At 42.8% G+C, this 288,358-nt stretch overlaps 8 protein-coding genes across 11 annotated transcripts in view; 4 read left to right on the forward strand and 4 right to left on the reverse strand.

Moving 5' to 3' along the window:
• Positions 1-3,430: 3,430 nt before the first annotated feature.
• On the forward strand, positions 3,431-26,136 carry LOC309387458 (beta-galactoside alpha-2,6-sialyltransferase 1-like; the record flags this gene model as incomplete). Its single annotated transcript, XM_081943939.1, has 5 exons — positions 3,431-4,043; positions 10,319-10,416; positions 17,920-18,021; positions 25,073-25,247; positions 25,865-26,136. 5 exons carry the CDS (start codon positions 3,431-3,433, stop codon positions 26,134-26,136), a joined length of 1,260 nt encoding a protein of 419 aa, XP_081800065.1.
• A 14,560-nt stretch (positions 26,137-40,696) lies between these two features.
• Positions 40,697-56,427, forward strand: LOC309388017 (lysophosphatidic acid receptor 6-like). The gene is made up of 2 exons (XM_081944984.1): positions 40,697-40,790; positions 54,070-56,427. Exon 2 carries the CDS (start codon positions 54,158-54,160, stop codon positions 55,112-55,114), a length of 957 nt encoding a protein of 318 aa, XP_081801110.1. The 5' UTR covers positions 40,697-40,790; positions 54,070-54,157; the 3' UTR covers positions 55,115-56,427.
• Positions 56,428-59,301: 2,874 nt separating this feature from the next.
• LOC309387034 (uncharacterized protein) lies at positions 59,302-73,349 on the reverse strand. The gene is made up of 6 exons (XM_081943131.1): positions 73,186-73,349; positions 67,284-67,505; positions 66,935-67,073; positions 66,118-66,260; positions 64,624-64,676; positions 59,302-61,083 (listed from the first exon to the last, which is right to left on the reverse strand). The coding sequence occupies exons 2-6, from the start codon at positions 67,490-67,492 to the stop codon at positions 60,296-60,298; spliced, it is 1,332 nt and encodes a 443-aa protein (XP_081799257.1). The 5' UTR covers positions 67,493-67,505; positions 73,186-73,349; the 3' UTR covers positions 59,302-60,295.
• Positions 73,350-77,024: 3,675 nt separating this feature from the next.
• LOC309386518 (uncharacterized protein) lies at positions 77,025-83,912 on the forward strand. Its single transcript, XM_081941985.1, has 6 exons — positions 77,025-77,111; positions 77,220-77,383; positions 77,776-77,860; positions 78,059-78,124; positions 79,118-79,304; positions 79,619-83,912. The coding sequence occupies exons 1-4, from the start codon at positions 77,040-77,042 to the stop codon at positions 78,083-78,085; spliced, it is 348 nt and encodes a 115-aa protein (XP_081798111.1). The 5' UTR covers positions 77,025-77,039; the 3' UTR covers positions 78,086-78,124; positions 79,118-79,304; positions 79,619-83,912.
• Positions 82,610-160,935, reverse strand: LRRC75A (leucine rich repeat containing 75A). The gene is made up of 4 exons (XM_081941984.1): positions 159,564-160,935; positions 134,397-134,525; positions 112,347-112,459; positions 82,610-84,895 (listed from the first exon to the last, which is right to left on the reverse strand). Exons 1-4 carry the CDS (start codon positions 159,855-159,857, stop codon positions 84,310-84,312), a joined length of 1,122 nt encoding a protein of 373 aa, XP_081798110.1. The 5' UTR covers positions 159,858-160,935; the 3' UTR covers positions 82,610-84,309.
• A 4,437-nt stretch (positions 160,936-165,372) lies between these two features.
• Positions 165,373-187,258, reverse strand: TMEM248 (transmembrane protein 248). Its single transcript, XM_081943137.1, has 8 exons — positions 187,095-187,258; positions 186,526-186,721; positions 172,457-172,633; positions 171,337-171,622; positions 170,149-170,299; positions 169,583-169,766; positions 169,182-169,325; positions 165,373-167,516 (listed from the first exon to the last, which is right to left on the reverse strand). The coding sequence occupies exons 3-8, from the start codon at positions 172,613-172,615 to the stop codon at positions 167,496-167,498; spliced, it is 945 nt and encodes a 314-aa protein (XP_081799263.1). The 5' UTR covers positions 172,616-172,633; positions 186,526-186,721; positions 187,095-187,258; the 3' UTR covers positions 165,373-167,495.
• A 6,413-nt stretch (positions 187,259-193,671) lies between these two features.
• NCBP3 (nuclear cap binding subunit 3) lies at positions 193,672-214,958 on the reverse strand. Of its 3 annotated transcripts, none has more exons than XM_081943128.1 (13): positions 214,915-214,958; positions 212,342-212,407; positions 209,138-209,243; positions 207,770-207,895; positions 207,425-207,550; positions 205,837-205,910; positions 205,285-205,393; positions 204,432-204,531; positions 202,677-202,783; positions 201,242-201,533; positions 197,619-197,776; positions 196,633-196,797; positions 193,672-195,401 (listed from the first exon to the last, which is right to left on the reverse strand). In XM_081943128.1, exons 3-13 carry the CDS (start codon positions 209,148-209,150, stop codon positions 195,166-195,168), a joined length of 1,506 nt encoding a protein of 501 aa, XP_081799254.1. In that variant the 5' UTR covers positions 209,151-209,243; positions 212,342-212,407; positions 214,915-214,958; the 3' UTR covers positions 193,672-195,165. The 3 variants fall into 3 exon arrangements, with proteins under 3 accessions (XP_081799254.1, XP_081799252.1, XP_081799253.1); XM_081943126.1 differs by lacking the exon at positions 214,915-214,958 and adding an exon at positions 213,553-213,806; XM_081943127.1 differs by lacking the exons at positions 207,770-207,895; positions 214,915-214,958 and adding an exon at positions 213,553-213,807.
• Positions 214,959-268,422: 53,464 nt separating this feature from the next.
• Positions 268,423-288,358, forward strand: part of SMTNL2 (smoothelin like 2) — a 22,019-nt gene continuing 2,083 nt past the window's right edge. The window contains exons 1-6 of one of the 2 annotated variants that reach the window (XM_081941401.1): positions 268,423-269,185; positions 280,343-280,430; positions 281,754-281,942; positions 282,683-282,778; positions 285,175-285,238; positions 286,935-287,105. In XM_081941401.1, the coding sequence (XP_081797527.1) occupies positions 268,754-269,185; positions 280,343-280,430; positions 281,754-281,942; positions 282,683-282,778; positions 285,175-285,238; positions 286,935-287,105 (1,040 nt within the window). In that variant the 5' untranslated portion in view covers positions 268,423-268,753. The remainder of the gene's footprint in view (positions 269,186-280,342; positions 280,431-281,753; positions 281,943-282,682; positions 282,779-285,174; positions 285,239-286,934; positions 287,106-288,358) is intronic. The other variant, XM_081941400.1, reaches the window with a different exon arrangement.

The raw sequence follows: 288,358 nt of genomic DNA on the forward strand, positions 1-288,358 counted from the left end.
ATTTCACCCTTTATTAGTACCGCTTGAGCGCTAGCCCAGTTAAGACCACACCTGGAATACTGCAAACAATTTTGGTCACCACATTACAAAAAAGATATTAAGATTTTGGAACAAGTTCAGAGAAGAGCAACTAAGGTGATCAAAGGCCTGGAGACTAAAACATGTGAAGAGTGGCTGCAGGATTTTGGTTTGGCTAGTCTAAGGAAAAGAAGAATTAGGGGTTACCATGATAGTGGCGTTCCAATGTTTGAGGGGCTGACACAAAAAAAAGGGGGTCAAATTATTCTTCAAAGCACCAGAGGGCAGGACAAGAAACAATGGTTGGAAACTGATCAAAGAGAGAAGCAGCCTGGAATTAAGAGAAACTTCCTAACAGTGAGGACAATTAACCAATGGAACAGCTTCAGAAATCATGGGCGCTTCATCAATGGAGGTTTTTAAGAAGAGACCAGACAGTTACTTGTCTGAAATGGTATAAGTTCTCCTGCTTGAGTAGGGGGTTGGACTAGAAGACCTTCAAGGTCCCTTTCAGATTCTATTCTATTCTATTCTTCTATTCCTATTATTTCTATTTTTAGTTCTATTTCTATTCTAAATATTCTGGTACATTATGACTACCAGACAATCTCACATGGTTGTTAACATTCCACACACAAACACACAAAAGCAAGTGGATTCACACAACACTGCAAGCCCCAAGTCCTGTTTTAACAATGTGGTTGTGTTCACACATCATGGTATTTCCACCTGCAGCCTTTATATATATTTATTTAACAGTAATTTATCCAAATAGACCTCTTACAATTTAATAGATGATCTGATTTCCACAACGCATTAAGAAAGTAGTGAGATTTAATTAAAGTGAAACACAAACCCACATTTTAGTTTAGTTTTGTTTTGAGTAAACTCTGTCATTAGGTATGTTTCTGATCACACCATGTCAGACAGGACCAAGGAATAAGAACAAATGTCTATGTGCTCAAACTGCTAAACCAAAGGCTGCAAATATTGGGGCCTTTCATTATATTTTTTAAAAAGCAATTAAAATGAGTGTTCAATTCTGACTCCTCTCAGAAGTGAAAAAAAGAATATCTAATTGATCAACCGCATAACTATCTACAATTATCAAAATGCCACAAAAAACACGGGAGTTTCCAATCTATAAATAGAAGTCTGAGACATAGATTGTACCTTTTGATTAATTTCTTGTTCAAAACAATGGTATTCTTTAAAAATGAAGCTTCAGTCGTGACGGGGACTCTTTTACCAGTTCCATTCTTCCGTTTGAATCTTCTGACACAACTCCTGAGGATGCACAGACCCTCCCCACTAGTGGTGAAAAAAATATTCAAGGGGAATGGGATGATCTTCTAAAAGAAGGAACAGAAAAATAGAATTCTTCACCCACAATGGCACCTGGATTCAGATGTTTGATGTTAGAAACCTCAATCTCAAATCCGTCTGCAAACGAGTGTCTAAAAATCTAGCAAGATGTGTCGTAGGCAAATAATTTTTGACACTTAAAATTGGAGACTTATTCTCCCCCTTCTTCTTTCTGACCAGCCCTGTTAGCCAAACCAATCTTTGTCTAGCATGCATTTCACTTAAACAATGGAATGGGGGAGGGGGGAATCATTTTTAGTATGGTCCCTGTGGTATTCCTGTTTCCAGCATGCTGCAATACTAGAAATGTGAAATGGGATCCGTTCTTCATGAAAAGCCTTCATTTCAAACCACACAGTTTGGACTCATTTTTTTCCCTCTCAGATATATGGTAATGTGTTCCAAACTACACTAAATATCCAAATTTGGTCATTTTAGCTAACTGGAATTAACCTGCTCATATAGGAAGCATAGCTCCAGAAAATCAATCAAGGAAGAGTAGTTGCATTCATGCTAGAGGTGAGCCATATACAGGGGTGAAATTCAGCAGGTTCTGACAGGTTCTGGAAAACCGGTAGTGGAAATTTTGAGTAGTTCGGAGAACTGGCAAATACCACCTTTGGCTGGCCCCAGAGTGGAGTGGGAATGGAGATTTTTCAATATCTTTCCTCCTGGAGTGGGGAGGGAATGGAGATTTTGCAGTAATTTTCCCTTGCCATACCCACCAAGCCGTGCCCACAGAACCAGTAGTAAAAATATGTGAATTTCACCATTGGCCATGTTGGCTCAAAGACCACTCTAGGTTTTGCACTGAATGTAGAGGTTTGTAAACCAAAAGTGAGTAGATCCTAGTGCAGTTTTTAATGCGGAAGTGAAATATGTACTGAAAGGGAATAGTAATAAGGATACAAACTTGTTGGTTTTAGTAGAAACATTTGTTTTCTTTAACACACATATATTATGCCTTGTATTTGTAATGTATAAGCTTGCATGTTGTAAGTGCCTTTTGTTCCCTGCAACTGACTTCCTGTGGCACTGTTATTAGGGTCTGTAAAATATCTGGCAAATGTCAAACATGTGATCATTGCCATTGGAACTCTCATCAATCTGCAATCTATGGGCATAGATCCTGGAATGGAGCTGTAAAGAGCTATAAAACTGACACCTTTGATATGTGCCTAAGAAAGTTTCTCATCTTTGATCTGTGCCCTTCCCAACAGGGGGCCAAATAGCCAATTGTGGGAATAAGAAAGAGATAATGCTGATAAGTCTACTGAGGAGTATTGTAAAGCCAGGATGTTATTCTATGATGTCTCTAACTGTATAAAAAGGAGCTATGCCTTCTCTGAAGGGTAGTTCTTCCCTACATATCCTATGTATGTTGGGAACAACTGACCATCATGTCTTTAAGCTCAGATCAAAGATTAAATGCTGATTGTTATTCAAGCCTCCGTTTAAGTCTCATGTTTGGCTCATTGTGACTTGGATGTGTTCTTAAACTTCTATGGGACTCAACGTATTCTCAAACCTTAGAGTACCTTAAGTATCTGTGAGGCTGATGACATCCATTTTGTATCTTATTTCTCTAAATTCTCAAACATGCACAAAAGAGGTGGAACAAATGTTTTCTTTGGCTACATCCGTTCTGGAGGCCACCAGATTGATGATGCTGTGTCACGTATGGTTTCTGGGCTGCCATTTTGGCACTTTCACTTTCTCTTCCACAGTTAGCTTGCGGGAACCATCTGATTGGCCACTGGAACAGTTGATGACAGATGAGATGAACTTGTTATCATCTGCTTTAGCAGGTCATTTTAAATCATTTTAACCACATTATGGAAACGGCCAGTGCTATGTGTTGTGGTAGTAGAACCAAGCCGATGCTAATCAAAATTGGCTGATCTTGTGTTGCCCATCTCTTCACAGGTCTGGGGATACCTTATGGTGTATACGACCACCTTGGAGGTGGGGGACAAACTGCGTTTGGCTGAGTTTTGCTGTGCTATGTTTGACTATGCTGAGCTTAGTTTGTCTACAGGCAGGACTAATGCTGCATTTGGGCTCCCGTGATCCAGGAGTGCCCACCAACTTTATAAGAACAATCTTCCAGGACATCCAAATTTCCTCAGAGAGAAACAGAACTCTGAAGCTCCCCTCAGCTGCTAGATCTGTCAACCGGAGCTTAGAAATTACAACACAGACTCTGACAGAAGATTCCTTCTTCTCCAGAATCAAGAAGTTCTGGCAACGTCTTGAGAAGGTGCTTGTTGGATTTCAACAATTCAGAAAAATTCATTCCAGCACCCCAGGACGGCCCTTACCATGGCATGTATGGCAGAAAAAGCTTTCATCTCAAGTACTGAGCCCTGGTCTTCGTCAAATCTTCCAGCACTATCAATCAAAGAACAAGTATAAGGTGCCTTCGGGTGCTGGGCAGCGCCTAGGCAATCCACACCTAACTGGGATGGACCTCATGTGCCAGCTCAAAAGCCGTGTGAATGTGTCTACTGTGTTGGGTGATGAAGGACCCTTTGCAGAACCAGTATGGAGGGCTGTGTTGCCTCAGAGCAGTTTGGCAGAAGAATTTGGTCACCTGAAGACATGTGCAGTTGTGAGCTCAGCTGGCTCCATATTGGGGTCAGGATTGGGTAATGAGATTGGTAAGTATTAAAAGAAAAATCAGATATTCCCATGGGGTGGTTGTCTACTTAATCTTCCCTATAGAGTTGATAAATATATTATTCATAAACAAATGCTATAATTCATGGTTGTATTAAAATATTATTACTTTCTTTTTAGGGAAGAGCCGAGGAACATAATTTCACGTTATATTAGATGTCCCACCTTTCCTTTCTAACTTGTTCTATCCCTAGACTAGAGAACTTGTTTCTAGGTCTTTGCTATTTGGATGATCAAAGTCATTCTCATCTCTTTGGGATTATTCTTTCAGTTAGGTTCCCCCCCTCCAGTATTTATTTATTTATTTCTCTGGATATTTATTTATATATATATACATATACATATACATATACATATACATATACATATACATATACATATACATATATACACCCTTGAAAATCTACGAATATATGTGTGTGTGTGTGTGTGTGTGTGTGTGTGTGTTGTATTTGTACTGATAAATAAATAAAGGGAGACTAGTATAGATCTATTTTATATATATATTTGTTTTCGTAGATTTTCGCGGGTGTAGGTATGCTGGTTTTGTTGTATTCGGGTCTTTTCCCATGTAAGGTTACACGGGAAAAGACCCGAATACAACAAAACCATATATGTTCATCATAATTAAAACTCTCCATCAATGTATTGAGATCTTTTAACAACCGGTTAAGGTGAATCTGTGATTGTCTTCCCATGAGCTATTGTAGCAGAATAGGTAAAGATTTTTGTAGCTTTTGCACAATATGCTAATCTTGGTTAAGATTATTGGTTTCTTTCTTTCAGTAAGGGAACCTAACGCTTAATAATGGCCTGAATATATTTCTGCATCAATAAGGTCCCTATCTGCATGTGACAAAAGTATCTGAATTTTTGCTTTCAGTGACTGGTGTGCCACTTTGGTTCAGAGGCACAAAACAGGCACAAACCACGATACTGCCACCACCATTAGTAGGAATCTGGGCAAAACTCTGAGATAGAAAATATTTCAAAATAGATGGCAAGGTCCAGAACTAGCAAAGGGTGCCCAAACCAGGATCAATGCCTTTGGAAGGGGATATGATGCTGCACATCATGCTACTCCAACTGGGACAATAGAAACAGCATATGCACTGCCAGCCTAAAGGAAGTGGAACAAATGTTTAAGAAATATACGGAATACTAGAGTTGAAAATTTTAGTTTGGCTCACTCTTTGATCAGTTTCCATTTGTTACTTTTTGTCTTGCCCTCCTGTACTTGGAAAATGGCTTGTCCCCCTCTTTGTGACAGCCTCTCAAATATTGGAAGATTGCTATCATGTCACCCCAGTCCTTCTCTTTGTTAGACATGCCCAGTTCCTGCAACCGTTCATCATATATTTTAGCCTCTAGACCCTTAATCATCTTTGCTGTTCTTCTCTGCATTCTTCTCGAGTTTCAACATATTTTTTGTATTATGGTTTCCAGAACTGGATGCAATATTCCAAGTGTGGTATTACCAAGCCATTATATAGTAGTACCAAGACACATGATCTTGATATTCCTCTGTTGGATGCAGCCAAGGACTGCGTTGGATTTTTTGGCAGCTGCAGCACATTGTTGGATCATACTTAAGTGGTGGTCTACTAGGAGATCTATCTCACAAGTATGGCTGTTGAGCCAGGTACCACCTATTCTATACCTATACATTTGTTTTTTCTTGCCTAAGTGTAAAATCTTACATTTCTCACCACTGTTTGTTAGATAGGGCCCAGTGTTCAAGTTTGTCAAGATCCTTCTGGATCTTGAGACTATCTTCAAAAGTGTTGGCTATCTCCCTAGCTTGGTGTTGTCTGCAAATTTGATGAATTCCCCTTCTATCCTGTCATCTAAATTATTTATGAAGATGTTGAAGAGTACTGGGCCTAAGACAAAACCTTGGGATACTGCATACTTCCCTCCATATAGATGTAGTTCCATTGAAGACTACACATTAAATGCAGTTTGTCAGCTAGCTATGAATCCACCTAGTAGTGATGCTGTCTATTCCCCATTTTTCTATCTTACCAATAAGTACCGTATTTTTTGGAGTATAAGACGCACCAAGATTTTAAAGAGGCAAATTTTTAAAAAAAGCTTTTGCACTCTGCAGACTTCCCCAAAAATGGTCCATTTTTCACGAAAACAGGCCTCCAGCTCCCCTGGAAGCCTCTTAAAGGCTATGCACAGCCATTTTTGCAAAGGAGGTGGGGTTTCGGGAGGCCAAAAATGTTGTATTCAGTGTATACGATACACCCAGATTTTCACTCTCTTTTTTGAAGGAAAAAGGTGTGTCTTATACTCTGAAAAAATACGGTAGGTTGTGGACTACCTGGTCAGATGCTCTACTGAAGTCTATGTGAAATACTCTACAGCATTTCACTAGTTCACTAATTTAGTCACTTTTTCAAAAAATGCAATAAGATTTCTTTGGTATGATCTGATTTTGATAAACCCACGTTGGCTTCCTGTAATAGCTTTGCTTGCTTCTTAGTGTTTGCAGATGCGCTGCTTGATTATCTTTTCCAGGATCTTCCCCAGTACTGATGTCAGGCTGATTGGTTTGTAGTTTCTTGGAACTATTTCCCTCCTCCCCACCCTTTTTTTTTTTTTTGAAGATGGGAACCACCACAGCTCTTTTCCACTCTTCTCATAGTTCCCCGGGTGCTCCAGGATTTTTGAAAAATATGCTTTGATGGCTCCGAGATCACATCTGCCAGCATTTTCAGAACTCTGTGATGTAATCCATCTGGTCCTAGTGATTTGAACTCACCTAGGGTGGACAAGTGGGAGGACCATTTTCTTGCCTGTTATACAGGCAATTGGTGTGTTAACTTGATGTGAAGGAAAAGCCATGTTTGCAAACTGATCAGGGGGGAATTAGAGCTTCCTGGGGACTTGAAAGCTGTCAAGGGCATTGGGTGGGTGGTGTGAATTCACAGCTTTGGCAATTTTCTATGAACAGGCTGTGGGTGGTGAAAGATTTGCAAGATTAGTTAATTGAAGATAGACAGCAGGCTAATCTGCAAGAAGTTCCATCAAGTCTGGAGGGGATAAAGTGAAAAAAGTGTGCTTTTTCTGCCACTTAGAAACAACAGTGAAACAGCGGGGAAAAAGTTTAAAGAAAGAAGTGTCTTGTGAATACCATGAGAGTTACAGAATTACTTTAGAAGAGGTCTGTCCTGTTAAGAGATAGTAGTCCCTGAGTGTTCCTCAGAAGAATGTTGAGGAAAGTTTTAGAAAAGAGGTTTTTTTTTCCCGATACAGAATAATATAATCCTCAACATATGAAACAACATCAAGTTGTTTGTCTGAAACGGTATAGGGTTTCCTGCCTAGGCAGGGGGGTGGACTAGAAGACCTCCAAGGTCCCTTCCAACTCTACTATTGTATACAATAATACAATAGCAGAGTTGGAAGGGACCTTGGAGGTCTTCTAGTCCAACCCCCTGCCTAGGCAGGAAACCCTATACCGTTCCAGACAAATGGCTATCCAACATCTTCTTAAAGACTTCCAGTGTTGGGGCATTCACAACTTCTGGAGGCAAGCTGTTCCACTGATTAATTGTTCTAACTGTTAGGAAGTTTCTCCTCAGTTCTAAGTTGCTTCTCTCCTTGATTAGTTTCCACCCATTGCTTCTTGTTCTGTCCTCGGGTGCCTTGGAGAATAGCTTGACTCCCTCTTCTTTGTGGCAACCCCTGAGATATTGGAACACTGCCATCATGTCATCCCTAGTCCTTCTTTCTCTTAAGCTAGACATACCAAGTTCCTGCAACCGTTCTTCATATGTTTTGTATATTTGTATTATAAGTTTATACAAACTGGCACATTGTCAATACTGTGGAGCTCCTGAACCTGTTCTGAATATTAAAATTGACTCTGGGCTAAATAAACAAATGAGAGGGATGGATGGGAGTGTTACAATCTTAAAAGCATCCTCAGCCCATGGATTGGGAAGAGTCCCAAATTCTGTGGTGTACAGAGGAGGGAAGACAGTAGCTGCAGCAAATGGTCATTCAGTCTGGTGAGACACTTAAAAACTGTAGTTTAGATGGCACTGTTGGAAGAAATGTCCTTCTGGGTTCAGCTCCAAGTGGGGAAAAAGACACTGGAGACATGGAGGTTGCTTGGAAAGATGGTTTTAATGGTGGACAGGACCAAATGGCTTGAATCCTGAACAGAAAAGGTGATCGCATGCTTCAATGTTGGGGAGAAGAAGAGAAAGAAAGGGAAGGGGCTTGCTAGGCTTTTTATAACCTGTTCAGTCCCACCTCTCTGTTTCCTGTTCCTGTGTAAGAAATGTATTCTGATTGGTTGCCAGACTCACATGGGCCCATGCAGGGGCAACTCTCTAGGCTGAGTCCAGGTTTGGCTGAATTCTCAGAGTTCTCAGATGCCATGTGGTCAGTTGAGTAAAGGCTTATATTATCATGCCTTCATTCCCATCCCCCTGCAGCTGAAGGGGAGAACTCTTTTATTATGTAAAGGGACTGGCTCAGGCTTTAATGGCTCATGGACAAAAGGTGGGAGCAGGAAGCTGCAGGGAGACCTTGACCTTTTGAAACATGTTTCTTTTCACATCCAGAGAAAAATTCTGTCTTTTCAATATTTCCTTTTTCTGGGAGAGGGCTGGGTGATAACTTTCCACAGCACATTAGCGGTTTTGAGAAATTCTGTATAACAGGATCAACAATTGTCTTTACCTATCCAGAGACTCACAACACAAGACACAAATGCAGATTTATTACTTTCCTTGTTCCTTTCCTATTCTAAAAGTTTTGTTGCCTCACACGCAGACATCCTAAGCAAACTATCCAATGCAATGTCTACCTAGCCAAACTAGGTTTGAGTTCCACCATGCGAAATATTTCAACTTATTCGATGGTCTGAAAGTATTACAGTTCCCATTCACTTGTATAACTTCCAGTAAGGCTTGGCCAGTCTCATGTCTCCTTTTACGTTTCCACTTGAGTACCATTGCTTCTTCCCAGTTCATTTGAAAAGATCTCATTATGGAAACCACTCCATGTTTAAGAGCCGCCTCATCGATTTAGAAATCGTAATGCTTATATTTTTTTATATGACACAGACATTAAAATATTGGAAATATTTGTTCCGTTCCATCCTCAAGAAGCTATCCCTGGACAATTCATTCTGCCCCTATGGCTTGCTTTGAGTGAGTCTCAGATACTCCACCTTCCATATAGGTATTCATGCAGCATTATATATTATTAACCGTATAGCTATAACTCAGAATATATATTAACATAGTTCAACACTGGTAACAACATAAGTGACAATTGTGCCCACATTCTGTTTTACTGTATATCTTGGCTTGATAGACTAACAACCAGATTGTTAGCCAAATCTGAATTATAAATGGAATAATGAGCATAGTGAGTTTATAAAGAGCATATTAAAATGAATTCTAATGCACCCACCCCCCGCATGCATAACACCAATGCATACACACGGGACAGCCAATTTAGTCTATTGCTTAACTTGCTTGATTAAGATTGAGAGAACCCTGGTTCTAATTCTGATCCTGGTACAAAAACCATCTGGGTGACCATGGCCAAGTATTCTCCTTCAGCCCTAGGAAGAAGGCAATGATAAGTCTCAGAGCCTGCAAAGATTTTAAAGCAGCCCTGGTTAGCAGGGACTTTAAATAAAGGAGAATGTCAGGCTGTTTTCTCAACCACCCCTTGCTCTGAGGAAGGGAATTTTATTGTAAAATAAACCAGGAAGGGATGGCCTGGGGCCGTGATGGCGAACCTATGGCATGCGTGCCGGAAGTGGCACACGGAAACATGTCACCTGGCACGTACGGTGTTGCCCGTTCCTCTTCTGGGTTTCTAGCGCCCATGCAATGATCAGCTGGCCTTTGTGTGTGGCAGCAGTGCCGGAAACTGGAAGAGCTGGTCTTCCGTTTTCCCACATGAGCATGCACGCCAGCCAGATGAACGGCACATTTGAATGCATGGCAGTAACCAGAAGACTTCCTGGACAGCGCGCATGGACCTGCTGGAAAGCGGAAGTTCATTTTTCGGTGCGTGAATGCCCCCTGGAGAGCTCCTCTTCCTGGTTGGGGCCAAGACGAGCATGCACGAAGTGCTCCCTTTTTGACACCTGGTGCCACCCCCCACCCCCCGTGCGCTCCCTTTTCAGCACTTGGTGACGAAAAGGTTTGCCATCACTGACCTAGAGACAGGATCTTCCTGTGTTTACCCTTATTTGCTCATTTTCTCATTTTCTCAGATTCCCATAATGCTGTCCTTCGTTTCAATGGAGCCCCAACTGCTGGCTATGAACATGATGTGGGCACAAAAACAACACTCCGCCTTGTGAATTCCCAGGTGGGTAGTAAACTTGGGAGGGACAGACTGAGCTGTGGACAAAAGAAAAAAACCCTGCTCATAGTTAAAAGCTAAATGGGGAAAAGGTAGTGAAAATCCAATGGTTGAATTTCATTTGTTTGCCATGAAACAGACAGTAGCCTCAATTCTTTACATTGTTAAATCAGAGGTATCCTTAGATAGTCAAAAAAGTGATTGAAGTTCTAGCCATTTTTATATGCACCATATTTTATATCTTACATTTTTAGTTCAATATATTTGGCTAATCGTCCTCAAATATATCAATATATAGGAATGATATAAATAAAATCAGGTTCAGATAATTACAGACCTATTATAGACAATTACAGACAATTACAGAGCCAGTTGTTATGACAGAAGTAGGCAAATTGCGCTGTACACCTTTAATTATAATTATGTGCATAGCTTTGTCCTGAGAGAAAAAGTGAGGTGCCTAGGCTAGAAGGTTAGAAGATCTCATAATGTCTTCTACTCCAGAAGACTCAGCGGTCTCCAGTATGCGGAGTGGAGAATTCTGGAAATTGAAGTCTATGTGAAGTCTATGCTTCTTAAAAGATGCCAAGTTTGAGTTACACTGTTCTAGTCTATCTTACCTGCCCAGGGAAGGAGTCCTTATGCTATCCCAGACAAATAAGCTATTCAACCTTTGCTTGAAAACCTCCTGTGATGGTACATGTACAGCTATAGGCAGCCTATCTGTGATCACGGTCAGGAAATTCCTCCTTGTCTTAAATGTGGATTTCCCACAGTGAAGTTTCTATCCTAAATCTCTCACAGAGAGTGATGGAAGAATAAATGACTCGTGCCACTCCATCATCATCTGGATCCTTCAGTGAGACATCATTACTGAAGCAGAAACCCCTTCACCCAAAGGCCAACTGAGCTGGCTCATTTAACAGATGTCATGATTTCAAGGACAAGTTTGGGGCTTTGTCCAGCCTTTCTCTAACATAGGCCCAGATTCAGTTGCCTGTGCTGGATTTTTCCTTCTGGCATTGAGACCTGTCAATCTGTAGTGATTCCCAGTCATCTAGGTTACTATGGTTATCACAAAGCTGCTTTTTTCAGGAAGCAACTGGACTTTCTTGTTTGTTTGTTTTTTGTAATAATTTTTTTATTGTTTTTGTCTTTTTATCACATGTTACAATCTTTATATCAACAGTTTGTACAATGTGACATCGTCGTATCTATGTATGTTTTCCTCTCTTTACCATATATTACAATCCTTATGTCATCTTATCTATACATTTTTATGATATTTAACATATTTACCTACTTTTATATACAGTTCTATGTTTATTTATGTATATTGTTTTCAGCTTAATTGTTTTTCTTATTATCCAACCATTCATACCACTTATTCCAAATTTCGTAGTATTCCGATTCTTCTTTGTCCTTTAATTTTTGAGTTAGTTTGTCCATCTCTGCGCACTCCAAGGTTTTTTTTATCACTAATTCGTCTGGCAGTGTATTATTTTGCTTCCAGCATTGGGCAAAGGCAATTCTAGCTATAGTTAATATATGTGTTAGTAGATATTTAATTTTTTTTGTGTAGTTCCCTTTAATTATTCCTAGTAAAAAGGTTTTTTTTCTTTTGAAGACGCTTCTCATCCGAGAAGCTTCTTCAGCTCTGACATAGGATGGTGGGGAATGGAAGGATTTATCTTGCTTGCAGACACCTGGTCATTTGCATCCTTTTAGAGGGTCGTTGAAGCCCTTGGAGGCTTTTCTGTGTCCTCAGGGTCACCTGAGTGGTGCTTCAGGTTCCTGTAGCCTGCGATTTTCCCTCTGGAAATCCATTCCTACTCCCACGCCATTCAAAGAGTGTTCCTCTCAAATTGTATAGCTAAAAGTCTGTAGAAATTGCAAACTACAGGAACCAGGAGCACCGCTGAGGACATAGATAAACCTCCAAGTGCTTCAACAACCCTCTAAAAGAATGCAAATGACCAGCTGTCTGCAAGCAATATAAATCCTTCCATTCCCCACCATCCTGTCAGAGCTGAAGAAGCTTCTTGGAGAAGTGAAATGTCTTCAAAAGAAAAAAACAAGACAGTCCAGTTGCCTCCTGAAAAAAAGCACCTTTGGGATTGAGACCTATCGTTCACTTGCCTGCATTTGTTTTTTAGCTGATATAAGGAGAGCCCTGCGAGGCTTGTGTTTTGGGATCTGGTTGCTAGGTTACTGGGATTACTGTGGGGTTATAAAACCTCCTGAAACCTGGCAGAGATTTTCTATAAAGATTGCATTACCTGGAGTTAACCTACATGAACTGATACTTCAAACCCACCTCTTCTAATTTTCCCTTATGCATTCTTAACAGAAACCTTGATCTGGCTTTTGGAAAAGAATTAGAATATCATCCTAATAAACACTCTTTAATTAAGTAATAGATGCTAAAATTTCCATATCCAAGGATATCCATGTGGTCAGAAAAGTCAGGATAGCAGCTGTGACTACATGATCAAAACCTGGGTGGGTTGCTACAAGTTTGCCCAGGTTCAGGAGAACCCGTAGCTAACGTTACGGCCGGTCGGAGAACCTCCAAATCCCACCCCTGGCTGGTCCTGCCCATCCCTCCCTTCCCCTCCCTTCCCCTCCCTTCCCCTCCCTTCCCCTCCCTTCCCCTCCCTTCCCAGGAGTCTCCACGCAGCCCATTTTGGATGTGAGGTAAGTGCAGGGCCTGTGCGGAGGCTTGAGGAGAGGGAAAAACGGAGCCTCCTGGAAGGCCTCCGGAGCCCGGGAGAGGCAGTTTCACCCTCCCAGAGGCTCAAAGAAAGCCTCCAGAGCCTGGGGAAAGCAAAAATGCCCCTTTTATGTTCTTGCGTTCAGTAATAACGAGGAGGTGACTGGTTCAGTAACTGCTATTTATTAACAACTTCACAAGTAGATAACAGAACAGAACACAACTTGCCCGCCTGACAGCTATTTATACTAAGAGCTGTCAGGCGGGGAACCAATGAGAACGGTGCAATTCTCCCGCCGGCCGGATGGTGCGCCTTGTCCAATCAGGGACTCTCTCATGTCCATAGGCAGCCTCCGGTTGTATCTCTTAGGACATAACAGCCCCCCCTCCCACACCGTGGTGCAGGAGGCCAACTAGGCCACACCCACCATGGCCATGCCCACCCAGCAACTGGCAGAGAATCCGTTGCTGAAATTTTTGAAGCCCACCCGATTGAAACCTTGTCCATTTTTACATGCATTACACACATACATGTGTTAAAGAGGCTCAGGGGTTTGATCATGCAACCATTGCCACCGTTGTGTCCAAACCTCTTATAATTTAAGATATTTGTGAACGGTTATTGGTGATGTTTATGTCTCACATATCAAGAGTGGACGTCTGAAACTCAACATTCCTTTTGTATTTAGAGATGGTGATAAGTTACTAAAATGGTTTCTTACTTGTCGGGAAGAAGGAAGAAATTACTTCTTTCTTTTTCTTGTCTTTTTCTTTTGTCTTTCACATACTTTTAAATTTTTTTGCATATTTCATATTGACTTTTATTTTTTCCATTGATAATTCTTTTTTTTTTGTTCAAATTTTTATTGGTTTTAAAACATTTTTCAAGGAAAAGGGGTTATAGGGTTATAAAACATTTTGACAGCTACATCGTGCGGGGGGGGGGGGAGAAGCCCCCCAGGTCTTGCAACTTTTCCCAACAATGATAAAAAAATATCAACATTTACCTAAGTATTTGCAGTTTTAAATTTAACACAAAATCATCAGTATGTTTCAATCATTTGTTTTGTATCACTTCTATAAAAGTACATTGTAGCAACAATTGCAATAGTGTTCCAAATCACTTTTGTGATCTGAGTCTTCTAGCTGTTGCATCCTCTCTCCCATCCACCGGCTGAGCCTCAGCCCCTCCCTCCTTTGTTTCTTGTGTAACATCCCCCATTTCACCTAAAAGAGCACTGTGTTTTTTAGCGAAAGCCTCTGCTTCCACTGGTGTGTGAATTCTAATTCTGCTGCCCTCCCAAAAAATCAGCATGCCTTCTGGAAATAGCCATCTAAACCAGACCCCATTATGATATAATTTTTTTGCTAAGAAGGAATATTTCCTTCTATTATCTCTTACTTTCTTTGGGATCTGTTTAAGAATGGCTATTTCTTTATCTTTATATTTTAGTGGTCCTCCCCTTTGAGCTCCTAGAACCTCATCTCTTGTAGTTTTTCTAAGAAATTTGATATTAACTTCCCTTGGAACGTGTGTTCTTGCATAGGCTGAGTTAACCCTATAGATCAAATCAATGTCCCACCAAAGCTGTTGTTTATCTCTATTAATATATTCTGCTAGTATTGTGGTCATAATCTCCTTAAGATCTTCATTCTCAACTTCTGGCAAATTTTGGAACCTAAGAAAAAAAGACATCCTTTCAAATTCCATTTTTAACATCTGATTCCCAAATTCTGCATTCCCCCTCTGGATTGTCTTCATCTCATCTCTAATCCCAACCACCCCCTCCTCCAGCACACCAATCCTCTGTTCATTCTGTGTGGTTTGCTGGTTCGTCTCTCTGAGCTGTTCATTTAAATCCTGCAATTGTTTTTTGATTTCGTCCTGTCCCTTTAAGATGTTTTGAAGCATCTGTTGAGTAGACAGGTCTTTTGCACTCCCTTCAGAGGCTTTAGGTTGTAGAAAAGATCCCATTTGTGACTGGTGTGCAGGGCTGGACGTGGAAGATGTTGGGGCCGACGAGGCCTTACCAGGTGGCAATTTCTTTGGACCCATCATGAGTCTCAGAGATAATTGTTACAAAGAGATGGTGTCTGTGGGAGAGCACAGTCGGCAGGGATCACCAAACAAGCAGGTCCAAAGGAGAACAAGTCCTCTAGCAGAAAAATTAAGGCAGATAGGTGGGTCAAAATATTCCAAATCCAATCCATTGATAATTCTTAATACAATTTTTTGGGGGGAAAAATGAAACTCAACTCCGTAATGGATTTATTACAGTATTAGTTCCAATTTAATGGCAAAGATAACTGCAAAGCGTTCATAAGAATACCTTTAACTTCTGTCATAATGGAGATAGTTTACATTTTAGTGGTAATGTTTGCTGCTGATGCTAGTACAAGTGGTTGTCGACTTACAGCAGTTCATTTAATGACCGTTCAAAGTTACAATGGCCTGAAAGTAGTGACTTACAACCATTTTTCACAGTTACGACCTTTACTCCATGATCATGTGATCACAACTCAAGATGCTTGGCAACTGGTTCATATTTATGACCGCTGAGGTGTCCCAAGGTCAGGTGATCACTTTTTGCAATCTTCTGCCAAGCAAAGTCAATGGGGAAGCCAGATTCATTTAGCAACCATGTTAATAACTTATCAGCTGCAGTGATTTCACTTAACAACTATGGCAACAAAAATCATAAAATGGGGCAAAACTCCCTTAACAAATGTCTCACTTAACAACAGTGGATTCCGTTGTAAATCGAGGACTACCTGTACTGTATCTTGACATTCTTCACTTAGCTGCCAGTCAGAGAAAGATCTTTGATCACTATTGACTCTTAAAAAAGTAGCAATGTATTTTGCAATAGAAGCTGAATTGTTGGGAGTTAGTGCTGAGATGTTTTTCTCTATTCTGGCTTTGGCCTTTTGCTGAATATGCCTGGAATCTAACCCTCAGTTCAAAGTCAAATATCAAGGCCAGAATATGATCAGAGTAGCAGCCTTCAGGAATATGTATTAATTGTTAAGCTGCCTTTAAGGAGTTCCAGAGAACATGAATGACACTCTGGGTAATTCGGACCTGGTCAGATCACTGCCAGCAAATCTGCAAAGTGCAGCTTGAAGATGTCTGCATTTAGCCTTCTCAGCCAAAGGCATGAGGGCGAATTGTGCAGCAGCACAAATATAAAAGGGTAGAGAGAGAAAAAAAATGCATGCCACAACAGAAGTTGATTCTGACATTTGGGGCTCCCCCTCTATGCAAATATATAAGGTGCTTCTGGGCAAGTCTTGTAAAATGTAGGATATTCCTCTGACTGGGTTTTTTCTAAAAGAAGGGGAAGTACTCTTATTCTGATGAATTGGCCAACAGGGTTGGATTCACTATTAATTGAAGAGGCGTGAGGCAGCTGAGGTAAAAGAACAGCTATTTATTCGGTAGGACAGCAACAACAACTATGTACAGAGATTCAGCACCTCGCCCTGCTTGACAGCTATTTATACTAGAGCTGCCACGCAGGGCGACCAATAGGAATGCTTAGACAGCCCGCGCTCAGCCAGCCGCGCCTTAGCCAATCAGTCACGGCTGAGCTGTTGCCGGCTGTCAGTCGTAAGTCGAGGACTTGCGGCCGGTCGTAAGTCGAGGACCTTAGGACCGGTCGCAAGTCGAGGACTTAGCAACTAGGTTGTTTCCAGAGGTGGTATTCAGCAGGTTCTGACCAGGTCTGGCAGGGGTAGGTTCCGGTAGGTCCGTGATGGCAAATCTATGCCACACGTGCCAGAGGTGGCATACAGAGCCCTCTCTGGGGGCATGCACACCATTGCCAACTGCTCTGCTGGTTTCCGGCGTGCACATAGCTGCCGGCCAGCTGGTCTTTGCGGGCACTGGAGCATCAGAAAACAGCCTGAAAAACGGCCAAACCCAACCCAAAAATAGACTGTTTTCCGGGCTGGTTTTCAAAGTATCCGAAAATGCCCCCCAAACAGCCTGTTTTTCAGCCAGCTGCAATTCTGGTTTCCAGCACGTACATGTGCGCTGGCCAGATGGTCTTCGTGGGCACCAGAGCACCAGGAAACGGCCTGCAAACAGTGCCCAAAATGGCCAAAAAACAAGCATGGGCATGCTGGCCAGTTGCTCTGGCGCGCAATGCACATACAGGCACGCAGTTTCCAGTATGGGCACTCAGTGCCAGAAAAGGTTTGCCATCATTGTGGTAGGCACTACTGCCAGTTCACTCATGGGTGCGCATGTGTGTGTTGCGCGCTTGGGCAGTGCAATAAACATTGTTCTGCGCAGATGTGAAAACAAGATGGCGGCACCTATGGTGCCATCCAGAGAACCGGGTTGGGGATATGGTAGGCTTGAGTCACTGCCAGTTCCAGTGACCCAGGCCACCAAACCACTACCGGTTCAGCCGAACCGGTCTGAACTGGTAGGAACCCACAACTGAGTTCCGGAGAACCAATAGTGGAAATTTTGGGTAGTATGGAGAACTGGTAAATACCACCTCTGACTGGCCCCGCCCCCATCTATTCTCTGCCTCCTGAGTCCCAGCTGATTGGGAGGAAATGGGGATTTCCCTGGAGTGGGGAAAGAATGGAGATTTTAAAGTATCCTTCCACTGCCACGCCCGCCAAGCCACGCCCACCAAGCCACGCCATGCCCAGCAAACCACACCTACAGAACTAATAGTAAAAAAAATTGAATCTCACCACTGGTTGCTTCCCTTGCAGCTGCATGGTTGGCTTGAATTTGTGGGTAAAAAAAATGTTCTCATCCACATTTTTCTTCACAGCTGATGGCTTCTCCAAATCACCATTTTCTAGATGGACAACTCTATGCCGAGGGAACTCTGATCGCTTGGGATCCAGCCCCTTACCCTGGGGACCTAGAAGAGGTGAGATTCCCTAGTTGGGATCCCATTATAAGCTAGCCTAGGCTGAAATGGGGCTGAGGTAACCTGTCGTTCTCATATGTTATCATAGCATCTTGCGTGAGCCAGTTTCAAAGCAGTAAAGTTACAATATCTCACTGTGAATAAATTTTGCTGTAAGATTAGAGATGTATTAGGAACTTTACATTGCAGGAACTGGGTATGTTTAGCTTAAGAGAAAGAAGGACTAGGGGAGACATGATAGCATTATTCCAATATCTCAGAGGTTGCCACAAAGAAGAGGGAGTCAAACTATTCTCCAAAGCACCTGAGGGTAGAACAAGAAGCAATGGGTGGAAACTAATCAAGGAGAGAAGCAACTTAGAACTGAGGAGAAATTTCCTGACAGTGAGAACAATTAATCAGTGGAACAGCTTGCCTCCAGAAGTTGTGAATGCCCCAACACTGGAAGTCTTTAAGAAGATGTTGGATAGCTATTTGTCTGAAACGGTATAGGGTTTCCTGCCTAGGCAGGGGGTTGGACTAGAAGACCTCCAAGGTCCCTTCCAACTCTACTATTGTATTGTATTGTATTGTATTATTATTTAATATTTCAGTATTTTTGTAAGGAGACATGGTATTGGTTAAAAGCCCGAATGATTTTGCAGAAAACATAGTTACGCTATATCAGCAGTCTCCAATCTTTCCAGCTTGGCAGACCAGCAGAGCTGGCAGGAGAGGGGATGGTTTTGTGTATGCAGGTGCCACTTTCACAAATGCAGCTTTGTGTGCATGTACTCACCCACCACTTCCACGACCCAGTTTCAAATGGGTCACGGCCCAGTACCGGGCCATGGACCTTGGGTTGTGGACCCCTACACTATACGATGCAACCAGAAGCATGGATCTGGAAATTAAAGTATCAAAGACCAAAATAGTTGTATTTTATATAAATGTCTCTCCCATATATTCACCCAGACAAATACATTTACACAAGAAATACAAGTCTTGGCCTAAATGTATGTCAATTAAAACTCTGGCCAAGTTGGCTTTCATGCCAATCCAACAGAAAGATAATAGTACTTATATCTAGGTTCATTTTCAATCATCATACAATTCATTCATTCTATTTATAGGTTGCTTAACTCAGTGATTCTAGATAGCTTACAATTAAAAAGTAAAAAAGCTGCAAAAGACTGCTTTTAGCCATGTTTCCCCAAACATAAGACCCGGTCTTATATTAATTTTTGCTCCAAAAGACGCATTAGGACTTATTTTTCGGTTAGGTGGTTTTTCAGCGAAATATGGTACGAAATATGTCAGTCTTGCTGGTGATCTTAACTGGGGTTTATTGGGGGGGGGGGGTAGGGCTTATATTACGAGCACTGGGGAACTGCCAGAGGACTGGAAAAGACCTGATGTGGTTCCCATCTTCAAAAAAGGAGAAAAAATAGATCCAGAAAACTACAGGCTTATCAGCCTGATCTCAATACCAGGAAAGATTCTGGAAAAGTTAATCAAGCAACGAATTAGCGAACACCTAGAAGTAAACAAAGTAATAGCCAAAAGCCAACATGGGTTTGTCAAAAACAGATCATGCCAGACTAATCTTATTGCATTCTTTGACAAAGTGACAAAATTAGTGGACCAGAGGAATGCAGTTGATATAGTTTACTTGGACTTTAGTAAGGCATTTGATAAGGTAGACCATAACCTACTACTAGATAAAGTAGAAGAATGTGGGTTGGACAGCATCGCCACCAGATGGATTCGTAACTGGCTGACCAACTGCACTCAACGTGTAGTCCTCAATGCAACTGCATCTACATGGAGGGAAGTATGCAGTGGAGTACGCCAAGGCTCTGTTTTAGGCCCAGTACTCTTCAACATCTTCATCAATGATTTGGATGAGGGAATAAATGGGGAACTCATCAAATCTGCAGATGACACTAAGCTGACAGGAATAGCCAATACTCCAGAAGATAGGCTTAAGATAGAGAAGGATCTTGACAAACTTGAACATTGGGCACTATCTAATAAAATGAAATTCAATGGTGAAAAGAGTAAGGTTCTACATTTAGGCAAGAAAAATGAAATGCACAGGTACAGTATAGGTCTGTGATGGCGAACCTATGGGACGCGTGCCACAGATGGCACACGGAGCCATTTGTCAGGGCACGCGAGATGCTGCCCTGCCAGCTGGCCAGCGTGCATGTGCGCTCTGGTCAGCTGAGTTCACCCCTTTTTAAAGCCATTTTTCGCCCTCCCCAGGCTCCAGAGCCTTTATAGGAGCCTGGGGAGGGCGGAAAGAGCCCCCAGAGGCTCTCCGGAGGCTTCATGAGCTTCCCTGAAGCCTCTGCAGTGCAAAAAACCGGAAGTTCGGGAATGGACTTCCTGTTTCCTAGGAGAGTCATTTTGACTGCTCCGGAGGCTTCAGGGAAGCATTCTGAAGGTCCCTCAAGCCTTCGGAGCGCTCAAAATGATCCTCTGAGCAAACCAGAAATCACTTCCAGTTTGCTCAGAGGTTCGTTTTGACTGCTCCGGAGGCTTCAGGGAAGCGTCCTGAAGGGCCCTGAAGCCTCCGGAGAGCTTCCGGGGGGCGGGGGAGGCTGTTTTAAAGCCTCTGGAGTCTGGGGAGGGCAAAGAAAGCATGCAAAAAATAGGGGAGAGCGCCTGGGGGGGTATCGCACATTGCATTATGGGTGCAGCACGCCCGCACACTACCCCCCTGCACTCCCCCCACTTATGGCACGCGAGCCAAAAAAGGTTTGCCATCGCTGGTATAGGTGGTACCTTGCTCAGTAGTAGTAACTGTGAAAGGGATCTTGGAGTCCTAGTGGACAACCATTTAAATATGAGCCAGCAGTGTGCAGCAGCTGACAAAAAAGCCAACACAGTTCTAGGTTGCATAAATAGAGGGATAGAATCAAGATCACGTGAAGTGTTAATACCACTTCATAATGCCTTGGTAAGGCCACACTTGGAATACTGCATTTAGTTTTGGTCGCCACGATGTAGAAAAAATGTGGAGACGCTAGAAAGAGTGCAGAGAAGAGCAACAAAGATGATTAGGGGACTGGAGGCTAAAACATATGAAGAACGGTTGCAGGAACTGGGTATGTTTAGCTTAAGAGAAAGAAGGACTAGGGGAGACATGATAGCAGTGTTCCAATATCTCAGGGGTTGCCACAAAGAAGAGGGAGTCAAACTATTCTCCAAGGCACCTGAGGGTAGAACAAGAAGCAATGGGTGGAAACTAATCAAGGAGAGAAGCAACCTTAGAACTAAGGAGAAATCTCCTGACAGTTAGAACAATTAACCAGTGGAACCAGTTAATCCATAAAAACATTAAACAACCAACATTCTTTTGCATTTTGCTCAGTGTTGGACATTTGCATGCATTATGTTTCATTTTCAGGCATCTTATTACATCCAGCATTCAGAAACCAGCCTTTAGCTCTGGTTTCACAAAAAGACAAAACCAAAGTTACTTGGTTGAGTTGGGCAGCTACAGAAATTGATTGAATAAATAAACAAATAAGTAAACACGATCTAATTCAAGTACCAGTATTAATTTAAGATATGCTTTCTCTAACTTAACAGGTGCATATGTTTTATGAATGTGAATGCTTCCTTCCCCCCCCCCCAAGTATAATTAGTGAACTGAGTTAGAAAATGGAGTTACAGGTGCCAACTTGGAATATTTTCTTGAAACTGATAGAAAGGATGAACTGTGGGGTCCTTGGTGCTCTCTGACAAATGTTTCTGCAAAAAGTCACCCAAAAAAGCTGCAAATGGCATCTTCTGTGTTCTGTTTTGTCTGAATTCTTCTGCACTAAACGACAGAGCAACAAAGATTATTAAAGACCAAAACATAGGAAAAACAGTTGCAGAAATTGGGTATGGATAGCAGTGTTCCAATATTTGAGGGGCTGCCACAAAAAAGAGGGGTTCCTATTCTCCAAAGCCTTCAGGGGGTCCTGAAGACAAGAAGCAATACATGGAATTTAATCAAGAAGATAAGCAACCTAGAACGAAGGAGAAATTTCCTAACAGTGAACACAAATTAAAAAGAGATAATGTATGATAAACTATAATGGATAAATGGATCCTTTTTGTTGGAGTTGGGCATCCAAATTCCAGTCCACATTCAGGCATAAAAGTTCATTAGATGATTTTGGTCTGAGTTGAATAAATGGCCTGAACAACCACTTGTATTATATAGATTGTCACTGTAGGGGGTGGGGACCAGAGGAAAGAGTGCTATGTATACTGCTTTGAGATTCTAAATCAAAAATGGGATATAAATCTAATGAATGAATGAATGTGCTTGGCCACTTTTAGAAACACTGTGGTCTAATTCAGCTGCAGCAACTATCTCTCTCTCTCTCTCTCTCTCCCTCTCTCTCTCTCTCTCTCTCTCTCTCCCTCTCTCTCAACTTTCTCCCTTCCCCTCCCTCTCTTTCTAGCCCTCCCATGTTAATAAACCATATCTAAAGTCTAAAATTTCTTCCCCAGAGCAGCTGAGTCATAGTTGCAGGATGTACCAATGATAATTTTCTCTTTCAGAGACATAAAGCTATTTCAATGACATAGTAGGCTAAAAAAATTCCCTTAACAAGCACTTGTACTGGCTTTTAACCCCTACAAATCAAAACTGCCTTTTTTGATTTTCTGGAAACCACATTTATAACCATTAACAAACCTGAAATATAAATCCCAGTTTCTGGAAACTTAAATTATTGCAGTAAGTGAGTCAAATGACCCAGACAGCAATAAAGGTTGATTGAGGAATCATACAAGATGGAGGATAAAATAGTGGCATGTGTCATTTATTATTATTATTATTATTTTAACTCAGCGTGTTATACAGACATACTTCAATTGAAGATCTCAAAAATATCAAACTATCAAAATGGTATCCCAAAAGCTAAATTAAAGAGGTGTGTCAACTCTTTCTAAAAGTAAACCAAAAGTGGTTCAATCAGAATGAAAACGGGTGCTCCTGCAGAGAAAGCCTTTCCCATTCGCTTGTGCTTTGGAGATATTTTCAAAAGTCCTCTACAAATTCACTCTCTCCACTTTCAGGAAAGAACTAGAAAACTTCCATTGTTGAAAAATAAAATAGAATAGAATAGAATTCTTTATTGGCCAAGTGTGATTGGACACCCAAGGAATTTGTCTTTGGTGCATATGCTCTCAGTGTGCATAAGGAGAATAAAATACATTCATCAAGAATAAAAAGATACAACACTTAGTGATAGTCAAGGTTACTAATAAGCTATCAATTCGTACTAGGAAACAAATAAAACAATATAAATTGAAAGATACAAGTAACATGGTTATAGTCATAAGAGGGAAGAGTTAGATACTAGGAAGGGAAAGAAGAAGAATAGTAATGCAGTCTTGGTAAATTATTTGACAGTGTTGTGGGAATTAGTTGTTAAGGAGAGTGAAGGCATGCTAAATTTTGTAGGAGGATTGTTTTGGGGAAATTATGATGTTTTGTGAACTCAGGCCGTTTGGTTGTTCTATATACTTCAGCCCCAGGTAAGGACTTACAACCGTTACAACCTTTAAGGGTTTTTCACACTTTTGACCATTGCAGCATCCCCACGATTGCATGATCAAAATTTGAGTGCTTGGCAACTGACATGAATTTATGACGGTTGCAGTATCCTGGGAGCATGCCTTTTGCAACCTTCTGACAAGCAAAGTCAATGGGGAAGCCAGATTCACTTAACAGCCATGTGGCTGTTAACAACTGCAGTGATTCACTTAACAACGGTCATAAAAGGGGTCAAAATTCACTTTAACAGTTGTCTTGCTTACTAGTCACGTATTACCACGCGTGTTGGAAAAGTATGAGAAAGGGAATCTACGTATATTTAATATTGCATGTTTTGACAGCAGCAAGAATTGTATTTGCACAGCACTGGAAAAATGAAGATGCACCTATAGAATGTAAGATGTAATTAAAACAATACTGTGCAGAAATGGATAGATTGACATTAAACATAAAAGGAAAAGAAGATGCAGAACATTTTCAAACATGGGACTTGTTTTATCTATGGTTGGATAATAGAGGTAAAAATTAGGAACTGGAAAAGTACTATTCTGTAAGCAAATTTATCCAGACAATACGCTGTTCACAAAACACTTACGTATGTAAAGAGAAAATGTATAAATAGTGTTAAAAAACAGAACAATTGTCTTGCTTAGCAATGGAAATGTTGAGCTTAACTGTGGTGATAGGTTGAGGACCACCTGTACATAAATCCACTATGAAATTCAGTTAATTTAGCAACTAGGTCAGTGTTGGCGAACATTTTCAGCACTGGATACCAAAACGGGAGTGTGTGCACACGCACGCTTGTGCCAGAAACCAGAAGAGCAGTCATCCGGTACACAGGTGTGTGCCAGGCAGCTGCTCTTCAGATTTCCAGCATTGTGCATGCACACCAGATACCTGGTCTTCCAGTTTCTGGTCCACATGTGCGCACAAAGACTAGTTGATCAGTGCGCATGCACACACCAGAAATTGGAAGAGCAGCCACCCGGTACGCATGTGCATGCCAGGAAGATCATCTTCCAGTTTCTGTTGCATGCATGTGCACCAGCCACCTGGTCTTTCTGTTTCTGGTGTGCATGCATGCATGAAGAAAATGGCTTATGAGGGTTTTTCACACTTATGACCATTGCAGTGCATGCCAGAAACTGGAAGATCATCTTCCGGGCATGCACATGTGCACCGGGCGGCTGCACTTCTGGTTTCCAGTGCTCCTGCACGCATGGAAACCAGCTGGCTGGTGCACTGGAACCCGGAAGAGCAATGGGCGATGGCTCGCGTACCCAGAGAGATGGCTCTTTGTGCAACTTCCGGCATATGTGCCATACATTCGCCATCACAGAACTAGGTTAAGAACGTGGTGCAATTGCATCCATTACATGGTTACGAGCTGCTGAACCTCTCTACTTAATTTGGGGAAACCTGGAGATGAAATCTAACTTTGGCCTGTGGGGTTGGTTAGGCAGTGATGTGCTATCCTGAGAGATGTGTCTTTTCCATTCCCAGTGGTACAAGTCTCCTGATTATCCCCTCTTTGAACCCTTCCGTACCTTGCGGGCCAAAAGACCTTGGCAGCAGTTCCATCTATTGCATCCACGGCTACAGTGGGAGCTCTGGGAGCTGGTGCAGGAAGGGGCAGATGAGCAGGTTCAGCGCAACCCTCCGTCTTCAGGCATGCTGGGTAAGTAAGAAAGGAAATTCTGCAACCTACCCTATTCTCTGCAGCCCCAAATGCTACATCCTTTGTATTTGCTTGCAACTGCTTTCTATACTTAATAATCGCTTTCTTTATACGTGTGGCCCAGAGGTGGCATTCAGCAGGTTCTGACCAGTTCTGGAGAACCGGTAGCGGAAATTTTGAGTAGTTCAGAGAACCGGTAAATACCACCTCTGATTGCTCCCCTCCCCCAATCTATTTTCTGCCTCCCGACTCCCAGCTGTTTGGGAGAGAATGGGAATTTTGCAGTAACCTTCCCCTGGAGTGGGGAGGGAATGGAGATTTTACAGTATCCTTTCCCTGCCACGCCCACCAAGTCACACCTATCACCAAGCCACGCCTACCACCAAGCCATGCCTACCAAGCCACATCCACATTTTTTTACCGCAGTAATGATGGGTCACTGCTCTACAGCCAATGAAAGCGTCATTCTGTACACGCTCGCAGGATTTCTCATCGATATTTCATTCCAGACTGCCATAACTCTATTTAATCTAGGCAATGAACTTCCCAGCCCTGGAGTTCCTTGTATACTAGTCACTTTATTTCCTTATCTCTCCCATTCTCTGCTCAATCTTTAGGAATAGTGCTAATGATGTCCTTATGCGAACTTGTCCATGTGTATGAATTCCTACCATCTCAACGGCAATCCCATCTGTGCCACTATTACCAGCATTTCTCTGATGCTGCCTGCACCCTGGGGGCTTACCATCCATTGCTCTTTGAAAAGAACCTGGTGAGGCGTATGAACCGTGGCACACTGGCGGACTTGGCACAAAAGGGCCGTGTGACGTTGCCAGGCTTCCGAGTCCTGAATTGCCCCCACAAGGCAAAAAATCTGAACAGGGTCTGAAGTAAGGTGAGACAATCTGTTTTATATCGCAAGAGAAGGGGTGATAGATATCATCTGAAAGCAGCATGCATGTCAACAGGGATTGCTTGAGCTATTGATATATGGTAGGGCAGTATTTCTCTTTTTTTAAAAAAAACATTTTTTTATTAAGCTATAGAGTATTATAAAATAAAAGTAAATAGAAGAGCAGTGAGGAGGGAGGGTAAAGGGAGAAGTGAAGTGAGAAAAGATGTAGGGGGGGAGGGAAGAAGCATTGACTTCCGATTCTCTCTGGTACAGTAAAATAAGGCATTAACATCAAAAAGCTTTTTGCTTTTCTATAATAGTATGAACAAGTCATTTCGATAAAGATCTAGCAGTCTAATCTGTAAAGCCCAGAGTCAGAATTTCATTCTTTTCCACATCAAACACGAAGTTCAGAAGCTTTTTCCATGTGGAATCAAAAGTATTTATGTTCTTTTCTTTAATCAAAGTACCGTATTTTTCGGAGTATAAGACGCAGCAAGGTTTTTGAAGGGGAAAATTTTAAAAAAAGGTTTTGCACTCTGCAAACCTCACAAAAACGGCCCATTTTTGGCAAAAACGGGCCTGTTTCCCCCCCCCAAAAGGCATGAATAGCCTTTAGGGAGCTTGCAAAGTGCTCCTGGGGGGGGAGGCCCCCAAATGAGCAAAAAATGGCCCGTTTTTTGCAAAAATGGGCCCGTTTTTCATTTTAAAAAAAGGTCATTGATAGCCTTTAGGAAGCTTATAGAGTGCTCCTGGGGACTGGGGGGGGGGGGGTTGAGTAAAATTGAGCAAAAAACGGACCGTTTTTTGCTCATTTCTGCCCTCCCCAGCCTCCAGGAACACTCTAAAAGCTTCCTAGAGGCTATGCATGGCCATTTTGGTGAAGGGGGTGGGGTTTCGGGAGGCAAAAATGCTGTATTCAGTGTATAAGACGCACCCAGATATTCAGCCTCTTTTTTGAGGGAAAAAGATGCATCTTATACTCTGAAAAATATGGTAGTCAGTTTTGCCATTTCATGAATTCCATCAACTTCCGCAACCATTCTTCCATGATAGGAATCAAAAGTGTCCTTCCATTTTTGCGCATACAATATTTGCTGCTGTCAACATATATGGTAACGAAGTTTTTTCTTCAGTTCTTTTTCCATTTGACCCAAAAGGAAATGTTCTGGTTTCATTTTTATCTCTATTTTCTGCATTAAAACATGAATCCTACCCTTTAATTTTTTCCCCTTTAATCACATGCCCACCATAAATGATAAAAAGTCCCTTCTTTATTTTTATATTACCAACATTCATTTGACATGCCTTTATACTTATCTGGTATTAAATACCAACAATACACCATCTTATAGAAATTCTCTTTTAGATTATAATTTAATGTAAATTTTAAACTCATTGTCCACATATTTTCCCATTGTCCAAGCATCACATTATATCAAAAATTCTTTGACCACTGAATCATACAATGTTTTTACATGTTCATTTTCCAAATTCAATTTCAATAACATTTTGTAAATCATAGCAATCATATGTTCATTGTTGGCACATCAATAAAGTTCCAATTCATTTTTAACAAAGTCAAATCCATAGCACTTTTTATCCAATTTGAACCTTTCTTTCAGTTGCTGATAAGTAAACCAACGGCAAGCGTAACCTTCTGATTCAATTTCTTCCCTCGGTTTTAGTATTGGGTCACCAGAATTAAAAGACAATATTTGATCGTACATCAGCCAATCTGGCTTTGCCACCATTTCTTTTCTACAAAAAAGCTTCCTGTGGTGACACCCAAAGGGGCAGTGCAGTATTTCCCAACTTCAGCAACTTTAAGATTTGTGAACTTCAACTCTCAGGATTCCCATGCTGGCCAGGGAATTCTGAGAGTTGAAGTCCACATATCTTAAAGTCGCTAAGGTTGAGAAACATTGGTATCAGTGGTGGGTTCCTACCGGTTCAGACTGGTTTGGCCGAACCGGTAGTGGTTTGGCGGCCTAGGTCGCTGGAACAGGCAGCGACCCAGGCCTGCCACCCCCCTGAACTGGTTCTCCAGGCGGCGCCATAGGTGGCGCCATCTTGTTTTTTGCTTCTGCGCATGTACAGAGCAATTTTTACTGCACTGCGCACAGCAATTTTTATTGCACTGCACATGCACGCGCTAAGCACCCACGAGTGAACCAGCAGTAGTGGCTTGCGGAACCCACCCGTGATTGGTATAGAGAAATGACTGGCAAAGTAGCAGAGATAGCCTGGAAGTCTAAATAGCTTTTACAGTAATAAATCTGCATAACCATTTGATGGCAGCAAGGAGAACTTTTGGTATCTCCTTACTGCCATCTAGTGTTCACTGGGGTTTTTAAAGCTCAAGTGTGATAGACACTAGAGACATCTTTTCTTAGTTTAGCTAATGCCATTTCCCCCTTCAATGTAAGTATAAAAGGGAGCAAAACTATTTTTGCAAAGACATTTGAGACACTGCATTTCTGACCCAACACACACTGGTAACAAAACCTAATCCAATGGTAGAGTTGGGTTTGGTAACTTTAATACACTGAATTCTGCCAGCTTTGTCTTAGCAGGATAAGAAAAATGACTGACTGTTCTTTCTTTCGGAAGGAAAATACAGCAGGATCCAATTATATGTATTTAATCCTCCCAAATAGCAGTTTAGCCTTATCTGAAAGTAAAACTCATTTTAAACAAGTGTTAGGTAGGACTGGTCTAGCATACTCTTGTAAAAAGCAAAACAGCAGCCAATGTGATACCTTGCCAAGCTGGTACAGATTATGACAAACACAGGAGTTATTTATGTTTTTATTTTTTAAAAAAATATGTACCTCCTAGCTGGGAAAAACAGACAAGGCAGCTGACAACAGACTAAAAAAATTCATCAATCAACACAAAATACATCACCAAAAAGCTAATTATCAGCCTTGATGTTGGAACTAAGATGAAGGAAACTGGAAAGTGGATGGATTACAGGTGGAGGAAAACCCATGAATCTGATTAAACATGAATTAAAATCTATGACTGAGGTAATTCTGTGGAAGTAATGGAGGGGAAGAAGAATTTTTCTTTTGTTTCACGGTAGCCTTTTTTTTTTTTTTTAGCAAATTTAAGCACTGCCCATCTCACTAAGTGGTTTGGGTGATTTACAGGTAAAAATCATTTTAAAACTATACACGCAAAAGACGTTAATAATATTGTTTGCAGTCTATGTTGGCCTCTGTAAGAGATGTCTAAGAGGAATGTCCAGATCTGAATACAGAATACCAGAGTTGGAAGGGACCTTGGAGGTCTTCTAGTTCAAGCTCCTGCTCAAGCAGGAGACTCTATACTGCTCTAGACAAATGGTTGTCCACTCTCTTGTTAAAAATCTCCAGTGATGGAGTACCAATAACTTATGGAGGCCCAGCTATTGCACTGATCACTTTCATTGTCAGGACATTTCTCCTTAGTTCCAGTTTGGATCTCCCTTTGACAAGCTTTCATCCATTAACTTCCTGTCCTGCAGTCAGGTGGTTTGGAGAGCAGATTGTCCCCCTCCTCTCGTGACTACCTCTCAAATATTGGAAGACTACTACCATGTCAGTCCTTCTCTTCATTAGATTAGACATACCTTCTTCCTGCAACCATTCATTGGATGTTTCACAGCAGCCATCTTTGTTGCTCTTCTCTGCACTCTTTCCAGAGTTGCAATACTATCTTTATGTCACATAATAGACACAGTATTCCAGTGACGTGCGGTGAGGTTTATGGCTTGTGAGGCTGGTGATGTCATCAGGAAGGCGGGGAATGGGACCACGTGTGCTGGAGGCTCAGGCTGCCTCAGCCTCCAGCACACGTGATCCCATTCCCCGCCTTCCTGAGCGTGCTCCGCCGGTTCGCGCTCCACAGTCCTCGAAAGCGACTGGGGAACGACGAGAACCTTCCTGCCTCTGCTGGATTTTGCGCGCTCCTCGCGACTGCATATTGCAGCCGCGAGGAGCGTGCGAAATCCAGCAGAGGCAGGAAGTTCTCGTCGTTCCCCAGTCATTTTCGTGCCTTCGTCATCCGGGAGCGCCGACAACATTTCTGCCTCCGCAGCTCCTGGGCGCGGCCGGACGGATGTAGCCACAGCGACGCAGAGGCGGTCCGGGCGGACGAAAGAGCGAATGAGGCAGCCTGATCCTCAATCGCTCGCCCACCGGATTGCCTCGGTGCCATTCTGGCTACCTCCATCCGGGCACGCCCAGGAGCTGTGGAGGGCAGAGGCAGAAATGTCGGCGCTCCCGGATGATGAAGGCACGAAAGCGACTGGGGAACCTTTGTCATCCGGGAGCGCCGACAACATTTCTGCCTCCGCAGCTCCCCGGCGCGGCCGGACGGATATATATAATATTATAATATTATATACTATTATTTCATGAAGAGAGGTGAGGCTCTGCCTCCCCTGCCTCCCCTGACTGCACGTCCCTGCAGTATTCCATATGTGGTCTTACCAAAGCAGTATAAAGCAGAGCTAACATTTCATGTACCCTTAATACTATCCCTCTTGTGCAAGCTCTGGTGATGTTGCAGTGGTGGGTTCCGGATCCCATTCCAACCGGTATGGTTGGAATGGGCCCGGCGTCGCCCACATGGACACGCGCAGCAGGCGTGCACACGCGCACAGCGTGTGCATGCGGCGTAGCTGCCAGCGACGCTTCTGCAAGCCTCGGCAACGCTCCAGCTGCTCAGCGGAGCATCGTGCAGGTGTTGTACCTGCCATGCGCATGCGCGGAAGTGCCGAAGGCTTTGAAGGACAGGTAAGGAGCTCAGGTGGGCAGGTGGGCCCTCCGGAGCACCGTACTGGAACAGTACCCAGTGCTCCGGGCAGGCTCCGGTACCCCTGTACCAGGACGTACCACCTGCAACTCACCACTGTAATGTTGGTCATGGTAATTTCCAATCTTGATTAAATCAAAGGAGCTTCTCTATCCTGGCTCCATTTTCACTTTCCAAATGCTATTTAAATATTACTTACTACTGTCCTCACTTCCTGTGAAACTGAGATGAGGGGAAGAGGTAAAAATCACCTTAGGGAAATTTGGTTGTGTCCTTGATAAAGGGTTGCAAGAGAGGGAACAGTTGTTAGCCCTGAGAAAATAGAAAGTGTGAGACAGAGAACAGCCCTGCCTTGACCTATTGGTCCTTAAAAATCACAGGCTTTTAAAATTCTCTTAATATTTTTTTCTGTTCAATTGTGTCTTGTTCTGGCAAAGTCTTGCACTTTTCTTGGCAGAATTTTTCAGACATGGTTTTACCACTGCTTCCTTCCTAGGGCTGAGAGAGAGTAACTAACCCCAGGTCATCCAGCTAGCAAGACTAGAATTCTTGATCTCCTGATTTCTTAGCCTTAACTGTTAGATTGGGTAATGGATAGGCACACACAGGCTTAATGGTAACAACCAGGGACATGTGGTCAGGGGAGGCAGAGCCTCACTGCTCTCATCATGAAAAGAAAAAAAAAGGGAAAAGGGAAAAGGCACACGTGGTCCAATTCCCTGCCTTCCTGAGTCAACGTGAAGGGGACTGCGGAGCGTGAGCTGCGGGACCGCAGAGCGTGCTCCACGGTCCCCCTCATGTTGACTCAGGAAGATGGGGAATGAGACCACGTGTGCAGGAGGCTGAGGCTGCCTCAGCCTCCTGCACACATGGTCCCATTCCCTGCCTTCCTGATGATCTCACCAGCCTCACCAGCCATAAACCTCACCGCAAGTCACAGAGGACCTTGGTGGAAACCACTGTAATTGGTACAAGTATCTAACACCCCTCCCCTCTTAGATGGAACAATCCTACTGGTAACATAGTCACATAGGTAGGTGGGCTTGTGGGTAGCTCTGCCTGACCTGCGCAGTTCAGTAGGAGGGGTTTCCTTGGACAGGTCGGATGGACCTGTTTGCTCCACAGCTCCGCTTGGTGGAAGCTCCTGGAACCTTTCACAGGCCACGGCTGGAGCTTCTGGAGCTGGTTTGCTCGGAGCTCACTGCGGGCCTGCAACAAAACCAGATACGTTTCCCAGTACTCTCAGGCTTGAGCTGGCTGTGGAAGGAGTGAGTGTTTGCTCCATTTGGGTGGGGCTTTAGCTAACTCGTGCAGGAGTTACCTCTGGTTGTCTAAGAGTGGAGTTGGAGAGGCAGCCACGGAGTTGGTCAATATGCTTTCTCCAATTCCTACCGTTCTCGAGCTCTAGGAGGTAAGAGCGAGGGCCAGTGATGCCTATCACTGTGGCAGGAATCCACAGAGTTCCCCCAGTGTAGTTGTGGGTGTATACCGAATCCCCTATGCTAAAAGTCCGAATCTTGCTTGTGGAGTCTGGGGACAATGAGGCAGAATAATTGGGGTGTGTTTGCCTAAGTGGAACCTTAGCCGACAACCATGATAAGCTCGGAGGGGCTTCTCCCAGTGGTGGCACTGGCTGTGATGTGCTGAATTAGCAAGTAATGGTCAACCCGTATTTGCCAATCTCCCGGGTCCATCCTAGAGAGGGCCTCTTTTGCAGATCTCACCATTCTCTCCGCCTGACTATTGGAGGCCAGATGGAATGGTACGACCAGGGCATGCCTGATCCCCAGAGCTGCTAGGAAGGTCTCAAATTGCATGGCCGTGAATTGGGGCCCGTTGTCAGAGACCAAGACGTTGGGCAGGCCGTGCGTGGAGAAAAGTCTCTGTAGGACCTTGATGACTGCTTCTGCTGTACTGGAGGTCATCAGGACTACCTCTAACCACTTCGAGTAAGCATCCACAACTACTAAGAATGTTTGGCCATGAACTGGGCCAGCAAAGTCAATGTGCACCTTAGACCATGGTGCTTGAGGTCGCTCCCACTCCTTAGCGGGTGCCTCTGGGGAAGCTGGTCTGGACTCCTGGCACGGTGTGCCAGTAGCCACCCATTCTTCGATCTCCCTGTCCATGTTAGGCCACCACACATAACTCCTAGCCAAAGACTTCATCCTGACAATTTCAGGATGCCCTACATGCAAAGCCTCTAATACTCTAATACAACAACCCAGTCTCCCCACAGTAAACAGCCATTTACAACCGATAACTTATCGCATTTAGTAAAATAAAATTTAAAATCAGCCCCAACAGGCCCTTGGGCCACCCCCTCCACACCCAGTTCAAAATTTGCTTGATGGTGGAGTCCTTTGCAGAGTGATGAGCAACATCAGTGGACAAGACAGGCCCAGTCTCCAGGCAGTCAATGAGGAGGACTGGCGTCTCGGGGGTAGGGTCAGCAAGAAGTTCAGGCAGCGGGCAGCGGCTGAGAGCGTCAGCGTGCCCCAAAGTGGAGCCTGGTCGGTGGATGAGGCGGTAGGAGTAAGTAGCTAGGAAAATGGTCCATTTGGTCATGTGGGGTGATAACTACACTGGGGAAGGTCGGTCCCCAGCCAATAAGCCCAACAGCAGCTTGTGGTCTGTAATCAGTTCGAAGTCCCGTCTATAAAGGTACTCTTAGAACCTTTTTACTCTGGCCACAACAGCCAAAGCCTCACGGTCCATCTGGCTGTAGTTCTGCTCTGCGGCAGATAAGGTCCTGGAGTAAAATGCAATAGGGATTTCGGTTTCATTGCGCATGCAGTGGCTGAGGATGGTGCCAACGCCAAACGGTGAAGCTTCTCAGGTCAGCACCAGCGGCAGGGCCTGGCTGTACTGGATGAGGAAAGAATCTGCCAACAGAAGTCGTTTTACCACAGCAAATGCAGCAGCCTTGGCTTTTCCCCAGGACCACTTCGCATTCTTAGCCAGGAGATGGTGTAGGGGCTCAGCAGCAGTGGCTTTCTGTTTAAGAAAGATGCTGTAGAAATTAAGGAGCCCGAGGAACACCTGCAGCTTGGTTTGATTGCTAGGTGTGGGGCCGTCCTGAATTGCTTTGATTTTTTGAGTGGTCGGGTGAATCCCAGTGCCATTGATTAGGTACCTTAGGAATTCAACCCTTGGCACGTTAATTTGGCATTTCTCTTTTTTGAGACAGAGGCCTTTGTCTCTAATTCGAGCCAAAACTGTTCGTACACGTTTTAAAAGTTGCACCTCGTTTGCAGCTGATACCAAGATGTCGTCGAAATAGAGGACGACTCCTGGAATCCCCTGCAAAAGCCGTTCCATGACGCTTTGGAACAGTCCAGGGACAATACTAACACCGTATTGCAAGTGGTGACATTTGAATGCACCCCTGTGCATCACAGTGGTTTGAGCCTCTGCCATAGCGCCATCTACAGGCAATTGTTGTTTGCCTGTGCCATGTCTAATTTTAGCAAAAAAATTTCCAGGGCCTAACGAATGAAGGAGGTGCTGTACAATGGGTACAGGGTAGGCACTTTGTTGTAGCACTTTATTAATTGTGCATTTGTAGTCCGCGCAGATGCGGACTGACCCATCAGATTTGACAGGCGTCACTATAGGGATCTCCCAGCATGCGTGATTGACTGGCTCTAGGATTCCCTGGCCTACGAGTTTGTCAATTTCCCTGTCAATTTTGGGGCAGAGAGCAAAAGGTACTATCCTGGGTTTTAGCCTTATTGGGGCTATGTTGGGGTCCAAACTAAAGGAAATGGGAGTCCCCACATATTTATCCAGACCGGTGCCAAAAACATCCTCGAACTCCTTAAAGATGGCTTCAGCGCCGTCATCCTTCAAGGCGATGCCAGTCACCTCTAGGCCCAGGGCTTGGAACCAATCTAGCCCTAGGAGGCTCTGCAGGTTGCTGCTGAAAATGTCACTGGGAGTTTCCCGCTGAACTGTTTGAAGTTCACCTGGAAGGTGCCTTGGCCCATGATGGGGAACTGGTTTCCCTGGTAATCGCGTAGGCGGATGTCAGGGGTGCGAAGATGCTGCTTCTTTAGGCTAGGGATTGCCTGCTTCAGGGTAGACCATGGTATGATGGTCAGTGATGACCCAGTGTCGATCTCCATCTCACATGGAGAGTCCTCGATGAGGACTGTGACCTTCAGCTTTTTTGGCTGTCTGGTGCGGACTTGTCCGATTGATGTGTGGTGGGTGACTTTGTTGTTGCCCTCTAAACGCCATGGTGGCTTCTTCCAGGCCCCTTGGCTGGGCCTCAGTTGGCAGTTTGGTGTGCTTCTAGGCTACCAGGCAGTGGCAGGAAATTCGCTCCGGTACACCTTGGTGATGTGCCCCTTTCGCTCGCAGCGCTGGCAGGTTCGTCATGGAAACGGCAAGCTGATCTGACATGGTCTCCTCTGCAGCTCGCACAAGGCAGGGGACGCTGTTTGAATTTGCGCACCAGCTGGGTGCAGCTACTGCTCATGCGACAGCTGTCATCTTCTTCTCCTTCAGAACTCTTGGGCTCTGCGGCCATGCGATGTACGCGTGTGCTTTTCCACGTGTCTTGGCGCGTGCTTTGGCGCTGCAGAGTCTCAGTCGATTTGACAGCTGATTCTGATGCCCTGGCTTCGTCCAAGGCAATCTGCAGAGTGATGTTAGATTTTGTGAGTAACCTCCTCTGTAAGTTAATGTCCCGTACTCCGCATATTATGCGGTTCAGAATCAGCTTGTCTAGGTCTCTGAATTCACAGGACGCTGCGGCCTTGCGGAGCGCAGCAACGTACTCATTAATCGACTCGCCCTCCTTCTGATTTCTGATGTTGAATTCATGCTGGTGAACGTGCTTGGACGGCTTGGGCGTGTAATGAGTCCTAAGCATCTGCTGGAGCACAGACCAGGCAACTGATTGGAGTGGCATCAGCTCAGAGAGGTCTTTCTCCGTTTCGAACATTTCCTGGCCACAGTACCCGAGGAACATGTTCTTCTTGCGGCCTTCAGAAAGGCCCAGGAGGTCATTTGCCTCGAGGAAACAGTCAAATCGTAGCATGTATGAGTCCCAGTGCTCGGTGACTGGGTCATTCAGAGTTGGTGGGGCGTGCATGACCATTTTGTGTTCAGAGGGCATTTTGAGCTTGCTAGTCAAAAATGGCTGCTCGAAGCTGCGCTGAGCTCCTGGCTGGATGTACTTGCTGGATTTCTTCTCTCTTTTTGGTTCACCTAGTTACCTTCCTATCTCATCCTCGTCGCCAGTGTTAGATTGGGTAATGGATAGGCACACACAGGCTTAATGGTAACAACAGCTCTTTATTAAATGCAACAAGTGAGAACAATCCAGCGAAGGTTGAGTCTGACAGCAGCCCTTTTATAGGGATCTGTCAGACCCTTTGACCAATAGGGTTAAACCTCTGTTCCCACCAGAACAGAGGACCTTGGTGGAAACCACTGCAGTTGGTACAAGTATCTAACATTAACCACTACACCAAACTGGCTCTCCCTGTTAATATATCGTACTACAACAACAAAGTAACATTATTACTTCCTGCAGTGTCTGCTTCTGGATCTGGTCTGCCTCAAAGGGTTGACAACTACAGACCCACTCCAAACTGTAGGTTCTCTAGAAATAAAAAAAAAACACTCTTCGTGCTTCCTGTATAAAAAGAGAGAGAGAAGGCAAAAGAAATCAAGCAGCCTGACACTTCATATCTAGATTTCAAAGTGAGAATCAAGCTTACAGAATCAGTCCTGAGATTATCAAAAGTCCAGGACTTGGGTGGAAAGGTGATGCAGAATGATTGCAGATAAGAGAACCATAGCTCTGAAATAGTTTCAGCTATACCACAGCTTGAGCTGTGAATATACTGTATCCAAGCAGTTTTGCAGCACAGAGGCATGAAGCTGCTTTCATACTGGCTAAGATCCTCATGTCTTCTGCAACTCCTTATCTAGCAACCTTTTCAGCTGACAAATTGATGACTGGGAGTGAGAGGGATTGGCCACAATTGTCCATGCTCTGATAATGTATCCTATTTGCATATATTTATATCTTGGACAGCTGTTAGTCCAGATTAGTCTAGAAACTTTGGTTGATCCAAAGTTTCAGGGATAGTAATTGAGACTGTGTTTTTTATCATAGTTGTTATTTTTTTCCTACTGCATAGCTTACAATTTTCCAGAATAAGAGTTTCCCCCTAAAATAGATGCAGACCAAGCTATAGCAGGGCCACTATACTTTGGTAACGATTTAGCAAGCTATGACTCAAGTCTACTAGCTTTTGATATGAGAAATATGATCTCAAGGTCTCTATTTTCATCTTGGATGCCCTTTGAATAAGAAAATAAATAAATCATATATCTCGAGTTTTACAGGAAATTGTTTTGCTTTTTGAATGTTCTGTTAATTTGCTTTTTCTGACTATTACAATCAGTGACATGCGGTGAGGTTCATGGCTGGTGAGGCTGGTGACGTCATCAGGAAGGCGGGGAATGGGACACGTGTGCTGGAGGCTGAGACTACCTCATCCTCCAGCACACGTGATCCCATTCCCCGCCTTCCTGAGCGCGCTCCGTCAGCTCGCGCTCCGCGATCCCCAACAGCAGCTGCTTTTCAGTGCTTCTCTGTGCATCTGGCGTTTAGGACATCCGGCTATCTACCTAAACGCCAGACGCACAGAAAAGCACTGAAAAGCACTTTGCCTCCAAGCTACTTTGTCTTGATGACGTCGCTGACGTCGCAGCCAGACGGAGGTAACCAGAGTGGCGCCGAGGGGTCCGGGCGGACGAAAGAGCAAGCGAGCGATGGAGGATCAGGCAGCCTGATCCTCGGTCGCTCGTCCACCGGACTGCCTCGGCGCCACTCTGGCTATCTCCATCCGTCCGCGCATGGCAGCTGCGGCGACATCATCAAGCCCCTGCCACTTCTGGACGTCTATTGCAGTCGTGAGGAGCGCGCAAAGTACAGCGGAGGCAGGAAGGTTATTGGCACTTCCGAGAACCCTCCTGCCTCCGCCAGTTGCCCAGCTGGCACCGCCCCACGCGCGCTTCCTCCCTCCTCTTCCTCTTATATATATGAAACTCCCTCGTGGATATTATTATTATATATTATTATTTCATGATGAGAGGTGAGGCTCTGCCTCCCCTGCCTCCCCTGACCGCATGTCCCTGTTTAGAATCATGGCTGGATCTTTTAGTTTGCACTTTAATAGTAAATTGCTTTAATGTTTATTCTGAAAAGCCACTCTGCTTGCATTCAAAGTTGGCTGCCAGCCAAGCGGAGGAAGGGAAGGAAGAAAGAGAAAGAGAGGGAGGGGGAAAGTGTTCCGTGTTGAGTTTCCTCTCTCAGGCCAAAAGGCGAGGGTAGGCAGTATTTCACCTAATGGCCCATGAGGAAGGTTCTGGGACTGAAGAGGCTGGGTCCCATTGCCCAGGGCGAACAGCTAGGGTCTTTTCAGCGGAGGCGAAATGGTAGAGGTCAATGGATGGGGGCGGAACCCTGGGGGCGAACAAGGGGCGGCGAAGGGTACAAGGAGAACAGTCCTAGACCCAGATCTAAGCACCCCGCAGGTCACATCCGGCACCTGGGTCTTGAGTTTGACACCCCTGCTATAGGAAGAAGGATGTGTTGTTTAAATAACAAGAGGAAAAACATTTAAAAATGTTAAGAAAATAAATTTTTTACAGATTGGTGAAAATTTCACAGCTTAATAAGAATATTTAAGAAATGCATATGGTTGTTGCAGCTATTGTTCGGGGAGCTAATTTACTGGATTAGATACTGCAAATCAGTATCTTTCTGAGGTTCTTTTGACTGTTTAGGCCCCTATCTCAAAAACGTGGAAACAATTGCATTTTATCAAGCTATAAGCTAGATTGATTTCTCAAACTGATTTCTTTGGAACTGATTGCTGGCAAAAGTACCGTATTCTGTGGAAAGTGAACAGTCATCTCTTTTAAGCAAATACATACATTTGCAATACATTTAATTGTGTAAGCTCCCTCTGTGAAACATAAAATAATATTATGATATATGGTTTTGTCAATCAGAAATGAAAATAGATAATAGAAAAATGAATAAACTTGTAAACTTAGAATGTTTAATGTACATTTATAGTTATAACTGTTATAAAATAAAAACATCACTTCTTTGTTGCTTTTTCTCATTCTTTTTTTGTCTATCTTCTATCTTTATTTATTTTATATCCCACCTTTATAATTTGCTCTTGTTAGTTTTTATCTCTTGATTTTAAAATCTAATAAAGTTATTTAAAAACAGTACATTTATGTGTGTCCTGCTGTATTTGTCTAACATGTTAAGTATAGTTAATTTTCGCCTTAGTTAATACGCGATGCATAGGTGATGACATTTCATCAAAATGACTAAAAGGCATCATAAAGTCACAGTGCAAATTCCTGCCCCTTGTGTACTTTACAAATAATGACTATAGGAAGAGAGCAGACAGAGCTACGTGTCAGAGTTAAATGTGCCATCCACTTAGAACCCTAACATTGCCACAAACTATTCAAGTCCAGCCTTTATTGAATTCCACTGACCCTAAGCTAGCACCAATTCCGATGTGAACTATAATTGACCAGATTCTTGTGTATAAGCTTAAGCAGTAAATATTTCTGAATTGCATCTTAATGTATAGTCCTGCTCCTTTGCACCCGACAATGACGTAAGAGTTGTGTGATACACATTGTGGCGTCCCCCTATGCCCACACCAGACTTAGTGGACTCAGCATAACACTGGGTTTAGAAACCAGGCTGTGCAAATTTAGCCATTGAATATTTGAAGATCGATTCCTGTGTAGGATGAGGGTTCTTAAATCTGCTAGAGAAGCTTGTATGACTCTTGATGTTCCTTTTAAGGAAAGAATCCTTCCCAGAGGTGGGTTCCTACTGGTTCGGACCGGTTCGGCTGAGTAGGTAGTAAGTCAGCCTACCACGCCCCTGAACTGGTTTTCTTGGCGGTGCCATAGGTGCCACCATCTTGTTTTCTGCTTCTGCGCATGCGCAGAAGCATTTCTTATGCACACATAGCATGTATCAAGTGCACGCAGCACGTCCCTGAGCAAATCGGCAGTAGCAATAGCCAAATACTACCCCTGATCCTTTCCTATTAACAGAATGGTTCTAACTGGATGCCTTGCAGAGTTTCAACCTGGAGCCTCCCACCAGTGAATAGTTTACAGAACATGTTTTGAAAAATATAACTCAGTTTGCAGCGTAAAGTTGTGCAAACACTGAGGTGACTTCTGAGAATGCGGTGTCAAGCCGGCCTCCCTCAGCAACCAAGAAAGAAACCACTTAACTCCATTTTGCAGAATTAAGAATACTTTTACTGGTTATGAAAAGATAGCAGCTAAGCAAAGCAAGATCTGAGGCAAAAGGTGCGAAATCATAGATATCAATATGTGACCAAACCCCCTCACCCTGGTAGCCCTCATCCCACTGTCCAATCTGCAAATCCCTCAGGGGTCATGTGAGTTTCACCTTCAAGGAGCATCATCAGGTTAGTATGCAGGACGGTTGGCCTTGACTGAGCACCAGTCTCCAGTATGCACAGTAGACGGTGAAAACAAAACTCCCTTTTTACAATCTCTCCTGTACTAAAACTTCCTCTCCCAAATACCAAGCCCTCCCTCCCCATTTCAATGGCAGCCGAAAGCAAATAGCGAAGCAGAGGCTGACATGCGGTTTTGTATCATAGGAGGGGGAGTGTGGCTTTCTTCAGCGTTACATTTTAAACAGCAGGAAGGAAGATGATTGTGCTGAAAACATACAGGCAGATGATCTCTTCAAGCAGCTCCTTGCTCTTATGACCAGTCATTCCAGGATGTGAATCTCTGTGAGTAAGTTCTTTGGAAAGGGAGGAGAAAATAGACCTTCTGAATTAGGGAATACCTGGAGGAGAGGTTGCTGGGTTGACGATCCATAGATTAATTTCCCACCCTGATGTATATAGTCACTCTGTGTTAAACAGAAAGAAACAGATATCTTGGATTGTAATGGTTATTCTTAAAATTTTTTTTGTCCCTCCCCGTTCCTTCATAATCAGAGATGTAATACCATCACTGTTTCAAGTTGAAACAGTAAGATGAAATGTTTAGTAGTAGCAGCCAAATGATGCAGATTATCTATAACAAATTTCAGACAGATTACTTTGAGTGTCCCCAAAGGTGACACTGGTCTTGTTTCTTTTTTCCTTGAAAACGTTTTGCTTCTCATCCAAGAAGGTTCTTCAATTCAACTGGGACAACCGCTATGGATGATGGAGAATCTCCATACATTTCCTTCCTGATAGGTTCTATGCAAAGAAACGAAGGGCTGTAAAGAATAAAGATGTTTCTTGAGGAATATGAAGGCGCATTAGAAATTAGTTTTCCCCCCAGAAATAAATCGATGGTTAAGCCAGCTAATACAGCTCCCAAATATAGGAGCAGAATTAATTGCTCAGACTAAAAGGTTAAGACTGGGCCTTTTTGACAGTCTACTTTAGAAATGACTGCCTCACTTCTTCCAATGCTCTACGTCTAAGCTAAAATGGAATTGAGGAATTTGTGATATAGCATTGATGTTCAAGACTTTCTTAGCATTTACACAAATCAACTCATCCTATTAAGCCATGCTATTGTTAATATTATATGTTATTACACCATTGTAGTTGCATTAGCTATAGCTAATATTACATGCTATTCTGTAATTACATACATTACAGAAATTGTATTCTACTGTTTATTGTGATGTGCGAACCAGCTAGAGATTTGTGACTCATAGGTACTATAGGGGTCAAAGAAAGTTAGCTCAAAATATCTTGCTCTACCCTAGAATTCTAATATTAGTTGAATCCAGTATACAGCTGAATAGGGAAATGATCAGTGACTCAATCCATAAAACCCTTGAAAGGTGGAGAAGGATTTTCCATTGATTTTTCATGAAAAACTAAAGTACCTGAGGAACAAACTACCTTAGAGTAACTAATGGTGGTTAACTGATGTGTCAGTCTTTGGCTAAACAACCCAGAAATAAAGCAATGACGACTTATGAAAAATATCTAGCACAGCTGGGAAAGATGCAGAAAAGTGTGCAGTAATTATAATATTTTTATATTTTTAATTCCAAGAAAGATGAAATCTTCTAAGTTAAAGGGAAGGGAAGCTGGGATGTGATATAAGATTATGCACCACAGAGGAAAAAGGTGGAGTTAGTTAAGCTTTTCTCCTTTTCTAGGACAATGATAGCTGTAATTGTGTATAATGCGAGGAAAAAATAAGAGTAAGAGGGAGGGGGTGCAGGCTTGGAACCACTACACAGGCTGCTTAAAAGAGTAGAACTCAGGATTTAGGCAGAATTTATTCTGTTTCTTTCTGTATGCCTTACTTCAATCACTTCAAGCATTGCTGAGTACAGAATCAGTTCAATCCAATCAAGGTTGAATATAGAAATGAAACAATTCAAAACTGATTTGTTAAGTGGAGGAACAAGCCAATGGACGATCACTGAAAAGTCAATAAAAAGCACATTTGAGGTTGATTAATATCAGTGTGAAAGAAAGAAACTGAAGAGGTTGTTTTCACAGCTCAAAAACAAGCTTTATTGACTAATTCCATGAAAGTGAGCATTTTTTTTGGTAAAAGTTTTTTTTTCCTTTTAAAAACAAACATTTCATCATTCATTAATCAGTGTGTTGTCTGAGTACAATTTTTTTTGTGTCATAATAGTTATATCTTACCACCAAATTCTTTATATATATATCTATTCTTATTTTAACATTACAACTTAACATATCTCCTGTTATAATATTTCTCTTCCTAAATTATTTAATTTTATACTTTTTATCCATATTCATTTTCTAACCAATGATAAAATAATCCCATATATTATAATAATCAGATTCTTCCTTTCCTTTAATTGCTAGTATAATCTACTCATTTCTGCACAATCTAATATTTTCTTAATCACATTTTCATCTTTAGGGATTTCTTCAGCTTTCCAATTTTGTGCAAACACAATTCTAGCCACAGTTATTACCTGAATAATCAAATATACATTTTCTTTACTATAGTTTCCTGGTAAGATACCTAACAAGAACAATTCCGCTTTTAAGTCAATATATTACTGCATCATCTTCTCCAACCACATTCAAATTATTGCCCATTATTTTTTCACTTTTATACATGTCCACCACATGTGATAATACGATCCCGGTGTTTGGTGGCATTTCCAACATTTGGTTGACTTGTCTTTAAACATTTTTGCCAATCATTCAGGTGACATGTGCCATCTATAAAACATTTTGTACAAATTCTCTTCATATGCAGTTGCCATTGTTAATTTATAAGTTTGTTCCCATCGTTGCTGCCATTTATCAAACTCTATCGGATATCCAAAAATTTTTGCACACGCTATCATTGTTTCTTTTACCTGTTCTTCTAGTTCAGGGGTGTCCAAACTTGGGAACTTTAAGACTTGTGGACTTCAACTCCCAGAATTCCCCAGCCAGCCAGAGTTGAAGTCCACAAGTCTTAAAGTTCCCAAGTTTGGACACCCCTGTTCTAGTTTAACACACAGTAAATAACTATATACTTTTTAAATCATTCGCTCTTCTGTTCCTGTAAGTATTTCATCCAATTCTGTCATCTCCATGTGGAAGCCATTTAATTTAGTATCTTTTTCGTATCTAGATTGTATCAGACAATTATATAAGAAATGCTTTATTAGTAGTATGGGAGAAAGTTAGAGAAAAGCACTATTTGAAGATGCCAGTTTGGTTTTCGACAATGGAAGTGTTAATACAGCCAAATATTATTAATATGGGAAACATTGTTAAATATAAAGATATTTTGACAGAAAGGAGGGAACTTAAAAAGAAAAAAGAATTAGAAGAACAAGGGATTGCCCTCAAAGTGAACATTGAGCCTGTAAGAAACAACAGCAAATGTTGCCTTTGTGGTGAAAAGGGTGAAACAACTAATCATCCGAGCAGTGGCTGCACCAAAATTACATAAATTGAATACAAGAAGCATCATGACCCAAAGTTACCACAATTTGAATTTGAATATAGCAAGAACCATTAAGGCCATCAAGTTGAGAAGTTTTTGAAAAATGGATGAGCTTTTATGGATTTTAAGATCCAAAAGGACAGGCTCCTTGTTCATAACATGCCTGATACAAGTTATTGAAAAGAAAACCTGGTTCATTGATGTCACTTATAACAGAGGATGCTAGGATTGAGGAGAAAAATGTAATTTGGGGAAAAAATTACAAAATACCAAGACTTGTAGATGGAAGTTGAATGCCTATAGAAAAGAATTCCGCTGTTATACCAATCATGATTGGATCCTTCAGAGAAATACCTAAAGGACTCCTTTGATATTTGGAAATTTTGAACATATTGGATCTGAACACCATAATTCTACAAAAAGACACTCTGTTTGGAACTGCCTGTAGTCTTAGATATTACCTTCATAGGTTAGGACATTGTTAGGATTTGAATTATTATGCTTCCAACAGATGGTGAATTTAATCATGAATTACCAATAATAACAATAGGTGGATAAAAATGCCAAATCCAGCCTAAATATCTGGTTGACTGTGTAACAAGTCTTATTTTTTAAATATCATTTTTATTCAGCATTTTTTAAACATTAAAATCACAATTACACTTTTACAGCTTTCTGTTATCAGTATTCTTTTTTCTAATTTCAAATTTTCCATTGTACGACCTATTGTTTCATATATATGCCTCCTTGTTTCATGATTACTTCTTATTACAATATATACAATATTTACATCTCTATTACTTTCTGAATATCTCCTTTTGTTATATTTTCTATGTATTCATTATGCATTAATTTTACATCTCTTTTCAAGCCAATTATACCACCTGTTCCATGCCTTATAATAGTACTCTGTCTCCTCTCTATCTCTTTGTTCCATTGTTAATTTATCTATTTCTGCACATTCTAGCACCTTTTTTATAATCTCTGCGTTTGAGGGAATGGTTTTTTGTTTCCAATTTTGGGCAAATAAGATTCTGGCTGCGATAATTATATGGAGCATAATCTATTCTACATCTTATTTCCTTTTATTATTCCCAGAAGAAGCAGCTCAGGCTTCATGTCGATTTTTTGTTCTGTAACTTCTTCCAACCATTTTTGAATATTTATCCAGAATTCCTTAGCTTTGGGACATGTCCACCACATATGATAGAAGGTCCCCTGTTGGGCAGTTTGGGGGTCTATTTGGGAACATTTTGGCCAATCTCACCCGGGGGTAAATGCCACCTATAAAACATTTTGTAGATATTTTCCTTGTGTGCTGCCGACATCGACAATTTATAATTTTTTTCCTATAATTTTTCACAATGCTCCAATTCAATGTTGTACCCAAAAGTTTTAGCCCAAATTGCCATTGTTTCGTTCACAGTTTCTTCCTCCATTTTAAATTTCAAAAGACAATTATACGTTTTGGTAATCATTTTTTCTTCCATCCTTATTACTATTTTATCCAATTCTTGTTGTTCATTTTGAAATACGTACTGTTCTAAATCCTTCTTTTATCTTGTTTGAATCTGTAGGTACGGCGACCAGTCTATTTCAATTCCCTGTAATTTTAACTCTTGATTTGTTTTCAGTTTTCCTTGTCTATCCAATAACTCCTTATAGGTCAGTATCCTATTCAAATCTATTACGTTGGGGTAGATCATTGCGTCCATGGTTGATATCCATCTGGGACTTTTTGTATAGAAATTTCCTTTAATTTTCATCAAAATCTCTAATAAGGCCTCTCTTACGTGGTGTCTCTGGAAATATTTATGGCCTTTACTTTTCCCCTCCCAGATAAAGGCATGACTGTGCAACAACTCTTCATTGTTGCTATAAGACAGGGGTGTCAAACTCAAGGTCCAGGGCTCAGATCTGGCCCACAGGATGCTTAGATCTGGCCCGCGAGACCACCCTGGAAACAATGAAGGACTGATCTGTGGTGCCTCTGCCAGAGAAAATAGAGCTCGGGAGGGCCATGCACAGCCCACCTGAGCTCCGTTTTCTCTGGCAGAGGGTTGCAGGCGGCTGTTGCAGTTGAAAAGCCTGTTTTCTCTAGCAGAGCGCTTAGGCCACCACAGGTGCCCCAACACAAGTGACGTTGAGCTGGCCATGCCCACCCTGGCCACGCCCATTGTGCCCCCCCAAAGTCAAACAAAACTCTGATGCAATTGAGTTTGACACCCTTGCTATAAGACATAGCCCTAGCATGTTGGTAGCTGTAGGCTGGGATCTACCGGCTGACTGGATTTGGGAAGAATTCACTGTTTCTCTCCTTATGGCTTGCCCAGATCAGTTTGATCATTGCCAACGGGCGACACCAAGGAGTAGGGCCTTCTCTGTGATGGGCTCAACCCTCTGGAATGACCTCCCCCCCGACATTAGAACCACTACTGACCTCCGCTCCTTCCGGCAAAAATTGAAGACCCACCTGTTCCGATTAGCAGGCCTGGCATAATCACAACTGTCCCTCCTGGCAAATGTTTTATCAACTGGTTATTTTTAGGGGTATTGTTTTTAATATTGTATCTATTTTAGGGGTTTATAAACTTATATTTATAGCTTTGTACAGTTCTTTTAAATTACATTTTAACCTCCTCCATGCCAACTGTACATTTAATTTTAATTTTGTATTGTATTTTGTCATATTCTGCACGGACTGTACACCGCCCCGAGTCCCTTTTGGGAGAGGGGGCGGTCTAGAAGCATTAAAGATTGATTGATTGAAGACCGCACTTACGACTGTCAAAAGAAACAAACAAAATGTTTAAAAGTTATGATATTTATGTAGTTACTTACCAAGCACATCTAAATTATATTAAAGTAGCCAAAATATCTTTACAATCCCCAAGGCAGATCACAAATTCTGAACACCCCTAATGTTTGGAAATTGAACGTTGAAAAATTTGACATGCCCTGCAACATCCCCATGTGATCAAAATGTGGGCGCTCTTAACAAACATTTATAATGGTTGGAATGTCCTGGGGGCATCTCATCACCATTTGTGACCTTCCCAGTCATCTTCCAACAAGCAAACTCTAGGGGGGGAGTTGGACTTGCTTAACAATTGTGTGATTCATTCAACAACTGCAGTGAATAGCTTAACAGCCATGGCAAACAAGGTCATAAAATCAGGTGTGAGTCACTCAAGAACCACCTTGCTCAGCGGTGTCAAACTCGATTTCATTGAGGGCTGCATCAGTTTGACCTGGTGTGGGGGGCATTGGGGCTCGAAGTCACTTGTGTCGGGGGACACGTGTGGTGGCCTGAGTGCTCTGCCAGCGAAAACAGTTTTCTGAGCTCCATTTTTGGCTGTAACAGCCACCTGCAACCCTCTGTCAGCAAAAATGGAGCTCGGGAGAGCTGTGTGTGATCCTCCAGAGCTCCGTTTTCGCTGGCAGAGGGTTGCAGGAGGCTGTCACAGCCAAAAACTGAGCTCAGGAGACACCGTGGGCCCGCCCATCACTGTTTCCAGGGTGGTCCTGGGGGCTACATCTAAGCACCCCGCAATCTGAATCCGGCCTTGAATTTGACACCCTTGACCTCGCTTACCAACTAAATTTCTGGTCCCCAATTGTAGATGTGCTGTAAATGGGGAACTTCCTGTCAGCTAGATGTGACACCGTTTCATAGTATCTTATCTCTTTAATTTTCTTGCATGTTGTCATCAACTTCACAAGATTCAATCTAAGCTCTCCCCGCCCCGCTCAGTTATATCAGTAGCACATGCAGTATTTCAGTCATAGCAAGAACGGCTATTAATTTTGGCATATTTTGGTGTAACCGTAACACAGAGCATAGGCATTCTGTTTCTATGGAGATTCTCAGTCATCCGGGTGATGGTTGTCCCCAAGGAGCTTTTTCAAGAGGCAACTGGACTGTCTGGTTTTTCTTTGAAGGCGTTTCGCTTCTCAGAGCTGAAGAAGCTTTTTGGATGAGAAGGAAAACCTCTTCAAAGAAAAACCAGAAAGTCAAGTTGCCTCTTGATAAAGCACCACTGGGGAGAGCCATCTGTTACAAGCCGCCATTGCTTGCAACAGCAAAACAAAATGATGACCTGTTTCTTAACATCATAAACCAAATAATGTAATGATCTACAGGTAGTCCTCGACTTGCAACAGTTCATTTAGTGACTGTTTGAACTTACAACGGCGTTGAAAACAATGACTTATGACCGTTTTTCACACTTACGACTGCTGCAACACCCCCATGGTCACATGACCGAAATTCAGAAGCTTGGCAACTGACTCACATTTATGACGGTTGCAGTGTCCCAGGGTCATGCGATCACCTTTTGCAAACTTCTGACAAGAAAAGTCAATGGGGAAGCCAAATTTGCTTAACAACCATGTTACTATCTTAACAACTGCAGTGTTTCACTTAAAAACTGTGGCAAGAAAGATTGTAAAATGGGGCAAAATTGAATTAACAGCTGTCTTGCTTAGCAACAGAAATTTTGGGCTCAATTGTCGTGGTAAGTCAAGGACTATATGTCCTCCGAACAGAACTATATAAGTTGCATTATGTCAGGGGTGTCCAAACTTGGGAACTTTAAGACTTGTGGACTTCAACTCCCAGAATTCCCCAGCCAGCCATGCTGGCTGGGGAATTCTGGGAGTTGAAGTCCACAAGTCTTAAAGTTCCCAAGTTTGGACACCCCTGCATTATGTCATTACTACCTATGTCAGTACTTACAGGTGCCACCCTTGTTTTACTCCAAGCATGTTCACACTCTACAAAGTTAGGAGGGCTACTCTAGGGATGATCTTACAGATTAACTTTCTGTGGCTGCATCTAGCCAATTAGAAAGCATAATGCAATGTTTCTTTGCATAAAATTATGGGGCAGAGAAATAGCAATAGCACTTAGACTTATATACTGCTTTACAGTGCTTTTTTTTCCCAAACAATTTTTATTTATTTTTGAACAAAGACAAACAAACATAAAAAGAATAATCTTCCATTACAAATTGTAGAAAGTGTGTCGGTTGGTTACAGTATCTCCATGCATCTCTTCCATAGTCATCACTTGCTTTTCATATCAAGTCGCATATTTTAAATTCACCTATATTCATGTATATCACGATTATTATATCTCAACCTTAATTTAACTATAATTGCTTTTACATCCTTTTATTTATAATATTCAAAATCTAGAATAGGATTATATGATATTCTATTAAATCATCCTAAAATCATCCAATCACATCTTTATAACATATTCTAGTTAAGGCTTTTCAACCTCCTCTCATAATCTCCGTGTGTTGTTTATATAAAATTTCATATTATCAAACTAATATATCTATATGTATTGTTATCATTGTTAATCATTATTTAACTATAGCTGTTGTCGCTTCATTTTATACATACTACTAGTAAACTAAATTTAGCTTAGTTTTTATTATACATTTTCATTGCATCAACCTGTATCTTTCCAGTAATAGTGCAGTCTTATATCTCTTGCCATTTGTAGCATTAATGTTCTAGTTACTTTCTTAATAAATATTACATGAACTTCTCTTCTCAACAAGTTGTTCCTTTCGTATCTCATAAAAGCTCGAAACCCAGCATCTGATCTTTTCATCAGCTTATCTTTGGTTATCACTGGTGCTTCTGTCAAGATTTCTCTCCTTATCTCCATCAATTTTTCTCTCTTTTCTTCTTCTGTGTTTTGAAGTCTGGGGTGGAGTTCCAATCCATCTGTCTCCCCTTTCCATATTCCGCTCTTGCCATTACTAACCACACTCACTTTGTTGTCAGTATCCACAGTTTTCTTATCTCTTTGCTCACTTTTTTCTTCCATTTTTTGAACTCTATCCTCCACTTTCTTCATTTGATAAACATCCTCAGTTTTTCCATCAAATTTTTCTGTTTTGTATTCCATATTCTCCAATCTCTTTTCAATTCTCTCTGTCACAACTAATAGATTTTGAATTTCAAAGATAATCATTTGCAATGTTACAGTTTCTTTTTCCTGCTGCGCCATTCTTCCAATTTTGCAGGCACTGCCACTATAGGATTCAAGGCTATTTTAATAAACTTCAAATAAGTTCGTTTATTATCTTTCAAGTCAAAATGTTGTCTTCCCTCCGATAGATAGTGATAGAACTTCCAAAAAGCACCTGTATAAACAACCTGTGCTCTTCCTACTGTCACTCTCAGTAAACTAACTGAAAGAACCTTGAGTCTCAAGTGATCAAAGAGCAAGAAGAAAAACAATGTATCCAGCCTCCAGCCTCTAGCAGTGTAACTGCTTTTCCTCCTGTTGTTACAACCCTCTTTATAATCCTTCTTATCTTCTTTATATTCCAAGCTTAAGAAAGAAAAAAAACTCTTAAATGAAGATCAAAAACAATCCAATCAATCCAATCAAGCATTATAAAAAAAGAAGGAAAATTTTAATCCATAGGTGTAAGCAAAAGTGAAAAAAGAAGAAGAAAAAATTAATCCATTCAGTTTAAAAAATAGGTATCCTTTGCAAAAATTCCATCCATGAAAAAAAAAATTAGAAACAGGACAACACACTTAAGTTTAATGTAGATTAATTTTGCCGCTTACGGTCTTCTGTCTTCAATTTTAATTTAACTTAATTTTTTTTTGGGGGGGGGGTAGTCTCTTTTTCTAATAATAAAATTTCCTCATCAATTTGACACACTTTCTTTTTCCCCTTTCTTCCTGTTCCGGAGCTGTCCCAACTTCAGCAGCTTCGTTAGCTGTGTTTCTATCACTGGAAAAAAAGGCTATTCCTTTGAATAGGCTATTGGCTTTGCGGTGTCCCTGAGATCAACAGGAGATGCCCTTCTCAATCACCATCTCTGTGGGATGGACCGTTCAGCGGCAGAAATATCGACTGTGATCTCGGAGCACCAAGATCACATGTTGTGCCATCATGACATCAGCCCTTTTCTCCCACTTCTTTACAGTGCTTTACAGCCCTCTCTAAGTGGTTTACAGAGTCAGCATATTGTCCCCAACAATCCTCATTTTACCCACCTCAGAAGGATGGAAGGCTGAGTCAACCTTGAGCCTGGTGAGATTTGAACTGCCAAATTGCAAGCAGCCAGCACTCAGCAGAAGTAGCCTGAAGTACTGCACTCTAACCACTGCGCTATCATGGCTCATTGTGGCTCAAATGAAATGGCTTTCTATTAGTGCCGTCCATCTGTCTATCTCCCTAATGCTGTCTATCTGAATTGGCGATGGTTCTCCAGGCATTCAGCCAAAGAAAGGCCTTATCATTCCCTGTTCTTTCAATTAGGCATTTTGTGGGCTAATGTTCTGACCTAGGCTTCACCAAATCACGAAACAGACTCCTGGTCCTGAAAAAAAACACCTTTATATTTGGCTAATGTGAATTCCCAGCATTCACATCCAGCAAAGTCCCGGCAAACAGTCTTTCAAGGGGGAACTGCAACCACAGACCTTATCAGTCCTTGGATATCAGCCAGGCCATTAGCTTCCAGGTGCAATACTGCACAATGAAATACTTGGCAAGGAATCGCTGTGATAAGCAAATCTTCACACTAAGAAACAAACTAATTGTCTCCTGCAAACACCACTCTCCTTTTGCTCCTATTTATTTCCTGTGGGAGTGGCCAATCAGCTTCCATTAATTTATGCCTTTACTCCCAAGTCGACCTCTGTTCCTTAATTGTTCCCTTCTCCTGACAGCTCTGCGCATCCGCACATCAGGAAACAGCTCCAGCTGTTCTTCTGCCCCACTTATCTGCAACTTAGAAGGTAGCTGATAACTGTCAGATGGCCCGGGCCGCATCTCTGGCTCCGACATAGAACAGACTCATCAGAGCCTTCCCCAGACTCCAGGACCTACCTATGTTCCTCCACAACCTCCTCACTATACGAATCTGCTGCCAGCTCTGCTGGCCACTGGCAGGCCACAACAACTAAATCCAGTGCTTCCTCCTTGCAAAGGACCTTTTCTACCGAGTCATCATTTTTCTATGTGAAAAGGGAGAATTTAGGTTGGATATATTAGGATTTAAAACAGGCATTATTTATTTTCAAAATAAATTACATGGATGTAGACTAAAGCTGCACAGGTTCAGAGGCCTACAGGACTTGAACGTTTTGACTTGGCAATCAACAGCCAGAAGCCCTTTCCATTTTAAAGCAGATTTCACCCCTAAGCTTACCAAGTAATGAGAAAAGGGGTTTAAAATAAAATTAGCATGTGATGAATCAAAATCTTCTTTATCTTCTTTAGCCTTATTTAATTGCATGATGGAAGATCCTTTCTAAAAGCAAGTATAGGGAACTGCATTGATTTGAGAACTTCCTTATATCTGCAAAGAAGTTACGTATGAGTAAATATTTATCCTTCTTCCATCTCCTACATTTGCACACATGTTAACAGAGTTGGAAGGGATCTTGGAAGTTTTCTATCTAGTCCAATTCTACTCTAGTCCAAGGGATCTAAGCAGGAGACCCTATACCATTCCAGAAAAATGGCTGTTCGATCTCTTCTTAAAAACCTGAAATGTTGTTTAAACTTGAAATGCCCATCAAACTTGTTCCCTATAAACCGAGTGCTATAACTTACAATAATGTACAACACCTGGGGTGGTAACTTAGGGCTTATAAATCAGACTATTTTTCCAACCAGTTTCTACCTGAACATACCAAGTGAAAACCAAGAAGTTTTTATAATAAAAGACATGCAATGGCACCCATAAGATATGGCTGTTTTGAAAAGCTGCTTGAAGTTTTGGATTTTAAAAGTCTTCCAGATTATCTGAAGGATGGGACTAAGTTCCTATTTTTTACTGTAAAGAACTGGTCAGGGAGAAAATTCAAGATAAGTGAAACCTATTTAATTCATTCACCAAATATTATGGACCAATTGGATAGCCAACTTTATGGGGCTATGGCAGATAAACCCTATTACTTTCTTCTGTTGCTCTCTGCAAGAAACCTCCTGGTATATTCTAGATCAGTTAAAGAATTCAGGTGTTTCTGATCTAGCTAACCACCGAGAAATTCTGCTTACAATGTGTGGGCCTCCAGCTCCCTTTGCAAGATCTCAGCCCCAGATGCTGCTTTCATAAGATAGAACCAAAACCAGGCATTTCCTTGGCTTCTCCCTGCTTTATAGATCAGGGACCGTAAACATAGACTGGCCTCTGATTCTTTGTCAGACTATATGAATATTTGCTGATTACTGTTGGGCTGCTTCCTAGTAGTTACATTTCTTCAACTATTCACTTTCTTTTTCCTCGCCTTCCTTTCTTGCTATGTTAAATGCCACCTCTGGCTAACTTCTCCCTCTGCAACATTCTGCAGCAAAACGATTTGGTCTATGAATTACCATAGCTGAACTTTGCCCTTAAAATCTAATGGCAGTTAGCTAAATTTCCATTTACAACACCGCAGCTTCCTGTCTGATCGGTGAAGTTTAGAGGGCTTGTTTTAAGGAGTCTAAAGACTGTTCGAGTTTCAGAAGTAAAGCTTAAAAGAGTGCACTGGGGGACGACTAAGAAAAAACATTATTTTGGAACAGGAGTTCCACCTTGAAACCTTGGCTGAATTTCTCATAAGTTGCACAAAATTGAGTGTCCTTAGCACTAGCACTTAGACTTATATACCATTTCACAGTGTTTTATAGCCCTCTCGAAGCAGTTTATAGTCAGCATATTGCCTCCAACAATCTGGGTTCTCATTTTACAGATCTTGGAAGGATGGAAGGATGAGTCAACCTTGAGCCTGGTGAGATTCAATTTGCCAAACTGCTGGCAGCTGGTGATCAGCAGAAGTAGCCTGCAGTACTGAACTCTAACCACTGCGCCACTGCGACTTAGCACCAATATTGTTACATGAGTAAGGCTACAGGGAGCTTAGCTTTAAGTAGATTGGATTTAAGCAGGTAGAATGAGAAAGAAAAGTAATATTTGTAAGTCAGGAAAGATTTGCTTGTATGAAACTTTAGACTGAAACCCTAGGGGGAAAGGATATATTTTATGGAACTTTATAAAGTGTCTCACACAGTCTATGAAAAAGGAAATATCTGACCCTGGCAACTAGTCTCACAAATATAAATTGCAAATATCTGTTTTTTTTTTAAACTAGGAGGAAGGCATCACCTGGTTCCTGCTAGCCAGGATATATGAAATTTTAAAAGACTGCAAAGTGTGAATCCGCCGCTAGGCATTTAAAGATGAATTCCAGCAACTGCCACAATTGTACCAGGGAACATAATCTGTTCTTTGCCAGCAGCTACTCACTAATCTTTATGATAGGCCTCCTGCTGAACTCTACAGCACTGTACATTTTTATCTTCAGAGATGTTGTCCGTTCCATCATCACCATCTACATGAAGAATCTAGCAGTCTGCGATCTTTTGCTGTTGGCAACAATGCCTCTGAGGATATACTACTATGGCTGGCAACCCCAACTATCTCAAATCACATGTGAAATGACAGGCCTGCTGCTCTTGGTTAACATGTATGGCAGCATCTTCCTTCTGACTTGCATCAGTGCAGACCGCTGGATGGCTGTGCGTTTTCCACTCAGCTCCTGGTCACAGGCCATACGCCAACAAGCCAAGTACATCTGTGTGGGTATATGGACCTTGAGTATTGGGGGAACCATCCCCACGTATTTTGCTGGCAAGAAGAATGGGAAAAGCTCCACTCTCTGTTTTGATGGACATCCTAAATATATCACGAATCCTGGTATTTCCAGTACTATGGTGCTATGCTATGCCATTACATTGGCTGTCATGGTAGCTTCTTCCTCTAGTCTGCTCCATGTTTTCCACCAGAGTATAAGTGTGGAGATGGAGCTGATCAATATATCCAAGATCAGATTAATGGTAGTAACGAATGTGGCCATTTTTCTGGGTTGCTTCTTGCCCTACCATTTGACACTACTTTGCTATCTTGTACCAGGGTTGAATACAATACATTTAGATCAGGCTTACAGATATGTCCTGCTCCTGTCCTGTGTGAATGCTGCCTTAGATCCTCTGGTCTATTATTTTACCACTGAGACCTTCCAACGACAAGTACCCCTAGAGCCCTTTCTTAGGACCAGGGCGTCCCAATGTGACTGCGTGGAAGGAATAAGGCTGCCTGGCCAGCCCTTGGAAGCACAAGCTCCCCCTGCATCTTGAACAAGGAAGAGGTCACTAGTGCAGGACCCTAGCTGTTCCACCCAAGCATTTGCCCTTTTACAGGTAGTCTGGTATAATTGCATTGCTCACGTAAGAATTGCAGAACAACATTCCGATTCAACAAGAGATTGGGGAAGTTCGTTTCTTTCCTTGGAAAATTATGGAAAAGTCCCCACTTCAAACTGGGGAGTCCACTGGAGTTGGGTAGTCAATAAAGTTTAAGTATAGCCTTTATTGCAGTGGTGAAATTCAATTTTTTTTACTACTGGTTCTGTGGCCATGGCTTGGTGGGCGTGGCAGGGGAAGGATACTGCAAAATCTCCATTCTCACCCCACTCTGGGGCCAGCCAGAGGTGGTATTTGCCGGTTCTCCGAACTACTCAAACTTTTCGCTACCGGTTCTCCAGAACCTGCTGGATTTCACCCCTGCTTTATTGTCATTGTACATCATGTATACAACGAAATTGGTTTAATATAAATATACATTTAATAAATAGACAAACCTGGCAAAAGCTTCCCAAACACTTGACTATGGCATAACTAGATAAGGATCCTTGTTTCAGGCTTGAATGAAGCCACTTCAAGTCATTGTTTGTCCTTGGAAGGGCCTGGTGTTTAGATTTGAAGCAAAATAGTGTACCGAATCTTCATGGGCCTCTTCTTTCCCATCTCTGATCCTTCAACAAACTCTGCCTTTTCCAAGTAGAAAGGGCTCAAGAAAAGATGGGTTTGAGTTAAATTAGCATTAAGGTGGTGGTGCAGGTAATCCTTGATTTACAACCATAATTATAACCTGAATTTCCACTGCCAGGACAGTTGTTAGCTCTAGCGCTTAATGCAATTCTACAGAACGTATTTATCAGAGAGGGGAGAATAAAAGATACAGCCAAATTTTCTGGTCAATGTCTGAGATGCCCGCAGATGTTCGTGGTTTAGATACCTGATTTGCTTCCACTATCCTGCAATCAGCATCTCTCGCGGAAATTGTCGAAGTGTTTTCTGGCTCTAACAACATTTTCCCCAAAAACAAATGTTTGTAGAGGATAAAGTAAACTGTCTACACAACAAATCACTGTGTATCTCTAATGGAAGATTGACAACCCTCACATACACGGAAGATGAAATTGCCAGAAAGACTGACTCATTTCAGTTTAAAGCGTTGTAAATGGAATTGAGCACCAGTACATGTCTTGTCTGAAGTCATTGAAATAATAAAAACCTTACGTCTACATGGATTCTCCTTTTTATCATGCACTTGAGATATGAACCTGGATGTCAAATTTAGAAGTAAGGACGAAGGCAAACAATGGCTTCAAAATAATTTTAAATAATTAAAACAATAAAAAAAAATTTAAAAAATGTATTAGGGAAGTAGAGAAGGGCTGGAACTTTTACATCAAGGATAACTTTTGGGTTAAGGGAAAAGTTGGGAACATATAGTGCAGGGGTGTCCAAACTTGGGAACTTTAAGACTTGTGGACTTCAACTCCCAGAATTCCCCCAGCCAGCATGGCTGGCTAGGGAATTCTGGGAGTTGAAGTCCACAAGTCTTAAAGTTCCCAAGTTTGGACACCCCTGATATAGTGGATACACACAGCAGCTGCATTGAGAGGTTTCTCCATTTGCAAAAGTGGCTGCTGTAATGGGTACAAACAGTTTTCTATTGGTTCCTATTCACCAAAAGCCAGATGAGATCTATAGACTGCTTCCTGGCATCATCAGGCAACCCACTGTTGTGCCAAAGAAGTGCATGGAATTTTCCAGATAATTCATCAGACATGAAGTACAATTTACTTCTTATTTGTCATTTTGCATTTGTGTTGCATGCATGCACACAGACAACTATAGACATGGAATGAAACAGGACTCTCGTTTTGGCCACAGTAGTGCTGGCTATATATTTAAGTCAGTGTTTCTTCTTTTGGGCAACTTTAAGATGTGAGGACTTCAATTCCCAAAATTCTCCAGCCAGAGATCTGGGAGTTGAAGTTCACACATCTTAGTTGCTAAGGTTGAGAAACACTGTGTTAAGTATTCAGAAAATGGCAGCACCTGTCTGGTCTCATCCAAAGTGGGAAGTGAAAAAGGGCCAGGCCTTGCTAATACATGGGTAGACGATCACCAGGAGATTCTAGGGCAGGGGTTATCAACCTTTCGGACCTCAGGGACCATTACATGCATAATTTTAAATTCCATGGACCACTAATATGATCTGCTTAATCACCGGGTGGGTGGGCATAGCTAGGTGGTCATGTGACTGGGTAGGTGTGGCCAACTGAATGTCACTCACATCAAGGGGTGCCTCACCAGACTCTTCTCGCCCCTCCCTTCCACCCACTCCTCGCCTACCCGCCTGGGCTCCTTAGGGCCCCAACAGGAAGCAGTTGTTGGCGCTCATGTTGCAGCCAGCATGAGAAAGAGTTGGCAAAACAACCTGCTCAGTTCAAATTGGATCTGACCAAGAAGGAGGCTCAGCAGAAGCACCTCACTGAGTTCTATGAGCATAGGCTTTCCAAGCAATACAATACAATACAATAGTAGAGTTGGAAGGGACCTTGGAGGTCTTCTAGTCCAACCCCCTGCCTAGGCAGGAAATCCTATACCGTTCCAGACAAATGGCTATCCAACATCTTCTTAAAGACTTCCAGTGTTGGGGCATTCACAACTTCTGGAGGCAAGCTGTTCCACTGATTAATTGTTCTCACTGTCAGGAAATTTCTCCTCAGTTCTAAGTTGCTTCTCTCCTTGATTAGTTTCCACCCATTGCTTCTTGTTCTGTCCACAGGTGCCTTGGAGAATAGCTTGACTCCCTCTTCTTTGTGGCAACCCCTGAGCTATTGGAACACTGCTATCATGTCTCCCCTAGTCCTTCTTTCTCTTAAGCTAGACATACCTAGCAAAGGGAAGACCTACGGGATTGCGAGGCCAGGTGCCAGTGTCTGGAGGCTCAGGGGGCTGAGATGGTCAGCCAGTTTCAGACCATGATGCAGTCCCACTGGAATGAGGCCCTCCGGCTCTTCGCCACCAGCAGCACTTCCCCCCAGCCTTCGCCCAAAGCCTCGTACCAGGAGACTGAAGCAGGCTCCAATTCGGAATGTCTCTCCCCTTCCAACCAACACAACAGCTCTGCAGCAACACAAACATTCATTGCATGTATCCAGCCCAGGGGTCGTAGTGTGAGGACCCCTGATTTAGTGTAATATAAAAAATGCAAATAATTTTTCTGCAGACCACCAACATGTTCTCAGGGTCCACCAGTGGTCCCTAAACTACCAGTTGGTGACCACTGTTCTAGGGCTATACATTATGAACTGGAAATGGAAAAACCGTCCTAGCAGATGACAATAGAAAAGCAACTCCAGAATTTTAGTCAACAACTAACTAGAGACCAGGGCTCAAACACAATACAAAAGATACTTGACTTCTTTTAATATTGCCACTAATGTTCTTTCTCTTTTCTTCGTACAGGATAAACAACCTTGTGCGTGCATGAACACAAAGGACAGGTTTCACAAAAGCTCAGACAATTTTTTTTTTTTGGTATACTGGCTTAATGAGGTCTGTTAAAGATCTTGGAGCTTCATTTGCATAACATTGCTAAGCTTGGCTATTGTGAAACCATTAATTTTCCATGGTTTACCACGGCATGGAAAGCCTGCACATGTGGTTAGATTACATTTTAGTCAGTGTACTGTTTGGTGCAAATCTAGAAACCGGTCAGTTCAGTAAACAGGAACTTGTGTGAACCTAGCTCAGATATATTTTTCTTTTTTTTTTAAATTAAAAGTATTGTGTAATGGCTCTAAGGTCTTTTGAAACAGGAATTGGTTAAAATATGAAATGCATTCATTTCGGATAGATTACTATTTTGGTTTTATTTTTTGTCCCCTCAATTGGATATCAACGGAAGAAGTTTCTAGCTCCTAAACTAAAACACCGCTGTGAATTTCCATTCATTTCTCTCAAAGATACATACAGTGCAGATATAAGAAAACAGATTGGTATAAAACACTAGCTGTGATCTGCCTCTTCCATCCTATGTTTCCTCTCTCTGTGTTGAAACTCAGATAGAAAGAGTGCAGAGAAGAGCAACAAAGATGATTAGGGGACTGGAGGCTAAAACATATGAAGAACGGTTGCAGGAACTGGGTATGTTTAGCTCAAGAGAAAGAAGGACTAGGGGAGACATGATAGCAGTGTTCCAATATCTCAGGGGTTGCCACAAAGAAGAGGGAGTCAAACTATTTTCCAAGGCACCTGAGGGTAGAACAAGAAGCAATGGGTGGAAACTAATCAAGGAGAGAAGCAATTTAGTACTGAGGAGAAACTTCCTGACAGTTAGAACAATTAATCAGTGGAACAGCTTGCCTCCAGAAGTTGTGAATGCCCCAACACTGGAAGTCTTTAAGAAGATGTTGGATAGCCATTTGTCTGAAACGGTATAGGGTTTCCTCCCTAGGCAGGGGGTTGGACTAGAAGACCTCCAAGGTCCCTTCCAACTCTGTTATTCTATTCTATTCTAGATTATGGACTGGAGCTTACTGTATTTCCCCCCTTCATTCTCATTGGAATCAGGTTCTTATTATTTTTAATTATTTACATGGCACACAAAGGACAGATATTTTCCGGACTGTGATAAGCAGTGTAGATTATAAAGTGTGATGCACAATCAAAAATAGTTGTTAATTAAGGAAACCTGAATTCACCCAGTCACAGAACACACCAGAAAGCTACACTCTGTAGTTAGAGGTTGCACCATACGGTACTAATCAAAACTGGGATTGGTTGGCTATGCAAAACCAATCAAACTAGCCACGATTGCAGTTTTCCTCCTGACTTTTTTTTAACATGCCCCTGGATGGATGCTCCTAAACTAGGTTGTCACTTAGCTTTGTCAGTTTCTTAGTTTGGCCCTCGAGTGTCACGTAAACAGACCAACTGGTTTTTCAAAAAATAGAACCTGGTTTAGGATTAAGCATGTTGTGTGCATCTATCCGCCCCTTTCTTTTATTTCTATGACCTGCTTCAAGTTTCTTGCTTGTATTTCAATGATGCCATGGAAGGGACTTTCTCCATCTCACCCAGCAATTCTTGGCCCAACTTCCCCTGACTGCAGTTCAGCCTTAGAAGGAAAACCACACAGAGGAAGAGAGAAGAAAGCTACATGGGAACGAAGGGTCCTTATTTTGCATCTTCAGTCTTCATGCAATTCTCACCCCAATCCTGCAGCAACTCCCAAGCACTTGGGCCCAATAGCCGATAGTTTCTGCTACGGTAGGTGCTCACATTGCAGAGACGGCTGGCATGGGTATCTTCATAAATTTGTTGGACAGCAGGTGGCACAGGTGGGAATCCAGCAAGGTGAGCTAGGTCCTCCATATAGCTCCACTGCTGTTCCTTCATCTTCAGGAAGTACCGAGCCAACCCTCCATTCTTCAAATGTAGTCCCAGCTGTCTTTGGACTTCAGCCTCCATGTCGGTCACAGAAGGGAGGGAATAGCGCCCACTTAGCACAGCCAGCGCAAATAGCACCTGGCAGTAGAAGTGCGGGAAAGGACAGATCTGCTGACAAAGGCCGATCAAGAAGAGAGACGGATGCTGGGGGGGCAGTAAATGCTGGTAGAGGGGCCCAACTCCATAATCTGTCTCTTGTAAACCCAACTGGGCCAAGTCCAAGAAGGGGAAGCTGTACTTGTAGCCTGTGCAGAGAATCAAGACATCGGCTGGCATCTTGGAACCGTCTGTGAATACCACTGTCTTTGGCCCCACCTTCAGAAGTGGGGGCACCTGTATCACTTCCTTAGGCAGCCCGCACACATGTTGCCTTTTATGGCTGAGCACTACTTGAGCAGCTACATTAGAGAGTTGCAAGGCCAGGTCAACTCCTGATGGACCAGCGCCGACTAGCACTACAGATTGGTTGGCAAAGGGCTCTGGATAGCGGTAAGAGTGGCTGTGTAAAAGATGGCCTGGGAAGAGAGAGAGAGAGAGAGAGAAATGTTGGCAGGCAATAGCTTCCACCTCATCACAGGCATTCTTGCAGAGGTTACAACCAGGGGTGGGATTGAAAAGTTTTAGCAACCAGCTCTCTGCCCGGTTGCTGGGTGGGTGTGGCCATGGTGGGCATGGCCTCCATGGCCTTCTGCATCATGGCGGGGATGGGATTCACCCTCCCCAACCTCCGGAGGCTTTCCTTGAGCCTCCAGGAGGACGAAAACGGCCTCCCCTGAACTCCGGAGGCCAGATACGGGCTCGTTTCTGGACTTCCAGAACGTCCAGGAGGCCCAGTTTTCACCCTCCCCAGGCTCCGGAGGCTTTCCTTGGGCCTCTAGGAAGGCAAAAATGGCCTCCCCTGGGCTACAGAGGCCCATTTTTCACCCTCCCAGAGCCCAGTGCAGGGCCTGCACTTACCTGGCATCCAAAACGGGCTGCATGGAGACTCCTGGGAGGGGCGGAGCTGGGTAGGTGGGGCCAGACGGTCCTTTCAACTACCGGTTCAGTGAACCAGATGTAAAATTAGTATCCAGTTTGCCTGAACCGGTTCGAACCAGCTGAATCCCACCCCTGGTTACAGTGCATATCCAACATAGGTGTCTATTTCTCTGTCTCCGTGTAATGGTATGGGGGGAATTACTCTGGGAGCCAAAAGACTAGCCCATTGCCATGCAAAAAGTATCTCAGCCCACAGAAGATAAAGGGACCCTCCCTAGTTTTCTGGAAAGTAGAAGTTAAAAGAAGGGAGCAGTGCTTTCAGACTTGCAAGACTGTTACTCTAAGCTTGCAATAAAGGTAATATTAGTAATCATGGCTTGTGCTTCTTGTCTGGACTACCTCAAAAAGCTGCCACTCTTCTACTTTTCTCTTTCCTGGACCTTTTTTCTCATTTGCCTTACCTGTTGGTGCCTTTGATGAGGTGGTGAATGGTGAAAGTTACTTTGCTCGTTTGATCTCTTTAGAATAGAAGGGCAGAAACCTGAAACCAACAACTCTGAAATCCCCTGCAAAACAGGGAGGGTCTAACTTCCTTCACAAGACATGCTTAACGATTACTGAATTAACCCTTTCTCTGGGCCTGCAGAATACACTGGAACTATAAATGAGGACCCAGATTGTTTGGGGGAAATATACTGTCTCTATAAACTGCTTAGAGAGGGCTGTAAAGCACTGTGAAGCAGCATATAAGTCTAAGTGCCATTGCTATGGAGTCACCAAATAAACTGAATTTGCACTCGATGCTTAACCACAAAAACCTCAGGCTAGCAGTAATTAAATATCTGGATTTGACTTTACAATACAATACAATACAGTACAATAGTAGAGTTGGAAGGGACCTTGGAGGTCTTCTAGTCCAACCCCCTGCCTAGGCAGGAAACCCTATACCGTTTCAGACAAATAGCTATCCAACATCTTCTTAAAGACTTCCAGTGTTGGGGCATTCACAACTTCTGGAGGCAAGCTGTTCCACTGATTAATTGTTCTCACTGTCAGGAAGTTTCTCCTCAGTTCTAAGTTGCTTCTCTCCTTGATTAGTTTCCACCCATTGCTTCTTGTTCTACCCTCAGGTGCTTTGGAGAATAGTTTGACTCCCTCTTCTTTGTGGCAACCTCTGAGATATTGGAATAATGCTATCATGTCTCCCCTAGTCCTTCTTTCTCTTAAGCTAAACATACCCAGTTCCTGCAACCGTTCTTCATATGTTTTAGTCTCCAGTCCCCTAATCATCTTTGTTGCTCTTCTCTGCACTCTTTCTAGAGTCTCCACATCTTTTTTACATCGTGGCGACCAGAACTGAATGCAGTATTCCAAGTGTGGCCTTACCAAGGCATTATAAAGTGGTATTAACACTTCACGTGATCTTGATTCTATCCCTCTGTTGATGCAGCCTAGAACTGTGTTGGCTTTTTTGGCAGCTGCTGCACACTGCTGGCTCATATTTAAATGGTTGTCCACTAGGACTCCAAGATCCCTTTCACAGTTACTACTACTGAGTAAGGTATCACCTATACTGTACCTGTGCATTCCGTTTTTGTTGCCTAAATGTAGAACCTTACTCTTTTCACCGTTGAATTTCATTTTATTAGATAGTGCCCAATGTTCAAGTTTGTCAAGATCCTTCTGTATCTTAAGCCTATCTTCTGGAGTGTTGGCTATTCCTGCCAGCTTGGTATCATCTGCAAATTTGATGAGTTCCCCATTTATTCCCTCATCCAAATCATTGATGAAGATGTTGAAGAGTACTGGGCCTAAAACAGAGCCTTGGGGCACTCCACTTTGTTGGCTACGGTATTAAGATACAGGTTATGGGTTGTGCAAAGGTATTTGCTATATCCTTGTCTGATCTTGTTAACGCAGCCTACAAAATACATTTCTAACTTTTTCTCCTTATCATGCCCTTTGGATACTTGGGTACCCTCAGTCGGAGCTATATGGGGACTTCATTCTCTTGAAGTGTTCCTCCTTGACTATTCCCAGAACTTAAGTGGGCTCTTTGCGCTGTCTCTGGAGTATTGTATTCAACTTTTGGAAGCTAAATGGCTTTCATTTAATAAAATTTCCTCCTCGTTATTCTCGTTTTTGAAATCCAAGCCTGGTAAAATGCCTGTGGCGCTTCCAGGAGGCATTGTGATACAAGAAGAACGAGGGCTTATTGCTTTCTGTTTGGTTGCAAACATAGAATTTAACACTTCCCATTAAATGGAAAGGGAACAGTTTGCTTCTTTACTTATTCTTTTATAAATGAGCTATTCAAGTATGTAACAATTCTGATCCATGAAGTAGAAACTTTACATTCTCTGCATTCACTCAGACGGGGCAGCTTACGGTAATAATGTATTGAAAAGTATTATGTAGCATAATAGTCATAATAAATTTAAAACAATGTTGAGATAATGATGGCATTTTTAAAATGGTTGTCTGGTGTAACTCTGCACTGCAACAAAAAAACAAACAAACTGATCACGCACAAAAATAATCCATGATCAAAGCATGAATATGCAAGGCAGAGCTAAGTTCATGGAATTGGCTGCTGAAGACATAAGGGTTAGCCATTGGCTTTAAATAAGATCAAGCACATTCATGAAAGATACATGTATTATTGGCTATTAGGCACTGGACTATGCTACATGAAACATCAACATTTAGAGGCAGCTTACATCTAAACACCGTGGTAAGGGAACAACACCAGAAAAAAAGGCTACTGCCTTCTTACTCTGGTTGGGTATTTTCCAGGAGCCCCTGGTTGGACAATGTAGTAAGTAAATTGTCTATCAAATAAGTCTCTAGAGCAGTGTTTCTCAACCTTGGCAACTTGAAAATGTCTGGACTTCAATTCTGGGAGTTGAAGTCCAGACATCTTCAAGTTGCCAAGGTTGAGAAACACTGCTCTAGAGTGTAGACTATTTCAATTGATTGGATGATGGGGAAGTAAAATGCTGGACCTGATGGTTTTAGCCTGATCCAGCCACAAGTTCACCCTTGTCTCTAAAGAGTAAGGAAGGTTTAAAGCTTACCTTGGAAAGTGTCCAACCCAGGAATGGGAGGTATATATGGGACAGTGTAATGGCTGCAGAAATAAAATAATTAGAATGGAGGTTGGAGAACAGAGACACGTCAAGCATTAGAACGTATTCCCCTTTTCTTATTTGATTTACAAAAGCATAAAATGATTTGCCTGGTCTTTCATTCATTCTAAAATGATTTTGTAGGAATCATGAGGTCAGTCATCTACACTCTACACCCGTGGTGGCAAACCTATGGCACGCATGCCAGAAGTGGCACACAGAGCCATCTCTCTGGGCACACAGAGCCATCGCCCATTGCCAGGGGTGGGTTCCTGCCAGCTCTAACCTCTTCTATAGAAGAGGTTCTATAAATCTACAGTGCCGTTTAGAACCAATTCCAGCTCCCTCCCTCCCCCCCGTCCGCACATCATCAAGATGAAGAGCGAGAGGAGGAATTCTGGGAGTTGAAGTCCACAAGTCTTAAAGCTGTCAAGTTTGAACACCCCTGGGTTTTTTTTCCTAAAGGGTTAGGGGTGCAATGGTCTTACGTGCTTCAAATGCCAGAGTTTCTGAGCCAACATTTTGGTTGCTAAGCAAGAGCGTTGTTAAGTGAGTTTCACCACATTTTATAAGTTGGCCACGGCCACCCAGTCACATGACTGCCAAGCCACTCCCACTCGGTCACATGGCCAGCAAGCCACTCCCACTCAGTCACATAGCCAGCAAGCCACTCCCACAAAGCAGGCCACACCTACAGAGGTTCTAAAGAAATTTGAAACCCACCACTGCCCATTGCTCTTCCAGGTTCTGGTGAGCCAGCCAGCTGGTCTTCACGCCCGTGGGAGTGCCAGAAACCGAAAGAGCAGTTGCCCTGTGTGCATGCACGCGCCGGGAAGATGATCTTCCAGTTTCCAGCACACACATGCATGCCAACCACCTGGTCTTCCGGTTTCTGGTGCGCATGCACCCATAAAGACCAGATGGCCGGTGTGCGTGCACGCACCAGAAACCGGAAAATCATCTTCCCGGCTTGCACATGCACACCAGGGAGGCTGCTCTTTCAGTTTTCGGGACTCCCACACATGTGAAGACCAGATGGCCGGTGCACCGGAACCCAGAAGAGCAAGGGGGATCAGAGCTGCCAGCCAGGATGGGCGGGCTGGGGCTTCCTTCCCTCCCCGATGCGAGGACCCCCCCAAAAGGCCAGACGGAGCCAGCGCATGCACACTGGACTGCTGGTCTTCATGCACCTGTGTGCCAGAAACCAGAAGAGCAGATGGCTGCTCATCTGCGGTGTCAAAAAGATTCACGCACGCTCCCATTTCAGCCCCCAGTGCTGAAACAGTTAGCCATCGCTGCTCTAAACTCTCTCTTTGAATGTTCACCTCCCTGCAAAGCAACAACAGCAATAACTTCACACTTGGAAGTTAAACTTGGAAACAACTAATTTATTGCTCCTTCTCTTCTTATTGAAAGCACCATCCGAGCTCAACTGGGACTCACCCGGTGCAGACCATGACGGCATCAAAGTGCTCTGTGACTTGCTGAGCTGATTCTGGGTGCTGCATTGTTGCTGCAATCTCCCAGCCACCTGGGCTGCCAGCATCCCTCGGGACAGGCCTGACCTCCTCCACTTGCCATTGGAACTGGTGGAGCAAAATGGAAGAGAACAGGTGAGTTCCAGAAACCAGCTAGCTCTGGTCTGTAAGCGGTGATTACAGCAAAACTATTGGTAGAGTGGTGAAGGTGTTAGGCCAGAAACCAGGACACTGTGAATTACATGCCTCCCTTTGACATGGAAGCCAGCTGGGTGACTTTGGTCCATTTACATACTCTCTCTCACCCCAGTCCATTTCAGAGGGTTGATATTGTCGGGGCAAATAGGAGGTAGGAGTATTGCATATGTTTGCTATCGTAAGTTGACTCACTCACTCATTCTATCTGTCTCTCTGTCTCTCTCTCTCTCCTCCTCCCTCCCTCTCTTCCATCTCTATCTATCATCTATCTATCTATCTATCTATCTATCTATCATCTATCTATCTATCTATCTATCTATTCAGGATAACAATACCAAGCTCTTTGGGAAGGGTTTGATAAGTGTATAAAAATGCCAAATCCCTTCTAAACATCGTGGGTGGTTGTGGAATCAATCATAATAATTATATAAACAGATGCAGCATCTGCCCTGCATTGCATTGAAAGATCTCTAGAGGCAAAACTTGGCAACTCATTGTGCTCGCGTTCCCCCCTCCTCCCCAGGGAGCAGATGCCTATTTTTGCTCTGCCACTCCCTGCTTTGAACAGCCCCATCATCTCTCACCCTGATGTGCTCACAGACTCCAGACTGCTCTGCATAGCTATCCAGGTAGGCCAAAACATCCGAATGGTGCAGGAATGAAGGCAGTGATGGGTCAAAGGGGAAATCTGGAAAGGCCATTGATTCCTTGGGCAGGTTGGTCCTAGGAGCAGAAGCAGGATAAAGCACCCTTTCTGCACTGCATTCCACTCCTTTCCCCTGCCCAAGCTCCTTCCTTTTTCTTTTTTCTTTTTTGTATTTAAAGAATAGCTGTCAGAGGCCTCCTCCTATGCTTTCTAATACACTGGCAGGCATTGGCATAAAGAGCCCATCCCAAAGCACAGAGAAGCTGTCGCATCTTTGAGTGACTTACCTGAGGTCCCGGTACATGCTGGAATGGATGATTCTTCCCGTGGCATCTTCTTTCTCCTCTGTGTAAATCCAGGTGCCTCCCAAGCGATCCGAGGACTCAAATACCACGGGTGGAGCAAAAATCTCAGAAGAGGCAAGGATATGCCGCGCAGCACACAGTCCTGCCGCTCCAGCCCCAATGACCGCCACACGCAGTTTTGTCGGTACCATTTTGCAAAAGGGTCTGCAGGGGAAAAGCAGAAGATTTACCTACCGTAAGCATCGCAAATGAGCCCTCCAGGAATGTTGGCTGAAGAAGCCTGGGCAGCCAGACTACCCTTTGACTCCAGGGGAGAAGATAGAACAGTCATCCCACTCAAAGGCCAAAAGATCATCATTGGAATGACTGGCTTTGGCAAAACCTGAGGCTTTAGAGAGTAATTTGTTAAGGATTAACCGGAAGAGAGAAATAGAGGAGATATTTGAGCATAGGATAAAAAGAGGTCACACATCCTCAACTTGCAACAGTTCATTTAAGTGACTGTTCAAAGTTACAATGGCACTGAAGAATGTGATTTATGACCGTTTTTCACAGTTACCACCTTTGCAGCATCCCCACGATCAAAATTCAGATGCTTGAAAACTGGATCATGTTTATGAGCGTTGTTGGGTCCCAAGGTCACCTTTTGCAACCTTCTCACCAGCAAACTCAATGGGAAAGCCAGATTCACTTAGCAACCAAGTTACTAACTTATCAATAGCGGTGCTTCACCTAACAACTATGGTAAGAAAGGTGGTAAAATGGGGCAAAAGACACTTAACAACAAAAATTTGGGGCTCAAGGACTACCTGTATTCCCAGAAAGAGGAAAGATCTCAAACCATGGAGCCCTATGCCCAACTCTGTTGCTATTCCCGAGACAACAATTATTTCGAATTATTGGAATATACACCATGCGGGGACCAGAAGTCTGCTTGGTTGTATTTAACTAAAATGTAATAAACTCAGAATTCTCTGTCAAGTAAGTAAGCTCCCCGTTAGGAGAGCGAATGCGCAGAGAAGCGTAATGAGAGTGGTATGGAAGAACACACACAAACAGCATACAGGGATGCTGAATAGTATAAATAATAGTAGTTTACTATGTGGAAATGTAGAGATATTCAGAGTTCAATTTACAGTCCAAGTCATACACGTTCAGTCAGTCAGTTATCAATGTTCTCAGTTAAGGAATGATCCTTCGAACACAGTCCAGTATCATATAATTAGTTCAGCACACAGTCACTAACAGTAGCAAAACGCAGGGTAACTCACTATACAGTATCAAGCAGTATCCACCAATCAGCATCTAACAAACAGAGAGCTAACTGTCATTTTGACTCCTTCTTATGGCTGCTTGAGGTAACAGCAACAAATCACATTACAGCAGTACTTAAAGAAACAGTACTACCATCCTGGTTTATATATTGCTAACCCAACTGTTAGCTTACATTCCTAACAAGGTGCATGTAATAAAAACTAAGGAAAAAGAAGAGCCTGTTTCATAAGAAGCCTTGCAATTTTCTATAAAACAAATAGAATTAGTCTGGGCTACAAACACTGTACTGTTCCTAAGAATGAGTATTGACATTTAATCTCAGAAAGGAACACAAAAAAAAGCAAGATGCAAAGCACCATTCCAATCGCTCCATTGCTATGGCTGATGCTAAGCTGATGCAAAGCACATCAAAAATGCTTCAGAGCTTCACCTCTGAATATACATTTGTTGCATAAGCATATATCGCTAAGCTGTGTCATCTTCCAACAGGTAACTGTGCTTTTAGGGTTGTAGGAATAAGAGTTGCCTCTAATCCTTTCACCTAGCATTACCATTGCCCTTTGTACCTTGTTTCTGAAAGGGACAAGCCAACCATAGTGATGATTAAATGGTTAGCTTATGCATTAACTGGATGTGCCTCGTTATGTCTACTTGCTTTTCTCTTGACTCTATTCTTTTCCTCTCCCCTTTGACTTTGTTCCTTTCATCAATAAAACTGCAAGGGAAAAACTGGGGAAAGACCATAGAGCAAAACATGGGGGGGGGGAGTTAAACAAATTATCCTCTGGAAGCAATTGATAGTTGCAACATGAGAATTCCTCCATTCAAAGCGTTGGTCTTTGGTACACTGTGTAGGCAGTGAGAAATCAAATAAGCCCTTACAGCTGCTTTTGAGTCTTTCCAGGTTTGCTGGCTGGGGAACTCTGGGAGTTGAAATCCACACATGAGCCACAGTGGTGTAGTGGTTAGAGTGCAGTACTGCAGGCTACTTCTGCTGGCTGCCGGCTGCCTGCAATTTGGCAGTTCAAGGTTGGGCAGGCTCAAGGTTGACTCAGCCTTCCGTCCTTCCGAGGTGGGTAAAATGAGGATTGTTGGGGGCAATATGCAGACTCTGTATACCGCTTAGAGAGGGCTGTAAAGCACTGTAAAGCAGTATATAAGTCTAAGTGCTATTGCTATTTCCCTGCCCCATAATTTAATGCAAAGAAACATTGCATTATGCTTTCTAATTGGCTAGATGCAGCCACAGAAAGTTAATCTGTAAGATCATCCCTAGAGTAGCCCTCCTAACTTTGTAGTGTGTGAACATGCTTGGAATAAAACAAGTGTGGCACCTGCAAATACTGACATACTGGGTAAAATGAGGACCCAAATTGTTGGGGGCGATAGGCTGACTTTATAAACTGCTTAGAGAGGGCTGTAAAGCATTGTAAAGCGGTATATAAGTCTAAGTGCTATTGCCAAGGTTGAGAAACACTGGCCTGGGCCGAGCTTCGAGGTCTTCATCCCACTGAGGTGGGATGACATTCTCCTGCTTTGCTTAACCTCACCTGTCTCTCCCTCCTGAAGAGTTCAGGTTCCATGCCAGCACTAATATTGTCCATATTGAGCTCCTTCTCCTTGTAAGCTTTACAAGGACTCATCCTTTTGCTTATTTCCCCAAATATTATTGAAATGAGCAGTGCAATAATCTCTGGCTGAGTTTGCACAACAGTGAAAGACCTTTCAGTTGCAATCACACAGCAAAGTAAGGTTGATTGCTGTTAATTTGGATTAGCTTTTAGGATGACTCAGTCTGTTGTGCAAACTCCGTCTATCCAGTTAATTTATGTTTCAACACGTCAGCTTAGAAAATGAATTACTTCAGTAGCTAACTTAAGCATAATGTATAAGCTCATCTGTGATGATACATGACTGACATTAATAGTTGGGCCTCTGAGAATACTTGACAATTAGAATTTCCATAATATTAGCTTAACAATTTTTTTTTGCCTGGAACAGCTCTTTGCAAGCTCAGGACTAATTTCTTTTTAATCAAAGGGATAAATCAACTGGCTGTGCTATAGGTACTCCTCAACTTACAACCACAATAGAGCTCACGTTTTTGATTGCTAAGTGAAACATATGTTAAGTGAGTTTTGCTTCAGTTGATGATCTTTCTTGCCACAGTTAAGTGAATCACTGCAGTTGTTAATTTAGTATCAGTCATTAAGTGAATCTGATTTCTCCATTGCTTGTCAAAAGGTTGAAAAACGTGATCACATGACCCCAGGATATGCAACTGTCATATATATGAACCAGTGGTCAAGCACCTGAATTTTGATCAAGGGAACTACAGGGATGTTATAATGTAAGCGCGAAAAAATGGTCCCGAGTCCCTTTTTCCAGCATCATTGTAAAATTGAACAGTCACTAAATAAATTGTTGCAAGTCAAGGACTACTTGTATATGCTTGGCCTTTGGCAGCTGAAGTCCAGCAACAACAGCTTCAAAGCAAAAGTGCTTCTCTTTTAAGAACAGATGCAGAGAGGAAAGAGGGTGAGAACAGAGTGTTCCTCCATAACTGATTCTGAGAGTTATACATTTTGAGAGCTGGACAGTCACAGCAACTACAACGCATTCTGGATGATATAGCTTGGGAGGCTGCCCCTCAGACTAAATTCAAGTGTCTATGTGCTGTATGAATCCCCTCCTTTGAACAGCCCCATGTCCCCAGTCTCTCACCAGACTGATGCTGTGAAACTTTGCCCTGCTCGAAAATCTTGAGTGGAAAATGGTTAGCGCGGTTCCGATCAGCTCATTATGTGGTTTAGGCTACATGTATCACATCATGTAGCCCACTGCTTTGGACAGACGGTGCGCTGCGGACACAGCAATTGCATTTATTAATCCAGGATTAGGTGCCTGTCAAGGCAGCCTTCAAATTAGACACGAGGGACACTGATCAGAGCCGCTGGCAATTTGGTAGAATTGTTCATTCCAGTTGAAACTCAACTCCCAGCGGTTCTCCAGTGCCGATCCTTCCAACGTATTATCAAAACCAGGACAGCTGCCCCAGCAGAGGGACAGTGTGGAGGAAACCCCAGTAATTAATCAAAACTATTTCATGACAAAGATTTTGCACTCTTCTGTACACAATAGAATTCCCTAGGCTACTAGGCTCGAAATTCTTGGTTTGGATAACTTATAACTGTGTCACTTGTGGTAAGACCTAGGCATGGCATACAAAATTATACGTAGTAATGCTTTACCTGTAAATGATTTTTTCCGTTTTAATCACAATAACAGGCATGGGAACAACCGCTTTAAACTCAATGCAAATCATTCTAAACTTGACTGTAAAAAATATGATCTCTGTAATAGAGTTGTCATAGTCTGAAATGCTGTAATTGATCCAGTTGTCTCAGCTACAAATTTTCATAGTTTCAGTCACAAATGGACTTCCTTACGTGGACCTTACTTCACACTTAAGTGGTCAGTAGAGGGGGCGTGCATAAGTGCACTAACGTGCCTATCGTCACTGTCATTGTATTTCCCCCCCCCCTTTTTTTTTCTTCTTCTTCTTCTTGTTTTGGTTTGACAAATTTTAATAAAGAAAAAAAAATAGAAATAAATAAATAAAAGAGTGGGCCAGAGAAGGTTTTGCAAAGTTCCGCATTTAGCTGCCCAAGAGAGTCTCAGGGCTGAGAATGACACTCAGACCGGTGTGGCAGCGAGCGGGACTTGCATCTGACCCACCAACTCCTCCACCGATTCATTAGGGCAGGGGCCTCCAAACTTGGGAACTTTTAAGGCTTGTGGACTTCAACTCCCAGAATTCCACAGCCAGCTGGGGAATTCTGGGAGTTGAAGTCCACAATGTTGTCCCCAATTCGGGTCTGAGCCTGGGGCCGAAGCCAATGATGGACGCCAGACACGAGGTGCAGGTTTTCTGATTGCTTTTTATTGGCGTACTCCAAGGAAAAGCGTTCCTGGTCAAAAGGCCAAGAACCAAGAACAAAGGATTAAGAAAGCTTTATACATTTTCACTAAAGGAGAACGCGGGACAAGGTGAACTAATAAGAAATATCCTCTAATAAACATTTTAGCAATAATTCTACAATTTGTTCTATTGGTCTATACTCTATAGCTGTCCCATTCCTAAGCCTTGGCTAATGAATGCCCCAAGAGTGATTTAATAGACATTTCATTTGCTGCCAGCCATCTCTATTCCTAACGTTTAGCTGAGGTCTGCAAGTTGTCTAATTCTTGTTACTTTTATCAACTTTCTAGCTACCCCTAGTTGCTACAAGCTTTACACATTTCCTGTTGATAAGCATGCTTTGTACTTGGGCAGATAGACGCGCGCGCGCGCCTCAAATTACAGTCTTCGTGATTTACTTTCAAGCGTGTGCCATGACCTTGCTTTATTTTAGCAGCCAGCCCATCAACAAGTCTTAAAGTCCCCAAGTTTGGAGACCCCTGCATTAGGGGGCCTCCTCCAGAGCTGGTAACCTTTCGCTGCCCGCAAACCAAGGCGGGCTGTTTTGCCCTTCTGTTTCTGTTCACACCCGCGCTGAAGCTGCTGCCGGCACCGCCGACTCTACAGCGGAAAGCCGGAAACACTCACCGCTCGTAGCCCGGTCACAGCAGCTGGAGTCTCCCCCCAGTCCCTGGCGGTTGGAGACGCACAGTCCAAGGCGAGCAGACCTCTCACTCCTCCGGGCCAGAACGGAGGAGGCGGGGGTAGCAGCAACAACGGCAGGCTCTTCCTGGTGCCTGCTTTGGATCCCTCTCCACGCTCTAGCAGGGAGGGCGGGAGAGGAAGAGCCACCAATTATAGGGCAAGGCAAAGGGCAGCGCGGCGCCTCTCCCGAGGACCATCCTCCGGCCCTTCCAAAGCCAGCCCCAGGGAGACAGAACGGCTGTGTCGGAACTGGCTGAAGGATTCCCGGGAGAATCCTTCTGCCCCCTCAGCTCCTAGCAAGACATGGTTTATTGGGGTGGGTGGGGGTGGCAAAAGGTATTCTCTCTTTCCCCTGTAACATCCCTTCATTATTGGAAAAGAGATCTAGCCTTGCTTTAAATATCAGGATGGCCCTGGACAACCACTGTAGGGATCAAGGGAGATAAGTGTTCCTACAAAATGCCTACTCAGTTACAAACCTAGCAATATGGCTTGATGGACTTCGGTTAGTTTCTGGGGTAGAGCTGATGTATGAACCCAGAGATTGCAAACAAAACAACAACACACACGCACACAATGGCTACCAACCTGCCTTCCATTGAGGACCTGTATACTGCATAAGTCAAAAAGAGGGCTGTGAAAATATTTACAGACCCCTCGCATCCTTGACATAAATTGTGTCAACTCCTACCCTCAAAACAATGCTATAAAGCCCTGCTCACCAAGACAACTAGACACAAGAGAAGTTTTCCCCCCGTACACCATCATTCTGCTAAACAAATAATTCCAACACTGTCAAACTATTCACTGCATTAATCTTCTCATACTTCCTATCACCCATCTCCTCCCACTTATGACTATATGACTGTAACTTTGTTACTTGTATCCTTACGATTTATATTGATTCTTTCCTAGTATGATTTGATTGCTTATTTGTACCCTGTGACTATCATTAAGTGTTGTGACTTTTGATTCGTGACAAATGTATCTTTTCTTTTATGTACACTGAGAGCACATGCACCAAAGACAAATTCCTTGAGTATCCAATCACACTTGGCCCATAAAGAATTCTATTCTATTCTATTCAGGCTAGAAACCAGGAGACCCGTGAGTTCGAGTCCCACCTTAGCCATGAAAACCAACCAGGTGAACTTGGACCAGTCATTTTCTCAGCCCAATTCACCTCCCACGGTTGTTGTTGGGAAAATAGGAGAATGGTGTGTGTGTTTGCCACCTTGTGAAAGTAATAGAGGGATGCAAATAAATGCATGCATGCATAAATTGACGGGCATCAGACACGTTCTGCTTCCTTTATGTTTCTTTCACTTTGTAAAAATCACAGTGCTTTGTTTTGCTATGATTCTTTCCACCTTCTGTTTTTCAGTAAAATTGGATGGTGCACTGCCCTTTAATGTAATTTGTGTTTTGCAGAATAAGCCAGTGGGTAGTAGATATTTAGGGATTTGTAGATATTATAGAACCTGCTGTAGCTCAGAAACTGATGAGTTTTGCAAATCTATTATAGCACCACTAGAGGGAGCTCTGATCAGCTCACAGCACAGTATTCCTATGGTATTCAACATTCGGGGACAATAGTGAAGGTTGGACTGATTTGAGAACACTAATGGGATGGGAGAATGGCTACGCTGGTGCTGATTCCGTGGTCTCCATGGTGAATTTGCCCTTCATTCTTCTTAGCTCTAAAGTAATTTTAAAATAATTTATTGTTCCAATATTTATCTTTTATAAGCCACCCAGTCTCATTGTAACAATGACATGGGTAGTTATAAATGCAATAAAATGAATACATAAATTGCATTCACTTGGAACCTGATTGCATACATTTGAGGGACATTTTCTTTGAAAACAAGAACATTTCCTTTTATCACTTTGCTCATGGATCTGGCCTCTTTCATTCAAGGTCTTTCTCCTCTTATCTCTGCAAATGGATACTACATCCAATCTTGGTCAATCTGTTTCCGACAGCAGGCAAACTGTTCCCTCCACTCCAAGTTCCAGGACTATAGGATAGAGGCAGTGGTGGGTTTCAAATTTTTTTAGAACCTCTTCTGTAGGTGTGGCCTGCTTTGTGGGAGTGGCTTGCCGGCCATGTGACTGAGTGGGAGTGGCTTGCCAGCCATGTGACTGGGTGGGCGGGGCCAACTTGTAAAATGTGGTGAAACTCACTTAACAATGCTCTTGCTTAGCAACCAAAATGTTGGCTCAGAAACTCTGGCATTGAAGTGTGCAAGTCTTAAAGCTGTCAAGTTACAAGACCCTTGCACCCCTAACCCTTTAGAAAAAAACTCCCAGGGGTGTTCAAACTTGACAGCTTTAAGACTTGTGGACTTCAATTCCCAGAATTCCTCCTCCAGTCATGTTGGCTCAGGAACTCTGGGATTGAAGCACGCAAGTCTTAAAGCTGTCAAGTTACAAGACTTTTGCACCTCTAACCCTTTAGAAAAAAAAACCCCAGGGGTGTTCAAACGTGACAGCTTTAAGACTTGTGGACTTCAACACCGAGAATTCCTCCTCTCGCTCTTCATCTTGATGATGTGTGGACGGGCAGGGGGAGGGAGCTGGAACCGGTTCTAAACAGCACTGTAGATTTGTGGAACCTCTTCTATAGAAGAGGTTAGAACTGGCAGGAACCCACCCTTGGATAGAGGGAAATAATGTGTTGTCTACATTATGCAAGGTGGCCTTCTCTACATCTTCCTGCCAACACCAAATCTGTCCAGGGCGGCATGCAAGATAAAAGATGCTCAAGAGTTAAAATAATCTGACCCAGGAGGTCATGGTGTTCAGTCTTAGTGGAGACGAGGCAAAGGCCTTCGAGGCATGTGTGAACACAAAACGGATCTGCTAAACCTAAGGGCCAGATCCAGAGTGGTTATGAGCTGTATCTAGTGGACAAACAGAGGCACATATTCTATGTTGGCATATCAAAGTAGAGATTGTTTTGGTAACTAGACATCCAACTACAACGAAGCTATATCAGAAAACCTGAACAATATTTGAATGGTAGTGTAGAAAGGGAATATTATAGAAATAACACAAGAAACTGGAATTTCTGAAATTTCTTCAAGCTGGATAGGCAAGGAGCTGATGTCAAATATTCTGTGGAATACTGACTTGTGGTCCATTTTTCTGGAAAAATGAGAGAGCACCCACCCCAAGCGTGCTGATTTCTTAAAGGCACAAGTTTCATCTTCCAATTATCTTCATTGGATTTTACATCAGTTTTCAAGGAACTGACCATGTTCCCTTCTGTCCATTAAAGAGTTTCCAATGAACGTTCTTGGTGAGAAAATGGGCTTCCTAGTTACTCTAACTTCAGCCAAGAAGTTAGGAAATTAACAGCTCTGTGAGGAAAGATTTATCTCTTTTATAAAATTAAGGTGATGTTAAGTTCAGAATCATTCCTCAGACCTGAGGTGGACTCCAATTTTAACAAGGCACAGGGTCCCATACCAACCATGTTCTATGTCTATGGTGAATTCCAAGATTTAATTTTGGTTCCAAATTTCTGCCAATTTCTTTCAAAGTGCTCAAAACCTGGCACAGCTGGCTGGGGAATTCTGGGAGTTGAAGTCCATAGGACTTAAAGTGGCCAAGGTTGAGAAACACTGTTATATGCAGATGGCAGACAATCTGCGGTTTTTTTGCTTCTCTTAGTTACGCTTGGTTTTTTTCCTCCAATATGGGAAATCCCAATTCTTCATTTGACACCACTAATCCCCCCCCCAACAATTATGCTGCAACTATTAGCGACTGCGCTGCTCTCGCGTTCGGCAATGTTCCGCGGTGAAAAGCACATTCCAGAAGATCAGCCCCCTTTTTTTAACCGCTGCTGTTCGCCTCCGCAGGTACGTCTCGCTCCCTCTTGCCCCCGCCCGTATTATTGACCCGGAAATCTCCCAAAATATTCCCGCTTTCAATCCATTTCCGTTCTCCCCTCCCCCCCGATTTTCCAGCCGCGAAATGGTATATTCGAACCAATCAGCAGCCACTTTTTTCCCGGTCCACCCACCTGCCGTCCGAATGGTTTGTCCCTCCGCCTTAAAAGAGACCGCGTGGAGGCGGCTCGCTCTTTTCCGCGCTTCGCCGCCGCCGCCACCGAACGAGTTGTCGGAGGGAGGTGAGCAATTTCATAGCGCCCCAGAAAAAAGGGTGTGAATTGCGGGGGTTGACGGGTCGGTCCCTGTCTGGGCCTTTAGCGAGCCAATATTTTCCTTGCTGTTTGTGCTACCCGGGGGCCTGTGGCGCCTCGCGTGGGCCTTTAATTTTTTCCCTTCGCGGGATGATGAAGCCGAGATAGGAAGTGCCGTCAGATGCGAGAACTGACGAGAGACTCCTCGTGGCTGACCGCAAGTTGCCAACCCCTGCCCCTTTTTCTCCTCCCGAGACAGGCCTAGGTTCAGTCGGGACCCCCCAAAAAGAGGAAAAAGAGCTAGTCCCAACTTCCCACCGACATTACAGAAACCTCCTTTTTTAAGGTGCTTTCTCATCTAATCTTGGATTGTGTTGCAGGTTTTCTGCCGAAGCCATGTGGGATCTGACTTCAAAAAGCCATAGAAAGAACCAGCGTGTAGAGTTGCGGGAGAAACATCCAAAGGTAAATTTAAAAGCCTCTGAAGGTGGATCGTATGGAAGGAAGGCTCACCGTGATGATAGAAAAACCTTATATATGCTGGAATTACCGGCAGACTCTTGCTGTTGAGATGGTTATTTCTGAGGAGCCTCTATGGAGGGGGGAAAACCATTGTTCTCCCAAACACTCTTTATTACAAGCCTCTCTTCTTTCTTTCTTCAGGGACTCAGGAGCTGCCCTCCAAGATGAGCAATTGTGATTGAAATGCAAACTCTTAACTGGAAGGATGTAAGTCAAATGGAATAGTTCTTGGTTTGTTAAGTGTGTGTGCAACGTGCAAAATATTTCAAACCCAGAACAAACTATTATATCCAAGTTTGGTTCTAGATTTCAGGCAGTTTAGAATCAGGACAAGATAAAAAAAAATTGCTGGGCTTCTGTGGAAAGTTGGTGTGTTAGGTTTTAATAATGCTAGAACTGCCCTTAAGCAACAAATCTGCGATACGCTTTGCTCCCCAAAAAAGGTCCCTTCCCAGCTACATATTTAAAATCTATTTTAATTTTTTTAAAGTCCATTTTTAGCCAGGTTGGATACTATGCCCTCAGCAGTCCCTGGTTTTTTTTTGCTTATGTCCATGTGATGGTTCAATAGACATTCTAGGCCATATACTATTATACTGTTTCCTATATAAAGTATTTAGCCAGACTCTTATATATCCTGCATTGAAAACATTTCCAGGTAGGCAGTGCAATTTCTATTTAATGCTAGTACTGAAAGACAAGAATGTGAAAATAACCTCTCAAGTTCTGTGCTACCATTTCTACAGTACTTTGTACCATTAAACATTGGACCTTATTTTATTTGGGTTCATTTTGTTAACCATGTTTTTCATTTTATGCGCCATTATATTTAAAGTTTTTCTCTTAAATGTGCATGCACAGATGTAAAACTTTTTATTGCTTGTATCTGGCCTTGGGACTAATAAAATTTGAACTGATAATCTGGATAAGGCAAGATTTTTTTCTTGACTTTCCTATTTGAGAAAAAAACATGGTGTCAATTAATTTACTTTATAAATAATTGAATGTGACAAACATTTTTGATGTTCCCTTCCATTTCCCCCAGAATAACATCTCTGTGAAGAAAGATTGGGCCAAGAGATTGACTGGCCCAACATCCAGACAGCTTGCACACCTAAGTTGGGACTAGAATTCAGTCGTCTCGGTTTCTAGGGCACCATCTTAACTTAATCACCAAACTAAATTCTTTTTCTTCTTTAGGTTTCTCATCTACCCAATCTTCAGAGACGGAAGTCCCTCTTGATTTCATTGAAGAGGCTTGTTAGATACACACTGTTTGCACTGATGTAAACATGGTTAAAATCAGAGACCAGATTTGCATTATTAAAGTTGAGAACTGAAAGAAGATTTTAGAAGAATACACTTCTAAGATGCATGAAGGTAATAGGTATGTACCTAGTTCATCCTTTGTGTAGCTGAAACCCTATCTGCTAATCTGAGTTAGAAAAGCAGTTTTCAGATAAAACAATCATACTAAAAAAGATCTGTAAATTTTAATGTTGGAATGTTCAATGTACTTTGCTGGGATTGATTTCTGCGTCTTATTTTCAAAGGGCTCTCTTTGCCCAGGAATACTAATTAGGGATATTTCCCTTCTTCAAATCTGTTATAAATGTTCACAAACTTCATATAAGAAGCCATTATTAATACAAATAAAAAGGGCTTCAATGTTGCTAACCAATTTGTAAAATCTTGTTTCAGGCTCGGACAAATATTACTACTATTCAATGCACTCAAGACTACTGTCCATTTTTCCCTTGAGACCCTATGAAGACCTACATATTGGGGCAAAGAGATTATTTCCTGCATTATTGTGGCAGTAAATTTATAGGCTAACTTCTCTTCCCTTTGTTGTACACACTTATTGAATGGGTCCAGTTTCAGAGCCGTGCAGAATCCTGGAATCAGAAATTTGGATAAAAACCCCCTAAGGCTACGCCTCGCCCACCTCGCCTGACATTAGAACGACTACGGACCTCCGCTCCTTCCGTCGGAAACTCAAAACCCACCTGTTTCATCTAGCCGGCCTGGCCTAATTCCAGCTTTCCCACCTCAGTTTGTATTTGTAAATTTATGGTTGTGGTTTTAATGGTTTTAAGTTTTTAATTTTTATAAATTTGTACAGGGGATATTTAATTCAATTTTTAGTTATGTATATTATTGAGTGTATGGTTTTTAAATTTGTACCTATACACCGCCCCGAGTCCCTTTGGGGAGGGGGCGGTCTAGAAGTTTAATAAATTTAATTAATTAAAGAAGGGATCCTTAAAAATTCATCTTGCACCTCTTAAATACAGCAATCTTAAAGGTATCCAGGCCGTGGGCCATCTAGGACTTTGGAGGTAACATTACTTGAATTGCATCCATAAGCCAACTGGTGGCCAGTGCAGCTCCTAAAACAGTATTGGGGGAGTCTTAAACTTAAATACACTCCAAACCTATGAAATACTGACCTAACGGAAGGTTCTGGGTGGCTCTATGGAAAATATGAGTATGATACTCAGTTATACATCTCTACCCCAAACCACCCCAACGAAGCCGTCGAGGTGATGTCCCGGTGCCTGGAGGCCGTACGGGTCTGGATGGGAGACAACAGACTCAAGCTCAACCCTTCCAAGACGGAGTGGCTGTGGCTACCACCCCGCTTCAGCCAGTGGGTTCCATCTCTGGCCATTGGGGGCGAACAACTGCCCCCCCGTGGACAGGGCGCGCAATTTGGGCATCCTAGATACCCGGCTGTTGCTGGATGACCATGTGACAGCCGTGGCTAGGGGGGCGTTCCACCAGGTTCGCCTGGTGCGCCAATTGCGCCCCCTATTGGACCGGGACGCCCTTCGCACAGTCACCCATGCCCTGGTGACGTCTCGCCTGGACTACTGTAATGCTCTCTACATGGGGCTCCCCTTGAGATGCATCCGAAGGCTGCAGCTGGTCCAGAACGCAGCCGCGCGGGCAATTATGGGGAGTACTAGGTACTCCCATATAACCGCTCCTGCGCGAGCTGCACTGGCTACCTGTGGCTTTTCGGGTGCGTTTCAAGGTGTTGATTATCACCTTTAAAGCGCTCCATGGCTCAGGACCTAGTTACCTGCGGGATTGCATCCTACCCCACACATCCCTGCGACCAATTCGCTCTCACAGAGAGGGACTCCTCCGGATACCATCCGCTAAGGAATGCCGGCGGGCGGTGCCCAGGAGCAGGGCCTTCTCTGTGACGGGCCCAACCCTCTGGAACGACCTTCCTTTCTCCCCCCCCCCCCCATATTAGAATCATTGCTGATCTCCGCTCCTGTAAGAAACTCAAGACCCACTTGTTCCAATTAGCTGGCCTGGCCCAATCACAATAATTTAATCCCTGACCCTCCTGGCCGGTATTTTAAATTTTGGGGTATTTTAATTGGTTTTAATTATTAGCTAATTTCATGATCATTGTACAGACTTTGTTTAATTTGTTTTTCTGTGATTTTGTATTTTTGTTGTTTATAGTGTATTTTATTCCTGTCTGTACACCGCCCCGAGTCCCCTTGAGGAGAGGGGGTGGTTTATAAATCGAATAAATAAAATGAATGAATGAAATGAAAATTGAGTGGTATTACCGGTAGTTCAGCCAGAAGGTGATAAGAGAAGCTGATCAATATTCAGATGCACCTAAAAGTAAAACTGATGTTTCATCTGTTAACAGTTTCCATTACTTTTCTGCAGCCCTTAAGATTTTTTTTTAAACTTAAACCTGTAGCATACATTCTCCAAAATGCCTATTGAAGTTACATGAAAAAATAACACCAGGTGAATTAACATTAATTCAAGCAATTACGGCTCTGCAGATTGATTTCTCCCTCGTAGCATTTAAATTGTAAAATAAGACCACTGCAGCTGAGCCTCAAAAATAAGCTAAGGAAATTGCAAATTTTCAGTTTCATGACTACCAGTATTCTGTTTTGCTTCTGTCAATTTTGTACCTAATGGAAATTCATGCAGATTATGGTATCTTGTCATTATGCTTATCAATGTTATTGTGGCTAAGTGGAAGATGTATTTTTGTTTCCTGAATGTTTCTTTCATGGTTGTTTTTACCCAGAGATGGATACGGAGGCATGAGGAAACTTGGATATTGCTACCTGGCACAAGTGGGCTTTTATTGGTGCACAAAAAATTTATATAAGCAAATGAACTCAACCAATTGCCTGTCTTGAGAATGTAATCATTGCTTTATAAACAGATGCACTGAATACTGTTATATTCTCTTATATATTTTTTTTCCTGGAATTGTGAGCTGGGCTACCATAGTTTCCTGTAGGTGGGGGCAAAAGTCTTTTGCACTATTAGACCAACTACGTGGAAGGAGGAATTAGTTCCAATTGCATATTTTGAGTTGCTTTACATTTTATGTGAATTCCTAGTTTACTGATCATTGCAGTTGAGAGATATAAAATAAAAAGTATTACTTTTATCTCCCCCCCCCCCCCTTTAAGAAAGTATCCCTATGTTTATATTCATAAAACAGAAACCAAAAAAACTTAACCAAGCCTCCATATTGTGTTTTGGATTAATGGGGTTGAAGTGACAGCATAACTTCACGTTCCAGGAATGATGATCCTCACTACACACCTTCTTTGTGTAATGACTGTTCAGGAGTTGCACAACATGTAGCTTCCCATTCCTGCAAATACATTTTCACTAGGGAGAAACGGCCATCTTTCAAACAAGTTTTATTTCTTGACAAAGCATATAAAAGACTTTGGGTACATGCAAACTAGGACAATATGGAGCTGTTGATTTCTATGAAAATACCAGATTGACACTACCGAAAACATACAAGTACTCAAAATGGGCACAACAGCAGTGGGGTTTTAGGGAAAAACATTGATCCTGAAAATTGGCCACGTGATGAGCTGCACCTCCTCCCTAAAGTAGATTAGTCCTAGCAATTACAATCACAGCCCACTCTGAAAGGTATCAGTCGTAGGACGCTCTTCAAATCTGCCAGGATGAAGTACCAAAACTATAGTGTTGAAAGCTCACACGTGATTGTTAATTTGGGTAAGACTCTTCATGAGTAGCTCAGGAAAAAAAAAAGCCAGCATTTACTTCATGACAGTCCAAGTGCTGCAAAGGGTTGGTGACTAAAGCTCCCACAGTATGTAATCCAGGTACCTAAGCATCAGGACACGATCAAGCTGAATTGATTTGTCTCTTCTGCGCCACAGTGATGAAATCCAGAAAGCAGCTGCATTTTTTTCCATAAAATGTAATTATAGCAACTTGCAACAAATGCCTGGGGTTGCCATCAACATTCATTCCCTGGTGCCTAGAGCCAAGGCCTTGCTAACCCTAAAAGGGACACACACACACACACACACCAGGAAGGCACAAGTACCACCAATTCACACTCCTTAAAGGGAATGGGGAGTTTTTCATTTATACTAATTTGTTTGCTTTCTGAACCAGTGTCTTCTATCAACGCAGTGTCTTTCTTCTCTTGTATTTAAATTTTATTTCATTCTGGAGACAGATTTCAGAAGGTGCAAGTTTTTCAGCCCTGCTGACTCACTGCTTTTAATTTATAAAAATTGCATTTTAAGACCAGCAATCTTGCAGCACCTTAAGACTTTACAAATAAAACTCAAATTCAACCAAATTCATCGGATTCATGGCATAACCTGAGATAGGTACACATCCATGGCTTATTTGGGACAGGAGACAATAAATTTGTTGGGAGAGAATGAAATGCAGAAGGTATAGTAGTGATGATTACCTTCTTGGCAGTGATTATTCAGTGAGACATTCAAACTTGTTTTGGTGAGTTGATTAACATGTTTCCGTTTAATCCATGGGATTAATTTTGTTTCTATCCAAGCATGAAATTTTCTCACCTAAAGCTTCTATTCAAAGTAATTGATTTGGAAAGTAAAAACTTTATAACAAGTACAGAATTATTTGTATCAGTATACCTAATATGAAAATTTAGTGTATTCAACTCAAGTGTTTAACCTGGGGGGAAAAACAGGCTCAATAGTGGCATTGCATTTTTGTTTGTGTTTCTTAAACCTTCAACTGAACAGTCAACTAGCAATCACCCCTGTGATAACTACAAGGTTTCAGGAATTAAAGGGATGCTTTGATTTGGATACTGCACTGAGCAAGTAGGATTGGCATAAATAATCCCTTCCAGTAGAATTCTATATAATGGTTCAGATTGTAGCGGATCATTAATATGTGAATTGCAGCCAACTGTAATTTGGTCTCCCCATTTTGGTCCTGCAAGTTAAGGAATTAAAAGTTTTTATTTGAAGAGAGCTTCATTAGCATAAACTAGCCAAGATCCTTTGTGGTTATAAAGGATCCATTTGGCACATCCTAGGGACCTAGACAAATGAGAGAGAACTCTTATTTCATGTCTGAAACAAATGTTCTTGATTTGTAGATTCATTTGGCAGCAGCTTAACCTCAATAGTTTCACCTGTCCATACCTGCCTGAGCTTCCTGTCTTCCAGGCCATCATTTTGGTCTTCATCCTGTGAGGAAAGACCTTCTTGGCTCTCAAGGTCACTCACCTGACTTTCACCAAATTCAAGAATAGTTGGGAGATTGCTTTGGGTAGGGCTTCGTTTCTTAAGGCTAACCAGAAAGGGCTGTGGCAGAGAGAATATGTCCACATTATTGCCCAGATCAATCCAAGTCATGCTGGGGAAGTTTCTGGTGTCCTTCAAAGCTTCAGTCAGGTCCCGGAGGACGGCTTTTGTAAGCCTGTTGCCATTAAGGGAAAGAGTTGTGAGACGAGGTAGGGCACTGAGAACTGGCAAAAGCTGGAGGAACATCTCATCTGTCATCTCAGTGAAGCAAAGCTCCACATTTTCAATATATTCAGAGCTGTGCTGGAGGTACGAGATAACTCGATCTAATTCCTTCATGGTCAAAGGGATGCCAGACAAGTCCACTGTGTTGTCCAGAGGATTCCCCACCAAGATCGTTTTCAAACTGCAAAACAATGAAAAATGGAATTATTAGTTTCCAGTTTATGTTTAACAGCTGTAAAGTCAATTCTTACTAGGAAAATTATTTTTTGACAATAGCTTCATAATTCAGCCGGGAGTAAATGGAATGAATCCATCCAAGGCAGTAATTTTTCTAGGGGATACTGCAGTCAAATTTGTTAATATACGATACTCAATGACTACATCCATAGCATTTACTTGATTACCAACCCGTTTTGGGGGTTTGCACAATACACGGAGCTATTAAGCAAATAGGCTGGATTTCTATCATGGCAAGTCGTTCACACAAAGCAACGTTAAAATTAATTGTTTTTATATATTAACGTACGTAGTCATTCATAGTGATCAATGTTTTGGCGAGGTCCCACTTGCCATCTTCAGGCTGGTGTTTTCGGCTTCGTGCTTGTGCAAGTGTGGTCGGAGCTGCAGTTTTTCTATAAATCTTGGTGGGGGTGTGTGGAGTGCTGGCTTTGTTGCTGTAAGTGGGTTGATTGGCTGTGTAGTTGCATCCTGATTGGTAAATGGAGTTGACGTTTGTAGATTGGTGTTTTTCTATTTTGATGGCTTCCATAATTCTCTTGTTGAAGTGTTCAGTTTTGGAGATTAATTTGGTTCCTTCAAAATCAATTTCATGTCCTGTTGCTTTAAGGTGCTGAACACTTCAACAAGACAATAATTATGGAAGCTATCTAAATAGAGAAACACCCCCACAACATGAATAAATGTGATGATACCTCCCACCTACCAGACACCTGGAAACCAGCCCTAGTCAACAAACGAGCCCCACCCACCATCCAGGTCGTTACAAAATAAAAAAACAACGGACACATAGCCAGCACCTCAGCCACACAGGATGATATGAAACAGCCGACCAATCTACAAACATCAACTCCATCTACCAATCAGGATGCAACTACACAGCCAATCAACCCACTTACAGCAACAAAGCTAGCACTCCACACACCCCCACCAAGATTTATAGAAAGACGGCAGCTCTGACCATGCTTTACTCGCACAAGCACGAAGCCGAAAACACCAGCCTGAAGATGGCGAGTTGGACCTCGCAGAAACATTGCCAAGACAATCTCAATCTTACATGGGAAAAGACCCGAATACAACAAGACCAGCGTACCTACACCTGTGAAAATCTACGAAAACACACACACACCTCTCTTAGGCAGACACATAAATATGGAGGGTGGGAAGGCTGATTATGAGAAGCATCCAACATAACCATATTCTAGGAAATCATTTCCTTTTCCATAAAATTCATACCAACAGGACAAATAAAGCACCAAGCCTATTAAGTAGTGGTCTCTGCTTAAAATAGGAAACCATACAAGGGAAGCAGATTATTTCTCTAATGCTTTTAAAGGGCCTCTGACAATATAAAGCTTTATAAAGGCATAGGATTACTTAAGCATAAGAAACATCCAATAAAAGGGATGTCTTTTATTGTCTTGAGAAGACAGGTAAGATATACTGGTGCCAAATACTTGAAAGGGTGTTGTTTTAAATTCAAAATGCCTTCCATGTCATCCCAGAGTGTAGGATTCACAATGCAACTGCTGTATCCCACAATAAGCTACTTACGGTAGCTTCCCACTAAAATTTAAGAACTTCAGGACAGCAGTTTGAACAATAGAACCAGTCACCAAAACAAAAAGTTGAGCGCCCATTGCTGAATATCCAAGCACAAACAGGATGAATATTTGTTGAAAATGCTTCATTTTGGATTTTTGCTTAAACGGTTGGGGGAGGGGGACACGGAGGCCCATTTCTATGAGTAAGGGAGTGCAAGGTTTGCTGAGATTAGTTTCCCTTTTCTCCTGTTATTTCAGCACAGACTTTGAGTTGTGAAATCTGAAATTACCACCTGAAATCAAATCAGCTCCTTTTCCCCCATGTATTGTACAGGGACATATGGGCAGGCACAGAGCTTCCCTCCTTTGGTAGGGAGGGAAAAAAAACCTTAGTGACTCACACCAAAAGGAGTGAAACCACTGCATTGCAACAAGGTGAGGATCATAAAACATTCTGCTTGCAGAAGCAGCAATTCAGAAATGCAAATAGAAGACATCAAGAAAAAAATGTTATGAAAACCTTTCTAGAATCTTTTAACTGATACTAGCAGAGACCTTAAAAGTTCAGAAAATATAACAGCCTGAGGAAGAAGATCAATTAGACTCTAGTGTTCTGATTCATAACAAATTTCTAGTTTTACTAGCACTTCTTGGAGGGTTCCGTTTAGATGCTTTAGCAAATATACTCAGAGACCTAGTTAATAGGAGCAAACCCTCATTTTACTTGTTTCTTCACTGTTTGAGACTCCCAACAGTTGCATCTTATCTCCTAGTTTAAAATAAAATACTAAATTGCCTTACAGAAAAAATGATCATAATGGAATAACCATAGAATAAAATAAAATAAAAACACCAAAAGTATCAGTTAAAGCACTGCAAATGGTCTGTCTAAAAAAAAACATTTAAAAATAAGGAAAATGGTTGTGGCAGAGATGCCATATATATTGCATTTCTTTAGGAAGAAACTTGCACAGCATTCTGAACCAAAGTAGAATTTCGTCCTGCCATGCAGTGAGAGCTAAACCAGGTTAAATTATTATGGATTAGCATGTTGGAAGAATACATAGTACTACCATTTACATGGTCTTTATCCTATTGCCGACTTCATTGAGGGCTGCATCAGGGTTGTGTTTGACCTCAGGGGCTGGAGAGGGTGTGGCCAGCTCACCATCAATCATGTTGGGTGCACCTGTAGTGGCCTGAGAGCTCTGCCAGCAAAAACAGGCTCCCGAGTTCTGTTTTCGGCCGCAACAGCTTCCTGCATCTTCTGCCAGTGAAAATGGAGTGCTCCCAGGCTCTGTTTTTGCTGGCAGAGGCACCGGGCCGGGGTGGGGGGTGGGGGGTGTTGAAACTGCAAAAACCACACACACAGACAACCTGGAAAAGGATCAGAAATGATAGGTTTAAGATATTTATCTCATTAATGTTATGACACCAATAAGAACTAGAATAGAACTCTTTATTTATAATGAAAAGCAGAAGGGATTTTTCTCTTCTTTCTACTTTCCTGTTTATATTTTCTGATCAGAAATGAATGCACAAATTTCTTCATAGAAATAGCTTCTGATTATTTCTATAGATTTTTCAAAATTTCAAAATTTTAGTACAATCTGATGAAATGGAAAAAAAATTACTTGCTGAAGTATATCTGGTTCAATTTAAGTTAGGGGGGGGGGAAATAGCCCAAATCACTGAAAAGGTGGCACAGATATCTATACAGATCAACAGTAAAATTTCTTGAAGTCAAACCTGACTCCTAGTGGATTTTTGGACACAGACACGTGTTTTTCTTTTCAGCAATACAGTGTTTTGCTACTGCTATCTTCTAGTCTGTCACACAGATGTTAATCAGGCCCAACCCTGCTTAGCTTGTAAATTTAAGATAAGGTCCACAAGATTCTACATGTAGCTACTATAGCAAAAATCTTAAAAAGGTAATACAGTTATTTATGTTTATCTACGATAATATAGGTTTGCTAAAATTCAGGAACTGTGATACATTAAAAAAAATTACATTGAGGGGGGGGCCAACGTCGCGACGATATGGTTGTGTGGTCTCAGTGCTCTGAGACCACAGCCAATACTTTTGTCACTGGGTGGTCCAAATGGACCTAAACCGTCCCGAAGAGACGGTGAACAGGAAGAATACGTCTTGCTGATTTTGGGGATATCGCAAAATCCCTGAAAGAAGCAAGAGAAGTTCTTCAAGCCGGCGAAAAAAAATCCAGCCAAGGCTGATGAAGTCGGGGCGGCTCCAAAACGGAGGATATGGAAAGAGAAAGTGTTTCCAGCTGGTGAGGAATTTTTATTGTTTTTTTAAAAAGTCTGCCTATAAAAACTTAAAAATTAATTTAAATGGAAGAATAGAAGATTTAAGCGGCGAAATTAAATTTGGAATGGTTTTGGACAGTGGTTATCTCTTTTTTTAAAATGCTTTTTACATGGACGGAATCTCTACAAGCTTTTTAAAATGGATGGATCAAGTCTTCTTCTTCTACCTTTTCTTTGTGACTCTCCATGATCTATAGAACAAAGTTTTCTCCTCTCATTGTTGTGGATACTTTTCTAATTCATTAGAAAAACTCATTTAAAGATCGGATTACTTTTTTCAATTTGAAATACAAAATAGTTACAAAAAAGAAACTTTTTAACAGTGCTGTGCTGCTCGAATGCTGGGAGGTTTTCTTGACCGGAGTTTGTGTATTCAAGCGGAACTTTCTTTGTTTAGACTTGCGGGTTGGCTACAGAGTGATGGGAAGGGGGGGCAGATGTCACTTTGAAGTGCACTCAAAGTGAAAACAACGGTCTTTGTATGCTTTAATCTTGTTGACCTTCCAACAAGAGCAGCTGTGTATGATAATATGGCATCTCAGGAGAATGTAGAAGCTTTAAACTTGCAAGGAATATTTGCAGAATTGCAAAAATTATTAAATACAGAGGAGAGAATGGAAAGAAAACTGGATTACTTGGAACATCTAACAATAAAATATGATGAAAAAATCGAGGATGTTTATCAAATGCAAAATGAGGTGGTTGAAACTCAAAAAACTGAAGTGCAAGATGAATATAAAGAGATTAAACATGTTGACATCTATGGCAATTGGTTTATTTTTGAAAAAAGAAAGAATGGAATATCGAAAGAGGAAGTAAATGGAGAGGAGATTTATTCCAAAAGGCAAGATATAGAAGAAGAAGAGAAAATTAAAGAACCTATGGACTATGAAATCTTATCGGCAAAAATATTGATAACACTGCTGAAAATCACAGACAAGCTGAACAAGGAAACAGAAAGAGGGCATCAAGAGTACATGAGAGATTTTACAAGCAAGGAGTTGCTAAGAGAAGTCCATACAGATCTGATTAAGAAGATGTTTAGAAGACTAATTCCACAAATGGCAGAAGATATGAGAGTGTTTTGTTATTGCAAAGATACAGGTTGATAGATGGAAGGGTATAATTCAAAACTAGCTAAACGTAGTGAAATTTAGTGATAATAGGCATAGTTAAATAAAAAATTAATAATGATAATAATATATACAATGTGTAGTGTTATGATAAGCAATAACTGGATATGAATATTGAATGATAACCATGAAGGGAAGGCTAGAAATACTTTTGGATTATATATAAAGGTTAATAATAATAATAACAATAAAAAAGAATTAAAATAGACACGGTTAAGTTTTGATTATTAGGGGGAAAATGTTATTATTTATTTATTTATTTATTTATTTATTTTATTAGACTTGTTAGCCGCTCCCTCTCCACGAAGGGACTCGGGGCAGCGTACAATAAATAAAAATCACATGTTACACAATTAGACATTACACGGAGGAGGTATAAAAGTCACACAACAATTGTTACAATACATACAACAATAGTAATAATAAGGTTAAAAATTAAAATACCCCAATATAAAATTTCAAGTTTAAAAATTGCCAGGAGGATTAGAAATGGAACTATAGTTGAGCCAGGCTGGCTAGTTGAAAAAGGTGGGTCTTGAGTTTTGTACGGAAGGAGCGGAGGTCAGTAGTAATCCTAATGTGGGGGGGAGGTCATTCCAGAGGGCTGGGCCCATCACAGAGAAGGCCCTGCTCCTGATATAGGATATAGCTACATAAAGAAAGGATAATGATAATAATTCATATATATGTATGGGTATAATGTCAGGAAACTGGATGCAAATTGTAAACAGTGATTTGGAAAGGAGGATTAGAAAATTTTGTTATTAAATATTATGGATGTTTAGCTAGAATAGGACATAAGGATTCAATGTTAATGGAGGATTTTAGAAATAGTAAATGAGATGCCAGTATGTGGTTATGTACTAAATCTTGGTATATTTTATGATGAAGGACATTTAAATAATTATAGTCAAAGAAAAGTGGAGGTATGATGATGGTAATATGTATAAACACCTGGATTAAAATACTAGATCTTAATATGAACTAAACTTGATGACGGTGGAAGAGATGCATGAAAGCTTTTTGTAACCAACTGATACACTTTCTACAGTATGTAAAGAAGAAGGTTTTTTATGTTTGTTTTGAAAATTAAAAATAAATAAAAAATTGTGGCCAAAAAAAATAATTACATTACTGCACCAAATATAAAAATCTTAAGCACATATTATAAGTAAATTACTATAAATTATGTATTATTTATGGATATGCAAGGCCAAAAAGAAGGTCATTTCATTGATACATTAGATTCCTATTTATTCCTCTGTTGGAATAATACTTAACCTCAAATGCATTTCGTAGACCAACTTCACCAGTTTGTTCTTTGGCAGACATCCAGTGTGAGGCTAAGATATCTAAAAGGATCACTTTGTTCTATATCGACCTGCCTATTATTTATGACTGTCATCATAAATTGTCATAAATTCTATCAATTTAATAGATTAGCTTGGCAGGTGCTTGAAAAAGGATCTTTGATAGCAGTACAAGGATTGTAAAACCTTCTCTATGCAGCATTTTTTTAGATACTAGCAGGGTTTTAAACATAGTATACTGTTTTGTCATCATATAATATTAATGTAATTCTCAAATGTCACTGTATGATTTTTGTTCTTATAGGGTTTTTTGTTTTTATAAAGTGTTTACTATACAGTATTGAATGTTTAACGAGTACTACTCTTCACATGGAAATACTGATTAAAGCAGAAATAGGGAACCAATAACCCTCTAAATTATTAATTGAACTTCAATTTCTAACATTTTTCATTGTTGGCTAGGGTTTTATGAATTGTAGTTTAGTAACATTTGGAGAAGTCCTGGACTTCAGCTTAAAATGAAACTTTATAAAGTAATGTTTTCTAGATTCAATTTCTTACTGTGTATACAATAAACATGTTTAGTTAATGTTTATGGTTTATATTAAAACGTCTTTGTATTTAATTAGAAATGTGTTGAAAACTTTGGTTAAAGCTCCTGCTGTATTTATGACTCAGATTATAAGTTTACAGAAACAGAGCCGTTTGCTAGTGTTATTTTTAAAACAAAGTACGATATCGCCTTGTTGACAACTAAAAACTAAATATCAAAATTGTGTAACATCTGCAAGCCCATATCCTGCCAAGATTTAGAAATATATTATCCCAGGAGGAATTTCAAAATGTTTGCAATTATAAGAGCAAAAGGGTGATTTCTAAAAACAAATAGAAATTAATCTTTTGATGTATCTAAACTAAGATTAAAATAATATGGGGGAAGTAGGTGTAAAAAAATAATCATAAATAAAGTAATCATTCTCATAGGAGCCATTGGCCTCTTACATTTTACCCAGTAAATAAGCAACATCTGTTAAAAATAATAATGAAAAAGATAGAGATTTACTATGTGTATGTATTTCACTCTATAAACTTGATTTTTACAGTTCTAAGCTGGCACATTTCATTTCTCCTTTTTAATCTTCTTTTGCACAGAGCAATAGCTATTGGGAAAAAAGCTTAGGGTTTATGAGAGAGGTGAATGCATTATATCCAAGGCTAAAACTGTGTGTACACACAAATAAGATGGTTATGACATAACAGATAAATATTTTCAATCATGGAAAAAGCCACAGATCACCAAACTGGTTTATGATCCTTGTCTTCACAGATTCACTCTGCACTATAATGTAGAAATAGAATAGGCTTTGGCTGATTTACAAAACAGAAAGAGGCAACCATTTTGAAGAAAAATAATGCTCAACCTGTACAGCACTGCTTTCTTCCAGGCAAGAAAAAGCAAACTAAATACTACTTTACATTCATTCTGTCCTATTTACAGAGATACCCTACTATTGCTGAACGCTGAGTTAGCACAAAAAATCTTTTCAACTGCAAGAACTGATTACGGTAGTACGTGATGGTGGTGGTGGGCAGATTGTAGGAAACAAAGAACAGCTGTTAAAAATACTGTTGGCTTCCTAGACTTCGTTAAATGTTTTTATCAAGTAATAAAATAAAAAGCTCACTTGAAGATCATCCAGCCCACCCCTCTGCGTTACCTATGCAGGAGGTTTCTTTGTCAACCAAAAGGGAGGATGGGCTTTTCAACAATGAAGTGTTTTTGAAGAAAATGGAAAGATTAAGCTCCGTCCCTCACACTCTCTTTTCAACCGAGAGTCCCATATCTGCTTTTCTTTGAAAAAAGAAAAGCCTCGGATTGGATTGGAGTGGATTTACTTTGACTACAGCTGCAATTTCAAATCCGCGAATTTGCTGAGTGCACTCAATGGGATCTGCAAAGGCTAATTATTCCCTCACCCACCTACTCAAGAATGTATACCTACAATAACAACAGTTGCACAAATCAAAACAGACGCCTAGAGGCTTCATTTTCTGAGGATGCTTAATAACACCTCTTCGCCATTTTTAACATAGTTAAATATTAATTATGAGTTTAAAAAACTAGGAATATCATTCACTAAATGCAATTAATAAAGGTATTAATCTTGCAGATCAAGGGAATGTCAAGGGAAAAATATATTTTAGTTTCACCAAGACTGTCAACAAGTTTCCCCATGATATTGTTGACAATCTTGCAAAAGGCTGACTAGAAGTGGTAATGCTGGCTAGATTTGTAGCTGATGACAGATGTATTTATTTATTCCATCAGCTTATGTAGCCACCCATCTCAACAACAATTTGGAGCCATGAACAATAAAAAAAGTATTATATTTTTTTAAATGTTCAGAAATGATTCCACAGTAAGCCAAAATTCCAATGTTGGATTTGTGTATAAAAATTAAATATTATTTGGATAAAAGAATGGAAGGAATGCTCATCAAAGTTACATATAATACCAAGCTGGAAGAGTTTAAAATACTTTAGGACTGAAAACACTTTATGTTCACAGAACCGGACAAAATCTAACAGGTTCTGCATCCAGACAGATGCAATAATTCATGGTGAGTGACACCTGTTCTGAAAGCAGTACATGTAGAAAGGTTTTAGTAGTTTTTACAGAACCTCAGACAAATCAAATCAAGAAATTAAAAAACGCTTGCTCCTGGGGAGGAAAGCTATAACAAATCTAGAGAGCATACAAAAAAGCAGAGACATTATCCTGCCAACAAAAGTGTGTATAATCAAGGCTATGGTTTTCCCAGTTGCAATGTATGGCTGTGAAAGTTGGACCATAAGAAAGGCTGAGCACCAAAGAATTGAGCCCTTTGAACTATGGTGCTGGAGAAGACTCCTGCAAGTCCCTTGGACTGCAAGGCAATCAAACCAGTCAGTCCTCGAGGAGATCAACCCTGACTACTCTTTGGAAGGTCAGATCCTGAAGATGAAATTCAAATACTTTGGCCACCTCATGAGAAGGAAGGAGTCGCTGGAGAAGAGCCTAAGACTGGGAAAGACTGAGGGCAAAAGAAGAAAGGGACGACAGAGAATGAGGTGGCTGGATGGAGTCACTGAAGCAGTAGGCCTGAGATTAAATGGACTCCAGGGGATGGTTGAGGACAGGAAGGCCTGGAGGAACGTTGTCCATGGGGTCGCGATGGATCGGACACAACTTCGCAACTAACAACAACAATAACAGACAAGCCTGACTCAGAAAGATTCTTGGTGAAGTAACAGAACAACACTGCCCATACTATGACACTCGACTCTGCTTTGGTCAGACTTCAATGCAATACAGTTACAGTATTTTTTGGAGTACAAGACGCACCTTTTTCCCTCAAAAAAGAGGCTGAAAATTTGGGTGCGTCTTATACACTGCGTTTTTTGCTTGTTTTTGCCCCCCCCCCCGGAGCACTCTGCAAGCCCCCTAAAGGCTATTCATGCCTTTTTGGGGGGAAAATGGGCCTGTTTTCGCGAAAAACAGACCGTTTTTGGGAGGTTTACAGAGTGCAAAAACTTTTTTTTAATTTGCCTCTTCAACACCTTGGTGCGTCTTATACTCTGAAAAAATGGTAGTCCTTGACTTACAACAGTTTGTTTAGTGACAGCTTGAAGCGACAACAGCACTGAAAAAGTGACTTGTGTCCATTTTTCACACTTCTGTTGCAGTATCCTTTCTGACAAGCAAACTCAATGGGGAAGCCAGATTCATTTAAGTATCAATAACTTGACAATTGCAGTGATTCACTTAACAATCCTGGCAAGAAAGGTTGTAAAATGGGGCAAAACCCACTTAACAACTGTCTCGCTTAGCAACAGAAATTTGGGGATCAATTTGCGGTCATAACTGTATTATATATTCTAGGCACTACCATTTATGAAGAACATTCTCAAGGCGGCTTGTTCAGAAATGGTCAGTGTAGCTGGCAAGAGTGGAAATGAAGTCCTTACAAGGAAAGGTTCAAGATGTCAGGGGAATTCAACTCAGAGAAGACATGATTAACAGGCATAAACATCTTCAAATATCTTACAATACAATAGCAGAGTTGGAAGGGACCTTGGAGGTCTTCTAGTCCAACCCCCTGCCTAGGCAGGAAACCCTATACCCGTGATGGCGAACCTATGGCACGCGTGCCGGAAGTGGCACGCAGAGCCATTTCTCCTGGCACGCGGAGCCATCACCAGTTGCTCTTCCGGGTTCGGGCGCAGCATCCAGCTGGTCTTTACGTGCATTGGCGTGCCAGAAAACAGAAGAGGAGCCGCCCGCTGCGCACGCCAGGAAAATGACCTTGTTTCAGTGTGCACATGCGCACGCAAAAAACACCAACAGGAAGAACAAGGGCCGCGCGTGCCAAAAGACGTGGAGAGGGGATCCCGGCCGTCGCTTAGTAGAGCAGAGCTGTGGTCGGGGTTTCCCTCCCTCCCTGCCCGAGTGGGCTTCTTGCGTGGCCCTCGCCCTCCAGCCCATGGCTCATCTGCAGTCCGAAGGGCTTGGCCGGCTCGGGCATTTCAGAAAAGCAGCGGCAGCCACAAGGGGAAGGGCAGGAGCGGCCAGCCGGTCCCTGCAGCCACTCCCACACCAGCCAGAAGCGGCACTGTGATAGCTGCCAGGGCTTCCCTCCCTCCCACCTAAGTGGGCTTCTTGCACGGCTCCAGGCTGCGCCTCTGATGAGGATCCGCGGTCTGGAGTGCTGCCGCTTCCAGCGGGATATATACGGGTGAGAACAGGTGACCGCCACCCCTTACTCCCTTCCCCAACAGCGGCTGTTGTGCTTTTGCTTCCACCCGGGATGCTGGCGGAGGAGCTGCTGGTGGGGAGGTGAGCTAACTGCAAAAAGACGCCGCCAAGGGCCTGGAAGAATATATCCCGCTGGAAACAGCAGCTCTCCTGACCGCGGATCCTCATCAGAGCCGCAGGCTGGAGCCGTGCAAGAAGTCCGCTTGGGTGGGGAGGGAGGGAAGCCCTTGGCCGCCCGTCCTCGCCACCGCCACCCCTTCAGCCCTGGAACTGGGACGCCTTGGCAGCGCTCGCCTCGCGCGGCAGCAAACTGTGTGTGTGTGTGTGCGTGTGTGTGTAATGGGGGTCTGGCTGGGACTGATCAGCTGAGAGGCTGGTGAAGAAGCGGCGCTTGGAGGAAGAAGGCAGAGATGCTGGATGGCATTCGCTTCCCTTACTTTTCGCCGCCGCTGCCCTGGCAGGAAGGAGCATTACCACCCCCTCCCTGCTGGTTGCAGCCCAGGCCCCGCCTGCCCTGCTTAGCTGAAAGTGGCGAGGGAGCAAGCCGCGATGAGCAGGAAGGGAAATGAGCGCCGGTCACACACACACACACACCACTTGTTGCCGTGCAAGGTGAGCGCTGCTGGGGAGAAATCAGGGGGAGAGGGGGGAGAAGACCATCCCTAGCAGAAGATTGTTTTCTGCTCCCCCTCCCAGATTTCTCCCCAGCAGCGCTGGTCTCGCGCGGCAACAAGCGGTGTGTGTGTCGGTGTGTGTGTCTGTGTGTGTGTGTGTGTAACGGGCTGGATGGGACTGGATGTGAAGGCCGGGCGAGCGCGCAGAGGCTGGGCGGAGCGGCGCAAGGGATCGAGGCGGCTGGCGAGTGCGCAGAGGTTGGGCGGAGCGGTACAAGGACGCCGGGCCCGAGGCGCCGCGCGGCGGAGGCGGTCCGAGCCCGGGCGATCGAGACGCACGTCTCGTGCCTGTTCAGGGACCGTCCGGAGGCTTCCCTGAAGCCTTCAGAGCTCTTAAAACGACCATCCGAGCAACCCGGAAGTCACTTCCGGGTTGCTCGGAGGGTGGTTTTAAGTGTTCCGAAGGCTTCAGGGAAGCCTCCGGACGTTCCCTGAAGCCTCCGGGGGCCGGGGGAGGCTCTTTTCGCCCTCCCCAGGCTCCTATAAAGCCTCTGGAGCCTGGGGAGGGCGAAAAAAGCATGCAAAAATGGGCGCGTTGTGCGCACATGCGCACTGGGGGGCGCGTTGCATTATGGGTGCGGCACGCTCGCACACGACCCCCCCCCGCGCTCCCCCCACTTATGGCACGCGAGCCAAAAAAGGTTCGCCATCGCTGCCCTATACCATCTCAGACAAATGGCTATCCAACATCTTTTTAAAGACTTCTAGTGTTGGGGCACTCACAACTTCTGGAGGCAAGCTGTTCCACTGATTAATTGTTCTAACTGTCAGGGAATTTCTCCTCAGTTCTAAGTTGCTTCTCTCCTTGATTAGTTTCCACCCATTGCTTCTTGTTCTACCCTCAGGTGCCTTGGAGAATAGTTTGACTCCCTCTTCTTTGTGGCAACCCCTGAGATATGGAACACTGCTATCATGTTTGTTTGTTTGTTTGTTTGTTTGTTTGTTTGTTTGTTTGTTTGGATTTATATGCCGCCCTTCTCCAAAAGGACTCAGGGCGGCGTACAACATTAAAAACCACACATCCCAAAAGTTTAAAAAAATTAAATCCACATCCAAAAAAACAAACCGAATTTAAAAAAAACAATACATTTAAAATAAGTTAAAGTTAACAGGCCAGGCTGGCTTGCTGGAAAAGCCAACTTTTTAGGGCGCATTGGAACGACCGGAGGTCAGGGATTATGCGAAGCTCCGGGGGCAGCTCATTCCAGAGGAAAGGCGCTCCCACAGAGAAGGCTCTCCCCCTGGGGGTCACCAGCCAACACTGCCTGGCCGACGGCACCCTGAAGAGGCCAACTCTGTGGGATCGTACTGGACGGTGGGAGGCTACTGGTGGCAGTAGGTGGTCTCGCAGGTACCGCCATGTCCTTCCCCATGTCCTTCTTTTCATTAAACTAGACATACTCTATTCCAGCAACCATTCTTTATATGTTTTAGTCTCCACTCCCCTAATCATCTTTGCTGCTCTTCTCTGCACTCTTTCTACAGTCTCTACATCTTCTTTACATCGTGGTGACCAAAACTGAATGCAGTATTCCAAGTGTGGCCTTTCCAAGGCATTATAAAGTGGTATTAACACTTCAGGTGATCTTGATTCTATCCCTCTGTTTATGTAGCTTAGAACTGTATTGGCTTTTTTGGCAGCTGCTGCACACTGCTGGCTCATATTTAAATGGTTGTCCACATCTGAGAAGCTTTCTTACAGATTACGAGGCAAACCTACTTTCTGTTATTCCAAAAGATTAGGCTTGGTATCTAAAACAAAGGGTTCACACGGTAAGGGATTTAGATGAGGCATTAGGAACAGCTTCCACACAATATGAGATGTTTGACAATGGAGCAGGCTGCTTTGAAACTAATGGTTCTGGCTTCATTGTATTTTTTTTTTTAAAGGAAAGGCTCAATTGCCAACTTTCAAGGAATGCTATAGTACTAGAAATCTTTAATTGGCAAGAGGGTTGGACTAGATGACATTTGAACATTCTTCCAGAACAAAAAACAACAACAACCCCAAATCAATTCAATAAATTCTGGCAGAAAGGGGAGAAACTGCTTTCATATTGCTGTTGACGCTGGCCGAGTCTATTTCTTAATTGCCATTTTTCTTCTATGCTTTATAGTGCTTCTTAGATCAGGGAGTACAAAATAAGTGTCTTTCCTGTTGCAGCGTTTGGCTTTTGGGGTATACTAAGGTTAGGGTGGTGCTGACTCTGCTGACCTTTCAGAAAATCCTTAACAACCCTGGACTCATAGCATTGGAACAGACCTTAGACTCTTCTAGATCTACCCTCTGCCCAGTCTTTCATGAAAATCCCAATGATGAAACTAGGAGGTAAGCTGTTCCATTAATTAATAACTCTCAGAGTTAGGAAATTCATCCTAAGTACAAATTTGGATCCCTCACAGTCAATTTCCTCTCTCAGTTCTTGTGTTGTCCTCGGGGTGCTAGAGAAAATAAATCTACTCCTTCTTCCCTGTGACATCCCATCATGTATAATATTGGAAGGCTGTTATCCTATCTCCCCTTAGCCTTCTGTTCTGTAACTTAAACATACCAAGTTCCTTTAACAGCTCATTTCTACTGAACAAGACAAGTGCCACAAGATATAGTTTTAAAAGAAGTCAACATGGCAATCGCAGCAGCATCTTAACTTCTTTAATCAAGCCATGTGGACACAGCAACTTATAATTTTAAAAAGAAGAGCCACTGAAAATGCTGAGTATTAGTTTATTTTACAATCCTGTAAGGCAGGAGTGTCAAACTCAAACCCTGGGGACGGATTTGGCCTGTGGGGGGCTTAGATCTGGCCCGCTGGGCCGCCATGGAAACAGCAAAGGACTGGCCCACAATGCCTCTTCCAGAAAAAATGGAGCTCATGAAGAGCATGGGAGGCCCTCCCGAGTCCTGTTTTTGCTGGCAGAGAGTTGCAGGAAGCCATCGCAGCTGAAAATGGAGCTCAGGAGCCTGTTTTCTCTGGCAGAGCACTCGGGCCATCACAGGTGCCCCTGACATGAATGACATTGAGTTGGCCATGCTCACCCTGGCCACACTCAGCCTGCCCCTCAAGGTCAAACACAACCCCGATGCGGCCCTCAATGAAATCGAGTTTGACACCTCTACTGTAAGGGGTGGGGGATATACAGGAAGCTGGGTTCCTGTATGGGCTGGGTTCACACAACTTGCCTGACCTGGTAAGTAAATTAATCCATTTTCTGTGTTTAAACAATGCAACAAATTATATACTAACCAAAGATGCTGGGACTGCACAATACGCTAAAGAATAATCCAATCCAATCACCAAGGTTAAAGCTAATTCAGCATGCTGTGTGAATGCAGCCACTAAGCCTCTCACAGAGGTGTGGAAAGCTTCAAAGGGATATTTCCCTTTGAAGGTTCATGCAAAGCATCTCTTCAAAGCTGTTTTGTGCGCTAGCTCTCCACCCCACATCCAGGAGCAAAGGTGCCAACAGCCTCTTCTTCACAGTGCTTTTGCAATTCCCTTTGGCAGCTCCACTTGTCAACATAGGCACAAAAGCCTCCTGGGACTACTGGATATGGAGAGAAGCAAAGGGTCTTGATGATGCAGTAACACCTCTGCGGCCCAAAGCACCTCCCTAGAGGCATGGGGTTGCCTAGGCTTAATTTTTAACTGGCTTTAGCAACTTCCAAGGAAAAGCCCTTCAGGGGATTTACTCGCATCTCCAAATGGAAATAATAAAATCCATTACAATTTGACAAAACAGCGAACCGAGAGTGAGACTGGTAATTAAAAACACACAACACAACTCTTTCATTTACGCTTCCTCTTCTTTAAAGTGCAGCCATATCTCTGTAATGGACTAGTCTTTGTTAGGCACTTTCCTCCTTTTGCTGGATGTCGAATTAACTGAAATGGTTAATCGCTGGATGCAAGAGCAGCAGAAACTTCTAGATGGCGTTGTCTCAAGCCATTCAAATGGCCAAAGGGACAGGGAGCTGAACGCCAGGTAGAAGGACCACTCCATCAGTCAGGAGACGGAAGCCACCTGCAAGCTTTCCTGGACTGGCAAGGGCTGTGCAGATCATGGCAATGGACAAAAAAACCCCAAGCTCTGGCAGAGAGACAGAAATTGAGGAAGGAAAGGTCTGTATTTAATCAGCAGTGGACAGCCTGCAGGGGGAGATATCTGGCTGCTTTTAGTCTCTTATTAAGTTATGATGGTCGTTCTATTTGTACTTTGTTCCTCTAAAAGCTCAAGGCATCACATATGAGGTTCTTCCCCTAATTTTATCCTGACAAATCACCCTCTTGTAAGGTTTGCAAGAGGATGACGAGTCCAAAATTGCCAAACCAGCTCAAGTGGGGATCTAGATCTGATTCAAGACCCAGGAGCAAGGCCCCAGTTCAAGACCTTGCCTAAACTACTGGCTGTCTTTAATGCCACCTAGACAGGCATCCATCAAGAGGCTTTGGGAAAGGTACATAAAGAATGCGGAGCTGGGAAATTCAGCATGGTTGGCAATAGAATACAATAACTTTATTGTCGCTTTGAATGTGCACTAATCAACATATATTAAAATGAAATTTTGTTGCTTACAGCTTTCAAATGGTCGCTACCTCCAATATACACCATGAAAGAATGAATGAATGAATGAATGAATAAATAAATGAATAAGCAAATGAATAAATACATACAAAAGTATGCATATACCCACATATATTACATGACACAGAGAAACAACACAGTCTAGTTTGGATGTATACATGTGTATGGCGAGAAAGAACTTTGGTCCTTACCTGAATGTTTCTTTTCGGTAGATGAGAGGGAAGGGCGACTCATGGGATATTCTCACAGCCTGATTGGTCCAAAGACTGAGGGAAATCCTTTTAACATTCTTCTTTCGCTGTTGGCTTCCAGTTCCTCTCAGTCTTTTGGTCCAAGCACTGTGGGGTTTTTTTTGGTTCCCAGAGAGAATGAGTAAAATATTTAAAATTGAGTTTGATTTGACCATTGGCTATTCTAAATTCCAACCTTTCTGAGCTGCTTCTTGCAGGGACAGGGGTCCTTGGTCTCGCAGCAAGCCGCAGGAAGGCTAATTGGCTTCTCGCCTTTTTCCCCGAGTGAGTTAGGAGCTCGAACCGATCCCTGGTACAGCGGGGGTGTTGGGCTCCATTTCTGCAGCTCTGCAGGAAGGGCTTCCAGCGGAAGACGCCGATCAGGCAGCGGATGATTCAATTAACTTCAGAAGCCGCGCCTGGGTGAACCAGCCGCGGCAAGCTATTTCAAGCCGTGGCTAAAGGAAAAAAGATCTGTTGAGCGCACAGAAACTTCCGGTGGCCATTTTGGAAGCGTGTGAGTGGAGGCGGCCATTTTAAAAGCATGCACGTGGAGGTGGCAATTTTTCTGGCTCTGTTCCCTGGACTTGCATTGTGGCCAGGTTCGGGCCGGCAAGTTCCGACCCGGGCAGCCCTCTAGTATTCCCACAAGGCCCTTACACCAGCGAACCTGGGCGATAACTCCTGAGACACGTGAGTGGCACCGATGGCGGAAAGCAGGTAGACCACTCCACAGGCCCCGGGGAGGGCTCAGATGGTGGCCGAGGAAGGAGAGATAGTTGGGCCCAGAATGAGGGCAGTAGCTGCGAGGCCCTCAGCAGCCCCACGCCCTTCCAGGGCAACCCAGAAAGATGGAAGCCGGCATCAGAGGGCCCTGGAGAAGAGGATCGCTAGGGCGGAACAGCAAGCCCAGACTAATAAGCCCTCTTCTCCTGGCAGATCCAGATTACCCCTAAGGCCTGAATCTCATCAATCGGCCTCTCCCCCAAGGGTTTAACCATTCTTCCCCCTCTATCTCCCCCGCAAGGGTACGCAGACAAACCAGCCTAGAGATTTCTCCTTCGCCTCCTATCTCGCCTCAACAGTCCAGGGAGGTGGTCAGGGATCCTTTGGAGGGTTCATCCCGGGATTTCCCCACTATGCTTTAGCTCTGCAGGGTTCTGCTCCAGCCCAGTCAGGGGATGAATTTGAGGATCTCGAATTGCTCCCTGAGAGCATTAAGAGACTGATCTCCTCAGCCATTTCTAAAGGTGTGGTTTCTGCAGTGTCTTTGAGGGAGCGTCAGTCACCTGGAACATCTAGGTCCCAGGTTTCCCACCAGGCCAGGGGTCCCTCAGCCAAGGGAGTTCATTCTAGACCTACCTCTCCCCCTGTTGTAAGCGAGGGTTCAGTGTTAGTGGACGACCCCCATCAGGACATGGGTTTTTCAGAGGACAAAGAGACTGTCCTCCCGGACCCTCTGGCCTTCCCCAATCTCTTTGCTCCTCCAATGTTACACAAGGCCAGAAAGACCACTAAGGTCGGGACAGGAGATCCTGCCATTCCTCCACCTAGAGACTCTAACTTGCTTATGTTTTCCAATACAGCGACCAATAAGGAGGAGGTCCCAGCTCCTCCCCTCTTTTTGGAGGTGGTCAAAGATCAGAGGGCTTAACCTTCCACCTTTCCCAATCCAGGCAGTAATGACCGCCACTTTTACAACATGGAGCAGGTCTTCTCTCAGGTCCTTCAACTGCCTATTGTAGACACTCCTATAGCCACCCTGGCCAATGCTTCTTCAGTTGTATCAGGGGACGTGGCTGATAAGTTGAAACCGGAGGACAAGCGGGCGGAGCTTACGCTGCGTAAGAACTTCAATGCCTCCACGTGGGCAGTTAAGTCCACTGCAGCTGCTTCTTATTTCAACCGATCAGCAGTCATGTGGCTCCGTCAGTTGCAGGATCACATCCCTGTTCAGGACGAGTGCCTCCATCAGACATCAATAAAATTATTGCTGCCACCCAGTTTTCGGCAGATGCAACCCTGGATTCCAGAGGCCCTACTATCAGGACAGGGGCAGGTATCAGAGCCAATCCAGGCGGCCCTTTCATGGGGGAGGTGGCTGCCCCTTCCGCAAAGGGAAATGACTCCAATCCGGAGTTTCCCATAGGAGGCCACCTGGAACTCTTTGCGGATCAGTGGGACTGCGTCACATCAGATGCCTGGGTGAGGACCAGGAGTTCCTTTTCAGACCCCCGACTGTCTTCAGAACCTTTCCAACATCGCGGGATCTGGAGCGCCATCGGCTGATGTCTCTAGCCATACAACATCTGCTAGACATCAGGGCAGTAGAACTGGTCCTGGGGATGGAACATGGGTTGGGTCACTACTCCTGTTTATTGTTCCAAAGAACTCGGGGGGCTGGAGAGCCAATTGGTACCTGGTGTACAGATGATTCAAAATTTATTTTATTTATTTATTTATTTCTTAGATTTTTAGACCGCCCCCTCTCCCAAAAAGGGACTCGGGGCAGTGTAGTCAATGCAAATAAAATACCGTCATAACAATAAAATACATTTAAAATACATTTAGAGGGGGAGATAGACTGTACAAGAAATAAATACCTAAAAACATCCCAATTAAAACCCCAAACCCAATTAAAATAAATCCCCGGGGGTAAAACTAAGAAAGTGCCAGGCCAGCTGATTGAAATAGGTGAGTCTTTAACTTTTGACGGAAGGAATGGAGGTCGGTGGTAGTTCGAATGTCAGGGGGGAGGTCATTCCAGAGGGTTGGGCCCATCACAGAGAAGGACCTACTCCTAGGTGTCGCCCGCTGGCATTGCCTAGCGGACGGCACCAGGAGGAGCCCCTCCCTGTGTGAGCGGATAGGTCGCAGGGACGTGTGTGGTAGGATGCGATCCTGCAGATAACTAGGTCCTATGCCATGGAGCGCTTTAAAGATGGTGATCAATACCTTGAAACGCACCCGAAAGGCCACAGGTAGCCAGTGCAGCTCACGCAGGAGAGGTGTTACGTGGGAGTAACGTGTACTCCCCATAATAACCCGCGCGGCTGCGTTCTGAACTAGCTGCAGTCTCCGGATGCGTCCCAAGGGAAGCCCCATGTAGAGGGCATTGCAGTAGTCCAGGCGAGACGTCACCAGCGCATGAGTGACCATGCGCAGGGCACTCCGGTCCAGTAGGGGGCGCAATTGGCGCACCAGGTGAACCTGGTGGAACGCCCCCCTTGCCACGGCTGCCACATGGTCCTCCATTGACAGCCAGGCATCAAGGAGGACGCCCAAATTGCGCGCCCGCTCCACAGGGGACAGTTGTTCGCCCCCTATGGCCAGCGATGGAGTCAGCTGGCTGAACCGAGGTGCCGGTACCCACAGCCACTCGGTCTTGGAGGGGTTGAGTTTGAGTCTGTTGTCCCCCATCCAGACCCCGACGGCTTCCAAACACCGGGACATCACTTCGACAGCCTCGTTGGGGTGGTTTGGGGTTGAAATGTACAGCTGAGTATCATCAGCGTACAGGTGGTACTCAACCCCAAAACCACGGATGATCTCACCCAGCGGCTTCACATATGCGTTGAACAGGAGAGGCGAGAGGACCGACCCCTGTGGCACCCCACAAGTGAGTGGCCTCAGGGACGACCTCTGCCCCCCAGTCAACACACATTGCTTCCGGTCGGAGAGGTAGGAGCCGAACCACCGCAAAACAGTGCCTCCGACTCCCATCCCCTCCAACCGGCGCAATAGGATACCATGGTCGATGGTATCAAAAGCCGCCGAGAGGTCTAATAGGACCAGGATAGAGGAACAACCCCTATCTCTGGCCCTCCAGAGATCATCAACCAACGCGACCAAGGCTGTCTCAGTGCTGTGCCCGGGTCGGAAGCCGGACTGGCGTGGGTCTAGATAGTCGGATTCGTCCAGGTGTCGTGGAAATTGCTGCGCCACCACATTCTCAACAACCTTCGCCAAGAAGGGGAGGTTGGAGACTGGACGATAATTAGCTAGCTCCATTGGGTCGAGCGAAGGCCTCTTGAGCAAGGGTCTCACCACCGCCTCTTTCAAGGTGGTTGGTAAGTATCCCTCATCCAGTGAGGCGTTCACCAGGCCCAGGAGCCAGCCTCGTGTCACCTCCCAGGCTGCCAGTACCAGCCAGGAGGGGCACGGGTCCATTAAACATGTGGAGGGTCGCAGCCGTCCACGCAACCTGTCCAAATCCTCGGGGGCAACAGAGTCAAACTCCTCCCAGAATGGTCTCTCAAGACTCGCTGTTGGCGGCTCGTCTGGTCCACTGACGGAGGTCCACCCGCTCCGGATCTGATCGATTTTGTCCTGAAGATATTCCCCAAACTCCTCTGCTCTACCCTGTAAGGGTGTCTCCCGTGCCCCCTGTGATAAAAGGGAGCGGGTCACCCGAAACAGGGCGGCAGGGCGGTTATCCGCGGACGCAATAAGGGCAGCACAATATCTACGTTTGGCCGCTCTTATTGCCACAAGGTAAGTCCGCAAATAGGCTCTTACCTGTGTTCGGTCAGATTCGGAGCGTGAGGACCTCCACCTGCTCTCTAGACGTCTCCTGTGGCGCTTCATCACCCTAAGCTCCTCAGTAAACCAAGGAGCCCGGGTGGGTCGATGCCGCAGGAGAGGTCGCAAAGGCGCAACCCGGTCCAAGGCCCCAGTTGTCGCCCTATTCCAGGCAGTCACTAGGTCCTCGGAGCAGGAGCGGGACAAGGCTACAGGTATTGGCCCAAGCTCCGTCTGGAATCTGTCAGATTCCATCAGGTGCCTGGGGCGGTACCAGTTTATAGAGTCTGGTTCCGCCTCCTCGCGGTGGGGGATAGCGCCAGGGAAGTCCAGCCGAAGGGATGAGTGGTCTGACCATGACAGGGGCGTGATGACTAAATCCCCTATTCCCAGATCACTAGTCAACTGTTCAGATACAAAAATGAGGTCCAGTGTGTGGCCCCCTTTGTGAGTGGGGCCCTGCACTAATTGGGTCAGGTCCATGGCCGTCATGGAAGCCATGAACTCCCGAGCCACCTCAGAAGCCGCTCCCGTTGACGGCAAGTTGAAGTCCCCCATGACCAGAAGTCTGGGAGTCTCAATTGCCGTCGTTGAGATTAGCTCGAGGAGCTCGGGCAGGGCTGCTGATGCATAGCGAGGAGCCAAGTATACAATCAGCAAGCCCCACTGCCTCCCTGGGCCCCAGTTCACACCAAGGGACTCACACCCGGGTATCTGAGGGACAGTGAACTCCCTCGGCTCTAAACATTCCCGAATAACCACCGCCACCCCTCCACCCTTACCCAGGGCCCAGGGCTGATGGAATGCCCGGAAACCTGGTGGGCACATTTCCACGAGGGGTAAACCACCCTCGTGGCCCAACCAGGTCTCCGTTATCCCAGCAAGGTCTAGCTCCCCCTCTGAGATCAACTCATTAATGAGGGGGGCCTTGTTGGTAACAGACCTTGCGTTGCAAAGCATCAGCCGCAGGCCCTGGCTCTGTAGCATCTGTCCACCTAGACTGCAGGGGTTGGTACAAGCGACCGGGCGTAACCAGCAGCCACGGTCTCCCAACCGACCTTGAGATCTTATCCTGTCATCCCTCAAGACCCTTCTGCAGGGCATCAGGCGGAGGGACTATCTAGCATCAGTGGATCTGACAGAAGCCTACCTCCACATCCCATTCCTTCCCACCCATCGCAGGTTCCTCCATTTTTCCCACAACGGGCTCCACTTTCAGTATAGGGCTCTCCCCTTAGGATTAGCTTTGGCACTACACACATTCACGAAGCTCCTGGCGGCTCACCTCCGATCGGTCCTGGTGAGACTTCAATGCTACCTAGATGACGTGCTTGTGCAAGCACAATCCCAGTCCCAAGCCGTTCACGACCTCGAACTCACCATTTGGACTCTACAGGACCTGGGGTTTTTGGTCAAATTCCGCAAGAGCCACCTCTCGTCTTCCACAAGGATTCTCCACCTGGGGATGACGATAGACTCCTTAGAGGGCAGGGTCCAACTATCCTCAGAGCGGCTAGTCAACCTGCAGACCCTGGCAAGGCAGGTGTGCACAAGATGATCTGTTTCCATCCTGACCTTGACCCGCCTACTGGGCAAGATGGTGTCATGCATAGGAATCGTCCCTTGGGCATGACTTCATTCCCGAACTCTGCAGTGGGCCCTCATCCCTTTTCAGCGACAGCACATGAGCAACTCTCCGCGACTCATCCATCTCCCAGCGGATGTGCGTCTTTCACTGCGATGGTGACTGTCCCCAGCTCTGCAATGCGGCTTGGAGATTTGGGAGCCGGAGCGGGTGACCATCACTACCGATGCAATCCTCTTGGGCTGGGGAGCACTCATAGACTCCAGGATAGCACAGGGTCGCTGGACCCGGTCGGACCTTCACCACAATATAACACTGGCTGGAGCTGAAGACCGCCAGGCTGGCATTGCAGTTGTTCAAGGGTTTGATAGAGGGCCTGCACGTCCTGATGATGATGGACAATGTGGCTGCAAAGGGTCAGATAAATCGTAAAGGGGGGACTCATTCCAGAGCCCTGTGGCTGGAGGCGCTGAAGTTCGGTTCCTGGGAGGAGAGGTACCTGGCATCAGTGGTGTCGGAGCACATCTTGGGCGCGGCCAATCACCAGACCGATTGGTTGAGCCGTGCGACTGTGGACGATGGGGAGTGGCAGATTCTACCCACAACCCCGATGAATGCTCAGCTCCCGAGGTTCTTCTCTCAGTTCCTGTCCTGGGCCGCAGAAGGGACTGACGCCCTCTGGAGTACGCCTTTCCCCCGCTCCCTCTGATTCCGGGGACCCTGAGTAAAGTGGTAGTAGAAAGGGCAGACATCATCCTGATAGTGCCCATTGGCCCAGAAGGCCTTGGTTTGCGGACCTCGTCCAGCTCTCCATCTGCCCCCCCTGGAGGATTCTCCCATAACACCCTGCGGTGTCAGGTGGCCGCCCTAGCTTTGGTTCTCCCAGGGGAGGGTCATTCGTCCCTCACTCACCATCCCCTGATCAAGAGGTTTTTGAGGGGAGCCGCTAATTTACGCCCCCCTCCGGTCCATAGGTTTCCAATGTGGGACCTTCCTTAGTTCTTAGGGCCTTGATGGGCGCTCCCTTTGAACCTTTGCGCACTGTCCACCTTAGGTTTTTGTCTCTCAAAGTGGTGTTCCTTGTTGCCATAACTTCGGCCAGGCGCATTTCCGAGCTAGGTGCTCTGTCCTCCAAGGACAACCTCTGCCAGTTCCACCAGGATAGGGTGGTTTTACGATTAGACCCCACGTTTCTCCTGAAGGTCAATTCGCCCTTCCACCGGGCGCAGGAGGTTATCCTTTCCAATTTTTGTCTGGATCCATCCCATGAGAGGGAGCGCCTATGGCACCGACTGGACGTGCGTCGCGCCTTACACATCTTTCTAAGGCACACGTCTGCCTTTCGTAGGTCTGAGGTCCTATTCATTTCTTTTCAACCGGGCTCCCTAGGGGCCAGGGTTTCCTCTGCCATCATTGGCAGGTGGTTACGACAGGCCATTTCCTCGGCCTACGAAGCCTTGGGCCGTCCCCCCCCCTTCGGGGATCACAGCCCACTCCACTAGGAGTGCGGCCACTACGGCGGCGTGGGTCACGAGGGCCCTGTTCAAAGAAATTTGTCGGGCGGCCGCCTGGTCTTCCCCGACACCATTTATCCGCCACTACCAGCTGGATGCCCTTGCATCGGCCGAGGCCTCCTTTGGGCGTAGGGTTCTGCAGCAGGTAGCGACTGCCCCTCCCCCTGAATCCTAGTGGGTTTCCCTCCCAGGGACTGGAGTTTGGGTACGTCCCATGAGTCGCCCCTCCCTCGAGTCTACCGGAAAAAGAATGTTGGTCCGTACCTGAACGTTTCTTTTCAGTAGATGAGAGGGAGGGGTGACATCCCGCCCCCTTATAGGTTAGGGTTAGTCAGTCAGGGTGAGGTGCGGGGGTGGATTTGCCCTTGTTGTGTCTGTTTGTGTTTCGGCAGCGTTTATGGCCATGCAACTTTGAGTTTCCCTCAGGATTTCTTTTCCCTCAGTCTTTGGACCAATCAGGTTGTGAGAATATACCATGAATCGCCCCTCCCTCGAGTCTACCGGAAAAAAACAAATCTTGCGAGTTTACCAGATGGATGGCATAGGAAACAAGGTTATTACAGAATCTGGTAGTCCTGCTAGAAATACTTCAAAACCTCCTCCCAGAGGGGAGCAACAGAAACGGGCTGTAAAGTGGGTGTGTAAGGTATCTGACAATGCTTTGAGCTCTAAGTACATAGCACTTATAAGTAGTATCCTGAATAACAGGAAGTGAGCTTCCTATAATCTTCTCAGTTGTCCTTGCCACTCTCTGTATGGACTTTCTATCTGAGGCACTGCTGCCACCAAACCAGACAATGATGCAGTTTGTTAAATCGCTCTCAATCGTGCCTCTGTAAAAAGTGGCCAGGACAGAAGGAGAAAGATGTGCTCTTCTCATCTGACACAGGGAATGGTTTGCATGCTTCACTAAGGATGATGTGTGGAGAGACCAATTCAGATTGTTAGTTATCTGCACCTCCGGATACTTAATAATGTTCACAAAATTCCACTTTGTCAAAGGATAATGCCAATAAAAATGCCCACTTGCTGCTTAGCAGGAAATGATGAGAAGTCTCCACTCAGTATTGATTTATAATGGTCCATGAGTTGAACCTATGTGTTGCCATTCCTTTTTTGTGTCTCTCACTTGGATCTTATAATAGTTTACCTAATAATAATAATAGCAATAGTAATATTGTAATAGCAAAATACTATATCTAACCCAGAATACTGTACAGCTTTCCTTAACCTGAGAAAAAGAGGGAGAGGACTTGGCTACTTCCCAAATGCCCTTTGTCATCCTGGTTCTGTTTTCATGTGCTATTTACTACCATCTGAAACTCGATATTGTTTAGTACCTGCAGAAATATATGCTTATGCTATCCTCAAATAAACAAGCCACAGGACAGCTTAATAGTTCTTAAAAGATAATAAAACTCAAAGCATCCAGCCCATTTTACCTATTGCAAATCTAGATAAATAGTATTCCAAGACTCATGTTCAAAAGTTTCCTCCTCAAAGATTAAGACTTGATCATATGAACCGCTCCCATAAACTACGCAGACTTGCAGTGATTTTAACAATAAATTGTTATAAGCAATAAAGTCGGGTCCTTGGCGGTCTCTCAACTAGATTGTTTTCTTGTAGACGTTTCATTACCAAATTAGGTAACATTATCAGAAACAACCAAGCTCAGAGATCACCAACAAACCCACAGTTCAACTGTGAGCTTTGATAGAAGGTTCTCTTCTATCAAAAGCAATAAAGTGTTATCCGAAGGATTCACGGTGTACAGGTAGTCCTTGATTTATGTCTGGCGGCTTAACAATCATTCAATGTTATAACAAAGATGAAAAAAGTGACAACCCATTTTCATAGTTACAATTGCTACACCGCACCCATAAGCATGTGATTGCATTCCTAGTACTTGGTAACCACCTAACATTTACAACTGGTTGCCGCTTCCTCTGGTCCCATGGTCATATTTTGAGACTTTGGGACAGCAAAAAACACCCATTGGATAAGCCGTAGGGCCTTTTTAGTTGTTGCCCCCATCTCTAGAATAGCATTCCCCCAGAAACTAGATTGACCCCACACTCCTAAGTTTTCAAAAAGCTATAAAGACCTGGTTCTTACAGCCCAATAAACCCCAATAAATTAAACCCATAGAAAACAGAATGAAAACCAATTTTTTTTTAAAAAAATCACAAATTCATCAAGCAAGAAACAGATTTATTTATTAAACTTATATGTCGCCCATCTCACATAAGTCAACAGAGAGATGGTATCATTCCCCACATGCCCCTTAAGTACAAACCATTTTTTGCTAGCTTGTGGGAAGCCATCAAGATGAATACTAGCCAAGCCTTGACGGGAAGAAGACAGCAAAGTACAGTTGCCACCAAAGAAAGAGGCTAACAGTGAACCCCAATTTCCATTACCTCCTTCACCTGGTACCACTAACAGTTTTGGCCAAGGAGCATTCCCTGCATGGGTCACTTCTATGTGGAAAAGAAATTCTCAAGGTATAAACAACTAGGTGATAACCTGGCGTTGCCCAGGTATTTATTTATAGGGGGAAAATGTCAGGACCAAACTTAATTTCTAATGTTGGCTTTTCTCCCTTACCAGAGGGAGCCCCCTTGTGGAGTACTGTGAAGCAGTTACCACGGCAACTCCACTGCCCTGTACACTACAAGCCATTTTAAGGCAGTACAGTAGAAGCCATTTTAAGGCTCAACAGGCTGTACCTTAACAGAACACACAGCCTGAAGGGTATTAGGGGTGTCTTACCCCCCACAGTATTTGTTTTCAGAGAGTAAGTCATGTGTGTATCAAGTTTGGTTGAAATTGCTCGAGGCGTTCCAGAGTTATGCTGGCACACACACACACACACACACACACACACACACACACTTCATATATGGCTTTATAGATACAGTAAAAGCAGCATTTTGGATTTCAGCTAGAAACATCTAGGTAACCAGTGCAGAGCCCACAACGCAGTTATAATTTGGGTATGTGACTTATTTGCCAACCTGCAGGCTGCTGCATTTGAGATCAACTGAAGACTATTTTAAAATGTCTTGAATTCCTCTCTCCATATAGATGCTACCTCTTGTATTTTTCAAAAGGTTCCAACTTGCTGCTATGACCAGAAGGGTGGTTTCCAGCCATCCCACGTTTACTCACCAAGCTTGCGGCTTCCTCTTCACCATGCCCTGGCGTCGCCACTGAGAGTGGGGGCTGAGATGGTAAGTCAGCTGCCTGCAGAGCTTCTCCATAGCCCCTAGTGAATCCCCCTCCTGCAGCAAGAAAAAAAAGAGGAAGAATCATTATTGACAACGAAGCCATGGCAAGGAACTAGCCCGAAGGAGATTGTCTGTAGACAACATGCATGGCCTCTTGAGAAGCTAGTTGGAGAAAAAGGAGACTAAGCACGGAATAGCTTCTGAAGGACTCGGGCCTCTCTGGATAAGCAAGCCACCAGTTCTTGGCCGACTGAATGGGGAGGAAAAGGGCTTGAAGCTGGCATGCTCTCTCTCCCTCTTGTGATGAATCTCACTCTTCTACAGACCAATTAATAATAATAATAATAAATTTGGATTTATTAGCCGCTCCCTTTCCGGGCAGGACTCGGGGCGGCGTACACCAAGACATATATAAACATACATATATACAAAGACATACATGCACGGAGGAGGTAATAGATTAAAACATTAAGACAAATTAAAACCATTAACAAATAAAAAATCCAATATACAATAAAAATTTAAAATTTAAAAAAGACAGTCAGGAGGAATATGAAAAGATTACGGTTGAGCCAGGCCGGATGATTGAAAGAGGTGGGTCTTCAACTGTACACGGAAGGAGCGGAGATCGGAAATAATCCTGATGTCACGGGGGAGGTCATTCCACAGGGCTGGGCCCATCACAGAGAAGGCTCTACTCCTGGATGTCGCCCCCCGACACTGTTTGGCGGACGGCACCCGGAGAAGTCCCTCTCTGTGTGAGCGATTTTTAACATATCAAATCCCCAATTTTACTGCAAGTACTCAAAGCTCTGGTGTGGTAATTAAGCTAACATGATTGATCAATCTCTCATGGTGACTACTGTTTCTTCCAAGGGTTAACACCCTTAATTAAGATTCTTAGTGTGCTAAACAGCAGCCTCAGATTGCCCCAGACAAGCCCAGTGAAATACAGCCAGCCAGTGGTGAATCTTTAAGCATCATTATAGATCGGACAACAACTTGCTTCCACCATTGTTACCTTGAGACGACACAAGAGAATGATCCACATCCATCTAGTTCGTTCACTCACTGTGAAGCATGCAACAGAGAAATGTTTAGCTCTGTTTTGTCATTGATTCAGGGAGCTCTGCAGCGAGGTTAGTATGCATAGCATGTTTCCACTGGAGAAGAACTGTAGCCCACAGCCTGAGCAATGACTCAGGAAGTGCAAGTACTTGGCTTGGCTTGCTATCTTTCACGCAGAAGTTGCTGTGATTTCACCCTGCTACCAACCATTGCGGTTATTATGGGTCGTGCACAAGAGTGGATTCTGCGTGCCAGAGAACACCCTCTGTGTGCAGGGAGAGACTCTTTGCAGACCTCTGCAAAAGCACAACAAGAAAGACGGGCAAAGCAAATCGGCTAACCAAACAGCCTCATTTACTCATAGGAAGATTCCTTCGCTTTGCTGCGCTGCAAATAGCAGTACATTTTCTCACAATCCATGTAAAAAAGCAGCCGGAGGAAACAAGAGTAGATCCAAGATGAAACACACACGCACACATACAAATCCACAATGTGGCAAGTTCATAAGGCAAACACATTTATTTTAGGCAGGTTTTGGGATGGATGAGAATGCACCCCTTCCAAGCTGCATACACCCCACAGGTTCTTGCCAGTGGCACACCTGGGCGGGCATCTTTATCTGGCAGCCCCCGTTATCCCTTGCCAAACAAGTACCAACAAAGCACTGGAGCAGAACCAGAGGGGCTATGCCTCTCATATGCTGACCCAGCTTCCTCTTCCATTAACGACTGTCCGTATCAACTCTGTCCCCGCTGTCAGTAATAATATCATCAGATCATATTTTTAACCTTTTCCTAATGATGCCCTACCAAAACGAAAGCAAGAAAACCCCATCAGATATTTGCAGGAACATGGCCAGCAGGGCTGTGTCTTTTGATTGGCATAAATAGTTACTCAAGAATATGTGGTAGGAAGGAAGAGGGTAACCATGATGCAGATGTGCAGTTGCAATCAAATCAGACCCTAACTAAGATAGGAGGAGGGTGTGAATAGAGGCCAAACAGGAAAAACAGACTGGGCTGTCCAGCAAAAAAGAAAAAGAAAAAAAAGTTCAAGTAGCAGAACTTCCAATAGAAAAAGGCTGAGATTAAGCAAAGGGGCATAAAGCTACCTCCTATTAAAGCCAATGACAAAAGTAAAAAACAGCAGAGCAGTATTGAAAGAGGATTCAGCTCAACTTCCTCCAACAGAACTTGCTTTTTACTCAAAGGTAGCAGACGATTTATTAGTATTTATTTGTCTTTCCTCCAAGTACCCAAGCATCCTACATTTGTTTTTACCATTGCAACAATCCTGCCCAAAAGCATCCGTGGCGGACTGTGAATTTGGAGCTGGGCCTCCCAGATTCTAGTCCAATACTGACACGCCTATTTGATTTACACGTACCATTATTCTTACCAAAGTAGCCATCATCTTCTCATTGCATCTGTTTACTGTCCCATCTCCAAATAACACCTGGAGATAACGCTTCCTACTTTAATCAAGGAATCAGAGCTGATTATTCAAAGTGAATTAAAAAGTCTAAAGGGGGGGGCACAATGACTGCCAAATGCTAAGCCCTGGGAAGGTGAAAAAACATTTGTAAAGTTTCGTGCTGTCTGTGGCTGTTTTGATTTTACGTCAGGTTGTTCCAACCTTATTGGAAGTTTTCCAATGCTGTCCTCACTATTCTGGAAGTGCTTCACACTCAAAGCAGGGCCATTTGAGGCTCCTAACCCTTGAAGGGTCAAAGCTGCTTTGGAACACTTCCAGGAAAACCAGGGCAGTCCATGTCAAACTATGGATGTAGAATTTTGAATTTAAAAGTTAAGATTATAACTACTTGGCTTGCTTCCATCTTGCTCAATGGGAAGTACAACAAGACATATCATTTAAGACTTGCAATTGCCAGAGATAAAACCCCAACAAAGGGCCCCTGGGGGAATTCTAGTTCTATGCCTCCCCCAGTCTATAACTCACTTCCAAACTGCCTTCCTGCACTCCTTTAATTTATCATGTTCAAGTGTCACCACTAAAAATGGCTCTTGGAATGTTATCAATGCTGGGAACTCAATACAGCAGAGCTACAGCCAGTAAAATTCCAGGCATGCATTGAAGTCTGTCTGGTTTTCCATATTAGGGGGTAGAAAGAAACCTCTCCCACCTAGATTTAGTCACATGCCTCATCTTTTTGCTAGGTTGGCAACAAGTAACTGCAATACCCATACCCTTGCTCATTACTTATAGCATACTGTCTGTCTGGGTAGTGGGGGAGCATTAACATTACAGAATGTCCTGGTTTTCAGCAACATTTCTGCTGTTTGAACACAGTCTTTAGTACCAAACCCTGTTATTAGTTCCCTCTACTTTGGACTGGATCCACCCTACTTCTCATCGCAGGGAATTTGTAAAGCTGAAATTAATCACTGCCTTTATTTTCAAGTCAAAGAAAATGATGTCATAGAAAGGCTTTAAAAGTCCCTGCTATGCTAGCAATCTCCTTGGCAGCTCATTTTAGTGAATTTAATTCATTCTGGGAACCTGGAATGCTAATCCCAGGAGAAAGGGAGGGGAGGGGGGGGCTTTGGCTGTTCAGAAGAGCTTTGGTTTATGCCCAGAAATACTCTCATAACATGTTCAAAGATTTAAAACTACGTGGTCTATAGCCCAGAGCTGACTTACTTTTGAGCTTCATGCAGAAACAACAAAGCCAACTTCAATGGCAGCTTCTCAGTCTGTTTCTAAACCCCAGGTGGAAAGGAGACGTACGAGCAGGAGATGCTGGTGAAGGCAGACTCCCTTGGCCCAAATCCACTCCTAGGGAAGTTAACTAATTACTCTATAGGATCAACCCCCTACTGAATTTGGGGATGAATTATTTATCAGATGCTGTGAAATATTCATGGTGACCTATTTTACTTAACAAAATAGGCCCTTGCTGGAGGTAGCCTAGCAGCATACACCTATGGGCTGTAAACCTGATCTGGAAAAGTATTTTGGAGGAAGGGAATTGATAATACAATAATACAATACAATACAATACAATAGTAGAGTTGGAAGGGACCTTGGAGGTCTTCTAGTCCAACCCCCTGCCTAGGCAGGAAACCCTATACCATTTCAGACAAATGGCTATCCAACATCTTCTTAAAGACTTCCAGTGTTGGGGCATTCACAACTTCTGGAGGCAAGCTGTTCCACTGATTAATTGTTCTCACTGTCAGGAAATTTCTCCTCAGTTCTAAGTTGCTTCTCTCCTTGATTAGTTTCCACCCATTGCTTCTTGTTCTACCCTCAGGTGCCTTGGAGAATAGTTTGACTCCCTCTTCTTTGTGGCAACCCCTGAGATGTTTTGGAGAACTTGGTTGTACCATTATAAAGTGTGCCAATATTATTCTGAGGGTTTCTTTGTTACTGGCAGTCTTTTTTTAAATTAAGGTCAGCAGCCACTCACCAAATCTTTCTCACATAAATACTTGTCACTTGCTCCTCCATTTGTAATGACCCTAAACAAGTCCTTCAGCCAGTGAGTTCAAGCATCTGTGCCAACTGAGACACAATTCTTCAGGCATTTGGCACAGCTGCTGATCGTAAGTCTCCCAAAGAATACCTCCTGCTCATCTTACATGAGCTTGCCCCTCCTAATACCCACTTACTCTATTTTTCTCAAATAAAGATACACATAATTAAGTGCCCATCCAGCCAAGATGGGTGGCAAGATGGGCAGCAGACAAATTTCATACACTCACAAACAAACAAATAAATTTCAAATTTGAATACATGGATAGAATCTGCCCAGAATTATCTGTTTTCAATTTGGCCTCTCACTGGTGCATTCACTGCTGCTGTAACTGTGGCTTGTCTCTTCTTTCTCCCATTTTTCCAAGTATCATGGACTTCTCAAGGGAGTTACATTTCCACATAGTATGTCCAAAACATGCTAGCAAAGTGCCAGAGGGCTAGGCTGTAGTATGGTCAACTAGAGGCTCAGAAGCTTCTTGTTTAAAGATCTAATAGTCTCTTTTGACTACGACTACTAGATATTGAAGGGGTAGTGTCTTCCAGAGTTTTTGAGGCCTGAAACAGATGAAAACAACAGTATAAGCCAGGGGTGTCCAAACTTGGGAACTTTAAGACTTGTGGACTTCAACTCCCAGAATTCCCCAGCCAGCTGGCTGGGGAATTCTGGGAGTTGAAGTCCACAAGTCTTAAAGTTCCCAAGTTTGGACACCCCTGGTATAAGCTCTAGCATTATAAAAATATTACAGAATAGCTGAGATAAGTTTAAGGATTAAAAATCCATACACCTATCTCCTTCTCCTCCCTCCCTCTCCTCTTCCTCCTCTTCTTCTGCTCCTTATTTACAGATTAACATAGTTGGAAGGGACCTTATAGGTCATCTAGTTCAAACCTCCCACCCAAGCAGGAGACCCTACACCATTTCTGGCAGATGACAGTCCAAACTCTTCTTGACAGCTTCCAGTGACTACTACTACTACTACTACTACTACTACTTCTTCTTCTTCTTCTTCTTCTTCTTCTTCTTCTTCTTCTTCTTCTTCTTCTTCTTCTTCTTCTTCTTCTTCTTCTTCTTCTTCTTCTTCTTCTTCTTCTCCTCCTCCTCCTCCTCCTCCTCCTCCTCCTCCTCCTCCTCCTCCTCCTCCTCCTTCTCTTCCTCCTCCCCTCTCCCCCTCACATTGTTTTCAGGAATAATATGGAAGTAGATTTATTGTTTCTTTCCTTTCTCAATTTTTTCAACTTCCACTTTGATATACATCCACGGGATTTCCAGCTAGTACAAATATGGTCCAACCTGATAGCCTGTGACATTCAACTTAGTGTTGCCACCTAATTGGTAAGCTCTAGGAAGGCAGGAAGGCAGGCAGGCAGGCAGGCAAGCAGGCAGGCACACACACACGCACACACACAACCATGGATTTGTTTGCTGGTCCCAAGCCTGGATAAATGGGGATGGCCGAGATAAGACCTGGCAACCTGTCTTATAAAACCTCACCCAAAAAACGTTATAGGAAGCCTCTCAAATGAATCAGATATGGCAGTGATGGTGAACCTTTTCGGCACTGAGTGCTGAAAAGGTTGCACAGATACGGTGCACCCACGCTCGTCAGCGCCACGCTCCAGAGAAGCCGAACTTCGGGGTTCTAACCCACATGCATGTCTGACTATTAGCTTGCTGGTGCGCATGCACAGGCTGGTTTTCGGCACTCCCGTGCACGGGAAGGGATCGTGCTCTGGAAAAGTAGAACTTTCAGGTTCTGTTGCTCATGCACACCCAATAATCAGCTGGCCGGCGTGCATGTGCACACCGGTTTTCATCACTTCCGTACCAGCGAAGGACAGCCAATCGTGGCATGTGCATGCGTGTCAGAAACCAGGAAGACAAACAGGCAAGGCCACGTGTGCTAGGAGACATGGCTTCATGTGCCACTTTGGGCACGCGTGCCATAGGTTTGCCATCATGGAGATATGGTGTCAATGATAGGACTCCCAGGTCAGAAGCTATCCAACAAGCTACTAGGGCAGCAAGCATCTGTAGTAAGTAGTCAAGGCATCGCTGATGCACTTGGGGCAAATCTAACACACGTTGGTAAAGCTGCACAAAAACACATTGGGTGGCAATGTGGAATGTTTGAGGAATGAACCAGGGTAAATTGGATACCATCAAACGGGAGAGGGCCAGGTGGAAAATTGACTTCCTTGGCGTCAGTGAGATACACTGGATAGACAATGGCTATTTCTAGTCTGAGGAATTCACTATTTATTACTTAGGACATGACATCAGGAAAACAAATGGATTGGCATTTATCACAAGCAAGAAACTCACCCAAGCAGTAGAAAGCTACTTCACGATTAATGATCGCATTATAACCATCTGAATCTGTGCCAAACCCCTCAGAATCAGACTTGTCCAAGATTATGCCCCAACGACTGACGCAATGGAGCTTGAAATAGAGAATTTCTACGCCAGCATCAAAAAGAAACCTCTGAAGCAAGTGACCAAAAAAGATATTGTTTCCATACTGGGTGATTTCAATGTAAAAGTTGGCACCCAAGCAGAAAAAGGGCAGCTTTGAAATTGGGAAGAAGAATGATGTAGGGAGTAGTTTGGTCAATGCTGCCATGAAAATTGATTTAGGATCATGAATACCAGGTTCAAATAGCACAAGGCGTCTATACACTTGGACTTCAGCAAGTGAGCTGCACTGTAATCCAATTGACTATGTCCTCTGCAGCCACAGATGGACCAACTCAGCTATCACTGTTAAAGACATATCCAGTTGCTGTTTGCAGTGCAGATCATGGGTAGTTGATGGCTCAGAGCAGAGTCAAATTAGGAAACACCAAAAAGACGCCGCTACCAAAGAACTCTGGTATCACCAAAATCTCATCCATCTGTGCAATTGAGATGAACAATAGGTTCATACATTGAGCGGCCAATCTGCTCTCACAGGGAGGGTCTTCTCCAGGTGCCGTCCACTAGGCAATGCCAGCGGGCGACGCCAAGGAGTAGGGCCTTCTCTGTGATGGGCCCAACCCTCTGGAATGACCTCCCCCCCGATATCAGAACCACCACAGACTTCCGCTCCTTCCGACAAAAATTGAAGACTCACCTGTTCCGATTAGCTGGCCTGGCATAATTATAATTGTGACAACTGTTACCTCCTGGAAACATATTCTTACCTGGTTATTTATAGGGTACGGTTTTAAATTTAACTGATTTTAGGGTTTTTAGAACCAGATTTATATTCTTCCGTACATTTCTTTTTAAATTTTTAACCTCCTCCTTATGTGTATTTATATCTGTATTTGTATTTGATACTTATTGTTTGTTGTGTGGACTGTACACCGCCCCGAGTCCTTTTCGGGAGAGGGGGCGGTCTAGAAATTCGAAGAAAATAAATAAATAAAATAAAAATTAAACTACTGGATGCTACTAAGAAGCTGTTTGACAAAGAGTGGCAAGGAATTCAACTGATCATCACTGAAACAGCAGTTAAATGCAAACCGTACAAAAAGCCCGAGAACAAGTATACATGGCTCTCAGATGCCACCATCAGAATAGTTGAGTGAAGAAAATCAGCCAAAGGTGGAATGGCAACTGTGAGGAAACAAGGAGACTGAATACAGATGTCCAAAGAGGGATACATCAGTACAAGTCAAAAAGATTTGAACGCCATTTACTGCTCATAAAAACATCATCACAAGCAAGTAACAGAAAGAATTGTCTGGCCAACAAAATGGCAAGAATATATAGAAGAGTTATATTTATTTATTATTTATTTAATTAGATTTCTAGACCGCCCCCTCTCCCCGAAGGGACTCGGCAGTAACAGGTCTAGTCTCCTCAGGATGAAGAAGAAAGGGAAGCAGAAATAGAACCAGCCATCCTTTAGGAATAGGTTTTATGGACAATGAGCCAATTGGCAAACAAGAAGGCCCCAAGCGTTCATACAAGCCCCACAGAACTGTTGAGGCCTGTATCACCCACAACTATCACAGCCTTGTTCCAGAAAACTTAAGAAGTTAATACTTGGCCATAGGATTGGAAATGATCCATGTTAATTCCATTCCCCAAAAAAGGGTGACTCCAAAAATTGCTCCAATTACCACATAATTGTCCTCATCCTATTAGCAAGATTCTCCTTAAGATCATACAACATCTGGCACTGACCATCAAAAGAAAATTACCAGATGTTCAAAATGGCTTCAGAAGGGGTCGTGACACTAGTGACCATATTGGAAATCTACATTGGGTCATGGAAAAATCTCAGGATTATCAAAAGAATATCTACATCTGCTTCACTGTCTACAAGAAAACTTTGTGACAAGCTGTGGAGAGCCCCAGAAGACATCTGGTCTAGTTGGTGCAGTTAATCAACATGTTTCAGAAAATCACTGTGAACATTATATGGAGACAACTGGTTCAAGGTAAAAGAGTACAGCAAGATTGCATTCTTTCACCTTTCTTATTCAATTTGTATGCTGAAGTGATCATAAGGAAACTTGGATGAAGGAACATCAACAATCTTCAATATGTTGACAACACAACTCTCCTCTCAGAAACCAAAGTGGCCCTGAACATCAAAAAGGCCAAACTTACAACCAGTGTGAGGAATGGAAATGTCAAAATAACAATTGATGATGAAAGAGATTGAATGTGTGCAAGAATTCACCTTCCTAGGATCACAGATTGATCAAAGCAGTCCAGAAATAAAACATTGAATCACACTGGATATCACAGCAATGAAGACTATAAATCAAGTATTGAAAAGCAAGGACATCAGCTTGGCAACTAAATGCAGATTAGTTCATCAGAAGACACATAGAGAAGAGCAACATCTAATACCACTCAGAGACAATCAGAAAGCCCAAAAGGAAACAGAAAGACCAAAATATCTCCTCACCAGCAATCAAAACTCATATGAGCAGAGATTAACACCAATACACTACAATAGCAGAGTTGGAAGGGACCTTGGAGGTCTTCTAGTCCAGCCCCCTGCCTAGGCAGGAAACCCTATACCGTTTCAGACAGATGGCTATCCAACATCTTCTTAAAGACTTCCAGTGTTGGGGCATTCACAACTTCTGGAGGCAAGCTGTTCCACTGATTAATTGTTCTAACGGTCAGGGAATTCTTTCTTAGTTCTAAGTTGCTTCTCTCCTTGATTAGTTTCCACCCATTACTTCTTGTTCTACCCTCAGGTGCCTTGGAGAATAGTTTGACTCCCTCTTCTTTGTGGCAACCCCTGAGATATTGGAACACTGCTATCATGTCTCCCCTAGTCCTTCTTTTCATTAAACTAGACATATCCAGTTCCTGCAACCGTTCTTCATATGTTTTAGTCTCCAGTCCCCTAATCAACTTCGTTGCTCTTCTCTGCACTCTTTCTAGAGTCTCCACATCTTTTCTACATCGTAGCGACCAAAACTGAACACAGTATTCCGAGTGTGGCCTTTCCAAGGCATTATAAAGTGGTATTAACACTTCATGTGATCTCGATTCTATCCCTCTGTTGATGCAGAGAACTGTGTTGGCTTTTTTGGCAGCTGCTGCACACTGCTGGCTCATATTTAAATGGTTGTCCACTAGGACTCCAAGATCCCTTTCACAGTTACTACTGTTGAACAAGGTACCACCTATACTGTACCTGTGCATTTCGTTTTTCTTGCCTAAATGTAGAACCTTACTCTTTTCACCATTGAATTTCATTTTATTAGATAGTGCCCAATGTTAAGTTTGTCAAGATCCTTCTGTATCTTAAGCCTGTCTTCTGGAGTGTTGGCTATTCCTGCCAGCTTGGTGTCATCTGCAAATTTGATGAGTTCCCCGTTTATTCCCTCATCCAAATCATTGATGAAGATGTTGAAGAGTACTGGGCCCAAAACAGAGCCTTGGGGTACTCCAAGATTAACACTAGACCAACAATCAATCAAGGAACACCCAATAGGGAGAAACAAGGTAACAGTAAAGAACAGCCTAACTAAGAACACTTTAGTCTAGTATATGAAAATAAGAGCACACCCCACTCCCTTCTAGCATTGATGATGCTATCTAGTTTGGTAATGAAATGTGTGCAAGAAAACCACCAAGCTCAGAAAGTGCCAAGGACCCCACAATTTAACCCCGATCTACGCATTCTATTCTATCAGCAATCAGTTTCTATTGTCATATTTCCATAGTTACCTATGATTGTAAAAGTTGGGCCATGAAAAAAACTAGACACAAGGAAAATTCGTTCAAGCTGTAGTGTTGGAGAAGGCTCCTGCACATTCCTTAGACAGCAAAGGTGACAAAGAAACAAATACTGGAGCATGTAAAACCATGCAGATCACTGGGAGGCAAAATAAAAACAAAACTGTCTTACTTGCTTCAGCCATGTCATGTTCTCAAACTTGCTGGGAAAGGCAGTTATAGACAAATCTCCTCCAGGAAGATCTGTCCTTAACTCATCCTTTGGGTCTTCCAACAGCGTATCCATCGTCTTTGTAACTGAGTCCATTCGCCTTGTTGCTGGTCATACCTCTCTTTTCTACTCTTCCCAGCATTACAGCCTTCTCCAAAGAGCTAGGTCTTTACATAATATGTCCAAAGTGGGATAATTCGAACCCAATACTTTGTACCTCAAGTAAGAATTCTGGGCTGATTTACAATACAATACAATACAATAGTAGAGTTGGAAGGGACCTTGGAGGTCTTCTAGTCCAACCCCCTGCCTAGGCAGGAAACCCTATACCGTTCCAGACAAATGGCTATCCAACATCTTCTTAAAGACTTCCAGTGTTGGGGCATTCACAACTTCTGGAGGCAAGCTGTTCCACTGATTAATTGTTCTAACTGTCAGGAAGTTTCTCCTCAGTTCTAAGTTGCTTCTCTCCTTGATTAGCTTCCACCCATTGCTTCTTGTTCTGTCCTCAGGTGCCTTGGAGAATAGCTTGACTCCCTCTTCTTTGTGGCAACCCCTGAGATATTGGAACACTGCTATCATGTCTCCCCTAGTCCTTCTTTCTCTTAAGCTAGACATACCCAGTTCCTGCAACCGTTCTTCATATGTTTTAGTCTCCAGTCCCCTAATCATCTTTGTTGCTCTTCTCTGCACTCTTTCTAGACTCTCCACATCTTTTTTACATCGTGGCGACCAGAACTGAATGCAGTATTCCAAGTGTGGCCTTACCAAGGCATTATAAAGTGGTATTAACACTTCACGTGATCTTGATTCTATCCCTCTGTTGATGCAGCCTAGAACTGTGTTGGCTTTTTTGGCAGCTGCTGCACACTGCTGGCTGATATTTAAATGGTTGTCCACTAGGACTCCAAGATCCCTCTCACAGTTACTACGAGTGAGCAAGGTACCACCTATACTGTACCTGTGCATTCTGTTTTTGTTGCCTAAATGTAGAACCTTACTCTTAAGGTAAGGTTAAGATTTGTTTCATGACCCATTTGGTTCTTTTTGTTTCTTCCTTTTTTGACTGTTTTACTGTGTTCTCGGGAGTCTTCCCCAACACCAAAGTTCAAAAGTGTCAATACTTCTTATCTAGAATTTTTATTTCCATAATGTGTCACAAAGCATACCGTTGCTTGCAAGGTTAAGATTTCTATAAACAATAATGGCATTTGAATATCTTTTCCAAGGTCTTTATAGCTGTTTTGCTAAGAGTTAGTCTGCAGTGTATTTCTTGACTCTTGTTCCTTATAATGGTTGATCCTAAAAGGCAGAAGCTGTCTACCACTTTGATACATCTTCACTGTCAGTTCCAAGGCTAGTTGTTGTCTTAGTTGTCATTTGTTTGATATTTTTATATTCAATTTTAGTTCCATTATACTATATGTAATTTTAGTCCCATTTGTCCACTGTGCTCCTATTATCATTAGAGCTATCTATCAGAGCTATCAGAGTAAATCCATCAGTGCAGCGCAAGTTACTGACATTTCTTCCTCCAATTTTAAAACCAAACGCATCTTTTTCCAATCCAGATTCCATAAATATTGAAAAATATATTTTGGGAAAAATACAAAAATACACAAAAAAAATAGGTAAGGCAATAAGCCATACTCAAGATAGAACATGAAGAAACAAACTGATTCTAGATCAGTAAAGAAGTGAAACCATATCATATACTCTCTCCTTAGTTATTCAACTTATATGCTAAATATAAATTCAGGGAGGATGTACTGGAAGAAGAAAGTGTTAAAATTTAGCAGGCAAGACAGCTTTCCCAAAGGATGATTGTTTTTCAAAGGCATCCAGGTTTTTGAGCAATAATGTCTACAGTTGCTTTCTTTGTTTTCATTAGGGATTGTTTTATATTCTTCTCTTTGATTCTCAACAACAGACTCCCCATTCATAGGTAAATATTTGGAGAAAAACTTAGTTTTCTTATAGAAACTACAGCTGATCAACAATGGGTTAACCATTGTGAACTCCAATGTGACTTCCAAATCCTAGTCAAATACCTCTATCATGTTTCCCTGAAAATAAGACCCTGTCTTATATATATATATATATATATTTGCCACCAAAAAAGGTACCAGCTCTTATTTGGGGGAGGTGTTGTCCGCTGACACGCCTCATTTGCGTGTGTCATCCCCAGCCTCCTATTCACTGTCAGAAGCCTTCAGGAATTTCTTCTGCGGCCGTCAAGGCTTTCCTGAAGGCCTCTGAAGCCAATAACAGAACATGGGGTCTTAATTAGGGCTTATTTTGGGGATAGGGTTTACATTGGACTCACATGTAAAAATCAAGCTAGGAGTTACTTTTGGGGTAGGTTATATTTTAAGAGAAAGATGGTATTTCTCCTCCTCTCCAGAGGTGGGTTGCTCCCAGTTCGGGCAAACTGGTAGTAGCGGCGGCGGAAGGCTCCACCCACCTGCCCAGACACTTCTGCGCATGCACAGAAGTGTTGCGCATGTGTGCAAGCGCGGGGGGGAGTGCGCCCGAAACCGGTAGTAAAAAAATTGGCAACCCACCATTGCTCCTCTCCATTACAAAAGATAGTTTTTTCTTTAGGAAACATTGCCTGAGATTCTCAGAGTGCACTGTGCTTCGATGACGAAGATACTTCCTGGCAAGCATATAGGTCTCAGGTTAATGCCTGTCCTTTCCAGATAGAGCTGGGTCTGTGACTTCGGATTAACTGATTCTAATCAGCAGAGACAAAGACGAGCCATTGTTTGACTAGGCATGAAGCAGTTTCCCATGTTCCTATTTTATATCAAGTAAAGTTGTTAAACGTATCACCAAAAATGTTCAGTACATTCTTGTTACACTGTATAATTGTCATGGAACATGATTTAAAGGAACAAAGTTAATTAATATATTAGCAACTTGAAACGCATTTTGATACACACACAAAATGCAATTGTATTTTATGCTGCCGCTTTGCTCCATCACTTCCTGGGAAATAGTTTCTACAAATGCCTATGTTAACACTAATTGGAGTAGCCAACCAGATCTGAGATACTTTAAAAAGTTCCAGATTCCTATCCTGTTAATGTCTTATTGGGGGCACTGGCACAGATTTAGTTCTATTTACCAGGGGCAGCTGGGAACCTGCTACTACGTATCAGCATAAAGATGTCATCGCAATCATCTCCTCTTATTAACAATAGCCTTGTGAACATCCCATCACTGAATAAGGACCTAATATTTCACAGTCGAGAGGAAATACTGAGACTTCAGAGAAGAGGAAGAGTTTATAATACCTGATGCCTATCAAGATCAAATCAGGTCTGATGCAGCAGTGGGTTTCAATTTATTGTACTACCGGTTTGTTCGCATGCGCAGAAATGTCCAGGCAGGTGGGCGGAGTCCGCCAGTGGCACCACTACCGGTTTGCCCGATCCAGGGCAAACTGGGAGAAATCCGCCTCTGGTTTGATGTCTGCATTTAACCAATTCTGACCAATTTTGAAAAAAACTAAACAGGACCAAATCTAGTTATAACTGGACATCCCAAAGGTGCTTTTTCAGGAGGCAACTGGACTTTGTTTTTTTCTTTGAAGACATTTCATTTCTTATCCAAGAAGCTTCTTCAACTCTAACAGGATAGTGGGGAATCAAGGATTTATATTCCTTGCAGACAGCTGGTCATTTGCATCCTTTTAGAGGGTCTTTGAAGCACTTAAAGGTTTATCTATGTCGTCCGGAGCACATAGATAAACCTCCAAGTGCTTCAAAGACCCTCTAAAAGGATGCAAATGACCAGCTGTCTGCAAGGAATATAAATCCTTGATTCCCCACTATCCTGTTAGAGTTGAAGAAGCTTCTTGGATAAGAAATGAAATGTCTTCAAAGAAAAAAACAAAGTCCATTTGTCTCCTGAAAAAGCACCTTTGGGACAACCATGACCTGGATGACTGAGATCTCTACAGACTCATGACTGGACAGAAAACTATCAGGAAATTCCCAAATTTTAGATTAGACTAGACTAGAGAGACACAAACATCCCAAATGAAACCAATGGCAAGCCAATTGCCAAGCAAACAGTATGGTGGGTTGATGTAGCCACCAAGAGATGAGTTCACTCTGTTACTTCTGTTTACATTTTTCTACACTCCATCATTGCATAACTAAAGCAGCGTTTCTCAACTTAAAATTTTAAGATTTGTAGGTTTCCCCCGCAAGCAACTGACGAGGGAATTCTGGGAGTTGAAATGCAGACATTGCGAAGTTGCTAAGGTTGAGAAACACTGAGCTAGAAAATTGATGAGAAAGGACAATGATTAAAAATGACAGTTTAAAAGTCTGAAGCAACTCTCTCTGAGCATCCAAGGGCAAGTGCTCAGAACCCTCCCTTCGAAAGCCAAAAGAGAAATAGTTCAGCCAGCAACATCAGCAGATACCTTCCCTAGACACAATTGTAGCCATAGCAGGTCCAAGCCCTATCATATTAGGAAGTTGATTTAAAACTGGGGTGTAATCAATTCCTGGTGCTTCTGTGAATATATACAATTTTTTTTCTTTTTTCTTTTTTTAAACAAGGTGATAAACAGAATAATTAAGCAGACGCCACTAAGTTTGTTACAGAAACAAAGACTCAGTTGGAGAAGAGACTGATGGTGGAAACGATTGAAGGCAAAAGAAGAAAGGGACGACAGAGGATGAGATTGGCTGGATGGAGTCACTGAAGCAGTGGGCGCGAGCTTAAATGGACTCCAGAGGATGGTAGAGGACAGGAAGGCCTGGAGGAACGTTGTCCATGGGGTCGTGATGGGTCGGACACGACTTTGCAACTGACAACAACCCTAAGTTGGGTTCTATATCTGGTGATTGAATCGGCAAGCAATCAACCTGTTTGTAGTATATAACACTAAATTGAAGAGCTTCCAAAACAGTTTTTGATTCTATTCCCCCCACCCATCTCCCTTTTTTCTACTTTCCCTAATTTTGCCAAGCATGATCATTTGTTTCTAGTTCCACATCCATATGTTAATACTTTATTGTCATTGCACCTCATACAGTGAAATTAAATGCCATATTCAGTGTACATTATACATAAGAAAACCATAAAAATAAAACGAAAGCACGCATTCTTCACATTCTATGCAATTGAAATGAAAACCCCTGCGATTGTATTTTTTGTCATGGATTGCACCAGTGAGGCTAAAACCAATTTCGTTGTATACATGATGTACAGTGACAATGAAGGCTATATATACTATTACTATTATATTGCATTAATATTGCACTGTACAGTAGAATTCAATATAGTTACTGCTCTGGAATAGAAGCTGCTTTCAGCCTATTTGTCCTTGTCCTTATTGTCTTGTACCGCCTGCCAGAAAAAGTGCCCAGCAGGAGATGGATCTTTGAGAATGTTTTGAACTTTTTTAAGGCAGCGGGAGCTATAAAGCTCTTCCAAGGAGGGGAAAGGGCAACCAATGATCCTCTGGGCAATGATCTTGACTCTCTGGAGTGCTGTCCTATCTGCCACTGTGCAATTGGCAAACCATACACAGGTGCAGTAAGTTAAAATACTCTCTATGGTGCAGCATTAGAAGGTCACCAGCAGTTTTGCATCCAGTTGTTGTTTCCTATAGATCACCATTCTGTGATCCACCGCCCTCATATGTGGATCACAGTATGCCTAAAAAGGGGGGGGGGGATGGGAAAGAGCACATACTCTAAAATGATACCTTAATTAGCCCATGGCAAAATAAAAATAAAAATCCATATGGTCTGCTAGTCTGTTTAACATAATTAACCATGGGGGGGGGGGGGGTTAGGGGAAATCTGCGTTGGGATCAAGCATGGTAAAAATACTATTATGCTACTACAGAGACAAAGATCACCACCAGGCTCAAAGAAAAATATTGTTCTGAAGTTGACTAGTCATCTGAATCAGGATTCTCCAATCTTGGCAACTTTAAGACTTGTGGACTTCAACTCCCAGAATTCCTCAGCCAGCAAAGTCTTCAAGTTGCCAAGGTTGGAGACCCCTTGAATTCTGAGTAATAATCCAGCTGCTCGAGTATTGCAATATGTGTCATTTTCACATTGCAAACATCTATTATCCATGCTGTTAGGAAAAACTGGAGAGCTTCTAAAGCTAAATAGAATTCAGCTACCTACCGATGGCTTTGTTTATGGTAGCTTTAGTTATTCAACCTCCTGAGAGTTTTGCAACGGGTGCAATTAATTTCTAGTTACCATCTGAAAGTAGCACCATCAAATAAATAGTGATTTAACTATTCAATAAAGTAGGCCCATTAAAAACAACAACGGTGGAAACTCATTTGTAAATCAAGGCGTTTTAGCTATAATTATCATAAATGTCTGCTTAAGGAATGCACCGGATTGCCTAGCAATCAAGTTTCATCATATGCCTTAGCTTGGAAATGTCTCTCCGGGGCATGCCTATTTCTAAAAATCATGCCCTAGATGTTTTGTGCCCCCCCCCCTCCGAACATATACAACTTTCCTTTTTCGCCTCTGCTGGGAAGCATCTAAATGCACCTGCTGTATTAAGTTATTTGTTTATCCCCAATTCAATTGGCTCTTCAGCAGTTTATGCGCTTAGTCCTTGTGACAGAGCAGAATAAAAATATTTCAAGCATTTAGGAAAAGGCTCATTTCCATGTAATCTGCACTCACTATTCTAAGGAAGAAAAGCTCCTATTGTCCTTCTTCGTATGAGGAAAAAACAAGGATTGCTCAAGGGGGAAAGACGCAATACAGTTGTTGTCTATTCAAATAAACACAACCTCCCCAACTTAGATGTTTAGAGTAAGTAACTCAAATGGCAATTATTCTTCCAAATCATCAATAAACAATGCAATGGTAGTTATGAAAAGACTATCTACTCCAAGGAAGAGCAGCTTTTTTTCACCTGCATATGGACGCAGTTTTGGTCGCCACGGTATAAAAAAGAAAAGACTTTAGAAAGAGTACAGAGAAGAGCAACAAAGACGATTAGGGGACTGAAGACTAAGTCATATCAAGAACAGTTGGTAAGAATTGGGTGTGTCTAGTTTAATGAAAAGAAGAACTGGTGGTGACATGATAACAGTGTTCCAATATTTAAGGGGCTGCCACAAAGACAAAGGGGGACACCTATTCTCCAAAGGACCAGAAGACAAGAAGCTATGGATGGAAACTAATCGAAGACAGAATCAACCTAGAACTAAGGAGAAATTTCCTGAAAGAACAATTAATCAGTGCAGTGACTTGTCTCCAGAAGTTGTGGATGATCCAACACTGGAGGTTCTCAAAAATAGATTGCAAAAATATTTGTCTGAAATGGTATAAGGTTTTTTGCTTGAGCAGGAGATTGGACTAGAACAGTGGTCACCAACTGGTGGTCCATGAGAAATTTTGGTGGTCTGCAGAAAAATTATTTGCATTTTTTTATATTGCACTCAATCAGGGGTTCTCAAACTATGTCCCCTGGGCCTGAGTTTTTTGTAGGGGTCGGAGGACGGAAGAAATTCCGACTTGGGTCTGCTTCAGCCTCCTGATGCGGGGCTTTGGGCGAAGGCTGGAGGGAAGTGCCGCTGGTGGCAAAAAGCCGGAGGGCCTTGTTCCAGTGGGACTGCATCATGGCCTGGAACTGGCTGGCAATCTCAGCCCGCTGAGCTTCCAGGTGCCAGTACCTGGCCTTGCACTCCCGCAGGTCTTCCCTCTGCTTGGAAAGCCTGTGCTTGCAGTCCTCAGTGAGGTGGTTCTGCTCCTTCATGGTCAGATTCCATTTGAACTGAGCCAGCTATTTTCCCAACTCTTTCTCGTGGTAGCTGCTTAGCTCCAACAACTGCTTCCTGTTGGGGCCCTAAGGAGCCCGGGTGGGCAGGCAAGGAGTGGCTGGGAGGAGAGGGGCGAGTAGAGACTGGTGAGGAACCCCTTGATGTGAGTAACATTGAGTTGGCCACACCCACTCAGTCATATGACCACCTAACCACGCCCACCCAGCAGGTCATTAGGCAGATCATATTACTGGTCTGCAGGATTTAAAATTATGAATTTAGTGGTCCCTAAAGTCCGAAAGGTTGGTAAGCCCAGGACTAGAAGACCTCCAAGGTCTCTTCCTGTTATTATGAAAAAGCCAGGATACCCCACTATTTGAGTAAGAACACTTCCTTGGTTTAAGGCTACATTTTGATCTTGGCAAACATTTCCAGAATGTTGGAAGCAGGTCACAGGCACACTTAGTCACAAAACAGCGGCCAGACTGGACTTGACAAAGTGGACTTTTCCCAGAAATTGGCAACATTGTTTCCTAGCCCCAGAAAGTATCTTTGCCTAGATGTATTGATAGGGGGAACAATTCCAGCAACAGCATTTTAGACTGCAGCCAATTACTAGTTTTACTTTCTAAAGAGGCCTAGGGGTAGAATTATACCAATTATTGAATGAGCAAGGTCCAAACAAGGCATCAAAAAATTGGAGCCAGGCTGCAAATAACCCCTGGATTCTCTCTCCTGCATTAAAAAGGCCAAATCCCCGCCGTAAATGTTAGACTGTCCTTTGCAGCCAGGCAATTGAGAAATTTCCAATGACTAATATAATCTCATTATAGGAAACAGGCAGTGAGTATCCAGAGAAAGGAACACAATATCCCAAAAAGAGGGAAATAAGCCCAGTAACAAAACAAATTGAAGCGAGGAATTCCCAATGGCAAATAAATATGCAGATCTGTTTAAACAAGAACTACAGCCCTAGAATTAGATATTGAAGGATAGGGAGGAAAATGGAAGAAACGTTTTTATTTGTGCCTGTTTCTTCACAAACTGTTCAGTCAGAGCCACAGAGAAACTGTGTGTCTTGCATACACTCTTAGATATTTTGCAGTTCAGACAAAGGCAAATTCTCTTCCAAGTCAGGCTCAACATCTGGCAACTTCATGGAACATTCATCTGGTTTTCTTGGCAAGAATACAACAGTGGTTTCCAATTTCTTTCTTTTAAGATCCCCCCCCCCCGCCCCACAAATTTCCTAATCTAACTAACTACAGTACAATCTTGGATTTCATGGAGTCTTTCATCTAAGTCTTTCACTAAGTAGGTCTGGCCTTGCTCAACCTTTTGAAATCAATCAAGGTCAGCTAGATCAGTGGTGGATTTCTACCAGTTCACACCAGTTCTCCCGAACCGGTAGCTCTGCCGTCAAACAGAGAGATTCTCTGTTGCTTTGAAAGTGGGGCTGCCCACCTGTCCTGGGTTATACCTATCTTTATTTCAGCTTCTGGAGCCCAGCTGATCAGGGGTGGCAGATAGAATTGCTGCTCCTCAGCTGTTTTCCTTGCTTTCCAAGCAAGTTTCTTTTAAGTGCACATGCACGCGCAGCGAACTGGTAGGAACGTCAGTAGGAAACCACCACTAAGCTAGATGCTCCACCCACCTAACATCTGTGGATTGTACAAAATTTATTGTGACAAAAAAATTAGATATCAGATGAAAAGGATTACCAAGATGACACAGTGACTGAGTTCACACACACTTATCCTGATTTAGAAATCAATCTGGCTAATAATACACCAAACCATGAACTAACAAAACAGACTGAATTTATACTTTATGATAAGCAATCCATATATAAAATTAAAGTTAATGATAACTGCACAATACAATACAATAGTAGAGTTGGAAGGGACCTTGGAGGCCTTCTAGTCCAACCCCCTGCCTAGGCAGGAATCCCTATACCGCTTCAGGCAAATAGTTATCCAACATCTTCTTAAAGACTTCCAGTGTTGGGGCATTCACAACTTCTGGAGGCAAGCTGTTCCACTGATTAATTGTTCTGTCAGGAAATTTCTCCTCAGTTCTAAGTTGCTTCTTTCCTTGATTAGTTTCCACCCATTGCTTCTTGTTCTACCCTCAGGTGCCTTGGAGAATAGCTTGACTCCCTCTTCTTTGTGGCAACCCCTGAGATATTGGAACACTGCTATCATGTCTCCCCTAGTCCTTCTTTCTCTTAAGCTAAACATACCCAGTTCCTGCAACCGTTCCTCATATGTTTTAGTCCCCAGTCCCCTAATCATCTTTGTTGCTCTTCTCTGCACTCTTTCTAGAGTCTTCACATCTTTTTTACATCGTGGCGACCAGAACTGAATACATACAATGTTATGAAATGTAACTGGTAGTTTTTCATTTAACCTGCTTAAGCAAGTTGTGTGGATACAACCTCATTTTTATTAGCTACCACAGCTAAGAGTTTTTAGAATAACAAGAGTTGGAAGGGACCTTGGAGGTCTTTTAGTCCAACCCCCTGCTTAGGCAGGAAACCCTACACCACTTCAGACAAATGGCTATCCAACATCTTCTTAAAAACTTCCAGTGTTGGAGCATTTACAACTTCTGGAGGCAAGTTGGTCCACTGATTGTTTTAATTGTTAGGAAATTTCTCCTTAGGTCTAAGTTGCTTCTCTCCTTGATTAACTTCCACCCATTGTTTCTTGTTCTACCCTCAGGTCTTTGGACAATAGATTGACTCCCTCTTCTTTGTGGCAGTCCCGGTGATATCGGAACACTGCTATCATGTCTCCCCATGTCCTTCTTTTCATTAAACTAGACATTTTCCTCCCTTGTGCTAATGACTGGTTTTTTTTTTTAACATAAGCTCATCTTTTTCATCCATTTCAGTCCAACAGACTTTCTATCACAAGCCCAAAAGTTTTGCCCACATCTAACTACAACCACTTTCACACCCAACAACCCTTTTTGCAAATACTTGTCTCCCAACATTACATCCACCAGTGGCTGCTGAAATATTCCTGGACAGTTGCCTGCATCCTATAAATTCAGCCCCAGAATCAGTCTCTGGTTTGCCACTAGGCAAAACAGAAAAGTTGAGCAAGATGTGAGCCAGTTCACAGAGGAATCAGTTAGCAATTCCTCCTAAGGGATGTGAGCTCTAGCACCCCTCTGTTATAGGTAGCAATTTTACTCTTTCTTTAAACCAACAAAACCCAAAGAACTGCAAGCAAGCACTTACTGGTTTAGGGCAGTGGATGTATCTGGCAAGGCTGATGATCAGGTCATGCGTGATTGGATCAACAAGGTTTCTAAAGCTGGCATAGCGATATAAGACATCATCCAGTGAAGTCGATTCCATTCCCAAATCCTGCAGAGGAACAAGTAAATAAACATTTTGAAGACATCAAACCATACTTAGCTTCCTCAGGGACTGGATGTATTGATAGGTACAGTCCTACAAAGAGGTAACAATCCCATCACAGTACCATTTCCATCATCTTTAGAGGTTGAAATTATCCAGAAATAAGAACTTGTACAAATATATACAAACATTTGTCTGGAACGGTTTAGGGTTTACTGCCTAGGCAGGGGGTTGGACTAGAAGACCTCCAAGGTCCCTTCCAACTCTACTATTGTATTGTATTATGTATTATATATATATATATATATATATATATATATATATATATATATATATATATATATATGTGTGTGTGTGTGTGTGTGTGTGTGTGTGTGTGTGTGTGTGTGTGTGTGTGTGTGTGTTTGTGTTATATATATATATATATATATATATATATATATATATATATATATATATATATATATATATACATACATACATACATACATACATACATACATACATACATACATACATACAAGCAGATGGGGAAAGAGCCATACGTTATTGTTTTGTTCAATCAACCCACTAAATTGGGAGCTCTGGAGATGTCTTGCAGGTTGCCATTATGCTAGTTATTGAAGTAACACATATTCTGGTTACATAATACTAAGCCATAAACTCATTACATTGGATTTCCACAACATACTAACCTCCAGGAAAGGAACCAACACAATAAATGACATAGTTTAGGTTGTTATATGAATGTAGCTTCAATGCAGCTGAATCGGAATTGTCTGGAACGAGGAATGTCTTGGCTTTTCCCTCCCTCACCATTCATACCCCTTAGCTTCACAGAGGAAAAAAAAACATAATAACTGCACTTTTCTTTATGGGCTGCATTAATACCCAATCATCTGGCTTCCTCTCCTAGCAATTTGGCTGTTCCCTTTGCACGGAGTGCACGAACAGACACTGAAACAAGATAAGAACTCTGCACAGAACAACTGTTTTTCCTGTAATGGGGAACTTTTTCATGGCAGGGTGAGTCACACTCAACATGGGTCCAAGCCAGATATATGAGAATTCATCTTCTCTTCACATTTTTTTCACCAAAGAATAAGCTATAATTTAATTTATTTCATGCTTGCATCAATCATTTTTAAGCTGAAGACCCTCCACATATAGTGCCATTCCTCAAATCCCCCAGCCAATATAGCCAAATAAATCCCAACATACTTGGAAAATGCTGGTTGAGAAGGATGATTGGACTTAATGTTTATCTGTCCCATCTTCTGGTTAAATCTCAAGTTTCAGAGGATTAGCTTGATTGTAACATTATGAAAGAGGGAGAAAAAAACTCTCTCCAATTAGCTATGTATATAATGTGTGACTTTATACATCTCTATAATGTCTCCCTCCACACCTTCCTTTGTTGGAGATAAGTTCCATTCCCATCCTCTTAGACTTCTGAAAAGGCCTTAAAGCTTGACTCAACTGGTTGGCTTCGGGCTCCAATGAGATCCTCTATGTGGTGGTAGTTGAGCGAGGTAAAACAGACTTCACTACTGTTTGTAATTAGCCTCTTTAATTCTTACTAATTTTAGTTATTTTTCTATTTATTTTTTTATCATTTGGTCAGCCACTCAGAATCACTTCAACAATCAGCTGAGCAGCATATAAATTTAGTAAATAAATAAAATAAACAGACTTTGTGTTAATTCATGGCAGAGAGTTTTTTCAGAACTACTTAGCCCTAGTATACTTTTGATAAGAAATTCAGTATTATTCAACCTTTTGAACTTTTTTGAGTCTGAAACTTCTATATTACTCGTACTATATCTAAAGCTTTATCAATGAGAATGGCATGAATTCAAGCCAAGGCTGGAAATAGCTGTGCATCCATCAAGCAATGAGATCCTTTCCACTTTCATCCTTACCCATTCTGGCAATTTTCCAGCACGGAGCAAAATAGAAAGCAAATCAGACCCGAATGGGACAATTTGTCTTTCAGAGTGAATGCATAAGCCATCATTACTGGCCAGACTCCCCTGTTGCACTGCATGACTATTTAGCACATTTAAAAATGAAATGCGTATAAGGACAAGAATCAAAAAGCAACTTCTTTTATGCCTATATAACTGACAGATACAATAGTTTTATGGAAGGCTTCAGCAACATTATAGTTATTGATGCCGGCCCTCGAGGCCCACTGTTTTTCTTTTTTTTAGGCAAAGCAATTTTGCTTCAAGTCAATTTTATTTACAAAAACTCTCAGAAATTGAGGTTGTTCAACAGGAACAACAACGCACAGCCTAAAATCTTGCTTCTTCCCATAATGTACTAGAAAAAAGCAATCAGGAGGCTGTCTTTTCAAAAATATCTAGCGTTTAACTCTCTCACCAGGTTACCATTCTGTAAAGCAGAAGAGAATGATGACAGCTGTCAGGGCTCCAAATAGCATCCAAAAGTAAATCAGAGTCCAAGGCAAGGTATTGCTCAAAGTTCCAATTTATTAAGAGAGCCATGTTGGCACATCTGGGAAAACCTGAATCTGAAGGCTTCTGGGTTTTCCCACCCAGTTGAAAGTTCAAGATCTTGCCCCCACACCCACAAGTCCATCACATGGTCCAATCTTCCACTGCCATGCTGGCAGCTTCCACCCATCCAGTTCTACTCAGGTGCAGAGGTGCAAAGACAAAGGATGACCTTGGTTTTCTACAAAGAATTTTGTTATGGCTACATATCATCTAACTCTGTGCAATCCCCCCACCCATTTTCCCACAATAGAATATGCATAGTAGAATAATAGAATGTGTGGCAGGCCTAAGATCCACAAGAAAAGATGGCTGCAGGCCTGACAGCCACTTACTTAGTGAAGTCCTACAAGCTGCTTTTTTGAACAAAGGCAGTGTGCTGTTGGATCGGACCCCTGGCTAACCCATCTAATCCAGCAGACTGTTTTTACGGTGGCCAACTAACTGCAAAGGAAGGCAGTCTGTATTTTCCCAAAATATTTTCTATGTTTCATAAGTTTATTAATAACAGATGGCAATTACAAATACAATATTAGGTAAGATAGCAGTTTTAAACTGTTTTTAAACATAAGTGATTATCCTTAGAAAGTATATGTGGAAATCTGCTGAGGTAAATTTCACCTGAAAATTAGCTTGATTTCATTGAGAGCACTTTCAATTCAAATTTTTCCAACAACCTTCAGCATTACAAGTAGTCGACTTAAAACTGGTTGTTTAAGAACTGTTGGAAGTTACGACGGCCCATAAAGCAGTTTTGACCCTCAGTCACGTAATCATGGTTTGGATGCCTGGCAACTTGTTCGCTCTTACAACTGGTTGCCAAGTGCCCTACCATCAGGTGATGGCCATTTGCAGTCTTCTCTGTCAGCTTCCCCAGAAAATCAGTGGGGAAGCCAGCATGGAAGGTGGCAAGCTGCTGCCACCTGCTGAGAGGACTTCCTCCCATCTCTTGGGGCTGGATGAAAAGAGCTGCCTGCCAAGGGGAGCTGAACTCCCTCTGAGGGATGAGAAACAAAGCTCAGATCTTGATGATTTGAACTCTGTTTCTGCACTCTTTGGAAGGAGTTCTCTTCTCCATGTTCCTTTGGCGGGGTGGAGAAATCGATCATGAAGAACTAAGCTCCATTTCTGCACCCCATCAAAGGCATTCCCTTCCATGCACAGAGTGGAACTGATATCCTTCATTAGGCAGTTCTTTCAGTGAGCCTCTAGTGAAGAGAAAGCTGAAATCCAAGCAAAGAGTGGAGTGCAGTAAGATAAGGAGCGTGAGGTCCCTCAAGTGGGTAGAGAAGGCTTTGGGAAGCTTGGGGGAAAGCTACATGTGTGTCTCCCTTCGTTCAGTGGCTCAAAATCCTGCATTTTAGCAAGTGGAAACTTGCAGAGTCTCCACCTCCCCCGCCCCAAGTACTCCTTGCTCCTTTCCTGGGACTCTGCCCATTTAATAACCCACACAATCGTTTAACAACCACAATGTCAGGATTGCACTCATTAAGCCAAGCAGTCACATTGGCAGTCACATAATACCTCACTTAAGGACTGTTTCACTTAAGATCCACACAGGCTCTATAGTGGATGTAATCCAAGGACTACCTGTAGCAGTATGCTATGCAGATACAATGTTGAAAGTGAAGAATCATCTTACCATTAACATGGAAGGAGGAGAAAGCTTCTGCAGTCAGGTGGGAGAAGACTGGGGAGAAGTCAGCCCACCTCACTTGACCTACGGCAGGGGTGTCCAAACTTGGGAACTTTAAGACTTGTGGACTTCAACTCCCAGAATTCCCCAGCCAGCCATGCTGGCTGGGGAATTCTGGGAGTTGAAGTCCACAAGTCTTAAAGTTCCCAAGTTTGGACACCCCTGACCTACGGGTTGTCTCAAGGACTGGTTCTCTCTCCTCTGCTTTTAAGGTTTATATGAAGCCACTGAGAGTGGTCATTCGACAGTTTGAGATCTGGCAACATCAGTGTGCTGATTTCATCCAACCCTTTATTGCTACCAGACCATGAAAGACACTGTCCAAGTTCTTTTCTGATATTTAGAAACTGTCAGAGTCTGGAAGGGAGAGAACAGAATGAAACTGATCTGTGATAAATTGCTAATTTTACACTGAGATTCTTAGATGCCGTCCCAGTTGTTCCTAGATCAACAACCTTTACCCTTGAAGAAGTAGGTTCACAAACCGAGGTTTCTTCTGGACTCACGGCTCCCATTGGACCAGCAAGGTGAAGTGATAGCCAGAAGGGCCTATGTCCAGTTTTACTGAAGTACCAGTTGTGACAGTACTGGGCAGGAGAACCTGGCTACAGTGATTCAGGTGTAGGAGATGACCAGGCTGAGGCCAAGGGATAAGGATCAAGCAAGTTATCCATTTGGAGTCTTTTCACGCCCACAAGAAAGAGTCCAGTCATCCTTGAATCCGTTTACTGCCTTGAACATTGGTAGTTCAGATTCTTGTTTAGAGGATGCATGAATCAAACGTATACTCGTTTTGGATCTAACCCTCACTCCCAATTTCTAATGCCTGACCTCATGCCCTCATTACCCATCCATCCCAGCTAGACTACTACAATGTACAGGTAGTCCTCGACTTACAACCACAATTCAACTCAAAAATTCTGTTGTTAAGTGAGTTTTGTCCCTTTTTATGGCCTTTCTTACCAAAGTTGTTAAGTGAATTCCTGCAGCTGATAAATTAGTAACCCAGTTGTTAAGTAAATCTGGCTTCCCCACTGATTTTACTTGTCAGAAGGTCACAAAGGTGATCACATGATCTTGGGACACAGCAACAGTCATAAAAATGAACCCATTGCCAAGCGTCTGAATTTTGATCACATGTTCATGGGATGCTGCTAAGGTCATAACTGTGGGGGAAAAAAGGCAAAATTTTTAGTGCTGTTGTAACTTTGAGCAGTTATTAAATGAGCTGTTGTAAGTTGAGGACTGCCTGTACTCTACTTGGAGCTGTCCTTAAAAACCACTTGGTAATTGCAATTGATCCGACATTGAATGGATCATATACTTTCTGATTCCTGGCATTGGGGGACACATAATTCTAGTTTTGCAGATCCTGCCAATTGGTTTTTGTTAAAATATTCATGACTGGGAGAGACATGGTAACAAGATCAGCCAATGAATAGGCATAGCAACTAAGTCAGCCAATGGGAGGTTAAACAGATCTGAGTCTGTGCAGAGAATTGAAACTGAAACTTAGCAGTCTGTCTGGGCTTGTCTGCTGATATGAAACTGACTACTTGTGTTTGCCTGTAATTATCCTGCCTTGTGTTTACTTGGAAGAGCCACCTGTTGGTATTGTACATTGATTCATCTATTCTTATGTATATAAAGAAGTTAATGAATCCTGCTGCATCAGTTATTTGTGTGTGCTTCTGGATTTGAATTTATGCAACAAACTCTGACAGTTTTCAGCTACAATGTTTGACCTATGAAATTCTTTATGACTTGGTACCCAGATATTCACAACACCACCTACAACAATCAGTACCAGCCCAACCGATCAGATTAAACATGAGAAGCTGCTACAAATCTCATATTTTTCAAGGCGAGAAGAGCTGAAGTGAGAAGGTGCTGTTTTTCTTTTGCAGCACTGATGCTCTGGAACATCTTCTTGATGGAGATTAGACCAGCCCACTCTTTGTTAATGGTTCAAAAACTATTGCAGAGGGAATTGTTTCGGTGTCTTCCCCTGATTTTATGATGCCATGTTTAACTTTCACTTGTATTGTCTTTACTATTGCTTTTGTTTCCAGACTGCTTCGTAGTGCTGTTATTTATGAAGTTTCAGTGTAGTGATGTTACTGCATATGTATGTTTTAAATTGTCTTTTTATATTCTATGCAACTCACCGAGGGTCTTTTTTAATGCAGCGGGATAGAAACATATTTAATTAATTAATAATAATAAAGTAAAAAAGATCAGAGGATCACAAATAACACAGACAGTAACAACTCTATAATTTGGCAAGCTGCAACAATAAAGGTAAAGGTTCCTCTCGCACATAAGTGCTAGTCATTCCTGACTCTAGGGGGTAATGCTCATCTCCGTTTCAAAGCCGAAGAGCCAGCGCTGTCTGAAGATGTCTCCGTGGTCATATGGCCAGCATGACTAAACGCCAAAGGCGCACGGAATGCTGTTACCTTCCCACCAAAGGTGATCCCTATTTTTCTACTTGCATTTTTACATGCTTTCGAATTGCTAGGTTGGTAGAGGCTGAGACAAGTCACGGGAGCTCACTCTGTTACATGGTGCTAGGGATTCGAACTGCTGATCTTTCTAATCGACATGCTCAGCGTATTAGCCTCTTAGCCACTGCATCCCTTGCTGCAACAGTACATCTCTCTATTATCAGGAAGAAAACTTTTTTAAAAATTGAAATCTCAGAGGACCAGCCCATCAGCTTAGATAGAAAAATCTATTCTGAGAAGGCAAATATTATTGTTCAACGCATATCTAGGCTTATAATTAGAAGATCTTATAAGGATTGTGTGGTACTGAGCACAAACTGAATGCTGAAAGAAAACAAAGTTATAGATAATGTTTCCTAAACTGTCTCTTTCATTAATTCCTTCTGAGTTGTTTCAAAGCTTTCAAAACAATTACATGACAACAGAGAGTCACATTTTCATCCCACAAGTTTTTAAATGCTTGAGCAGACACATAACTTAGGCATATAATTAAATTAAAACGGCATTTAGGAAAGAAAATCATAGATGGGAGGGCACTTTAACAGGAAACGTTGAAGCTGGGCTGCTCTGAAGGACACTAAAGACACTTTAAAACATGCCCTTAATTAAATTCCAAGGGAGTCGAGCTTAATTGCACCCTGTCTTTCGGCATACAGAAGCAATGACTTTCCTCACAGATTTGGGATAGCTAAATTGCCACCAGGAACAACGTCAATCAGAAACATAAAACAGAAGTTCCATAAAGGACACCAATTGTACCAAGCTTTCCAATGTTCACCAGCTGCTCAGTATTATGGTAGACGTATGATGGTTACTTTCATAATAGCTAACCATGCTTTGGCAAGCATTCGTACTGAATGATTACCAGAGCAGAAAGGCGATGTATAAATCAGATATAGAGTAAATAAACAATTTTGTGTTCATTGTTTTAATCCAGTAGATGCTCCTAACGTGAATACTATACAACAGTTACACATGGAAAAATAGTGTCGGAGAAGGGTGGAAGCGACACCAAGAGAAATGGCCAAAGCTATGTAAAGGGCAGCAACTGTAATACGAAGCAATGGCCTGCCATCTAAGAGGGAAACTGTAATAAACAATTGCAACCAGTCTGCCTTCCATTGAGGACCTGTATACTGACAAACCAGAAAGAGGGTTGAGAAAATATCTACAGACCCCTCACATCCTGTACATAAATTATGTCCCTCAATACTACAGGGCAGTGATGGCTAAACGTTTTACGGCGTGTCAAAATTGCGCTCACGTCCTATTGTGTGCACATGCCCATTCAATCTCCTTCCTCCTGTGCATGTGCACACAACTGCTTCCCAGGCTCCAGATGCTTTCCTGAAGCCTGGGGAGAGCAAAAAATGGCCCCAATGGGCCAACCAGAAGTTTGTTCCTGAACTTCCGGTTGGGCCGTTGGGGCCCTTTTTCGCCCTCCCCAACCTCCGGAGGCTTTCCTGAAGCCCGGGGAGGGCAAAAACGGCCTCCCCTGGTCCTCCGGAAGGGCAAGAAACCAGCTGGCTGGTGCACGCATGCATGCCGGAGCTGACAGCTGGCGTGCCACCAAATATGTCTCTGCGTGCCACAGGTTCTCCATCATGGCTATAGGGCATTGCACACCAAAACAACTAGACACAAGAACAGTTTTCCCCCCATGCCATCACTTCGCTAAACAACTAATTCCCAGAACACTGTCTTATGCTCTAGGATGTCAAACCACATAGTAGAGCTATATTATTATTACCCTTCTCATCTTTCCTATTACCTATCCCTTTAGCATGTTATGACTATAACTTTGTTGCTTGTATCTTATGATTTATGTTGATTCCTTTATTTACTATCCTACGATTATCACTGAGTCTTGTATCTTATGATTTAGGATTGTATTTTATGATTATGAACATGATTTATCAGGTTGCTTGCATGTACACCGAGAGCTTATGCACCGCAGCCAAATTCCTTGTGTGTCCAATCACATTTGACCAATAAAGAATTCTGTTCTGTTCCATTAAATTAATTATCTCTGATGCAATAGACTGTTGAAGACTTTTGTTTTTCTCCTCACGCAAGTCAACAACCAAATGCTCTAAACTGTGGGAAAAGACGTAAGAACATATTCATAAAACCACTTCAGTCATCATGACCTTTAAGTGCTTCTTAAGTTCCAGGAAGTGAACTGATTCTTAGGCTGCTAGATTGGGATAAAGCAGCACTCATATGACAAATTGTATAACAAAGATGAAGAAGTTGTATCCTCCATGACCACTACTGGTGAATATTGGTGTTACAAGTTCTCATCATTTTAAATACAGAAGTACATAAATCTCTAATGAAAAAGATGTATTAGGTACAACATAATCTAAAAAAAAAAAACCCAAAGGAACATCCCCACTCCCATCACCACACAATTTATATAATTGGGCTCCTAATAAATATTAAGGGAAACCCCCAGCTGGCAAAACATTACCCAGTCAGGGATTGGACTGTGGGACTGGTTTAAATCCATCCTCGGCCATGAAAACTAACTGGGTGACTGAGCCCATCGTTCTTTCTCAACCATCCTGTCTTACAGGGTCACTTTTATGGCAATGAAGTAAAATAAAATGAAGGAATGTCTCCATATAAACTGCCTTCACTCTTGGAGGAAAAGTGGAATATAAAATTGGCAAATAAACATAAATAAAATTACATGGCTTTGGTTAAAACAAGGGGTGGGGAAGCTTTTCAGTAGTTCTCTTGACTTTTTTTAAAAAAAAAAACCTACATTGCCTATAGCTAAGAGTAGGCACAGCATGTGTATTAGCAACAGCTCCCTTCAGGATTAAAGTGAAACATCTCTTTCATATCAGATTAGGAGGCCCATTTTGTTTCATTATTACACATTACATTCAAAACCCAAGTTTGTTCTGGAAGAATGATGTCTTATGAAAAAGGACGTAAAATTGGAGACCATAAAACTAGCAAATTTACTTTTCTGGAATACATCTTAAAACCAGCTTGTTGAGTTGATATCAGACAGCCATCTTTTAGCCAGGTTTACATGCTATAATGGCTTCTTAACAATAATTAACACTACTGGGGGATAACACAGGCTTTCTCAGCCTGAGCACCTACCATATACATGGCTTTCAGCTCCCAACATACACAGCAATCAGAGGTGGTATTCTACCGATTCGGACCGGATCACCTGAACGGGTAGCGGAAATTGCAGATGGCTCCGCGCCCAGCTCTATGGCATCCCATTTAGGCCATATTTTTTTTGCCAAAAGTGCATGTGCAGAAAGATCTGCGCATGTGCGGAGGTGGCTTGCGCGTACATTTGCGAACCGATAGGGAAGGTAAGTGTATACCACCCCTGTCAGCAATGACTGTTGAGAGGGATGTCTGGGAATTGAAAACCACACATTTGGAGAGTATTGCAGGTTGGGAATGTTCACAATAGATGAGTCATGCCACGCCACGCCACATCACACCAGGATCTGCATAATCACACCAAGAGTATACACGATTAGAGTGTAATATGAATCAGGTCTCTGAATATATCAGTGAATGCAAATGAAGTGGCTGAGCGAACTCTTAGAAATTCTATTTTGAAAACTTAACTGGTCGCATAGATGACTTTATCAGTAGCAGATTTGATAGCCCATTTACTATATTCAGGTTTAATATGAATTAACCCAGAGTATTTTCAATTTGCCAAAAAAATCGCTCAGCAACATTTCAGGACTAATATGTGGAGCAGAAGAGAGGATGCAAGAAAAGAAAGAATCTCAAAGTTATATGTGCATTTATTTGCTAGAGGGAATTACATCTGGAACCTGATTCACTGACTTTCTCATAAGAACATCTTTAATTTTAAAAAATATGAATAACTTCCTAGAGATCACAACATGGATATAACAGAAAATCTCATTCTGGTCCTTTTTTTATTAGATGTTTAGAGGCAGAGCAGAATCATTCCATACATAAAGGGCTTTAGGATAGGAGAATAGTAATCAAGATGGATAGATATGTTTGTGGTGGGTACATTTGGATGACACAACAAGCCAGGCTTGTGGCTTAGCCTGGAATATGCCACGTTATACCCTCTGATTCCCTGTGCCCACTTCAGAGTTTTTGTCAAATTATAACTCATTCTGCAAGCTAGTTTTTTAATGCACACCACTGTTGTGCTAGTTTATGTGTATGCACCACACATTCCTTTACTGTATGTCTGTGTGGTGGAGTGGGTGTGTATGTGTGTGCATATGCACAGAAATGCAAACACTCAAATACATCCTTTACTGGATGTTTGCAGTTTTCCCTCTTAAAGTTTGCTTTTCTTTTTGTTCTTCCATTTGAAAGACTTTCATTTTGGGTCACTTATTTGATCTAGTGCCTGGAGCGGAAAAGCACATTGGCCTTATCTCTGAAATAACTCTGAACAAAGACATAATTGTTAGTTATACAAACTCTTCAGGATAACTGAGCCAAAGAAGCCAGAAACCATGCCTCTCCCTACCCTTGTGGTTTCTTCCAACAGCCTCAACAACTCTTTCTGAAGTCATATAGGACAAAGTGGAAGATAGATGAGGGCAAACAGAACTTTCCCACCAGTGCTTAAAAGCCTCAGCTTTGTTTTTTTAGGACGCATAGATGTAATATAGATATATCACAGATATAATGCACAGCAAGGATATCAGAGAATTCATGGTAACAAGCCACGTCAAGCAAGAATGCATTTTGGACATACACAGCAAATTCAGAAGTTGCCAGGTGTACTAATTACTATCAAACTTAAAGTATTGACTACAATGTAAATATAATGGTGATATGAACAATTAATATTATTACAAATGTTAGTACTACTGCTATTACATTATTAGAGTAGTTAAAATTGATAGGAAGACAATGGAGAATGGAGAACTACAAAGCTAAACATGAATGCCAATGCAGAAGGCTGTATAACTACCGTATTTTTTTGAGTATAAGACACACCAGAGTATAAGACGCACCAAGGTTTAGAAGAGGCAAATTAAAAAAGAAGTAGGTAGGTAGGTAGAGGGATAGAGAGGGAGAGAAATACAGTAGGTAGGTAGGGAGAGAGAGAGTAGGTAGGTAGGTAGATAGAGGGATAGAGAGAGAAATACAGTAGGTAGGTAGGTAGGGAGAGAGTGTAGGTAGGTAGGTAGATAGAGGGATAGAGAGAGAGAAATACAGTAGGTAGGTAGGGAGAGAGAGAGTAGGTAGGTAGGTAGATAGAGGGATAGAGAGAGAAATACAGTAGGTAGGTAGGGAGAGAGAGAGTAGGTAGGTAGGTAGATAGAGGGATAGAGAGAGAAATACAGTAGGTAGGTAGGTAGGGAGAGAGTGTAGGTAGGTAGGTAGATAGAGGGATAGAGAGAGAGAGAGAAATACAGTAGGTAGGTAGGGAGGGAGAGAGAGAGAGTAGGTAGGTAGATGGAGAGAGAGAGAGAGAGTAGGTAGGTACTAGATAGGTAAATGTTTCCAGGTGTATGTATCCATGTGCTGGAGAAGGAAATCACTTCCTGCATCATCTAAGACTTGTTTCTGCTGGCACAGCACTTGATCAATATAATTCTCATCAATCACTCTAAATAAAGAGCTTTCAGAAAGGGGGAAAAAAAATTTGCACTCCCCAAAACGCCCCCTTTTTTTTCCAAATAAAAGGCATGAATAGCATTGGGGGGGGCTTGCAGAATACTCCTGGGAGGGCGGGGGGGAGACAAAAAGAGCAGAAAAATTGCATGCATAGCCCTATGGAAGCTTATAGAGTGCTGCTGGAGGGGGGGGGAAACGGCCCATTGTTTGCTCATTTCTGCCCTCCCCAGCCCCCAGGAACTCTCTGAAAGCCTCCATAAGACTAGGCACGGCCATTTTGGTAAAGGGGGAGGGGCTTCGGGAGGCAAAAAAATGCTGTATTCGATGTATAAGACACACCCAGATTTTCAGCCTCTTTTTTGAGGAAAAAGGTGTGTCTTATACCCCGAAAAATACGGTACTTTATATTGTTATGTATGTCTTGTTTTTTCTATTGTTGTTGTGGTTGTGTTTTTCTTTCTGTTTTTAAAGATAAAAATGTTTAATAAAAACTATTTTAAAAAAAGACGTTGCCAGGTGGCAGTTGGTGTTGCTACCCCACTGCACAAACCAACAGGAAGCAGGAAGTGCCAATGAAGGTGGCTCAAGTACTCTTGAAACTTCTCAAAGGAATCCTCCCAACCAATTGTATCGTAAGAAGAACATTTACTTAATCTCTAATTTCCTGAAAAAGCTTAGCTCCTGCTCTTCCCCAAGTTTCCTATGTTTCACACTAGTCATATTGAGCGCCCAAAGGCCAATTAGAGAACCAAAGTCCTCCAGTTTTCCTTGTAGTTTTTGGAACATGCTTGGAGCACCCCAAAATGCTTTAAAAAACGGATGCGATGAAGGTTATGACCACCACGTCGATTCTACAGTAGCTGGACATAACAATGACTGTATTCATACCACCCACTCAATTACATTACTGAAATAGGTTCCTAAACAATAACCACACAAAGTGAACATCTGAGCCAGCAGTCATCAACTAGTGGTCTGCTTCAGCCTCCTGGTGCGGGGCTTTGGGCAAAGGCTGGAGGGAAGCACCAATGGTGGCAAAGAGCCGGAGGTCCTTGTTCCAGTGGGACTGCATCATGGCCTGCAACTGGCTGACCATCTCAGCTCCCTGAGCCTCCAGGCACTGGTATTTGGCCTTGCCTTGCACTCCTGCAGGTCTTCCTTCTGCTTGGAAAGTGTATGCTCATAACCCTCAGTGAGGTGCTTCTGCTGAGCCTCCTTCTTAAATCAGATCCAATTTGCACTGAGCCAGCTGTTTTGCCTCCAGGCACTGGTACCTGGCCTTGCCTTGCACTCCTGCAGGTCTTCCCTCTGCTTGGAAAGCCTATGCTCATAATCCCCAATGAGGTGCTTCTGCTGAGCCTCCTTCTCAGTCAGATTCAATTTGAACTGAGCCAGCTGTTTTGTCAACTCTTTCTCGTGGTGGCTGCTTAGCTCCAACAACTGCTTCCTGTTGGGGCCCTAAGGAGCCCGGGCAGGCAGACGAGGAGTGTCTGGGAGGGGAGGGGCGAGTAGAGGCCAGCAAGGCGCCCCTTGACGTGAGTGACATCAAATTGGCCATGCCCACCCAATCACATGATCACCTATCCACGCCCACTCAGCCTGTTAGTAGGCAGATCATATTAGTGGTCCACGGGATTTACAATTATGAATTTAGGGGTCTCTGAGGTCCAAAAGGTTGGGGACCCGATCTGAGCAATACATTAAGCCACAAACATAACAATAACCAAGAATAACTGCACAAACCTACAGGAAGCAGGAAGTGCAAATGAAGGTGGCTCAAGTACTCTTGAAACTTCTCAAAGGAATCCTCCCAACCAATTGTATCATAAGAGGAACATTTACTTAATCTCTAATTTCCTGAAAAAGCTTAGCTCCTACTCTTCCCCAAGTTTCCTATGTTTCACACTAGTCATATTGAGCGCCCAAAGGCCAATTAGAGAATCAAAGTCCTCCAGTTTTCCTTGTAGTTTTTGGAACATGCTTGGAGCACCCCAAAATGCTTTAAAAAACTGATGTGATGAAGGTTATGACCATCACGTCGATTCTACAAACATAACAATAACCAAGAATAACGTTAGTCATGTTAAAAATTTTGTATGAAAACGTCTAGGCTTTACCTGACCCAATTAATCATGTTGTGCAGCCTAACTGTACCCCTTTGCTATTTACTAGCTTGTCTCTTCTTTTATTTAATTTAAGTCTAATAAGGGGCTCTCCCACCTAAGGGTGGATATTGTATCATATTTCATTACAATCCCAAATCACTTTACCAGCAACGACTTCTTTAGTAAGAGCTGCAGCTTATAGCTGAATATGGCATGGAAGGCAAAGAGCAATATATTATTATTATTATTATTATTATTATTATTATTATTATTACTTGAACTTATTAGTCGCCCCCTCTCCCCACAGGGACTCGGGGCGACGTACAAAAGTATTATATAGCGTACAGAGGAGGTAAGAATAAATAAATAAGTTACAATACCTAAAAAAGTTAAAACCCCAGTGAAATTAACCCTTAAAAACTAAAATTACCAATTAAAAATGCCCTGGGCTGGAGAGGTTGTAGTATTATGCCAGGTCAGCTAGTCGAAACAGGTAGGTTTTCAGCTTCATACGGAAGGAGCGAAGGTCGGTTGTTGTCCTGATGTCTGGGGGGAGGTCATTCCAAAGGGTGGGGCCCACTACAGAGAAGGCCCTACTCCTGGGCGCTGCCCTCTGGCACTCTCTGGAGGACGGCACCCGGAGTAGTCCCTCTCTGTGTGAGTGGACGGGTCGCAGGGATGTATGAGTGCATTATCACTCCTTATATATGGTCTCCATTCAAATTCACAGTGACTCCCCATTCCCTGCCACAAGCTTTGCCCTACATTTTAGGGAAATGTCACTGAAAAGTTCCAGGCAAGATAAGGTGTTCCTACAAATTCATTCTCCCCCCGCCCACCCCAGGCAGATCTTAGCAGAATGTTTATCAAAGCAGATTTAGATCTGACGTAGAAAAAGGCATATGGTCCACTCCGTTCTGGGATTATATCATTTTCAGATCCAAGCAGATAGCTCAGAAATATAAATTCTTCCCTACACAGATTCTTTCTGGCCTGCCAAAAACTGTGTCTAGATAAAAAAAAATTTTTTTTTAAAAAAAACCCAGGAATTCTTCAAAATCTAAGGTGATCCTTACTGAGGTTCCGGGTCTCACATTACCACCTCAAACACATCCACTCCAGCAAGTGAAGATACTTTATCACTGCCGATTCCTTCTTCAGGCATTGAGAACAAAGGTAAAATCTCATTCACACAACTTCACTCACCAATCTGATAAGAGTGTACTGTGATCCCTTAAAGCTTGCATGAAAATACATTTATTTGCTAAGATGCTCCAAGACTTTGGGTTTGGGGGAGAGGCAGAGACTGCAGCAACGAACAAATACAGCTACCTGTTTAGAAACACCGAGGAAAGTTGATTCTTGCAATGTAGATCCAGGAGTGGAGAGGCACAGTTTTTTAGGCACCAGTGAAAAGGATTGGATAAAACAGGAAGCCAGAGAGGTAGGTTATATGTGGGGGAGAAAAGAACTGGTACACAATTTTCTAGAAGAAAGATCCTTTTAAGGATCTTTGTCCAGTTCAATTGGTGAGTTTAGCAGAATTTCTTTTAAGGGACTGAGAAATTCCACCAGATCTCCCTTATTCTCTGTTATGGCATCCGGGGAAGGTTGGTTCAGTTTGTTCAGCATTGAAATATAATCTAGTCTGATATTTTGACACTAGGGAGAAAAGGAGTGGGTGGAGGAAGGATACCAAGCACTTTTAGCAAGACAGAATTTGAGGAGAGGATATGAAAATATAGTTACAAACCTAAATTTGGTTTTATTACTTATTACATAAAAAATAATTCATGACACGACAGATAAAATTGCATTATCACTCCTACTTAGAAAATAATTCAAGTAAATACCTAGTAGGCCCAATCCTTTATTCATTATTATGTCTTGTTTAGTTTTACTGGATTTATTCCCAGGAAAATATATTAAGTGAAAAGAAACAACCTCCAGAATTGCAAAATTCACATATAGTTAATTAGTTACTGTAGTTCTACCTCCTTAAGAGTAAATAAAACTCCAATATTGTTCATAGGATAAAGAGAAAAGAACTTCACACAGATTTTCTTCCAATATTTTCTCAAACTTCTAAATTTGGAAAATAAAACTCTTGAAAGAAAAGGGAAACTTCCCCATGTCCCGGTTTATCTTTTTATTCTAGCAGCACATCCAATTAGGTAGGTCTTTTTTTTTGTGTGTGTGTGCTTGGATGTTGCTGACAGAATGCTGCTATCCTTTAATTTATGAGTTTTCTTGCCCTTATCTTAATTGGCAAGTTTTCATTAAATGTATAATTGATATATACAGGGTAAATATGCTCACAATTTGAGCTTCTCTTTTTTTAAATATAAAAAGTTTTTAATTAGATAAACATTAAAAACATTGGACCCATAGTGTGACATTTCTGGCATAAACATTTCCGTATAGTGATTAGATCTTACAACAATTACATTTTATATCCATTACATAGGTATGTGTAGTCGGTCAGATTACCTGTCCATTGAAGCCTTCTTTTATATAATTACTAACCATACAAATACATATCTAATTCCTACCTATCACACATTCTTACTACCATATTTTCCAACTCTTAACTTGTCTGTGTTTTTCTGTCCCGGCCTTAAGCTTCTCTTCAGGTGACTATTCAGACATATATACCTAGCTTCTTGATCACAATATATAAGTGGTTCCTTACTGGATTTCTGAACATTGTTCTAGGGTAACAGACTATAGATTTTTGATGGTGTTTTTATTAAATTATATAATACAGCTATTCCATCTGTTTCTGAGAGACTTTCACCAACCTGTGGAATCAAAATACCGGTAGGTCTCAGATGAATCTCTCAATACAATCGTTTAATCTACATGTACCAAATTTTGGATTGGAAGCTCTTACTGTAGCACTTTTGCATATCTACTCAAAACAGCCAGTGCAAGTTAAGGTGTCAGACAAAGTGCCAAAAGAACTAGGTTGCAGTCCACCTTCAGGCCATAAAACCACACTGAGTAATCAGCTCTCTTAGATATTTTTTGTTCTGTTGAAAAATATGAGGAAGGACTACAATGTACACCTGAACAAAAATGGTTTATAAATCTAATACATGAAAATTTCATTTCAGACTTGGTTCCCAATGTGATGGTTCAGACATTGCTGCAAAAAATAAGTCTCTGTAAAAGTGCAGAGAATGACAAAATAACAGTTCATCCTACACATCCCTCTTCCCCATTCACTACACAGACTGCAGCAGAGAATATGGTCTGTAGGTGTCTGGAACTTGCAGAAAAGATTTTTGTCAGCAAAGCATGCAACGTGAAGTGGAGATGGGGCCATAGTACAAAACATTTATTTTATGAAATGACTAACCAGAAAACTGTATCAACAAAACATAGTTATTTTGTGCAATGCTGTTCCAGATTTCATGCCAATCCTTTTCAATACATTGTTAACACTGTCAATTAACAGTGCTAACAAGCACTTTGGATACTATATTGTATTCAAGTATAGTAGGAGATATTCAATTGGTGTACAGTTTCCAGGTGAAAGCCATGTTTTTCTGACCTAACTGCCCATTTGGCAATTTCATAGAAAAGCAGTTGTCCAACTATATATTTTATTTTTTTCTAGATGTCTAGTTGCCCTAGTGGACAATCACTTCAGTATGGGCCAGCAGTGTGCTGCAGCTACCAAAAATGCCAATACAATCCTAGGCTGTATCAACAGATCGATAGCACCAAGTTCACAAGAAGAAATAATACCACACTAGTGAGGCCTCACTTGGAATATTGAATTCAGTTTTGGTCACCACAATACAAAAAAGATGCTAAGATCCTAGGAGGTGTGCAAAAAAGAGCAACAAAGGTGATACAGAGTCTGGAGATTAAATCATACGTAGCCTATCAAGAGAAGGATTGGAGTTACGTAACAGTTGTCTTCCAGTACGTGAGGGGCTGCCAAAGCGAAGAGGGTTAGAACACAGGACAGAACAAGAACGAGTGGTAGCTTGTTAAAGAGATATCCAACCTAGAACTAAGGAGAAATTTTCTTACAATGAGAACAATTAATAAATAGAGAAGCTTGCCTCCCTTAGTTTTCAAGAATGGACTGGGCAACCATTTGATTGAGATAATATAAGGCTATGATGCCGAACCTATGGCACACGTTCCAGAGATGGCACACAGAGCCATCTCTGCTGGCACATGCACCCTTGCCCCAGGTCAAATCTCTGTGGTGTTTCTTTCATGTGCGTCTGTTTCCCTGAAAACAACAAAACAGAAGCTCACAAAAGAAAAAGATCTTAGCTCTTGCTGCGCTGCCAATGTTGGAACGCCCTGCCCCCAACAGCCAGCTGGTCTTCGGATCTCTGCTGTGCATGAGTGCATATCCAGCATGCATGTGCGCATATCCCTGTATACACATGTGCATCTATACATTAGTGCATGCGCACATGCACACGTGCACACTCCTTCCAGTTTGGGCATGCATGTGCATGCAGTTTGAGCACTCGGTGTTTAAAAGGTTTGCCATCACTCATATAAGGTCTCCTGCCTTAAGCAGGAGGTTGGACTAGAAGACTTCTGAAGTCCCTTCCAGTCCTATGATTCTATGCTCATGTAGGTTAGTGTTACCCATTCTATATTATGCATTTCTTTGTAGAAGCATAAGGGGATAGGGAGATAAAATAGCTTCCATGAAAAACTTCCAAGGAAGGAAGGAAGATTGTACAATCTGTCCAGACAGCACACCCACACCAAACAGTTCCTGACTAATGTTCAACTTGCCACTGTTTTCCTTGTTGAATTGCTGCATCCTCCAGAGCTACATGCTAGAACTGAAAACTCACATTGTGCCCTCTATGGCTTGCAGTCCAATCCTCAAGGCTAGCATTTGTACTTGTGAGTTTGCTGAGCATTAGGGCCATGCGTTAAACATAAATCCTCACAGCACAAATGGCTGCAAGTCTAGCTCCAGAATGGGAATATATGTACATCTGAAATCACCGCTCATCTCAAAGCTTTGCTCCTATGATTTCTTCACTTAGGTTGAATTCTGAGTTCTTCTCCTGGAATGGACATTTGTTCCTGTCTCTTCCACAGCATCGTTCCCTTATCATTTGACTCATTTAAGTGCCTGATCCTTTTGTCCCTTGAGGCTTCAACGGTTCCATCGTTGGCTTTCTTTCCATCTTGATCCTCTCTTATACTCCTCTAAGAGTTTCCAAATGCTTCCACTTTCACCAGTCCACCAACCAATAGGAAAGCTGGGTTTCTGATCTCTGCCCCCCCCCCATCAGCATTTCTTCCAAAGAACACAAAGGATTAATGCACAAGATGGTATGAGCATCTTGCGACAGGCATCTGGAAGATGATGGGATTTCCCTGCTGTGTCTCACATTGTGTAATTGCAAAATGGAATAGAGCCCACCAAAATCCCTTCCCCCCTTTAATTATTTTTATGCAGTCTCTTGCTCGCCGCCCCTTCATTTTATTAAGAATTAATATTTCAGTTTCATCTGATCTGACAAAGGGAAAATTTGCACAATGGTATACAGGCTTTCCAACTTTCATAATACATGCTCTGGGCTGGGCCTTTTAAACTCTTGTCGACCCAAGATATAAGAGAAAGAAGTAGCCAGCAGCCACTGTGTCACGTTCAACACCTTAGAACAGTGAGGACAAAGCTCTGGCATGCATGCCACAGGTGGCACACCGAGCCATATCTGCCAGCACGCGAGCCGTCAGTTCCAGTGCACATGCTTGCACCGGACAGCTGATTTTTGGCCTTCTGGAGGGCCGTGGAAGGCTGTTTTCATCCTCTGCAGATTTCAAGAAAGCTTCCGGAACCTGGGGAGGGTGAAAAATGGGCCTAACGGAGCCCACCGAAAGTTTGGAAATGATCCATTTCCAAAGGGCCTCTGGGGGGTTGGGGGAGGCCGTTTTCACCCTCCCCAAGCTCCGGAAGATTTCCTGAAGCCTGGGGAGGGGGGGGTGTCACATGAATATGCGCAGGTGGGCGGGGCACATTGCATCGTGGGTGTGGGGCACGCGCACACGCACGCACACTATCATGCATGCACGCACAATCTTGGCACGTGTTTACAAAAAGGTTCGCCATCACTGCCTTAGAATGAACATTTGTCCTAGCATTTAGAATAGACATTGCCCAGTTTATTAGCAAAAATTGAGAATAAATGGGCCAACTGCTTCTGAGGGTGCTACTTCACATGGGTGGGCCAGTTTTTGCAAACTTTTAAGCATTCCACACCTTGGAATCTCCAACAAATAAAGGAAATAATTCTGTAGCTAGTCTGTGTCACTAACAGCATTTGAGGAGTACTGAATACAGAGGTATTCACAACGCTAGCAAACTGCCGTGCTGTAATCAGTAATAATTTAATGCAATCACGGCAGGTATAAGAAGACCTGCAATACATGAAAGAGTCTTCTCAACTGGAGACTATTCCTTCCAAGCAACAATCAAAACACCAGGAGCCATGAAACCAAATTATAGTAGCTGCATGGCCACTCTATAAAGGGAAACGGACTTTGCGAGGGGCATCTGTGTATGGAGTTTGCTGCAACTGGGGGGAGGGGGAGGCTGAAGAATAAAATAAGATTAAAAGATACTCCCCCCCCCATACATAGAAACTATGTACTTTGAATTTTAAACAACTAAGGTGAGGAGAAAGCAGCTTAAGCGTATAGGACCAATTTGCCCACAGTCAGGTTCTATAGTATTTGCTAAGCTCCTTGCTCCAAATTATTTCTTTCTTAAATATTTCAGTTTTAAAGAACTGGAAATTTGGCACATTGCAAAGCAAAGTCCCTGCATCCAGCATTATTTCCAACAGACATTTGGGCCCCCACAGGAATTCTTAGAAAAGAGAACCGATGAATGCCTGCAGCTTTGTGCTCTTCTTGGGAAATGTGCTCATCTGGAAAATTAATGTTTTGTAGCTGGCCCCATTCACTATGACAGCCCCTCTGCAAATGCCCAAACATCTCTCCTTAATGGAGGAATTTTATTAACACGTTATCATAATCCAGCCATTTCCTAGCCTTGATCGCAATAATATTAACGCATCTATTGCAATCCAAGGCTTGGTTCTGGTCCCAATCAATCAGAATAGAGCTGGAAGGGACCTCAGAAGTCTTCTAATCCAACCTCCTGCTCAAGCAGGAGACACTATACCAATTCAGACAGGTGGTTGTTTATAGTCTTTTCTTAAAAACCTCCAGTGATGAAGCATCCACAACTCCTGAAGGCAAGCTGTTCCACTGGTTAAATGGTCCTCACTCTTAGGAAGTTTCTCCTTAATTCCAGGTTGCTTCTCTCCTTGAGTAGTTTCCATCCATTGTTTCTTGTCTTGCCTTCTAGCGCTTTGGAAAATAAGTTGACCCCCTCTTCTTTGTGGTAGCCCCTCACATATTGGAATACTGCTACCATGTCATCCCTAGTCCTTCTTTTCTCTAGACTGGAAATACTATACTTCTCGTGAAAAGAGAAGTTAGAAATACTTAGAGATACTTAATCCATCTTCTAAGGATCCCTGTTTAAAGTGTTGGGAGACTTGGAAGGGTGAGTGAACTGGTCATTGCCCCTCAGTCCAACCTACCTCCCACGGTAGTTATGACCATAAAATGAGAGGGACCTTCATGTACAATAAGTTCTCAAGGTGTTAGATACATGTAATAAAAATACATAAAAGGAAATACACTTATTCAAACATCTCTCACAGCCTTAGATTAAGAAAACTATAAGTCAGCAACTGGCTCCAAGAAAGGGATTGGTTTTTTTGCATATAGACTGAACAAGGAAGTCATTCTTAGGCTCAAATAATAATTGATGACACTCTTTCCAACTATTGGACCCCACAATCCAATCCCTACACTTGGTCAATTCTCCCCTGTGCTAGTCCTGGCTAGTACATTTCATTTCTGAATGGTGGCGTGCAATAGGTCTTCCATGGCTTGAGACTCGCAAAGTTTATCAAACACCAAAATATCTGCACACAGTGGAAACCAACCAAAGCAAGTCAACTGGAGGAAAGGGCCCTCTGAGATGTTTGGGTTTTTTTTTTGAAACCCTAGTCTTCTTCTGGGGCAGTGGGCCTTATAGTTTTCCCAAGTTCTAAACAGCCTGTTATTTTTCTAGGATCTTTTTTTACAGCTTTTATGATTCTAAGAAAAACTCCCTTAAATGGAACTTTATGCCTAATGACTACATGCATGTAGTTTTCTATAACAATGTAGCAGTGCTTTCCTATTGCATTTTTTTCAGACTGTTTTTCCAATCTTCAGTCCTATTTTTGCATTTTAGTTCAGTCTGGAGGGGGGGGGGAATCTATCCCAGAAGAAACTCAATAAATAAGAAGTCTTCCTAAGGAGCAATTTCCAAGCTGAGCTCAAGAAACCACCCACGGAAAGGGGTTTTAATAGCCAGGCAATCAAGAGATTTGGATGTCTCTGATACTGTCAGTTATTATGGTTCCCACCAGAACAGAGCTTATTTTGTTAATACTATCATTTATATTCCCTCTCTGGAACATTCAATTCAGCTAAATCTGGTGACCCTTTGGCTAAGATTTCCCAAAGGAACATAACAAATTAAAAACAATTTCTGCTCTGGGGGAAAGCTGGAAACTGTATTGGGAGAGGGACAAACAGTATCTAGCTGGGAATTCTCAGCACCCAAAAAAGATAATTTCCATAAATTGGGGGTGGGTGGGGCTGAGGTTAATTTTAAACAGGATAAATTAATTTTATTAATCCAACTTAAATGAAATGTACTCCTGTGGGGCTCCGTGCACTGCAACAGTACAAGGAAATATGCCAAGTAATCCACAGGGTTCACTAGGCCAGTCCAGACTCCCTTTAATTAATTCTCACCAAATGTAATTCAATTACTGCCAAGAAACATTGGGCAGGGGATTTAAATTTGTTGTTAATCTCCATACTGTAGCAAAAAACACAGCAAAGCAGAAAACAATTATACCAGCATTTACGTTTGATCTTAGCAAGTACGGCATAAGATTCACTGACCTCCAATCCCCCCTCATCTTTATAGATAATATACAAATAATCTTTCATATAAGAGTCTTTTTTTCCTGTATATACACTCGCAAATCAAACTGGGCTACCTTTGCTACTGAAGAAAAATTTGCATGCTATGAATCAACACATCTAGAAAAGAGAGAAAAACCTGAACACATCAGGTACAGTAGAGAGTGCCAGAATTTCTCTCTGTCAAGACACAGAACAAAGTCAATCAAATCCTTATCATCCTTGCTACTCTTTTCACATACCCGGTTAATTGATATACATCGATCAATTAGATTACATGTAGGAGTTTCATTGAGCAGATTCTGCAGTCCAACTGTTCCCAACCCATCCAGCTGCCTAATAAAATGTTATGCTCTAAATCTGGACACTTCCTTTATTATTGCTTTTAGTGCCGTGCAGAGGTCTGGATTTGAAGAGAAAAAGGTAATCCAAAGGACTCATAAACATGCATGTAGCATTTATTTGGTAATCCTTCAAGTTCTCTTTTCCTTGAATCATGCAACAGCTGTGGAGGGGAGCCATGTAAGCCCAGGAAAAAAAACATGGCACCTTTAAGAAGCTGCCAACAGGTGCTACATGCACCCCCACAGATGTTTTGAATCACTTCTCCCTTCAAATCTGAATCTCTGCACAGCCCTTAAATGCCAATCAGGAAAAGTTTCTCATACAATTCTTCCCAGGGGTCCCCCATCCCACCAATGGTAAGGAAATAATGACTGAGCTATAATTTGTGTAACCATGCTTTATTGTGCCATAGATTTTAGACATCAGAAAAGCTTGGTTTGCAACTTTTACTGGTTTAGTCAAAGAACTGAACTCTATCACAACTTTGAAGATAATCTTCTTTTCATCTCCCTAAGGTGACTTAGCAGGAGTTTCACCATAACCGAGACCAGCTCCTTCAGGGGAAGGACCACAGTCAGCTCCAACTCACCTGAGTTTCTCTGCAGAGCCAGAAAATGCAAAAATGACTAGGCTGTGACAGAGCTGAGAACTGAACAGGTGCAAAGATTGCTTTGAAGAGACATGTACAAACAGCTATTCTTTATTTGTTCACTGTGGTACAATATCCTATTCCGATCTTACAGAATGTGGAGGACATTCTTTTCAGGGATCTCCAATTCTTCTTCACTCAGATGAAGTCATTGAAATCCCCTTTGAAAATTCATTCCAGAACTGTATCTCTTGGCTTATGTCCAAGAATCTTCCGGGCTCAAAATCAAATGGAGAACTTTGCCAATGGTCCAGGGTGTAAATTTCACATTGGCTAATGCCTCTCAGCCAGCAGCTGTGCCAACTTAACCATAACCCATGCCTAAATTCTCATCTCCAAATCCCTCCACTTCAGTGGGTCAAACCCAAATTCTATTAGTTGGTTAGAACAATTCTCTGGCTTTCTTGGGATAAGTAAATAGTAAGAAGCCAAGCACCCCCCAATATGCCCAGCAGGAACTAAATAAGGTCCAGCACAGGCATCGAGGCATTTGCTACTGTTGTTGGGAGTCTGTCAGCCTCCCCTCCCCAAGATCCCAGCTACGATCCCACCCTCTTACCTGGCGCAGGTACTTCAGCAGATCAGTCGCCTCCTCGTGCCTGCCTTGTTTCACCATCCTCAGCATATCTTGGATCAAGACGATCCGGCGATGGTACGGGGGGAGGCTGCTGCCGCCAGACCCCTTGGCAAACTTTTCGCTCGATCGTACTACGAGGGACGCCAAGAAGTTTCCGCGCTCCCGAGAAGGCAAAATCCGTCGGCGGCTGCCGGAGAGGGGACCCTGGGGGCTGCCGCCGCTGCCGCTACCGGCGGAGCCGGGCAGCGAGCAACCCTTGGTCTGTTTGGCGCCCATACTGGAGGAGCACAGCCCAGCCTTCCTCGCTCTCTCCCGGCCTTCAGGAGGACATTGTGGGCTCCCGCCCAGAGAGAGAAGCTAACGGGAGCAGCCGCAGCGCCGAGAGGACAGAAAGGACGGCGTCTCCGAGAATCTCCTGCCAGCGCAGCCGAGGGATGGATGGATGGACGCCCGCCCTCTCCGGCTCTTCAAGCGGGGCGAGCTGTCTACCAGCCGGGCTGCTCTCGTCCTTCCAGCCTTTCGCTCAAGAACCTCCCCCGCCGTCAGTCTTAAGCTAGCTCCGGGCGCAACTTCAGGGAAACTGTTGCACATCCGGACCGAGAGCAGAATGGGCGTCGCCGGAGTCGGCAGGAGGTATGTGTGTATGTATGCGCGGGCCGGGCGAGGGGAAATCGCAGCCCAGCCGTTCCGAGCCGCCAACGGCGAACGAGCCAGGCCGTCTCCCTCCTCCTTCTCCTCCGCTACGATCCGCCTCGAGCTGCAACTGGGCTGGGCCAGTCACAACCCCTTCCTGGCTGGTCGCGTCTCTGCCTGCTGCCTGCCTGCCTGCCTTGCCTGCCTGCGCGCGCCCGTCCTTCTGGCTACCCTCCTCGCTCCGCCTGCCGAAGGGGGCGAAGATGCACAGCCGCCGCCTCCTGGTTTGCCCGGGAGCACGTGACGGGCGTCTCTCTGAGCACGTGCAGAGCGCGCGTCTTTTCTCTCGGCGCGAAAGGGGCCGAAAAAACATCGCCGGTGGGAAGAAGGAGGGAGAGGGAGCGACCGAGCAGGTTCCCAGCTCCGCTTCTGCCGCCGGCGAGCGAATTCCTTCTGCCCTCTCGCCGTCTCCGAAAAGTACCGTCTGGAACAGCTGCTGCACGCTCTGCCTCTCGAACTCCCCACCCGAAGCCAATTTCCCGCCGTACGGATCGGACTGGAAAGGGAGGCGGGTTGCTCTGGAGCAGCGGAGCCCCCCCCCCCCCCCCGTTTCGATTTCAAAGAAAAGAATCAAAACAGGTGGAAGCTTCTGGAGTCGCAGGGACGTTGTGATCTCTCATGGTCTCAAAGAGCCATTTGGACCCATTTCCCACATAAAAGAAAATGCTGGGAGCCACAAAACCCTTCCTGTGCCTGACTATTTCCTGAGGGTCACAGAATTAGCATATGTAGTTGAATTAAAGGTTCTGTTTTCTTCGGAAACTTTTCTTTTCTTGGATTTATCCATGGTTGGCCTACGGGGGGGGGGGGGGGGTTGAAAAGCTCAATAAATCTCGTGCCGGCGGGTATCACACATTGGCAGTTTTGATGCATACTTTGAGGGACGGGGAGCTGCAGCAGAGGCATGAAAGAGCCACATGTGGCTCCAGAGCCCCAGGTTGCTGACCCCTGGCCTTGAGGAACAGGGAAGGAGGGGGGCGCCTGCCAAGGGACCTCAAGACAAGAGGTGGTACGTTGAGTAAGTCCAGTGACTATGGAAGATTGTCAGTCATCCAGGTCACGGTCCCAAAGTGGGTTTTCAAAAAGCAACTGGACTTTGTTTTTTTTCTTGAAGCTTCTGGGATGAGAAGCGAAGCGTCTTCAAGGAAAAACAAAGTCCAGGTGCCTTTTGAAAAAACCACTTTGGATTAGGTACAGTGAGTTGGGACAACCCGCTAATCCTGAGTTGCAGAAAAAATGGGTACTTTGTTGCAGGACTCTTTAGGCTGAACCACTTGGTTCAATTGCTAGGACAATTTTTGGTTTCCAGCAAGATCGCCAAAATGGCCCAAACTCATTTTAGCCTACATTGGCCTACTGAACGCAGGCTACCCACTCTGTGCATATCACCATACATTTTATTTAGAACCTGTCTTTGAGTGTTGGCTGGGTGGCGTCTTGTCTAGTTTTATTCTGCTGCAATTGAGAAATTCTCTGAAATCAGATAGTTTTGTGGGCAGATTGCTATTTCTTCTCTCTGAAAACTAAGAAGTTCTATTTGTGGCCCTTTAAATAACTCGGGATGTTACAAAGAGTTTTCCTTCAGAATATTGCCTACTATTCTTTGTCTTTAACTTAATGATTTAATCTTACAAATCAGTGAGCCACCAAAGCATCACTTTAACCTTTTGAAACCATCGGGACAATCCTAACTCCCCAGAACTGCCTGGACAAGTCTGCAGTTTTCTTGCAAGATTTCAAAAGTGATTTGCCATTTGAATAGCTAGAAATTAGGGTGTTTTTTTAAAAAAGATTTCTTCTAACTAGTCTTTGAAGAGTTCATTCAGTGTTGCTATGTGGCTCAGTGCTCTAACTATAGTATTACAACAAATCTTAGAGAAAAGATTTCTCTTCAGTTTGTTACAGATTTTCAGCTTCTCTGGGGTTCACTTTTAAAAACGCTATTCCAAATACCATGGAACCTCCTTTTACTTTCCTACCTAGAATTAATGAACTGTATATATATTATGAATTGATTTTCCACTGGGAAATATTATTTGAATCAACCCAACAACACTCCCAATTATACAGAGCTGAGACAATCAAAATTATCAGAATGGACATCTCTGTTAATATCTGTACTACATTTGTTCATGAAACCAAGCCTGTGAAGCGTGAATAATCAGGACAACATGTTAAGTTCCAGTTAAGCTAATTTATTGCTCATTCTTATACACAAGAATCTGGTGAACTAACAGTCAGGATTAAATTGGTGTTAGATAAGAATTAATGGAATTCAGGGGCTGCCGGACATAGATTGCTTGCAAGGACTCCAGGCTGATTCCTCTCTTGACTCTGCCCCCAAGCTCTGCCTTTTGTCTAACAAAGACGTAGCCAACTTTGAATGTCAGAAAGCAGTATTGGACTTGGATAAGATAATTACATAAAACCCAGCAAACTTAGTTAAACTGGGAGATTAAAAAGGCATCTGAACAAGCCACTGGCAAACCACTTCCATGTTGGTCTCTGGAAACAATATGTCTCTGTTCATGGATACATAACCATATGTTTCATGTTTATAAAACATACATCTTTGTAGGACAGAAGCTTCCAGTTCTGGCAACTACTCCCCATTCTAATGTCAAATGTACCTGCAGAAATTACTTTCAAAATCAGTAAGAAAGACTCAGAGGCTGACACAAAACTGCAATTATAAACTGTTATGTCATAATGTATATTTGATCCTTTAAGATTTTAATTTATGACAGTATTCTGAGGTTCAGGTACAACTATGTAACCAATTATGAAATTATATTGAGGTATAAAAACATTAATACCAAATTAATTCCAGGATCCCAGAGTATTGTCCCCCTGGTTTTTCAGAGGAACCTAGTGAAATAAGACACCTAGAACACTTCTAGAAAAAGAAAAAGAGCAAATTCAGCCAGAAATAGATTAAGAAACTTGTGTATCAGATCCATGTCTTCCCTAGGTTGCTCAAGGCCTCCCAGGAGGTTATCTAGTCATGATGAATTCATACTTGAGTAAGGTTACCTCCTTAGGAAATCAGTTGTGAGCTGATTTCCAGCTTTCCTTTGGGTGCGATTGTGGAGAAAATGGGGAGGCTGCAGCTTCAGAGTGCTTTAAATTCAAGTTTTTCTGGATCTCTTTCAGGCCTGAGTATGGCACCAAAACAATATTGATCACTCCTATGGTGGGATTAGGGTGGGGGGGGTGGTACAGGCCTCCTGGCCCGCTTTTGATTTCTTGGTGACCTTTGATACAATCTTAGTCATGGTATCCTTCTGGGTGTGCTTGATTTTATGAGTGGGAGACATAATATAGGAAGTTAAAACCCACCCCTCTACTAGAAAATGGAATATTTTAGGAAATATTAAAAGGACAGAATATTTCCTCTAAATGGGAGACAGAAACTCAGCTCCCCCCCCCCCCAATCTTTGTCAGTGAGCCATTAAGGCCTAAGGCAGACTATTCGACATAACAAAGATCTCTCCCTTTCAGCTTCAGGTTGATGGGATTAAGGCATGATAGTATTAACCTATCTCACCACATGGCACTGGGAACAAGCAATGCTCATCTAAACTTGGACTCAAAACACAGCTTACATAGGTGCCCCTGCATGGCCCCACGGGAGTCTGACAACCAATACAAGCTCAAGTTCAAAGGCCAGAGAGGGCATAAAACCAGAGACTTTCAGCATCTCTGCCCTTTTTCTTCTTCATCCAACATCTGGAAGCACGTCATCCCTCTTTTCTGTTCAGGAGCTCAAGCCATGTGGTCCTGTCCACCATTAAACCATCTTTCCAAGCAACCTCCATGTTTGAAGTGTCTTTCCCTCCCCCCCCCCCCACTTAGAACTGAACCCAGAAGGATAGTTCTTCCAACAATGATATGCTTCCTTTTCTCCAAGTTGGTTCCAGATGTTCATGGTGTGGGGAGAAATGAGAGACGTTGACCCTTGCTTTGCCGGTACAGGTTCCTCAGAGCTTGATTTTATCTGCTTAACATCTACAGTACATGACACCCCTGAATGAGGCCATTGGTATAGAGCTAGATAACATCAGATATACCCAGACTGTCTAGGTACATCAAGGAGAATGGATCAAGAACAGACTGAGAATCAGAGTTATCAAGACTGAATAACTGTGAATGTTGAGGCCTCCTGGATCTAGAAATTTTCTATTGTTGGTTCCGAATAGAGTTGTATACCCCATTCATTACACTAATAAGATCTACTATACATTTTGAGGTATTCCTAACCTCAGTTCCTCTTGAAGGATAAATGGCAAACGTGGCTTGGGGGATCTTCACATAAATCCATCTCATGCATCAGCTACTCCAGTTCCTGGATCAAGAGGTTGTCACTCACAGTCCCTCATGTTTCAGTTCCATTGTCTGGATTCCCCTGTGCTGTATATTGAAGACAACTTTGAAACTACAGCTGGTCCAGAATGCAGCAGCATAATTAGTTACAGCAGTATCTTGGTACACTCACATAGCATCGCTACTTTGGGAGCTACACTGGCTCAGAATCCTGTTACACACAGTGCTGGTCAGAATCAGTAAGGAATGATTGCTAGGTTTTGGGTTTTTAAAAAAGAATTGTAATGTTTTGTTGCTGTTCTGTGATTTTGATTGCATTAATCATAATTACTATTGCTATTCCTAATATTTATGTTTCGTAGTTCTGCTCATTTTAATCTTGTTGTAATCTAGATTTATTTTTATGATAATTTAACTATTATATGCAGAGAATTCCTGTCATAGCATGGTTAAAAAAAAAAAGCACAACATAAACATTGAGAAACATTTTCGTTTCTGTAATTGAGAAATCTGACATAAGATTTCCTTTCAACAAACATGACCTAGATTTCTTCTAAGGAGATTCATTTGTTTCTCAACTATGAAGAGTAGACTATAACGTAAGCAAACAGAACGAGCCCACTCACACTCAATAAAACGCTTCAGGTTCCCATTTTGTCAGTAGGATTGATAATAAACTTTATTTTTTGCAAAGCAATATCCACATCTTACAAACACAAAAAAATTAACCTAGGAGAAAATTTGCATTAACAAATCACTGACCACCAGGCTCAGAGACAAATTAAATGCCATTTCAATTCTGCTGCTGAGAAGACTGTAACCTGCAGTAGGAGGCTAGGGGGAGGGAACTAACATTGGGAACCTTCATATACTGCAGGGTTTCCCAAAAACATGGCAACTTTAAGACGTGTGGACTTCAACTCCCAGAATGCCCTAGCCAGCCATGCTGGGAATTCTGGGATTTGAAGTCCATACATCTTAAAATTGCCAAGGTTGGGAAACCCTGATATACTGTTGGCCAGAGACCAACAGAAATGGCAGATTCTAAAAGAAAACAAAGAGAATCAAACTGATTCAAGTAATAAGCGAACATGAAAAAAGAAAAGAAGGCAAGATCAATATGATCCAAACAACCACTGCAATATTCCATTTGTACCCTCTTGCCTGGATTTTTTTCACTCAAACCTTATAACCCATTGTAGCCCTCCACTGCCTGAGAATCATTCCTGAACCGTCAGTAGTTCCTATCTAGAATGGACCAGAGAAGCAAAAAGTAGAAATATAGCATTGGTTTTCTTCTCCCCGATTCCACAATCTATTTCCCAAGCTAGCACATTTAAAACCATTGGAAGGGAATTCTATTTAAAAAGACAACGCCGTCTTTTTTTTTATTTCAGCCCATTCGCTATTCAACACTAGAATGTGGACATCTCCCCCTCTTGGAAATATATCAAGATACCAAGCAAACAAATCAACTTAATAAGGAATCTTTTTTTTAAAACAAAAACAAGCAACGCGTTATTTGATGGAGACATTTGAAAAGGACATCCACTGTGAGAATCATCATCGCAGCAGAAAGTGCAAACAATTGCCAATGCGGGAAGATGCTGCTACCAAAGAAGAAAATGGAAAAGTCATTAAGGCAATTAGCAGTGTTTTCAAAGTAATGTCAAGATACAATATCCTATATTCCTTGAAAGAAGGAAGCTGACCAAAATTATGAATGCTAAGAGAGTCAGGATGGGGGCTGAAAAAGAGTTGCAAGGAGTAAAACTTGTGCATGTCCAGAACTGAACAGAGTCCATCTGTTTTCCATAGCTCTGGACAGTTTGTCACCTTTCTTCACAAACAAATCTGCAGAAAAGTGCTTCAGGATGCATCAAGGCAACAGTTTGGCCCATCCAAAGAGACCCTTTTACATCATTAGAACCTCCCAAAACAAATTGTAGTTTTAGAGAGCAACAGCTGAATCTACTCATGTAGGTCGAAGAATTTCATTTCCAAATGCTTTCCTACATTCAAATGGTGCAAATTATCTGGACATTCAAATACTTCTGTGTTCCATAACCTGGAAGATTCTAGTGAAGGCAAAACTTATTCATCGTTGACGTACCCCAACTATGTAATTTATTAGTGTATGCAACCCAACACAAAAGGTTTCTCTGCAGACAATAGCCCCAGCTTGGGATCTACCATGAACAACGGACAATCAGCCAACTCTGACTTAGAAAGTTTACTGCTGCTTCAAAAGAAAGGGAACGTGAATTGGAACACTGCCTTTTTGTTTTCTTCCAATCTAAAATTATAAGCATCATTATCTTTCTTAACTAGTATTAAAATGTGATTGAATGCTGGTTGTTTGTGAATGTGGTTTTTTTTTAAAACCTAGAAAAGTGGGCAACTTTTTGCAAGCAGGGTGAAAATGGGAAGAAAAAGCAACACCCCCCCTCTCTCTTTCACACAGACGTATACAAACACACTCGCTTCAGTGGAGCCACCGGTGACTTTGGAATTGTACTGTCATAGTAGAGATGTGCACTGTCTGGAACGCTGGATAGATCACTGGGAGAAATAAGGTGCTTTTGTTTTAGATACCCGCAAAGGCATCTATACTGTCCCAATGCAGTAAGACATCTTTCCGACCCTTCGGATGTAGAGTCACACAGACACAAAACATTCCAATGAAAACAGAAAAGGACTCCCAATAATCTTAGCTGCGCTGGCATAATCTGTTCCAAGGATACTCTTTATATAAATAACCATTACAGGCACTTTAAAAGTCTTTGGTTGGAATAATCCAACGTCTCATGATAAATCCATAACCAATCAGGACCCGTTTCTGGGTTCAGCAGGCAATGATTGCAGACTTGGTCACTTTTGGAGGAAGGAGGCAATGGATCATGCTTCTGAGAAAGCAACCTGGAGTTGTTGGGGGGGGGGGGGAGAGAGAAAAGGAGACCATATGGTCAGATTTCAGCTATCAGTTGTATAAGGTCATAACAAGTCACTGTGTGATCTGAATTGGGAAAATGGTGAGAGAGAGATGACATATGGAATACCTCTTAGATGGACTTTGACATATGGAGCTGCTATAAAGTTAAGTCAGATCTTGACCTATCGAACTCCGTAACTGTCTCTGTTGTCACCAGACAACACGGTTCCCTTGAATAGATACATCCACATATACATACTCATCCACACATTCTGTACACCCCCCACCCCCCATGATATATCCTATTCTATTTGTAGAGCGCCTTGCTGAAAGCTGTGGTTTAATTTTGCATTTAAATATATTCCTTTCAGGCAGCCAGAAGATGTAAAGAATGAACTGCACGTAATATTCCCTAAGCCCCATATACCTTTGGAAACAAAGTGTCAGGCCCGCAGTTGTATTCCTTTTTAGGATCTTTGGCCTGCCACACTCTCTATTATTTTCCTATGCTGTTTCATTAATGTAGTAATTGGGAGGGGGAATAGTAAGGAATAGAATTGTAGAATGTATTGTTGTCATTCCTTTCTAGAAATCAAGGTCATCTTTTGTCTCCGCACCTCTGCGTCTGACCGGAACTAGATGGGTGGAAATGCCAGTGTGGCCGAAGAAGATTGGACCATGTGATGGATTTATGGGTGTGGGGATAAGATCATGAACTTTCAACTGGGTGGAATCCCAGGAAGCTTTAGATTTGGGATTCCACAGATGTGCCAACATGTCTGTCTTATAAATTGGAACTTTAAGGATAGCTCTGCCTTGGACTCTGATTTAATTCTGCGTATTTGGAATGCTGACACAAAGCCAACAACTGAATAGTGCTTCTTTTTCATGATGTTTATAATTTGCCTCACCCATCACAGCAGACATTTTGTGCACATAGCAGCTATGGGTTGATGCTGCCCATGACCATCAACATTCCAAAAATGTCCTCTGGAATTGCCTTGCAAAGATTCCTCAGATTTTCAGTCAAGGGTCTTATTTGGAAAGGCTAGGTAGGAGGTTTCAAATCCGCAGGATTAATCGATGTGGTTCAGAGTTATGCTTCTAGGCAAGTCATGTTCTCTTAGCCTGCCTACATTGCAAAGTTATGATGAAGTTAAAACGAGCACACATTTTGTTAATTCACCTTGTGTTTTTTGATAGGGAAGAACATAAAAACTGTATGATAGAAGTCAAAGGTATCTAAACAAGCTGAAGTGGATTCTGCATGACAGGGGGGGGGGGAAACTGAGTTGAATGATCTTTAAGCTTCATTCCAACTCTGATTCTATACAGAATTCTATACTTCTGCATAAAACACAACCAAAATAAAATAGGCAAAGATCAAAAAATGGAGAAGCCTCGAGTAGCTTCCATTGGATTTGGAAGACAAAATAGCTGTCAAGTCTGCTACTCATCTCCCTATTTTTAAGAGGTTAATCTATTCCAGTATATTGAGAGGGTGGAGGTGCCAGTGCATTTCAGCCAACGCATGAATGCAACATTAGGGCATAGAGCTGTTTATGAATAATTCCAAGAATGACAATAGTTGCTAAGGAAGCAGGGACTCCCTCCCTCAAGTTAGTTCCTCCACAAATAACTTCGGCCCTTACCTTTTCAGGACAGAACTCCGAGCTGCTTTGTCGCAATTTGATTGGTCTGCCTCTGATGACCGCGTAGCAGAACATGGTGATGACCATCACAAAAAGAAAGTAACTGGTATGCATTAAATGCAGATTAATTAGGGAGCGGTCATCCTGAATGGAGAAAAAGAAACAGCATTTCCTAAGGCTGTGTAGAGAAACTACACGCAGCTGCCTCGGGAAAGTGCAGGGACATTGCTGAGGCAGAACAATTCCAAACAACCCCCTTGCTCTACATGTACATTATGGCAAGATCTGAACAATTGACACAAGGGACAGAGCACGTGCACTTCTAAGGAGAACATGTCCAAATCTTGCTTGTACAAGCCCAGTCACAATTCACAGCAAAATGTAAAAAGAAAATCACTTACGTCTGGAACAATAACCGTCAATTTGGGATTTAATGCATGATAGACTTTGCCAATAGCTCCCTTGTAACACCAGAAAGGGTTGTAGTCTTGGGCATATTTTGTGTTGGAGTCCCTTGCAGTTGTGACGATCTTGTACCAGAAGGTTGCGTTAATATATGTTTCCGGAATACAGTGCGGCGGCTGACTGTAGAGCAACACATAATTTTGAGCTGTGTATCCAAATCTCCACCATCTTTTCCCCCTGGGTCAACTTATCCCCTTCCCATTGCTTTCCAGTTTGTAAGCGCATGCTATCCTGAAGTCGGAAGGCTCTCCCTTTTCCACGTTCCCCCCTCCTCCATTTATCCCACTCCTGCAAAATATACTTATCACTAATTGGGGGAAATGGTGGTGAATAAACTAGGGGTTCCTATTTGCGACCTCTAGGAACACGTTATAAATTCTTCTTAAAAAAATTCAAAACCGGGAAAACTGCTTCCGTGTCTCTTAAAGTGGCAAACCTGAAGCCATGAAAAACTGCAGTGAAAAGCTTCCCTGGGAGGAATGAGCATTGGTTAGAGCCTTACACTGTGACTGGAAAAACTGAGGCAGCAGCTGTAACTGTCATGCAAGTCGTGAAGACAACTTGGTCACAGCGGCCATACAGAGCGCAGTCATCTGAATTCCAGGCAGTAGGTAAGGTGAATGTGATGTTGATTTCCTCATGAGCTTCTCTGCCTTTGGGAGCGGAGCGAGAGGAAGAAAGGGAGAAAGCACAGTACGTCAGTAAGAATTTAATTTTTTATGTTTAAGTACAGGTAGTCCTCAGCTAACAACCACAGTTGAGCCCAAAATTTCTGTTGCTAAGTCAGGCAGTTGTTAAGTGAATTTTGCCCCATTTTACAACCTTTCTTTCCACACTTGCTAAGTGAATCACTGTGGTTGTTAAGTTAGTAACACCGTTGGTAAGTGAATCTGGCTTCCCCATTGACTTTGCTTGTAAGAGGGTCACCAAGCATGACCCCGGTCACTGCAACCATCATAAATATGATTCAGTTGCCAAACATCCAACATTTGATCACATGACCATGGCAGATACTACGACAGCCGTAAATGTGAAAAATGGTCGCAAGTCACTTTTTTCAAGGGCCTCTTGTTACTTTGAACGATCACTAAATGAATTGTTGTAAGTTGAGGACTACCTCAATTATTTAAACAAATCCCAAAGAAAGAGATAAAAGAAAAAATTATTCGTTAAAATATGCTGACAAAATATTATTAAGTAGTAACAATTTAATGTATTAATAAATGAAAGTTATGAGAATGGGGGGGAGGGCCATTTCCTGCATAATGTAACTGTCAAAATTTGTACCCTATCCACCATCCCTTTCCCTGATTATTTTTTCTAAAAACCAATAAAAATTTTGTTTGAAGAAAAAAATTTATTTAAAACGAGGAGAAAATTAAGGCTGCAAAGAACTGTCAATAAACTACTCTGAAGTAGTTGATCCAACCCCACCTCAGCAATTATGGAAGCCAGTTATAATGATAAGATCATGGAAGTGGATGCCTATTGGGAAAAAAAAATGTATGCTGAACTGTTCAATAAAAGTTGTTCTTTCCTTTTTTTAATCCTTTTCAGAAAGATGACTTCTAGTTAATAACACCTATTAAGAAATGCAGAAATGGATCTCTCTTCATTTGCTTTTAGCTATTCCTACTTTCTCCAACAGGGCTTCTGGCCCTTAAAATGTGACATTTGAAATAAATGGTACCTGAAAGTCCAATTTGGTGACCAAAAATGGTAGAAGATAAGCCTGTGACGTTCCGGGAAATGCCACCAAAGGGTCTAAGGGGGTCCAGTGTTAAAGTGATGGCAACGGAAGTATTGACAGGACCAGAATCTTCAAGCGTTTGTGGTGACGGCGTGGAAGGACGAGCTTGGCTGCTGGTCATAGCATTCTCTGGAGTTGTGGTGTCATTTATGAGGTGTTTTAATGTTTCATTCTCCGAAATACAGAAATCCAGATCATTAAATCGCAGAAGAAAAGTGTTCCAGTCCTTAAACATAAAGAGATCTTTAGTGCCTTATGTTGAATGACAGCCCTCACAAAGTCAGCATTTATGTTCCTATCCCAGGGGTGTCCAAACTTGGGAACTTTAAGACTTGTGGACTTCAACTCCCAGAATTCCCCAGCCAGCATGGCTGGCTGGGGAATTCCTGGAGTTGAAGTCCACAAGTCTTAAAGTTCCCAAGTTTGGACACCCCTGTCCTATACTAACAAATAGCAAGGTTAATACAAGAGAGCTCAATCTCACCCAATAACGGCAATGATTTAAGAGATACAGCCACGGTCAAGATGCCACGCTTCTTGTTAAATGATAGTGGTTGGGGCACCTTGAAAGAGATTACAATTTGAAACAACTTGTCCCTTAATTAGTTATGGGGAAAAGTAATCTACAAAACGATACGTGGCACAATGCTAAAACCATGAATTAAGATGCTATTAGTCTGTGTCACAAAACAGAGGTATGCTTCCATTTTTACAATTTTAAATCTGAATTGCTAAGCAGTTTAAAATCAATTCAAGAATGGCACCAACAAAACAGATGGCCTTTACCTCTGAGACAAGATTGACTGGCCTCATTAAAATAATGTGCCAACTTAAAACATTTTGAGTGCTCCTGTCTCAGCCCAAAGTTGTCCATGTACATCAGACGCTCATAATGAGGAGTCCTCCTGATTATATATAAGCCACTCATTTGACTCTTCACTTCTTGTTTCCACCCTGAGCAGAACTCCCGTTCATTAAACTACAGAATGTGTTCCATTCTATCGATGCATCCCTTCCTGGAGGGGTAGATATTCAGCTACAGGCTCGCTTTGTACTTTACCTCTGTCATTTCGGGGGACTTGATCTCTTTGATCTTAAAGAAATAACCCAGAGTCAGAAAGGCGATGGCCATTGCGCTGACACTGATCATAAACACCACAAGTGGTGGGCGGCTGCTGATGTAAACCCTGAGGTTCTCCAGAGGGTTTATGTTGAACATTATTCTGATCAGGCCCACCTGCAGAACAGCAAGAGCACAAACTGTAAAAAGCATCACGGAAAACAAGGCCATTGAGATAAATAAGACGTGAGAGAGAATCTTCTGACATCTCCATTGCTGCAACGTTTGTTTCTGTTATTAAAGGCGAGGAAGGAAGTTGGGGACTCTGGCAATCTGTGCCGAGATTGCTTGCAACTAGAAAAGAGGAAGTCTCCTGCCTTGCAAGCTGTTCGGTACAATTGGCAGCAGCGAAGGTGTCAGCTGAGTCACAATGGGCACACACTATTTTGTCTGTGTAAACAGAATGAACTGGATCCTTGCTGCAGCCCAAAGCCAACTGGCTGGGTTCATATTTAGTCAAATATATATGTATTTGGAATCCTCCCAAGGGGAATATTGTGGATACACCCACCCTCTTCCCAGGGCTCTTCTAAGGGCATGACAGGCAGCTTGTTAGCTCACACTCAGCCAAGGAACAAATGCAACACTACACACAAGTCTCCTTTATAGTTATGGAAATACACAGGCTCTCTCCCAATGTCCACATTCAGGACTCCATCATGCTTTAATCAAGGCAGAAACAAGTGGTTTTCACATAAAGCGAACCAAAGTATATGTTTTGTTTTAGATTTAACTCAACTGAGAAATAGGGCGTTTATTACTCTGCAGCATTGACATTCTGCCCTACCTTCCTAGTGCTCAGCACTGGTATTTTTTTTAAAATCTGAAAACTAACATCTATCCTGGTTAAAATACTCTGATGAACTCAAGCAACAACAAACACTGATCTGAAATGTCATTGCCGGCTTCCAAATCGTGCAGCTCCCAACACTGCCTGTCTCCCCTGAAATATGACTGAAAAAAACAAAGGTTTTGTATTTATTTTCAGAAAGGCACAGTATCTGTGCCTGGCCCTCCTCCAGTTTTGTCTCAGAACTCAACAAAGCAAGCAAAGAAGCCCAAGTCTTCTTAGGCCAGGGGTGTCCAAACTTGGGAACTTTAAGACTTGTGGACTTCAACTCCCAGAATTCCCCAGCCAGCATGGCTGGCTGGGGAATTCTGGGAGTTGAAGTCCACAAGTCTTAAAGTTCCCAAGTTTGGACACCCCTGTCTTAGGCTTTTATTATCAACTCCGCGGTTCAGGATGACTGATGTAAAAGATAGGATTGATGAGAACTCCTGGTCTGGAGAGAAGTTTCATTCACAAGCCAAAGAGAGAAAAGTGTATTTAAATGTTTAATATGCTAAGAATAATTTCCATAGCTCTTAAGGTATTTCATTTTCCCTTTTTTCAAAATGAAATACTTTTTAAAATCCATGCTTTGTTTTTGCTGTCCGTCTTATAATTTCAGATAACTTCCATTGCAATGTAGTTATTTGTTGCCATAATAAATTATTTAAACACACAGATATTCAAAAGAAACAGACAGACCTGCCCCCAAAAGGAATACTCCCCAAGACAAGTTTTGCTTTCAAAAGATACAGCATGTTGCTCCTCAAACAAAAAAGGTAAAACACATGACTTTCAAAATGTTATATATAAGCAAGGGCTGCACCAAAGAATTCTGGTTTTAGCAGCATTTTTCCCTCCTAAAATTTCAAAAGGCAACAAAGAAGCCTTAAGGGAGAAGGTGTCACATAATCTGAGGCAATTTCTTGACAGTGAGAGCTATTGTCTGCCTCAATAGGTATTATTTTCCCTTTCATCAGACATCCTGAGAGACTGCAATGCCTGCTGTCCAAAACACCTTAGCAAATTCTGCACCGAACAGAGGGTTGGACTAGATGACCTCTGATATATGTTGCCATTCTAAGATTGTATGAACAACTCGTGGAAGAAATATGGATCAAATGATGACATGAAGTATAACACATTTCCGTATGTTTGATGGTTTTCTTGCTTGAATTTAAGTCAAAAATATGCATAAACACATTTAAAAAAAAATAAAAACACTAATGAAAAGATTATAAGGATTATACTTTAGCAATTGCACACTAAGGCTGAGTAATTGAGTAAGGACCCCAATGTTCATACCAAGGTCTGTCTTCACTTATGCAATTTCCTGTTTTCTTTTTCCACCTTTTCCCTTTCCATTCTCCTACCCATTTGTCCCAAAGGTGCTTTTTTCAAGAGGCAACTGAACTTTCTGCGTTTTTTTTAAATCTTTGAAGGCATTTCACTTCTCATCCAAGAAGCTTCTTCAGCTCTCCTACCCATTTCAAAACCTAAACCAGCCCTTTCCTGGCAGAATTAATGTACCTTTTCAGGTAACAAAGCTACTTGCCTGGGCTATGTGGAAACTCCTCCGTAGGGTCTGGAGCTTTCATACTTGCAGGATATACCTTGTGTTCTCTGGCTGTCAATGTCAATCATTAGCTAAAGACAAACAGTTCATTGAGACTCAAATCTAGCCAAGCAGGAAAGATCAGCTGAAGAGGCTGTCATCTGCCATCTGGAATATGTCCTGGGGCTTGGGGTGATGGCAAGGTCTTTGCTTGCCATGTGGTTCTTTATTATATCTGTGACCTACCTTTCTGGAAAGAAAACCCCATCCTCTGCTCCCTGGAATGACATTCCCCCCCACCCCATCCGACCCTACTCTTCAAGCATTTCAGGCTCTGTTTACCAGGCCTGGGTTTAGGCTTCATCAATGATTTGGGTGAGGGAATAAATGGGGAACTCATCAAATTTGCAGATGACACCAAGCTGGCAGGAATAGCCAATACTCCAGAAGTCAGGCTTAAGATAGAGAAGGATCTTGACAAACTTGAACATTGGGCACTATCTAATAAAACGAAATTCAATGGTGAAAAGAGTAAGGTTCTACATTTAGGCAAGAAAAACTAAATGCACAGGTACAGTAAAGGTGGTACCTTGCTCAATAGTAGTAACTGTGAGAGGGATCTTGGAGTCCTAGTGGACAACCATTTAAATATGAGCCAGCAATGTGCAGCAGCTGCCAAAAAAGCCAACACAGTTCTAGGCTGCATCAACAGAGGGATAGAATCAAGATCACATGAAGTGTTAATACCACTTTATAATGCCTTGGTAAGGCCACACTTGGAATACTGCATTCAGTTTTGGTCACCACCATGTAGAAAAGATGTGGAGACTCTAGAAAAAGTGCAGAGAAGAGCAATAAAGATGATTAGGGGACTGGAGGCTAAAACATATGAAGAATGGTTGCAGGAACTGGGTATGTTTAGCTTAAGAGAAAGAAAGACTAGGGGAGTCATGATAGCAGTGTTCCAATATCTCAGGGGTTGCCACAAAGAAGAGGGAGTCAAACTATTCTCCAAGGCACCTGAGGGTAGAACAAGAAGCAATGGGTTGAAACTAATCAAGGAGAGAAGCAACTTAGAACTGAGGAGGAAATTCCTGACAGAACAATTAATCAGTGGAACAGCTTGCCTCCAGAAGTTGTGAATGCCCCAACACTGGAAGTCTTTAAGAAGATGTTGTATATCCATTTGTCTGAAACGGTATAGGGTTTCCTGCCTAGGCAGGGAGTTGGACTAGAAGACCACCAAGGTCCCTTCCAACTCTGCTATTGTATTGTATTGTATTATACGCTATGATAGCAGAGACCCCATAAATTTTTTTGAATTTCATGTGGTTTTGTCAAAGCAGCCATGTTTCTTTAAAATATATTTAAATATTGTAAAAGGCCGAGTCTTTTTTTGGAATCACACAGCCTCAACATTCAATCAACCAACAAGTTCATGACAGTTAAAAGCAAAACAAATATTCAAATAAAACAGACTCAAAACAATGGCAAGATGTTAACAAATGGCAGCGGTGGCGGGGGAGGGGATTAGAACTCCATTTTAACTGTAGTCCTGATATCATTAAATAAATATTTTCTGAAAGAAAGTTATTTGTGCTTCAAAGAAAGGCCATCAAGGAAGTAGCAAAGTGAACTTCAAAGTATAAATCCTGCAGAGTGCTAGCATAGCCACTAAAAAGTCACTTTTCTCTTTCATCTCAGTCAATAATTTAAAAAAAAATTGGGACAAAGAATTATAAGAGCGGAATGATTGGAAATGACCTTGCAGTTCATCTTGTTCCACTTTCTGCCCTGTTAGGAATCAGGTTTTACTTAATGCCACATTGGAATAACTTTATCATCCAAAAGGTGAACCAGGTTGGTATAGGCCAGGGGTGTCCAAACTTGGGAACTTTAAGACTTGTGGACTTCAACTCCCAGAATTCCCCAGCCAGCCATGCTGGCTGGGGAATTCTGGGAGTTGAAGTCCACAAGTCTTAAAGTTCCCAAGTTTGGACACCCCTGGTATAGGCCCATGATGGCGAACCTATGGCACACGTGCCACAGGTGGCACGCAGAGCCCTCTCTGCTGGCAGGCGCACCATTTCCCCAAGTCAGATCGCCGTGGCGTTTCTTTTGTGAGCTTCTGTTTGCAATGAAAACAATCACACAGAAGCTCATGAAAGAAACCAGCATGCTGCGGTGTTGGGATGCCCTGCCTCCTGCTGGCCAGCTGGTCTTTGGGTCTCTGCTGCGCATGCGTGCATGTCTGTGCATGTGTACATTGATGCGCATGCGCCTTTCAGTTTGGGCATGTGCGTGTGTGCAGTTTGGGCACTTGGTGTCTAAAAGGTTCGCCATCGCTAATATAGGCTTAGCACACCAAGCTAAAAACCAGGAGGCTGTGAATTCTAGTCCTATCTTACGCATAAAACCAGCAGGGCAGCTTTGGGCCAGTCACTGTCTCTCAGCCCAACGCACCACCCAGGGGTTTTGTGGAGAAAATAGGAGAAGGAAGGAATATTAGTTATCTTCGTTGCCTTGAGTCGTTCATAAAAATAATAAAGGTGGGATATCCATAAATGTAAATAAACAAATTAAAAATTAAGTCAATTGATTGGCTTTGGGCCAATTCCTCTTAGCTCTGGGAGGGAGGCAACTGAAAACCACTTCCAAAAATCTTGCCAAAAAAACCCCTGCAGGAACAAATCTGGGTAGTCAACAAAAGTCAATGATGACTTGAAAGCTAAAAGAAAGAGAGAAAACAATTCATCCTGCTTTTCAGCTGTCTCCTTTTCTGTGTCACTCTTGATGTCTGCTTTTGCCTAGCTGCATCTTCGGCCCACATAATATATTTCAAGTCAGCAGCTGAAGTCTCCCAGAATTAAAGGATAAATGGGATTTGCAGAACGCCTGCTACAGGCCAATCTCTCCTTCCCTAAGGCCAGAGGAGCATTCTGTGGAAATATACAATTTTGAAAGCCCAAGCACCAATAGCGCCCACTGACAATGACCACTGTAGATGAGTGTACCAAAATCCTGGCTATTTTAGTGCTGTTTGCAGGTATTTTGATAGCATACACAATAAACACTAAACCAGTTCCCCCAATGTGAAATTCAATGTAAATTTCAAAGCATCTGCCACAATATGTCACATAAACAGATTAATTGTAGATACATGCATCTACAATTTATTAATCTGCTTATGTGACATGTTGTGGCAGATGCTTTGAAATTTACATTGAGTAGTTATGGACGGTCTGCAAAACGGAGAAAACCTTATAGAATTTTTCCATCAGTTATTATCCTTTGCATGCTAAGATAAATTAACTTCTCAAAAATATGCAAACATGCTATCACGCACTGTCCAAACCAGCTTGTTGTTCAAAGAAGTGACGTCGTGTAAAATAGAGTTTCTTGTTCCCAAAGCAATACTCCAAGCTGGTCATCCACATCACCTGAACATATTAGGAAGATTTACGAGAAAAGAGACAAAGAGATCACCAGTGAGCAGATGACAGTGCTAAACCTCATTTCTCCCAGGATATATCCAACAAGATGAGTTTTTTTCCCTCAGGAAATGCCAATATTTGCCATTGGAGGTGGGATATTTGCCTCCCACCCACTCACCCACCCCAATTTCGCAAAGACTCTGTATTAAAGCAATTTAGACATAAGCTATATGAACTATATTAAGTAACATTACTGAGGTAGAGTTAGAAATTAACCAATATTCACCTTTTCTCTGGGCTATCTAGTCTTTTCTTCCAACACCCTACAGGTAATCCTCGGTTACTAACCACAACTGAAGCAAAAATTTCCATGCTGAGTAAATTGCTCGTTATGTGAGTCGTGCCTCATTTTACAAGCTTTTTTTTGTCATGGATGTTAAATGAATCACTGCTGCTGTTAAGTGATTCATACGGTTGTTAAGCGAATCTGGCTTCTCCATTAATTTTGCTCGTCCGAAGCTGATGGAGAAGTCTCAACGGAGGATCACACAACCCCAGAATGCTACAACCATTGTGAATATCTGTTGTTTCTCAAGGGCCCGAAATCTGATCATTGACTATAGGAATGCTGCAATGGTCATAAGTGCGAGAACCAGCTGTAAGTCCCTTTTTCAGTGCCACTGGTAACTTCAAAAAGTTGCTAAACAAATGGTTGTACGTTTATATACAATGGCTAGGTAAATGTTTTAAATAAATAAAATTCAGTCAGAAGGAGTCAGTACACAGACTAGATGGTACTGAGGAAAACGATCTTTGGATCCTAAATCTTCTGGGCAACTATTTACCTTAAATTGGATTCACTCACAACTCACAGAAAGTCACTACAGGTTATCAATACATTTATTATGTAATCCTAGTAGCAATTGGAAAGAGATGTTAATGTATCAATTATATTAACATTCTCTCGACTGTCTTCTTGGACAACCTAACACTGAGTATACAGCATTGAAGTAATCCAATCATATCAGTAAATCTATTAGGGCATAGATGACTGAATTTAAGCTATCCTGATCCAGACAGAATTATAGCTAGCATCCCAGAGGCATTAAGCATTGATGCATGGACTGCAATGAAAGAAAAAACCCAAATGATATACCTGCTCCTTTACAGAAGGGTTTCAGAAAGTGTAAGGTGTGTTTCCCTAGGGGAGGGACAGGCAATCCAGGCGAGGTTTGAAGAACCTTTTAGCTGCACAGTTACAATAAATCCACCTCTCCCAAACCTTCATTGTATTGTTTTTATTGTTCATTTGAGTTCATGTTAATGTTTGGGTTTTAGGGGAAATGTGCACATGAAGGTTACACTGAAGGGAGGGGCAATGGCAACAGGTTTAGGAATCCGTGGTTTAGAGGAAATACTGCTTCCTCCAGAATAAATGGCCTACCTAATTCTCAGGCCTAAGAACCATCTATTGTATTTATAATCTCTACACTAAGTAATATTGGTAGTAATAGGCTCTTTTGATCACTCTGGTGACCGCAACTGTAGCGCTGCAAATTCCACCCCACTGCACTACAAGCTCATGGCACACATATAAAAGGGATGGGGCTTGCACCACAATCACACAATACTGCCTTCATTAATCTGCCTTACCCACAGACATTGCTGTCCGTATGTTATCTGATCTGTGTGCTGCAGTTTCCAAAAAAGCCAATGCAGTCCTAGGCTGCATTAACAGAGGGATAGAATCAAGATCACGTGTTAGTACTGCTTTCAGACCATACTTAAAGAATATTGCATCCAGTTTTGATCAGTATGATATAAAAAAGATGCTGAGATTCTAGAAAGAGTGCAGAGGACAGCAACAAGGGTGATTAACAGAATTACAGAGATGGAAGGGGCCTTGGAGATCTTCTAGGCCAGTGATGGCGAACCTATGGCACGCGTGCCACAAGTGGCACACCGAGCCATTTGTCAGGGCACGTGAGGCGCTGCCCTGTCAGCTGGCCAGCGCGCACGTGCGCACTGGCTAGCTGAGTTCACCCTTTTCAAAAGCCATTTTTCGCCCTCCCCAGGCTCCAGAAGCTTTATAGGCCCTCCGGAGGCTTCATGAGCTTCCCTGAAACCTCCGGAAAACTTAAAACGACCCTCCGAGCAAACCGGAAGTGACTTCCGGTTTGTTCGGAGGGTTGTTTTGAGCGCTCCGAAGGCGTCAGGGAAGCCTCCTGACGGTCCCTGACGCCTTCAGAGCGCTTAAAACTACCCTCCAAGGAAACCAGAAGTGACTTCCGGTTTGCTCAGAGGGTGGTTTTGAGCGCTCCGAAGGCGTCAGGGAAGCCTCTGGAGGCTGTTTTCGCTCTCCCCAGGCTCCTCTGGAGCCTGGGGAGGGCGAAAAAAGCATGTAAAAATGGTGGGGGGAGCACCTGTAGGGCGCGCATGCGCACTGGGGGGAGCGCATTGCATTATAGGTGCGGCATGCCTGCACACGACCCCCCTGCGCTCCCCCCACTTATGGCACGCGAGCCAAAAAAGGTTCTCCATCGCTGTTCTAGGCCAACACCCTGTTCAGGCAGAAAACCCTATACCATTTCAGACAAATGCTGTCTAATCTTTTCTTTAAAACTTCCAACGTTGGAGCATCCAAAACTCTGGAGGAAAGTTGTTCCACTGATTGTATTAATTGTCAGGAAATTAGGGCACTGGATTAGAGGACTGGAGGCTAAAACATATAAAGAACAGTTGCAGGAATTGGCTATGTCTAGTTCAGGATTTCTCAACCAGGAACGCTCGCACCCCCTGGGGCTGTGAGACAATATTCCAGGGGGTGCGAAAACTTGGGGTTAGATGTTTCAAAATTATAGTGTTTATGCATAATTATATGCCTATAATTATTTCCTTTTGTAAGGGGTGGGAGAACATATCAGAAACGTTCTAGGGGTGCAGGGTATAGAAAAGGTTGGGAACCCCTGGTTTAGTTTAATGAAGAGGACGAGGGGATGGCATGATAGCAATGTTCCACTGTCTAAGGAACTGCCACAAAGAGGGGGATCAGGCTATTCCCGTGATGGCAAAGCTATGGCACATGTGCCAGAGGTGGCAGACAGAGCCCTCTCTGCTGGCACGTGCGCCATCGCCCCAGGTCAGATCTCCATGGCGTTTCTTTCGTGAGCTTCTGTTTCCCTGCAAACGATGAAACAGAACCTGGGGAAAGAAAAAGATCTTACCTCTTGCCCGCTGCCGGTATTGGGATGCTCCCCCTCATGCCGGCCAGCTGGTCTTCAGGTCTCTGCTATACATATGTGCATGTCTGTGTGCATGTCCACACATGCGTGTCCGTGCGCGCATGCCCGCACATGCTCGCATTTGTGTGTGGGCGCACACCTTTCAATTTGGGCATGCACGTGCACGCAGTTTGGGCACTCAAATGTCTAAAAGGTTTGCCATCACAGACCTATTGTCCAAAGCACCTGAACAACAAAAAGCAATAAATAGAAACTTATCAAGGAGAGAAGCAACCTAGAACTAAGGAGAAATTTCCTGAAAGAACAATTCATCAGCAGAACGATTTGCATTCAAAAGTTGTGGGTGGTCCAACACTGGGGGATTGTAACAGGCGATTGAACAACCATTTATCTGAAATGGTACAGTGTTTCCTGCTTGAGCAGGGGGTTGAAATAGAAGACCTCCAAGGTTCCTTCCAACTCTGTTATTCTCTTAGTGATATTCAAATTCACTTTGTCATGTCTATGCAATTTTCAAGAACCTACAATCTCACTTGAAAGACAGAATTTAATGACATCAAGGTACTGATGCCATAGCATTCAAATTTCCAGATGTTCAGTCAATGATTTCATACAGATATTGGACATAGGAACAGAATCTAACCCCCCTCCCCAACACAAGCACCATAGATCCAAATAGATATTCCACTGCCCCTCTCTGATGCAATCCTACAGGTAGAAATGAAACATGTGACATTAGCTGAGTTCATATTACACACACTCTCTCCAGGCAAACAGCCATGGACTACATAATGTAATTTTTTAATCTTTTGCACAAATACTAAGCTGTAAATTCAATATACAAGCAAGGGTTACACAATATGACCAGCGGCCATAATAAAATAAGTCAGGTAGGTGATTGTTGCATAAAAGATAAGCTGGCAGGCAGGCAGTTTAGTATTATTGTATATGAAAAAAGTCAACGAATGAGGAGTCCTTGGTGCTCTCTGAGGTTGGTTGGGTTTTTTTGGAGATGTTTCATTACCCAAATTAGTGAACATGATCAATGCTAGTAAGGGGTGGGGTTTGCTGCCAGTTTATATTATAGTGGCTTGTTCTGTCAGTGTTGGTGGGACTGGTCTTGAAAGTTATTTGATTGGGCTGTTTACTGTTAGCTTGTTTGACAGTTCCTTGATTGGGGTATTGCTTACTTTTTGACTGTTGGTCAGATGTTAATTTTGGAGTTAATCTATGCTTATCTAGGCATTGATTGCTGGTGGGGAGGTGTTTGGGTCTTTTTGTTCTCTTTGTGGTTTGTTGATTGTCTCCTGCATAATATGTAGACATTGTTAATGTCTATGTGTCTATTGATGGCTAATTTGTCAGAATGCCAGGATTCTAGAAACTCTCTAGTGATTTTACTTGGCTTTTACTTGGATGGTCATAGTTTCCCAGTTGAAACTATGATTAAGTCTGTCCACGTGTCTGAAATTAATGAGTTTTATCATATCTTCTGACTGCCAGCTGATGTTCATGGATGCATTCTGCCAATCTTCTGCCTCTTTGTCCTATGTCGTAGCTGTTGCAGTCATTACACTGCATGTTGTAGATGACTCCTTTTTTTCTTCTGGGGTTGCTTGGTCTTTTGGTTTACCTAGGATGTTTTGGAGGGCTTTACTTGGCTTGTGTTACACTGATTCCAGGTGGCTGTACTGTCTGTTGGTGGTTTCTGAGATGTTTTTGATGTATGCCAGGGTTATTCTTTTTACTCCTTGTGTTGGTTGTGCTATATTGAGTTGAGTGATCAGGCACTTTTTGATGAAGTTTCCTGGATAGCCATTTTATTGGAAGATGTTGCATAGATGCTCTTTTTCCTTTTTCTGCTGTTCAGCATTGCTACGTGTGCTTGTGCTCATCTAAATACTTAACGTGGCTTTTCTTGTGGGAGTCTGGGTTACTGCTTTGATATTGGAGCACTTGATTGGTGTGGGTGGCTTTTCGGTACACCTGTATTTCTAGTTTCTCATACATCAAAAAACATTTCAGAAACCATCAATAGACTACCAATAGAGAATAGATTAACTCCAAGATTAACATTAGACTAACAATCAAGAAGTAAACAATACTCCAATCAAGGAACTGCCAAACAAGCTAACAGTAAACAGCCCAACCAAAGAAACTCCCACCACTCCCACTGAAGACGGACAGGGCAAGCCACTAAAAAATAAACTGAGAGCAAACTCTACCACCCCCTACTGCACTGATGATGTTAGCTAGCTTGTCTAATGAAACGCCTGCAAGAAAACAACTAAGTTAGAGAGCAGTAATGACCCCTCATTTCGATCCTGAACTACAAATATTCTCCTTTACTGGTGGTACATATGGGTGACAAATGCTTCAGAAGGCATGCAAAAGGGGAAAAATTGCCTGCAGGTACACTTCTATCAAGGAATAACTTTCCTTCCCACATGAATGCCTATGACAGCATGCCCAATCTATTGGTGTGAGATACAAGCCTCCAATTAACTGCACAGCTGGATGAAAAATAGCCCAAGAAAGTGGGTGAAAATGATACGTCTCTTGATCACAGATGCACACCTCTGATGAAACAAATATCACCAAACCATAGCAAAAACAAGGAATAGCTGGAACTAACCATCACACCACAGTACATGGAGAGGCTGGCCACCCCCATCATGATTCCTTCTCACAGACATGCCGGAAAAAAAAAAACCAAACTTCAAACCAAACTCAATCAAAGAGGCACCAGAGCTTGAACGTGTGGTCAACATGTCCAGCCGTCCACTATCTATTGCAGAATGCAATATTCTACAGAAAAGTCTCAACTATAACACAGATAATGTCAATTGCCTGGATTTCTGTGAAGCATTACAACTATTGAACTTCCCACAGAGGGTCCAAGAAAACATTGACAAACCATTATACCACAGAGCAGAAGAAGATGAGAACAAAACCAACTCACAGCAGAGGATAGAGCAGCCCTCAGAAACCAGACTATCATCCTCCTACCAGCAGACAAAGGCAGAACCATAGATATACATAAATATTGTGAAAGAGTATAATATACACCAAAAGCAAAACAATTACATCCCAGTGAACACTAACACAATACATAAACTAGACAACCAGATCAAGAAAACTCTCAATGACCACATCAAGAAAGGCCAAATTACCAAAGAAGAACAGTGGTGGATGAGAAGCAGTGAAGTCATCCTCCTACGCTTCTAAGGACGCCCCAAAAAGACTGACATACCTCTCTATTCAATTATATCATTGTCAGGGATCCTGCTTACAACATCACAAAAGAATTAACAAAAAAGCTTGGGCATCTCACATAGGAAAAGAAACAATCAACTCCCTACTACAGCACCTTCAAGCAATCAGAGATGTGATGAGGACAAAATCCTGGTCTCATTTGATGTCACAGCCCCTTTCACGTCCATAGACTCAGACTTAACCAAATACACGAAGATTGAAACACTCACGATTATGGATTTCGTAAACCTCTGCCTAACTACATACTTCCAGTTTGATGGACAAACCTATCAACAAATTGAAGATATACTTTTGGGATAACCACTTTCGGGACTTATTGTGAAAGTGATATACAACATCTGCAAATGATAGCACTCCAACAAATACAATCCAAAATATGGATTAGATATGTAGACAACACCTACATCCTAATTTAAAAAGGAGCAATTAGAGAACACCCACAAAACCAATCAACAACATCTTCAAAGGAATCTACTTTATCGGAGAAGAAAACAACTCACTATCCTTCCTGGATATCCTTATCAGTAGAGACCACAATAACAATCTAAAAACACCGGTGTACCAAAAAACCCACCCACACCAATCAAATATTCTCCTTTATTGGTATCAAACCTAGCAATGATTGCTTAACAAGAGAGCCTCTTCAATTTTTCTGAATCCAAATTCAGAAAATACTCAATAACCAGGGTGAGTTTATATAAACATCTCAGAATACCAAACTCTCACATCCTTTCCTCCCCTTCTTGGACATGGAACCTTGCAAACTTTCCTTCACTCCTAAAAAACCAGCTAATCAAATCTATTTACTGATATCTCTAGATGCTAAGTTCTCTCAGTCCCTGCATACCTCTTCACATCCACTGAAGTTACAGAAAAATAAAACAAACCTATTTAGGCCACTCATAAATGCAATCAGTTGCATTTATGGGTGGCCAAGACCAAGTTAGCATTACAGGTAGTCTTTGACTTAAGACCACAATGGAGCCCAACATTCCTGTTAAGTGAGACATTTGTTAAGTGAGTTTTGCCCCATTTTACGACCTTTTGTGCCCCAGTTAAGTGTTAAGCGAATCACTGCAGTTGTTAAGTTAGTCACCTGGTTTCCCCATTGACTTTGCTTGTCAGGAGGTTGCAAAATGTGATCACATGACACATCACACAGCAATGGTCATAAGTATGAACCAGCTGCCAAGCATCCAAATTTTGATCACGTGATCATGGGGATGCTGCAAAGGTCGTAACTGTGAAAAACAGTTATAATTAACTTTTTTCAGTGCCATTATATCGGTCACTAAATGAACTGTTGTAAGTCCAAGGCTATCTGTACTTGGGGTAGAAGCAGTTTGGTGTAGTGGTTTGGGTGCTGCCATATAAAGCAGGAGATTGTGAGCGTTTCAGTCTCATCTTAGGTATGAAAAACCAGCTGGGTGACTTTGGGCCAGCCACTCTCTCTCAATCCAACCCTCACAAGGGGGAAGGGGGTGGGCTTGTGGGGAAAATAGGAAGAGGAAAGAGTATTATCTATGCTTGCCATCTTGACAATGTACAATAATATACAGAAGGTAGAATAGACATCTAATAAATAACCAAACCCAAATCTTTGGTCCTAGAAAGATTTTGACCTCCCGTCTGGCTGGCCCATTGCCCATGAAAAGAAGAAGCAAACCAATTACCAAACCCAAGTCTTCTGTTGCAGAAAGATTTTCATCTCAAGTCTGGCTGGCCCAACGCCTACAGGGGGAAAAACAACCTAAGCCTGCAGCAACATATGAAGAAGCTCCGGAGAAGCCGGGAAAGCAATTCCTCCTCCTCCTCCTCCGTTCTTGAGGCAGGGCTCCTGCGAGGATCGCTTCGATTCCAGGCCCGGGGCTGCAAAAGAAAGAGAGAGAGAGGAGGTTGCAGGAAAAGGTAAAAGACCAGGAAAGAACCGAAGAGGAAACAGGCGACATGGGCCACCCCCAAACCTCCTGCACCCCCAGTCCCTTGGGAGGCCGGGATGGGAGGATCTGCAGCAAAACGGACGAAAGGAAGCCGCCTTCCGTATCAGGGGGGATCATGTGCTTCGCCCCCGCCCCCTTCGGGGGGCATCACGAGTGGAGCAGCCAAGCCGCCTTCGCCTCTCCCTCCCTAGCCAAGAGAGCGCCATGCCCCTGAATCCCTTCCCCCAAAGTGCCCTTTCCCCTCTATGATCACCGGATCGAGCCTTTTGGGGGGCCCGGCAGGTTTCTGTTCCCTGCCTTACCTGCGGCCGAGGTCAGCGCGGAGGCCGCTGCATCCCTTGATGATCTTTGCCGTCTGTTCGCCCTAATGTAGCGGAAACGCCGCGAGGCCTGCCAGCAGCCCTGCCTACAGGGAAGCAACGACGGCGGCGCCGCGGGGACAAAATTCGTCCACCCACCTTCCGCGCCTGGCAACCCAGCTCACCCCACCCTCCCTCCCTTTCCTTCTCGGGAACGGGATCAGAGCCTTGACGTCATCAGCCTTTTTTGCGAAGTTGCGCGCGCCTTCTCAAAGTTCTCCGCTCCGCAACGTTTTATGCTGCCGAGAGTCTCTGGCCAAACCAAAAGGCGCCGAGTGTCCGAGTCACAACCTAGTACAGGTTGTCCATAGTGACCGTTCGAAGTTACAACGGCACCGAAAAAAAGTGACTTATATGACCATTTTTCATGCTTGTGTGACCATGGCAGCAGCCCCCGAGGTCACGTGATTGACATTTGGCTGCTTGACAGCTGGGTCAAGATTTATGACAGTTCCGCGTGATCTCCTTTTGCGGACTTCTGACAAGCAAAGAGATGGAGAAGCCAGATTCACTTAACAACAGTGTTATTAATTTAACAACTTCAGTGGTTCACTTAACAAATGTGGCAAGAAAAGTTGTACAATGGGAATAAACTCACTTAGGGAATATCTCACTTGACAATATAAATTTTTGGCTCAATTGTGGTTGTAAGTTAGGACTACCTGTAAATCTGTCCAGGATGGGTTCAGTTTGTCTCAGTCCTTGGAAATGTTTAGATATGATTTATAGCAATATCATTTAAGCTTATATGCTGTTTCACAGTGCTTTTATAGCCCTCTCTAAACGGTTTACAGAGTCAGCCACAGGTGGGTTGCTCCCGGTTTGGCCCAGATGGGGCAAACCGGTAGTGGTGGCGGCAGGAGGCTCCGCCCATCCACCTGGACACTTCTGCGCATGGACAGAAGCATCACCCACGAGCACGAGCAAACCTGTAGTGCCAGGATTTGCAACCCACCTCTGGAGTCAGTATATTGCCCCCAACAATCTGGCTCCTCATTTTATTGACCATGGAAGGCTGAGTCAACCTTGAGCTGGGGAGACTCGAACTGCAGGCAGCCAGCAGCCAGCAGAAGTAGCCTGCCATACTGCATTCTAACCACTGCGCCACCAGGGCTTTTATAATCATGCAAATCAACCATGAACAATGTCTTATAGTGAAACCCAAAGGTGCTTTTTCAAGAGGCCTTTCTGTTTTTTCTTTGAAGATCATGTTTCGCTTCTCATCCAAGAAGCTTCTTCAGCTTTGAAGGATGGTGGGGAATGGAAGGATTTGCACTATTCAGGTGACCCTGAGAACACAGATAAACCTCCAAGTGGCTTCAACGACTCTCTAAAAGAATGTCTGCAAGGAGCAAAAATCCTTCCATTCCCCACAATCCAGCCATTGGACGGTGGGTCGGTAGAATGCAACATTCTAACGATAATCAACAACCTCTTAAATCATGGGAAAATGGAGAAACATAAGTGTAGAACCCCATTATAAGTCCAGATGCAATTTAATGTAAAAAAACGTAGGCAAGACAAATAAATAAGTAAATAAGAGAAAGTTAAGGCAGTAAAACTGCAAATTACTATAAGCATAACCTGCCATTGTGTGATACCTACAGTTAACCACTGGGTGAAATCATGATAGCACATGGAACATGAAGAACAGTGGAGCACATAAAGTTACAAAGAAGTATGGTAAATGTACATGGTTAATCAAAAACATGTTGCCTGCATTAAAAACTGATTGATGACTTTCAGAAATGCTTTTAATTTATTTATAAACTGCCATTATTTTTATAAATAAGGTGATGAACACACGCACAATACTCCTCCCTCCTATTTTCCACACAACAACAACAACCCTATGAGGTGGGTTGGACTGAGAGAAGACTGGCCAAAGTCAACCGGCTGACTTTTGTGCCTGAGGCAGGACTAGAATTCACAGACTCTTGGTTTCTAACCTGATGCCTTACTGTTAATATGCCATCATTATAGATAAATCTGTTTGGGGAGATGCACTGGTCTGGCATCCTTACAACATGGCCTGCCCAGCGTGTCTGGGCTTTCATCAGCAGGGTGTAAACTGATGGCAGGTCTCCTCTGGAGAGGACTTCTGTATCTGGCACCGTGTCCTGCCGCTGGATCCTCAGAAGTCTGCGGAGGCAGGTTGTGTGGAAGTGATTCAGTTGCCTAGTGTGCCTCCTGTATACAGTCCAAGTCTCACTGGCAAACATCAGGGTAGTTAGCACTACTGCTGGGTAGAGTTTGACCTTTGTAGCAAAGCTTATTTCACGGGGGTCATGGCCATGTTGTAAGAATGCCAGATCATTGCATCCCCAAACAGCTCCTCTATGGCGAGCTGCCACAAGGAAAGCAATCGCACAGGAGGGGGTGGGGGGGAGGAAGTGATACCAAAACATGCTGAAAGCCTCTCTCAAGTTCCTGGATATCGAAACCACCTCCTGGGAAACCCTGGCACAATATCGATCGACATGGTGCATGGGGATCCACCAAGGCTGCCGGACATTTGAAGACAGAAAGACAACCGTACAAGAGAAGCACGCACTCTGCAAATCCAGAGCTGCAAATGCTGCAACAGTGGTGCCCGCACATATCTACCCCATATGTGGCAGAACATTCTGTGTCCTTATTGGCTTTACCAGCCACTTGAAGACATACCATGGACAGCCCCACTACTGGCTAGATGTCAAGATCCTCTCTGATGATGGACAAACATAAATCTACTGATATTTCAATACAAAACAGGTGTATTTTAGTTTGAATTTTAAAGTGGTCAGACGAAGGACACTGTAACTAGATATATATTTTTTAATTCCAGTGCAAAAGGCTGTATAAATAATTTTTTTCTCTTTTATTTTTAATTCCATTGATTCTATTTTAGGCTCTCTTTTCATACAGTTCCAAAATAATTTCTAAAAAATCCATTGAAACCACTCTGCATTTTCTTTGCATTTTTTAATCTTAAAATGCCTTGCTTTCTTTAACTATATTTTTCACAAATTTCTCTGTATACATAATGTAGTATTTCTTTGTCCTCATTTTTCTGCAGCAATCAGTCTTTACATGCAGGGTTTTTTTTCTCATTCAGTCTTTCATTTCATTTCCCAATCATGTTTTTAATGTGGTATGTTATATTCTATTCACTCTTTTCCGAGCAGCTTTCACATTACCATTCCACATATCCCCTTTCATTAATGCAAAAAGATGCATAATGCACAACAAAGCCTTAATAGAGTAGTTCAATTTAGCTTATTTCAATTTGTTCAGAGAGTATGTTGAAGAGGAGCAGCTATTATGTCTTTGTTAAAAAACTATTCCACGACTTTATGTCAGTACATAAAAAAATTAATACAGCATTTTAAAATGTTCTTTAAAATCTTCTTGGCTACTTTTGTACAAGGCTAGTGTTAGAGAGTACTGTGTGGGTTACAAGACCTACAGTCCAAAGAAAAATGAGGGAGCAAAAAACGTTTTTGCATTCCTGTTATTTATCTATGGCAAAACGCTCAAAACTTTTCAAGTCTTGCTGTTATTCTGATGAAATAATAATAATAATAATAATAATAATAATAATAATAATAATAATAATAAATTTGAATTTATTAGCCGCTCCCTTTCCAGGCAGGACTCGGGGCGGCGTACACTAGGACATATATAAACATACATATATACAAAGACATACATGCACGGAGGAGGTAATAGATTACAACATTTAGACAATTAAAACCATAAACATACCCCAATAATAAAAACCCAATATACAATAAAAATTTAAAATTTAAAAAAGACAGTCAGGAGGAATATGAAAAATTACAGTTGAGCCAGGCCAGATAATTGAAAGAGGTGGGTCTTCAACTGTACATGGAAGGAGCGGAGATCGGAAATAATCCTGATGTCACGGGGGAGGTCATTCCACAGGGCTGGGCCCATCACAGAGAAGGCTCTGCTCCTGGGTGTCGCCCCCCGACACTGTTTGGCGGACGGCACCCGGAGAAGTCCCTCTCTGTGTGAGCGAATTGGTCGTAGGGATGTGTGGGGCAGGATGCGATCCTGCATGTAACTAGGTCCTGTGCCATGAAGCGCTTTAAAGATCATAATCAAAACCTTGAAACGCACTCGGTAGACCACAGGAAGCCAGTGCAGCTCGCGCAGGAGAGGTGTTACAGGGGAGTATCTAGTCCTCCCCATAATCACCCGCGCGGCCGCATTCTGGACCAACTGTAGTCTCCGAGTGCATCTCAAGGGAAGCCCCATGTAGAGAGCATTGCAGTAGTCCAGGCGAGACGTCACCAGCGCATGGGTGACTGTGCGTAGGGCATCCCGGTCCAATAAGGGGCGCAATTGGCGCATCAGGCGGACCTGATGGAACGCCCCCCTTGCCACGGCTGTTACATGGTCATCCATGGACAGCCGGGCATCTAGGAGGACGCCCAAATTGCGCACCTGTTCCACGGGGGCCAGTTGCACGCCCCCAATGGCCAGAGATGGAAGCACCTGGTTGAACTGGGGGGCCGGAAGCCACAGCCACTCCGTCTTGGAAGGGTTGAGTTTTAGTCGGTTGCCATCCATCCAGACCCGTACGGCCTCCAAACACCGGGACATCATTTCGACGGCCTCATTGGGGTGGTTCGGGGTGGAAATGTTCTGATTAGGCTGTTTTGATCCATGTTTCTTATTTTTTTTTCTCCCTAATTCCAGATACATTAAGAGCTGTTACCTGTGATTTGTTCACCTGGAACTTATTTCATTTTTAAGGTTGGAAACATACATAAAATGTGCTATTGGAAAACTGAAGGAAAATGGATGTTTGAAGACACACCTCCGCATTAGCCACCAAACTGATCTTTGAGAAAAGCCTGTGAACTCATGTTATTTCAAAAACACATACTGTTTGAACTACAGATAACCCTCAATTTACAACCATTTGTTTAACTATCAAAGTTATGGTGGTGCTGAAGTGACTTAAAAAAAGTGACCAGTCCTCATTTATGACCATTGCAGTGCCCCCCTCCCCCTCTGTGGTCAAATAATCTAATTTTGGGTCCTTTGAACCGTGGTGGTGCAGTGGTTAGAATGCAGTACTGCAGACTACTTCTGTTCATTGCCGGCTGCCAGCAATTTGGTAGTTTTGAGTCTCACCAGGCTCAAGGCTGACTCAGCCTTCCATCTTTTTGAGGTTGAGGGCCTCAGATTGTTGGAAGAAAGATGCTGAAACTGCTTAGAGACGGCTGTAAAACACTGTGACGTGGTATAGAAGTCTAAGTGCTGTTGCTATTGTACAGTTGCAGTGTCCCAGGGTTGTGATCGCCATTTGTGACCTTCCCAGGGACTTCTGACAAGTAGCGTCAATGGGGAAAGGCAAATCTACTTAATTGCTGTGATTCACTGAACGTTTTATTCTTCAATCTAGTGTTTTCCTATAGACACGGGGTCTGTTTTTCAGATCAACCAATACCATATTATGGGATCAAATGCAGCAACCGGGTCCAACTGGATAATTTTAATGTCCATGTTAATTGAGTCCTGTCACCTCTGCTTTAGTCTTTTGCAGGGGAACTGCCATCAGTGCTAAAGTGGTAGGTGGTATAGGCAACAGTGTGACACCTTGTTTCCCCGAAAATAAGACAGGGTCTTATTCTTTTGACCCTCGAAATAAGCATTTGGCCTTATTTTCAGGGAGGTCTTATTACTTTTGAGGTGCAGGAAGCAGCAAGCGTAGTCACCTCATGGCTGCTGCTGTGTTGCAATATTTTCAGGGAAGGCTCCTTTTAGCACATGCACTCAAAAGCCTGATTCGGCTTATTATCCAGGGAGGTCTTATTTTGGGGAAAACAATATATATGAATCTGACTTAATGACATCACTTAGCAATAGAGATTTCAGTCCCAATTGTGGTGGTAGGTCAAGGACTATCTCTACAATATTGTATTACAACCTTTAGTTCTCTTGCCAATTCACCTCCTTGTGTCTGAAACAATCTACAGTACTATTGACCTAAACACCAAGACAGTTTTAGTGACCCTCTGGTCTCCACAAGAAGGCAGTGTCTTGTTTTGTAGAGCCTTTTTTTAAAAAATAACCATTAGTCTATATTGTACAGTAAAAAATGAAAGTTAAAATGATAGCTTTAAAGTGTGAACCTGCTTTGTTAGGCCTATCAATTCCATGTGTTACTGATTTACTGACTGACCTTCTTATTACATCAGAATGAACAGGCACATGCATTAAGCACTCTGCTAGTGGATCACAATAAGTCTGGAATTCTGGTTTATCACAACATGACAATATGATGAGTTTCCTTCTTTCAACTAGCCTCATGACTTTCAGCTCTGCAGATTATTTTGCAGTCAGAATTTAAACTGATAAAACAGATAGCATAGATGTTGAGATATACTACAGTTAGCATCAGGATTTTATTTGTAATACAAATCTTTGTTATATTTTGTGTGTGTGTGCGTGTGCGTACACAAATAATTGGATTTTATATGAGGGAAAGTATGCACTTGAACCGTTCATAATCAAACATCACATTTACTTTGTCATTTATAAATTTTAGAATCCACGTTTAAACAAATGTAAATCAGTACAAAACAGGAAAGTCTTCAAGACTTTTAACTGACCTCCTCCTTACAAGGTGTGTTCATGGAAATAGTTTCTAAGTCATGTACTGCTCTTCCGTGTCATAAAATTCCAAACTAATGATCCAACGCCCCCAAGTTGTGGAGAGGAATGGAGAGAGCTCCCATTTTGTCAAAAGGAAAAGACGGAAGACCCAAGAAATGTATTAAATATGATGGCACTAAAGAGGTACATTCCCTAGCAGGCTGGGAAGAATGTATGCTACATGTCTTACTGTCCAGAAACTTTAAAAATCCCCTCAGTTTCCTGTATTGGAAGAAGCGGGGATAGGGGAAGCTGCCCAGATAGAAGTTATCACTTACTGGTCAAGGTAAGAGAGCCAAAGAAACAATACAATTTAGAGAATACGGAGGAGACGCTACTACAGATATCTATATCATGACAGCAATAATGACAAAACATATGCACGCCTCCTGTAACAGGGCTACGATTAACCAGAAACTAATCTTCACTTCTGCTCACCTCAAAAGGCCTTACGCATAGGCTTTTATTGGATGCTACACCGAGATCCATTAATCTATTTTATACACATGCACACGTAGAGGAACGTGAGCATGCACACACACACACTATATATATATATAGCGCATTATATATATATATACATATATATATATATATATATATATATATATATATATATATATATATATATATATAAAAAATGCATTCTGCATATATAAAACCATAATAGTAGCTGTTACTGTAACCAACAAAAACTTCCACAAATAGATATGTGTGTGCTTATGTCTGTACATGTGTGTGTATACACACACACACATATACATAAATTATTATTCCCACTGAGCATTATACACACGGATATTATTTTTTAAGTTGTTTCTGCATAATGAACAAAAAGTATACCATTTAGGATTTCTCATTGTTCATTTTAGGTAAAAATGTCTCTCCAATACAGAAAGCCAAATTCTAATGGAATCACATTCAGGAACTGCTGACACAGAGAAAAGTTATTCATTGTCCTTTCTTGGATTTACATTCATGGTCATTCTGGAGTGGGAGAAGCAGAAGGAGAGCCAGCCCTAATGGCTAATCAGAGAAAAACCAGAAAGGCAAAGTTGATCAACCCAGAAAAGTTCTGTATCATTTTTGGAGTATCAGAATCTTGTTTCCAACTTAATGGAAAGATACAAGTCTTCTATAAAACTTGACTGCTTCCTAAGGGGAGAACACACACACACGCACACACACACACCTAAAGTCACCTCTGCCCTGCAAGGACATCTCATGTTAGAGATTCCTTGAAACATGGATCGGATGGTTTGGCAGAGGAAGGCTCCTGGGCCCAGGCCAGTCAGTCAGTTTGGAGCCATTAGAACAGTCTCCAAGGATGTCCTAAAAGCCATCATGATTCTGTGTCCGAGCCTGAGCTGCTCTCTTGACTAATTTCAATCTGCAGTGACGGCAAGTTATCAAGTCGGCTTTTCTTCTGACGTGACTCTTCTTTTTCTTTAATGAGAGCCCCCCATGCCCGCTGGAGCTCAGAGTCGTCATCTTCGGGTGATTCTGATGATTTTTCTGCTCGCTCTGGGACTTTTTCCTGTGTCTTTGATGCAGACCCCAAACGTGTCCGTAGATTTGCTGTCATTGTACAAACAACAGAATGTAGTAAGAATTGTATGCAGAGAAAAAGCATGTTCTCAAACAGGTGTCAAGTCTTCAATGATATAACCCAAACTAAGGTTTTACAATCCCAATGTACTCTGAACAGTAAGAATAAAGTATTAGGCATACATATGGCTTCTGCCTGGAGTAATACCTCATGTACTTTGTATCTCAACCTACAGCTGTTAAAAACTTCCATAGTGTTTTACATAATATCCACCATTTTTTTACATTATTCTCTCCCTATCCTTACCACTACATATTAATTCCTGCCACCTCCCACTTTTATCTACCACAGCGAGAACTTTAACATCAGAGTTTTCCAATCTGTATTTCATTCCAGGTCTAATTTGAAGGAAGTGCTAAAACATGGAGAGCAAATGGGTATTACTATTCCCAGAATCTCTCTCTGAAGAGCCAGATGTTGGTAAAGGAAATTTTTTTTTACCATTCCCTTTGAGCAAGATTAACCCCATTGGTGTCCTTGCTTATGGATGCTTATCTCATCCATAAGCAAGGACACCAATACTCATTCTATTTGTGTTTTTGAATTGGTGTGATGTAGAATATGCTATTTTTTTCCAGTCACAATTGTTTTATTTAAATCCAAATAGCTAAGAAGCCTAAGTAATCCGAATAGCCAAGAAACCCTAAAGAATCCAAATTGCCAAGGGAGCCAGTGACTCTAATTGTGGTTTCCCCAATTTTCAGTGAATGAATTGATCTGATGTACAGAATTAAAAACTTCAGCCATATTGTTTTTATAAACTTTCTTCTTGAGATAGATTCATTTATTGTTCAGAACTAATTCAACGTACTCTAATCTTTCAGAGAACCAAAAACACTTTATAGCTAGTCCTCAACTTACAACCATTTGTTTAATGACAGCTGAAAATTACGATGGTGCTGAAAAGTGATTTACAATCAGTCCTTGCACCTATGGTTTCATAGCGTCCCTGCAGTTGAAGAAACAATGACCGTCTCAATCAGCATCAGCTCAGCGCACATTTCAACCTAGACTTTTCCCAGATCACTGCTCAATAATGAAGCTACTGCATAACAGTACTACTTGTCTACCCAAATGGAGAGTTACTCATGATTTTTATAAAAAAGAGGAAACAACTAGTGCTGAATTACACGCTCTGCTTACACCTTTTGGCCATCACGGCTTTTAAAAGCAACAGAAAAGTTGACTGACACAACTGACCAGATTTCTTCTCTCTGGTATCTGAATAAAGGCCTTTCCCTTCTTGCCTGGGGATTCCTAGACGACTATGAACATCGGACATAGGCTCACGGTGAGACGAAGGGATACTGCTGGGCTGAGGTGTTTCTGGTGAATGTGGCCTCTTGCCAAGCCTCTGTCGGACATCTGGAAACAATACATGGATAATCATGCATTTGATTTTACTCTGCTTACTGACACTCATCATCCCAATGAAGACTCCCAACATAAGCATTATTATTAAGCTGGGTATACCAGTGATAGTACATGATCCTACAGCCTGATGGGAAGAAGATTGGGGGTGTGGGTGTTGGTGTATGTGTATGTGTACATGCCCATGCGGTATCAGGAGGGTGAATGATCTGAAACTTCGTAATGGCAGGCCACACCAACTATGCCATCTCAGGGGCATCTAGCATTTGAAGAACAGCCATGTTGCTCATCCTATTTATTCTGAATTATACAAGCTGTCAGGCCTGCAGCTATATTCCTTTTTAGGATCTTTGGCCTGCCACACTCTCTTTTATTTTCCTATGCTGTTTCATTAGTGTAGTAATTGGGAGGGGGAATAGTAAGGAGTAGAATTGTAGAGTGCGTTGTTGTCATTCCTTTCTAGAAGCTCAAGGTCATCTTTTGTCTCCACACCTCTGCACCTGATCGGAACCAGCTGGGCGGAGATGCTAGCGTGGCCGAAGAAGATTGGACCATGTGATGGATTTATGGGTATGGGAAAAAGATCATGAACTTTAAACTGGGTGGAATCCCAGGAAGTTTTCAGATTTGGGATTCCACAGTTCGATGCAAACATGTCTGCCTTATTAAATTGGAACCTTAAGGATAGCTCTGCCTTGGACTCTGATTTAATTCTGCATGATATTTGGAACGCTGACATAAGCAATACAATGTTCCAAAAGAGCTCCTCCAAAGCAGAAGTAAATCGGGACAATGAACAGCAAAAGATCCTTTACCTGATTTCACAGAGCTCAGGGGCTGATGCAGGCCAGGGCTCCCATGTCTTTTTTCTTCCAACAGCAGCCTCACATCAGTAACTTTCTCTGAGGGTCCTTTGCTTCCAATACGATTCTTGACATTGCTGGAAGTGACACTGTCTGCTCTCATTGAATTTCTACATTAATAAAAAAAAATAATCTTCCATGAATCACAATGGAAACTGCAAGGTCTACAAACTCCACCAGAACACGTTTTTGTGTAAAAAGTGTGTTGTTTAATGAGAATAGGCAAATCTGTACTTCAAAATCAAGGTTCGAGTTGCTCTGGAATGAGAAGATGCTCCAATCTCTGTTCTGCTGAACATCTGAAAGCCAGGAAAAGATCACCCACGGGCTAGCTGGAGACCTTAACACCAGGGAAGACTAAATGTTAGCATGAGTAAGGATTTCCCAAACATGATCATCAGTGTGAGAGGAAAGGAGCCTCGGCACTACAATGATGTATGTGCATCTTGACCAAAATAAGATGTTTGAGTCTTCCCAGGCAATTGCTGTACTGCCCATGTCTCACCATCTCTAAGAATGGAAACCGTAAAGTTTTCTGAGATGGATATTATTCAGAAAGTCTTTATTTGGACATTTATTGATATTCTACAAACAAGGAAACTGGGAGAACCCACTGAAGTTCTGAATGAAGTAAAGCATGAACCAAATTCATACTTTAAGGAAGCTGTGGAAAAAATAACTATCAGAACCCGAATCAAATGAAGTCTGAATTGGGTAGGTTTTGTTTGAAAAACACTATTTGGGGCATGGCTCAGTCCAGAAACTGTTTTAAATTGACCTAAATTTTTGTTTTAAAGAATCCATATGTGACTTTTCTCTTTTCCACTGAAAGATGCATGAAGTACAAAAATAAAAGTGGGTTTAAATTAATGAAAAGGTTTGCTGGACCAAAAAAAAAAAAAAAACCCACAGAAAAATTGTATGCTGTTAGAAGCTATTTTAAGTCTGGAAGAGTAAAAATGATGCATCTACATTCCTTCTTATAAAACTGAATTATTAAAATGACCACATTCACTTTTATATATAGTACTTCATTGGATCATGAAGGACATAGAACTTGCTAGAACATACTGAGTATTTAAAACTTACAATGTAAAAATAAAATCAATAGAAATGTACATTACTATTGCTAAAAATATGGAACATGATACTGTAAATTATGTAGCTTTCATAACTGTATTGTAATTTAATATTTAACATAGAAACCAAGTTTTATTGTAACATAGATCCATGAGTGATTTGGTTGAGCTTTAGTAACTATGGTATTAGTAATTAAACTTTACTTCTGCAATGTGTCAATGAGAACCAGGGTGTATTATCTGATTACAGCCTTATATTCTGCTTTCTTTGCATATTGTTAGAATTATGTTTATTTTTAACTTTTATGAGATGATTTCTGGAAACTCTAGGAAAAATGTATAGTCTATTTTGACAATCCCATATGGAGACTTTGGTATCGTGGACAGAACATCTGGCATGAACAAATGTATTAATTGGTTACTGCTAGAAAAATTCAGATGTTCGAAAATTGAGAGACAAAGGATCAAAGAAATTACTGATGTCTCTAAAGTTCAGAAATATAGGAACATAATAAATCCATATACAGGTACTTCTTGAGTTATAACTATTTCTTCAGTGACTGAGTATAATAGCAGTGAATTAAGGGGGATTTATGATGTCTCCTCAAAGTCACAGCAATCCCATGGTCAGATGATTGAGATTTGGGTGTTTGGCATTCGCTCCTGCTCTTTTCTGTCCTGAGGCACATCTGGGCAGCATGAGAATTTGTACTATAGCGCCTGCCTGTCCATATTCCATACTGCCCACCCAGAGCACCCTCTGGCCTTCTCATAACACTTGTCCACTGGCCTACTTGTCTGGGAACACAGTTTCAGCATTCAGAGCTGTGCTGGCACAGTGGTTAGAATATAATATTGCAGGCTAACTCTGCCCATAGCCAGGAGCTCAATCCTGACCAGCTCAAGGTTGACTCAGCCTTCCTTTCTTCCAAGGTAAGTAAAATGAGGACCCAGACTGTTGGTGGTAATATGTTGACTCGGTAAACCACTTAAGAGAATTCTATAAAGCACTATGAGGTGGTATATACCGTATTTTTCGGAGGGTAAGACGCACCAGAGTATAAGACGTACCAAGATTTTGAAGAGGCAATTTTTTTTAAAAAAGTTTTGCACTCTGCAGACCTCCCAAAAACGGTCTGTTTTTTGTGAAAACTGGCCATTTTTTGTCCCCCCCCCCCCAAAAAAGAGGCATGCATAGTCTTTAGGCGGCTTGTAGAGTGCTCCTGGGGGCTGGAGGGCCAAAAACGAGCAAAAAATGGCCTGTTTTTCACGAAAAAGGGCAGGCATAGCCTTTAGGAGGCTTATAGAGTGCTTCTAAGGGCTGGGAGGGGCAAAAAACGGCCTGTTTTTTGCTCATTTTTGCCCTCCCCAGCCTCCAGCAGAACTCTGGAAGCCTCCTAAAGGCTACGCACGGCCATTTTCACGAAGGGGGCAGGGTTTCAGGAGGCCAAAAATGCTGTATTCAGTGTATAAGATGCACCCAGATTTTCACCCTTCTTTTTGAGGGAAAAAGATGCGTCTTATACTCTGAAAAATACAGTAAGTCTAAGTGCTATTATCTCTACCCATGTCATGGTTACAAAGTCCTCATATAACAATGGAAATGGAGACTGCCTTTGCTAAGGGACATGGTCAAATGATGTTGCCTTTTATGACAGTATCATTTAGCAACAGAAATTTCAGTCCCAATTGCCATAGTAGCCGGAGGACTATCTTTACTACCACTTTGAAAAATATCCCTGCGTAGAATCAACAACTAATGAGAATCTAAAGTAGAAAGCCAATTAAATTTGGGAGTGGCACCAAACACATAGATCATGAGATGTCACACTTATGTCATTCATACAAGCGTCTTGTAAAGTTCTAAAACAAACAAGAAGGGCTTCTTCACGGATGCTAGAAAAGATACTGATTAATTCCTTCAAACTGCAAATTTTTAGTTTCTCCGAAGATGGAGAGGTGGACCTTTAATCTATCTGATTAAAGAAACCCCTTTCCCTTCACAACGTCTTTCCTTACCTGTCTTATTTTTTTGTGCTATCATCATCTTTATGCAAACCTGAACAATCTAAGAATCTTGAGCTTCCACTGGAATAATGTTTACATTTAAATATTTAGAATGCTTATGTGTGTTTACAGCATGATTGGAACAGGCAAAGAAAATATATTGGAATGTACTCTTTCATCTTTTGAATTTAATATCAGTTTTTCCCCAAAATTTGCTATCCTCAGATAGTTTTCTGATTTACCTCTTACTATAGTCTTGTGGTCAGTTACATTGCAATTGCTTCATTTATTCAGCTTTAAATTAATCATTTTATTTCATGTCTGTTTTCCCCCATCGCCAGTGTGCCTATAATCCCAACGTATGTAGTTTGAACCAATTTTCTTCTTTTATGCAGTCTTAATTTGATGGTCAAACCTCATCAGCTCACCAAAGTAATCTAGGATTAAGAGATAAAGGAACCCAGCCTTTTCAATGCAAACCAGCCTTACCTAATGCTCTTCAACTGAGACTCTACTTCATCTGCATACATAGTCATTTTCATGCTTTTCTTGGGGGAAGGAGTAGAGATCATCTTCAACTCAAGATCATAGTCCATTTCATCAGAATCAGATTCGCTAGCACTGGAACGCCGAGCACTCCGTTCACGAGACTGCTTGTAAGCCTGCAGCTCATCTCTGTATTCCACAACAACGCGATCATCCTCATCCATATATTGATCATCATCATCCTGGTCCTCTTCCTCCTCTTCCTCAATTGGTTCTTCAGGGACATTTACTAACCCTGGAAGGCAAGAATGATATTTCTAAAAAGGCTAAAATTGCAGCCAGCATTTTATGTGTGAAAACAGTTGAATGCAAAAAATAGAAGCCTTTCTGTCGGTGGCACGGGGAGCATATGCAAAGGAAACCAGAGGGGACCTCAAAAAAAAAAAAAAAAAAGAATTCAGTAAATATTTTGCTGGTTTAGTGCAATTCCTCTTTCCCAAATGACTTCTGTCGACACCTAAGCACCTTAGAAATCTATTTTGCTAATTTCTGTGTTAAAGAATTGTATATTCCCTGTATCATGAATTATGATAAAAAATAAGAGCCCGTCCATTACACCAGTAATGATTGTGGCAAGTTAATGTGGGAATAGACCGCCTTCTAATGAAAAGAAGATAACCTCTATTGTCATTTTTCTGTATACACAATGGCATACATTAAAATGAAATTCCGATGCTTGCTCTCAAAAGGAAAAACGCCATCCACCAAACAATGTCACCATCCCAAGGATAACAACGTTTCTTAGAAACGTTGAAAAAGTACACGTTTGGTCACCAGATGTCAGTATAAAGGTCTCAGTGTAAATTTTCTGTATAAAGAAGTAAAGTTTGTTCCCTGGTTTGTTAGTTTTTTAGTTTGCTCTTACATGCCATTTGTATGCACAGATTCTTGTCTGTTTGGTTTTGCAAGAATTAAATTCTAAAGGCTGAAACAATGTAATTAGTTTTATCTGAGTTTGAGGCTGAATGATGAGACCAGACTCCTGCCTTAAAATATTTATCTAGTGTTTTTTTTTTCCTATTTGTGTTATTTGCCCCATAAGATTACTTGGATTCTTAAAACTATCTTGGCCTACATTCCAGGAGCAACACTTTCTGTTGCTTTTAGAGAAGAATGAAAGCACAGTCCCAAAACCCAGTTTTTCCTTCTATTTTGATTTCACAATGCTATTTTATAATGTAACTGTTTTTACTGGAGAGTCCATACTGTACACATGCAAAATTAGGTAGTTAAGCCTTTACGACAGAAGAAAAAATTTACACATACACATGATTCATACACAAGTTTTATATGCATACTCCAGTTTTATAATGTGCAACAGACCAACTATGTTGAAAGTAGTTATAATTTGCTTGCATTACAAAATGTTTTCACTTACCTGAATGATGATGTTTATAAGGGGGTGTCAGACCAACATCATCCCCAATGAGGGTTCTTTTTTTAATTACATCCCGGTGAAGTCGGCGTGAATGATACCTCCGCTTCCTGCAAAGACAGAAGATTTACAGCTATCACCAACTTAAATTTTTCCTATAACCTTCCACTAGAAATTGGGGCTTTAGATATAACCAGTGCATTTTTGATCAGAGATGGTTTGGTTGTGCCCCCCTCCATTTGCAAATGACCCAGAAAAATGATAACTTTCACTTTCTCTTTTGTCACTACTATGATAACATAAAATGAACCTTGGGTATGGTTATAGTTCAGGGTTCTATAAGAATCCAGCAAGCGTTCTAATGGGCCTTATGAACCAAACCACTGTGTTATACTATACAGTTTACAATTGTTTAATCATAGCATGTTGGGCAAATATGCTATGTTTGCTACCAACATAGCAATTGTATTTTGTTAAACCAGGATTAGCTAAGTGATTTGATTTGGTCTTGCCGATATGTTGGCAACTTTTCAAACTAAAGCTCAAAAATATACAGAGTCTAGGAAACTATTCTAGATATTTCCAGAACATTCTGGAATTCTGAATGTTCCAAGAACATTCCTATTCCTGAGTATTTATTTCTCATGTTGTCTGCTGCAGTTCTTCTACTTGTAATGTCTTCTTGTAATCAAGCATGTACCTAATTCCACATCCCAAGAATATAGGTTCGCCTGGTGCGCCAATTGCGCCCCCTATTGGATCGGGACGCCTTACGCACGGTCACTCATGCGCTGGTGACGTCTCGCCTGGACTACTGCAATGCTCTCTACATGGGGCTCCCCTTGAGATGCACCCGAAGACTACAGCTAGTTCAGAATGCGGCCGCGCGGGCCATCATGGGAGGGACAAGATACTCCCATATAACACCACTCCTGCGCGAGCTGCACTGGCTGCCTGTGGTTTTTCGGGTGCGTTTCAAGGTGTTGGTTACTATCTTCAAAGCGCTCCATGGCACGGGACCTAGTTACCTGCGGGATCGCATCTCACCTCATACATCCCTGCGACCAATCCGCTCTCACAGGGAGGGACTCCTCCAGGTGCCGTCCACTAAGCAGTGTCAACGGGCGGCGCCCAGGAGTAGAGCCTTCTCTGTGATGGGCCCAACCCTCTGGAATGACCTCCCCCCCGATATTAGAACTACCACCGACCTCCGCTCCTTCCGACAGAAGCTTAAGACCCACCTGTTCCAATTAGCTGGCTTAACTGATTTATAGTCCCATTTTAACCTCCTGGCAAACATCTTATTGGGTAGTTTTTAAGGGTATTTTAATGTATTTTAATGTTTATTTGTATTTTAATTTAAATATTGTACAGTCCACATCCTACCTCCTCCTTTTACCTATTTGTATATTTAAGTATACTCATATTCTGTATTTATACTGTTTTAATATAACTGTACACCGCCCCGAGTCCTGTTTAGGAAAGGGTGCGGTTTATAAATTAAAGTTTATTATTTATTATTATTATTATTATATAGTAAGATGGTCCTGGACCAAAGACAGCTCTAATGAACCCAGGGCACTAACTAATGTTGTTATACAGAATGAATAGCATACCAAGAAGATATTTCCCATATATCTTACTGGGCCAAAAGAGATGTGGGAAATGACAGATACTTTCAAATAAAAGAATCAGGCTAACACAATAGCTCATATTTTGGATAATGTAATTCCCAAGGTGTATCTCTCCCCAGCTCACCATGAGTTGCTCAAGATGCCTTTCATGCCTCCATAATTAGGATTTCCATATTTCATGTAATACTGACTTCTCCTGGCAGCTCCAAGCTCCTTCTTGTCATCTGTAACAGTAGCACAAATGCTAAGTTGATGCAGGGACATTCTACACTACTGGAACTATGGAACCAATCACAAATTATTTCCATAGTAGGAATCAATTTCAATGCCTAAAATGTAACCCTAATCCTTTTTAACGTTGTGGATTTTTTTGTTTTTTTTAAACTCGAAACAGATGGGTTCATTCTGTAGAGGCTTACTATCTAAACATGAATGTTATTTCTCTAAAAATATTTTTAAAAGACATGGAAAAAACAACAACCCACAATCACATTTCCCTTCTGGGGTCTCATGCAGTCCAGACAGCTGATACCTGATCTACAAAGAAACCTATGAATCTAAGAGCGGAAAGCATTAGGAAAGATTAAAAGGTGAGATGAAAACCTACCTAGGTAAAACTTTTTCTGATTCACTTGGTGACTATTAAGAGATAGACTTCTCTCCAGTAGCATCCTTCTTATGAAGAGCCTTCCAGAGAGGATCATGTGGCACCCATACTTTGACCATTTTAGCAACACATTATATCTTATTATCAAGTTTTTTAAATTCTTAAAATATTTTACAGATTTACAAATGCTTTTAATTATTTTAAAATTTCTGTGAAAATCTTGGTTAATCGCTATATAGATGAGAAATAGCTAATTCATTATACTCAGGGTTCATGAAAGATTTCTGTGGATCATAAAATTAAGACAAATTCTAGGCCATAACTGTTCACTGCGTTGCAATGGAGTCTTTGTATAGATGAAGCTCTTTACCTCTAGTGGCAAATCTCATGAAGAGCTTGTTGCCTTTGGCCAGCTTACTGGCTGGACGAAGGTCATTACGCAAAAGGGAATCTTCTTCCACTTGGGATAAAGTGTCCAGCTGTAGAAAAAAATAACGCCACACATTTCAGGCTAGTATTTCAGGAATGACCATGATAACAAGAGGCCCTGATAACCACAAAGATATTGTTCTATTTCAAAGCCAGATCTCTCTGCTTGAAAAAACCAGCCCAATTTTTGGATTCTATGTTCACTTTTTATTCAGTTCAATGAAATTGTGAGATAATATACATGTCTTTGAGAAGAGCACGAAGCTCAGCTTAAGGGGCCTGTTTGGTCTAATGCACAGCCAATCACAATTCCTGTGTTATAATTTATTGGAGGTTGTCAACGAAACTCTCTCCGCCTCCCCATGGCAAATTAGATTGTAGATACTCTTTAGTCATATTCTGTTATTTATTTCAGCTTTCCCCAATATGGGCACCCTTCAGATATGCAGAACATCTCCCAGAATCCCTCAGCTAGCACGGTAATTGCACTAACCTCTGTATCACTTGGATGATCGTCTTCTACCTCACCTTCTTCTGTTTCATCATCTGAGCTTTCCTCTTGTTTTTCTAAAATAAACAAAATATGCATTTTACAATCATTACCTTCTTGTCTATACTTATTAAACAGTGCCCTACGGTAGTTGATTATCCAGAAGTGCCAAAAACAGAAGTCAGGAGGAGGTTAAACAGGATTTCTCCACAACAATGAAACTCAGCTGCCTTTTTTGCACTCTAATATTGATTCTCCAGGTTCCCAGCACTAAAACCACGTAGGACTCAGAGAAGGAAGATGAGCCTCACAAAATGAGCCACACTTCTTATGAAAGAAACACATTGTCTACCTAGTACCAAGTAGCTCAGGGACAGAGAACCTGGTTTGCATGCAGATTATCACAATATCAAGTCCAAAGCATTCAAGATTACAAAACTTTTCAGATAGTAATGCCATTGGAATTATTAGTTGGCTTGAAACCATGGAAGAGCATAGGAAAATGCTCTTGCGTTAGGGAGAGCCATTACCTATTAGTTAATGACTGCCTAACTATTTACTGTGGTTTGATCAATCAAAAATTGGAGATAACCTGGATGGGGATTTCCATATCTTTCTAGTATAGTCAGAATTGAACCTAAAACTTTTTGTATACCAAACGTGTTCTAATTAGGTACACTTCTTTCCACAGCATAGACAATACAGATACTCTTTGACTTACGACCACAATTGAGTCCAAAATTTCTGTTACTAAGTGAGACTTTTAAGCACATTTTGCCTCATTTTACAACTTTTCTTGCCACAGTTGTTAAGTGACTCACTGCAGTGGTTAAGTGAACCTGGCTTCCCCATTGACTTTCCTTGACAGAAGGTTAGAAGTGATCGCATGATCCCAGGATACTGCAACCATCGTAAATATGAGTCAGTGCCTGAATTTTGATCACATGACCATCGGGATGCTACAATGGCCGTGTGAAAAATGGTTATATGTCACTTTTTTCAGAGTTGTAACTTTGAACTGTCACTAAACGAACTGTTGTAAGTCAATGTAAGTACAAGCTCAGCCGAACCAATAATCCATCTCAACAGAGCCAAGTCACAAACTTATTAAAAGACTCAGGAGATCCCAATAAAAATATTTAATTATGAAGAGAAGGAGCTGAACCAAAAGCAAAAAGATAACCAAGGAGTATCTCTCTCCCTTCTTTTGCTTCCTATTTGTGTAAAAATGGAGTAAAGGCTTACGTCTGATTAACTCTTAAGGCCCTGCAACTTAGTTGATTCTTCTGAACATGCCCACTGTTTCACATGTTCAGTCTCTTTTATTAAGCTCAGTAGTTTTTTGAAAATCCTTTTCAGTCTTGTTATTTAAGGCCTTTTCACATTGGTGATGAAAGAACCTTCTATAAATGAAGTATATGTACAACATTTAGAACTAGAAGGTCATACTATGATCTCTGCAAGCAAAACTATCTCTGAAACTGCATAGGTGGTTTCAGCAGTGGATTTCAGAATCCCACTTAATACCAATTAACATGGGCCTAGCTGTACCAAACAAAATCCAAAGTCCTGTGTCTAAGGAACAAAGTACCTTTCTTTGTGGAATCTTCTATTTTCTTAGAGTTTTCTTGGGGTTTTATTTTTGCCTCACTAGGCATAGAACTCATGTTGATGAGTGCTCGTGTCGCTGTTACTTCATCAAGCCAAACCACATTGCCTCAAAAGAAAGAAAGAAAATTTCTGTTAGTTCCCAAACTACAAACACAAAATGAAAAATGCAATAAACTGTCTCAAGTGTGAGAGAAATGTCATAAGGAAAAACTTTTCCATTCCCACTAGAGGTTTAACAGAAAATAAAGGTGACAATCCCCATAGAATAAATCATCTTTCTGCTTAAAACAAATTTACTGTAGTTTATTTGATCTCAAGTACTTACAAGATGTGTCATCCAGCCACTCAATGTGAGCAGGGGGATATTCCTTGAAATAGGCAAAAATATCCTGAGTGCTCATTTCATCAACACCATAAATATATATGGTATCTAGCCGCAATTTGGGAATGGCTGCAAGAAATTCAAAATCTAGTCTAAGTGTCAGCAACTAACAAAAGAAAAAAAGCCAAACCAAACAAAAAACATCAGGCAACAACGCAAATAAATCACTTTCACTTTTTTGAAAGTTCGAGAAAGCACAGCACAGCTCAAAAAAAGGAAGAAAGGCTGCTTCGTCTCATCATCAGTGAGATTTATCTAGATGAAAAACCCGGAAAAGGATTATTTTCATTCCCTTTTCCATAGTCCATCTGGGACATTCTTTCCCTAATGTAGGCATAACAAGGTTAAAGGAGTGAAAGGGGATTATCATTCTTTTGAAAACAGTGAATAATCCACATTTTAAAAATCTATTCAGATACCAATCCCATTAAATTCAATGGTTATTTGTTCTCATTTAAGGATCACAGGACCAACAGTTGAACAAGAAAGAAACAAGACTATAGCTTTTTCAATGTGGCATATTTCCATGTAAAATTATATGTTCTGAAGTTCACCTCTGACATCTTCCACTATTATATCATCCTAGATGGACTAATGATACAACTCAGTACATAGCAGGTAACTATGTACTAGAATAGACACTTATCCCACTGTGTCAGACCTGCCTCCGCTTGAACCCCTAAGTAAGAAAGATCCTTAACTCCATTTATTGGGAAAGATAAGGGAATTACGATAATGCATAACCAGAATCAAGAATTGTGCGCCAAAATCCCCAAATCTAACCTTTTCCCTCCTTCAGTCGCCTCCCATTACTGGGGCCCCTTGTCCTATCAAACTCAGACAAGATGTTTTCAGAACAGTCACTTCAGACATAGGTTTGGTATGCAGCTGCATTCCATTCCCAGCCAGTTGTCCTTGAAGTCCATCTCAGATACAGTGAAGTTTCGTTTCCCCCGAAGCATCCCCTCTCCCATCCAGCTCCCCCCCCCCCAAGTTCATGGCAACTGATACTGAATGGTTGAGAAGCACAAGTGTGAGGTGGCAGCTGACATACTGCTTCTACACAAAGTGCCTGATTCCCAAACTACTAGCACAACTGCTCTACTTTACTAATTCATTTGCTGAAATTAAGAAATGTATCATTTGGATTCTTTCCTCATCTATGCAGTTATCCACTGAAAAATTCACTCATTAAGGAGGATCAGTTGTGCATTTCACCCAACCCGAGAGACCAAAACACCAATAGTTTTACAAAGCCTAGAACAAACAGGAAGGTTTATTTTTTTAAAAAAAGCACAGAGTTCTCGGTACCTTTCTTCATCATATCTCGATCCAGTGTTACATTTCTTTGAGCAAGATTGATTTCTCCACGAAAATGAAAACGTTTTGCTCTCTGCTCCTTCTTCTCAATCGCTTCCTACAAAAGGGAAAAAAGAGGTGATTCAACACCCAAGTGACTGGTAGTAACAGCAGCGGATATCTGCTTTGCAAAAAAACAGAAAAGACACTCATATTTCTTAAAACCTAAATTCATTTGGGGGGGGGGGGCTGCTCTGCTGGATTACAACATTACCTGTACGGAATAGCAGCGAAAATTATGGCCTGATGCTTTATACAATGTAACTGGAAAAACAACTTGCTCCTTCTATCAAATCTCCATGTGATGCAGAAACATTTGGCTCTCCCTGACAGAAGGGAATGATGCAATTGGAAAATAAAATCCAGGCCCCCATTCAAAAAGCTTCTGAATAAATTTAGACAGTTACAATTTTTCACATTCACAGCAGGAAGATAGGTAGCTTCCCATTTAAGAAAAATATGCAGAAGCCCAATTGTTTCAGGATACAAAATCTTCCCATAAATTGCTTCTTGCCATAAAATATCAGCTGTATTCAACAGCTTTGCTAAAACTAGTCCAGAGTGCCATAGCCCAGTATCTGCAAATAACTATTAGGGTAATTAATGAGAGAAGATGAAAGGAAAAAGCAACAATTTCCCAGTGCAGGTATACTGAGACAAAGTTCTTGTGTCAAATGTTATTTCCAATTATTCGAATATCACAATCCCATTTAAATATTGATTGTATTGGGGAATGGAAATATATTTCTTCAGTTATGTATGGAGACCAGTCAACTATGAAGGGAAGCTCACACTGAGAGATTCTAGAGAAAAAAATAATGAAAACTATTACATTTGCCATTATATATTTATTAAAAGAACACAGATAATTTATAAAAATGCAAATAACACATTACTTGGATCCTGCCAACTCCCTCCCCCTATTTTTAGAGGGGGAAGGCCATGCTGTAGAAATATGCCTATACACTGTAGTGAAACTCACATAATATACATTCATATAAAAATACAGTAAAACCTCCAGAGTTAATCTAATTTTCATAGATAGGACATACACGATATGTAACCATAGAAAATCAACCTCTCTATACTGACCACCTCTGCATATTGTGTATCTTGACCACCTGGACCTTGACACACAGTATTAATTTACTCTCTATAACTTGACTTGTTGAGTCCAGTCTGCATCAAGGCAAGAAAAGTGAAATGCAGAATTGGTAGCAATGAATTTCTTTCAAGAAGAGTATCAGAGAATACAATATTTTTGACTTTTATTTGGCAATTTAACAATGATAATTATGAATTTATTTCCTAATACAAATTGAACAAAGGCTTAATTTTTCCCCACGTCATTCTTTCCCTTTTCAGGATCAATTAAAAAATAGCCAATGATAAAATGAAACAAATACACACACAACACAGACATATGCAAGCAGTGTTATTTGTTTTACCGTGGAGCGACTATCAAAGCAAAGCACCAACAGCGTGCAATTTATAATGGATCTAACCATTATGAAAGAAAGGAAAACACAGTTTTAAAGTGCAACAATGTTTAGCTACAATTATGAAGCAGTTGTATGAGAAAGAACCAGTTTTTACTTTTTTGTCTTTTCTCTATGCAAGTTGAGTCATGATGGCAAAAAGAAAGAACTGAAAGAGCTGATGTAGAAGGAGAAGGTTGATCTTTTTTATGTTTTCTAGAAAACAGCAGCCAAAGAAAGACAGTGGAACATTTTGGTGTCAGCAAGACAATAGTAATATCGAAAAACGTAAGGATGAGTACATGGAGAAATATGATAAAGTAGAGATTTACAACGGAAAAGGAGAAACACATTGCTGGTTGAAGTCAATGAATCCACATTACATTGGTTTAAAAAAAAGAGGATTGTTAACACTAAAAGCTCTGGGCCAATGATCCAAGGAATTGCTAAAAAGTTTGCAAAGGAGCTCAGGGTATCACATTTCCAAGCATCAAGTGGTTGGCTCGAGAAATTTAAACTACAACACAAGATCTCCCAGAAAGTATTGTGTAGTGAATAATGGAGTTCCAGTAGAAGTTATTGAAGAGTTCATTGAAGAGTTTCTGGACTTCGCCAGTGGCTTCAAAGATGATGACATCTTTAATGCTGACGAGTTTGGAGTCTTTTTCAAGGTGATGCCTGACAGAAGCCCTGTTATGAGGGGTGACAAATGTTAACAGTGGAAAACTTTCTAAAGAACACTTTGCAGATCTGCTGTGCGCTAGCTTAACCAGAGAGAAGCTAAAACCTTTGGTGATTGGTAAATTGGCAAAGCCATGCTCATTCAAGAATCTGCAGCCCAAAGACCTTCCAATCAACTGGAAAACTAACAAATCTGCATGAATGTGTGGTATTTGAGGAGTGGATAAGATATACTGAGTGAGAAACGAAGAAGCCCGAAACAATACAGAAGTGCTTCCAAGAAAGCTGGATTTGTTACAACCCAAGAGCAACATGTTCCCATGGCAGAATTCGAGGGAGCAGATTTTGAGGATTTTGTTGCAATGGATGACAATGTAGCAATCTGCGATGAACATCACCCAGAAGAAATTTTCCAATCAGTATTGAACTAAGGTGCACCCCAGCAGAAAAGTCCTGGAAGCAATTGATGAAGCAGAAGAATTAAGGAGGACACAGAAATTCCAGATATACCAGAAGAAGAGGATGCCAGTCATTTGATAATACAATTAGTCATTTGCTATGGGAAAATGCTCAGGTATGCTGAATGGTACAATTAGTGCTGAGAATGCTTTCTTCGCTTACCTTCATACAAAAAAAAAAGAAACAAACTAAAATTGACTTTTTTGAGAAAGAATGATCAAACCATGAGGCAACAATACATATATAAATGTGTTAATTTTATATGCTAAAGTATTAAATGAATGTTTCCCTGTGTTTTCCGTGTTTCTGTAGGACATTCTCTAATAAAAGCTGTACAATAAGATGAGGCACAGTTACATATCAGTACAGTTGTTCCATATGTTGACCACCTCCATATGTTGATCACTTTCCTTCAGTCCCTTGGGTGCCCAACTTTCAGAGATTTTACTGCATGTATATGTGTACGTCAATGAACCTAAAATTTGACATTTTCCGGGTTTCCAAAGTGAATGAAAAGCACATCACTGTCTGTAAATACCTTTGAAGTCACATCTATTCCAGTGATAAAGCTCCCAGCTTTGTTTTCATATCTTCTGCTAGTATCCTGAAATAAAACAACCATTAATATTACTACTGAACAAACTGCCTTTTTTGTAGAGCAGCATCCACAATTAATGATGAAAGTTATAATATACTTTCCTAATCTGAAGTTCTCCTAGAAACCCTGTTTTAACCTTTGGTCATCTCTCATTCCCCAAAGTTCCAAGCCAATTAACAAGGGCCATCCCAGCTGCAAAAAAACCCATTTCAGTTGCTCTTTCTTGTTTCTCTGAGGCTTCCTGTTAATTTTAAACTGAAGTAGTGTACTTTTTTCTTTTTCTTTTTGAAGCCCAAAGTAAAGGACTGGTAAATGTCTACCATTCCCCACCAGCCTATTGGGACTGCTCACTCCATATAAGTTGCATTGGGCACCTATAAGCAAGCCGCCATCTCCATGTCCTCCATACAGGGCTCTTTCAAGAGCCCATGCAACCATCTCAAGAGAAACTTCCCTCAGCTACACTGCATTTTCTGTGAGATACAATACAATACAATAGCAGAGTTGGAAGGGACCTTGGAGGTCTTCTAGTCCAACCCCCTGCCTAGGCAGGAAACCCTATACTGTTTCAGACAAATGGCTATCCAACATCTTCTTAAAGACTTCCAGTGTTGGGGCATTCATAACTTCTGGAGGCAAGCTGTTCCACTGATTAATTGTTCTGTCAGGAAATTTCTCCTCAGTTCTAAGTTGCTTCTCTCCTTGATTAGTTTCCACCCATTGCTTCTTGTTCTACCCTCAGGTGCCTTGGAGAAGAGTTTGATTCCCTCTTCTTTGTGGCAACCCCTGAAGATGAGGAAGCCCAAGTAAGGAACCAATAAATAAAACTCCCCTTTTTAGTGCAAATCTGCCAAATCTCGGGAAAGCTTCTATCTGGGGCTAGGCAGCCGCGCAGACAAGAGCTGGAGGCGCAAAAAGAAACGAGGGAAGAGAGAGAAGAGATCTTTTAATCAGGGTCCCACTGCTTGTTTGTCAACATCCGCGTATCTCGGGTGACTCCATTCATCCCTGACACAGCGAATTCAGTCTCTGGTTATGGGACACGCATGCGCAAAGAGTGCCCTGCCTTTCAAGCCTCCGGATCCAGGTTTATGCGCCTAAGGGCCTCCTGTGATTCCCCTCCGCCCGGCCCGTTTCCCCGGCTCCGTTACCGGCAGCAGCTCCCTCAGCGAGCACCCCACAGGCACGGCTAGCTCCTCTGCTGATGCCGTGGATATCGGAGGCGAGGTGGTAGCGGGGGCTGCGGCCTGAAGCAACAGCTCGCCCTCCTCCACTTCCATGGGCTCCGGCTCGGTCGCCTTCACCGAAATACGGAGGCCCCGCACAGCCGCCATCGCCCCGCAGGCCCTGCCGCCGCCGCCGCCGCCGAAGGAGGGCGAGACCGGAAACAGGAAGAGTGGAGGCGGAAGTCATAGAGATACGTTGGCCGGCTGGCCAGAGCGCCACCCGAGAGGGGGGGGGGCGTTGCTGCGCCCATCAGGGGGGCGGACTGTGGAGGGGACTTCAGAAATTACCCGTCGCCCCGCCTTATGAGATGGGATTTGATGATATCCCGCCTGCCGGAAAGTAGGAAAAAGTTAGCCTTTTTAGGTTAGGTGAGCCTGATAATGATTAATGTTCTCAATTCGCACAATATATTGAACCGTAAACGGAGCAAATAGAATTTCCATCATCACATACACGTCCGGAGAGTAAGGCTGTTATTTTTGCAGTCTAAGTCTGTTAGCCCTACATGTAGCTTAATATGTGAACGACGCAACCGGGTATATAATTAATTAAGCGCATCACATCAACATAATCATCATTTGCAATCACGTGACATCCATTCATTAAATTCCAAACTGCCCCAACAGAAGTATGTCATGATTAAATAGGCTGCTGTGCAGGTTCAACATCCTCTCTCCCCTTTCTAGCCCCAAACGCCAGGTCACACTTGATTATCACTTGTCAATATTCAAGAAACTTCAAATCAATTTTTGGTGAGTGCCTGGATTACTGCAGTTTTCTTGGCAAGTTTTTTTGAAAGTGATTTCCCATTGCCTTGTTCCTAGATCCGAAAGAGAATGACTGGGTCAAAGTCACCTAGCTGGCTTTGTGCCTAAGGCAGGATGAACTCATGGTCTCCTACAACTGGCTACTTTAATCACTACAGCAAACTGGCTCTATTCAAAGAATTAGCTTTTATATACCGTAGTTCTTTGCTTTTTGCAGCTTGGTCATGCAAATTAAACATACAGCATCTCATTTCAAATACACCAATAATAAAGCTAATTCTTATGGTTTTAATGTGGAACAATTTAAGCGACAATTGGTAGATTCCCTTGGAACCATTTCCTTTTCCACTCAATGGCATGAGTGGATGGGAAACACAGTCACCAATCTGTTCTGTCCCGTGATTCTAAGGAATATGCAGACACAGGCTTCGCTGTCTGCCACGACTAATTACGGAGATAAAGCCACCCCTTGGCTAGGAGCCCAGAACACCATCTTCAAGAAACCAAGATTAGACTTACGGAATGCTTTCTCAACGGCTAGTAAAATGGTCTGTTGTTTCCTGCAAAGATTCCCCTCCCGTCGCTCCACCTATAAACTCTTTGGGAAGAGCCACAACCGTAGCCAGCTGTCCCTATTTCTTTCTATGACGTCTTCTCCACAGCTGCTCCCTTCTCCTCTCAGCTCTACGCACACACACATCAGGGACAACCTCCCTCTGTTCCTCCTCACTGCTCCCTGACTCAGATGCCACCTGGTGGCCAACAGGCCTCTCTAGTTCCTGCTCTGACTCCAAACACTCTCCAGAGTCTTCCTCATCCTCCAGAGCAGTCCCATAATGGTCATCGCTTTCAGAGTCCACCAACAGCTCAGCTGGCCGCTGCTAGGCCACAACACCAATCATTGTTCTTAAAATGTTATTGGGTGAGCTCAGCCAACTATGGATTGATATATGAGATGCAACTTCGTGTTTCAAGTTTCCCAAGTGACAGGTTACCAGTGTTGAAAAATTTATCCATGCTAGTAATTTGTGGTAGACCTGTATTTCTGAACACAGGCGTAGCACTTTCCTGGAAGAGGTCTAAATCCACGTTCAAAAACAATTGTCTAAAGGAGGGATTCAGAATAAAGTCTGACAGAGCTCTCTCATTGTATCAGGTGGCTTCATATCATATGTATTCTTTTTTATTCCATGTGTATCCTTTTTCTGTTCCTGCAACTTTTAAGCTATGCTTTTTTGAATATGGATTCCTCCAAAAGAATGTAGACACATTTCCAAAAATAGCCAGAATGACATGTCACTGGTACAAGGTACATTGAGCACCCTGTCCTAGAAAGGAATATAGACCAGACTCTTATTAAGTGCAGTCCAGCTACAATATCTTCCAAACTGACAAATGCTCAAGGAAGCAGAAATGCTGACAGCTGGCAACAATCAGAAGTAGACTGTAAAACAGATAAAATAGAATAGGAGTAGACCAGGGGTGGGTTCCGGCAGACACTACTGTCAATTCACTTGTGTGCGTACTTGATGCATGCTGTGCACACATGCACAGTGCAATTAAAATTGTTCTGTGCATGCGCAGAACTGAAATACAAGATGGCAGCGCCACTGGCACCGCCCAGGGAACAGGTTTGGGGACATGGCAGACCTGGGTCACTGCCGGTTCCAGTGACACAGGCCACCAAACTACTACCAGTTCGCCGAAAATGGTCCGAACCGGTAGGAACCCACCACTGGAGTAGACAAAATGTGTCATTCTGTCCAAAGAAATAAAACCATAAAAAGGGCTATATAAAACTGCTTTTCAGCAGAAGTAGCAGAGACTTTATAATTCATTCATTTGGAACAGAACTAGTAAACTCATAGGTAGCAGAACTCGTTTCTCAATCAGGAAGATGATCAATGCCCATTTTAATTGTGACTTGCTTACAGAGATAGCATTTTGCTAGCTGAGCAATTCTGGCAATGGCAATCTCAGGGCAGGTAAGAGAGCCCCGGGTTGTAAAATATTCAGCCCAACAGTGGTTCTGGATGGGTGGGATTCAGAAGCTGACTAAGGTGATACATGTCACGTGTCATGCAAATTTTAAAACTTTAGAGCTTACTGCAAATTATAAATAGAATAGCTACTTGCCATAAAAATATAAATAGTCTCAGGAAAAGTGATCTTTTCACTTTTATCACAGTGAGATTCAAGTTCTTTGACAACGTGATTGTTGGGACTTAAGATATGAAAGGAGATTGAGTTACCTTGGGATTGAAATTATATCATTAATTTTGCAGACTGCTTGAATGCTTAATAATGTTTAATAAACTGGGACAAAATGTGGGGTATTCTTGAAGGTTTTCAAATGATGGTTGAATGGCTCCTTTCAAAGGTAGGATTGACAAATGTGGGCTGCGATGATCCAGGTGACCACTGGATGGCAACAAAGAGGATTTTCTGAGTAGTCTGCTTTTTGTAATCTAGATTTTGTAACCCTAATTGAGAGCAACAGATTTCTTGTTGTGTTTTTCTTTAGCTTAAATGCATGATGATATGATTTTGTTTCGAAATATCCAGCTCTCTCCTGATAAAGGAAAGTGCCTGCTCCAATTGCTGCTCTGGATTTTCTTAGAAAGGGGAATAGGCCACGCAGCTGGGATTTGCATCTGCTGGACCTTCTACTCATAGACATTTGTCTGGCTCTTGTTCCTGGCTCCATCCCAGGTTTCTCTGAGCTCTGGGCTAAGAAATGTTTGTCCCTCTTTCTCACCCCCCCCCCGAAATGTTTTTAGTACGATATTTTAAGACTGTATGGTGATACGGCCAAGCTGCTGCTGCTCTCAATACAAATGTCACCTCTTCCCTTGAATCCTTGCTACTGGGGAAATGGTTAAAATTGGGTGAAATGGTCTGTCAAACTGGCAAGTGCTTTGTCCTTTGGGATAAGCCTTCAACGATGATGTTTGTTCAACTGGCCTAGCCTGGAGACCCCACCCCACCCTCTTCCTTTTGAAAAAGCTGCTGTGGCTCCAGGGCAGACTTTACATTCTTCACCCTTCCCCATAGCAATTCATGAAACCCTTATGCAGCTTTCATCAGGTCCCGTTTATATGTACACTTATATGTACACACGACCTCTCATTCCTCCTTTTCATCTTGGCATGCAACTTTCTTCATTTGCTTTGGAGAGATACCAGCACATACACATACAAAGTCCCCTTTTCCAGGAAGCCTTCTGTTTTCCTTCTCTGTAGCAATGCCTGCCCTCCAGAATGAGATTTCCCCTGAGATTTGAATGCCCCCCCCACTCTGTTTTTCATCCAGGCCTTCAACAAAGGAAAGGGAGATCCTTCACTCTATCATGTTTGCCACTTTTCCCCTTTATTATGTTAATTTTTTTGCTTGATAGTTGTGAGTCAAAGTCATTGAGAGTTGGGCAGTACACAAGTTTATTACTGTTATTATTTACTCCCCTCCTTGTTCCACATTACGCTCACGAGAGCACCCAACAGAAGCTATTTTGCACTAGGCAGCCTTGAATATCCCATTGCTAAAATCATTTTTTCTATCCCCAAATGCCTTCTTTATTTTTCCTTCCCTCTCTACCTCCTCCCTCTTTCCCAGACTTTAAGTCTTACATAGTCCTTCACACTTTGAGGATGAACATGGCCTGGTAAATGTCAGTCCGAGGAGTTGCATCACGCCATTTCTCAATAAATGGTCATGTGTTGAAGCACATAACAAACTTAAAGCAATACAAACAATAAAATTGCAGAGATAAATTGCAGCACCGTTGTGGAAGGACAACTAGATAAATCTATGAAAATTAGAGTCTGGTAGCACTTTTTGAGGCCAGACATTGTATTATGAGGCATAAGCTTTCGTGAGCTGCAGTTCATTTCATCAAATGCATGGAGTGTCTTAACTACATTGGGATGAAATGGGGAGGGGGAAGGTGGGGAATACAGAGTGGTTATGAAGGTTGTATGGAAGTCAAATTATAGGTACATTATCAATTAATAATTGTAACGTAGGTAGTCCCCACCTTACGATCAGAATTGAGCCCAAAATTTATGTTGTTAAGTGAGTTTTGCTACAGATGTTAAATTAGTAAGACTTTTACCCTACTCTGAGTAATTTATGCAGATTTCAGAAGCTTTGCATTAGAGGAAGAACATGTTAAGGCACCTCTTGCCTGGTGTGGAAAATTGTTGGAGCACATGATGGTGATGTTGGGGTAAATATGAGCAAACAAGACATCTGGGTTTGTTGCAGTGTTTTGTTCTCACATTAACATCCTGTTTCTGGTTATTTGCGAGAATCTGTTTCTGGCTGATTGACTGTCTATATGCAAGTATGGGTCTACTACCAAATGCCGGCTGTTGTCCAGTATAGTTTATAGCTTATTGATCATATGTTTTGAGTTGTATGAGCTATAAGATGTGGCTGCCAGCCAGTAGTAATCTGTGGTTCTGTTTTTGAGGTTTTTTTTTTTTTTAATTGGCCCTTCTGGTGTAATGATCTGGCTCTATTCATTTGTACGCTGATTTCTCTAGATGGGTCGATCAGCCTCCTAAACGCCTAGTTTAATTTCATCAGTTGAGCATCCTTGTCAGAACAAACACAAGTGCAACAAAGATCCTGGCTACAGACAATAGTGTTTTGTTGTTAAGACTGTATTCCCCTTCCTCATGCTGGGATTGAGAAAGCCAGTTGTTTTCTTCGGTGAGGATGTGGCTCATTCAGTTCCCCCCGCAGTCTTTCCTCTCTGCCCTCACGACTGCTTCATCCCCAGTCACAGATGCCTGCAGTGGAGCCTTCCTTTCCGTTAACCATCTATCTATCTATATAGAAATGGCTCTGTGTGTGTGTGTGTGTGTGTGTGTGTGTGTGTCTGTGTGTGTGTGTATGTGTGTGTGTGTTGCAACATAACTCTGGAACGCCCAGAGCAATTTCAACCAAACTTGGTACACAGATGACTTACTCTCTGGAAACAAATAATGTGTGTGTGTGGGGGGGTAACATCCCTAACACCCTTCGGTGTGTGTGTTCTGTTAAGATACAGTCTGTTGTGCCTTAAAATAGCTTCTATTGTACTGCCCCAAAATGGTTTCTACTGTACAGTGCAATGGAGTTGCCATGGTAACGGCTTCACAGTACTCCACCGGGGGGGGGGGGGTGTCGCCTCTGGTAAGGGAGAAAATCCTCCATTAGAAATTACGTTTGGTCCTGACATTTCCCCCCTATAAATAAATACCCAGGCAACACTGGGTTATCAACTATCTTCAATAAATGCCAGTTGGCAGGGGCAGCGAAGTTACCTTCATCCACAAAGAATAAAATTGCTGGATATCAAACATGTTTAGCAGTGTATCCAATTCAGCTCCTAGAAATACGAAAGTAGAGTGAAAGGATGAGGGGTTGTTGTGAAGAGGGAGTCCGTTAGGCACAGCTAAAGTTGTGCGAGGGGAACGTTTGCTAGATATCCTTCTACCAACCCACATCTTATTTTTGTGTGACCAGAAGGTTGCTATGGTGTTTGAGCATGTGCATCTGATTGTACCATACTTAACTTCTAGCTTGAATGACCTCCTGGATTTAGCTAAAGAGTACAGGGCAAGGCTTTCCAGCAAATATGAGATTTGTCATAGCTTTCTTTTTAAAGACCCACATATAAGCCAGCCATTATTCTAGGCAGAATTAATCCTGCAGATGTCCTGTGGGGGGCAGGCCCTAAAAACCCTGGCTGGCATCTTCCAAAAAAAGATCATAACAAGAGCAGGAAGAAAGACAAGGAAGAAGACGGGAGGAGGATGAAGGGATTGGCCATGGCCCCATCTGGAGGTCAAGCATTTGCAATCGTAACTCCAGGAATGTGTTGGGAGGATTAGTCAGATCTCCTAGAGCAGTGTGCCTATCAGTTGGTTATCATCAAGCAGGGGATTCTGTTCTCATGAGTAGGCCTGAGCGTACTTAAGTAACTTCTGAGAATGTCCACTTATGACATGTTAATTGTTTGTGGAAGGCCTACCTGTGCAATGCTATATGGTAGAAGCCAGGAACGCTGGAGAAGGAAGATAAAGGAACTATGAGGAAGGGCTCCTGAAGAAGAGAAACAAATACTTCTCATAAGGGGACTCCTTTGCTAGAAGCGAGATCCTTTTCCACGTGTAAAAGTGGAGGATTCTTGTGAGTCTCAGCTACCTTCAGGAGCCCTATCGATGTTTCATTTAGTTTAATTAGAATTAACTTGTCTTCTCAGCTCACCCAATACACTGAACCCTAAGCAAACCAAATGGACTGGATTTACACAGTGTGCTAAGCCGTAACCTGTCCATGATTAACACCACTCAAATTTAGTATACTGTACAAATGCAACTGCTGAATCATTAAATTAAGACTATTTTTTTTAAATTAAAAAAGGAGTCCCTGTGGATTTTACTCTGCTAGTCATTGCCGACTAAAGTCGCTCATCTCCATTTCAAGACCATTGAGCCAGCGCTGTCATTTCTGTGGTCATGTGGCCAACATGATGTCACAGAGCGCTGTTATCTTCCCACCATAGTGGTATCTATTTATCTACTCTCATTTGCATGTTTTTGTATTTATTTATTTATTTTTATTTATTTATTTATTTATTTATTTATTTATTTTGCGATGTTTATGTAGTGTATATTGGAGGTGATGACCCTTTGAGAGCAGTATGCAACAAAATTTCATTTTAATGTATGCCGATTAGTGTACATTCAAAGTGACAATACTTATTCTAAGTCTAAGTCTTGCCCGCTTTCAAAATGCTAGGTTGACAGGAGCCAGAGCAAGGATGGGGGTTCATCCCGTCACAATCACGTGATGATCGGGTTCGAACATGGACTGCCGGCTGTCCAGCTGAGTAGCCCAGTGTTTTAACAGCAGCGCCCCGTGCCAACCGAATCTTTAAATGCCTTGGTTAATATAAAGGCAGCTGCCTAGTAGTAGCATGGCAGCCTTGTCTGCATGGTGCAGAAAGCAATCACACACAGAGGGGGAGCAATGGCGAATATGAACACATAGGCGCAGCCTGTCTTGATCCGGTACATGGCTAGACATATGTGTCAAATATTCTATGGAATCTGTTGAATCAGAATCACAGGATCCAATGTTTCAGTGTCTATATATACATTTCCTGCCATCCTTCCTGTTGGATCTGGGCAGCGAGAGAACAGACTGCGGACACGAAGTGACTTAACAGCTCTTTATTAGTAGTAGTAGTGATCCAGCTTGCTCTGTGGTCGGAGGGTTCCCCTTTTATAGTACTCGGGTACGCCTCTTGACCAATCAGAGTAATACCTGTTTCCCGCTGTAGCAGCGGACCAGAGAGGAGACTTCCTCCTATATATGTTAATATCTAACACCCCTCCCCTCCTAGACGGAACATTGCAGTTAGTAACATAGTCCTTTAGATACGTTGGTGTTTGTCTTGCTCGGGAGGAGCGTCGTAGTTTGGGTTGGTTAGAAGTGGTTGCAGGATCGGGTGCTTTTCCTGTTTCACGTTCGGGAGGTTTTGTGCCTTCGTTGCTAGGGCGTTCCGGAGTCTGCTCGGTTGCGTTGTCTGGGGTTTGCTCTGCTTCGTGCTCGCTCTCTTGTTCCAACCTGGGTTCGCAGGTGTCGTAGTTCTCTATGATGGGGCTCTTGAGTGGCTGACTTTCCGTTGGCTGGAAACTCTCGTCTTCGGTTCGAAGGTCTGAATGTGCTAGGCGACCCCGAAGTTGATCGATGTGCCTTTTCCAGTTCCGCCCATCTTCCAGCTCCAGCAGATACGATCGTGGACCCGTGATGCCAATGACTTTGGCCGGCATCCACAATGTTCCCCCTGCATAGTTGTGGGCGTATACTGAATCCCCTATGCTGAAAGACCGAATTTTGCTTGTGGAGTCTGGGGGAGCTGTGGCAGAGTAATTTGGGTGAAGACGGTCCAGGTGAGACCGTAGACGGCGGCCCATGAGTAGTTCAGCGGGGCTCCTACCCGTCGTTGCGCTTGGGGTAATATGCTGAATTAAGAGGTAATGGTCAATGCGTGTTTGCCAATCACCTGGACCCATCCTAGCGAGGGCCTCTTTTGCGAATCGCACCATTCTCTCCGCCTGTCCGTTTGATGCCGGATGGAATGGCGCGACGAGGGCATGCCGAATTCCCTGACCTGCTAAAAACATTTTGAAATGCATGGCCGTGAATTGGGGCCCGTTATCGGAGACTAGGAGGTCGGGCAGGCCATGAGTGGCGAAAAGTCGCCGTAGAACCTTAATGACTGCCTCTGCCGTGGTTGAAGTCATTAGGACTACCTCTAGCCATTTGGAATATGCATCCACAACTATAAGGAAAGTCTGACCTTGAACTGGCCCTGCGAAGTCGATGTGTATTCTCGACCAGGGTGCTTTCGGCTTTTCCCATTCCGTGGCGGGTGCTTCCGGGGGTGCTGGTCTCGATTCTTGGCATGGATCGCAAGTGGCCACCCACTCCTCTATCTCTTTGTCCATGTTTGGCCACCAAACGTAACTTCTCGCTAAAGCCTTCATTCTAACGATCCCCGGATGCCCGACATGTAATGCATCTAACACATTTTTTTGTAAAGCATAAGGAATAACAACTCGATCCCCCCACAATAAACAACCTTGTAACACTGAGAGTTCGTCCCGTTTTGACCAAAACACTTTGAATTCTGGGCCCACGTTTCCCTTCGGCCACCCCCTCCAAACCCAAGTTTGAACTTGCTTTATTAAACTGTCTTTAGAGGAGAACCTTGCAACGTCGCAGGAAGAAACCGGTCCTGAGTCCAAACAGTCAATGAGCAACACCGGTACTTCGGGAGTGGGGTCTGGCAAAAGGTCCGGTAGTGGGCAACGGCTGAGTGCGTCTGCGTGTCCTAGAGTGGAGCCCGGTCGATGAATTAACTTGTAGGAGTACGCAGCCAGGAAAACAGTCCACCTGGTCATGCGTGGAGAAAGGGAGACTGGGGTGGGGCGGTTTCCCGCCAAAAGTCCCAACAGCGGTTTGTGATCAGTAATTAGTTCAAAATCGCGGCCGTAGAGGTATTCGTGGAAACGTTTTACTCCAGCTACCGCAGCTAACGCTTCCCTGTCCATCTGGCTGTAGTTCCTCTCGGCCGATGAAAGAGTTCTAGAGTAGAACGCAATGGGTGCTTCTTTTCCGTCTGGCATCCTGTGGCTAAGGACTGCGCTGACTCCAAAAGGTGATGCGTCGCAGGTCAATACTAGCGGTAGTGTCTGGCTGTATTGGACTAACAGCGAGTCAGTGGTGAGCAGGCGCTTTACCCCAGCAAAAGCTGCTGCTTCGGATCGTCCCCATCTCCATGGTGCGTTTCGCTGGAGTAGTCGATGTAGCGGCTCAGCAACGGTCGCCTTCTGTCTCAGAAAAACGCTGTAGAAGTTAAGTAGTCCGAGGAAGGCCTGCAGCTCGGTCTGGTTACGTGGTGTGGGGGCGTCCTGGATCGCCTTAATTTTCTTTGAAGTGGGGTGTATTCCCTGACCATCGATTCTATATCCCAGGAATTCTACGCTAGGCACGTTAATTTGGCATTTTTCCTTTTTAAGGCGGAGACCCTTCTCTCTGATTCTGGCCAAAACAGTTCTGACTCTTTTATTTAATTGCTCCTTGTTTGCAGCGGACACCAAGATGTCGTCGAAATAGGGGACGACTCCCGGTATCCCTTGCAAAAGCCGTTCCATGACGCTCTGGAACAAACCTGAAGCAACACTCACACCGAATTGCAGCCGGTTGCATTTGAATGCCCCTCTATGCGTCACTATAGTTTGGGCCTCCGCTGTGGCGCTATCTACGGGCAGCTGCTGGTAAGCTTGTGCCATGTCTAATTTAGCAAATACCTTTCCTGGCCCCAACGAGTGCAATAAGTGCTGTACTACAGGCACAGGATACGCGCTTTGTTGTAGTGCGACATTAATTGTGCATTTATAGTCCGCGCAGATGCGGACTGATCCGTCTGGTTTGACTGGGGTCACAATGGTAGTTTCCCAATGCGCGTGATCCACCGGCTCAAGGACTCCTTGCTCTACTAATTTATCTATTTCCTTGTCTATTTTTGGGCGGAGTGCAAAAGGCACTCGTCTCGGCTTAAGTCGGATTGGCGCCACTTTGGGGTCTAAATTAAATGATATTGGTTTACCCACATACTTACCAAGACCGGGGCTGAACACATCCTCGAACTCCTTAAAAATCTGTTCAGCGCTGCTGTTTTCCACGGCGTTGATTCCGGTGACTTCTAACCCCAGGGCTTCAAGCCAATCAAGCCCCAGAAGGTTCTGTAATGGCGCGCTGGCGATGGTCACGGGCAGCTGGGCTACAATGTCCTTGAAACGGATTTGGAATGTGCCTTGGCCCACGATGGGGACTTGGTTCCCCTGGTAGTCTCGCAGCAGGACGTCTGGAACGCGTAGTTGGCTCTTTCTGAGGCTAGGGATAGCCTGTTTCATGGATGCCCATGAAATGATCGTCAGGGTCGATCCTGTGTCAACTTCTAGCTCGCAAGGTGAGCCCTCCAAGAGGACTGTGACTCTCAGCCTTTTTGGCCGCTTGGGGCGGACCTGACTTATCATGGTGAGATACGTTCGCAACTCCTCTCTCTGGGTCAACTCTATCTCAGTATCTGTATCCTGAAAATACTCTCGTTGAGCGTCTTGATAGAACGCTCTTTCAGCTCTTTGTGAGTAATCTCTCTGGGGATACGCTCGCTCAGCTCCTTGTGTGTAATCTCTCTGGGGATACGCTCGCTCAGCTCTTTGGGAATTTTCTCTCTGGGTAAACACTTGTGGATTTCTCTCTGGGCGCCCTTTTTGGTTTCGCCAAGCCCCTGGGTTGGGCTTCTGTTGGCAGTACATGGGTGGCTGCCGTGAGGCAGGGACTTCGCTCCGGCACACTCGTGCGATGTGCCCAAGTTTGTTGCAGTGCGAACAAACAACGTTCCTGAACCTACAAGTAGACCTGGGGTGATTCCCTCCGCAGCTTGCGCAGGGCGGCAAACGGAATCCGGGTCTCCCCCCAGGCCTCACGTGACTGCTCCGCATCAGGTGACTGTCCTCGAACTCGGGATCCTCGTAGTCGGGGCTTGTGTCCTCGTAGTGAACTTTGGTGTGTCTTGGCGCTGGCTGGCCAGTGTTGAACCCGCGTTGAATTGTCTCCGCTGATCTGTCTGCTGCTTCTGAAGCTCTTGCCTCCTCGAGTACAATCTGTAGGCTTAAATTGGTTTTTGCTAACAGCCGCTTTTGTAGGGAAATGTCTCTCAGCCCGCTAACGAGTCGATCCATAATCTGCTCATCCAGGTCTCTGAATCCACAATGTGTGGCTGCTTTTCGTAGTGCTGCAACGTACTGGTTGATAGATTCTCCCGCCTTCTGGTTCCTCGTGTTGAACGCTTGGCGGCAAACATGGCGGGAAGGTTTTGGCGCGTAATGAGTCTGTAGAGCCTGTTGCAACGCCGCCCATGATACTGCCTGTATCGGAGTAGGCGCGGTGAGGTCTCTGGCCGTGTTGAATACTTCTTTTCCGCAGTAGCCGAGGAAAATGTTTTTCTTCCGGGCGTCGGTGATTCCCGTGTATTCATTCGCTTCGAGAAAACACTCGAAACGAATCATGAAGGCTTCCCATTCGTCATTCGCTGGGTCGAATGGAGCGGGGGGAGCATGCATCGCCATCTTCTCTCGTTTGAATTTGCCGCGCTGCGGTGGCTTGAGATGGCTGCCGGAATTTCTGCCGAATTCCTGGGCTGGATCAAATCCGGAGATTCTGGAGGTAGCGTTCTTCATCCTATCTGTCTCTCAATCCCACCTTCGTCGCCAATGTTGGATCTGGGCAGCGAGAGAACAGACTGCGGACACGAAGTGACTTAACAGCTCTTTATTAGTAGTAGTAGTGATCCAGCTTGCTCTGTGGTCGGAGGGTTCCCCTTTTATAGTACTCGGGTACGCCTCTCGACCAATCAGAGTAATACCTGTTTCCCGCTGTAGCAGCGGACCAGAGAGGAGACTTCCTCCTATATATGTTAATATCTAACACTTCCCATTCCACAATGCAAGAGAAATGCAAGGAAATTGGCCAGTATAGAAAACTTTGATAGTCTTCTTAAAGGCAGCAGCTGCTGGTTTCACATATCTAAGGAGAATCTCAAAGGAAAAGGATAAAGGAAAGCCTCTAAGAATAGGAGGAAGTACAAGAAAAGGAATCCTCCTGGGCTAATGGTGGAAAGAAGAAATGACAATACAGTACCTGAATTCCACATCACCCAGGTTAAACTACCAATATTGTGCTTAAAAAGTGACAATATGTCCCATCTGTATAACCACAATTGTGTCAGGCATACATAGGTGTAATAGGGTGATGAGATGAAGGCAGGGGTGAGGAACCTGTGGCCCCAAGCTCCCTTTGAGCAATGTAGCTTTCTGATTGTGGCTGCTGAAAACTAATAGCATAATTTCCTGCCTTTTGAAGCGGGAAATGGATGCAAACAATTGCCTCATATAGGCATATCATAGCTAAAAAGAACAAACTCTCTAAAACTCCTTCCAAGATCTTGGCACTTGTATAGTTTGACCCCATCCACTTGTGATCCCTTCACCTTTCTCTCCCAAGCTGTTAAGGGTGACTTTGGTCCCTTTGACAAGTTAAAATTGGCCTGTTCTTGGAACTGTGCCCAAGATATCATGGAAAAGATGATTTAGGAGGAGAGATTTGAAAAAATTAAGAAAAGTATCCTCAAAGAAACATTCTTAGACATAGTTCCAGAGCAGTGGTGGGAGCCAATTTTTTTTTTACTACCAGTTCTGTGGGCGTGGTTTGGTGGGCATGGTATGGCTTGGTGGGCATGGCTTGGTGGGGATGGCTTGCTAGGCGTGGCAGAGGAAGGATACTGTAAAATCTCCATTCCCTCTTCACTCCAGGGGAAGATTACTGCAAAATCACCATTCCCTCCTAATCAGCTGGGACTCGAGAGGCAGAGAATAGATGGGGCTGGGGCCAGTCAGAGGTGGTATTTTTGCTACTGGTTCTCCAGAGTTGGAAGGGACCTTGGAGGTCTTCTAGTCCAACCCACTGCCTAGGCAGGAAACCCTATACCTTTTCAGACAAATGGCTATCCAATATCTTCTCAAAGACTTCCAGTGTTGGGGCATTCACAACTTCTGGAGGCAAGTTGTTCCACTGATTAATTGTTCTGTCAGGAAATTTCTCCTCAGTTCTAAGTTGCTTCTCTCCTTGATTAGTTTCCACCCATTGCTTCTTGTTCTACCCTCAGGTGCCTTGGAGAATAGTTTGACTCCCTCTTTTTTGACCCCCGAGATATTGGAACGCTGCTATCATGTCTCCCCTAGTCCTTCTTTCTATTAAACTAGACATATGCAGTTCCTGCAACCGTTCTTCATATGTTTTAGCCTCCAGTCCCCTAATCATCTTTGTTGCTCTTCTCTGGTCAGAACCTGCTGAATACCACCTCTGTTCCAGAGGCTGCAAAGGGGCAAAATTGAGCGCAAAATTTCTGTTGCTAAGTAAGACAGCTGTCAAGTGAATTTTGCCCCATTTTACGACCTTTCATGCCACGATTGTTAAGTGAATCACAGCAATTGTTAAGCTAGTAACATGTTTGTTAAGTGGATCCGGCTTCCCCAGTGACTTTGCTTGCCAGAAGATCATAAAAGGTGATCCACATGACTCCGGGTCACTACAGCCGTCATAAATATGAGTCAATTGCCAAGCGTCTGAATTTTGATCATGTGACCATGAAGATGCTGCAATGGCCATAAGGTGAAAAACAGTCATAAGTCACTTTTCTCAGTACTGTTGTAACTTCACTAAATGCACGTTGAATTACAGAATTACAATTCTGTTGTAAGTCAAAGACTACCTATATAACTTTAGTCCAGTGCAGGGGTGTCCAAACTTGGGAACTTTAAGACTTGTGGACTTCAACTCCCAGAATTCCCCAGCCAGCCATGCTACCAGCTGGCTGGGGAATTCTGGGAGTTGAAGTCCACAAGTCTTAAAGTTCCCAAGTTTGAACACGCCTGGTCCAGTGTTTCTCAACCTTGGCAACTTTAAATCCTGTGGACTTCAACTCCCAGAATTCCCCAGCCAGCTATCCACAGGACTTAAAGTTGCCAAGGTTGAGAAACACTGCTTTAGTCACATACAGTCCTCAACTTGCGACCACAATTGAGCCCAGAATTCATGTTGCTAAATGAGAAATATATTAAGTGAGTTTTATGACTTTTCTTGCCACATTTGTTAAGTGAATCACTGCAGTTGTTAAATTAGGAACCCGGTTGTTATATGAATCGGCTTTCCCCAATGATTTTGCTTGTCAAAAGGTCACAAAAGGGGAATCACATAATCCCGGGGCACCTCAATGGTCATAAGTATGAACCAGTTGCCAAGCATTCAAATCTCGTGACTGTGGGATGCTCCAAGGTCATGAGTGTGAAGAACGGTCATAAGTCACATTTTTCAGTGTCATAACTTAGAACAGTCACTAAATGAACTGTTGTAAGTCAAGGACTACCTGTATTTACATCATTTTGCATCTCTTGGTTCTCTTCCCACTAGTGTGAAAATAGGAAATAAAGTACAGTTATCCCAACCCTTTACTTTTTGTAAGCCTATCCCTGAGGCTGTTTTCCCTGGATTTTATCATAGTTAAACAACCCGAAATGTTTACTTGCTGAGTGGAAGAGAAAGAAAGGGCCATCGTCTATCTTCAGTTAATTCAGTTGTAGGCGTAACGTTTGTACTATTCCCAGATAATCTCCATGCCTGTGATCACACGACATTTTCCCTGTTTAGCAACTGAGGTGACTTATTTCTGGTTTACAAATAATGTAATAATGCAAATAATGCAACTAAAGCTTATGAGGTTCATTTTCCATCTATATTGTAGGAATTGCATGGAGCTTGGAGGTTGGCCACATTCCCATTGTTGGGAATTTCAGACTTCTAGGTACTGAGCCATGGTATTATGACATATTTTTAGCGTTCATCACTGAATAAAATTATAAGCAAAGGACATCACTTTAAGAATAGCACTAGCACTAACACTTAGACTTGTATACCGCTTCACAGTGCTTTACAGCCCTCTTCAAGCGGTTCACAGAGTCAGCCTATTGCCCCTAACAATCTCGGTCTTCATTTTACCCACCGCGGAAGGATGGAAGGCTGAGTCAACCTTGAGCTGGTCAGGATCGAACTCCTGGCAGTGAGCAGAGTCAACCTGCAATGCTGCATTCTAACCACTGTGGTACGAATAAGAATATGTTATATTAGACTCATGTCCCGTATGATGTATTCCAGTGGGGGGTTCTTACTGGTTCGGACTGGTTCAGCTGAACCGATAGTGGTTTGGCGGCCTGGGTCACTGGAACAGGCAGCGACCCAGGCCCGCCACACCCCTGAACTGGTTCTCTGGGCGGCACCGTAGGCTCCGGCATCTTGCTTTTTTGCTTCTGCACATGCTCAAAACAATTTTTATTGCACTGCGCATGGCGTGCACATGAGTGAATCAGCAGTAATGCCTGCCAGAACCCACCACTGATGTATTCACATAATATGTCTTATTAAATGATACCAAATTAACTCATTTTCTGGGCCCAATAATATGATAATTCATAAAGTAACCAAATAAGTTAGCTCGTCACAACATAAGAGTCCACGAAAGCCCCATCCAAGGCTAACACTAACTGAATTTAGTACGTCCAACTGTGTCTACTAAGGTTTTAATATCATTGGATAAAAGCTGCCATAAATCTAGCATCTTACTTCTCTCACTGGCCAATCAGAAGCCATTCTCCCGTTAGTACAGTATTTTAGTCACAGGTTCCTTCTGAACCTGTGAATTCTATATTTCATCATAGTTAATAGCCATTGAGAAAACCCTTATCCTCCATGAATCTGTCTTATTCCTTTACAGCACCTTTCTGGCTTTGCGGACTGCAGGGAGGGGTGGCGAAGGGATGCAGTGGTGAAATTCAATTTTTTAAAATACTGGTTCTGTGGGTGTGGCTTGGTGGGCATGGCTTGGTGGGTGTGGCAGGGGAAAGATACTGCAAAATCTCCATTTCCATCCCACTCTGGGGCCAACCTGAGGAGGCATTTGCCGATTCTCCGAACTACTCAAAATTTCCACTACCAGTTCTCCGAACCACTCAATATTTCCACTACTGGTTCTCCAAAACCTGTCAGAACCTGCTGGATTTCACCCCTGCCATGCACGCAGTTCCATTTGCATAAGTGGTGGAAATGTGTGCCTGCCACTCACTCAAATGGAGCTTCATGTGTGTGCTTTTCTGCAGCTTCCGTGGCCCAGTTCCAAATGGGCTCTGGTCCGTACTGGGCCACAGCCCAGGGGTTGCGGACCCCTGCTTTAAAGTTGTCTATGCCCAGTTATTGCCTCATGTTGTGGCAGGAAAATCATCAGTTTAGCTATATGTTATTTACAGCTATTCCTATTTTTGTATCTTCAATCATTAACTAAATTGAAGTTCTACTAGTATAAGAAAAGGAGATAAACTACTTTTGTGTCTTCATTTTTTATTATAGTCTTGTGGATGACCTAATATCCTTCTAGCCCCATGATACTGGCCTTGACTTTTTTTTTTAATGCCTTGATGAAGTTTGCTAGTTTCCATAGCACAAAACACACTAGCTAAGACCACAATAACAGCAAAGAGAATCAGAAGAAATCTCAGTTGTGCTGTCAGCTCAATTGATCAACATAGGAAGGCCTACAGTAGGTTCTGCTAAAGTATGCTACTGCAAAAAAGCTCTGAATCTGTTTTGTCTATATTGTGTGTAATTTTGTTACTTTCTATAATGTCTCCTTTCCCTCCACCTTTAGACACTTTTTCTCTATACTTCATTTGGTTTTCTCCCCTAGATTCTAAATGCTACCTGCAATTTTCAGCCTTCTGAGTTTCAAGTCATATCATATTCTCATCTGTACAGCCACCTTGATTCCCCAAAAATAAAAGGAAAAAGAGGGAATTCTGTGCCTTCTAAAATGGAAGAAAGCACGAAACCCAGATTGATTTTCCATAAATAATGCCTTGATCATGAGCCAAAAACTTAGTTTCTCCAAATGTTGCTGAACTACAACTTCCAGTATTCGTAATCACTGCACATACAAGCTTTGACTCTTGACAATTGTGACTGACTCAGTACTATCTGAAAGACTGCAAATATGTATGAAAATTGTTATCCTATTGCATGAGGTGTCTCATATAGGCACCTACAATAGTTCAAGATTTTGATTATACTGTATTACATGAGGTGGGATCCAAGAGGAAATTGCCTATAGCTCAGAGGATGATCAACACTGCTAGATGGAGGGGAGCTGTGAGAAGCTCCAGTTGACAGGAACAACTGAAGCCCTCTCCCAGACCATCCACTGTCAAATATTATTCGAGATAATATACAAGTGTCTTGAAGAAGTATCTGAAAGAAGTGTCTTCGTGTGTAAACATAAACTATGTATTTTGAAAATTTGTAGATGTCAATATAAAGCCAGTGGTTCTGTTTGCACAGTATGGTGAAAAAGATGATAAGAAAGGTGTGTTATATACATTCTAAATCCAGCCAATTAATTCAGGGGTTTAGATTTGGCCATTTCTTTGGACTAAACCATTCGTCAGAAAAGTAACTCGCCACAATTTCATGAAAACGGTGTAATTGAGCCTAACCTTCCCTTCCAATATGTGTGGTTTCTATGAAGTTCAACAAGAACTCTGAATATTTCACTGGATGAGATTTCTCTAGTCGTTCCATCTTCATTTTTGTTTCAGTTTGTAACCCTCCCTCCCAGCCACACAATACAAGAAAAGGGGACAATATTCAAGAAAGGGCATATAGTTCCCCCATACCTGCTAGCAGCTGTCCAACAGTAATAATTTATTGATTTCATTCTGGGGAGAATTTTTTAAAAAGCCAGAAAGAGAGAAAGAGAAATAACAATGGCCTTGTGAATTGAAAGCATACTCATCAAATGACTGTCAGTGTTATCTGTGATGGTCTTTGGTGCCGGCACAGAAAGTTGTGCTTATTTGAGAAGAGGCACAATAGGTCAACTATGTGATGTAGACAGGGCCAAAGATGTATTCACCAAGCTGGATTTTCAATTAATTCATTCTTTTGATGTATGCAATTCATGGAACTGTAAACTTCCTATGTAACAGGGATGTCAAACTCAAGGCCCAGGGCCCGGATATGGCCAGGGGGGGAACTTAGATCTGGCCCACGGGTCCGCCCTGGAAACAGTGAAGGATCGGCTCACCGTACAGAGCCCTCCCAAGCTCCGTTTTCGCTGGCAGAGTGTTACAGGAGGCCATGGCAGCCGAAAATGGAGCTCGAAAGCCCATTTTCGCTAGCAGAGTGCTCGAGCCACCACAGGTGCCCCCAACACAAGTGACATCAAGCTAGCCATGCCCCCCACCTCCCCCGAGGTCAAACCCTGATGCGGCGGCCCTCAATGAAATCAAGTTTGACACCCCTGCTGTATAGGCTGGGTTCACTTAACACACTACCAATAAGCATGAGATATAGGTTGTAGCAGGTCTTTCCCTGCTCTGATGAAGCATTTTGTGCGGCCACCATTACAAACGCAGCTCAAGGTCTCAGTGCTCTTTTCTGTAATTGGCTTGCAGGGTGTCATGTTGCCTTACCCTCTACAAAGCGAGACTTTGCTCTGGAAAGAATGGAAGCCACCCAGAGAATGTCAGCCATCTCCTGCTCAGATGACACCAGTCTGTTGCTGCAGAAAGGGCCTCTGTCAGCCCCACATCTTGCCCACTGGAGTCAACACTGGAGAAACAACATTTGCATCCATAGCAGCAGCTTGTGCTGTGACATGCCATTTTCAGAAAACCCAGGGTTCCAGTTTCTCCTGGCTGAGGACTGCCAGGGGATTGCTGGCAGTCCCGATGTGGAATATTTAAAGTACCAACGGAATGCTTCAAAATTGCTTTTCATAACAGAGTGTTGATTTGAAAGTGTGAAGAACATGTTTAAGTAACCCAGTCCTCATTTAGAAGACCTGAATCTAACTGGGAACTCTCTGCTATGAACTTTGCCTGTTCAGGAAGACCCGCAAAATATTCACCCACCAAGTACAACATGCATCCCGCAGACAAACACTGCACTAGTTATGATATGAACCATGGTTAGTTCAACCACACCATTATGTTGCATGCATTGAAACATTCATAAGCAAAGCAGGGATGAAATCCACCCCCTGGTGCTTGCAATCTAAATTTGGAGGACTGGAGAAATAACAGCATGTGGAATTTAATTACTTGGAGACTAAAATATATGAAGAACGGTTTAAGGAACTGGGTATGTCAAGTTTAATAAAAATAAGGACTAGGGGAGACATGATAGCAGTGTTCCAATATCTCAGGGGTTGCCACAAAGAAGAGGGAGTCAAGCTATTCTCCAAGGCACCCGAGGGCAGAACAAGAAGCAATGGGTGGAAACTAATCAAGGAGAGAAGCAACTTAGAACTGAGGAGAAATTTCCTGACAGTTAGAACAATTAATCAGTGGAACAGCTTGCCTCCAGAAGTTGTGATTGCCCCAACACTGGAAGTCTTTAAGAAGATGTTGGATAGCCATTTGTCTGAAACGGTATAGGGTTTCCTGCCTAGGCAGGGGGTTGGACTAGAAGACCTCCAAGGTCCCTTCCAACTCTGCTATTGTATTATTATTGTATTACGTATTTGTTTATTTCATTAATAAGCTGCCTCGGATTCTCCAAGGGTCTCTAGAGGTGACACACAAATTAAAAATTCAAACAGAATAAACAATAAGGGCTATAAGGATAATACATATTAGTATACTGGAAAAAAAACATTATACAGCCTCCAAGAGTAAAATACTAATATTAATATAGGATGCTAAATTGCCCTGGTCTGAAACAGTCACCTCTTCAAGTGCTTTTCTTAGTGTTAATAAAGTGAGGATCTATGTCAGGCTGGGGAATTCTGGGAGTTGAAGTCCACAAGTCTTAAAGTTTCCAAGTTTGGACACCCCTGATCTATGTGAACATGGTGGAGATACTGTCCCACACACAGGGCTGGACATAGGAAAGACATGTCTCCAAAATCATCCAAAAGATGATTACAATTGTAAGGATGGAAATGCAAGCTTGACCACTTGGCTCCAATCCTGCCAGCAGAGCGGACATAACTGGAAGAAGGTAGTCCTTTGAGAAACAAGAGCTAATAAGAATTCAAAGGTAGAGAATGTGGTTTGAGTTATTTCACTGGCGGAGGAAGATATATGGGTAGAGAAAAACATGTATTTTCCCCAACCCACTTAATCAGGTCAAGTAATGGTCTACTGTAGCAGTAGGCTACATTTACACAACACATTACCTTGATTAGTGCTAGGCAATTTATTTTTTTGTGGCGTAGAATGTCATGTGAACTTCTTCGGGTAGGTTATGGGTTAATGCATGAACATGAGCCCACTGTTAGTTTCTGTAATGAGGTTCGGGCTGTTGTATGAATAAAATCTGAAAAGCTTTGCAGCAGCGGTGAATCGTGACATTTCAAGGCAGGAAGAGGCATCGACATTTCAGTATTCTGCAAGCATTTGTAGGCAGAAAAAGCACCGACTGTGAAAAAGCGATATTGTTTTAGGGTTTTTTTGACCTTTATCTCACTCGCTCGCTTGTTTGGTTTGTTTCAAAGTTATTTTTCTATTGATTTTGTCACGGATGATGCATTTCAGTTGTGGTACACACATGCCCAAATGAAAATCAACCCATTCTCCTCCTTTGGAATGGCCCCAGGTAAGAGATATGAGCAGTGCTGCCTGGGGCACTTTGTCAATTTATCCTGTAGGAGCCCATTACCAAATGGAACCTTGGTTCTGATGAGTCATTAATGAGACGGTCATTATAAAGAACTCACAATACAAGAGACTAATTTTGTTATGAACAGACCACTTTTAACCAAAGAAAAAAAATAAAATAAAAAAAAACCAAGCCACATCTCCAAAGATTTGATCTTGGACCATGCTGTGATTATGATTTCATTTTCTCAATTATGTAGCACCAAACGTGTCTGTTCCTTTTCTGCCATCAAGGCCTTAGCCAAATATAAATGACTCTGAAAAACTGTCTCTTGACGATTTTAACCAGTGAAAGGCATTTGGCTGCAAGCCAGCCTGAACAGTATGTTATCTCGCTTAACTGTTTTCCAATAAACTCCTGAGCTTAGCTGTAGGGCTTCAGTTTACAGAAACACCCCCCCCCCTTAGTAATAACAGACGAGGAACAGTAGCCTTGAGTCAGAATTTTCCTGATACCTCTGATGTCCCTTCTTCTACTTGATGGGTCTAGAAAGCCACAAGGGCTTCAGGAAAAAATTCTGGGAATGATGCTCCCAGAGCAGAAGCCATAGCAGAAAAGGCCTGCTGCCTGGGTTCCGCCAGATAGAGCCCTCTGCCAGATGGGAGGCACCATCCTTCCTGCTGGACCTGATAGGGTGGAGAGATGTGATCGGGAAATGGTGGTCCCCCAACCTGGGCCCATGCCATGTTGCCCTGGATGACTTTGCTTGCAACTTAGAGCTAAGCTACAATGATTTGTAAGAGTTGCATTATGCTTTTCAATAGCATAACAAGCCATAGTCTTGTTGGAAGAAATGTCCTTCTGGGTTCAGCTCCAAGTGGGGAAAAAGACACTGGAGACATTAAGGGACTGGAGACTAAAACATATGAAGAACGGTTGCAGGAATTGGGTATGTCTAGTTTAATAGAAAGAAGGACTAGGGGAGAGATGATAGCAGTGTTCCAATATCTCAGGGGTTGCCACAAAGAAGAGGGAGTCAAACTATTCTCCAAGGCACCTGAGGGTAGAACAAGAAGCAATGGGTGGAAACTAATCAAGGAGAGAAGCAACTTAGAACTGAGGAGAAACTTCCTGACAGTTAGAACAATTAATCAGTGGAACAGCTTGCCTCCAGAAGTTGTGAATGCCCCAACACTGGAAGTCGTTAAGAAGATGTTGGATAGCCATTTGTCTGAAATGGTATAGGGTTTCCTGCCTAGGCAGGGGGTTGGACTAGAAGACCTCCAAGGTCCCTTCCAACTCTGCTATTGTATTGTATTGACATGGAGGCTACTTGGAAAGATGGTTTAATGGTGGACAGGATCACATGCCTTGAGCTCCTGAACAGAAAAGGTGATCACATGCTTCAATGTTGGGTGAAGAAGAAGAGAGAGCGCAAAGAAGAGGCTTGCTGGGTTTTTTACAATCTGTTCGGCCCCACGTCTCTGTTTCCTGTTCCTGTGTAAAAAATGTATTCTGATTGGTTGTCAGACTCCCATGGGGCCAGGTTTTGAGTTTCCAGATGCCACGTGGTGAGTTTCTGTGGAAGGCTAATATTATCATGCCTTAATTCCATCACCCTGGAGCTGAAGGGGAGAACTCTTTATTATGTAGAATAGACTGGCTTGGGCATTTTAATGGGCCATTAAGGAAAGTGGGGGCTATTAAGAGTGAGTCTGTTTCCTACCTAAAAACATGTTTCTCCATTTCTGATCCAGGGAAATATAATATTCTGCCTTTTCAATATTTCCTAGGATATTTCATTTCTCTAGGGGAGGGGTGGGTGCTAACTTCCTACAGTCTAGTGGAGTGGTGTCAAACTCAATTTCATTGAGGGCCGTATCAGGGCTGTGGTTGACATTGGGAGGGAGGGGGGCTTGTGGGCAGGGCTGACTGGGTGGGTGTGGCCAACTGGGAGGGTGTGGCCAGCTTGACGCCACTCCCAATACTGCTGGCATGTTTCCTCTTTGCATTGGGTAGACCAGGCGAAGCCAGGCTGGCCCAATGTTTCCTCTTTGTATTAGGTAGACCGGGCTGAAGCGGTGCAGGATAGCCCCTTACATTTTCCAGAACTGCCCTGCAGGCAAGATCCGACCACATTGCACACCTGATCTGGCCCCTGGGCCTTACTAGACCCCTAGTCTAGTAAATGGATGGGGGGGGGGAGTTTTATATTTAATTTTAATTTAAATAAATAAAATATATTTATATTTTAATTAAAATATAAATTAAATTTTAAAAGACAGTGACTCTGCTTCCTTAATTTACAAGGCTCCTGTTTAAACCCATTCTCTCACTATGCCCAGTGCACTGAATCCTAAACCCTGTATTAGGTTGGGTTTACACATAACAATTATTTGCTCTTGGGAATAGTTGAATGCAGCCGTTAGATCCTGAACTGATATAGTAAAATGTCTTGTGCAAATACTTAGGGCTGCCACATCTGGACTACAAACATCCAGATCACAGTTATGTGGCAGCACAAATAACTGGAATTACTTAAATTAGTGAAACCGAATCTACCCTGAAGATATCAGAGGTTAGGTGAGTACAAATATGAGTGAGGCCACTCATCTTTAGTGCAGATTCTATGGAATCGCTGCTTGCTTTTTCACTGCTGGAGAGAGAAAGCAGAACAGGATGGTCAGATCCAATTGGATTGGCTGCTGTCAAGAGACTAAATCCCAAGGACTGCCAAAGACTCTTGCCTGCCCCTTTCCCTCTATATACAGTATTTTCCCTAAATTGCCTGGTCCTGTAATTTGACACTCCTTGATAACTTAAAAGATGTGTGGACTTCCAACGTCCAGAATTCCCCTTGCTAGCTGAAGTACACAACTCTTTAAGTTGCTGGGTTTGAGCAACACTGCAGAAGAAGGCGCCTCCTTACTTCAAGTTGTTGGAAGAAATGTCCTTCTGGGTTCAGTTCCAAGTGGGGAAAAAGATACTGGAAACATGGAAGCTGCTTGGAAAGATGGTTTTAATGGTGGACAGGACCACATGGTTTGAGGTCCTGGGGAAAAAGGTGATCACATGCTTCAAGATGTTGGGTGAAGAAGAAAAAAAAGGGCCGAGATGCTGAAAGTCCCTGGTTTTATGCCCTCTCTAGCCTTTGTTCTTGAGCTTGTATTTTGATTGGTTGTCAGATTCCTATGGGGCCAGGCAGGGGCACTCTGTAGGCTGTGCTTTGAATCCAAGTTTGGTTGCCTTTCTAGTTGATGTGATTTCCCCAGGTGCCTTGTAGTGAGTTTCTGTAGAAGGCTAATCCTACCTTTGTTATGTAGAATACACTGGCCCAAGCTTTTTAAAAGGCCCATTAATAAAGATGGGGGCTAGTAAGAGTGAGTCTGTTTCCTGCCTCAAAACATGTTTCTCCATTTCTTATCCAGGGAACTATAATATTCTGCCTTTTCAATATTTCCCAGGATATTTCATTTTACTAGGAGAGAGGTGGGTTTTAACTTCCTACAAAGTCCAAAATGAAAATGTTTTCTTGTTCCATCTTTCCATTTGACATTTTCATCATGATTTAGACTAATATTCCCAGATTGGAAATGTAAGTGTCTCCCCAGTTTTGATGAGCTAAGATTAAATGCCGCCTTGTCTCTCTACTTGTGTGACCCTTACAGCATTCCATTGCAGAATTGCCATCTCTCTTGGCTGGCAACATGGGCATTAACTATCCCTTTAAGACTCCTCGCCCTACCTGACTTTTAAAGAGTCTTTTAATTAGAAAATAAGCAAATAAGCTCACATGCAGCAAAATCAAACGCAGTTGTACTTTCAGGTCCCATTGAACTGTTACTTTTAAGCATCCTCTGTGGTTAGTCAACCTTCTGGCACACAGAGATTTGGTGATGGTTATCCAGCCTAATAGCTGTTTCTAGAACAAACCATATATAAGTATGTCCTCTAAATGCCCTTGAAATTCCCAAGGTGTCCTTACCCCCTAAACCAGTGATGGCGAACCTATGGCACGCGTGCCACAAGTGGCACACGGAGCCATTTGTCAGGGCATGCGAGGCGCTGCCCTGTCAGCTGGCCAGCGCGCATGTGCGCGCTGGCCAGCTGAGTTCACCTTTTTAAAAGCTATTTTTCGCCTTCCCCAGGCTCCAGAGGCTTTATAGGAGCCTGGGGAGGGCGAAAAGAGCCCCCCCGCCCCCCCGCCCCCCCGGAGGCTTCAGGGACCGTCCGGAGGCTTCCCTGAAGCCTTCGGAACACTTAAAATCACCCTCCGAGCAATCCGGAAGTGACTTCTGGTTTGCTCGGAGGGTGGTTTTAAGCGTTCCGAAGGCTTCAGGGAAGCCTCCGGACGGTCCCTGAAGTCTCCGGAGGGCCTGGGGTGGGGTGGGGGAGGCTCTTTTCACCCTCCCCAGGCTCCGATAAAGCCTCTGGAGCCTGGGGAGGGCGAAAAAAGCATGTAAAAATGGGGGGGGCTGCATTGTGCGCACATGCGCACTGGGGATTGCGCATTGCATTATGGGTGCGGCACGCCCGCACACTATCCCCCCTGCGCTCCCCCCACTTGTGGCACGCGAGCCAAAAAAGGTTCACCATCGCTGCCCTAAACTGTGTATACAGCCTTAGGAGCAGAGTGATACAAGGAAATTGAACGTCAAGCAGTCTGAATGTATGCAATTATTTTGGCTTTCTGCATGACAAAAATCAAAGTTTTTATCTTAATATTTAACAGAAATAGCCTCTTCCCTGGGGATTAGGCAAAGGGGGTATAAAAAACCGATGGGATTTCCCACAAAGGAAGATGCACAATCAATAAGATCTCCCCCACGACCCTTTTCTGAAAAGAAAACATGATTCACAACCACCCTCTGGGACTCTGACAGCTGGAGCCAAATGATGTTTTGGACTGCACAACACAGGGGTATTTTTAGCTCCATAGCTAAAACTGCAGGGCAGCAGTAAAACAGAGAGGGCAGTAACCCCCCACTGTGTTGTAATCACAAGCTAAAATTAGAAGAAGATGCAGAGCTGTCTCATACAAAGATTCTTCTCCCCTCTCCTCTTTTTTTGTTGCAGGCAAAATACCAACTGCCTGAAAGTTGTGGCTATGGAGGAAAACGTGCAGCTTTGGGCACTTTAAGAAGTGGGAAATTGCAGCTTTCAAGTGGCAGAAGCATCGACATCTAGAAGATTTTTGTTCCAGCGCTCATTATTCCTGTATATTATCATGACATCTTAACTTCCCAGCTATCCTCCAATGGGGTACTTCAAGGAGGGAGCTCCTTGTTTCACACAGATCAAAATAATTTGCTACAAACATAATATTCTATGCCGCCACAGAAAACCAACACTACAAATAGAATCCCACATCAGCAACTCTTCAGAATTGCATCTCTTGCCTTTAGCGATCTCCACCCCATTGAGAACTTGTCCTTGAAGGCATTTGCAGATACTGCCATTATAATGTCATACAATGACATTATACTGTCATTGCCTGACAGCCAAGATCTACTTGTAGGAAATGGAGTACTGCAGTGTTTCTCAACCTTTAAGATAGCAATAGCATTTAGACTTATATACCACTTTACAGTGCTTTACAGCCCTCTCTAAGCAGTTTATAGAGTCAGCATATTGCCCCAACAATTTGGGTCCTCATTTTACCCACCTCGGAAGGATGGAAGGCTGAGTCAAACCTTGAGCTTGGTGAGATTTGAACTGCCAAATTGCACGCAGGTAGCAATCAGCAGAAGTAGCCTGCAGGACTGCACTCTAACCACTGTGCCACCTTGGCTCGTGTGTGGACTTCAATTCCCAGAATTCCCCTGACAGCAAGGGACGTTCTTTAAGCTGAGTTAAACTGCAGTTACAACAGTCAAGTGTCTTATTTTATAGCAGACCACTGAAGTCAAGATGGCAGCCATGACAGTGCAATTGAAGCTCTGCCTAGTTTTATGTGTATTTATGTGCTTTGATTAGTCTGTTGTGGCTACCGTTTTGACTTTTTTGACCACACATTGCAGACACTTTTGTTTCTTTTTTGGGAAGCTGGTTAGGGAAATCTGGGAGTTGATCCACATGTTTTAAAGCCACCAAAGTCGAGAAATATTGGAGTACAGCTAGATATATTCATGACACACACAGAACCATCCAGGGGTGGGTTCCTGCCAGTTCTAACCTCTTCTATAGACGAGGTTCCACAAATATACAGTGCCGTTTAGAACCGGTTCCAGCTCTCTCCCCACACCCATCCGCCCATCATCAAGATGAAGAGCGAGAGGAGGAATTCTGGGAGTTGAAGTCCACAAGTCTTAAAGCTGTCAAGTTTGAACACCCCTGGGTTTTTTTTTCCTAAAGGGTTAGGAGTGCAAGGTTCTTGTAACTTGACAGCTTTAAGACTTGCACACTTCAATGCCAGAGTTCCTGAGCCCACATTTTGGTTGCTAAGCAAGAGCGTTAAGTGAGTTTCACCACATTTTACAAGGTGGCCACGCCCACTCAGTCACATGACTGCCAAGCCACTCACACTCAGTCACATGACCAGCAAACCACTCCCACCTGGTCAAATGGCCAGCAAGCCACTCCCACAAAGCAGGCCACACCTACAGAAAAGGTTCTAAAAAATTTTGAAACCCACCACTGGAACCATCCCTAGGGAGTGCTAACTCGAGCCATGGTCTGGCTCCTGATGGCTTTCACATTTAGAAATGAATCCTAGGCTCTGCCATTACTGCCCTGCCCCATAAGTTGTCTAATTTCTATCCATGGAAACAAGATGAAAAACGGGGGATTTTTGTTCTGCCCCAAAGCCAGTGGTGGGATCCAGCCAGTTCGCACCACTTCTGGAGGATCGGTTGTTAACTTTCTGAGCAGTTTTGTGAACTAGTTGTTGGAAGAAATCATTAGGGCAGAGAACCGGTTGTTAAATTATTTGAATCCTACCACTGCCCAAATCTGTCGCTGATACATTGCATCTGCTTTTTAGTCCTACATGTTATGCATGCCTATAAAGTTTGAAAACATGTAAAAAATGCAAGTAGAAAAATAGGAACCACCTTTGGTGGGAAGGTAACAGTGCTCTGTGCACCCTTGACGTCTAGTCATGCCAGCCACATGACCACGGAGACGTCTTTGGACAGCGCTGATTCTTCGGCTTTGAAACGGAGATGAGCAGCACCCCCTAGAGTCGGGAACGATTAGCACATATGTGCGAGGGGAACCTTTACCTTTTTATAAGCCCTTTTGTTCTTTTCAGAGTATCATGGTAAGATTCCAAAATTAAGGCTGAAATTAGAGGGTGATGCTAAGCATAAAATGCTAAGCATTTTATAGCAGACCACTGAAGTCAAGATGGCAGCCATGACAGTGCTATTACTTCCTGTTAGTCTGGGTGACGCTTTTTAAATTTTTATTTATTATAAAATTTACATCCTCTCTTCATTTTTGAAGCATAGCTCATTTTCCATAACTTGGTCTCCCAGCCCAATAATATAATATGAATGTCAGTTTATAGTCTTACTATGACAGGACCTCTGTGTGTGTGTGTGTGTGTGTGTGTGTGTGTGTGTGTGTGTGTGTTTAAATTGGCAACTCCATAAAAGAAAACTCTCCTTCAGGACAGCTCTGATTTTCCATGACACGTACAGTGCAGAGCAGAGCAGTATCCCTTCCCTTCCTACAGAAGATAAACTGTCCCTCTTGTGAGATTATCCTGCCAAAGAGGCCATGAGAAATGCTACAGGGAGAAATGGAAAATGTGAGCTGGCTTGTGGAAGAAGAGAGCACCAGCTATACCAGATATCACACACAGCAACTCCAGAGAGAACCTTACTAGCTATCTTCCTAACAGCAGGTCAGAGGAGTGAAAAGAAACTCTTTTTCCATGCCAAAGCAATTAGTCCTTCTTCACACCTCTGCCACCTTTCTCATTACTTCATTCTGTGGAGGAGGCAGGGAGGGCCCATTGGTAGAATGCCTACTTCAAAAAGCTTAATTCCCATACAAACCTGGACACACTGATTTGGATCGAGTGGGGAACCTTGTTAACAGAGGATCTGTACTTTTTTTCTTTTAGACACTGTTTTTATCTCTGGCAATTCTTTCCCATGCCACCAACTCCAAATAACCGAAACCTCCTGGCATGCTGCTTAGATGGCATCAAACAGCACCTCATATGGCACACATTGGTCCATATAGGCCAGAGGTGCTTTGTTAATTTGCCCCCTAAATGTGAAAGAATACGGGGAGATCACAAAATGAATCACTTGTTGAGTAAATACAACCTAGATGACACGAATAATTTAATAAGAGATTGGTATCCTTTCAGACTAAGCTCCCTTCTACATTTCTGTACTTTCATTGTATTTTCACAATTTCTCCTAAGCAGCTTCAAGAGCTCATGCTGGTCGTCATAGATAGTTCTTGCCTATTTTGAGTCTCAGGTTGCTTTTTGAAACTAGGAGGAAATTTAAAAAGCCAGAGGGAGGGAAGCAGACACAATTGTGAATGACATAAAATAATAAGCAATACTTTTTTTTTGTTCTTATTCAATGGCTGGGCAAAGAGTTTGTACAAGCAAAATGAGAGCTGAAACCTACAGAAATAACAGTTAGCTCTTCCCAGCCTCAGAAATGATAGAATATAGTCACCCTTAGACAATGGCCATTAGCAGAGACCATTTATTGAGGATAAGTTGTATGAATTTGGAAACAGATGAAAATTGTTACTTTGGGATGGATGGATGGATCATGGGTGGGTGGAAGGAAGAAAGGTCTCTTTTTTTCTTTTTGAAGCACTTAAAGCACATTTGAGCATGCTTCTTCCTTGCTTTGTTTTCTTAACAATTTTTCTCTATCCTGTCAAATAAGAGGCTAAAAATAGGGGCTGAAGCAGGAATATGTCTTACTCTATAAGCTAAATGCAAGGTATGTCTTCCTCTAGTCTTCACTTTTATCTGAGACAATTAGAGATTAGCCTCTTTTCCACCTGTAGCTAGTGAAAATCTGTTCTTTGTTTACTTATCAGGAAAGCTGGAATCCTGGTTAGCAATAACAAAATAATTTGCCAATGTTTGTACAAAAGATAATATGGCATCCTATTGTTCTGTGCAGCTCCGCAAAATCCTTTTCACTCTAGACAAAAAACCCTATCTAATCCTATCCTTACTATTCAAACTTGAACTCATCAATTGAAACTAAATGCAGGGACATAATTAAACTGTGGGACTCACTGGTAATGGCAGCCATTTTGGGTAGTTTTTTTAAAAAAGGACTGAACAAATTCATGTAGTATCAGGCTATCAGTGTAATATTAATGAATGTTACAATTTCCTGAATCATGGGCAATACACTTTAAACATTGGTTTGCTGAGAAACTACAGTGGAAGGATGCTATGATTACTAAGGTGACCAACTTTTTTACAATGAAAAGGAGGACAAATAAATTGGAAAAAATATATCGTAAAGAAAAGAAATATTTTATTCATTGCAACAATAATACACTAAAATATGATATATGCATAATAAAACATTTGCAACATTTTATATTGTAATTATGCTTACATGCCTGTTAATTATTATTTAAATGAGTACTTTTCCATTGAATTAATATTTTTTTGTCAATGTATCATCTTCTAACAATATATTGGAAATATCTGAACAAGAAATATCCTTCATATTGAATTTTACGGCAAGTGCTGCAGCTAGAGTATCAACATTCAATCTCGATTTCTCACTTGTCGAAAAATCATTGGCAATTGAAAAAAACTCTTTCAACTGCTGCATTAGTTCCAGGGCAGCACAACGTAAATTGAACAAGTATAAATAAATGTTCACATGGAATATGTTCATTTTTGAAATGGCTGAAAATATCCACCCATCTTTTATCAATTTCAACATGTTGATTTTCCCATTGTATTAATTTTTCAGAATTTAAATATACATTCAGTCTTCTAATTTCTTCAAAGACACTATTGCCATCTATTTTAATGTCTAGCATTTCTTTAGATAAAAATTCAACACAAGATTCAATATCTGTTCAATATACTTGCGATGAAGTAAAAAAAACACCATTAAAAACTATTTAATAAAATACGTCACATAACGCGCAACAGATTAGCCTTCAAATATCAAAAAGGAGGACATGTAGGAGGACACTTTTCAAGGGAGGACAGAACTTACAAAAGAAGGACTGTCCTCCCTAAAGGAGGACGGTTGGTCACCTTATGATTACCCTCCTGACTTAAATGTTCTCCCTATGCATACAGTTGGCCACTATGTGGTACAAAATTTATTCATTCATTTATTTAAAACTTTTATTTAGCCCATCTTTGAACCAACTCTGGGAAGCTCCCAATCAAAACAACCTATAAATCATATTAAAACTATAAAACTAAACAATTTTAAACATTAAAATATTATAGTATAGCTTTTATTGTCATTGTACATCATGTATGCAACGAAATTGGATAAAAGACAACAAAGACCTAATGCCAGGTCAACCTTCTTTTGTGCAGTTATCCAATGTCATCCCAGCATTTGGGGGAAAAGCCAAGTCTTCAAAGCTTTATGGAAGGCTATGAGGCTAAAGGTCTTCCAAACTTAAGGGAGCCAAGTATTCCATAGGGCAGGGGCTGCCACAGAAATGCACGCCTCCTAGCTTCCATCAGATGGCAATATTTACAGGAAGAGACTAGGAGCATGCCCACTCTGACCTGGTAGGATGGATAGATGTCCTTAAGGAAAGGCAGTCTCACAGGTAACCTGGCCCTGTATTGGCCAGAATGCTGGACAGGTAGACTTATGGTGTTACCCAGCAGGGCTTTTCCAAGGGAGCCGAGGTGGTGCAAGCTACTTCAGCTGACTGCTAGCTGCAGTTTGGCAGTTCAAGTCCCACCGGCTCAAGGTTGACTCAGCCTTCCATCCTTCTGAGGTAGGTAAAATGAGGACCCAGATTGTTGGGGGCCATATGCTGACTCTGTAAACCCCTTAGAGAGGGCTGTAAAAGCATTATGAAGCGGCATATAAGTCTAAATGCTATTGCTATTTTCTTACCTGGAGGAATGAACTGAATATGCTGAGCAACATTATCACTATTCAAAGTTGATGAAAAATTTGCTTGGAACAAATGCTTAGGAAGCTAGTTTCTAAGCTGCTGCTATTCCAGCAAGATGCACTAATCTGAAGGCCTTACCAGCCAGAGTTAGCCAGAGAGGGTAATGATTCGTAAGGAAATGATTGCTAAAGAAAACAGATGAGAATAAAGTTGTTCGGAACAGTGAATGTGGGGCATTTGCCCCACAGCCTGCCTATGTTCCCATGACTTAAAATTCTTCGGCAGCCAAGACAATTACAATAGTGTCTGACTCAACTGCAACACACGAGGAAATGTTGCGAAGAGATTTCTGTGGCGATAATGCTGGGCTAGTGAGGTACATTGCTTTGCACTGATAAGAATTATTCTTGCCCCATCTTGACCTCAGTTGTCACCTCTCGTTTTTTCCATGCTTTCTAAACAGAGGGCCTCTACCATCCTCCTCCTCTTAAAAACAAACAGACAATTTCAAAGCGGGCAACCTTAGCTAAATGTCCATTTTTGCATTCCCTCGTTGGTCAGATGGGGAAAATGCTGGTTGGTGAATAGGTAGGGAGTGCTAAGTGTGAGAATAGCAACAGTAAGAATTTCTTCAAGATAATGAGGTATAAACTGCTTGTGAGGGTGGAGGGATGAAAGCCAGTGAAAGTGTTCCATATTAATACTGACCCCAACTTCAATCTCTCTGTTTCCTCAACCATCTATATAAGAATATTTACCAAGATGGAGTGGGCTGGTAAAGCCATAGGGCTTCAATGTCCAATGGCTATTTATTTATTGAATGAATATGCCTTCCATCTCATCCAGAGGCGAGTCAATACAATACAATACAATACAATAGCAGAGTTGGAAGGGACCTTGGAGGTCTTCTAGTCCAACCCTCTTCCTAGGCAGGAAAACCTATACAGTTTCAGACAGATGGCTATCCAACATCTTCTTAAAGACTTCCAGTGTTGGGGCATTCACAACTTCTGGAGGCAAGCTGTTCCACTGATTAATTGTGCTAACTGTCAGGAAATTTCTCCTCAGTTCTAAGTTGCTTCTCTCCTTGACTAGCTTCCACCCATTGCTTCTTGTTCTACCCTCAGGTGCCTGGCAGTTTACAACCAATAAAAGCAACAAGACAAAACATTAAAGCAATAAATATTGACATTAAAATTGACTTTAAAAATTAACAAAGATGGCAAGGAAGGGAGCAAGAGACACATGGGGAGGAAGTGGGGTCATATCTCAGTCTGTTACCCACCTCCAGTATGATACATCTCCATCGGGTCCCAGTCCAATTGCCAAGAGTCAGGTCTTCAGAGCTCTTCAGAAGGCCAAAAGGGTGGGTGTGGATCTCACATCAGGGAGGTACAATGTTCCAAAGGGTGGGAGTCATGGCAGATAAGGCGTTTGTCCTGGACCTGCCAGACAGAATTCCTTGACTGATGGGGTCTGCAACATGCCGCTTCTGCTCTGAGTGGGGCAGGCCAATCCCATTGGCGAGATGGTTCCTCAGATAACCTGGACCCATGCCATGAAGGGCTTTAAAGGTAAGATCCATCATCTTGAATTGGACCTGGAAGCAAACTGGCAACCAGCGCAGCTTACACAACAGTGGTGTGAATCGCCCTAGGGACCCAAGAACTCTTTGCATGGCTGCATTCTGTGCCAGCTAAAGTTTCTGAACACTCTTTAAGAGTAGCCCCAAGTAGAGTGTGTTGTGGTAGATGAGATAACTAGGGTTTGAGTGACCGAGCACAAGGATTCCTGATCCAGCATGCAACTGGCACACACAATACAAAGTTGTGTAAAGGCTCTCATAGTCATAACTGCCACTTGCTCTTTGAGCAGGAGTTGCAAGTCTAGGAAAATCCTCATGTTGTATACTGGATCTGCTTTCAGGCTGTGAAACCCCATCCAGAATTAAAGATATTAATGTTCCAGATCTTGAAGCTCCATGAATCCAAAGCCATTCAGTCCAAAGCCTGATTCATCTTGAACAGTCTTGACTCCTTACATTACCAGAGCTAGCATGAACTTTGGAACACAGAAACCACCGGATATTAATTTTTCTAAAAAAATAAATCTCATTTATTCATATTATATTCTACCAAGGGTATATGGGAATTTCTAAATATTTTGGAAGTGAGTATTTTGCAGCAGACTGGGTTTCAGAGGGATGAATGAGAAACAACTGCTTCATCCCCAATCGGTATAAACCACTTTGGTGAATCCCCAATTCTAGCTTACAGACCACTAAATACAGGTGTGTCCTCAACTTACGGCCACAATTGAGTCCAAAATTTCTGTTGATAAGACATTTGTTAAGTGAGATTTGCCCATTTTACAACTTATCTTGCCACAGTTGTTAGAGAAACGGCCATAAAGTAGAAGAATGTGGGTTAGACAGCATCACCACCAGATGGATTTGTAACTGGCTGACCAACCACACTCAACGTGTAGTCCTCAATGGAATTGCATCTTCATGGAGGGAAGTATGCAGTGGAGTACCCCAAGGCTCTGTTTTGGGTAGTGTTGCCAGGTCTGCTTCCCAAAAATAGTGGACAAGCGGGGGGGGGGGGGGGGGCTAAGTAGTAAAAAAAAATTACAATTAAATTATATATTTTCTTACAAACATTTTAACACGTATTAAAATAATCACTTCAAAACTTTACTTAAAATTCAAAACATCAAATATATTATAATAATATGTAAAATATTAAATTACATTTTACTTTGCTGTCGTGTGTATTTTTTTCTTTAAATAATATTATACATTATTATGTGAACAATAATTTACTTATTTAGATTTAATTCAAATTTAACAGTGAATTCACGAATTCGTAGAATTTGCTAAATTCACTGAAGCTATGTATTTGTGTTTTATACTGAGAACTGATTCAACTGATGGCTGTTACTAAAGATTAACCTAATATTACTTACATGGTGATTTAATTAGAACACAGCAAAATAGTATTTACATAAAAACAATGATTAACTTTTATGTTTATAATGCTTCAACGAAATCTTTGGTTTGACAAATACGCGCTCTACATATTGAGGCTAGTACTCATTAAACCTCAAATGATGATACGTTATTGAGTGTTCCAAAACATACCTATCCAACTAAGAAAAAAGTATAATATAAAAATAATAGATAAATGCGAGTTAAGAAAAATAGTATGTAAATAATTTTATATACTTTTATTAAATGTCTTGTGAAACAATTGAGTATGATTAATAATTTTTTCAGAGAATCAAGTTCAATGGATATTCGATCTTTGTCTCATTTTAACTTATGAAAAAAAAAGACAAAACGCGATTCTCCTATCCTTATTCTCTTAGACTATACAGCTTTAGACTACGTACCATTTCATTATAAAGCTTTTGAATAAAAAAAATGTCCACTATTTTGTGAAAAAAAATAGTGAACATAATGTGAATAAAGCGGACTGTCCGCTCAAATAGTGGACACCTGGCAACCCTAGTTTTGGGCCCAGTACTCTTCAACATCTTCATCAATGATTTTGGATGAGGGAATAAATGGGGAACTCATCAAATTTGCAGATGACACTAAGGTGGCAGGAATAGCCAACACTCCAGAAGATAGGCTAAAGATATAGAAGGAGCTTGACAAACTTGAACATTGGGCATTTCATAAAATGAAATTCAATGGTGAAAAGAGTAAGGTTCCACATTTAGGCAAGAAAAACGAAATGCACAGGTACAGTATAGGTGGTACCTTGCTCAACAGTAGTAACTGTGAAAGGGATCTTGGAGTCCTAGTGGATTTAAATATGAGCCAGCCGTGTACAGCAGCTGCCAAAAAAGCCAACACAGTTCTAGGCTGCATAAACAGAGGGATAGAATCAAGATCACGTGAAGTGTTAATACCACTTTATAATGCCGTGGAAAGGCAACACTTGGAATACCGCATTCAGTTTTGGTCGCCACGATGTAGAAAAGATGTGGAGACTCTAAAAAGAGTGCAGAGAAGAGCAACAAAGATGATTAGGGGACTGGAGACTAAAACATGAAGAACGGTTGCAGGAACTGCAGTTTAATGAAAAGAAGGACTAGGGGAGATATGATAGCAGTGTTCCAATATCTCAGGGGTTGCCACAAAGAAGAGGGAATCAAACTATTCTCCAAGGCACCTGAGGGTAGAACAAGAAGCAATGGGTGGAAGCTAGTCAAGGAGAGAAACAACTTAGAACTGAGGAGAAATTTCCTGACCGTTAGAACAATTAATCAGTGGAACAGCTTGCCTCCAGAAATTGTGAATGCCCCAACACTGGAAGTCTTTAAGAAGATGTTGGATAGCCATTTGTCTGAAACAGTATAGGGTTTCCTGCCTAGGCAGGAGGTTGGACTAGAAGACCTCCAAGGTCCCTTCCAACTCTGCTATTGTATTGTATAAGTCACTTTTTTCAGTGATGATGTAACTCTGAACAGTCACTAAATGAACGGTTGTTAAGTCAAAATCAACTGCAAGAGGGTTTCTGAACCCCTCCGTGTTGGTTTGATTGCTCTACATCCATGATGGTGAATCTATGGCACATGTGCCAGATGTGGCACACAGAGTCCTCTCTGCTGGCATGTGTACCATCGCTGCAGATTAGATCTCCGTTGCATTTCTTTCGTGAGCTTCTGTTTTCCTGAAAACGACACAGCAGACGCTCACAAAAGAAAAAAGATCTCACTTCTTGCCATGTTGCGTTGGGATTCCCTGGTCTTCGGGTCTTCTGCTGCACATGTCTGTGCATGTGAGTGTGCATGTCCATGCCTGTGCATGCATGTGTGCATGCTGCGCACATTAGCTGATGCCTGCGCACGCACATCTGCATGCACCTTTCAGCTTGGGCATGTGGGTGTGTGCAGTTTGGGCACGGTGTCGAAAAGGGTTGCCATCACTGCTCTATATTGTCTTTAGAAATTGCTTCCACTTCTGTTATCTGTTGTTTCCAATTCTTTTGCTTTTTTTTCTGCCCTTCTGTTGCTTGGCCATGGCCAAAGCGCTCATTTTTTTCTTGATTCTTCAGTGAGTGCCCCTAACAAATAAGTAGCTAATAAAAAAGATTTTATTTTTAAAAAAAACCTCCCGCAATAGAGTATCCAGCCCCCCTTCTTCCCACCCCAGGAGAGGACCTTGTGAGATGTTGCCAGTATGAGAAGGGGGGGGGTTCATCTCCCTGCCCCTCCTTTTTTCAATGCATCTGGAAAAAAGACCCCAGCACAGCCTGGCCCTTGAGGGTCTCCTTGGTTTCCCTGGCAGTTCCCTCAGAACAAGCGGCTCCCCTCCTTCTCCAGGGCAAGCCACATTCCGTGCCTTCCCCCTCCTTGTCTTCTGGGAAACTTCTGAGCACCTATGGTTGTTATCTCGGAACGCATGGCGCCAAGCACGCCTCATCATTCCTGCCTGCTCTATGTAAGGCTCTGGCAGGAACAAGATAAGTGCCAGGATGCAGGGAGGGAAGCAGAGCATCCCTCCAAAGGGCCCGATTTCAAGGCAAAACCAGCAGTGGCAGTGACCTAATTGTTTTCCTCCTTAATTGCTATCTGTTGCACACTGCAGGACACCACCCGGAAAGAAAGATACAAGGGGGAGTGGAAGGGGAATGGCCCTCAACCAAGACAGGTCTTTGGGCAGCAATCACAAACTATGGCCATGTTACAGGTAAAGTTCAAGTCATGCTTCTAACACCAAGGACTCCTTGGTGGACCACATTAAAGGATCGAATCAAATCAAATCAAATAGAATTCTTTATTGGCCAAGTGTGATTGGACACACAAGGAATTTGTCTTTGGTGCATTTGCTCTCAGTCTACATAAAAGAAAAGATACATTTGTCAAGAATCATAAGGTAGAACACTTAATGGTAGTCATAGGGTACAAATAAGCAAGCAGGAAACAATCAATACCAATATAAATCGTAAGGATACAAGCAACAAAGTTATAGTCCTGCAGTCATAAGTGGGAGGAGATGGGTGATAGGAACAATAAGAAGACTAATAGTAATAGTAATGCAGCCTTAGTGAATAGTTTGCCAGTGTTGAGGGAATTATTTATTGAGCAGAGTGATGGTATTCGGCGGAAAACTGTTTTTGTGTCTAGTTGTCTTGGAGTGCAGTGCTTTATAGCGTCATTTTGAGGGTAGGAGTTGAAACAATTTATGTCCAGGATGCAAAGAGTCTGTAAATATTTTCACAGCCCTCTTTTTGACTGGTGCAGTATACAGGTCCTCAGTGGAAGGCAGGTTGGCAGTAATTGTTTTTTTTTCTGCAGGTCTAATTATCCTCTGAAGTCTGTGTCTGTCTTGTTGGGTTGCAGAACCAAACCAGACAGTTATAGAGGCGCAGATGACAGACTCATTAATTCCCAAATAAGATACGTTTTGTCCACACAGAGAGACAGCAGAATGGCTTAACCCACTTGTAGTTAAGATTAAGAGGGGAGGAAGCATCATATGCTGTACTAAACCCTCTTCCAGACCTCTGGGCAAGTAACAATTTCACCAAGTGGCGTCCACAGAAAGAAAAAAAAATTGGAGAGGACCGTTGGTTTGAAAGAGGGATAAGAGAGACCATTTGTGTTAACATTGAGTGGCAGTCCTTTTGGCTGTTCCACAAAGATTCCACACTTCTGATCCAGGTGACCCTGAGGTCACAGATAAGACCCCAAGTAACCACAATGGCTCTCAGAGAGAGTTAAGACCATTTGATGGCAAAGGGAAAACCCGCCCCCCCAATTTCCATTTCCATTCCCACCAACACCACCATACTGTCAGAGCCTATCATTCCAGAGGTGGATCGGGCGAACCGGTAGTGGTGGCGGTGGGAGGCATGTACAGAAGCATTGCACGAGCAAACCGGTAGTACAATAAATTGAAACCCACTACTGTATCATTCCCCTCCCACCAATGGTGGATTCCAAATCCCTTTGCAATCGGTATAGTGCAATGGGGCCGGGCGTCCACCACATGTATGCATGCGTACTTACCACCTGCAACACTCCGCAACACTCCGGCTGCTCGCCGGAGCGTTGCGCAGGCGCCATACTCTCCATGCGCATAAACCCCAATTGGCTCAAATACATGTAAGGAAGGCGGGCGGGCAGGTGGGCCCTCTGGAGCACGGTACCGGAATGGTATCTGTTGCTCCCAGCAGGTACGTACCAGAGCATACTGGTCGTATCCCACCACTGCCACCCACCAACTACTCAACAGTCAATAACTGTCCTTCCATGTCCCACAGCATCCAATACAACTGATGAAGCTTCCCCGATAGGAAGCGAAATGCCTTGTTTTTCCACAAAATCAGTGCACTTGCCTTTTCAAAATAGGGCAGAGAACTTACCTCCAATTACAGCATATTGCCTCACAAAGAAAAACCTCTACTCAGATAATGGTGGCCTGTGAGGTTGCCATCATAAGGGAGACAAGGTCTCATATGCCAAATGCCTGGAATTCAGCCCTTGTGCTTTGCATATGGTCACAAGGACCATCAAAGAGACAATAAGCTGCTTGTCTGAAAAATATTCGATCGCAATTGACATCTGAATCCAGGTTGCCAGGCTGAAGGGGAACAAGAGCTGCTGGAATACAAATCTTCTTCCACAAACTGAATGAGCACATTTTAACTTTTAAGAAGTCCTTCATAGCAACCGCTGATAAATATTGACTCCTGGAAGGATGCAGAGGTGCTTGGCATGAGACCTGTGCAACCCAGATCTGTCACTGAGTATTGCTGGCACCAAAGTTGAGACAGAGGGGGAAGCAAGAAGCTCTCTGGGGTCTTTATTATGGAATCTCCAGTGATCAAAGTCACTCTGAGTCATATTTCTTTCTCTGTGTTCTCACATCCCCCCTTTTCCCTCTCTTGAAAATGATGACTATAATAGACTTGCTGAGGAAAGCAAAAAGGTCTCCCCTTCCTCTCAGAGGCCAAAGAAGGGGACAGAAGTTTCCCACCCCCTTGGCAGGACTGAGAATTTAAGTAGAGAGGACTGCCTTTTGTTGCATTCCCACGACCCGCTAAACCAGAACATTTACATTACCGAGCAGCTGTGAGGGCATCACATACAAAGTCCCTTTAGTTATAATGTTGGTTTATTTTTTCTTGGGGCTGAGAATACTGCACAATGTCAGCCTGCTTGGTTAGTTTATAGTTCAATGTATTATGCAAACCCAGAAAATGAGAGATTATAATTCGTAAAAATCATTCCCCAGGCATCTTTTTTCTTAAATTTTATAATCACAAGCGCTAAGAACTATCTATTAAAAACAAATGTTTGGTTTTCAGGTCAGCAGTTTCAATCCCAACCACTTGAAAGCTATTTAAAAATTGAATTTCTGGGCAATGTGGCATTTTTCCAATCCAGTGTCTTGGTTTGGGGCATTATTTTGACCCTCCCTAAGGCTGAAACTGAAAGGTGTTGCTTGACATATGAAGTGAAAAGAAATTTGTGGAAGGATGAAGTGCTTGGCTGAAAGAAAATGTTTGGGTCTGTGCCAAGGTCATCCTTATATACCTATATAAAAAAACCCTTCCCTTTCCACAAACATAGACCTTTCTGTCTATCCCTTCTCATTTTTGGTTATAGCTTGCAACAATTTTTTTAATGTAGGGTCTTTCCCAGGGGTGGGCAATCCACTAGCTAGGATTCTGCCCAGTTTGGCGAACCCCCAAATGCCACTCCTGGATGGCCACGCCCACTCTGCCCACCCCTCCCCTCCCAGGAGTCTCCACGTGGACCATTCATCATGCTAGGCACATGTGAGGCTTGGGGAGGGGGGAAACGGGTCTACAGGAGGTACTGTGTCCAGAAACTGGCAGTTTTTGCCCTCCCAGAGGCTCGAGAAAAGCCTTCAGAGCCTGGGGAGGGCGAAAAACGCCTCTCCCTCTGGCCGTGGTGCAGGAGGCTGACTAGGCCATGCCCACCACGGCCACGCCCATAAAGCAACAAGGCAGTGAGCCTCTGTATGAACCTCATGTCTCTGACACCAATTTTTGCCTCTAGCCTTAACTGCTCATCTCAGCTCTTTACTTAACCAAGGAGGCTTTCTATTACCTAACAGGTCAAGATACAATGGAATCATTTCTGCTACCTTTCACATTTATCCACTGCAATGTGTAGCTGCACAGCTAGTTTTTTGCATCCATGTTGCACCTGGAATACAGCCGCCTCCCAGAAATGTGGAATGAATTTAGGTCTAAAATTTTATAGGGCCTCCTAATGTTTCTGGCACAATGGCAGTTCTGCTTTGGAGTATTGGTGAGAAAATCCATTTGAAACTCTTCCAGCTTCCTCCATCGCCTTCCTATGAATTTGGATTTTTTTTCTCCAAAGGATAGCTGGAGCATATTGCAGTCTCTTCACTGATGGCTTCAACGGAGTCATTGCTTGGATTCTTGAGACCCCACTGGGAATATCCCCCATCCTACTCAAGGCCTCAGTTCTTAATTATGATTCATTGATCCTTCCCTGTGATCTCAGCAGTGGCAGCACCTGGCCAATCTTATGCTGGCTCCGAAACTAAGTGGGATTGGGACTAGTTAGCTCTTGGATGAGGCATCACCCGAGAATCCAAGGTTTGTACGTTACACTGGAGACTGGAGAAAACAAAACAAAAAACACCATTGCGTAAAAAGTGGTAACCGGCCAAGAAAACCACATGGCCATGCCTACAAAATCACCAGGACTAAGTCTGACTTTACTCTAAAAGGCCTTTCGGTTAATACTTCTTTGCCCTTTAATCTCTCTCAACCAAGCAGTATAAATTAATATAATGAAAGCCCTCGCAAAGGGCATTTGATAACATTTGAAGGGTAATCCCAATGAACTACATTAAATTCCAGCGGGCTACATTAAATTTCAATTGTTTACTTCCCAGGCAGGCAAATTAAAGGTCAATGAGAGGTTCTTTATTCCCCCCTTATGTAAAATGCAATTTTTCACCCAGTAGTAAGTAAGCTCTTTTAAAACTATAGTTTCTTCACACACAGCAATTTCTGTCACCAATGCTCTTCTGTGCATGTAAAAGTAACACATTCATCAGAACATGCAACAGCTGTACAGTAACTATTTGGCTGAGCGTAGTTGCATACTCTTTTTTTCTCTGACACACCATGATATATGGAAGCACACGTCTATTTTAAAGATGGTGTTGGTCCAATTTTCCTGTTCTGAAGCGTAGAGTGTCTTGCATTGCTGCATGTTTCCTAGGGCTGTGCAACATAATAGTGGGAAATACCCACACACAGGAATGCTTTTGAAGGCAGATTCAGACTATTTTTGAGACTATTATCCACGAGCATCTTCTAGTGACTTCCAGAGCCTTTATAGGAGCCTGGGGAGGGTGAAAAGAGCCTCCCCCGCCCCCCCTGGAGGCCCTCCGGAGGCTTCATGAGCTTTCCTGAAGCCTCCGGAGTGCAAAAAAATGGCCCTATGGGCAAACCGGAAGTTCGGGGACGGACTTCTGGTTTGCTCGGAGGGTCGTTTTGACTGCTCCAGAGGCTTCAGGGAAGTGTCCTGAAGGTCCCTCAAGCCTTCGGAGCGCTCAAAACGACCCTCCGAGCAAACCGGAAGTCACTTCTGGTTTGTTCGGAGGTTCGTTTTGACTGCTCCGGAGGCTTCAGGGAAGCGTCCTGAAGGTCCCTGAAGCCTCCGGAGGGCTTCCGGGGGGGGAGACGCTGTTTTCGCCCTCCCCAGGCTCCTATAAAGCCTCTGGAGCCTGGGGAGGGCAAAAAAAGCATGCAAAAAATGGGGTGTTGCGCCTGTAGTGTGCGCATGCGCACTGGGGGGTTGCGCATTGCATTATGGGTACAGCACGCCTGCACACTACCACTTGCGCTCCCCCCACTTATGGCACACGAGCCAAAAAAGGTTTGCCATCGCTGTTCTAGTCCATTAACATGGCAATGCCACAATCATTCTTTTAGCAAAATTGGTAACCTATCTTGTGGATCTACTGCCAAGCTTCTGCCTCATGAGACATTTTAGAGACTCTCTTATATTTCCAGTAGATCAAACTCTAGACTAATTGCAAGGTAAAGGTAAAAGATAAAGGTTCCCCTCGTACATATGTGCTAGTCGTTCCCGACTCTAGGGAGCGGTACTCATGTCCGTTTCAAAGCTGAAGAGCCAGTGCTGTCTGAAGATGTCTCCGTGGTCATGTGGCCGGCATAACTAAATGCCGAAGGCGCACTAAATGCTGTCTACCTTCCCACCAAAGGTGGTGCCTATTTTTCTACTTGCATTTGTACATGCTTCCGAACTGCTGGGTTGGCAGAAGCTGGGACGAGTAATGGGAGCTCACTCCATTATGCAGCACTAGGGATTTGAACCGCTGAATTGCCGACCTTCTGATCAACCACCTCAGCGTCTTAACAAATGAGCCACTGTGTCCCTACAATGCAAGGAAGGCATCAAAAAATCAGTGGTCACAGTCCTGATATGTATATGTACATACATGTTTGTGTTGCATTTGTGCTGATAAATAAAGGGAGACTAGTATAGATCTATTTCAAGCTATTTAGCTCTCATCAGCTAGCCATACCCTTACTGGGATTTGAACCTGGGATGTTTTACATGTTAGGCAGTTGTATTAGCCACTAAGCCACAAGGTCTCCTCCCTTATCAGAAAATGGTTTCCTGTCTGTAAGGCTCCTAGGGTGGAGCTGAAAGGCAAAAGGGAAGCAGTATGCTCCCTCTCATATTTGGGCATACCAGGTGCTTTCACATAACATTTACATTCACATACATATATATATCAGGACTGTGATCATTGATCCTTCTGCATATCTGTCCGTCCGTCCATCCATCTTTGGGGTTATCATTATATGTATATAATTATGTATAATTATATGTATGTATAATCACATAAGTACATGCCTATGTGAAAGTCAGCCCCAATAAGTTTGTTTCCACAACATACTTAACTTGGTTACAGTACAGAGTCACACCTCAGATGGGTTTGCATGCTGCACTCACTAAATAACCAAATCTTAACCATGAGATCTTAACCATGAGAACCATCAAATCTTAACTCCAACCAAGTTTAGTTTGCAGTACAAATGTAGCTTTGGGCGATTGACTAACTAGGTTAAGAATATAACATGAGTCTACCCAGAAGCATTGGAAGGTCTTGCAACTATGAGTCTCAATGATGGCCAGTTAATACCTTGGCTTGTTTCAAACATCACAAACTGGTTACTAATCAATTTTCAGGGATCTCCCAACATACTGAATCCTAAATGAACAGGCTGGCTGTATAGACTGTACCTCTCCTCTCCACTAATAAACTGAAAATTAATAAACTAGTTGGGCTCTGCATGTCAGCTGGAATAATGTATTTGCAAGCAGTGTTTTCAAAATAGTACTTGGAAATTAGCCCAAAAGCAATAATAAAATACAGCAAGATTACCTAGCATATTCCCTCGTGAGTCAGAGCTCCCAGCAAAAATGATCCCTGAGAAAAAAAAATCCATCCATGGGTTGATCCTTTCACAGGCTTTGGATGACTGTCCTCGCCTTGCTTTTAAGCAGCCCCCTAATTGAAAACAGTGACTCACCAGCAGCAACAGATCACATAACAGAGCAATGCTCTTATAGGACTCCAATGTGCTACACGCTCTCAGTTGCCAGCAATTTCACACTGCATACTCCATAGCTCCTGTACAAACATGGCAAACCCCAACTGAATAGGCTTAATGAATTACATCTTTAACATAACAATATAAGAATGGCCCTGTGGGATCAAGCCAAAATGCATCTTGGAGCTCTTCAGCAGGGCAGCACTAAATTGCTGCTCTCCAGTGTGAGACTTGCAGAAAACATGCCAGCTTAAAGAAGTGTGGACTGTACTCCTACCCTTTACATTGCTTTGGCAATAAAGCAGAATAGGAATTCTGTCTATACTCCAAGGCAAGGGGGAAAAGAGGAGAAAGATACAGCTAAAGGCTTCCTTTGGTTTCTGGCAGCAGAAGACTGCAGGTCTCTGGTCTTTTCTCTGATCCCATTGAATGATCACTCCAAAGGATTGGAGAACTAGCAACAAAGGAGATCTTCTCCCCTGCTTCTCCCTCCCCATCATGCCCTTCCACTAAGGGTGGCAAGAAAAGGAAGAGAAGCATGTTCTGTGAACAGGGTAGAAGTTGCCCATGGTTTAACTGAAGGGCTGTCAGCTTTTTCTGCCCAAACTCCTGTCCAGAAGCCATGGGCATCTTTCCTGCAAGGCTGCTAAAGTGAATAAAAATTAATTCACGAGCTTTTGCTTTAAGGGATTGAATTTTGCTTATTTTATTTATTTATTAGAATTTGTCAAACAAAAACGAGAACAAGAATAAAATAAAAAAATACAAGGACAAGGACAAAAGGCATGTTAGTGCACTTATTCACACCCCCTCTACTGACCACTTAAGTATGAAGTAAAGTCCACGTAAGGAAGTCAATTTGTGACACAATTCTGAGTTATCCAAACTGAGAATTTTGAGCCTAGTAGCATAGGGAATTTTATTTTGTACAGAAGAGTCCAAAACTTTTCTTGTGAAATACTTCTGAACCCGCTTGATTGTACTGATGTCAGATATATGGTAGGGATTCCAGACAGTTGAATAATATTCCAGATTGGTCTAGCATTAAGTTTTATAAGCTCTAATTAGCAATATAATGTTTGCTAATTACATACAAGCATTTACCATCACATGCAATATGATGGTAAATGCCTCTTTGAGAGAGGGGCGATTATGCTGGCTTTGAAAGGTGGTGATTCAAGGATATCTGCAAGAGGGATCTAAAGGCCTTGGGAATGGACATTAACAGCTGGGGAACCTTGACCTCTGATTGTTCAGCTTGGAGGCTAAAGACGCAGCATGTTCTTCTCCAATTCGAAGAGACACTTGTTCGGTAGGCTGAGGCAAAGAGGCAGTCCCGGAACCAGCGAAATCTGGGGGCTGGGCAGGGGACAGAATGTATCTGCCCTCAGTGTGAGAGGGATTGCCACTCCCGAATTGGCCTTTTTAGCCGTACCAGATGCTGTTTTAGGACCTCTTTCCAGAGAACGATACCATAGTCTTTTGAGACTGAAGGATGCCAATGAATGAAAGGTTCTTTCTTCTCAAGAGGCCATTCTTGGATCCAGCTGATTTGACCAACTTTCATCCAGTCACAAATCTGCCCTTTCTAGGCTGAGCCTGAAACAGGAGTGGTGGGACTCTAAGCCTCGGACAGGAGTATTCTGATCTCTCAGTGGCCTTTGATACCTTCATCCATGGTAACTTTCTGGGAATTTAAGGGAATTATGTGGCATGATTTTGTGGAGGATGTCACCCTTCCTCTTTGGGTGCTTCAAGATGGCACTGGTGGAAAGGGAATGGTTGAGCCCTAGGCCTCTGCTTTGTGGGCACCTTTTCAATGTCTACATGAAACTACTGGGTGAGGCCATCTGCCAGAAGAGGTGAGGTGTCATCAATATGCAGATTGGACTAGTTATGCATCTCTATTCCTGGCCATCCAAGTGAAGCGGTTGAGGTCCTACCTTAGTGTTGAGACTGACAGTATGGATGGGGAAGAACATGCTACAGCTTAACCCTGTCAAAATTAAGTGGGGTCCCCCGAGTCTGGGAATTAGAATATTTCCATCTTTATGGAAGGCTGTATAATTACTTTATATTGTTATGTATGTTTTGCTTTTTCTTGTTGTGTTTTTCTTTTTGTTTTTAAAGATTAAAACATTCAATAAAAATTATTTTAAAAAAATAAAATATTTCCACCTTTGGTTCTTGATGGGGCAGCACTATCCCATTCAGACTCGGTGCGCAATCTGGCACTTCTGGACACACAGCTCCTGTTCAAAAAGATGACCATATGTGTAGCTAGGAAACATTTACACAACTGTATCTTATGCCTCAATTGCATCCATTCTGGAAGGCCCTGATCATTCATGCTTTAGTCATTTTTCAATTGGACTACTCTCATGCACTCTATATGGGACTGCTCCTGAAGACTATCCAGCTTCCTTTAATCTAGAATGGAGCAGCGTGCGTAGCTCTGGCCACAGTTTGATGTGCCCATGTAACTGTTACATTATGATGTATTCTAATGATTTCTGGGTATGATTCAAGTGCTGACTATCACCTTTAAAGCCCTACGTAGCAAAACACTGGGTTACCTGCAGGTGTCATCTGCCCACCACACAAGTTGCCATAAGGAGGGCATGCTACAGGTGCCATCATTGAAACTTTTCTACCTTATGGGACCGAGGAAACCCGCCTTTTCTAAGGCTGCAGCTGTGCTCTGAAACCAGAATGGGACAACTTACCATGGCCAACTCACCCAGAACCAACTCATAGCAACCAACTTGCTACAGGAAAACCTGCCAAAGCCAACTCGCCATGGGACAACTCACTGTCAGACAATTTAACAACTCAAGTTTAATTATTTAAAATAAATTTAAAAATATTTTAATGTTTGTCATTCACATTTCATTTTTGTCCCTCCTTTTCCATCCTTTCTTTAGAACTCCGCTATTTCTTTGATATTAGTGTCACTCTTGTCCTGCAGTGAGTGGCCATGGCAAGTTGGCTGTGGCAAATTGGGCAAATTGTTGTAGACCCCTCTGAAACAATCTCCCCTCAATAAACAAACCCTGCTCACCTTTATCTACAGGACAAAGTCGCTCAAATCCGGATGGGATGGACCCCTTTCAGTGGTTCAGTAGAGACGCCCGTTGCGAGTCTTGAGGGACCGCTTTGGGAGGAGTTTGACTCGGTTGCCATCGAGGATTTGGACAGGTTGCGTGGACGTCTGCGACCCACCACATGTTTATTGGACCCGTGTCCCTCCTGGCTTGTACTGGCATCCTGGGAGGTTACGCGCGACTGGCTCCTGGGCCTGGTGAACGCCTCGTTGGGTGAGGGGTCTCTACCGGCCGCCTTGAAAGAGGCGGTGGTGAGGCCCCTGCTCAAGAAGCCTTCCCTGGACCCAACGGACCTAGTCAATTATCGTCCAGTCTCCAACCTTCCTTTTTTAGCGAAGGTTGTAGAGAGTGTGGTAGCACAGCAGTTCCCACGTCACCTGGAGGAAAATGATTATCTAGACCCGCGCCAGTCCGGCTTCCGACCCGGGCACAGCACGGAGACGGCCTTGGTCGCATTCGTCGATGATCTCTGGAGGGCCAGAGATAGGGGTTGTTCCTCTATCCTGGTCCTATTAGATCTCTCGGCGGCGTTCGATACCATCGACCATGGTATCCTGTTGCACCGGCTAGAGGGGCTGGGAGTCAGAGGCACCGTTTTACGGTGGTTTGGCTCCTACCTCTCTGGTCGGACGCAACGTGTGTTGACAGGGGAGCAGAGTTCGACCCGGAGGCCACTCACATGTGGAGTGCCACAGGGATCGGTGCTCTCGCCCCTCCTGTTCAACACATATATGAAACCGCTGGGCGAGATCATCCGTGGTTTTGGAGTGGGATATCATCTGTATGCTGATGATACTCAGCTATACATTTCCACTCCGAACCACCCCAATGAGGCCGTCGAAATGATGTCCCGGTGCCTGGAGGCCGTACGGGTCTGGATGGATGGCAACCGACTAAAACTCAACCCTTCCAAGACGGAGTGGCTGTGGCTTCCGGCCTCCCGGTTCAACCAGGTGCTTCCATCTCTGGCCATCGGGGGCGTCCAACTAGCCCCCATGGAACAGGTGCGCAATTTGGGCGTCCTCCTGGATACCCGGCTGTCCATGGATAACCATGTAACAGCCGTGGCAAGGGGGGCGTTCCATCAGGTTCGCCTGATGCGCCAATTGCGCCCCTTATTGGACCGGGATGCCCTACGCACAGTCACCCATGCGCTAGTGACGTCTCGCCTGGATTACTGCAATGCTCTCTACATGGGGCTTCCCTTGAGATGCACTCGGAGACTACAGTTGGTCCAGAACGCGGCCGCGCGGGTGATTATGGGGAGGACCAGATACTCCCCTGTAACACCTCTCCTGCGCGAGCTGCACTGGCTGCCTGTGGTCTACCGAGTGCGTTTCAAGGTTTTGATTATGATCTTTAAAGCGCTCCATGGCACAGGGCCTAGTTATATGCAGGATCGCATCCTGCCCCACACATCCCTACGACCAATTCGCTCACACAGAGAGGGACTTCTCCGGGTGCCGTCCGCCAAACAGTGTCGGGGGGCGACACCCAGGAGCAGAGCCTTCTCTGTGATGGGCCCAGCCCTATGGAATGACCTCCCCCGTGACATCAGGATTACTTCCGATCTCCGCTCCTTCCGTGTACAGCTGAAGACCCACCTCTTTCAATTATCCGGCCTGGCTCAATCGCAATCGTAATTTTCCCATTCCTCCAAACTGTTTTTTAAATTGTTCTTAAATATTAATTTTATTGGGTTTTTACAATTGGGGTATTTTAAAGTAGATTTTTAACTGTCTATTGTTGTAATTTGTTTCCTCCTCCGTGTATATGTATATGTGTTGTGTATGTATGTACGTTTGGTGTTGTTATGTATTTTATGTTATATGCTCCATTGTACGCCGCCCCGAGTCCTACTTGGAAAGGGAGCGGCTAATAAATCCAAATTTATTATTATTATTATTATTATGAAAATGACAAAAGACCTGGCTTTTTCCTCAGGCATTTAGGTCCAGCTGAGTGGGAGTCCCCTTTCAGTTGTTTTGTTATGTTTGGCTGCCACTTCAGAGTTTATATTTATATATGATATATACTTGAATATTGTGTGGTTCTCTTGCTTCTTGCTCTTGTCAGCCCCAGACCACCAGACAGCCCGGGGCCGCCATTTGGGTGGGGCAGGAGTGGACAACTGGGCACGGATATTAACAACCACACTAGCCTGATGGGGAGGAGCCGCCGCCTGAGACAGTGTTCCAGACACACTCCCACGGCCCGCGTCATGTTGCTCCTGCCTCCCCGGGGCTGCCGCCTGGCTAGCAGGGCCCAGACTGTACCCGGCTGATCATGAAGGGAAACAGCTGATTGTCGGGTCGTGGGTGGAAGCAGGAAACTGAGCGAGATAAGCCAGGATGGGCGGCGAGGGGCATCGTTGGTCTGTGGTGGCCGCATTAGCGGCAAGCAGTCATTACGAGGAGAGTGGTGTACACACAAGGCAGGCGGAGCACAATATAGGGGGTGAGTGAACTAACCATGGCAGCACAAACTTTAATTCCTTTTGGATGGTTGCTTCGTGTCGGGTCTGCATTTCCAGATAAAAATTTTAGCACCAACCTGTGTTGTTTGCTTTTCTTACGCGGGACACCAGAACGTGACAGTTCTTTTTTTCTCTTGTATACCCCCCTGAATCAAACCGTTTGAGTGGGCAGCCCTATAAATCCAACAGATAAATAAATTTACTCCCAGAAACTTCAAAACGGTCCCTGGAATAGCCCAGGAGGAGCTTTGAGATGTGGTTCAGATGGAAGTGTAATGTTTTGTTCCTATATTGAATACTTTTGCAGATACTTAATTCTTAGGTTGGAATTTACAGCTGCTACACAGTCATTATCATCCACCTATCTAATAGTGACACTAAGATCATTAAAGACAGCTCAGACTCTATCAGTGCATACATGTTAGTTTTGGTTGCCCCAAGGTACATAAATGTACGCTTCCTTAAATTGAATTAGATTTGCATGCAGTTGATTGAACTCATCAAATTTGCAGATGACACCAAGCTGGCAGGAATAGCCAACATTCCAGAAGATAGGCTAAAGATACAGAAGGATCTTGACAAACGTGAACATTGGGCACTATCAATAAAATGAAATTCAATGGTGAAAAGAGTAAGGTTCTACATTTAGGCAAGAAAAATGAAATGCACAGGTACAGTATAGGTGGTACCTTGCTCAACAGTAGTAACTGTGAAAGGGATCTTGGAGTCCTAGTGGACAACCATTTAAATATGAGCCTGCAGTGTGCAGCAGCTGCCAAAAAAGCCAACACAGTTCTAGGGTGCATTAACAGAGGGATAGAATCAAGATCATGTGAAGTGTTAATACCACTTTATAATGCCTTGGTAAGGCCACACTTGGAATACTGCATTCAGTTTTGGTCACCACGATGTAGAAAAGATGTGGAGACTCTAGAAAGAGTGCAGAGAAGAGCAACAAAGATGATTAGGGGACTGGAGACTAAAACATATGAAGAACGGTTGCAGGAACTGGGTATGTCTAGTTTAATAGAAAGAAGGACTAGGGGAGACATGATAGCAGTCTTCCAATATCTCAGGGGTTGCCACAAAGAAGAGAGAGTCAACCTATTCTCCAAGGCACCTGAGGGCAGAACAAGAAGCAATGGGTGGAAACTAATCAAGGAGAGAAGCAACTTAGAACTGAGGAGAAACTTCCTGACAGTTAGAACAATTAATCAGTGGAACAGCTTGCCTCCAGAAGTTGTGAATGCCCCAACACTGGAAGTCTTTGAGAAGATGTTGGATAGCCATCTGTCTAAAACGGTATAGGGTTTCCTGCCTAGGCAGGGGGTTGGACTAGAAGACCTCCAAGGTCCCTTCCAACTCTGCTATTGTATTGTATTGTATTGTATTGTATTGATTGTTCACCCAAATGAGAAACATTCTTCTGGAACACTTCACAATGACTTCTAATTTTTACCACAAAGAATAGTATGATCCGCAAATTGGCCAGCATACTGCTTACTTTGAAGTCAAGATCCTTTATGAACAAATCAAAAAGCAATGGTCCCAGCAGTAATCGTACCCCAATGTGTCTGGTTTTGCGAACCCGCGGGGAGAATGGGATGGTTTTGATTGGCCAACAAGCAAGGGTGCACATGCAGCTCCATTTGTACAAGCACCGTGCATGTGTGCCTGTTGTTCACACAATGCTCACTCTTACCCACTGCTCGCACAAGTGAGGATGTGTGCGCACACTTGTGTTTGTCGGCCATTTCCGCATCCCGGTTGCAAATGGCTATGGCCCACAGCTTGGGGACCCCTGCTTTAAGGGATTCCACTATGCATCTTGCTGAGAAAACTGGCATTTTATTCCTATTCTGCTTTCTGATAAAATATTTGTAGCTCAGGGCTGAACTGTGGTGTCCTTTGTGCTCTTTGAGCTTGGTTATTTTTTTTGCAGACTTTTCATTACCAAACTAGGTAACATCATAATCCACGTTAGAAGGGAATGGGGTTTGGTCTCATTCATTTACTCTCAGTGGTGTGCCTTTTGGTGTTGGTGGAAGTGGTCTTGGTAGTTCTTTAATTGGGCTGCTGTTTACAGATAGTCCTCAACTTACAACAACTGAGGCCAAATTCCTGTTGATAAATGAGATATTTGTTTCGCCTGATTTTACGGCCTTTCTTGTCGGTTGTTAAATGGAGCAGTGCAGTTGACTAGTTAGTAACTCAGCTGTTAAATGAATCAGGCTTCTCCGTTGACTTTGTTTTGTCAGAAGGTCGCAAAATGTGATCAGATGACCTTGGACACAGCAACGGTCATAAATATGAACCCAGTTGCCAAGCGGCTGAATTTTGATCAAATGATCACGGGGATGCTGCAAAGGTTGTAAGTGTGAAAAACGGTCACAGGTCACTTTTTCAGTGCTGTTGTAACTTTGAATGGTCACTAAATAAACTGTTGTAAGTCAAGGACTACTGTACTGTTAGCTTGTTTTTCTGCATTGGTAGTTTTAACACGAGGCCAACAATCAAAGTAAACAACACCCCAATGAAGGAACTACCAACACAAACAAGCTAACAATAATGAGGACAGGCTTATAAACATAACACTGCAATGACTCAAAAAACGAGGGACTTTGAGGGACTTTGTTAGGTTTTTTTTTTATATTCAAGTTGCTATGTTGACAAGGTCACTTTCATCCACTTACCCACAGTTATCTCCTTTGGATCATTTTTGGTTATAAACATGTGTCAGTTCTTCCTGTTCTCTAGCACCAAAAACTAAATGTAGTAACAACTTTTGCCCAAATATTTCACACTTGAATTCGAAGAATTCTTGGGTAGATGCCACCAGGACCTGAAGATTAGGTAGTTTCTCGAGATTTCCTCCTGGTATTATCTCAATGTGCTATTTTTCTTTCTATAAATACTCAAAGAATTTACAGTAATTAAATATTAAGACTATATAGAAGAATGAATCTGAGGGTGATTTCGATGGTCTAAAACTATACTCCTATTCAACAGCTTTTAAATCTGAGGGAACCAGAAAGCAATGCCTCTATGATTCTACTCCTCCTAGTCCTCTTCCTCCACATTCTTCCTTTCGCTTTCCTGACCATTTTACCCTTTTTCTGCCAAGTTTGTATTGCAATTTGTTCCCTTCTTTAAGACAAGGTTTCCACTTCCTGAAAGAAAACTCTTATCTTTTACGGTTTCCTGACTACTAGCCCCGCTGGCCTCTTCCTGAATTTAGTTGACCCTTTCTTCCTCTGTAGAATAAAGCTTAAAAGAACCACCTGGTGCTGTGAATAGACTTAACCCCTTTTACACTTTTCTTTCGATCTCTTATTGACCTTTAACTTTTATAAGGTAAACTGTTCATACCCTACCTTCCCTAGTCATCCAGACGCATTAAAACTAGGCCAAAATAGGGTTTCAGAGTGTACTGTAGGGTGTTGTTGGATCCCAGCCGTTGCATTACCACCTTGTGTGAAATGGGCTATTATTAAATCATAACTTGATTTATTTTTAGCAGAGCAAGTTAAGTGAGCCCAGCAACTCTGTTCTGTGAACCTCGATTTTGGGTTAAGGTGCTGGGTGAACCCATCAGTGGCTACCGCTTAAGTTTGAATGACTCAAAATATACCATTTTCTGGAATCACACAATACACCCCACCTAAATTAACCAAATGAGTTTGATTTATCAAAACAGACTACCCACAAAAGACTAATCAAGGTTACCCCCCCCCCGCATGGTGTGTGAATACAGGGGCGATGTCTTTTTACCTGACCTGGCCAGACACTGGGGGGGGGGGGGGGAACGACGCTTACAACCTTAGTGGGGAATGTTTTGATTCCTTGGCGGCGCCTCAGAAAGGAGCGAGGCGGCCCCTCCTTTCGCAGCCACCAGCTCGGCCCTCGCCTCAAACACGGCCGGTCCCCCCTCCTCTCCAGCTCCTCCTCCGAAGGGGCGGTCTGCGCAGGCAAGGGGGAAATAGCCGGGCAGCACCGCTTGCTCGGTGTGCTCCTGGCCGGCCCCTATCAGCCCCTGGAAACCTTCCTTTTGCACCCTCCCACCTGCTCCTTCCGCCCAGTCCACCCGCCTATAAAGAGAGGTTTGGAGCTGGCAAAAAGAGACGGCGAAGGAAGCGACCGAGGGCGCTTTAGTGCTGCTGAAAGCGGGCATCGCGTTGTAAAGGCACTCAGCTTTAGACCGGCCGGGGACCTTGTTCTTGGGACGAGGAAACGGGCTTTATCTGGACTAACCGGGGGGCGGGAGGAGACCCATTCGCGGGGCCGCCATGGAGGTGAGCGCGGCGCGGACGTCGTCGAGCGACATCGCGGACCTGAACAGCCAAGACGCCCAGACGGTATGCGAAGCGCTGGGCCGCTACGAAGAAACGCTTCGCGGCGCGGTTAAGGAGATCCACGTGGATATCCAGGTCTTCAAGAACGGCGTGGACCGACAGGTGGCCGAAGTGCTGCGCTTGGCCAACCCGCTGGCCAGCACCGTGGCCGAGCTCCAACAAGAGAACCAGCAGTTGCGGACGCAGGTCGAGCATTTAACGCAGCAGGTGGAGCTCCTCAGCCGGGCAGCCGGACTCTCGGACGTCTTGGTCTCCAAGCCGGTATCTCCGACGGCGTTCGCGGCATCGCCGAAGCTAGGCAGCAGCAACAGCAGCAGCAGCCGCTTTGCCAGCCACGCTAGACTGTCCCTTTCCAGCAAGAGTCAGGTAACCGTTGCGGCAGGAGCGGGAAAGCGCCGACCGCGAGGCAGCTGCATGCAGATATAACTTAAAGCATGGATCTCCTGCCCCGCGTGGATGGGATCCCTGGCGCGCCGTTGAGCCGGTCGGTTGCCCTCGGCCCTTCTGCCCCCGAGCTTTGGTCAGATCGATGGCTTTTTCTCTTCCATCCCCCTGACCTCCAGCGCCCCCTTCCCTCCTCTTTCTTCCCTGTTTACATGATTCCCTCCCTCTCCCCCGCCCCCCCCGGTGCGATTTAACTTCTGCTTTGCAGCTCCACCCAGAAGGTCGCAGATAGGAAGAAGGGGCTCTCGTACGCTCCGTCGGGGAACGTCCCGCGCCGCGCGAAGATGCCACGCCCCACCTCCCGAACCTGGATCTTTCAATCTTAACCAAACGCCCAGGGCGGAGCCGTGGAAGTTTTCTGGAGAAGTCCCGGCTAGGGACTTCTGATCCTTTCTGCTGTTGGATTGGTTCTCTTGGGAATCCTTTCGGGTTCCATGCTGGGGCGGATTTTTGGATGTGTTTGGAATCTGCGGGCGTTTTGTTGCGGACGGGGTTTGTTTGCGGGCAGTTCGTTTTTGGGCAATTCGTCCCGCCCGCCCGGTTTTGAGGGGTGGGAGCGCTCCCTGCGAGCGCGTTGGCTTCTTGCGCATGACTGAAACTGCGATCTGGTTGCTGCTAGGCGGGGCGATGGTGGGCTGGGAATTTCGGAAAATTAGAAGGGGCAATGTCGCCTTGCCGTCGCTCGAGCAAAAAAAAAAAAGCCCTCAATCAAGCAGATTATCTTTGAGATTTTTATTTCGGATCAGGCTTTAACACAGTGATTAACACAGACTTGATTTCATCACAAAGATCAAACTTTGGGCGCAGGTATAAGTGTGCCTTTTTAAGCGTGATCATAATAGATCCTCCTGGCTTGGAAAGTTTTTCGAGACATGAGCCTTCAGTAAAAGAATTGGAACAAATCCTCTGTTGAAGGAGAGATGTTCAGCCAGGAGGAAGGGACAATAAGATGCAATGGAATCTTTCTCTTCAAGTATTTAAAGAGCTTTCCTGTACTACCAGATTTGCTTCGTGTTTCAGGACCAGTGAGTTCATATTACAAGAAAGGGTTTATATGAGGGCTGTGCTAATCAACAAAAACTTTCCGCTTTCAATAAAATGTGCTAGGCTGAAAAGATGCCACTGGATTCCTTCTGAAATAAGCTGATCCTAGCTGATACAATCTCTTTGAGAATGGAGCAGGCTGCTTTGTTTCATGCTGTAGGTTTGTAGTTCAGCATGTTGTAGAAATCCAGTAGGTTGTGTGAACCAGACTTAAAGTGCTTTATTTGTTTGGGCCTAATATGCTTTATGAATATGCCGACTGGGATTATGTTTTATTAACCAGGTATGTTGTATCAACTCAGCCACACTCTTGTAAGGTGGTGATTCATTCACTAGAACAGGGGTGTCCAAACTTGGGAACTTTAAGACTTGTGGACTTCAACTCCCAGAATTCCCCAGCCAGCATTTGAAGTCCACAAGTCTTAAAGTTCCCAAGTTTGGACACCCCTGCACTAGAATCTTTCAAAGATGAGCCAGGTGGACAGAGTGTTTTCTGCAGGAGGGAGCTAATTACACATGACCTTTGAGACCGTCTCCAACTTGGATTCCTCTGTGGTTGTATGAATCATGGTTTCCTTATTTTTCTCCCACAATCCCCCTGAATGAGACGTAGTTGACTGGAGCAGCTGCCTCCTTTTTCTGATTTAACCTGTTGCCCAGGGATATTTGAGGTAAAATAGTTGTGCAGACTTCTGTCCAATATAGTGTTGGCCTATTCTACTTTACATAAGAGAGTTCCTTTTCCGTCTCAATAGATGCTTCAGACAAGCTCCTTTCACTCAAATTTTCAGACTGCGAATTAGTTGTTTTTTTGCAAACACCAAGTCAGTGAAACACTCTATGGCTGCTTTATTTGCCCAGTATGCTAAAATTTCTTTGTGTTCACCTTGGGCTATTTTTGAGGCTTAATAATGTTGTCTAAAAGTACCAGTTATGGCTTTGAGTGAAGTTAGAGAATGGATTAACTTTGTAACTAAATTCAGTGGGTTGTACAGAGGGAGAAAATTACACCTAGATTATTTTACGATGCTCTTCAAAGACAATGGGGAAAAAGAATGTGACTTCTTGTACTGTTCATCCATATAAAGTGGTTTAGAATGACTGAGGACCATCAGAAAGTCTTTCACTCAAATAAGCATAATCAATCCCCATACATCTGAGATAGCTTTGATGATTTGATTATGCACTATCAAGTTTTTTCTCAACTCCTAGCGCCTACATAGACAGATTTTCCCCATGACAAGTGGTCTCTAATCTATTCTTCTAGGTTAGGGGTGTCAAACTCAATTTCATTGAGGGCCACATCAGGGTTATGTTTGACCTAAGGTGGGCGTGGCCAGCTTGACATCACTCATGTTGGAGTGCCTGTGATGGCCTGAGCCAGCAAAAACGGGCTCCCAAGTTCTGTTTTTGGCTGCGATGACCTCCTGCAACCCTCTACTAGTGAAAATGGAGCTCGGGAGCCCGTTTTTGCTGGCAGAGGCACTGTGGGCTGGTCCTTAGCTGTTTCCAAAGTTGGCCCCTGGGCCAGATCTAAGCATCCCGTGGGTGGCCTCTGGGCCTTGAGTTTGACACCCCTGTTCTAGGTCTTCCAATAGTACACTCGTTGACCCTGTTATTGAATCCAACCACCTTGCTGCTAGCCATCCTCTTCTCTTTCCTTCTACCCTTTCCTAGCATTAGAACCTTTTCTAGAGAGAAAGATCTTTGTATCACCTGTCCAAAGTAGGATAATTTGAATCATTTGTGCCTTGAATGAGACCTTCAGGTTGCTTTGTTTGGTGATACATTGGTTTGAGTTGTTTGGTTGTCCGTGGTATTCTCAGCATTAAAGTTAAAAACCATCGATTCTCTTCCTAGCCTGCTTCTTCAAAAATCCAACCAGGAGATTTAGAACCAGGACAGGTAGTTTTTGGTAGTTTGGAAATTACCCTTAAGTTGCTTTGAAGGGGCAAAAGCTACAATAGGTTTTGTGGTAATGTAAAGTGGGACGGAAAACAATTTTCTCCCACTCCCATCTTTCCCTGGTGACTGAGGTTCAGCTTCCTTTTAAAGTAAGATAAGTCTATATAAGACTTTAGATACCATTTTCCATGTGTTTTGTGAATTGCTCTACAGTTTCTAGAAAACAGTGGGAAGGTGAATCTGGTGCCAAAAATAACATTCAGTCTTGTATCTTAAGATTGTTTACCTCCACTTTAAGAGCTGTCTGAAAGGAGCAAGGGACTTGTACCATTACGTCTCCTACATACCACTTTTCAAAAATGGAAAAATATTGTCTGCTGGAGTGCTTTGTCCACACCTATCAGCCTGAGGGTAACTTACCACATACTGGACTGTGTTTGTACAACACACCCAACCCGGTTTCTAAAGGAGCTCATTTGGGGAGGGGGGTCTGAAATATATTTTTCAACCATAAATTATCCCAAATATCTGCATTTGCACAACACACTATTAAACTATGAAAACATTTACCAAGATTTTATACATTATATAAAAGCAGCCATTAGGTCTTCTAATGACCTGGTTAAGTATGCTGTACTCTATAAACACAGCAAAGATGTCTCTTTGCATAGATCTGCCTTGCAAATAATTATCTCAGCGAAATGCCAGGGGTTGAATTGGAGGTCATGATTATGATAGGAAAAAGACACTCTACATATGCTCCAAGTAATTTTTTCTCTCTTTTTAAAAAAAATGTACTCCAGGCAGGAGTGAAATTCAGCAGGTTCTGACAGGTTCTGGAGAACGGTAGCATTTTTGAGTAATTTGGAGAACCGGCAAATTCCACATCTGGCTCGCCCCAGAGTGGGGTGGGAATGGAGATTTTGCAATATCCTTCCCCCAGGAGTGGGGAGGGAACGAAGATTTTGCGGTATCCTTCCCCTGCCACGCCCACCAAGCCACGCCCACAGAACCTGTAGTAAAAAAAATGAATTTCACCACTGACTCCAGGACACAACATAATGTATATAACCATTCAGATCCTAATCTGATCTGGTGTTGCAGCCTGCTGCCTCCTAAACTCTTATGAAGATTGGTGGGATCCTGTGAGTTTATTTTCTATGTTTGGGCTGATGATGACAGATGTAATAATTGGAAAGAGCTTTGGACTCAAAACATAAACTATCAGTCATTTATTTAGCCGTTAAATCAGTGTTTCTTAACCTTGGCAACTTGAAGATGTCTGGACTTCAACTCCCAGAATTCCCCAGCCAGCAAATGCTGGCTGGGGAATTTTGGGAGTTGAAGTCCGGACATCTTCAAGTTGCCAAAGTTGAAAAACACTGCTTTAAATAGAAGAATGTGTGTTGGTTTGGGACTTGGTGTCCTGCATCCATCATCTACCAAGGACATTTCTCAAACTGGAAATTTTCAAACTTGAGAGCACAGCACTCTTTATCTTTCCCTTCAGGATTTACTAATTCTCTTTCTGGCAATCTCAATATATTCTTCCAACATTCCCAAAATAGCTAGAAATTGACTCCTGTGGCAGGTAGGCATTTGTAAAATCTTTATGAAATCAAATGTTACAGAAATTACAGAAACCTGTCTTGTCTGTGGAGGTTCTCACATCCAATCATCCAGTTCATAGTTTTCCCAAAGGAGCTTTTTCAAAACTGGACTTCCTTTGTTTTTCCTTCAATAGAATTAGGATAGGATAGAATAGAATAGAATAGAATAAAATTCTTTATTGGCCAAGTATGGTTGGACACACTTGGAATTTGTCTTTGGTGCATATGCTCTCAGTGTACATAAAAGAAAAGACACATTTGTCAAGAATCATAAGGTACAACACTTAATGGTAGTCATAGGGTACAAATAAGCAATCAGGAAACAATAAATATCAATATAAATCCTAAAGATACAAGCAACAAAGTTACAGTCATACGTGGGAGGAGATGGGTGATAGGAAGAATGAGAAAATTAATAGTAATAGTAATGCAGGCTTAGTAAATAGTTTGCCAGTGTTGAGGGAATTATTTGTTTAGCAGAGCGATGGCGTCCGGGAAAAAAGACATTTCGCTTTTCATCCAAGAAGCTTCAGTTCTGGTTCGCTCAAACATCTTCAAGGGAAAACCCAAAAAGTCCATTTGCCTTTTGAAAAAGCATCTTTGAGACAGACCTATCAAGCTGTTCCTTTTCAGACTAAGCAACACTGAAGAAAATAAGCAAGAAAGAATAAAAAAGAAAAATGAATCAAAGGTACAAGAAAAGGAACATAGCTAAAATTAGTTTCATCAGACATTCCATGCATAGTAGAGAACGTTATCAGCCTTATTTGTACCTATGCCACATATGTACCATTCTCTTCCAAGCATGAGTAAGCTGGATTTAAGCACTAGACCATGAGAATATATAGTAACAAAATCCCTTATGTTGAGTCAACTCACAGGGCTTATCTAAAAATTTCATCAGCGGCGGGAAAACAACAACGCCTTGCCTCTGCTGTGTTTGACTACTCATAGAGTCTTTGGCAGTATTTATATATCACCTTTAACCAGATCAATTGACTACCTCCCCTAGTAGCTGAGTTTGTTCATTAACCAGATTCAGTATGATCTCTGGAGAGTAGGTTCCAAGTAGCTCTCTTGTTAGTAATGGTGACTTGATCCCCTTCTTTCCCTAAATAATGTTTTTGAAAGCCTTATCAAATAGTGGCCTTCATCCTATTTTGTGGTGGTTGAATTCTGAAGGTTAGTCATCCATTAGGTTATCTTTGTGCTAATTTCTGTTCAGTGAAGCTGGTGTGTTTGACAAAGGGGGGCGGGGAAGCTGTCATAGACCAGTTTCAAGGGGTTTTGACTGCCCCGATTTAACCCATTTTATTTTATTTTTAAATTTAGGAATGAGTTATGGGAACAGTCAATGCACATTTTGGGAATGGCTAGCAAAGTAATTTTGGGGATTTCCTAAATTTCTCTGTTTCTCTGGCCAAATACTGATTAGCACCTTCCTATAAACTCCTGGAGAAGCCCATGTACAAGTCAAGATGGATGTCAACAAATCATTGATAACCTGATTAGCTGGGGAAGGGCCACAGTTGGAGTATTAGTTATAGTTGTGAGCCCTAGCATGATTTTTCAGGATTCTCATAATATAAATTTTATCCCCAAAATAAGACCCAGTTAGGGTCATCAGCCAGATGGCTGCACTTAGTACCGTATTTCCCTGAAAATAAGACCTAACTGGAAAATAAGACCTAACACATCTTTTGGAACAAAAATTAATACAAAACCTGGTCTTATTTTCAGGAAACATGGGTATCACCTAGATATTTGAGTTCATAGTGCTGGAAAATGCCAAGACTCATTTTTTCATCAAACTCATAATTGTTAGTTGAATTGGTTTTAACAAATATTGCATTGATCTGTACTTAATTTTATTTATTTAATTAAATTTTATTTAATCAATTTTAAAATGCAGATTAAATTTGTTTTGTGCATGAAAAAGCAAGCTATAAACTAAAAAGGGAAAAGACAGTGAGTCAATACTATTATTACTTATTAATTTTATTATTTTGTTTATGCTTCTACTAAGAAAGTTATCTAATTAGGTAATGAAACATCTGCAAACCAACTACCAAGTTCAGAGCACCCAAAATCCCAGTTATATCTCGTATTTCCTTTAGAAACTCGGAGGAACAAATAAGAACCTCAAACATACGAAATGGAGAGAGGCAGGCTATCCTTTTGTCCCTTTTAGTCCTTGTTTTAGTACCGTAATTCTACCACAGCAAGATTACCAGAATTCATATGACTAATGGATGCCAGCAGTGTGATCCTGGAGTCCTTGCTGTCACCTAATAGTCATTCTGACTTTTGCAACCCAGATATAGTAATCCTATTTCTAAGCGTCATTGGTATATAATTGCCATCATGTTAAGATATAGTACACGTTATTTGTTTGAATACAGCATGTTATTCACACAGAGTCTTTTTAACCAATGTTAATATTGAGCATATTGTATAAACCCAGCCAACATGGTTGGCAGTCATCTGGACCACCTGGGTAAGTGATGAAGGTCCATTACTGATGCATTTTCCTTATGCTCTTAATTGCCCAGAGCCTCCAACATCATGCCAATAAATGGAATGGTATTCAGGTCTGTCCTTCTTCACAAAGTTGTCTCTCAAGGTTTCTTTTAGTCAACAGACTAAAATCTGGCTGAACAACCAGTCTAAAGTCTGACTTCCATTGTTTATCTCCTTGGCTAGGACGTTTTCCTCCTTCGTGCAGCCTCCAGCCAGAATCTGGTGTGGGTTTTTTGAGCTCAAGCAGGGAAGCAGTGCACTGTCTCTGTGCTGTATTATTCAGGTGGCTGCGGCTTGGAACTATGGTGGATGTCGTGACTATTTAACAGTGATGTCATCCTAAGGAGCTAGGCCCCATTCCTGGCCTTGGGGAGAAGAGAAAGAGCACTGGCAGCTGGAACTCCCTTGAACTGCCATCAAGTGCAATAAACATCCTCTCCATTTCTATCAATGTGATTAATGGCTTTTCTGGGGAATAGTCCTGGTGTATGTTACGCCAAGTGGCACTGAAGGCTGACAGCTGCAATGGGATATGAAGTAAGGATTTTTGAGGGATGCGTATTTTGTTCCTGTAAATCTATGATGGTCTCGTGAGTGATTCCCAAGTTGGTTGGAGCTTAACTCCAGCATTTTAATCTCACCGTGATGTGTGATGATCCTTCACACTTGGAAACAGCTGTAGTTAAACTTCCTGCACAAGAAGGAAAAAGATCAGACTGGTTTTGGATGCCTGTTCACAACCAGCATATAATTTGAGGAGAGCTAATCATGTTCCCTTGGCTTATTTTGGCTCTAGACTAGTTTTTATGATGTTCTAGGAATGTTGCTGTTGAGTGAAGTTTTATTTCACCATTATGGGCCTCATCACAATTTCACTTAATGCTATTATGTGGAAAAGTATGGATTCAGAGCTGACCTGGCCATCTGAGATTTCCCTCTGAGTTTTGAGCGACTGTGACTGGAAGAAGATCCCACCATTAATGGCCTCTATAGTCCCTGAGTCTAGGTAGTGGTGGACATTACCCACAGCTTCTGCCATCTGCTGCTTGCAATACAATGGTCACCAGTCCATTTCAGTTGCTTTGCTGCCTCAAATGCTCCTCTTACTTTACCTGACTCTCAACATGAAAGGCACTGAAGAGATGCTTGCTCCTTTAGAAGGAAGCATAATATGTAGCTGTAACAATCATCACTGTTTCCCAGTATCCTACCCATTTCTGTACTTGGATATTATTTCCTGAGCTGATATTATGCATATAGAAATGGACAACCTGGCTATTGCTACAGAGAAAATGCTCTGCACATGCTTAGATGTTCTGTAATTGTTCCTCAGTGTCAGAAGCAAGTTTTAAAGTCAAACCCTAACTCCATATATATGCATTTTGGAAGTAATGTATCTTTTTGTAGTATGATGTGATTTTTAGTCTGATAGCCTATAGTTCTGCAGGTCATTTTATGATTATTTGTTTTGGGGTGGAATTAGAAAAGAAAGAGGAATAAAGTGTTTAACACCTGAGTTTTGCATATTTGAAATTAATTTTTAAATATAGAAAGAGTACTAGTTTGAAAATCGGATTATGGCTACGTCTGCATAACCACAGCTTGTAAGATTGGGCTTTTATTGAATAAACTATAACTGACTTGTCTTTGAACGGCATCTCAGCAATAATGTTAAAACAATTTGCACATGTGTTTTTCATCTGGTTTATTTTATTTTCTAGATAGCAAAAACACTGCAGAGATGTAGATAGGGAGGGAAATTTGTAGCGTTATGATTGCAAGCTAATCAGAACTATGGAAAGTCAGATTCCGTTACAGGCTTGTGGAATTAATTTTCCTATTTTCTGACAGGAACCCAATAAGGCATTGCCTAATCAATTGGGGCTTTTCCTGTATTTGTTCAGTTGGAGGTTGTAATCTATAAGAGCATTTGTTTTCAATTGCTGACCCCTCCTCATAATAGAATCCCTCCCCAGATGTTCAAATGTCCCCTCCTCTCCTGCCTTTCCATGTGGTTGTTCCATCAGGTCTTTGAAAGAAGGTTGCTGGGACTATTGTATTCTTCTGCACATTGAACTGGTTCTTTGGTTTTTAATGTTCAGATCATCAGTTTATGTATAACTGTACTGCAATTCATGGTTTTTAGTTTTGGTTTAGATCATGTAAATGATGATCTGTTTATCTTCTCTGTTTTAATCCAAGTTGTAGATTTGGGGAATTGTACATTGCCCCAGGTTGAGAGGCTGTCTGTAGGAGGTTAAAAAATTGTCAAGATTCAGCTGTAACTGTATGATCAAAGCCCCACACCATTCTAATAGGCATCACTGCTTATTGAAAAGTCTGTGGCTTTGATTGCTTGGTCAAAGCAGCCATCTTCCGTTCTCTCACCTCTCCCGATAGATGCCCCTGCTTGTATATTAAGATATAAGCATGTCTGTTTCTTAGGTGGTTCAAAATGGTCTCTGCTTCAGAAACTTTCTTGGTATAGTGGTAAGTGTTGTCAACAGTGGTGGGATTCACTTACCTTCGCTACAGTGGTGGGTTGCAGGGGGTACGCCCCGGTACAGAGGGCCCACCAGCCCGCCCGCCCTCCTTACCTGTTTAAAGTCTTTGGCGCTTCTGCACAGCGTGTACAGTGCCTGCGCGATGCTTTGCCAAGCAGCTGGAGCATCACGGAGGTGTTGCTGGACGGCAAGTTGCATGCGCATGCTGCGTGCATCTATCTGGACGACGCTCGGCCCGCTCCAACCATAATGGTTGGAACGTGATCCGGAACCCACCACTGCTTCGCTACCAGTTCGCAAATGTGAGTGCTCTCACATTTGGCATGTGCAGAAGGTTGCGCATTACGGGTGGGCGGAGCCTCCCGCAGGCGCCACTACCCGTTCATCCGAACTGGAGAGAACCGGCTGAATACCACCTCTAGTTGTCAGGCACAAAGAATCAGGATCGTTTGTTAGATTGCAGCATAGAAGATTTAAAATCTAGCTGACTAAAGTTCAACCCTAAACTGGCAGGATAAGGATCAGTGGAATTCAGGACAGGTTGGACATGGATCACTTGTGGGAATCTAACGACTCTAAGCTGATGACATGCTTAACTCCACTTCCCCCTCCACTCTGCCCGGTGTTCTCCCACAAGTATAAAATATGAATGGATTGCAACAACACTCCATCTGGGCTGCAGGTATTCATTCTTAAATGCCACAACTTTTCATACTTATGAGTGTAAGCCAGGTTTAGCCAGTAATGCTACTCTATAGCAAAGTCCAGCTGCCTTCAGCCCCTCTCCTTTAGGCTGGGCAATGCTGGTTTGAGGACAGACTTGCATCCTTTTAGTCAGATGTTATTGAGGATAATACAGAAGAATCTTACAGGGTCTTTTCAATCTGAGTGGATGAAATTCACTTAAAATTTACAACTGAGGAACTAAAGTAGTTGATTTACAGGAAAACAAATCAAATGTACGCTGGGGAACAGCTTTTATTCTTGGCCTCAAGAGGATTTAGATTTAATAACATTACTAGTACCTCATACATATTGTATATTATCTTCCTTCCCCAATCTTTTTTAAACAAATGTAGCTACAAAAACATAAGTACATGTTCTGGTGGGATGGCTTTAAGCCACTTACTTAGATCACATATTGCATTAATCCATAGGTTGAATAACCCATGTTTTATTAAATAAAACACCCACTGTAAGCCATAAACCAGGGTATGTAAATCACAACTGGCTGGGTTCCCAGAATTGACTAAGCCATAATAAAGTTTGTTCTTTTAGCTTTGTGTATTTTGTGAGCACAGCCGCAAATTCTCGTCAGTCTAGGCACTTCTCTTCCCTTTCAACAGTGCAATGCGCCCTCTTCCTTTTGGCAAACTTGGAAGTTGGGGGTTTCCAATCTGGGATAGCCATCTGCTCTCTGGTGTTTTCTACCCTTCCCCCCCCCCCCCCCCAAGTAAATGCTTGTAATGGTGTGCGTTATCTTTTTGCCTTTGCAGAGTTTGGACATTGAGGACGAAAAGAACTTTATGAGCAAAAGAACTCCTGATTCAGGCATAACTGAGAATGGGCATCAGTTGTCAGGAGGTAAGGAAAGGAAGTCCTTTTAGTGAGTACATAAATCTTTACCTGTTTCTGATGCGGTGAAAGTTAAACTGGCTTTTGGAGTGATGTTACACAGGCTCTAGAAGTTTGATTCGCTCTTTTTTTTTCCTGTCTAGATTACAAGAAGGAAAATATCCATTAGGCTGGGGAGAAAATAAAGAATGTCTTCTAAATCACTAAATAGCTTGACGTTTACCACATTGAGCTTTAAACCCAGGTGGATGGCCAGCATTCTAGCAACAATTTATAATAGTTCAAACTGAAATAGTATTTCATCTTTCAGGACACAATGATTCTTTTAAATACAATACAATACAATACAATACAATACAATACAATACAATACAATACAATAGTAGAGTTGGAAGGGACCTTGGAGGTCTTCTAGTCCAACCCACTGCCTAGGCAGGAAACCCTATACCTTTTCAGACAAATGGCTATCCAACATCTTCTTAAAGACTTCCAGTGTTGGGGCATTCACAACTTCTGGAGGCAAGCTGTTCCACTGATTCATTGTTCTAACTGTCAGGAAGTGTCTCCTCCGTTCTAAGTTGCTTCTCTCCTTGATTAGTTTCCACCCATTGCTTCTTGTTCTGCCCTCAGGTGCTTTGGAGAACAGTTTGACTCCCTCTTCTTTGTGGCAACCCCTGAGATATTGGAACAATGCTATCATGTCTCCCCTAGTCCTTCTTTCTCTTAAGCTAGACATACCCAGTTCCTGCAACCGTTCTTCCTGCAACCGTTCTTCCTGCAACCATTCTTCATATGTGATCACAATCAAATATGTGATTAAGACCATCATATGTGGTATCCTATTCAGCATCATTTTGAGCAACTGTTTAGTGATCATTAGCAAATATGATGGTAATTTTAAAAAAGAAATCTAAACAATGTGCACCTTTACAACCAAATTTAGTACGCCTGACAACAATGCAAGCCAGAGGAGAATTAGGCTGCCATGGCGGTACAAGAATTTATCTGGATAAGAGGGCAGCAACCACTGTTCTTTGCAGCATCTTCCTCTCTCAATTGCAGGTAGTCCTCAACTTACAACCATTCATCTCATGACCATTCAAAGTTATAAAACCCCTAAAAATGTGACTTATGACCATTTTTCACAGTTACGACCTTTGCAGCCTCCCCATGATCATTGATCAAAATTCAGATGCTTAGAAAGAACTCAATGGAAAATTTGAGACGGTATAGAATTTTAAATTTAAAAAATGATCCCAACATGGTTTTGCTCTTTTCCTCCCCAGCCCTGGCTAGCCTCAACCAAAAAACACTCTTCTCTTTTCTTTTCAGATTCTCCTCTTGAGGCACACGCTCCAGCCATGTCTTTGCGGATGCCCCACCAGCCTGTTACTGCAGTAACTAGAGTATCGGAAACGTTTTCAGGAGAAACGGTTAGATCGCCAACTGTGCCAAACTCTCCTGGCGGGCAGCAGAGCAATGCTCATAATGAAACTGTGTCCAAAACATTGATTCAAGCAGGTAAAATAATCTCCATTTGTGCAAGTGTAGCTGTGCAAAAGTACCTATTAGCGCTAGGCACCCTTTGAAAACGGTGTGGGAGAAATGCTTTGAACTTCACATGAATACAGTGCCTCTCTGCTATTCATTAAAGCGGTTCTCTTTTCTTCACGTCCTAAGAAACTACCCTAAGAGTCATATAGTGAGTCAACTTTTAAAGTGGGAGCACTTTTATTCTGGATTCTGCGTAACCCCTGGAAAAAAAAGTTTACCACCTTTAATGAATAGCAGAGAAGTTCTCTACAAGACTCCAATTACTGGAAGTGGTTTTCATCAGTAACCCAGGAGTGTCCCATTGCATCCATTCCTCACACATCTCTTTAAAAATATCTTAGAGCTAAATTTGTGGGGAAATGTGAGAAAGGGAAACCTAACTTTCTTGTGCATTAAAATTGAGCCAGTCCTTTTCTTTTAAATAAAAAAACATCAGAGAAGTATGGCTTTGTTCTGGGAAGCATTATCTCTCACAATGCATTCCCACAACGTGTTTAACTTGGTTACAAAATTAAACCATTTTCTGGGTTTGTACACTTACATAGAATCTCATGCTAGTCAAATGGGCTGTTGGGCAAATGCTGACTTGTTCGAACGTAACCTTTTGATAGGGATTTAACCTGGCTTGATGGGTTAACGGTCTTAATTTTGAGCTCTTTTTCTCTCTATAAAACAAAATGATATTTTTTGCTCTTTGTTAAAAAAAGAAAAAGAGGTGAAAGGTGCTAGCAGTTCAACCGTCAACACTGCGAAGAACTGGAACATGAGTTCAGTGAGGACAACAAATGCTTCCTTTACTTCAGGTTGGCAAATATGTTTGCATATATTTTCATTATGTTTGAATAATACTTTTCTATGCTGTTATACCATGCTATGGAAAAACTGACACAATAAATAGGTTTCCAAAGGCCTCCATGTTCACGTTCCATACATTTACCCTCAAATATCCTGAATTTTAAATACATATTTCTTATTTTAATGTTTTATATTGTATTTTAATTATATGACTGTAGCAGTGACGTGCGGTGAGGTTTATGACTGGTGAGGCACTGACACAGTGCTGGGTTTCAAATATTTTTAGACTTGTGGACTTCAACTCCCAGAATTCCACAGCCAGGCATGCTCAGTTCCAATTTAAAGTGACAGCATTTGTTTTTCTCCTTTGCTCCTTCTTTCTTTTTCTTTTTCTTCTCCTTCCCCTCCTTCCTCCCTCTCTCCCTTCCTCCCCCTCTCTCAAACACACACACACACACACACACACACAGAAGTTGGATTGGACTATCTCTCCTACCCCTTCCCTCTCTCACTCACTCTCAAACAAACCCCCCCACACACAAAAGTTGGATTGGATATCTTTTCCAGTGGCTTGAAAGCAGCTCCTCTGCCATCCCCCCCCCATTCCCCTGCTGCCTTTCCCAAACACCTCCACCATTGCAAATGCAGCCTGCTGCCTGGGTGGGAAATGCCTGGAACACAATAAAGCCCACCCACCACCTCCTGCTGGCAGGCTGGGGTGAGAGGAGAGGCAGAGAAGCTGGAGGGGAGCCGAGCCTTCCAAAAGAAAGAGGCTGGGGGAAAGTGTGTGTACTACAGCATGGCTCTTTGCCTGGCTTCCTGCCTCCTCCTGTGGTCTTCTCAGTGCTCACTTGTGCTCTCCCTCCCCAAGTGTAGTTTGATTGCAGGTGGAGCCACGTTGCCTTTTCAAACTTGTAATCAGTGAAGCTGGGCTAGATTTTTATATAGTTTTATCCAGCTGTGTGTGTGTGAGAGAGAAATGAATGGGGGCCTGGGGAGGAAGTCACTACACTTGGGGAGGGAGAGCACCAGTGAGGTTAAGCAGAGTCATCCACGGTGAGGCAGCAACTAGCTCAGCTTTTTCCTTTTACTTTTTTTTTTCATGATGAGAGTGGTGAGGCTGTGCCTCACTTGCCTCACCTGACTGCACGTCACTGGACTGTAGGCTACCTAGAGTCACCTTGGTGTGATAGGCGGCATAGAGTTTTAATAATAACAACTTTTTAAATGTTCAACAGTCTTTGTGCAAATGCTGTCTGACTGACGTATCGGGCAGCTGTTTGGTTGAAGAACAGATACCCCTCACTGAAAGATGAAGAACTTGGGGACTAGACGTTGTATGGAAACCAGGTGGCTTGATTGGAGTGGAAACTAGAGATGTCCACAAGATCAAAGGATTTTGACAAAATGATAAAAACAGTCCACACTGTTCTAAAACAACCCCTACCCCTTTGATTTATATTGTGTGATATCACAGCGCACAAACAAATGGGGTAGGGTTTGTAGCATGACAGCCCAATGTTGTTTCAGTCTTCAAATTAACAAGTGGGTAGACTCTTGATGCATAGTGAAGACATGGGCTGCTCTTCATCATAACACTACCACCTTGCTGATTTCAACACATGCTTATAGTGTCATCAGCTAAGGAACTTCTGCCTCAATGTGCCTCAGATGGGCCTTGATCCCAGAAATAGGCGTCTGCAGCGGATTCCACCACGTCAAAGTGGATGCAGCAGAGCAATTGAAGCCCCTGTTTATCATGCGTTGTGCGCATTACATATATGTCACTCCCACTATTTTGACATCATTGACTCCCTTCTGCATCCATTCCAACTCCAGATGCCACTGAGAGAGATGCTCCAGTAGCCACTGTGAGAAAAAAATAGGACTCTGTATGATTCAAAAATTGATTATGCGGACAGCTTCAGACCTTGTGAAAATGAGCGCAGCATCCTTTTGGAATCATTTTTAAGTCTTAAATGTGCTGAACTAGATAGTTTTTGATGTAGTCCAGCAGAGCCAAATATATTTGTATGGTGACTAATAAAAATATGAATCTATTTTTAGGAGATTTGAATGCATTTGTATTATTAATCTTAATAATACAAGCAATCCTAAGAAAATTATCTGAGTACTTCATATCCTGATCTAGATGAAACTGTTTACCTTTCCTGAGTTTGTAATTCAAAGGTGAAATCTACATAGTAATGAATTCCTCTCATTTGACATTGGTGGATTGATCATCAGCGCCAGGGAATTGCAAATCTCAACCTCTATTCTAGTCTCTATTCAGAGCATGTTTCCCTCCCCCTTCCCCTCTCCCCAATACACAAACTCAAAAACAAATGCTGAATGACAATGATCTGGGAGAGACCCAATTTCTTTTTTTTAATTTTCTGTGCAGATAAATTTTCTTCGGGGACAAAATCCACATCGACTGTAAACTATGGAAGCCAATCTAGTGAAAGGTGAACATTCTCGGATTTGCAAGTATCTGCTCTTTGGGTTTTATTGTAATAAGGGCAAAGCATGGACATGCTGTTGGGTGGAATAGACATTGGGCCTTTCCCCACTGCTGACCTGTGGAAAATTTGTACCACCATGAAATGTGCTGTCCCCATTTCCTATTATGCCATATTCTTCCCTTTTCCTGCACTGTTTCCAGTCATTGCAGTACCCTTGACTTCCCATCAAGGTGGGAATGTGGGCCTTACAGATTTTACACCTCTTGAAGCTGCCCTTGGGTGGCGTTAAAGCAGTGGTCCCCAACTTTTATGGCTTGGTGGCCCAGCGAGGGGCTGGGGAAGAGGGGAATCGGCCCACTGCTCGGGCATGTTGAGCTTTTCACATGTATGCTGGCCTGCAATTCAGGCAAGTTGAGCTGTGTATGTGTTGTCAGCCAGCCACTCACACGGCCTAGTTCCAAAAAGGCCGTGGCTGGGTAGTAAGCCTCAGTCTGGGAGTTGGGGACCCCTTTGTTAAAATAAGAAGGGAAACATTACTTCAATATTAGTACAGCCAAGAAGCCTTAAGCCTGTCTCACTCTGAAGCAGGGGACAAAATAGTTGCAATGCTATGGGTCTAAGGCAGAAAAATGTTACTAGAAGGCAGTAGTATGTGCCAAGATGAAACTATACTAATAACACAGGTACGGTAACATCATATGCATTGCCACTGTTCCATACTTGTTTCCCTCTGTCTAAATTCATAAAGTTTGTATGATGACATCCTTGTGTCCATGTTGTCATTTGCCCTCTGCTTTTACTCCCTGAAAATGTTATGAAGAAATGTTTGTGCTATGGTCATGGCCCGGTGGTGGGATTCAAAATTTTTACTATCAGCTCTGTGGGTGTGGTGTGACTTTGTGGGTGTGGCTTTGTGGGCATGGCAGGGGAAGGATCCTGCAAGATCCCCATTCCCTTCCTACCCCGCTAATCTGCTTTCCAGCTCCATTCTCCTGTTCAGGGCAACAAAAGAAGATCAGCTGGGAGGCAGCAGGGGTGGGGCCAGCCTATTTGCCGGTTCTCCGAACTACTCAAAATTTCCGCCACTGGTTCTCCAGAACCTGTTAGAACTAGCTGAATACCACCTCTGTCATGGCCAGTGGGGAAAGCTCATTAGTTTGGCTTGTTTAAACAGGGCTTGTTAACTAAACTATATTTGGCTGTAGCTATATCTCACTTCACATTAAGTCATAATGTAGGAATTGAGTTTAGCACAGTTTTTTTTTTTTTTAATTGGGAAAGACATAAATGGGAAGCTGGCATGTTATAGAACAAAGCTCTGCCCCTGAGCATAATCTTTATTTTCAAGAATGCCTCTGATCCCTACATAGGAATAAATAATAACAGAAAATAAAAACGGTAGGAACTGCAGCCTATTTAGGTGTCATTTCAGCCTTTGAATAAGTAGTCATTGGGTGGTTTTTGTTTTGTTACTATGCGTATCTTCCCTGGCTGTTGTGTTTTGAGAATGTTCATGTCATGGTTTTAAAATTTCAAGAATGCCCACTGATCCAAATTGTCTGTACAATATGTAGTGGATCTGATGTAGCATACTATGAGTCCAGCTATTGTATTGCATCCATTTTGGAGAACCCAATGGGTCATCCTTTGCAACTGTGTTCTTTTAAAATGTATTTTCTGTCTTTTTTGTGGGGGGCAGTGTTGCCACAAGCCAACAAACCCAGGTTTCAAAGTCTCACTCTTCACCGACTTCGGTCCATCGACAAGTGGAAAAGCGGAGGGAGCTGGTGAGATCTCAAACTCTTCCCCGGACCTCAGAGACTCAGTCTAGGAGAGCCCTCTTTGAGAAGTTCGAGCAGGATACTGGAAAGTACGTTGCTCCCATTAGTCCAGTTCAACTTTTAGAGAGTTAGTTCAGGGAAGACCCAAAGGTGATCTAAAAACAGCTGCCTTAAATCAGGTCACAGGTTCTAGCCTAATGGTTTGCACTTGTTTGTCTGCATTTCCACTCATGCTAGTAATAGTATTACTAAATTTGCAGATGATACAACTGTGGTGCGACTAATCTCCGTGTGTTTGTGTGTGTGTGTGTGTGTGTGTGTGTGTGAGTCTGCCTATCGAGATGAGGTGGAATGGTTGTTTTTGTGGTGTGGAGACAATAACTTGGTCCTTAATACCAATAAGACCAAGGAGCTTATAGTGGACTATAGAAGGAATAGATCAGACACCCAGCCCTTGCTTATCAATAGAGACTGAGCGGAGCAAGTGGCCAATTTTAAGTTTCTGGGTGTTCCCTTAAAAGAGGACCTGACCTGGGGCACTCACCTTGCAGCACTGGTCAAAAGGGCCCAGCAGAGATTATAATATCTGAGACTTCTCAGGAAAGAATAACTGAATGAAAAACTGCTGTTGACCTTCTACCGCTGCACCATAGAGAGTATTTTAACTTACTGCACCTGTGTATGGTTTGCCAATTGCACAGTGGCAGATAGGACAGCACTCCAGAGAGTCAACATCATTGCCCAGAGGATCATTGGTTGCCCTCTCCCCCCTTTGGAAGAGCTTTATAGCTCCCGCTGCCTTTAGAAAGTTCAAAACATTCAAAGATCCATCTCCTCCTGGGCGTTTTTTTTTTGTTGGAAATATTACCATCTGGCAGGCGGTACAGGACAATAAAAACAAGGACAAACAGGCTGAAAAACAGCTTCTATCCCAGGGCAATAACCATATTGAATTCTATGGCATAGTGCAATATTGGGTTTTCAATTTCAATTATATATAATGTAAATGATGTATGTTTGTATTTTTATTTTTATAATTATAATGTACACTGAAGACGGCATTGAATTTAGTTGTACCATGTGCAATGACAATAAAGTAAACTAAACTAAGGACAAGGCTATGCCAGAAGCTCTGTTCTGATAAAAACATAACAACTTTAAGAAAAAAAATGTACAATTGGCTAATCCTTAGTATAGTATAGTTCCTATTTTAGTTTCAACAGTTTACCTTTAGTTGACGCAAAACAGCACCAATCATTGCATTGTTCTCCAACCAGCCTGCAGAAAAAAAGGTTTTAAAAACATTTTTTAAAACTTATTCTAAAGTAAATGGTGGAGGAAT

Source organism: Natrix helvetica, assembly GCF_964273705.1.
Source record: "Natrix helvetica genome assembly, chromosome: 2".
Lineage (NCBI taxonomy): Eukaryota > Metazoa > Chordata > Lepidosauria > Squamata > Natricidae > Natrix > Natrix helvetica.

Coding starts and splice junctions, on each gene's coding strand:
- LOC309386518 (XM_081941985.1), top strand. CDS start 77,040: ATGTTCCGCGGTGAAAAGCACATTCCAGAAGATCAGCCCCCTTTTTTT. Junction 77,384..77,775: donor GAACGAGTTGTCGGAGGGAG/GTGAGCAATTTC, acceptor ATTGTGTTGCAG/GTTTTCTGCCGAAGCCATGT. Junction 77,861..78,058: donor TGCGGGAGAAACATCCAAAG/GTAAATTTAAAA, acceptor TTCTTTCTTCAG/GGACTCAGGAGCTGCCCTCC.
- TMEM248 (XM_081943137.1), bottom strand. CDS start 172,615: ATGTTCAACATAAACCCTCTGGAGAACCTCAGGGTTTACATCAGCAGC. Junction 169,767..170,148: donor TCAGTTTTTCCAGTCACAGT/GTAAGGCTCTAA, acceptor GTTGCTCTACAG/TCAGCCGCCGCACTGTATTC. Junction 169,326..169,582: donor TGACGGTTATTGTTCCAGAC/GTAAGTGATTTT, acceptor TTCTCCATTCAG/GATGACCGCTCCCTAATTAA.
- NCBP3 (XM_081943126.1), bottom strand. CDS start 213,735: ATGGCGGCTGTGCGGGGCCTCCGTATTTCGGTGAAGGCGACCGAGCCG. Junction 201,534..202,676: donor TTATAAACATCATCATTCAG/GTAAGTGAAAAC, acceptor CTTGCCTTCCAG/GGTTAGTAAATGTCCCTGAA. Junction 195,402..196,632: donor TACCAGAGAGAAGAAATCTG/GTCAGTTGTGTC, acceptor GTACAATGACAG/CAAATCTACGGACACGTTTG.
- LOC309387034 (XM_081943131.1), bottom strand. CDS start 67,492: ATGGTACCGACAAAACTGCGTGTGGCGGTCATTGGGGCTGGAGCGGCA. Junction 66,261..66,934: donor GAGTCTGTGAGCACATCAGG/GTGAGAGATGAT, acceptor TTGCTCCACCAG/TTCCAATGGCAAGTGGAGGA. Junction 64,677..66,117: donor GCCGTCATGGTCTGCACCGG/GTGAGTCCCAGT, acceptor TTATTTCTGCAG/CCATTACACTGTCCCATATA.
- LOC309388017 (XM_081944984.1), top strand. CDS start 54,158: ATGAATTCCAGCAACTGCCACAATTGTACCAGGGAACATAATCTGTTC.
- LRRC75A (XM_081941984.1), bottom strand. CDS start 159,857: ATGGGCGCCAAACAGACCAAGGGTTGCTCGCTGCCCGGCTCCGCCGGT. Junction 134,526..159,563: donor TGCTGAAGTACCTGCGCCAG/GTAAGAGGGTGG, acceptor GTTCCTCTGCAG/GATTTGGGAATGGAATCGAC. Junction 112,460..134,396: donor ACATCCACTGCCCTAAACCA/GTAAGTGCTTGC, acceptor TTCTTGCTGCAG/GAGGGGGATTCACTAGGGGC.